This window comes from Phascolarctos cinereus, unplaced genomic scaffold (genome assembly GCF_003287225.1).
Source record: "Phascolarctos cinereus isolate Bilbo 61053 unplaced genomic scaffold, phaCin_HiC Scaffold_5;HRSCAF=322, whole genome shotgun sequence".
In the NCBI taxonomy this organism is placed as follows: domain Eukaryota; kingdom Metazoa; phylum Chordata; class Mammalia; order Diprotodontia; family Phascolarctidae; genus Phascolarctos; species Phascolarctos cinereus.
In genome coordinates, this window is record NW_027555958.1 from 16,493,980 (window position 1) to 16,732,357 (window position 238,378).

Genomic DNA, 238,378 nt, shown 5'->3' on the forward strand with positions numbered 1-238,378 from the left:
CACACAGCTAGGAAGTATCTGGATTTGAACTCGGGTCTTCCTGACTCCCAGCCCAGCACTCTATCCACTATGCCACCTACCTAAGACCAAGTTGTGAAGAGCTTTCAATGACCAAAGGAGTTCATATTTGACCTTAAATACAGAAAAGATGTGCCCAATCCCATAATCAGGCAAGAAAATTTTCCTCCAACTTCCCATAGAGACCTATATAATGATTTAAAATACTACACTGTGTGTTGGGAACAATATATAATATATAATGACTATATAATGACTTAAAATACTACGCTGTGCTAGGGGACAACTCAACTTTCTCCTGTAGGAGGACCCCCGCTGTCCCAGGTGGGAAAGAACTTGGGGGAGAGCCCACCTATCACCCTAGCCCTGCACAGTCTGTGTGACTCACAGTGCCAACAAGGGGCAAGCCTTGATTACTTTCTTTCCCTCTCTGGCCCATCACCGTCCCCATGTTTGTGCGATGTGTTCACACTCCATCCGTAGGTCTGGTCTGCAGCCAAGCACCACCCCTGTTATTGGGAAGCCGACTTTGTCTTGCACAGTACTCAAGGAGTATTCTGAGCATGGCTGTGGGAGGTGGGGTGTACCTTACTCAGTTCCTCTTAACACATGCCCACTACACTTGAAAGAGTGGAGAAACAATGAGAGGTCAAAGGTTTCCCTTCCTCGCTTTCCCTGATATTCCTTTTTTCACATAATTACTGTAAAAAGATACAAAGAGAATCCAGATGTTGACGGCAAATTTTTGTTTGCACAGAGGACCACTGTAACCTTGATCTACACTTCAGAAGAAAACGCAGTCTCCCTGGAGCTGGGCGGAGGGATCTGGGTTAAGCAACAAAAAAGGGCTTATGGGGGGTGGGGGGGATAGCGAGGAAGTGAAACAAAAGCTAGGGATATTGCCAGCAAGGCTACATGTGGCATCAGGGGTGTGGTAGAGGTGGAGGGAAAAGGAACCATAGAATGTGTTCTCCCTTCCTCTCTCTGTTTCCCCTTCCCCCCACTGCCCATCCAGTGACTGCAGACCCTACCCTGGACCCTCTGCCATCACTGAGACAAAGGGAGAAGCAAAGATCATGGTTGCGGAGGGAGTGGCCCCAATTTGAACTTCAGTTCTATTTAACTAACATGCATTAAGCATCTAGTTACATAGCAGGCAGCGTGGTGGGTTCTGGGGATAAACACAAAGACAACAATGAAACAGTCCCCACCCTCAAGGATTTCACAGTCTATGGTGGGCACGTGACATGGACATAGGGGAGTAAACCCCAGGTCACTTGTAGACGGATGGAGCACTCCCTGGGGAACCTGAGAAGATCTGGAAGAAGGACCCTCATGACCCTGAGAGGTCTCCGATGAGTCATTTGGCTTCCCTATGATTCTTCTTTAAATAGGGTGGGGGTGGGGTAGGCAAAATTATATCTGTATCTATGACCCTTTGAACTTTTTTAACCTCCCTTGCCTCAGTTTCCTCGACTCTAAAATAAAGAGATTGGATTACACAGCCTCTGATGCACTCTTCAGCTCTTGAGCTGTGATCCTGTGGTCCCAGGTGGAAATGATGAGGGTATCCATCAGCCAATCAATGAGCCGTGCTGGGGATGGCTTAAGGAATGGTCAGTCATCCAATATGGCGGGAGCTCAGCCAGCAATGAACCTGAAGGGGGGATTGCTAAGTTGCTCTTACACGGGTGAGGAACCTGCAGCCACCTGTGGCCCTCTAGGTCCTCCGAACTTCACACAACAAATCCTCTTAATAAAAGGATTTGTTCTGTAAAACCTGGACTCAGTCAAAAGGCTGCACTTGAGGACCTAGAAGGCCCCATGTGACCTCGGGCCACAGGCTCCCCACCCCCGCCCTTGGTGCTCTCTGAAAAATCACAGACGTGAAAGAAGGGCTACAGAGCTACAGAGCTCTGCTTCTATTTTTAAAAAGAAGGATAATTCTTCAACTGTCAGCTATTTTGTATAGCTGATGAGCTTGCCTCCAATTCCTGGAAAAAATCTGGAATGCGTTTTTCAATTTAAATTTTTATTGATATCTTTTTTAGTTAAATCACCTTCATTTCCCATTATAACTCTCCTCCTCCCAGTAGCTCATCCCTTATAATAGAGAATAAAAAAGAGAAAAAAAAAACTAACCAGCATGTCAGCTGAGTGTGGTTGGTATATGCCACGTTTCACACGTATAATCCCCCATCTGTACTAAAGATGGAGAGAGGTACATTCTTCTTCTTCTTCTTTTTTTTTTTTTTTTTGCTTTTTGGTGAGGCAATCGGGGTTAAGTGACTTGCCTAAGGTCACACAGAGAGGTACATTCTTTTTTTTTATTATTTTGATTTATCAACAATCACTTCCACATGCTTTTGAGTTGAAAATTTTTCTCCCCCTTCCTCCCCCCACCCTCCCCAAGATGGCGCACAATCTGACATAGGCTTTACATTTACATTCATTCCTATTAAACATATTTTCACATTAGTGAAGTTGTAAGTAAAAATTAAAACCAATAGGAGGACCCATCAGAAAAATGAAACAAAACTCAACAGAAGGTAAAAATAAGTGATGGCGATTCAATTTCCATAGTTCTTTCTTTGTATGTGGACAGCATTTTCCATGCCGAGGCCTCTGGAGATGTCTTAGATCCTTGTAATGCTGAGAAGGGTTCAGTTTAACAATATTAGTCATCACATAACGTGGCCATTATTGTGTGCAAAGTCCTCTTGGTTCTGCTCACTTCACTCAGCATCAGACCATATAAGTCTTTCCAGGTTTTTCTGAAGTCAGCCTGTTCATCATTTCTTATAGCACAATAGTATTCCATTACATTCATACATCACAGCTTGCTCAGCCATTCCCCAATTGATGGGCATCCAGAGAGGTACATTCTTGTATGTCTTCTTTGGGGGCAAACTTGGACAAGAGAATTTGACATCAATCTAGTATACATTTGTGCACTCCTTTGAGTTGCCAAGAGTTGTGGAGCTCAAAGTCTGATGGTAAATAAAAGGAGAGGAAGAAAGAGAGAGAGTGGAGAGAGAGGGTGGGGAGGAAGGGGAGAGAGGGGGAAGGGGAGAAAGAGAAAAAGAAAGAGGGAAGGAAGGGGAGAAAGAGAGGGAGTGAGAGAGAGAGAGATCCTAGTTAGTATTTCTTACTTCCTCATTTCCCTAGACTAATGTGGCCAGGCTTTTTTTTTCCAGACAATTGGGGTTAAGTGACTTGCCCAGGGTCACACAGCTAGTGTCAAGTGTTTGATCTGAGGTCGGATTTGAACTCAGGTCCTCCTGACTACAGGGCCGGTGCTCTATCCACTGCACCACCTAGCTGCCCCCATGGCCAGACTTTTAAACAAGCTAGCCCCTCCCCCCCACCTAAGAGAAGTGTGTGTGTGTGTGTGTGTGTGTGTGTGTAACAAGCAGAGGAGGGAACATCCTGGGAGCATCCCCAATAAATGGCACAGTGTCAGTGGGAGCCTGAGGACGGAAATCATGGTGAGAAATTGCCGTGGAAGCAGGGATGGACCCGCTTCAGCACAGAGGCTGAGCCCGGACCTGGGCACGAGGCACAGTCAGTGTCAAGGGACAGAGATGGGAAACAGACTGCCATACACGTGGAATAGAAGGAAGGCCAGTTTGACCAGGTTGTAGCACCTTTGGGTCCATCCTCCCCTCCGTGAATGCTACAGCCTTCCTACTCTACCTCATATACAACACTCATCCCCTGTGCCTGGAATGCTCTCCCTCCTTTCCTCTGTTCTGACTTCCCTTCAGGGCCCAGCTCAAAGGCCGTCTTTTACAACCCTGATTTGCCCCAACTCCTAGTGCCTTCCCACGCAAAATCACCTTGTATCTACTGGGCACCTGTGTTTTTATATGCTTGCATATGTCCAGGTTGTCTCCCTTGACCAGACTGTGGACCCTTTGAAGGCAGGGACTGTTTAACTTCTGGTCTCCGTCCCCTCTGCCGAGGACAGTGTCTGGCCCATCACTGGACATCTGACAAATGCTTGCTTGATTGCTCTAATTCCAGAGAGCCAAAGTAGACACCCCTACTTTGCGACCTGGACACTGTTGAGTGCATGTAAATTGCTACTAGGGCAGCTAGGCGGCGCCATAGTGCACAGAACACTGGCATCTGGAAGACTCATTCATCTTGAGTTCAAACCTGGCCTCAGACACTTACTAGCTAGGTGACCCTGGGCAAGTCACTTCAGTTTCCCCATCTGTAAAATGATCTGGAGAAGGCAATGGAAAACCACTCCAGTATCTTCGCCAAGAAAACTCCAAATGGGGTCACAAAGAGTTGGACACAACTGAAAAACAACTCAGCACCAACAAATCACTAAATCTCTCCGAATAGCTCACGTTCATGGGGTGAACAGTACTTCATATCACTTATTTTTCATGTTCTGTTGATGGGTTTGGTTGGTTTCTGTTTTTCACACAGCGTTTACCTCCCAATCCCCTCCCCTCGTGTTGCCTTCCCTTGTAGAAGAGCAGTTACGTAAGCCAAACAATCTGATTTATCAACTGGAGCAGAAGAGATGATAACATTCTGTTAGCCCTCTCACCAGAGAGGAAGGAAGTGTGCTCCAACCTCAGAGCAAAAGTACCCACTGCCTACCTTACACAGGGGTGTATTTCCTCCCTTTCACCAACTTGTCCAAGCCATCTCCCTCTCTGCCTGTGAAAATAATAACTATGTAACTAATGGGTATAAAGCACTTGTAGTAGAAATATTGTTGGTGCCATTTTACAAAGCATGACACAGACAGCGGTTACATGACTTGTCTATGTTCTCATAGACACAGGTAAGGGCAGCTAGGTGGTGCCATAGTGCACAGAGAGCTGGGCCTGGAGTCATCTTCTTGAGTTCAAATCTGGCCTCAGACACTTACTAGCTGGGTGACCCTAGGCAGGTCACTTCACCCTGTTTGCCTCAGTTTTTTCATCAGTAAAATGATCTGGAGAAAGAAATGGCAAACCATTCCAGTAACTCTGCCAAGAAAACCCCAAATGGGGTCACGAGGAATCAGACGTGACTGAAATGGCTGAACAATAAAAGCTTGAGATGAGCAAGGTCTGAGAGAACCAGGTCTCTCGAGGACAAATCCAGAATGCTCTCGCTGTATGATACAGCCTCTCACAATCAAGCAATGAGCATTTATTAAGCACTTACTGCATACCAGGCACTATGCTGAGTACTGAGGACTAAGTATTGAGGATGTGGGGAAAAGCTTCATTGTAATAATCTTTTATAACCCTTCACTATAATAGCTTTTTATAACTTGGTATTGCTACAGCCTTTTCTTATGATAACTTTTATTGGTTGTGTTAGATCTTCATCCAAAAGCTTGTGTTTCGGTTTTGCTCAAATTTTATTGAATGTTTAGACTTATCTGCTGATACACATACACACACACACACACACACATGTCTGTATATGTATATGTGTGTATGTATGTGTATACATATATACACATATATGTGTGCATGTATGGGTGTGTGTGTATACGTGCATGCATGCATACACATATATGTACACACACACATTACGCAAACCCTGGGCTTTATCAGGAAATTTCCCACACGCAGGCCATTCAGCTGATTGTGTTCTTACGCCCTTCTTTGAAATCTATATCACGTAGCACTTACCGAGAGTTGGGGGAGCCAGCCACACCTTTTAGCAGCTCTCCCTTCTGCCAAACAAATTAATGAGCTTCTTCCTAAAACTTTTCCAGGTTTGAGCTTTGTTCTTGACAGACAGGGACAAAAAGACAAAGTAACAACAGTCTTGACCCCACCCACTCTCAAAGAGCTCCCATTCTAGTGGGAAAGCCAGTTTACTGGGTGTCCCAAAAGTCTTAGTGCCGCTGGAAACCTTAATATCTTAAGGTTTAATTAATCACTTATCAATACTCAATGAATATGTATGTATATATATATACATGCATACATAGACACATACAAGATTCATACACAGTGGATGGATGGAAGGCAATCTTAGAGGGAAAGGCACTAGCAGCAAGGGGGAAACTAGGGGAAATAATTCAATCAATCAATCAATCAATCAGTCAAGCACTTATTAAGTGCTTACTGCGTGCCAGGCACTGTGCTGGGTACCAGGGATACGAAGATAAAAGCAAAAATGTCCCTGCCCTCAAGGAGCTTGCAATCTATCTATTGTTTAAGTTACAATTAGAAATTCTTCATATAGAGAAGTTCCTGACTGAGCTAATTTCTCATTTTGAATGTAGAGCGATTTACATATTTGTTTGAGCTAAAATGTCTCCAGAGTAATGCCTATGAGTAGAGGCAGAGTGTTATAGTGGTTAGAGCTGGCCGTGGACTCTGGGTTCACGTCCTCCCTCAGACTCATACTGGCAGCAGTGAGACCCTGGGCAAGGCATTTAATTTCTCTGTGCTATCAGGCAATAATCTAGGCTATAACTGGAATGATGGAAGGGAATGAGCATCTATTAAGCATCTACTACGTGCCAGGCACTACACTAAACACATTACAAAAATTACCTCATTTTATTCTCACAACAACCCTATGAGGTGTTATCTTCATTTTACAAATGAGGAGATTGAGGCAAACGGAGGTTAAACGACTTACCCAGGGTCACACAGTTAGTAAATGTTTGAGGCTGGATTTGAACTCAGATCTTCCTGACTCCAGGCCCAGTGCTCAAGGCACTGAAGCTCTCCCTAGTTGCCTAGGGGAGTAGATGCTTCAAAATCTTGCCTCTGATGCTTACTGCCTGTAGGACCCCGAGTAAGTTACTTTGCAACCCTGAGCCTCAGTTTCTACATCTATAAAATGAGGCGTCTAGACTGGATAGCCTCTGAGATTACGGCCAGGTCTAGGTTCATGGTTCTCGTCACTCAGTGATCCTGCTGAACTCCACACTCTCCATTTCTTGTTTTTGTTCTAACCGATCCCAGACCCACGCTTTTGCCCTTGTTACCCTCTGCGTCTGGAATGGAATCCACATTCGATGCCACCCCAATCACACGTCCATGTACTGAGGTCCCTCCCTTCGGGGCTCAGCACTACGTTTTCCATGAAGCTTTCTCTGATTCCTGTCTGCCACCACCTCCCACCTGATGAAAATCACCTCTCCCTCCATGGATTTCTCACAGTATTTTGCCTGGATCTCTCCTCCTGGCTTATTCCTCCTCCTCTCTGTCCTCCTGTCCTTCTCCTTCTCTCCACATGCATAGATATATATATGTATATATGTGTGTCGTGTGTGTATACACACACATACGACACACATATATAAATCTCCTTTAACTAGATTAGAAACTCTTTGAAGGAAAAAACTATTTCCCTTTTGTGTTTGTATTCCCAGTTCATGGCCCATAGTAAGTGCTTAATAGATGCTTCTTGATTCATTGATAACTAGTATTTCTGATTCATTAATACTCCATCCAGACCATCTGGATAAAACGTGTGAAGCCACAGGGACTGTCTATGTCATCTTGTGGAGAAGGTGGGCTCCTCTCTTCTTGGGAACACTGTCCGACACTGCCGACATAAAGAAGCGATCCCACAGAGCCCCCTGAATCTCCGTCTTGGTCTGGCCCCACCTTGCTCTGCTGGAGGCAGGCATGACCAGAGCCAGAGCTCTGCCCTGCGGTCTAGAGAATCAATTCTCTCTTGGTTGGAACCTGTCTGACTGAAACAGCTTTGGCCGGTGGAGGCACAGCCTGTGGGAAGGTGCACCCTCTAATTATTATCTATCCCACTGTCGCTTCAGGGCAATTTGGGACTGAGGGAGCATCAAGGCAAGTGGTGAACTTGGGAGAGTCCCAAGACCTTCCCACCCTCCCACCTGAGCTTGATCCAAGCCCATCCGTCATCTCCACATGCCCATGCAGATGCACACGTACCGTTTCCCCAGCACACACAGGAATTCAGTCTTCTCCCTCTGGGCTTGCCCTTGACGTTCTTCATTCTGGACCTTCTCTTAGTTCTATTCCTTTATGAATTGCAGGGGAGTTATCTCACCGCCATCCACCCATTAACTAACATTTATTCAGTACCTACTATGTGTCAGTCTGCCAGGTAACAAGCACTCAATGAAATGCTTGCTATGTGCTTTCCAATGTGCTGAATGCTGGACAAGCAAAGGCAAAGGTAAAACGATCCCTGATCTCAAGGAATATATATTCTGATGGAGAGGATGATGTATTATATATATATATATATATATATATATATATATATACATACATACATATATATATATCTGTGTGTGTAGCTATACACACATATACACATGTGTACATATGTGCCTCTGTATACACATATATGCAGAATCCATACAGAGTTTCAGAAAAAAAAGGCAACAGCCCCTGGACAGACCACGAAGAGTTTTGTGTGATATATGGCTTGTGAGTTGAGTCTTGCAGGAAAAGAAGGATGTTACCAGGTAGATTTGGGGAGAGAGTGCATTCCAGGCATGCCGGAGGACCAATGTAAAGGCATGGAGACAAGGGATGGAGTGAAGGCTGGTGTGGACCAAAGCGTACAAGAAAGGGAGTAATATGTAATCAGGTTAAAAAGAGACATTGGGGCCAGGCTGTAAAGGGCTTCAAAAGCTCCAATAAAGGATAATATTTTATTCTAGAGGCAATAGGGAGCAACTGGAATTTATTGAGTTGGGAGGGGCATGGTCAGGAAGCCATGTTATCATGTCCTCATGGTCCTGAGTAGTGGGGGTAGGGAAGGTGGGGGGTGGGGAGGATGCCTGTGAAATCTCGGAACAGGGGCCATGATACTAAGAACACTCTATAAGAAAGAATCCCAGAATCTGGAAGGTGACCTGGAGCCATCGAGTCTAACCGATGCCTGAAAAATAGTCCCCTCTACAAGATGTCTAACCAGTGGCTATCTAACCTTTGCTTGAAGACTTCCAGCGTGGGGAAACCCCTCTGCCTTCTGAGGCAACCCATTAGACATTTCAGTAGTTCTGATTTTTTGGCAACTTTTACTACCCAACCTAAATTTGCATCTCCATTCTTGGTTTTTCTGTTCAAAGAAGGAACTGCGTGCACACAGACTTGAAGGGCCACTCTGGTGGGCCACGTTCTGGCCAAAGTCCAAAGATGACCAACTCGTGATGCTCCTGGATGCTGGTAATCTTGTTGTCCGTCTTTGATCATGTAATTTCCGTCATCAAAAACCTTCAATGGTTCCCCTCTGCCTAAATATAAAGTGCAAACTTCTCACCTTGGCATTCAAGGCTCCCATAGCTCCCTATTCCCCCATCCTCCCAGCTGAGAATTTTCCTTCACGTTTCACAGATACAATAAAGACCACTCACCATGAGCTCCTTCTTCTCACCCCTTCCTCATCTCACATAACAGCCCTCTGCCACCATCTCCTCCTTCACTCCACCTCACATGAGGAGGTAGACCTTCTCTTTGGCAAAGCAAACCCTTCTTTATGCACAAGCAATCTCGTTCTAATTTGTCTTCTCCAGCAGAGAGTGTCCTCCGCCATCCCCACTCTCTCACTGATCTTCATTCTCTCCTGTCTCCTGGCTGTTTCCCTGCTTCCTATTAGCACTCATGTCTCCCCCATCTTCAAAACACCTCCACCCACTCCACCCATCCACCCCTGCTAGTTATCACCTTGTATGTCTCTTCCCTTTCATGGCTACATTCCTTGAAAAGACCATCTACAATCAATGTCTTTATAAATGCTTGTCATCTGGCTGGCTATTAAATCTGGTGCCAACATTTGTAGCCTTATAAATCACTGCTCCCCTTAATTTATTTGACATTCTATTCAGACCAGACTACTTTTCAAGCCCCATTTTTGTCCCACCCTTTCCTATCACCGTGGTTTTGCTCACATTACCCCGCCATGCTTCCTTCTAGGATCATGAAAAACAAGTCTTCCATGAAACAGTCCATCCAATGCTTAATGGCAGTTCTCACATCCACCCTGTGTTTATTCCAGATCCCAATGCTTCAGCTCTCTCCAGGCACAGACCTTCTCTGCCAATGAGTCCTGTAAAGAGGCAAAACTGTTGTTGCTGGAAACCAAGGCATAAAGTTGATGCAGCTGAAGCCAGATGAAGATGTCATGGAGGTTAGATCTCAGAATCAGAAGGGGCCTTCAAAGTAACCCACTTTACAGATGGGGAAGATGAGCCTTTGAGGGGGAAAGCAACTTGTCTGAGGTCACATAGCAAGATCATCTCAGAGCCAAGACCAGAACAGGTCTCCTAACTCTTAGCCCAAAACTCTTTACATGGAAGGCCTTGGCTTAAAGCATCCCTTTTGCTGTGCTTGTGACCCACGTCCCATTTAGGTTATTAGTATTTAGAATATGAGTAGCTCTATATACTATAGATAAAAATTCCCCCAATACATACTTGCAAGTCCTCATTAAATTGAGATCTCTCTCTCTCTCTATCGCTATCTCTCTCTCTATCTCTCCCTCTCTCTTTGTCTCTGTCTCTCTCTGTCTCTCTGTCTGTCTGTCTGTCTCTCTCTATATATATATCTATCTGTCCCTCTCTCTTTGTCTTTGTCTCTGTCTGTCTGTCTCTTTCTCTCTTTCTCTGTGTGTCTCTCTGTGTGTGTCTCTCTCTGTCTCTCTGTCTCTCTGTCTCTCTCTCCAAGAATTCCCTTGTTCATTTCCTAAAGATCCCACATGAGAGAGAAGAGGTGAATTCCTCCCCCCCCCAATCTCTTCTCAATGGTAAGGACACAACGGTAGTTGTAGGTAATATTTTAAAATTATTTTTATGGGGGGAAGTCTGGGAGAGAATGGGTTTTGTTCCAGATCTTAGATTTCATGGGCAGAGGGGATGCCCAGTGAGAGAGCCCATCCTCAACCACTACAACTCCATTGTCATGCAAGTGATCATCTTAGTGGTTAAGTTACTTTCCCAGGATCCCACAACCAGTACATGTCAGAAGTAGAATTCAAACTCAGGTCTTTCTGACTCCTAAATCAGCTCTCTGCCTATTATGTCACACTGCTTCTCCTGTTTTATAAGTAGCCTGGCATTAAAAAACTCCTCAAGCCCATGGTCAGCTACTGAGTCATAGACCAACCTGCCTGGCATGTAATAGGCATTTAATAAATACTTTTTGATTGATTGATTATAGCATGTTAGGAAGAGCCCTGGATTTGGAGTCAGAGGACAAGGGTTCAAATGCTGCCTGGGTGGGCTTCAGCTTCCTCATCTGTGAATCAAGGGAGGTTTAGTTGGACTAGTCACTTGCAGCTCTCATGATCTCATGAGCCTGTGAACAAGCTAAGCACAGTCAGAGGGGTTGGGACAGGGAAAGCCTGGGGAAAGGGAAGGTGGGAAAGAGGGTGGAAAGTGAAGAAGGAAAAACTGGGAAGGTAAAGATGTTCTGAGACCTTTCTTGATCATGGCCTGCCTCTTTTCATCTGGTGTGTGGGAAGAAAAGGGAGGACAGACACTATGGATTCCAGAGAGGAGATGTCCACAGATTCACTTTCATTTCTCCATCAGCTTCCATTAAATCAATCAAACTTTTAAAAACAACAACACATTTTTATGAACTAGAAAATCATCACATTTCCATAAATAAAAAATAAGAGGATTCTACATGAAACCATTATGTTAAATACTTTGTTTTTAAATATATATATATATATAATTTAACATGGTGGTACCGATATTGCCCCACTTGGCTGTGCCCCCTTCTGAGTTTCTTTTGGCTCTCTTCGGAGTATTTTTAAATGTTTCATGGATGCTATTTTTTTCTGCTTGTTCTAACAGTATCAATACTTACTCAGCTTTGTCTTCAAGCTTTCCCCACCAAGTAAAAGCCTCTTTTGTTTATATATATATACACACACACACACACACACACACACACACACATACACACACAAAATATATAATATTTATGTTTTCTATATATAATCTAGTAAACCAGATTGAAAATAGCTGGCATTTATGTATCACTTTAAGGCTTGCAAAGCACGTTACAAATATGTCATTTGATTCTCACAAAAAGACTAGAAGGGAGAGGCTTTTATTATCCCCATTTTACAGATGAGGAAACAGGATTTAGAAACATCAGGTGACTTGCCCAGGGTCACTCAGTTGGTAAATGTCTAAGGCAGGATTTGAATTCAGGCCTTTCTGATACCAGATTCAGAACTCTGTCCACTGCACTACCTTCCTGCCTTGTTTTGCACTGATTGTGTCTAAGAATGTACATCCCATTCTTTACTAGTGGTCCAGCACTTTTCCACTAAGAAAGAGTGAGGTATGCTTCACCATCCATCTTTTAGAGTAAGGATAGGTCATTACATCGATTGGTCAAGAGCTCTTAAGTTGTTCAAAGTCATTTCCATTTGTAATGTCGTGTTATTCCGTTGGTTCTGCCTGCTTCCCTGCGTATCAGTTCATACAAGTCTTCTCAGGTTTCTCTGAAGTTGCTCCTTTCTTCATTTCTTACATCAAAGGAATATTCTATGACGTCCACATTCTATCATTTTTGAAGAGCATTTATCAAGTGCCAGGCATTGTGCTGGAGTCTGAGGACACAAAAATAAAACGAGCTTACAATTTACAAGGCAAGACAAGAGATGTTCACATACAGATCTATCTCAAATGCACACAGAGTCAATGCAAGGTAACTGGGGGAATGCGGGGTGAGCAGAGAGCAATGGAGCTGGAAGGGCACCGTGGATACCATTTGGTCCAATGCCATCTTACAGAGGAGGCAACTACATCCAAATCAAGGAAGTGACCTCCTCAAAGTCAGAGAGGGAAGGAGTAACAGATTTAGAACCAGGAAGCAGGTCCCTTGGGTCTTTGATGCTATTTGCCTTTGAGGCCAAGGGCCTGGGTGACCTTCACAAAGTCTGTGTAGCATCTCCACAGAAGGGGTAAGGAGAGTGCCCCACAGCCTCAACACTCTCAAGTAAGCAAACATTTACAAAGTACCTACTGTGTGCCAGATGAGAGGTGGCATGATGGATGGAGAGTCAACCTCAGAGTCAGATTCAAGTCTTGCCTCAGACACTTGGTCAAGTCTCTTTACCTCTAGACCAAGGGTGTCAAACTCGAATAGAAATGGGGACCACTAAGCTGCACATAACTTAGAAAACTACATATTAACATTAACTATGCTGTATTTCATTTTTACTTGTTTTGTTAAATATTTCCCAATTCCATTTTAATCAGGTTTTGACTGCATTCCAGAGCTGCGGGAGCTCTCAGGCAGATTTAACACCCCTGCTTCAAGGTAAAGACCTTTTGGGGAGAGGTCCTCTCCCCAATCCCCACCCTAGTTCCCTAAAACAGTGAAATCCCGGGTTCAGGGTCTATCCCTGCCCTGTATGCCAGGCACTATGCTGGGTGCTGGAGATACAAAGACAAAAAAAAAAGGCAATGGTTCCTGCCCTCGAGAAGCTTATGTTCCATTGGGGAGACATATGAGGTTCTCTTCTTACTCTGGTCATTAGAAGTCAGTGACTCAGTTAAACAGCGAGTGTGATGTCGGAACGATCTCCAATCCTGCTAGATTCCCCAGCCCTGATTCCCCCAGTCAGACTGTGTCATCCTGGTGTGAGAACTGGGCCCTCCATAATCACAGGGCACCCCTGGCGAGCCCAGTGGCTGCAAGATGAGGCCCCCTTGCCTCATTTCTCCTCTTAGAATATGGCCAAAGTCATCTCAGTTTGCAAAGTAATTGACTCAGACTTTCCAAGGGACGCTGACACACACATAGGTGACTTGCAGAACATCTGGCCTGCTGGGAAAGTACTCTTAGTCCTTTGCTTTAGTGACTGATTAGGTTTAAATTTACTCACCCGAAAAAAGAACAAGAAAGATGAGGACAGGAAGTAGACCGCCTCTGCAAAGAGCCAAGACCAGGTACTTTCCAGACCAGACTCAAGTTCAGCTCACCTTTTGATATCAACAAAGTGAGAGCTCATGACCTCGTTTTCCTGCAAGACCTCCTGCTCTTACAAAGGCGCGCAAAAGAAATCGACAATTTAATCCCAGAAACTCATCATTATCACTAACTTTTGTATACCGCAAAGCGCTGAACATAGCTTGCCTCAAAGGACCCTCATGACAACCTTAGCAAGTAGGTGCTGTTATTATCCCCATTTTACAGATGAGGAAACTGAGGCTGAGAAGTTAAGTAACCTGCCCAGGGTCACACATCTAGTCTCTGAGATGGGATTTGAATTTAAGTCTTCCAAGGCAGCTAGATGGGGCGCAGTGGATAGAGCCCCGGCCCTGAAGTCAGGAGGGCATGAGTTCAAATTTGGCCTCAGATCAGACACTTGACTCTTACTAGCTATGTGACCCTGGGCAAGTCACTTAATCTCAATTGCCTCGCCAAAAATAAAAAAAAGAGAGAGCGAGAGAGAGAAAGAGACAGTGAACTTAGATCTTCCGGAATACAAGTCCAACAGTCTATCAGCTAACTGTATTTATTAAGTGCCTACTACATGCAAGGTCTAGAGATGACAAAACAAAACCATCCCTTCGCTTCCCTCAAGGAGCTTTCATGCTATCAAGGTAGTATTACGTGAACGAAAGTGAAAATTGTTTGAATTTCCATTACTGAAGGAAAGTTTTAAGCTCTCCGGTAGCAAAACGGATGTCTTGATATGAGAAAAAGAAACGGCCCTGGTAAAGGTATGTCCAAATACAGTCATGCAGCAAAGACAGCGAGATACAATGGGGAAAGTATTGGATTCAGAGCCAAAAGACCAGAGTTCTTCCCATGCTGCCAGGCTAAAAGCCAGCCAGCACTCCTAGGAGGCACCTGCCATTGGCAATGGGTGCCAAGAGGAATTCACTTGAGCCGATTCCTTCTTATCACCTCAACATTCTACTGTAACTAAGTATCTTTGCTTCGTTTTATGCCTCATCTGACTTGGTCTGGTGTAAAGAGATGATACATTGATGGGGGCACAAGCCAAAGAGCGATTTGAGGCAAGTCCTACAAGATCAAACCCAGAGCCTGGGGTTCTGGGCCTATGGTTCCCCAGTCCTCATCCCCTTGACTTTGGTCTGCTGATTTTAATGTACGGACTCCACCAGATGGCAGCAGATGCCTTGACCAACGCCCCGTCGCTTTCATTGACCTCCCCTGCTCAAGCCCTCCATGCCACAGCTGGCTTACAAGAGGCTGGCTAGGTAAAAGCTGCTGGACAACCTTGGGGGTCCATTGTAGCAGGAATTCCTTTTTCAGGGAGGGACTAGGTTAAGTGTCCATTAAGGTCCCTCCCAATTCCGAGATTCTGGAACCTTAATGCACTTCACATTCATCCTTACCAGCTTAGTCTCACTCTGATTTCCAAGCCGTGTTAAGTGGAATGTTGGTTTTAACCCACCCTGAGCCTTTCTTTTGGAATCCTGCTTTCTGGGAAATGGAACCTGACTCTGGGACTCCGAGGCAGCGGAGTGTCCACTGTCTGCTCACTAAGTCTGTCTATCTATACCCAAAGGCTTCTTTCTACAGCTGTAACAGCTCTTGGACCATTAAAACCAGTATTCAATCACCTTTTTAGCTTCTTTGCCACGGTCCTCTATGGTGCCTCCTGCCTCCCTGTCTCCATAGAATAGGTAAAGCAAAGTTGAGTCAAGCATGGAACATGACTCCTTTACTTTTGTTTTTCTAGCCTCAAGGATGTAGCTTCCCCTCAAACTCACTCCAAGGAACAGAGAAGCATCTCCCTTTCCTACAGGTGCATCAGGTGTTTACTTGATGGTTAGGGGTTTGAAATTTACCAGCTGCTTCTTCCACTGGACAGCATAACTTTCCTCTATATATGTACTTTTTTGCATAAAACACCAACTTTCTAAACAGCACTTAAACAGGAAATTTCATTTAATTCAACTCTTCAGGAATCTGTGATTTCATTAATGGTTCATTTATTCTTTTTCTTTTGTGGGTAGAGGATTGTAGGACCATTGAAGCTGGACATAGGGGCATAAATCCAGAGTTGGAGGGAACTCTAGAGGTTGAGTCTGATCTCATTTTACAGATGGGGAAACTGAGGCCCAGGAAGATGAAGTGAATTGCCCAAAATTATAGGATCATAGGATCTTAGATATAGTGAGAGGTCATGAAGTCCAACCCACTCATTTTACAAATGGAGAAACTGAGGCCCAGAGAAGGAAGTAACTAGGTCACACAGGTAGCAAATGGAAGAGTGGGAATTTGAACTCAAGTCTGGTGACTCTGAGTAGGGTGCTTTTCCACTGCAATTCACTGCTTTGCACCCCTAATGTATACTGATAAGGTCCAGCATGTGTTTTATATGTAAAAAGTAGAAGAGTCTTAAAGAGATAACCTGGTCCTATGAAGAGTGGGGTGATTGGTGAAGTACTACTCTGGGGATGCTGGTAAACATTTAACAGCTGGCTCTCTGAACAATAAAAATACTCATGACACATTTTATAGTTTAACCAGTATTGTTAACATTTTCTCCATCACTTTCTCAAGTCTAGACAATCAATATGACAATCAAAATCAAGCCCAAATTTGTAACATTTGCCAATTCTTGAGGTATAAATGTTCCCACGGAAAATTTAACAATGACTCCAGAACCACTTCCAGGGGCTCCAGCACAACATCTAGACACCCCCTAGGAGTAAAAGACAAGTGTTCCATTTCCAAATAGTTCACCAAGTTTTCCAAAATGCAGGAACCCTTTCCCACCCCACCTTGGCCCAGGTTGCTTTCAGTTCAGCCCAGGACATAAAATATAAATTATGCACATATAATATTTCATAAATTTATCACAAATTGGCTCATGCAGAGGGGGAATTCTGGGAAAATCCACAACTACAGTTTATGTCTCATTTCCCATTAAGATTCTCAGCTCCTTTTCAGTTTTGCGTGATCTGAAAGGAAAACACAGTCACATTACGGTTGAGAACATCTTTACTATAAGATATTAGAATTTCTAATTCCAAATTGCTAATTTAATTCTAGAAATTCTGGTTTCCTATAGTGGTATTGTGAATGGTAACGTGACTGTGAGCTGCTGGGGAGATGGAGTCTGCAGTCTACTCCCCAAACAGCACCGGTTCCTTTTAGTGGCTGAGACGGCAATGACATCTTTCCCTAAGGGAAGCTCAAATGTAATGCACTCAGAATTCCTCCCTTCCTGAGCTCCCAGTGTTCAGCATCTATAATTAGAGCAACCTGACTGCTTTTATTAGGGGAGTGCTCCTTGAGTCCTAAAGTCTCAAGGGAAAAAGAGAAGGAATCCTCCCACCAACATTCACTCTGTCTCAGTGGTGTTGGGCAAGTCTACATCCCCAGTGCCCAGGTTCCTTAATGCCTTTGTATGTATCATGTGTGTTCCTATTCACACATTGTCTTCCCCTTAGAATGTAAGCTCTTGAAGGCAGGGGCTCCTTTATAAAAAGAGGGGGTTAGATTAGTTGGCCTTCAGATCTAGGATCCTATAAATATGTCCATTCATCTCTCTGAGTCTCCGTTTCCTCATTTGTAAAGTGGGGTTGGACTAGAGGGTCTCTGAGGGGCCCTCTAGTTCTACAGCTATGAGCATATGGATCAGCTCCCATAGCCTAGTGCTCCATAACTCATGTTGCCAGCAATAGGATGTTGCATCCCAAAAAAACCCAAAACATTGAACCTGGTGTGCAGAATCTGGAATAGTGAGACCTGAGTTCAGATCCTGATCTTGCCATTTACTGCCTGTATGACCTCGGTTCAATCCCTTTACCACCCTGGGTCTCAGAATCACCATCTGCAAAATGAGGGCTATCATTAGGATTAGACGGCCTGGGAGGCCCCTTCCAGCTCTAAACCTATAAATTAAATAAATTTCAAAATCTATGTCTATAAATCTAAATCTATAACCATAAATCTATGGTCCTGTTATCCTTCCTCACTGTGTTTTTGGCAGATTTTTCCATTCAAGCGTCTGACAGCCTCACCTGAAATTCCTAGCTTGCTAACTCTGATGCACAGATGCCTCAGAAAGTGAGGAGGAGGAGGAGGAGGAAGAGAAAGAGGAAGAGGGAAAGTAAATCAGAGACGGGAGGAGGGAGAGGAAAGGATTCCCTGAGCTCTTTCCACAGTTTACACCTGGTGTCCCAAAGTAGTAGAACAGACTTCTTCTTAAAAGCTCCTTCCCAGCATGACAGTTGACAGGGTCCCAGGTCAATGAGCTCCCAATTCTGTTTCTGTGCTGCAGAGTACACTGGTCCAGGTGCACACCAGGGGAATGAGAAGAAAAGATTGTCCGCATAAGCAGGGGTAACTTAAGTAAATCACTGTGCTTCCATTCCTTAGTAAGCGGGTCCTCATGAGCTGCGCTGGGTGAAAAAAATCCATCTCTTAGTAGCCAGCCTTTTCATGATGATCCGCTCTCTCTTCACTGGGCCTGGTCCTTAGCTAGCACATAGTAGGACCAGCATCCAAAGTCCTTCCAGAGAAGATGGTCCATTGGTATTGCCTTTAAGAACACTCAGTAATTCAGTCACTGTAGATGACTAAAAAAAAAACCATTGAATTGTCAGTGATGCTAATGTGAAAATATGTTTAATAGGAATGTAAATGTACAGCCTATATCAGATTGTGTGCCATCTTGGGGAGGGGGGTGGGGAGGAAGGGGGAGGAAAATTTTAAACTCAAAAGCATATGGAAGTGATTATTGATAAATCAAAATAAATTAACAAAAATTTAGAAAAAGAATGAAGGACAAACAACAAAAATAATAAAAAAAACTTTTAGAAAATGAATGTTAAAATTGTTTTTACATGTAATCAGAAGAAATAAAATATTTAATCAGAAAAAAAGAACTGTTTGTGATGGAGAGGTTGTGGGAAGAAAGGGAAGCAATACAAATATTCTCTTGGTGTAGCTGTAACTTGGTCCTATCACTCTGGAGATCAAGCTGAAATTATGCAAGAAAAGTGACTGCCTTGTTCTTTCCCTTTGCCCTAGCAATCCCATTACTGAGCTTTTATATACACACACACACGCATATATATATAATGCACATACAGACTTATATGTGTACATATATGCACACTCACAAATATATAAATGCACACATATATGTACATGTACACATATTTGTATATATACATTGCTGTTTTAGGAGGGAATTCATTCCATTTACATTCAAAGTTACAATTACTAGTTGTGTATTTCCCTCCCATCCTATTTTTCCTCTCTGTTAACCTTCTTACCTTCTCTTTTTATCCTATCCCTCTTCATGGGTCTGATTTACTTCTATCCACTACACCCTAATCCACATCTTTTTAAAGAATCCCTCCCTTACCCTCCTATTCCTTAATCTACCCACCCTCCTAAGGGTCCCTCCTTTCTCCCCTCCCCTCACTCTCCTACATCTTGATCTACATATTCTTCTAAAAGTCCCTCCCTTATCCTGTCCCCTTACCCTTCTATTTCCTAATAAATTTAGAAGACTTTTATATCCTTCTAGATGTATCTGTTATTCTCTCTTCAACCCAACGCCAATAAAAGGAAGGTTCTAGCATTACCAGTCCTTCATTCCCACCTGCTTCCTCTGTAACAGTTCTTTCATTCACACTTCATTTGTATGAGATAATTGTTGTATTTTACCTCTCCATACCCAATTTTATTTTTTAGAATCATCCCATCATACTCAACTCAACCCCAAGCCTGCTACCTATGTATGCTCTTTCAAACTACCCAAGCGATGATAACAATCTTAAGAGTACAGAGAACATTTGACCTTGTAAGATGTAAACAGTGTGATCTTACCGAGTCCCTGATAATTGGTCTTTAATGTTTACCTTGTGTGTCTCCTGAATCTTATATGTCAAATTTTTTATTGAACTCTGGCCTTTTGTCACAAACATCTGAAAGTCTTTCAATTCGTTGAATATCCTTTTTTTTTTTTTCCTGTCAGAATTATGCTCAGCTTTGCTGGGTAAGTTGCTCTTGGTTGCAAGTCCAGCTCCTTTGCTCTTCAAAATATAGTGTTCTAAGTTCTTGGGTCCTTTAATGCAGAAGCTGCTAGATCTTGTGTTATCCTGACCTTAGCTCTGAAATATTTAAATTTTTGTTGTTACTGTTGCTTGTAGTATTTTCTCCTTAGCCTGGGAGCTTCAAAACTTTTGGAATCTCTTTCAGGTTCTCATTGGTGAATTTTTTTCTATTTCTATTTTACCTTGTCATTCTAGAACTTCAGGGCAGTTTTCCTTAATGATTTTTCATAATACCATATCTAGACTCTTTTTTAAATCATAGCTTTCAAGTAGACTAACACTTCCTGTATTGTCTCTCCTCGATCTGTTCTCCAGATCAGTTGCTTTTCTAATGAGATATTTCACGTCTTCTTCTATTTTTTCATCCTTTTGATTTTGCCTTATTATTTCTGGGTGTCTTATAACATCATTAGCTTCCACTTGCCCAATTTTAGTTCTTAAGGAATCATTTTCTTCCTCAAATTTTTAGGTTTCTTTTTCCAATTGCTTGACTTTCTTTTCACAATTTTCTTGATTTTCTTGGATTCTTATTTTTTTCCTATTTTTTTCCTCAACCTCTCTTATTTGATTTTTAAAGTCCTTTTTAAGCTCTTCCAAGAACTCTTTGGGGGCTTGTGATCATTTGACATTTTTCTTTGAAGTAGGAGCGGCTTTTTTTAACTTCACTATCTTCTTCTGAGCATGAACCCAAATCTTCTCCAATCCCATAGCAGCGATCTCTGGTCAGGTTCTTTCTCCTTTGTTTGCTTTTTGTTTTTTTTTTTTGTGGCTTATTATTATAGTCAGATTCTAGTCATTAGGTGGGGGGGGGGGTTGGGGTGGCGGTGGAGGGTGAGAGGTGATGCCGCAGGCTTCAGGTTTTTCTTTCTGTTGTTTTCTGAGCTCCATCTGGGGGTCCAACCTTAAGCACCCCTCTCTGGCTCTGAGCCACAACCAGGGTCGCCAGTCCCTAATGCTCTTGCTCCCTGCAGTCCCTCCTGCAGCTGCAAACTTCAGCTCACTCCCCTGCCGTGGAACAGAAACCGGGGACTCCACTCTCCTGCAGGTGCCCGCAGCCAGCAGGGTCCCTGCCCCTCTGCTACGGCACTCAGCACAACTGGACTTGGCCTCCAGCGGCTAGGAAGGCTCCTTCACTCCCCCCCTGCTCTGATCCTACACTGTCCCTGAAGTGAATGTTTCTGCTGCCCAGGCTGTCCCACCTCCAGTTACCTCCAGGCTCTACTGTTTGTTGATTCACCTGACTCCGAGTCCGGAGGTGTTTACATTTCACTCCGGCCAAACCCACCGCAGGAGGTCAGATCTCTCCTGAGGTCCTCTCAAGTGGTGAGAGGGAGACAACTGCTTTACCCTGAGTTTTAATGATGTCTGCAGCTCTAAGTTCACTTTGAGGTGAAGTGTTGTCTTCTTTGGGAGGGAAATTTGGAGAGCTTGGTATTTCTTGTCTTACTCTGTCATCTTCTACGCACGCTTTCACATATATAAGCACATGCATGTACATACACATATATTCTCATGTACGATGGCACACATGTAGATATACATGTGTGTCTACATAGCTGGTTATATAAGCGCATATACATTGTGCAGATATGTTCACTTTTGTATAAAATGTATATTCTCATATATGTATGTATGTATATATATGTATGTATGTGTGTGTATACATATATGTGTGTATATATATATATGTATACGCACACACACCCCAAGAAGGTCAAATACAGAAATGAAGAATCAATGCAGACCAAGATATACATAGCAGCATTTTTGTGGAAGCAAAGAACTGGAAATAGAGGGGGTGCCCATTGCTTAGAGAATGACTGAACCAATTGTTATATAGGAATATAAGAGAATATTATAGGTACTTTAAGAAATGACAGGTACGAGGGATTGAGAAAAATAAGGGAAAATCACCATGAACTGATACAGTTAAGCCAGAATATGTGTGTATGTGTGTGTGTGTTGTGTGTGTGTATACATAACCTATATATAGTCACTACAACAATGTACGTTAAAAGATCACCAAAAGGAAGTCTAATTCTGAGGACCCATACAGTCTGGAAGAATAGATTGAAAAAAAACGGCAGGGGTAGCTAGGTGGCACAGTGGATAAAGCACTGGCCCTGAAGTCAAGAGGACCTGAGTTCAAGTCCAGCCTCAGACCAAACACTTGACACTTACTAGTTGTGTGACCCTGGGCAAGTCACTTAACCCCAATTGCCTAAAACACATACACACACACACACACACACACACACAGAGACAAAAAAACCCCCCAGCAATGGTACAGTGAGTGCTTTGGGGTATCAGGTACCAAGTGAGTAAGAGCCAGGGGAATCTTCTCTCCCTTTTCCTCCCTCCTCCTCCCCACTTTCCAGGCATCTTTGGGGCCGGAGCAACACAGTATTGAGGGTGACGTCTCAGGCATCAGAAGAGCTGGGTTTAAGTCAGCCTCTATGACCTTGGAAAAGTCACTTTACTGCCCTCAGCCTCAGTTTCCTCATCTGTAAAATGAGAAGGTGGGTGGATGGCCCCTGAGGGCTCCTTCCAGCTCTGGTTCTAGGATCCCATGAAACATCCCTTCCTCCTCACTTCAGAGGGATGGCTGGGGCAGAATCTTGTATGCACCTGGTTTCTGGATCAGGTGTTCTTCCTAACTGTTTTTCTTTGTCAAGAGGGAGGGTTCCCTAGGGCAGGAGAGGGAGGAGGGTATTTCCAGAAATTAGTTATGTAAAACAAAAGGCATTAATAAATTTTTAATAGAACACATGGTGACTTCCACAGGCATCAGAGAAGAACCTCAGTGGAGAGTTAGGTTTTAAAAAACAACATACATTTTTTAAAAAGAGAGACCAAACATCATTGCATGTCTGTCGTTCTTTTGTGTTGGGGGGAGAATAGTTACAGCAGATGATGGAAAATGTTCGAGGTGGGCCAGACCCCAAACCAGAACACTACCTCGGGGACAGCTGTGGGGAAGGCCACATGGCCGCTAACGGCAAAAACACCACCTGCCCCTTTATAATAAAGCCCAGAACACAGAAGAGGAAGGGCAACCAGCTGGCTCACTTCTGTACAGAACGGCTAAAACCACTGGCATATCGTCTCTCTTGGTAACAAGGATTAGGACAATTAGACTGCCCTGGACAGTCACACTGAGAGTGCCAGGTTCAGTGCTGGACCCACACTTTGGCAAGGCGCTGATAAGCCTGAGCGCTTTGAGAGGAGGGAGGCCAGGGATGGCGAAGGGTCTCCAGGACTGGTCAAAGGCGCTGAGCCCTACAAGAGTAGGGCGAGTGGGGGACAGGACAATGTGGTCGAGAACTCAAAGGAGGGTCCTAGAGGAGAAGGAGTTGACTCGTTCTGTCTGGCCCTGGGGGGCAAAGCCAGGTCCAGTGAGGGGAAGTCTCAGAGCAGCAACTTTAGCCCGGAGGTTGAAGAAGCTTCCTGACAGTGAGAGCTGTCCGATGGAGATGTGGACTGTTCCAGGAGGTGGTGGGCTCCTCCTCGCGAGTCTTAGAGCAAAGGCTGCACTGGGAATGCCATAGAAGCCAGTCTAGCTCAGAGTGAGTTGCACTAGGTCCCTCACAGCTCTGAAATTCTGGGATTCTGCAATTCTTCATCACTCTTGAGACCTCCAGGGCATTTTGCTGGCTGGTTGGTTTTTTTGTACTTGTCTTTCCCTGTCCGTAGACTGTTGAGCTCCACGAGGGCAGGGGCATGCCTTACCTAAATTTTGTGTCTCTCTTAGGACCTAGCACAGTGTTGTGCACAAAGTATGTAATTAATAAGTGGCGTTGAATGAATGAAAGTCAAAGGGGCTACTCTACTGGCACCCTCTTGGTCCTCCATACCCCAGAGTCAGCCCATCCGCTCTGTAGTAGACAGATGGGATCCACTGAATGGGGGCGGGGTGGGATTATATGCCAGAAAGAGCTAAATGAATGAATAGCATTTATTAAGCACTAATATATGAAATTTGTTGCTCAACCATTTCAGTCATGTCCAACTCCTTATGAACCGTTTGGGATTTTCTTGGCAAAGATACTGGAGTGGCTTGTCATTTCCTTCTCTAACTCATTTTACAGATGAGGAAACTGAGGCAAACATGGTTAAGTGACTTGCTCAAAGTCACATAGGCAGTAAATGTCTGAGGTCAGATTTGAACTCAGGAAGATGAGTCTTTGTGACTCCAAGACCAGAACTCTATCTTCTGTACCAGCTAGCTGCCCCATATATACATATAAGCATATAATGATGATAATAATAATAATAATAGCCACCATTTATATAGTGCTTTAAGGTTTTCAAAGCACTTTACAGATATTATCTCATTTTGTCCTCATACAACCTTGGGAGGGAGGTGCTATTAATGTCCTCACTTTACAGATGAGGAAACTGAGGCTCGGAGACATTAAGTGACTTGTCCACAGTCATATAGCTAAGTGTCAGGTTGGATTTGAACTTTGGACTTCCTGACAGGAAGTCTGATGCTCAAACCAGCAACTAGTCCGGGGAAATACCTTGACCAATAAGCAATAGTTTCCTCAAGGAACGAAAGCCTGAGGAAAACAAATCCAAAGTAGAGGGTGAGATATCTAGGAGCCTCAGAGGAGAGTTCATCCCAGCTTCCCAGGTACTATGAGGGAAAGGTCCTAGTTGGGTAGAGTGAGCAGAATGTGTTCCAAACTCCCTCCCATAAAGGATAGAATTGATAGTCAAGCAAGAAGCATTTATTGAGCACTTACTATGTGTCAGGCACTGTGCTAAGTACTAGGGATACAAATACAAAAAGAAAAATAGTCCCTGCCCTCACAGAGCTTATACTCTAACGGGAAAGCAACACATATGAACGAATGGATGGGTGGATGGATGGATGGATGGATGAAAAACATTAAGCACTTACTATGGGAAAAACAACACACATATCTAGATTTGTAAATAGGGAAGGGGGAAAATGAGGCCTCACATAGCCTAAAGAAGACCAGAGAGTGGCCTGATGGACTGACGAAGGTGGGGGAAATGAGAAGGAGGATGGGGAATTCACTGTACAAAGGAGATGTTTCATGCTCAAGTTTAGCTGGAGATTTGGGGGAAATACCTTGTGCCAGTGTGATGTTTATTTTTTAACGAAATTGTATCTTTCCACTTCAACTGGTTTGTTTTTAAGAGGGAAGTTAAACAACGAATTTCGAGAGCAGGGCAGGGGAGGGGTGCTCGAGCCAGACCAGTGTGACCAGCTTTAGAAATTTCCCAGAACCCACCAGAGTTAGAGGAGCCCAAACAAGATCTTACAAACTCTGATTTGTAAGAAAGAGCATTCATTTTCAAAGGGGACATAATCAGTCTAGGCATTAAATTTTGCGCAATAAAAAGGTCTGGCAGATCTATGCATATCAAAATGGGAATGATGTAAAGAAGATAAACATGGTCCCTGTAAAGAGACACACAAATTCAAAAAAGTGGCCTATATTGTTGTATTCCTTCCGCCCCTTAACCCCCAACCCAAAATTCCCTTGTTTATATCATATATAAGAGGCTATGAGGTTGCCCCGAATAGAGAGAGGGTTGACTTCAGATTCAGGAAGACTTGGATTCAAAGGTTCCACCTACTACCTTTTAGGCAGCTAGATAGAGTCTGGGGCCTAGAATCAGGAAAACCTGACTTCAAATCCAGTCTCAGGCACTAGCTGTGACTGAGACCAGACTAGACCCTGGGCAGGTCGCTTAACCTCTGTCTGTCTCAGTTTCCGCAACTATAAAATGGAAATGATAATTGTACCCACCTCCTAGGGTTGTTGTGAGAATCCAATGACACAATGTTTGTAAAATGAGTGCAAACCTTAAATGCCAGTGATTATGATTAGTTGTCAGTCTAGTATGGTAAAACCCTCATGGTTAGTCTGCATAACCTCTGTGTGTGGCTCCCTCCAAATGGTATTTCTAGACCTTGACCACAGTCTTACCAATCAACAATTCTTTTCTTATATGACATGAAGAAATCATAGGAGGGCAGCTTTGTGTAAGAATGCCCTCAGGAATCACAGAGGCTGAATTTCTGTCCAGGCTGCAGCAAAGCTATCACAAGTATTACCACAGAGAAAATTCCCCAGTGCAAGGACAGATGTGAACCAGAGTTTCAGGAGATTGAAGACCTATTGATTGGGTAGAAGAGGTCCCCTGGAACAGGTGATTCTTCCAGAATAAATCAGTCAGGAGAACAAGGAAGGGAAAACTAGGAGAGTCTTCCAAAGCAATGGGATTTGTGGGTAAGTGGCATTCTGGGATCATATTGACATCAATGCTCTGCAGGAATGTGATCTGTCCTAGGAATTCTAAAGCTGCACTTTTAAAATCTGGCATGTAGTCAATGGTCTGAAATCCAGTCCAAGGTGGAGAAGGAGTGAGCAACTTGTTAATGGATACCTTAGGAGTCCAATAGGTCATCTTCGCCATTGCAGAACAGAACAAGATTTATAGTTGGAGGAGACTTTAATCACTCCAATCCCAGTCTTGAGAGGTCACCTAGTTCAAACTCTTATTTTACAGATGGGGAAACTGAGGTCTGTAATGATTTGCCGAAGGTCACCCAGGTAGCTGGTATGTGTACTGCACTTCCTTCTCCCTGAAATTGGTCGATTAGGGCTGATTCATTCAATCCAACTGTTGGGCATGTACCCAGAAGGTAATTTAAGAAGCAGCTAGCCCCCCTGACATAATAGCCAGATCTGGTTAATACTAGCCTCCTTGGGCATGAGGCTTTCAAAGACTTTTTCTAGTTCTTGGTTGAAAACATCAAAATTAGCCAACACTTGGGGCTAGGAGGTAGAGTTCAGTCTACTAGGAAACATGTTCTTTTAGAGGGCCACTTAATAAATGAGGAATGTTTCATGCTTGAGAGAGAACCATTCTCAGAGTCAGGTTCAAGCTCTACCTCTGACCCACTGGCCGGGTAGCCCCGGGGAAGTTACAGAACCTTTCTTCACTTCTGCCTCTCAAGGTGCTTGACTTCCTTCCAGACCCAACTCAGATCCCTCCTTCTGAAGGAGTCCTTTCCCACCATGCCCCACTCCCCTCTTCTCCCCCAGCTCCTGGCTGGTGCCTTTCCGGCTGAATCTAGTTATTTCTGTGACGTCTTCCCCATTAGACTACATCCTGACTTAGTATGGTGGCTGGAGATTCACTTAGAAGATGTGAAAAGCTAGGTTCCTGATCCCATCATGAAGCCAGAAGTCAACACAACTGGGATGCTAGAGACAAATCTAGAGGCAGTCTCACCGTTTGACGCTGCATTTGGGCCAAGTGTTTCAGCCAAGACGGCGTCTCTGGACTATACCTCCTGATTAAGGGACTGTCCTCATACCAAGCTAAGATCTGCAGAAGAGGACTGCCACCATCTACTGGACAGCTTAAGGTAGAGAAGTCCTCCAAAGCATGGCAGAGGACCAAGGAGAGGGAGAAAGGTAGTACTGACTCCCCCACCCTCACCCCCATCTACTGGGAGGCTCAGAGAAAGAGTCCTGCCTCTCAAAGGAATGCTGTCAATGAATAACCCGGAGAGCTTCCTCTCATTCTAGAGTCCTACCGGGAAATGGGTGCCCTAGGGGCAATGCTGCTGGCCAGAAACTCTCCTGGGGCCGGGCTCCCATACAGGTATTATTTTCTAAGTGCTCTGCTGTGGCTTATTTGTGTTGTCTGACCTAAAAATAAACCTACCCACCCATTGAGCCTTTTGAACCCTGGGCTATGAGGAGAGACAGTCCATGAGGTGATGTCAGACAGTGAAGATCTCGGACTATCTGGGTGGAGACAATGAGTCAGAAAAGATGGAAAGCTTCCCCAGAGCAGATGTACCTTTGCTGCATGGGAGGGTCTCTGACGTCAGGATCATGTGTGTGCGTGTGTGTGTGTGTGTGTGTGTGCGCGTGTGTGTCTTACAATCAGACCCCACCCAGTCAAAACAATGCTGCCCCCGAAAGAGTGTGGCACGGCCTATGCTGATTTGCCTATGGCTTCCAGTCCATATTAATGATTGGTTCTGCCTTTTACTCCTTCCTGCATTCAGCTGCACATGAAGAACGGGTTTGGGTGTTATCAAATTAAGTAGCAGGCATGTGAAGTTAGAAAGGAAGAGTTTGTTCAGTGTTATTTCCTTACATGCACACCCCAACTCGGACCCTGCCTGCTGACCCAAACAATTCAATGCACCTCAAATGCCAAGCACCCCCTTACCCCCAACAGCCTTCCTTAACCCCTCTGGGGTTAGGGTCTTTCGTTTCCACTTTTCTTCTGTATTTATTATGCATTATTTTGAATTATGAGACAATGAGGGGCAGCTAGGTGGTGCAGTGGATAGAGCACTGGCCCTGGATTCAGGAGGACCTGAGTTCAAATCTGGCCTCAGACACTTGACACTTACTAGCTGTGTGACCCTGGGCAAGTCACTTAACCCCATTGCCTAGCTAAAAAAATTTTTTAAAAATGAATTATGAGATGATGTAGCATAGTAGGTAGCAAGAATTCTCTTTCTCTGGCTCAAGAAAACCAGGCACATCCTGGCTGTGTGACTCTGGGCAAGTCACTTAACTTCTCAATGCCCCAAGCAAGTCTCAAGACTGCAAGCAGGATGACAATGGTTGATCTGAATCTGTGAAAGGAATTTTGTTAGGGGCTCCCTGTGCCGAGGAAATCACAGCTCTGCTCAACATTTTAAAAAATTTTTGTTACTTGTGAGCGGGTCATGCTCTCCTCCTGTATTATGAGCTCCATGAGGCAGGGATCATGTCTTACCCAAAGTTTTGATTTCTCCCAGAAGCTAGCACACAGTTCTGCATATAGTAGGCATTTAATAAATGTTTGTGGAATTTAATCTATTGGCAATTGGGAAATGGCTGAACAAATTATGGTACATGCATGTAATGGACTATGAGGATCATAGGAGACCAGAGTGAGAGCTGGAAGACACCATCCAATCAAACTCCCTCATTTTACAAATGAGGAAACTGAGGCAGACAGGTTAAGAAATTCGCTCAGCTGGCAAGAGTCTGAGGCAGAATTTGACCTCAGGTCTTTCTGAGTGCTCTATCCACTGCACTACCTAGCTAATTAGATTGTAAGAAATTAACACGAGCAGTTTAGAGAAACCTGGGAAGACTTATATGGACGGATACAAAGTGAAATAAGTAGAACCAGGAACACGATAGACACAGTGTCTACAGCAATGTAAATAGGAAGAACAATGACCACAAAAGAGTCAAAAATTAATATCATGGAAATTATTTTTTAAAAGTTTGACCCTAAAGAATAGATAAGATACCCAAACTAGAGTTCAAAGATGTGAGTTTGAATTCCGGATATGCTACTAACTACATACACACACACACACACACACACACACACACACACACATATATACACACATCTACACATATTTAATCTCTTTTAATTTAATTTAATTACCTATTTAATCATGAATATTGATATCTGAGGATTAGCCTAGTCAAATGTAAACAGGCCACATGATTGGCCACCAGGTGAATATTTTTAATCATAGTAACTCTCAACTACTTACTAAGTGTCTCCCTGCCTTCAAGTGCAGAGGTTGCTATCCGCGTCAGAGGAGGGACTGTCCACAGAGATGGAAATCTAGCATCCAAGTAAGTATTGAAGCTCTAACCCTCCTCACGTCTCATAGACTTGGCTCTGGCAACATAGATCATCTCATTTGACCCATCTTGATCGGCCGTTTAGTATGGAGTTTGCTCAGGGAGGGAGGCAATGTGTGTGTCAAGCCCAGCTCGGTTTCATCATTCTTTGCAGGGATCTACATAACAAGCATACGCAGGTATCCTGCAATCCTCATCTTTTTGGTACAAATTAGCCCCTAGCCAGCTCTAGTTCTCTTTACAGGAATCTCACCATCAAATTCTTTTGAAAAGCAATGCTTCCAGTTAATTAGAATTAATTTGCAAGAGTTCTTAGCCTCAGGGCTGCGAACTTGTTTTTAAAAAATCTTTTAATCCTGTATTTCAATATAACTAGATTCCTCTATTATCTAATGTATTTTATTTTATGAATTTAAAAACATGATTCTGAGAAAAAGTCCACAGTCTTCACCAGACTGATAGAGGGGTCCATAACCCAAAGAACATGAAGACCCCCTGATTCACTTGTATTTCTTCGGTGCACTTAAAATGAAGCCTCCTCGCAGACATGCAATTATCATACGGTTACTGCATGTTGCTTGTTCATTTGGTCTAGCTCCTCCTTTCACCCAGTGGAGTCTAAGGTCTTACCCTTGGCCACACACACACACACACACATAATGGCTGGAAGAAATGGAACATAACAGTCTCAGAGGAACTCAAAATGAATATCATGGAAAGGACAATGGCGGGCATGACAGATTTGAGCAGGAGGTTGCAACCTGTAACCAATGAGAACAGAAGAACAGGAGCAAATGATAGCATTGGGAAAGGTATGGCAGAAAGAGGAGATGGGCTGGTCACATGGTGAGAGAGGATGACAGCTGGACATCCTGGGTGCTGCATGGGGGTCCTCATGATGCAAGGAGAGAGCAAGGAAGTTCTTTGATGGAGAACTGATAGGAGGGCACGAGCACACAGGATTGGCAGGAAGCACCGATGGCTAGAGAGCCACGCCGCTGGAAGCCACACCCACAGAGACGAAACTCCCAGCAGCATTTGGGTATTTGAGCCTCCTCTCTCCATTGCCCGCTGGAAGAGCTAAGGGGTACAATGGTAATGGCACGGTGCCTGGCACATAGTAGGTGCTCTCACAAGTTTAATTATTCTGAGATTGAATTGCTCCATTATACATAACCATGTAGCATCACTACAAGAACTGAGTGATTAAGAAGGGCAGAGCTCCTGGGAACAGAGAGCTGAGCCTCCCACTCTGCTCTGCCCTCTTCAGACCTCACAGGGAGTCTTGTGTTCAGTCCTAGGAGCCATGGTTTGAGAAGGACTTTGTTTGAGCTGAGGAGTGTCCAGAAGAGGCAACCCAGAGAGCAAAGGGCCTTGAGTCCTTGGCATGTGAGGAGCCGTAGAAAGAGCGGGGAAGAAGACTCTGGGGTCCGGATGGCCGTCTTCAAGCATTTGAAGAGATGTCACACGGAGAAGGGATTCTTTTGGTTCTGTTTGGCCTCAGAGGGCTGAACCAGAAAGAATGGGTGAAAGTGGTAAGAACAACTTGGGTTTGATATCAGGAAAAAAACTTTCTAGCAATTACAACCTTCCAAAAGCAGAAGAAGCTGCTATGAGAGGTGATGGATGCCTCTTTCTTAGAGGTCTCAAGGCTGGATGGCCACTCGGGGGCTATGTTCAGGTAAGGATCTCTTTGTGCGTGTATATTCAACAGTCTTTCCAACTTTAAAATTCTGTCTTGGATTAATTAATCTCCCTCTCCTCCTCCTCCTCCTCCTCCTCCTCTTCCTTCTCTTCTTCTTCCTCATCTTCTTCTTTTCCTCTCTCTCTCTCTCTCTCTCTCTCTCTCTCTCTCTCTCTCACTCACACACACACACACACACACACACACACCCTTAGATCTAGACTTGTGACTTCATTGGAGTAGAGAACTTTGTATGTAGAAACTACCTCTCTCCACATAGGTCAGCACCGTTTTTGGTGATCTACAGTCTTAAAGAGTCCCTTGGGGCACTGAGAGGCGACAGCATTTGCCCAGGGTCATCAGAAGCCAGATTTGAAGCCAGGGGATCATGACTCCGAGGGCAGTCCTCTATCCACTGCATTACGCTGCCTCTTCATCAGGAGGAAGGATACTGACGTTTGCTGCAGGAAGCAGCTTGGGATCTTCCAAAGCTTTGTGTGGTTGCACAAACACAGTCTAATACGATGCCTCCTATTCAGCTCCAGGCACGATGCATCTGTGGTGCCTGTCCAAGGTGTGTGCACAGATGGAGTAACTCAATGTGCTGCTCGTTCATTGCACGTGATAACCTGGGGAAGGTGAATTCTTCATCCACTTGGTTTTTCCTCCGTAGATTTTGCTTAACAGATTTCATTGCTAATTTTGTCACTGTGTGGCAGCTAGGTGGCACAATGAATAGCATGTTGGGCCTGAAGTCAGGAAGACCTGCATTCAAATGCGACCTCAGACACTAGCCGTGTGACCCTGAGCAAGTCACTTAACCTAGTTTGCCTCAGTTTCCTCATCTGTAAAATAATAATAATAATAATAGCAGCAGCAGTTATTAGCCATAATAATATCATCTATCTCCCAGAAATGTCATGAGGATCAAATGATATATTTGTAAAGTGCCTAACACAGTACCTGGCACCTACAATCTGCTTAATTAATGCTTATTCTCTTCCTGCTCCATCGTAAAACAGGTGAAAATCTGCATTGGAGCAGATAGAGGAGAGATGGGCAGCTAGGTGGTGCAGTGGTCAGAGTCCTGGGCCTGGACTCAGGAAGACTCATCTTCATGAGTTCAAAGCTGGCCTCTCAGACACTTTTTAGCTGTGTGACCCTGGGCAAGCCACTTTACCTCGTTTGCCTCTGTTTCCTCATCTGTAAAAGGAGCTGGAGAAGGAAACGGTGAACCACTCCAGTATACTTGCCAAGAAAACCCCACATGGGCCTGGGGCTATGAGGATCAGATGAGATTATATCTGTGAAGTGCTTAACACATAGTAGGTACTCTGGAAATGCTTGCTCCCTTGGTCCCTCCCCCCTACAGAAACATGAACAGCCCCATAATGGGGCCACCATCCTTAAAGGTAGTGATGTCAACAGCGTGGCGTATTCAGGTATTGAGGCGGTTGGGACGATTTTCTAGGTCACGATGATAAGTATTTGTAGAGTGAATGCATGGGAATATGGACTGGCCAAGTCAACACTGTCTCAGATATCCCTTTGCTCACCAGTACCTGTCCCCAAAAGGATGTGAGTAGGGAGCTATATATAGACAGGAGCTCAGCGTGGGGTCAGCAGGAATTGCAGTGGCATTGTTTGCCAAAGGAAGGGCTATGTGCTATACCTATTTATAAATCAAGTGCAGGGGGAGGGGAGGGAGACGGTGGGCAAGGGCTTCCTGGGGAGGAGTGTGGGGGGTGCAGCTTCCTGAAGGGAAAGGCTATTTCAGAAAACTTGGGAGTGGGGAAGGATACTTCCCCCACTAATCCCACCAGCCACACACATTGCATCTCAAGTGAAGTCCTGAACCTTGGCCTTCTATCACTCCTAGTCGCAAACGTTGACGTACTTTTTTATGCCTCCTTCTCCAAAGACTTTGTGCCCTTGGAATGCTCTGAACTTGGTGTGGCCTGCACCACAAGCACCATTCGTGGGAAGTCACACGGTCTGATCTACACTTAAGGAAAGCCACTTGGCAGCAGGGTGGAGGATGGACCTGAAGAAGAGGCAAGGAGCACAGTTAAGACAGGGGTTCTTCATCATTTGGTGCCACGGCCCCGCTTTGGCAGTCTGGTGCAGCTTGTGGGCCCCTTCTCTGAAAAAATGCTTTTGAATACACAAAATACAACATGTAGAATTACAAAGGAACCCGATGCTATTGAAAGATAGTCAGAAAATACTAAAATAAAAACAAGTTCGTGGACCCCCAAGTTAAAAACCCCAAATTAGGAGGCTTTCAGAATTCTGTAGGCAAGAGTTGATGAGGCCCAAAAGGAAGCTAGGGGTTATATGAATAAAAGGGGTAAGATGTGACAGATGTTATATTTAGTATTTTATTTTCCCCCAGTTACAGGTCAAAACAACTTTTAACATTTACTTTTAAAACTTTGAGTTTCAAATTCTCTCCCTTCCTCCCTCCCCCCAACCCCACAATGAGAAAGCAAACAGCTCCATATAGGTTATACATGTATAGTCATGCAAAACATTTCCATATTAGTCATGTTGTGAAAGAAAACAGTGAGTGGTGTTATGGAAGTAAAAATGGCAAGATGATAAGTGTGCATATTCACACACTTTTCCTATGTACATATCACACATATCCCAATGCTTTTTTAATGGTTGCTTTTATCCTTATCATCAGTAATAATAGTGAGCATTTACCTGGCACTTTAAGGTTTATAAAATGCTTTATAAATATTATCTCATTTGATCCTCACAACAACCCTGGGAGGTAAGTACTATTATTATCTACATTTTACAGATGAGGAGACTGAGGCAGACATAGGCACATGGATATTTTTGCCAAGTCTCCAAGCCTTATTAGATGGGTGTTCATGATTTGCCAAGGCCAAAAGGAGTTCTTCACCTGGTGGCCAGGCTTTGGAGGTGAACCTCTCATCTCCCACACCATTCTGAAAGCCTCTCCAAATGAGTTGGACCTGCTAAGGCATGCACTCTATTGACCAGGTTTTCAAGAACCCTAAGTAACCCATCTACCCGGGATGAGGCATTGGGGAAGACTTTAATGTAGGGTTTCTACACATATCCTACCATGGCATAATAGGTAGTGAACTGGCCTGAAAGTCGGCCAGATTTGGGGTCAAAGTCTATCTCTAACCCTTACTGGCTTTGAGACTCTGGACAAGGCACTGCACCTCCTAGTGCCTCAGATGACTCTGACGACAGACTCAGATGACAGGTGTCCTTTAAGATAAAGATCGTCCAAGGGTCATCTGGCAAAGCACCTAAATATAGTTTTGCTGCTGTGAGGAGAACATTCTGAGGCCCCAGTAATAGAATACACTCGGCTTTCCAGAAATGTCAGGCATGAGCCTGCAATGCTGACAACAAACCGGGCCAAAAGGAATCTGTCTGTCTGTGGTGCTGGTGGCAGTGGTGGAACCTTGCACTTTGTCAGGCTGACTGCTGCTACCCAGACCGACTGCTGGGACTAGGGAAATCTGGCCACAACAAGCCAGAGCCCAGGCTGGATTTTTAAAGTAGAGTCAGACTGATTTCCAGCACTTGGCCAACACTTTTTTAAAATCTTTAAAAATAGCCCAGATGAGTTTTTCCCACTCCTGTGGAAAGTATCACGCAGCAGAATCACTGAATTTCAGAGTTGGCAGGGAACCCAGAGGCCATCTAGTGCAATCTATATAAGGAGAAAGATTTCCTCTAGAACATGCCTGACAAATGGGTAACCATCCTTGGCTTAATGACCTCAAGTGAAGGGGAAGCCCCGCCTCCAAGCACAGCCTGTGACATTTTTGGACAGCTCCCACAGGTCATCGGGTTAGTTTTCTTATCTCTGAGACCTCTACCCAATGCTCCTGCAGTATTCCTACCACCTGGGGGCCAAACAGAACAAGCTAAATCCATCTTCTGTGCAGCAGGCCTTCAAACGTTTGAAGACAGATATCCTCTCTCTGCCCCCTTGCCATAGTTTCTCTTCTCCAAGCTAAACATTCTTGTTACTTCAGCTGAGCCCCATGTGGCATGAATGCAAGACCCTTCATCGTCCTAGCTGCCCGCCTGTGGACCCTACAACTTACCAATGGCTTTCCTATAATGGGCTTCCCACAATATTCCAGATATAGTCTGACAAAAATACCATCACCCTAGGCTTGGAGACTATGCCTCTTAGTGCAGCCACATCAGCTTTCACTATCATTCGTCACTATTGACTCACGTTCAGCTTGCAGTCCACTAACACCTTCAGATCTCCTTTGAACAACCCTATCTAACTACACATTCCCCATCTTGTACTTGTGAAATTGATTTTTTGAACCCAAGGGTAGTACTTCACATTTATCCTTGTGACAGTTCATCTTAACCCAATGTTCCAGCTTGTAAAAATCTTTTTGTATCCTGACTCTGGTGTGTTAACACATTTCTGTTCCTGCCAGGTTTGTATCATATGCAAATTTTTAAGTGTGCTACCTACACCTTTATCCGAGTCACTAATCAGAATATTAAACAGCGTGAGTATGCCAAGGATCCCTAGGATACTCTACTTTATATATAACAAAGTACTGCTGCTATTCTTCACACCAGACTTCCAACAAGTTCCACATCCAACTGATTATGCCATTATCTTGCCCACAATTTTCCACAAGAACAGCATGAAAGCGTTTCAAATGCTCTGTCAGAATCTAGGGAAAGTATGCCTACAGCCTTCCCCTCATCTACCAGGTTAGCTGCAGTTAAAAAAAAATAAAGGAATTAAGGGTTAGTCTGGCATGAATTGTGTGTGATGAAGCCACGCTAATTTCTCTTTGAGAGCAATTGTTTCTTCTTCTTGAAGTTCACTGACCATCTCTTTAATAATACATTCTTTTTTTTCTTTTCTTTTTCTTTTTCTTTTCTTTTTTTTTTTTGGTGAGGCAATCAGGGTTAAGTGACTTGCCCAGGGTCACACAGCTAGTAAGTGTCAAGTGTCTGAGGCCACATTTGAACTCAGGTCCTCCTGACTCCAAGGCCGGAGCTCTACCCACTGCGCCACCTCGCTGCCCCTTAATAATATGTTCTTAAATTTTTGCAGGTATTGAAGTTGATCAATAGCTGGCAAGCTCCATTCTCTTTCCCTTTTTAAAAAAGAATTAGGGCGTTTGCCCTTTTCCAGTCCTGCATAATACCTCACCTGTTCTCCATAACTTTCAAAGATCTCTGAGAGATGGATAGCAATTATACCTGCTAGTTCTTTCTGTGCACTAAGGTGTGGTTGCCTGGGCTAGGTGACTTAACAAATCTATAGCTAACTAGATCATAAAATACCTAATTATCTATCACGTCATAGACTGTTAGTGATAGGTGCTAAATAAATTCTTATTGGTTGATTAGGACTGGAATAAACTATATAAATGATCAAGTCCAACTATTTTTTTTTTGTTGTTGTTGTTATTTTAGGCAATGGGGTTAAGTGACTTGCCCAGGGTCACGCAGCTAGTAAGTGTTATGTGTCTGAGGCCAGATTTGAACTCAGGTCCTCCTGAATCCAGGGCTGGTGCTCTATCCACTGTGCCAGCTAGCTGCCCCACCAACTATTTTATAAATGAGGAAACAGAGACCCAGATAAGGGTTCCTAGTCACACCGATAGTTTATAGCAGTACTGAGACTAGAGCCCAGATCTCTTAACTCTCCATGCCAATACTCTGTGTTAGACCATGGCAGATTGCCTTTGTGAGCTGAGTGCAAAAAGATTTCCTTTCAGAATCAGAAAAATGTCCAAATAATCGATGAAAACAAACACTTCTCCTGTGATTCCTTATTCAAATTTTATGAATAAATGTGCTTTACTTCATGGATGGGTGTGGCAGCTGACCTTACCAAAAGAATAGGATGTGCTAAGAATTGTTTCTTGAACACTGGAAAGTTTTCATTGAGTTATCTACAGCGTCTTACCCAATCTCTTACATGTGCAAGAAGACTGGATGGAATTAGAAGTGAAGTTCACGCCTGAGGAATCCTGTATGAAACAAGCTGCCCTGTTTAGGGACTGACTCCTTGGTCTTGGCCTCATGACCATTGAGTTCCAATGACTGAGTTTGTCCATACAGTGAAAACACACTCAGGATTTTCCACACTTCAATTAGCTCAATGGGTGTGGCAAAAATCTCTCCCCTTCCCCTCAAAAACTCCAAACAAAATACACTTTTATTTTCTTTAATTAAAAATAAATAAATGTCTTGGAGCACTCTTTGGAAAGGTGTTACTAGCATTCTCATCCTGTTTCACCTGGACATCCCATGGGTTCAGGTCAGGCAAGGTCCAAAGCGCTAAGTACACTTTTCCTAGATTGGGGAAACAGAGAACTGACACAACTATGAATTTGCTACACAAGTAAGGACCAAAAGCATCTTATGACCAAGACAGTTTAGTCACTATGATCCAGGATGTGGGGGTAAATGAGCAGAGGTAGAGTAGAACACAATCAAAGGCAGGATCCAAAACTCTTGGGAAAATAGTGAAAAGTGAGGGAAGGAGACAAAAACAAAGAACGAAAAGGAGAAGACAGAGAGGGAAAAGAAGAAAGAGAGGAGAAAGAGGAAGAAGAGAAGGAGAACAAGAAGGAAGATGAAGGGAGGAGGGAGAAGGAAAAGGAAGGAGGAAAAACAATTAACTTACATGCATTTCCAGGCTTAACATATACCTTTGGCCTTGTAAAATAGACAGCAACTCTTCCGGAAAGTGTCCAAACAAAAACCTCTATGATGTTAATGAAACATAATGCTAATCACCCCAAGGTAGTCACAGAAGTACTAATACTTCCATACCAGCAAGGAGAAAGAGAACTGATAGATATGGTCGGAGTACATGCTTAATGGGTTAAAAATGTAAAGAAATGCTTTTGGAACAGTTGGACTTCACTTCACGAAGCAATTGTGAAGGCTGACAACAGCGACGCACCACTGGATTTGTCCAATGTAACCATGAGTCATTTATCTCTGGATGGAGCCCGTGAAATAGCAAAGAACTAAAAGTAAACAACAGACCCTAACTAATCTAAAATAACAGATCTCAATATTACACAAAAAACCCCCAAATATCCTCTAGCCAGAGCACCATTACAGGCAGAACCACCACCACAGCAACGCCTGCTGTAGGCTGGGTCTGCCTCAGGCTGAGCCCCTGGTGGGTAAGGTCTAATATGAGAATGCAATGGGACACTTCAATGTTTAACAAAAGGAGATCAACTTAGTCACAGCAGAGGAAGCTCGTTCAACCAGAAAATTCTGTGAGGTCCTCCAAGATTCAGCTGAGTTAGGTTTCTAGGTACCAGTTATGCTGAGGGTCCACAGTCAGCAACCTCAGAGAGAGGGCTGGAGATCTTTACGTCCTTTTGTACTCAGATCAAGGGAAAGCCCATTAAAAACCTGCACCAGTCTTTAAGTCAATTGAGTGCCAAGGAGAGAGTCAGTAACTCCTAAGGAAAAGAACTGGCCTCACTTGTGTGGGGAGGGGCTTCACTAGCCTGGTCTACATGGTAAGCTCCTAGGAAATGTGGCTCCCATCATGACATAACAGAGCCGGAATGATTTAAGTATATCGGCTCCCATTCATATAGCACTCCGAGGTCTGGAAAGGGCCTTACATAAACTAGTTCATTCGATGTCATAGGGTCAGGATGCAGGCGTTTGGCAGAGAGGAAAAATGGGGATGAAATCTGGCCAAGAATCCTCTTGTTTGCCCCACTCAGCTCCCCGTGGGAGCACACGTGTCTTTATGTCCAGGTGTACATGGCTGCCCCGACCTCGGCTGCCTCTCACGGTGCACAGGTTCCTGCTGCCACCACCATTTACTCTCTGTGGAGTGGCCTCTAGGCTGCAACAGGGAACTCAGAGTAAATTACCCAAAAGAATTCAACAGTCAAGTTCCCAAGGGAACACGATTGGAGTCTACTGTGCAGCTTGGGGGGGGGGTGGATGAGAAGTGGGTGACTCCTTTCCCAGCCGGAATTGTTTTTTTCCACTCTAGCTCAAATCTGACAAACTAGATTTACAATCTCAGGAAATTCCTTCATATCAAAAAATTATACATAATGTATACAGATCTGGACATGATTAAATTATGTATTCACATGTATAAATAATTTTCTAAAGCTATTAAAGGGATTTTTTTCTCATTTCTAAACTTAGTTCCATTTTATTTGCAGTGAGAATATATTCATTCATCAATATGTTTATTTGAGTTAAAAAGAGGTGTGGTAGAGTAGGTGGAGAGCTGAGCTTGACCCTAGAAAGTATAGCTTCAAATCTTGCTTCTGACACATCCGGGCTGTGTGATTCTGATCAGTCCATCTCTCGATGCTCTGGCAACTTTCTAAATGCTCCATAAAATGGCTCGCATTGGGAAAGGGTTTCCTTCCGTGGGAGTTCCCTCACACTGGGGCCTTCTCCATACTGGGGAAGTCACAGCTCTAGTCCTCATCTCCATTCTTTCAGAAAGCATTTGTTGAGAACCTACTAGAATCCCATAATGTGAAAGTGAAAGAGATTTCAGAGCTCATCAAGTCCTATCCTCTCCCTTGATAGAGAAGCAAATGGAAGCCTACAGAGACTAAGGGGCTAGCCCAAAGTTGCCTAAGGAGTTAATGGCAAAACTAGAACCCAAACCCAGGTCAGCTAACTTCTAGGCCAATGTTCTCCTGATTGCCTCTGAACAATACTGCAGGGCTGAAGAAAATACTATAATGAGATCAATAGCCCCTGTCCCAAGGGACTTTGGGCCATATCACTTTACAAAAACCCTAACCAGACCCTTCCTTGTTGATACAGGGTTGATGTCTTGGAAAAAGAGGAAGGAGGGTAGGGGGAGAATTTTGAGAACTCAAACTGCATTGGTTTTCATTTCTCTCTCTCTCTCTCTCTCTCTCTGTCTTTCTGTCTGGCTCTCTGTGTCTCTGTCTCTCTTTCTCTCTCTCTCTCTCAGCCTTTTACAAAAAACCATGGCTCATCTAGGGTCTCATCAGGTCGTAGCAGAACTGCAGGGCAAACAGAGAGAAGCCAAGCCTGGTCACAGAGCTGCCACCAAAGGAGTGGGCCATGCCTGAAATGGAGAGGCAATGTGACAGAGTAGAGAGAGCTGATCTCATAGCCAGGCAGGCTTCAGTTCAAGCTGCATGACCCTGGCCCAATCAATTCACCTCTAGGTAGCTCTCCAAGATGATAACTTGCGGGGGAGATGACTCCCTGCATTGGTAGAGAGGAATTCCCATACCTAGGGAATCGCAGGCACAGTCTCTCTCATGCCTGCAGCCAGGGGGTCACACCAGCAGGGCCACAACCAGTCACTCAAGAATGCAGACCTTTAAGGGTTAGAATGGAAGGATGCACAGTATCCCATGGTTTGACAGCTGGAAGGGACAGGTCTAGCACAGGTCTAGCACAAACCACTCACAAAAAGAACCCCTCCCCAATCCAACACATCGATAAGCAGCCATCTGGCTTCTTGATGCCCTCCGAGAAGGGCAAGTCTGCCACCTCCTCAGACCGCCCATTCCACTTTCAGACAGCTCCAATGGCTAGAAACTATTCCTGAAATCAAAACTGAACTGATTCCTTTGCAACCTCCAACCCTCCCACCATTTCTCCTGGCTCTGTTTCTGGGGCCAAATAGAAAAATCTAATCACTCCTCCATATAACAGACCTTCAGATACTGGGAGGGAATTCTCACTTCTCCCCGAGCCTTCTCCAGGCTCAACACATCTTCATTGCTTCACCTCAGGCTCCTCAAACTGGATGCTACCCATGTTCCTCCATTCCTCAACAACCCCAGGTTCAAGTGATTTGACCAGCATGGCCTGATCCTCCAGCAGAACTTGAAATAAGAACTTGAAACAGAAATTTGAAACAAGGCCTACTACAAATAGACTTGCTGTGGCCGGGGCTAGCAGGCCACTTGTGTGTTCCCTGGGAAGGTGTTTTGACCCCAAGACTTTGTTGCTCACCTCACCTCCAAACATGAACTCTAGTTAACCACATGATTTTGTCCCACACTGTGTGTGACGCTCAATGTGAAGGCTTCCTTCTCCATCACCTATCATCCAAACCTCCTCCAGCTTGAAGACAGACTGAAGGAAAAAAAAAACCTCACACCTTGGAGAGAGTACCTAAGATTTAATATCACTCATCAACAAGGTAAGAGACAGTGTGGAGTAGTGGACAGAGAATTAGCCTAGGCACTGGGAAGACCAGGGCTCAAGTCTTGCCTTTGATATCTACTTGCAGTGTTCAAGCATTTTACTAATGATATCCCGCTGCACCAAAATCCAGGATCTAGGAAGAAGAGATAAGAGCTTACTCAGAGCATAAATGCATTATATTAAATAGAGTATTAGGAAACAGCCTAGGCTTTTTCAAACTAATCACTCTCTACTGCCAATAGGAATAGTGTAGCCTCTTAGGAAAGGACTACTTTTCGCATGTGTCAGAGAGAGTAATTTGTGAGTCCTAAAGAGTGGCTCACATAGTGCACTCACTGCCTCATGGTCAATTCATGTATTGTGCCTGGCCAATTAAATTCTTTTGCTGGATAATTAACATAGTAGCACACAGTCCTTCTGTAAGGACGGACGGAAGGCAGCCCTTGAACCACACAACCAAAGGGCCACGTCTAGGGCCAGTGTTATATGACAAAGACTCAAAGCCTAAAGGGAACAGTCACATAGAAGGGAGTCACAATTTTCAAACACAAAGAGGTATGATGTTAAAACCTGGCCTAAGGTGCCCCTTATCTCTGTTCTGCTCTATGTATAAATCTACCGTATGGAATTCATTTTCTCCACACTTGCCACAGCCTCTTTAAAAGCCTCTACTACTGAAGAACTATTCTCATATTTTGCTTCTGGAAAATATTTCTCTCCTCTTCTTGATATAATGGGTGTCTATTATAACAATAAACTAGTATCTGTCTAGAGGAATATGGTAGTCATGTGCCTGAAGTATTAAGAATGTTCAGAAAACATTTAGGTAAATGAAAACAGGAATAGAGTGAGATGGTGTGGTAACGTTCGGCTCCAGTGTGGCAACTGTGTTCAGGAAGGGCCGAGAATTTCAACCAAATAGAGACCCAAGGAATGTGGAATCGGCAGCAGCAGACAGACGTGTCTGGCTCTGTCTGAATCATAGTAAAGGATGGAATCTTCTTACTGAGTAGCAGGGTTATGTGGACGATGGGCGACTGGGGCTTTTGATAACAGGAAGCTTAGCTAAGTTAGAAGGAAGCTGTATCTGAGTGAAGAAAGGACTCTCCTGACCTTTCGACCGCACGGGAAACAAGAACTAACTTGATGCGTGAGTGAGCGTCTTTGTGACGCCATTGAGAACAAAAGAAAAAAAGGAAAAGAAAAACCAGGGAGGAAATAAAAATGAATAAATGTTACCATTTAAATATGTGAAAACTCCAAGCTCTTTAAACGCTACTCCACTTCCCTGCACCATGGTTTTGGGAACCGTTTTGTAGACGTTCCCAGTACTGTTACCTTCCCTCATCTTTACATGGTATTTCAGAAGGCCAGTAGATCCTCAGGAGAGGAGAGAGGTAGCATAGCATATTGGATAAAGAGCTGGCCTTCAAGCCAGGAAGACTTGGGTTCAAGTCCCCTCTCTTGCTGCAACCCACACTGGCTGTGTGACCCATGGCAAGTCATGTAACTTTTCTCTGCTCTGGGCATCTCCCTAAGGTGGTCAGTTACAGAGAAGGTGCTGACCTGCGTGGGAACGAGGAGTTTCCCCCTACCCATGAAATCACAGGTCTGCTCCCTATCCCAGTCCCGACCTAGCTGTGGGTCCTCAGGAAAGTCACTTTCTCACCAGTACTCAATTGGTTCATCACCATGAGATCTCCAGGGCAGTGCTAGGCCTGGAGTCAGGAAGATCTGAGTTCAAATCTAGCCTCAGACACTAGCTGTGTGACTCTGGACAAATCACTTATCCCCGCTTGCCTCAGTTTCCTCATCTATAAAATGAGCTAGAGTAGGAAATGGCCAAAGCACTCCAATATCCTGCCAAGAAAACCCAAAATGGGGTCACAAAGAGTCGGACACAACTGAAAAATGGCTGACCAATAATAAAAGGTGTCTTTGAGGTCCCTTTCCAGATCTAATGGTCCAAATGTGGAGGGGGAGTGAAGGGTGGGGTTGAGAAATCAGGATTTACCAAAGCTCTTTTGTTATTTGGATAAATAACGATCTCCACATCCTGCACTGACCTCGTCCAGAAAGGCAGAGAAGCCTTGGAGTTCTTTGTCTTCTAAGTACCAAGGCTGCAAGTCAGCCAGAAAGAAATTTTCCACAAGGGAGGCATGCCCAGATCCAGTGGTCCCCAAAGGCAGGTGCTCCAACTACAGCGAAGCACTCCTCACCCTTGCGGGGCTGCAAGCCAGAACAGACACAGCTGGGAAGAACATGTTCGTTGCTCCTTGGATAAGAATGACGTCCTTCCTGTTATCAAAAAAGCTGCATTATTAGGGGGAAAGTTAGGAGCACAGGATCCAAGCTGGAAGGGACCCGAGAGGCCATCTAACCCACCCCACCCCTATTTTAAAAGTGAGGAAACTGAGGCTCAGATGTGAAGTGACTTATCTATGGTCACACAGCTGGTGAGTTCCAGAGGCAAGATTTGACCCCAAGTCTTCCTGACTCCAAGGCCACTGCCATCTTGCATCACCTTTCACGGATGTAGAACAGCTCCTCATTTCCTTGTACATCAAACCTAACCTCCCGACCCGACATTTAACGCCTCACCAGCTTTACTCAACCTTATGCAACCGACTTTCTTTTTTATCACTCATCTATGTACAACTCTTTGCTCCAATCAAGCTGGTCTTCACTGCCCTTCACACCTCCCCTGCTCATTCTCATTCCACGACTTCACTCATGTTGTTCTCCCTGCTTGGAATGTCCCTCCCAAATCAAAGAATCCAGAGCTGGGAAGGACCTTAGCAATCACCCTCATTTTATGGGTGAGAGGGGAGGTGAATTGTTGTGATTACGTGGGTAGTAGAGGGTAAAGCTAGGATTCCAGTATTACGCATTCCTGGTACATACGTACTATTATTGTTCTTTGCCCTTTGCTCTTGAAGAGGACCAACGACATCAGGAAGGTGATGCCATGACTTGCAAGTGAATTGGATTGAAGTGAGGCAGGGCTGTGCAAAGTTGCCAGCCTCACTTTCTCCTCTGGAACCATATGAGTCCAGTGGCCAGATACAGATCAGGAGGACGGCAGATTTAACACGCGAATGAATGAATGGCTGGTTTACTCTTCTGTGGAAGAGATAAAAAGAGTAAGACTCCAGTGAGCTCAAAGAGAATTTGGATAACTGCCACAGCCAGACAGACCCCAATAAGGAAGGGTGGATGAAGAAAGTAAGGCTCGGTTAACGGACTTGTTAAAAGTCAGTCAAGGCAGCGGCAGAACCAAAACCATAACCCAAGTCTCCTGATTCCCAGTCCAGTGGTCTTCCCACCGTGGCAGAATTAGCAGGCATCGAACCTTCTTACAAGCCTCTCATTATTGTCACTAATGAGAATCTCCAGTCTTCTGATTCCTTTGCTGTCACAATGAAGGCTGAAGACCTACTTGAAGCAGGGCCTGAAGACTGTATTCGTGCAAAGATCTAGCCACAAAATGGAAGAAAGACATTTACTGCCTGTGAGGAAACTGGGGATGATTATAGGAGGCAGCAATAATACAACAGAGAGAACACTAGTTCTAGTGTTAGAAGACCTAGATGCAAATCCTGCTTCTGATCCTCACTACTTGTGAGACCTTGGGCAGGTCACCTAACCCCTCAGAGCCTCAGTTTGCTTATCTATAAAATGGGAGGACTAGATGACCCCTCAGATTCCTTCCTGCTCTAGAGATAGCATCCTAATATCCTACGTCACTTAACTCTTGGGAGCCTCAGTTTCCTCATCTGCAAAATGAGGAAGCTTGACCAGATGGTCCTTTCTAGCTTTGAATCTATGGTCCTTTGGTTAAAAAAAAAAAGAAATTTGTGCAGGATTTCAAAAACAATTATAATGGTCCCATGATTGAGCTTCCTGCATCCCGTGAAGTTATCTAGCCTACGGGGGACCAAGAAACAATATTTGCCACACCAGGGAAGACCAAGTAATTATTCACAGTGTCAGAAGTGAGCATAAACACAAGGAACATTTCTGGAGTAATTGGGTTCTCTAAACCAGATTAGTCAGTTGCCTTATGAACTGAATCTCTGTAATAAATGGACCTTCCACATAGCGCATGGGACCAGGAGGGACCTGGGACGTTATTCCCCCACTGATTTGTGATCATGCATTGTAATTAGACACTGATTTGGGTCCCACATCTGGAGCTAGAAGGAACTTCAGAAGCTGTTTCAAAGCTACTGAAGTCCAGAAAAGTTAAGTGACTAGCTTAAAGTCACACAGATTATAAGAGGAAGAGGTGGAATTTGAACCCAGGTCTTCTGACTCTAAGTCCCTTTCCCCTGTACTAGGCTGCCTGATTATAAGAGGAAGAGGTGGAATTTGAACCCAGGTCTTCTGACTCTAAGTCCCTTTCCCCTGTACTAGGCTGCCTCCACCTGCTCCGTGGGGTATAAGGAATGCCCTTGCTCTGCTTATTCATTGACTCACCAAGCCCCACATTATGTACGACCGATTAAGTCAGTGGCATTTAGAGATGATTGATCTAGTCATGGCTGACTACTTGGGCTAATTTACACCCGAACCACATTCTTAGAGGTGGCCTTTAAGGGAGAGCTGGGAGTCAGGAAACAAGCATTTACTAAGTGCCTGCTATGTGCCCAGCATTTTATAAATATTATCTCATTTGATAGAGAGAGCAGATACAGATTTGGAGAGAACAGAAACATGGCAAAGGGAAGCCAGAAGGTCACACAAAGACTAGAGTTTCCTCCAGGGAAGGCTGCATGGCCCTGCAACACCCGCCAGGGAATCATGTAGCTCCAGGAAAGGAAGAATGTGGGGTCCCATGAGAGGAGAAACCACATGGCCCAAGATATGGCAGCAGACAGAGGGAGAGCTGTAAGAATTCCTGGTCATGGTCAAAGGACGTGAACAAACATTTTTCAAAAGAAGAATTAAAAACACTTGATGACCATACGAAAACACACTTCACATCACCAACAAAAACAAAAATTAAAATTAAACAACTCTGAAGTTTTATCTCACATCCATCAAATTGGCAAAGATGGTCAAAAATGGAAATAGACCCTTAGAGGGGCTACAGAAAGATAAACACATACATTGTTGGAGGAGCTGTGAATCGATCCGTCCACTCTGGAAAACAAGTTGTCATTATTCAAGAAAAGTGATCAAACTGTTCATATTCCTCGACCCAGAGGTTGTAGAAAAGTGCTGGGAACAAAGTGGGCACTCATTGACTGGGGACTGGCTGAACATGTAGTACATAAATATGATGGAATGTTAGTGTTGTCTAAGACATGATAAATACAAAGAATTCAGAAAAACAGGGTAAGACTTCTGTGAACTGATACAAAGTGAAGTGAGCAGTATTAGAACAATACATACAGTGACTACAGAAATGTAAATAAGTGGAAACAACCACAACAAAATGAAGCTATACCATTATAATGACTAGTCTGGGCCCCGGAGAAGGTACAAGAAGTGCCCCACTCTCTCTCTACTGGAGAGGTGACAAGCTCTAGGTAAGTCATGTTCCAGATGCTATCAGGCATGGCCATTGCATCACTGGCTTGTGTAACTGGTTTTCTTTGTCTAAAGGAAAGGTGAAAGTTGGGGCAGAACAGGACAAATCCAGAAATGATAATGATTTAGAAAAAAAAAAAAAGGAATCAACCAAACATAAAAACAATGGCGGGGAGAGGGGGAGAAGGGAAAGGAATTCCTGACTAAGCGTCCTGGAGAGAAGTGGAAGGTACTGGACCAAGAACCAGAGTTAAGCAACAACATGGAAGCAACAACTCAGATAGGTCTAGGCCTCACAACGGTGAGGCAGAGAAAATAGGCAGGTCTCGCTACAGAATTGACCTTGAGGGACACGGTGTCTGGCACAGAGCAGCTGCTTCAGAAATGTTTATGGATTGATCAGTTGACCCTTAGCACTATGAGTCGGAAGGACTGCGTCATTCTCTGGGTCAGGTAGACCTCACCAGAAAAGGAAGGAGAACGTTACACTGACGACTTGTGAATTCAGACGTCTTTTGCATTTTTTATCAGGTGAAATAAAGCCTGCCCTAAAATCAATGGTTTATTAGCTTGAGTGTCTGCCTGGGAAATGGTGGTCCTTTTACCTTGTTCTCTAACAACCTAGGTGGGAGCTGTATTCTGCGGTTCCCAGGGGGATCGTTAGGTGGAAACATGAGCCGAAGGGAGCAGATTGTGAGAAGCTTGCCAAGATTAAATCCAATCTGTGCAAACCCAGAGCTGGGCTTCCGAGCAGCGCATTAGATTATGGGATTGTTCAGAATTCCATTCACATCTGCATGTTACAGAAAGCTGGTGATGTGAAGCCTGGGAATGCCTAAGAAAAATGCAGAAAGGTGGCAACAAAGCCCTTTTTGTTCTTCCGACATCTTTTCGATGGAAAACATTTTGTTTGGAACATTTATTATTCAGCTTGATTGTCATGTGGATGAAGGTAGTAAATCCTGTGGGCTGTAACCTAACAATAAAGGAGCATAATTACCACACCCTTTACTAGAAGGGCTTCTCCTCAGGCTAAACAAATAACCAGTCCTGTTAAATATGTTTCTCAGCTTTAAGCATCTGTGATTTGGTCTGGATACTAACTCTCTGTGACCCCATGCTCTTCTTTTAGAGTTGCTGAGGCTAAAGAATGATCCCCTCGAGGCCAGGCTGGTGATGAGTCTCTCTAAAACGAGTGAGGCTGGTCCTTGGACGAAAACTGGGCCCTTTCAGCTGGTAAAGGCCTGCCACAGCTTGCTGTCTGCTGACTCGGGCTTAGAACTCAGGATCACCTGCGTGCTGTGAGTCAGTGTTGGAAAAGGACTTCAGGACAAAGCTTACGTATTTTTAGATTTTTGTTTTCAGTGGGCCTCCTACCTCCTGATAAGCTTATTTCAAGTCCCACCTGTTCCAGGAAGCCTTTCCTGCCTATTCTTGTCCTCCATGATTCTCTCTCCTCTGAAGCATTATTCTTGGCTCAAAGGTGCCATGTAGTCCAGCCCCCTTACAGAAGAGGAAACTGAGGCCCAAAGAGATTAAGTGACTTTTCCAAAGTGACAGTGTTGGAGGTAGGATTTGAACCCAGCTTCTCTGACTCCAGGGTCCATATACCGCATTGCCTCCTTACCTGTAGTCTGCGCCATAAATTTTATATATTAGGAGACTACAAAATTCTCCCTATCCCTCAGTCCAGGCATTTATGCTAAGAGATGGGCTCTGTCCCTCGATTATCCCTTTCAGTTATTTCAGGAAGCAGCCTGCAGTAACTTTCCCAGCTGTGGCAAATGAAAAGAAGAGAGGGAAAGACAAACAGAAAGAGAGAAATGTCTTCCTAAACCCTAAAAGATTCAGTTGAAGGAGAGGATATGGGTGAGAGTCACATTCCATGGGGGATAGAGGAGACAGGAATCGAATAAAAGAAGGAACAAACAAATGAGCAAATGAAAAGCATCAATTAAGCACTTCCTATGTGCCAGATACTGTACAAGCAAGCAAGATAGGGCTGCCCTCAAAGAGCTTGCATTCAAATGGGGAAGGCACTCCATAAAGGAGAGCCAGAAAGGATGGTGGTGGTACATTTACAGCAACATACACTGAAAACAATCTGGGAAAAGAGACGGAGGCCTGGTTCTCAGCAATGTAATATGAATGCTCAGCTAGAGTCTAGGGGCAGAGAGGGCTGGGGAGGTTGGCCCCAGGGTACAGATGGCATGATTTGGAAATATCTGCAAAGTGACATGGCAGCCATTGCAGGTAAAATAAAGGAAAAGCTTAAATGACTAGAGATTGCCAGGACCAGTTCAGAATAGGCAACAGGTACCCCATTTGGGCGGATCAAGAGTAAGGTAGTCACATGTGGAAAAAACCATAATTTACCTTTGGGTAAAGAATGAGACAGTGATGATAGCGATAGGGAGAGGGGCACGATCTGTGACTTCACTGATGGTGATCTCCTAAGCTCCCACCACCTCAATGCTGATGATCCTCCAATCTACTTATCCTGCCCCAGTCTCTCTGCTAACCTCCCATCTTGTATCTTCCAGTGGCCTTTCAGACATCTTGAACTGGATGCCCAGTAGACACCCTGAACTCAACACGTCCAAAACAGAATTCATTTTCTTTCCCCCTAAACTCTCCTCCCTTTCTACCTTCCCCATTACTGTAGGGGGCTACACCACCCTCCCAGTCCTCAGGGCTTGCCAGGTGTTCTCCTGGACTCCTCACTATCTCTCTGCTCCCCTCACTCCCCCCATATCCAAGCTGTTGCCAAGGCCTATTGATTTCACCTCTGCAGCTGCTCTCAGATAAGCTCCCTGCTTTCCTCTGATGCTGCTACACCCCTGGTACAGACACCTCACATCTGGACTATGGCAACAGCTGCTGGCCGACCTGCCCGCCTCGTCTTTCCCTGCTCCATTCCACCCTCCAGTGAGTCACCAACGTATTTTTCCTAAAACACAGATCTGATAACATCGCTCCCCAATTCGGTAAACCCCAATGGCTCCCTATGCTTTCCAGGATCAAGTCCAAAATGCTCTGACTGACATTCAAAGCCCCCTCTTACCTTTCCAGTCTTCTTACACCTTGCTCCCCAATATGTATGCTTGGATCCAGTGACTGTGGTCTCCTGGCTGTTCTACAAACAAGACACTCCATCTCATGTCATGGACATTCTCTCTGGCTGTTCCTTGTGTCCAGAATGTTCTCCTTCTTCTGTTCTGATTACTAACTTCCCTTACTTATTTAAATTCCAACTAAAATCCCACTTTCTACAGGAAGCCTTCCCCAACCTCGTTTAATTCTAGTGCCTTCCTTCTGTTAATTATTTCCTATGTATCCAAATACAGCTTGTTCTGTGTATACTTGTTTGCATGTTGTTTCCCCCATTAGACTGTAAGCTCCTTGAGGACAGGGATTATCTTTTGCTTCTTTTTGTATGCCCAGTATTTAGCACAGTGCCTGGCATGTAGTAGCTGTTTAATAAATGTTTATTGATTGATGGTGGTGAGAATTCCCCAACAGTATGAAATTGTTCTCATATGGTCCGTCGAGGTTCCAATATAATCATTCTTCAGGTCTACTGCTCTTCGATTAGACTCTGGAGGTAACTAGCACCAGGTGCTAGGGGTGGGGGACAGCAAGGAAAATAACCTACAACACATTTCAGGAGTGAGGAATAAGAAATAGAGGACAGCTGATAATGAAAGATAAATGCCGTGTAAAATGCAACAGGAAGCAAAGCCCTAGCAGAGAGCTGCTGGCAAAAGAACGACGACGTGGCTGCAGGGCACTGATAGAGAACGCTCCTGAGTCCTTGTCACTTCCCAGGGCCTCATGCAGGGATAGAGAAAAGAATTGTACATATCCCTGGTGGAATATAGCCTATAGGAGGGACAATCTCTTGACTTTTAGGCTCACCTGACAGTCCTTTCTCTTTCTTTTATTTGTAACTAAAATTTCAACATGTTGAAGCCATATGAACCTAATGCTTTTAAGGGGAGCTGGTGGCATCCCTTGGGGATTGAATGCTACATGCTGTTAGGTGGGGACAATGAGCCTGGTAAGTGTCAGTACTTTATTGACTTGTTCATTCAACAAATATTCATGAGTACCTACTATTTTTAGTCTTAATCTTAGTTCTCTGGGAAATACAAAGAGCCACAGCACTCGATACCAGACTTCAGGTAGCTTAAAATGGATTTAGAGAGAGAAAAATACGCACATAAAAGTTTAAATGCGAAAGTTAAATTGTAGTGTCAGATAATAATACAAGACCCAACTGGTGCAAATAGTGCAGGCTAAGAATTTATAGAAGGTGGAGATCTCTGTGAGTTGGACAAATGAGGAGGGAGCTGGGAATTGAACTGAACTTAAAGGATGAGCAGGATTCAGATAAATGGAGAAGGAGTAAGGCAAAGGTACAGAGGTGAGAATGAGCTTCGTGTTCAGGGGATAGTGCATGGGAGAGTCAGGCTACATTGTAGGGTTCAAGGAGTTTTGTTCTGGAAAGACTGTCATACTCAGATAGGACCTCAAGTTTCAGTACGAGTCAGCTACGTCATTTTGAACAAGTCTTGTCTTCTCTCTGGGTTTTTTTCTTTGTCTGGGATACAAGAGGAGTCAGACCAAATTATCTAGCTCCCAAGTCCCTTCTAGCTCCAAAATTCTACATGTGGTGAGTATGGCTAGAAAGGTAGGTTTAGATCATTGAGGTTTTTGAATGCCAGGAATTTGGGCTTTCCTGTATTTAACAGCATGCCCTGGGAGGTTTAGGGGCAGGAATACTTTGGGAAAATTAACCTAGTGAGGTAATGCAATCAGTGTCATAAGAAAGTGTGATGCAATGGATAGAGGAGAGGCCTCGGTGTCAGGGGGATCTTCATTCAAGTGCTGCTTCCAATAAATATTGATTGTACGCTCCTGGGAAAACCAGGCTTTCAATCATCCCAAGCAGGTCTCTAATAGCACAAGTGCAGGAGTTATTGGTCACCGAAGGCAGAGGACGCTTCCTCTTATGAGAGTTGCCTATATCGAGGAAATGACAGATCCAGAGCCAAAAAAGACCCAAAACATTGGGGTGTAATTCAGGGTGGATTGCAGTGGAGAGAAGCAAAGAGATCCATTAGGAAATTGTTGTAATAACAGTTCAATTTAGGGCAAAAAAATAAAAGAAAGAGAAATGGGGAAACTGAAATTCCAAGAAGTAAACCCAAGGCCCATGGCCAATAAATGTCAGAGGCAGATTCAAATCCAGGTTATCTGATGCAGAATCCAGAGCTGTTCCCCCCAGACTGCTTGATCTTTCCATCAAACATTCAAATAATAGATATTTCCTGAGCGTCTACTATGTGCTCAGCACTACGCAAGGTTCTGGGATAAAGTTAATACAAGAGATGTGTAGACAGTCCTAAAGTGGAAATAAGAGGAAAGGAAAAAAGGGAATGGATGAGAAGGATACTGGGAAGAAAGAGTGAATAGGGCTTGAGGACTGACTGGATGTGAGGGATGATAGGGAAGGAGTCAAAGACCACTTGGCATTTAACTCTATTCTGCTATGCTGTTCTTCAGAACCCCAAGCCCCACAAAAGTGGGGACTGTCTACACATCTCTTGTATTAACTTTATCCCAGAACCTTGCGTAGTGCTGAGCACATAGTAGACGCTCAGGAAATATCTATTATTTGAATGTTTGATGGAAAGATCAAGCAGTCTGGGGGGAACAGCTCTGGATTCTGCATCAGATAACCTAGATTTGAATCTGCCTCTGACATTTATTGGCCATGGGCCTTGGGTTTACTTCTTGGAATTTCAGTTTCCCCATTTCTAAAACTGGGATAACAAAACACACTCAACCTAATGGAATGGAAGCTTCTTGAGGGCAGGGACCATTTCATTTTTGCCTTTGTCTCCCTGGGCAGCTAGGTGGCACGGTGGCTAGAGCACCAGGCCTAGAGTCAGAAAGAGTCATCTTTCTGAGTTCAAATCTGGCCTCAGATACTTATTTGCTCTATGACCCTGGACAAGTCATTTAGCCCCATTTGCCTCAGTTTCCTCCATCTGTAAAATAATCTGGAGAAGTAAATGGCAAACCACTCTGGTATCTTTGCCAAGAAAATCCCAAATGAGTTGTGAAGAGATGAACATGACTGAATAACAACAGTCCCAGAGCTTAGCACAGTGCCTGGCACACAGTAGGCATTTAATAAATGCTTGTGGCTTTATCGGCTGACTGATTGATTTCCTTAGAGGATCGCTGTGACACAAATGCTTTATACATATGAAAGGGCTGTATCCCAGAATCTCAGAGTGGGAGGGAACCTCAGAAAGCATCTGTTGAGACCATTACTAAAAAGGACTCAGAGGACCGTCCAGCCTCCAGAGACAAGGAGCGCACTGCCTGCCAAGGGAGCTGGTTCCCCTCTGGGACACCTTTAATTATCAGGACATTGAGCCAAAGCTGGCCTCCATGTAACTTCCACCCGCTGTTCGAAGTTCCTGGCTCTGACTTAAGAAGCCCGATAGAACAAGGTGGATCCCTCTTCTCCAAAGCAGAGTTCGAGAACTTGAAGATGTTTAGTGTGTTCTCTTCAGTCTTTGCCCTTCCAGCAAAAGGCCCGCCAAAGGGGGGCTGTGATGATGCCACTGTGCTCTGCCCACAGGAGACCACAGCCTGATGCTCCCCTGGCATCATCCCGCCCCTCCTCGTGCTGGCTGGCCTTGTCTCCACTTTCTCCATGTCCTCCATCAAATGCGGCTTTTCTTCCTCCTCTCTCCTCCTAAACTTACTCAGCCTGCAAACATGCCTGATTCTAACAAGGCCATCTAAACTTGGTATCCTAGCTCCCACTTCCGGTTGTGGTAGCAAGATGGCAGCCATTTGAGTAGCAAGAACTTTATTATTTTGTATGAGATTTCTCTCTTGATAGAATATAAATTCTCTGAAGCAGGCATTGTTTTTGTCTTTCCATGACCAGTTCCTAATTCGCAGTGCCTTGTACATACGTATATCTTGAATTTAAGAAATGTTTGTTGAGTTGAGCTGATCTCCACCCACTTTCTAGACATCGTTTGTCCCTTCAAGTAGCCCAAGATTGCATACTTTTTTTGGCTGCCACTTCATGGTGTTGACTCATTGAGACTGTATTCCACTGAAGCTGCCAGGTGTGTTTCTTTGCAAACTGCTGTCTAGCCACACCTTCTTGTCCCATAGCACTGTATTTGATTTTGTGTAGGACTTTATGTTTAACCTAATTAATCTTCATCTTATTCAATTAAATTGAATTCATCAAGCATTTATTAAGTGTCTACTATATGTTGGACACTGGGGATACAAAGAAAACTAAAAGAGTTCCTGTCCTCAGGGAGCTCACATTCTATTATAGAAAGACAACAGGTATAAAGAAAAAAATGACAATAAGAAAATATAATGCAATTTGGAGGTGAGAGAGAAGAATGCTAACAAGTGGAAGGATTAGGAAAGGCCACATGGTGGAGGTGGCACCTGAGCTGGGAAACTGTGAGAGAAAGGTGAAGAGGAAGAGCATTCCAGGCAAGGGGAACAGCCCATGCAAAGGTGGAGGTAGGAAATGGGGTGTCACGTGCAGGGAAGAGCAAGGGGCCACTTTGGCTCAATGTAACAATAATTATTTTGGAGAGATAAGTTGGAGCCAGAATCCGAAAGGCTAGAAATGCCAGACTTGGGGCAGAAAGAGGAAGTCACTGAAGTTTCCTGAGCAGGGAGGTGATATAGTCAGACCAATGCTTTATGATTAATTAATTTTGGCCCATGGTTCTAGTCTCTGCCATCCTGGCTCTGAGTTATCTACACAGTTATCTAAATGAGATATCCTGGTGCCTTAAGAAAGCCATCAATGAGAAGAAAGTCCCTATATACTCCGAAATATTTACAACAGCACCTTTTGTGATAGTGCAGAATTGGAAACCAAGTAGATCAGTCAGGGAATGGCTAAGTAAATTGTGATCCATGAATGTAATGGAATATTCCTGTGCTGTAAGAAATGATGTGTGTGATGGATACAGAGAAGCATGGGAAGAGCTACATGAACTGATGCAGAGCAAAGTCAGCAAAGCCAAGAAAACAACATACACAATGACTACAAGGATGTAAATGGACAGAACAATGTTAAGGACTGTGACAACAATCACACAAAAAAACCAAAACTAGAAGTAACAAAATTATACAAATCAAACAGGACTCCAGGGAAGAGAGATGAAAAGACACTCCCAACCTACCCCATTGTGGAGATGGGAGGTCCACAGGTCTTACACATTGCACATGTTTTGGGATTTTTAAAAAATGTATTTATCAATCATGCTGACTTTTGTTTTCCTCTCTAAAATATACTATTTGTTATATGGGGTGGCTCTTGGGGAAAGGGCGGGGAAGCAGGAAGAAGGATGCTTGGGATAACTGTGGTGATATAATAAACAAAAAATATCGATAAAAAATTATTAAAAACAAGAAAAATATGATGTCTCTGCAATGACCAAAATATTGGCAAACACAGGAGCCAGGGATGGATTCCTGGGGACTTCCATATACAGTATGCAGTCAGTGATGCATCCATAACTTCTCTTGAGCCAAGCCTTTCAAACAGTTCCTATTCCACCGAAGAGTACCACCAGCAAGCCTACGACTGAACCTTAACAAAAACCACAACAAAAAAACGACCAAGAAAAAACCCAGAGTTTGTTGAATAAGTAGGGAATGAAAGCAAAAGGCATTAGGTGTTACTAATGCGACTTCTCTCCCAGTGGGTGAGATTCTAGAGCCTGGGTTCTTAAGCTGGTAGTTGTGAAAGTGTTCTTTAATATTTTGATGATTCTATTTCAATACAGTCGGTTTCCTTTGTAATCCTATGTATTCTATTTCATGCATTTAAGACATGATTCTGAGAAGGGGTTCATAGGCTTCACCAGAATGCTGTCAAAGGGGGACCATGGCCCCCCAAAAATTTAAGTCTCCTTGTGCTAAAGGGATTCCTGTGTTGGACTGATGGGACTACGTAGCTCTCAATATCTGTCCTTTCCACTTTTGAGAGCCTATGGAGGGGGTAGTAAGTGTTGAATAGAGGATTGCTTTGGACTCAGAAGACCTGGATTCAAATCCTGTCTGTGGAGACCTTGGGCAAGACTTAACTACCATAGTTTTGTTGTTGTTATTATTCAGTCATTTTCAGTCATGTCCAACTCCATTTATGGTTTTCTTGGCAGAGATACTGGAGTGATTTGCCATTTCTTTCTTCAGCTCATTTGACAGATGAGGAAACTGAGGCAAACAGGGTGAATGAAGTGACTTGCCCAGGGTCACACAGCTAGTAAGTGTCTGAGGCTAGATTTGAACTCAGAAAGATGAGTCTTCCTGACTCCAAGCCTGGTACTCTATCCACTGCACCACCTAGCTGTCCCCACTACAGCCTTAGTTTCCTGCTTTTTAAAGGTGAAGGGGTTTGAACACATGGCCTCTAAGGTCCTAGCCAAATGAAAAATGATACTGTGGTTCTATAAATATTTCTAGGCATAAGAATAAGGATGGACCTATGATTTCACTGATACAGGGAACTCTTTATGAGGAAACCCACAGCTCCAATGCTGGTCTGTGCTATTCCCCCTCCCCACCTCACCTCCCCAGTTCCTAGTCCTAAAGAGCTGCCTAGAGGACGCAGAAGTCAAGTGATCTGTAGAGTCACACAGATGCTATGTGTCATGGGCTGGACTTGAACTTGGGTCTTCTCACCTCTGAAGCCAGCTCTCCATCCACTCCTACATGCTACCTCTATTTCTAGAGATACTTCTGGCTTTTTTTTTTTAAAAGACTAATCACGTACAGCCAAAGTCCCATCAGTGCTTGTGAGAGAGACACCAGTCAATTCTTGTTCTCTCTTGTAGACCCCCCACAGATCATCTGCCCTCCCATCTGAGTAGCCATGTCCGGGTCACCTCCTGCCAAGTGAGGATTTTCATTTTAAATCCAAACTTCTAGATCACTTAATCTCCGTGTGGGATCTCCAAATTACAGTGCAGCCTCGGTTATTTCTGGGAAGGTTGTTTAATCCGATCCAATTTCTGTGGATTGTTGTCATAGGAAGAAGGCTGGGGCCTCCAACACTCAACTTACAGATGACAAGGATAAATTTGCTGGAAAGTACAAGGAGGAAATCCATCAACTAGGACCCTTTTTCATTCTTGGTGGGGGGTAGGGCAAAGCTCCTTTCAAACCCTGCCCTCTACAGACTTTAAGTTTGAAAGTGGAAGCATTAATTTGTGTATGGAAAGGCTACGGATTCATGGAGTAATTAGCAGAAACAAAGACCTTGCCTCCCCAGCATAGATTGTTCCTGTGTCCCCCCCCACCCGCCCCTCCCCATTTACATGGAAAAGTGGGAGAAATTCAGAAGTAAAAACGGAGAGAATTTTAAATACCAGCGCTGTTTTGTGGTCATTGGGATATTTATTAAAACTACTATGGTCTATTTAGGGGCAGCTAGGTGGCACAGTGGATAGAGCACTGGCCCTGGAGCCAGGAGGACCTGAGTTCAAATCCGGCCTCAGACACATGGCACTTACTAGCTGCGTGACCCTGGGCAAGTCACTTAACCCCAACTGCCTCACCAAAAAGCAAAATTAAAAAAAAATAATATAATGATAAATGCTCCTTAAAAAAAACAAACAAAACTACTATGGTCTAACCTGAAGAAATGCCAATTTAGGAAGTACACTGGTTAGTCACCATAAGGGAGTGAGGTCTCTCACCCAGGGCGCTGAGCAAGGTCCGAGGAAAAGGAAGGGCTGAATCTCAGAACAGTAGTGTCCCAGAGTGGCTCTAGGGCTTGGTATCTAGAGCTGAGAATGTTTCCCACTTCTCTGAAGTGCAGTTTGTTACAGCTTCTTGTGGCTGTTGTCAACATCCTTCACAAATTCCAGCACCGCCCTATGTGTTTGGCTTTCAAAGGTCCTTCCCAACCTGGACCTTTTCTACCTTTCCAGTCGTCATCCCTTCTATGCAGCATGTGATTCTGTACCTTTTCACTGACTGTCCTCAACGCCTGGAAGCTTCTCCCCCTTGGCTCCTCCTCATGGATTACCTTCCTTTAAATCTCTCTTAACTCTGAGATTAGGGCCAATTTACCCTACGTGTGTGTGTGCATACACACATATACACACACACACACACACACACACACACCACTAGGGACGTCTTGCTTGCAAGGTGTCTCACGCTTAGTTAGCATGGTGACTGGCACATAGCAGATGCTTATTAAATGTTTTCTAACTTGATTCTGCTTAGAGGTAAAGGGTTAATAGTTTTCTTTGAATAATCATAACTAACATTTATATAGTATTTTGGGATGCAGCAAGTTGGTGAGATAACACACAGGACTTGGAGTCAGAAAGACCTGAATTTAATTCTTCTCGTAATGTGGTTCTGTTCGGGACACTTAATCTCCTGGATTCAGTTTCCTTATCTGGAAAATGGGGATAATAGCAGGACCTATTTTCCAAGGTTGTGGTGAGCACTGAATGAAATACTGTCTGCAAAGTGCTTTGCAAACCTTAAAACGTTGTATGGTGATTGGGAAGTTCACAGGCAGCCAAGTGGCACAGTGGATAGAGGACCTGGCCTGGCATCAGGAAGACCTGAATTCAAATCCAACCTCAGATACTTTCCAACTGTGTGACCCTGGGCAAGTCACTTCACCCTGTTTGCCTCAGTTGCCTAATGGTAAACCACTCCAATGTCTCTGCCAAGAAAACCCCAAATGGGGTCAGGAAGAGAGGTCCACGGAGCGGATCAGGGGCAGATGAAGGGCACGCTCACCCGTGTCCGGAACCTCCGGTTCACCAGCTGTCCAGCGTGCCCATACAAGACCAGCGCCGGGAGCGAGGGCTGCAGGCGTCTGGAGCCGCTAGGCAGTGGAGGTTGCTTCCGCCACCAAACAGTTCTTCTGCTGTGTGACTCTTTATCAGTCCCGCCCTGCTTTTCAAGCGTTTTTGAAGACTCCAGACATGGAATTATTCTGGGAATGTCCTGGAGATACCATCTTGGCATGGAGCAGACTTTTGCAACAGTTACAAGACCTGACCAACCTTGAGCAGGCAAATGTAGGCGGTGATAAGCTGCCCTGTAGCAGCTGCAGAGACAGCTCTGGAACAGGGTCAAGACCTGAATGAGAATCCGCCCTGAGGCACTACTGCCTGTGTGGCCGTGTGCAAATCGGAGCTGGCACTGGCCCAGCCGTCAGGATCAGGCACGCTAATGGATATGCATAAAGCCCTATTAGTTCCTTGTAGCAGACACTCCATTTCCCGACTCAGGGCCTTTGCCATGGCTGTGCCCCCATCAACCTCCTTATCTCTGCCTCCTCCCTTTCCTCAAGTCCCAGCTGAAATCCACCTTCCACAGGAAGCCTTTCCCAATTCCCCTCCATGCCTTTCCTCCGTTATCCCCAATTTATCCTGTCTATGTCTTGTTTGCACACAGCTGTTTGGAAGCTGCCTCCGATAGACAGTGAGAGCCTTGAAGACAGGGACTGTCTTGCATATCTTCCTATTCCTAGCGCTTAGAATAGTGCCTGGCACACAGTGGGCACTTAATAAATGCTTACTGACTGATGGGCCCCATTAGACTGAATGTTTTGAAGGCACGGACTTTTCACAATGCCTGGCACACAGTGGGTGCTTAATTAATGCTGGTGAACTTTGCCAAGGGCTTTACAAATATTGGATGCTTGCAACAACCCTTTACGGAAGGTGTTGTTATCATCTCCACTTTACAGACTGGGAAGCCGAGGCCTCAACAATAATAAGAGAGCTAACATTCGGAGAGCGCTTTAAGGTTGCCCAAGCGCTTTACATGTAATTCTCTCCAGAGCTCCACGTTCCAGGCAGGAGTGCGAGGCTGGCCAGGTGGACACGTCATCTCCCCTCCCCCTCTCCTTCCTACGTTCTCCTCCCCGCGAGGGGCGTGGCCTCGCCGAGGACTACCAGAGAGGAGCCGGAAGGAGTGGCAACTACATTTCCCAGCATGCCGCGGGGCTCCCGGCGCGGCCTCTCATTGGCCAGCCGGCGCCGACAAGCCGTGTTTTGACTCGGGTGGATCACGTGCCTTCTTTGTTGTGAGCTCGAGCCTCGGAGCGGGGAGCCTGGAGACGCCGCTGGGAAGAGGAAGACAGACGCGAGACCGCGCTCGCCAGACGCGGCTGGGGGAACGTTGTCGCTGGACCCGCGGGGGGCCGCTGTATTGGAGAGGTAGCCGGGGCCCGTGACTCCGCGATCCGCCTGCAGGTGGGGGAGAGAGGCGGCCGCAGCCGGCGGAGAGCAGGGAGCGGGGCCGCGGGCCGGCAGGGCGGGGAGAGGGCTGGCTGCAGCGCCGGCCGGAGCGGGGAGCCGGGGTGCGCAGACTGCGTGCGTGGCTCGAGAGCGATGCTGCTCCCCGACGCGCGAAGCCCACCCCCGGACAATCCCCAGCCCCTGCCTCTCGCTGGAGAGCTGGGGACAAGGGTCGGGGTCCGAGTTCCTCGCGCCCTGCCCGGAGCTCAGCCCAGGTCAGGGCCCGGGCCGGGGTCCTTAGCCAGGAATTCTGCTCCCTGCAAGATTGCGAAACGTGCGGCGCCCCATCACCTGACCGTGACCCCCTCCCCCTTCTCCCGGCCTTTGTTTGTTTACGGCGGCGGCGCTGAGGCCAGCCTCGGGAACCTCGGTCCCCGGGGCGGGGGGGGGGGGCGGCAGGGGGGGCGGTGACTCCCGAAGCCCCGCCTTTTTTCCATTCCTGCTCGTTGTTTCTGGCGGTCCGGGCTCCGCTATCTTTACATGTCCTGCGGGCACCGGGTTAGCGCGTCAGGGATTGGCTGCCTCGGCGGCTGGTGGGCGGGGCGGCGGGTAGCTTCCGCGAGCTGATTGGATGACCTGTCTCTAGGGCGCTCCCTCCTCCCCCTTTGCCCCTTCGCCCGCCCCCATGAAGGTGACCTGGAGGACGCGCGCGCTCTCGCCCCTCCCCCTGTTGTCGGGGCAGTCAGTTACCTAGGGTAGCGGCGCGCGCGCACGCGGGAGAGGGCGCGGGCGCTGCGGGCCCGGGATGGCCGTGACCCGCCCGTGACCCCGCCCCCCCTCGGGCGCCCAGGCCTGCTGAGGCTGCCCCGCGGGTACTGGCGGCGCATTCGGGGCCCGCGCGTTCGCTGGGCAGCCCTTGGGGCCAGGCACGTCCGAGCTTCGAGTCTCTGGACCGGAGTTCGAATCTCGAGCCTGTGGCTTATGGCCTGGGTAACCCCGGGGTAAGTGTCTTCTCCGCTCCGGGCCTCAGTTGCCATGTGGGCCAAATGAGGCGGGGGGGGGGCGCGGGTTCTAGGTCCGAGATCCTCGGGGGCTTCACCCTCTAGGCCTCAGTGTCCTATTGCGTGCGGGCACCGGCCATAGAGAGAGCGGACTGGAGCCCCCGGGCTCAGGGGGGCCGTGACCCCCGTGAGCCGGGGGTGGGGGGCGGGGAGCGCGGCCTGTCTATACCTGCGTCTGCCCCGCGGGAAGGGGCTAAGAGGAAGCGACTTTCAAACCAGGAAAGGGAAAACCGGCTCCTGAGGCGGGTCGGGGCCGCCCCTACCCCCCCACCCAGGAGTCCTGGGGCTCGCGCTCGGCCCCTCCTCCTTTAGGTAGGCGGCGCCTGCTGTATACGCGGTGCCGAGTAAACAGGAAGTGGCGGCCGCGGGTGCCTTGGCCTGGCCCCGGGCCCGGCAGAAGGCCCGGCTTCCTGGTTTTTCTGCGATTTCCTTAAAACTCGGGAGGCCGGGAGGGAAGCGTCCGGGGAGCGCTGTCGCGATAGGACAGGCCGCCGTTGTGACGGGAGAGGGCCGCTGCCCAGAGTCGGGGTTTGAACCCGCGTCCTGCCAAGGCGACCCCAGCTTTCGTGCCGAGCTAAGCATCCCGGGCCCCGTTGCACCTGGTGCGCGCCCACATTTCGTGGAGATTTTTAAATAACTTTTTATTTTAAACTTAACTACAAAATGAGAAAAGAAAAAAAATGCGTTAGGATTCAAGATAAAATGATAGATTTCCATTTCACGAAAACCTCTGTCATAAAAATGTCACGTGGTGTTTTCAGAGCTGCCCGGCTCGTCTCCACTTCCTTGTTGGTTTTCTTTTCTTCTCTGCCCTTTGTACTTTTTACTTTATTTCCCCCTCCCCCAAAAGAAGGCTACAGTTAGTGTGTGCATACACACATATATGTGCAGATATATACATAGATATCTACGAGCTTACACACATGCACTCCTACGCATGGATGTAAGGCCCATGCTGTGCTTATTTCCACTTGTCTTGTTTCTCTGAAAGTGATAGAATCTTCCCTCACGGGTCCCAGTCTTTCCGTGTTTTTCTGACTCAGCCAGTTCATCATTTCCTTCACCACAGAAATACTCTAACCCGATCACATTGTCTCTGACAGATTGTCTGTGAAAGTTTCCCCCCAATTTTCTGCATTCCTTCTATTCTTGGCTATATAGGTTTTATTTGTACAAGAAAATTTTAATTTAAAATAATAGAAATCACTCCACTTCAGCAGTGCTCTGCCTTATAATATACTTTAAGGTCTGATCCTGCTGAACCTACTTCCTTTGCATCTTTTCTCCTGGATTCTTTGAAGTTCCTGACCTTTTGCTTTTCCATATGGATTTTGTTATTTTTTTCTTCAGCAAAATGATTTTTTTTAGCAATTTAATTGGAATGACTTTAAATAGGTTAGTTAGGTAAAATTGTCGTTTAAAAATTATATTGGCTTTACCTACCCATAAACAAAAAATATTACTTCAGTTATTTAGATTTTAGTTTATTTGTATAAAAAGTGTTTTATGTTTATGTTCTTGTGGTTCCTGTGTCTGTTTTGACAGGTATACACTCAGGTATTTTATACTGTCTAGGTATTTTAACTGGTCTAAAGCTATGTTGAATAATATTGCTGACACATAGTGTAGTTTTGGGGTTTTTTTTACTTTTGATTAAGTCTGTTTTAACTTTAACTTTGAGCAGAACATGATTATATCCCTGCTTTTTTTACATAATAAATTCTACTCCTGCCCTTTATTTTATCTTTGTGTGTTTCTCTCATTTGTATGTTTCCTGAAAGCAACATATTGTTGAATTGAAATTTTTAGTCTGCTGTTCATTTCTTTTTTATGTGTAAATTTGTCCAGTTATTCACATTCTAAGCTACAATTACTTGTTGTGTATTTTCTTTCTTCCTATTTTTCCTTGCTATCCTTCTCACCGGATTCACTCTATATCTCCTCACTCCTCTGCTTTGCTTCTACCCATTACCTTGCCCTCCTATTCCTTAATCTGTCCCCCCTCAAGAATCCCTCTCTTGTCCTCTCCTGCCATCCTATCCCCTTGCTCTCTTCTTTCTTTCTGAGTTTAGTAGACTTTTATACATATATACATACATAAATGCGTATATATGTGTGTATTATGTATATTATGCATATGTATTAAATTTCCCTCCTTAACCCATTCCTTTTGCTGTTGTCTTTAGTTTTTATTTTTATTTTTTTTATTTTTGGCTAGGCAGTGGGGTTAAGTGACTTGCCCTGGGTCATACAGCTAGTAAGTGTGAAGTGTCTGAAGCGGATTTGAACTCAGGTCCTCCTGACTCCAGGGCTGGTGCTCTATCCACTGCCCCACCTAGCTGCCCCATCCTTTTGTTGTTGTGTGTTTTTTTTAAATAATTTTGTGCTGTAAGCAGCTAGTTTGCAACCTTAGACATCTAAAACTAATGGACTTTTCCAGCCCTGAGAATGTTATAGTCAAATTAATTGATTTTTTTAAAATTCAAGATTGGACCAAAATTCATCATCCAAAGCTTCCATTTCCCCCCCACAAAGTAAATAATTAATTGTGGTTAATGGAGCTTTATTGACAGGCCACAAGGAGTGATGGGTGGCAGGCAGGCTTCAGAGTCAAGAAGACCTGGGCTTAACACACACCTAGGCTGTGAGATCCTGGCTACTTCCACTTATCTCTCATCCTGTGAGTTAGTGCCGCAGGCAGCTTTTTATCGAAGACTCTTTAAGTTGCCCATCCAGTACAGATCCACTTCCTTATTATTGGGAAGTTCTCTATATACCAGTGAAATCACAGGGGCCTTCTTTTTTTTTTTTAAGCTTTATTCTGAGTATCTTTGAAGTTTTTATTGACTTTGTTACCTTTGAGATAAATAAAAATCACTATTATTTTTAGATGATACATTATTGTTGAGGGTCACCCTTAAATTTTAAGTTTATTTTTTAAGTAATTGCATATGTTATAAAGTTTTTGTCCATGAGCTTAACTGTCATTTATATATACATATATAATGCATATACACATATAATACATGTATGATATACATTGACAATATGTGTCATGTATGTGTACACTTTTCCATATGTGTGTTGTGCAATATACATGATATATTTATATTATTCACATTTAAATTATATTTTAAAGGATATAAGGTAATTTTTAGAAGATACTCTTAACAATTAGGATATAAGGAAAGACCCTATCCAGTTTGACCATTTGTAGCAATTGCCCAAAATATTTTTTTTTTTAGTTTTAAGGCTCATTTGGAATTCTTTCTGATGGTATTGAGTTTTTTTTTTAATATGGTCTTGAATGAAAAAGTGAATGTCACTACTAGCATCACCTTTTTCCAATCTTTACTACTCCAGTCTTTGTATTTTGCCATGACAACGATTTTCTTTTCCCAGCAACAGTCAGCAGCTGCTTTTTAAAAAATGGTCTTACAGTTCTTTCAGCCTCAAGAAATCCTGTCCCACTGTAAGGGAATCAGTAACAGCCCCTCTGGGTGCCACGCTCTTCTGAGGTCTGTGCTTACTTACTGAGGATTTATTAGACTGTTTTACAGCATTCCTTTTTTTCAATTTTTGCAGTTGTTTTGCATTTTTAAAAATTATTTAGGATTTTATTTTTCCCCAGTTACATGTAAAAACAATTTGTTAACATTCATTTTTAAAACTTTGAGTTCCAAGTTCTCTCCCTTCCTCCTTCCCCAGGCCTCCTCATTGAGAAGGCAAGCAATTTGATATAGGTTATACATGTGTAGTCATACAAAATGTTGTTGTGAAAGAAAACCTAGACAAAAAAAACTTAAAAAAAATCAAGTGAAAAAATGTCTGCTTCAATCTGTATTCAGACACCATCAGTTCTTTGTCTGGGGATAGAGAGGATTTTTCATAAGTCCTTCAGAGTTGCACGAACTTAACTTTAAACAATAATAGCTCATAGTAGCAAAGATAATTTAAACATACATTGTCAGCTAATTATATTTTTTTAAAAACTTGAAAATCGATAGTCTACCAACAACTTAGCCATTACCTCTAATTGTACTAAAAATTTAAAGTTATAGATTCAAGTGGAAGGAAAAAGTCAACGACCTGGTTGTACCTTGGGCTGGGCTTGGGCTTGGCCAACTCTTCCAGGGCAGCCCTAGAACAGATCCAGGAGCTCCCTGGGTTAGTTTGCATCCATCTCTGGGAGGGTGACCCCAGAGCAGTGGAGACCCTTCAGTGACTAGACTATGATCTAGACAGGCAGGGACCAGAGCGGGGATCACGGGGAGATAGAATTACTCAGCTTGGCATGCTTCAGGCTTTAACGGGATTTTCCTTCTAGTTGTCTAAGTAAAATGATTTCATGTTGCAAATGATTCAAGTTAGCAGGCATTTAAAAAACAGCGCCTGCCTTGAAAGACCTCACAACCTAAAGTTGGAGACAACGGCTCTGTACAAGATCTGTTCGGATGAAATGGCGGTGACTCAGAGGGAAGGCATCGGCATTAAGGGGGACTGGCCAGGGCTTCTTGCGAAAGGTGGGGTTTTAGCTGAGGCTTCAGGGAAGGCAGGAGGCAAAGGCGGACAGGGAGTCTGGAGAAGGAGCATCTTGTTCATGGGCCAGCAGAAGAGCCCATTGTCCCTGGATCTCAGGGTACCAGAACATCAGGAAGTGGCCAGGTTATGAAAGGCTCAAAAGTCAAATGAGATTTTACATTTGATCCTGGGACTTTTGGGGAGCTACTGGGGTAGGACTGGGGGTAACAGCCACCAGATCACTGGCAGATGAAGGGAGGCTCAAAGCAGGATAACTGACCAGTGGGGACAAGGGCCTGAGGCAGTGAGCCGGCCCAGCTTTTGCTCGGTCTCTGGCCCAAGCTGCTAACCAGACTCTTGATAGGTCCCTGTATGGAGCCCTTCCTCCATGGTGTGGGATCCAAGAGCATTCAGATGAGCGGAGGAGCGGCCACCCTCCAGGCGCTGTCTTTCCCGCATCTAGAAGGAGATACGCAGTTACGATACGCCCTTCTGATGGACACTGTGCGGTTCTTGCCTCGTGTGGCCGTGTCTCCTTTGCATTTCAGGTTTAGCCTAGTGCAGTAAGATAAGGCAGTCTTGCCTAGTGGTTAGTGTTGGACTTGGTGGGAGGGGTCAGGAAAGATCTGTGTTTGAATGGTACCTTGGAGCTGTCACTTTGTGATCTTCAGTAAATCAGTTAAATTTTGACTTTCCTAATAGGTTTCTTGTGAGAGCATGTATGTAAAGGGCCCTGTGCACCGCAGACTTTCACACTACAGTTAAGAAAAAAACAACCTAGGAATGTTTCCTCTGGCTCTCCGGTGCTGTGTGCTGAGTGCTCCAGGGCCTTGCCCTTCGCTGCTTCGAAGTCACTGCTGCTGTGGGGCCATTCTTGGTCAGGCCAGGCCTGGAAGTGCTGTCTTCAGCTGGCCCCCGTATCTTCTTCACATCAGAACTCCAGGCAGATAGGGCGCTGCCACGGTCTGCATCTGCTGTAGTCCTGACCCAGCCAGGAGAAGAGGAAGAATGCCCAGGCAGGGGAGCTGGTGGGGTTTTAACTTTGGCAGATCTACGAGCTGCCCTAAAACGGAATCCCTGGAATGATCCTGACCCTTCTGAATCGGGAGATGAGTCCTCAGCTAACTCCAGTCTCCCTCTCGGTCAGGCCAGAATTAGATTGGCCTGTGGGAGGGTGAGGGGGCAGAGCAAGATTGCTCCTAACTTCAGCCCTCGAATCCAGAGAACAATATGCATATTTATGTAGTCTTAGACACACACACACACTCTCACACATCGTCACTGGTATAGATCTGAACTCTTGGCAGAAACGCCTTAGAATGTCCTGCATTTGAACCTCAGAGATTCAGTGCGTAACGAATGTTCTATTCATAGATTCTTGGCTTAGAAACCGAAGACGTTTGAGCCTCTTGTGCCTTATCCAGGACGCTGGTCTTTTCTCTAAACGTTTTCTGCCTTCCCCCAAAGGCTAGCTGATCTAGCAGGATGGGGAGGGATTAAGCTGAATGAATTGTCTTCTCCAAATGGTTTAATGCCATGTCCATGTCTGTATATCACCAACCTAAAGCAAGTGAATGTGTGTGAATGTACGATAACCGTCACCATATTTGGGAGATATTTGATAGCAAATCTAATTCAGCTGAAGATTGGCTTTTTTCCCCAGAGTTGTTCTAGGTTCTTATTAAGATTTTCTGTAATTTATTAAAACAGTTATACAGTATAGAGGAGTTTGAGTAATGTACATTTGAGAGATACTTAGTGGGCCCATCTGAAAATAAAAGCAGACATAATTGAATTTTAAGTTTGGCATTGCACATAAATTGTTAGTATTTTTGATTGAGTGAAATGCTAATATCTAAATAAATATCTGAAATGTAATAATTTCCATTTTTTTTTCAAATTGCAAAAAATTATTCACAGAAATTCCAAAGGAACATGAGGATATGGAGGTGACATAAGTCTCAGGTCATAAATCCTAGCCAGTGCTACTGTGCTGCTTAGACTTCAGGTGTGCTTCTGGTCATGGACTCTATCGGTCAGCAGGCACACTGAAACTGCTGCTGTGTGCCACGCACTGCGCTGTGGCCTAGGGAATGTGAGGACCAAGAATGAAACAGGTCGTCCTCTGAAGCAGCTTCCATTTGGGGAGGGAGGGAGACAGCATCATACATGCCCACATCCACGTGGGAGTATATGCAGACCAAATGGAAAGAGGCCTTGTGGGGTGGGGGAGGGGCACGGGCACAGGAGAGGGGGGAGAGAGAGAGAGAGAGAGACAGAGAGACAGAGACAGAGACAGAAGGGGCTTCCTGAACTCATCTTTTTGAGTCGCCGTGGTTTGCAGAAACACTGGACCCAGAGTGTGCAGGAGGCCTTGGATATGTGAAGGACGAAGTCGCGCGCCCCCCCCGCCACTGCCATGCTGACATAACTTATTGTTTGCACCCTGAGTTGGACTCCCTGTGTGTGCTCGGGAGTCAAGACGGGCCCCTGTCAGTGTGCTCTGCGCTGAGAAGCTGCTTGTGCAGCTGGGGCCCTTGGAGATGAGCAGACCCTCCTTTCTCCATGGTCTGGCAGCTCCCAGGCAGACAGAATGCAGCTTTTGCCTTCTTCCCCTGTCGCTCCCTTTTAGGTGGAGGTTTGTATTTCTCCTTTCTTTGTTGCACTGTAACAAATGCACTTGCTTAGGGTTCCACATGCATGTTCATTTCATTGTATTAAATCCAGCTGTGACACACGGACAAGTCTCATGGACTTGTGATGTTTTGGGGTGTGTGTTTGGGGGAGGTTGTCCTGCACTGGCCTGGCTACCTACTGGTGAGTGATAGAAGGCCCCTGGGAAGGCCTGCCTGGAAGAGTTGCAGTCATATGTCCTAAGAGGTATGCCTACCCAGAAGAAGCCAGAGCTCTCTAGAGTGTGGTTGATTTTGGGTGGTTTGGTTTGGTTTTTGAGTCCTGACCTGGGACTGGCAGTGGGGGGCACTCCCTTCACTAGTGCAGATCATAGGGAATTGCCAGGGGACCTGGCCAGGGTGACAGAGCCAGCATCTGGCAGAGGAAGGACGTAAGCCAAGGGCTTCCTGACTCGAGGCGGCTCTGCTTCCCAGTACTTCAGCCTGAAATAGAAGCCCGTCACCAGAGCTTTGGGGCCTCAGCCCCTCCTGAAGGCCATCGGCTAAATTGTAGAGGAGTAAGAACCTGGTCCATGGACAGAGTCCCTGGGCCAGTAAAATTACAGATTCTTCAGTCTATCAGCACCCCTAGCGAGTGGGCCCTCTATGAAGGCCTGGGGCCACAAAAGCAGGGATGAAGAGACGGCTAGTTCCTGCCCTAGGAGCTTACCTGGCATGGTGGGGGACAGACAGCCTGTTCCTCTGTGAGTGTATATTCTATATTATTCTTATATTCTGTGTGAACATAGGCCGAAAGGATATGAGATACTGGGAAGGAGGGGAGGGAGAGTCCTGGATACGTCTTAGTACGTCCAGTAGAGAATTGTTGGTGCCCCAGAGCTGAAGAGGGTCTCATCGCAGCAGCACTTCTGGTTATTATTGACATACTGAGTATAATTCATTTATCTCTGGCTTAAGAAATCTTACCTCTGGGCTGAACTGTTGTAAAATAAAGGTACTTTTTGGAAGGTACTGAAACTGAACTTACTTTTGAGACAACAAAAAATGATGGGATTGATTTAGAGAGAGAGCAGTAGTCTAGCAATGTCATTCCAACCATAAGTATAAAGAGTTGGTTTGTGATTGTATTACTCAAAATATTTTTAGCTTTATCTGACTTGGCATATAACAAACACTTTCAGGAAATGATGCCAAATAGCCTTGATATGAGGGACAGCTAGGCAGCACCGTAGTACATAGAACTCCAGGCCTGGAATCAGGAAGACCTGTGTGCAAATTGGACCTCAGACACTTAGTAGAAGTGAGATCCTGGGCAAGTCCCTTCACCCTGTTTGCCTCGTTTCCTCATCTGTAAAATGAGCTAGAGAAGGAAATGGCAAACTGCTCCAGTATCTCTGGCAAGAAAACCCCAAATGGGGCCAGGAAGAGTCCGATGTGACTGAAAATGACTGGACAACAACAATAACAAAGCCTGATGTGGTGGTTACAGCAGCTGATTTCTCTGTTGTTTCATTTTAGGTGAAGAAAAATACCACGGATATTTTGGCTGTGTGGCTTTGCAGTGGATGCTAATAATAAAGGTATTTATAAAATGGATAACTTCTAAATTTTGTCATCAAGGAAATTTCTGTCATCTCCTTTGCCTGAGTAGGTTTCATCTCAGGTACTTTAGAAGAATAACTGTTCTGTTTTTAAAGCTGTCAAAGAAATGCATTTTTACGTTCTCTTTAATAGTCTGACTTTTTATTCTTACTCATTTGTCTTTCTGTCTTAAGTCCCTCCTGTTGAATTTTAAAGTAATTTTTTCCTCTTGCTTTTGAAATCCTGTTGTCAACACTGTTTATTTGAGTTGGCTCAGATTGTTGGGCTCTATAGACATCTAAGATGAGAATCCTGATTGTTAGAAGGCCTTTTCTTCCTTCTTGTACCCCATGAAGTACCCCCTTGGTGTGTGGGGGTTTCTGTTGGGCTCCAGTGCTGATCAGCCTTCGTATAAAATCCTGACGTTTCCTGTCCTCAGGCTGTCCATGCTGCTGCTGCTGCTGCTCCTCCTCCTCCTCCTCTTCTTCTTCTTCTTCCCCCTCCCCCTCCTCTTCCTCCTGGGACATTGCTGCCATCGCTGTGGGAAGTTCAAAACTTTTGACCCTTTGAAGGTTACAACACTTTTCTCAGGTCACAGGGGGAGGAGGAGGTAGAGATAATTCTATTCTCACCTCAGTTCCCCCTCACTGGCAAGGCTGGAGCTGTTTCGCCCATCGGACTCTCCTGCTATTAGAAGCCTGGATTCTAAACTGACTTACTGATTTGTCAAAAGCTCACAAGACAAGGCTGATTCCCCTTAAATAATCCCGATCCAGTTCCCATATATGGCTCAGCTCATTTTATCCAATGGGTCAGAGCATTTCACCAATTCCACAAGATCTTTTTTTGGTTCACTCAGGATGTCCAAGAATTGTTGACACCTGTTTTACACATTTGATTGATAACTTGATTGAGTAATTGCACCGTATCTCAGGCAATCCTTTTATCTCCCTTGGACAACACTCCCCTCCCTCCCCCCCATCACCCTCCTCGTATGTATCCACTGTATTGTGCCCAGACTGGGTTGCTGACCATCACCCCTGTGCCCTGCACTGCCCTATTCCTTCATTAAGTGTTCCCCGAGACTCCAGGCAGTAACCTTGCACCCAGCCCATCCCTCTCTTCTATATCATTTGGTATTATGGTTATTTGTGTATGTGTAATCCTGGGATGTGAAGATACAGTGTGTCCCACCTGGCTGATAATAAGCTCCCTGAGGGCAGGACTGGCTTTTGTTTAGCCCTGGGCTCATGCTGGTACTGAAAGAAAAATCTGCTGCTCTCGATTTTGATGAAAGTACAGGTTGTCCCTTGAGGTGACCAGGCTTACTCCTGGTATCGTGTTCATTGTTTCAGTCTTCATATTGTTTGACTTTATAAATGTGTCATATGGGCCACCCATTGCTATGATTTATTTGAGTACATTTAGAAGATAAATATACATGTCTTTCCGATGATTTAAATATACCTGCCATTTTCTCTTTTTAGAACTTGAGTCAAGTCTGGATTTTTTTTAGCGTTCTTCTTGAAAATCTTTGCCAAGCCAGGCGTGGTGGTGCACATACATCCATAAGCTCTGCTTCTGAGGAGGTTGAGGGAGCTTCTGTTTGTAAGGCCTGCCTCTGTGGGGTGGCAGGGGCCCAGCAGGCTGCTCGGATGGGAAATAGAGAAGAGCAGAGCTCTTTGGTCCCTCCTGTAGTGGGGTCAAGGGCCTGGACCGTGGCTGGCTGCAGCATCTGCAGCTTGGGAATGATGGAAGACCCAGGCTCAGAAGGGAAGGAAAGTAACATCTTTGAAAGCTCTGACATAAGCCACTACTAGATCAGTAAACCTTGTTTCCTTACCTTTTGTGCAGAAAGGGGGGAAATAGCCCACAGTTGTCATCTAAGCAAGTAACAAAACACAAAAAGTAAATTTGAAAAAACTCCTGTAATAAATGGAGGAAGTTGTCATTAATCTAGAGAAGTTTGGATCTCAGTGCAACATTATTATGGAATCGCAAAATGTGATGCCCAGCCCTGATTCTGGAGGACTGAGGATGGAGGCCACAGCTAACTTACTAAGTGAGAACTGACAGGTGCGGAGTACAGAATGAGACCTCATGTTTTGGGTGGATGTCCGTTTTTTCTTACAAGAGCCTTTGGGGTTTTTTCGAAGGGGCTAGGAAGGATAGATTTTTGTTACATGGGAAAAAAAGTTGCATAATGACTGTCTAGCTTGGGTCACAGACATAGGCAGTCTTGTTTGATGATATTTCTGCTTTCCTAGTAAAATGACAGGACATATTCTCATTGTAAACAAACCAGTTGCAGAATTTGATTTGGAAGGGAGGTGAGCAGCCATCTAGCCAATCCAGGCTGAAAAGGAAGGAGGCCCCCATATGACAGACCCAACAAATGGTGCTTGAGCTTCTGAGCTGGAAAATGGCCAAGGAGGGGGCTGCCCCGCCTCCTGACTCACTGCCCATTCCATTTTTGGACAGCTGGTCTCTCAGTCCTCAGTGATCATCATTCCAGCCATGCTAAGCAAGGTCCTAGCCTTTCTTTGATCTTTTCATGAAGCTTTTTTAAACAAAACAAAGCTCTCTATCCTTAGCTTCCCTTGCTAGCTTCAGCTCTCATTCTGTGAGAATTCACATTCCTGGGGGTATTTTTGTAGGACTGTGCCACAACTCTTACATTCATTTTTTGTTACCTGGCTTTGTGTCTTCTGTGCATTTCATTATAAAATCTAACTTCATTGACAGATTCCCTTTGTATCTACTTTAATCTCTTTAGACCAATCCTATTTTTTCCCCTCACTAGAGTTGTTTCCTGGTGTGGGCTCAGAATTTCATTCCCTTTCTGGGCTGAAGCATTTTCTTCCTTCCATAGGGTTTTATCCGTCTTTCCTTGAAATCTGCTTTGAAACCTGTACCCAAATCCAGGGTGTGTGTCACTCTGTGAGGATTTCCTCTCCTTCCTTACAAACTCTAGAATGAAGTGGTCACTTGCCCCCAGGGTTCCCAGCATTTCTGCTTTAGAAACCAGTTCCTCATTAGTAAGAACCAGATCCTTAATAGGATTTTCCTTTATTGATTTGTCCACCTTTTGAAGGTTAGCTGCTTTTCTTTTGGTGGTCAAGAGAGCACTAGCAGATGTTGGGATAATTGGAATTCCCCCATCACCATTATATCATGCCTCTGGATTAACTTCAAAAACTTCCCATAAATTTCCTTTTTTCTTCTAGGTCAAGAGTTCTTAATCTTCATGGACCCCTTTGCCATTCTGGTGAAGACCTTGTTCAAAATAATGTTTTGAGACTCACCCTGACATCTGATTATTAGTATAAAATACATAGGATTACAAGGGAAAAATAATTATTTTTGAAACATAATCATCAAAAGAATTTTAAAAACAGGCTCATAGATCCCACGTTAACCCCTTTGCTAGGTGGTCTGTTGTATATCATCGACAAAAATCACTTCTCTTTCTCCTCCTCTCACCTTCATCTAAATATTCTTTTCCTCATACTTCCCTGATTTTCTTTTCTGAGAATACCTTCTTAATATACCATGCTATCTTACCCCACCCTCCTATTATGTATTTTCTTAAATTCAGAAAATTCAGCACTTACAAGTATCATTACATCTGAAACAATGTGCCTGTCTCTATATGTAAATTTGAGAACTAGTCTTTCAAATATTTAGAATGGAAGGGAGGGGGTGAGTAGAGTGGGGTATATAGTCTTTTCCCCCTCCTTGCTGAAGTTAAGTTACTTTCCTCTTTGTCCCTGATATAGAGATATATTTATTGAAAAAAAAGGTCAAACTTTAAAGATCTAAAAAGAAAGTTTCTTCTATTTTAGCTCAGATTTGTTTTACTTGGTTAAAATTTGGATTGACCTATTTTCCCCTCTGAACCCTTTGAACATTGCTGTTAGTGGCTAAGCTGTTTTTTCAGTTACTATGGAGATGAAAGCGACTCCCAAACTTTTGACTGGGCAAGCTTACAACGTATCGGGCTCTTTTCTTTTTGTAGTGAACAGTGCAAAGATGAGGAGTTATCCCCTGATATTCTTTGCCCTGGTTAGAGCAGGTTCATAAGATCCTGGCATTAGAGCTGGAAAGGACCAGCCCTTCATTTTACAGTTGGAGAAACTGAGATCCATGGATGTTTCCTTGTTTAAATGAGGGGGTTAGACAAGATGGCCTCTGAGGTCCCTTCCTCCTCTAGATCTGTGATCCCTCTGAGTTCCACTAGTAGATGGGTGGAACCACTGGTAGGTCTCCAAGTTTGTGGGCCAGATCTGTAAGGTAGGCTCAGTTTTGCCACTTGTTTGAAGTGGATTCTTACAAAGAGGACAGAGAGTAGCTGGCACCAGGGTCTGTGTTCTCATCCTGCTCAGGCCCTTTACTGCCCATCTGTTAATAACTTTGTAGAATTGAAATTAGTCTTTCCTCTCTCCCCCTTTTTATGTAAGGGAAATGAAGGTTAGAAACTCCAGAAACAAAGAATTATTGTTTTTAGTCTTCATTTTATCCACTTAAAAGCACCTTGAGTCTTCTGAGCTCTGCTAAAGAACAACAGGTAATGAATGAATAAGAGGAGGAGGCAGCTAGAAATGAAGAAGAAGAACTGGACATGTTTTGGTCATTAGAGTAAATGCAGGTCTTCCTTAGAACCCAGGACCAGGAGAGTAGTGTTTCTGCCCAGAGCCATTTGTATGAGAGAGACCAGAGAATGGAAGGACTCCCTAGCTAAACTGTAAGTTCCTTGAGGGCAGGGACTTTTGTTTTAGTGGAGCTATGTTTATAAAGTCACAGCTTTGAGTTCTTCTTCTCTAGTCCCGTCATTGGCAAATCAGGGAAGTACGCTGAGTGGTCAGCACCAGCAGTGCACAGTAGGTGCTCAGGACATTAGAGGTAGGGGTGGATGAGCAAGTTGACAGTGGGATTGAGGAAGGTCAGGCCTTGAGTCAGTGCTTTTTTCAGGGAGAAGAGAGAAAGGCAAACCAGTCAAGAAGCGTTTATTAAGTCCGTTATGTGTCCAGCACTGAGAATACAGATACATGGATGAAAGCAGTCCCTGTCCTCAAGGACCTTGTGCGTAAGGATGTATAGACTAAATGCAAGGTCGTTTTAGGAAATCGCCAATTTTAATTTCTTTTAGAAATAAGTGAGGTGATGGTAACATAGATATCCTCCAAAGAGCTTTGACTTGGTTGTGCTAACAGATCATTCTGACCCAACCCATGGCATTGCTACTTGGAAGGACACTTTCCAGATGAAAGCACCCCCCGCCAAAGATGGCAGGGCTGTCCTCAGAAATAGGAAGTTTGGAAGATTGGGGGACTTTAGGGGGACAAAGTGAATGAGTTTTGTTTCAGAAAGAAAGAGAGTGAGATTGAAGGAGATCAGATTGGAATGCTAGAGGAAAAATGGAATGGGAATAGTGGAATTTGCTGTTTCTCAATTCCGAGCAACCCTTTCTCTGCAGCCTAGAGGAGTGAGGGGGGACGTGACTGGCCTTGGGGCCCACAGGTGTCAGAGATGGAGCTCAAGCCCAGGTTCTCTGGACTGCCATGTGGCTGTGCCTCTGAGGGAGGACAGGCAAAACAAGGGGGATTTGTGCTCTTGCTAGGGATCAGTGTCTTGTTCATTGTAGAATTTTTTCAATGTGTGTGCTCCCTCTGAACAACACAAAATGGTGAATTTTCCACACTGAGACAACTTTAAAGAGTTGGCTCCAAAAGAAAATGTAATACCTGGTGGCCATCCTTAGGTTCGGTGGGCATTTATCACCTGATGTGTGCCAAGCACTGTGCTAGGTGGGCCCTGGCAACACAGAGACAGAAGTGAAATGTACCTTGCCCCCAGGGAGCGTATGTTGAAGTAGGAGAAAACCTATTTATAAAACACATAATGATAAATAAATAGAAAATACGTGAGAACTATATAAAGTCATGCAGCCCCTCGATGCCTTAGTTTCCTTACCTGTGCCATGAATGGCTGTCGATGACTTGTCAGGTCCCTTCTAGCCCTGAATCTGTGATCCTGTAATTTCAGGGGGAGGGACAGAGTGCCAGTGGCTAAGAGGGGACCAGGTGAGGCCGTCTGTGGAGGATGTGGCACTGAGTGGGCCCTGGAGGCTATTCCAGTCTTGGCTCACTTGCTCCCTGGAAGTCCGTCCCCATCGTTGGGCTCAGGTTTAAAGCCTTCCCAGTTTGGTAGATCATGCTCTACTTTGTGCTGTGCTCTGTTAGCGTAGTCTTAGAGAACGGTGGGACTTGAGTGGCGGGGCAATAACCCAGTGCAATTTAATGTGGGAAAGTTCACAGCCTCAGGTGAGGACTGGTCTGGTCCTGACAGCTTGGTCATTTTTGAGTGTAGCATCCATTTCTGTTATTATTTATGGCCAAATAGTTAAGCTCTTCATTTTAAAAATGAAATTATTAGCTGCTTTTTTGCCATTCAGAAATGTTGCTATTCTGTTTTTCGTTTCACTTCTAGGAAGGAAGGAAGATCCTTAGCAGGCCCTTTCTCACAAGGATCTAGCCAGCCGATGTAACCATGGTACTAATCCTGGGCCGCAGACTGAACAGAGAGGATCTTGGGGTGCGTGATTCCCCGGCCGTTAAGCGTAAAGTGTTTGAAATGGACCCCAAGTCTCTCACAGGCCATGAGTTTTTCGACTTTTCTTCGGGATCTTCCCATGCTGAAAACATACTCCAGATCTTTAATGAATTCCGAGACAGCCGCTTGTTCACAGACGTCATCATCTGTGTGGAAGGGAAGGAGTTCCCGTGCCACCGGGCCGTCCTCTCGGCCTGTAGCAGCTACTTCCGAGCCATGTTCTGTAATGACCATAGAGAGAGCCGCGAGATGCTGGTGGAGATCAACGGCATTTTGGCCGAAGCCATGGACTGCTTTCTGCAGTACGTGTATACTGGAAAGGTCAAGATCACTCCCGAGAATGTCCAGTACCTCTTTGAGACATCCAGTCTCTTTCAGATCAGCACCCTGCGTGACGCCTGTGCCAAGTTCTTGGAGGAACAACTGGACCCTTGCAACTGCCTTGGGATTCAGCGCTTTGCTGACACGCACTCCCTGAAGACGCTGTTCACCAAGTGCAGAAATTTTGCTCTGCAGACTTTTGAGGATGTGTCCCAGCATGAAGAATTCCTGGAGCTTGGCAAAGATGAGCTCATCGATTACATTGGTAGCGATGAACTGGTGATTGGCAAGGAAGAGATGGTCTTTGAAGCTGTCATGCGTTGGGTGTATCGGGCAGTTGACCTGAGAAGGCCATTATTGCAGGAGCTTCTGACCCACGTGAGACTGCCTCTCCTACATCCCAACTACTTTGTGCAGACCGTTGAAGTGGACCAATTGATCCAGAATTCTCCTGACTGTTACCAGTTACTACACGAAGCCAGACGGTACCACATCCTGGGAAATGAGATGATGTCACCAAGGACGAGGCCGCGAAGGTGAGCAACTTTGCAAAGCCATAAATAAGTCCTGCTTCTGATGTTAGAACCGAGGTGACTTTGGCCAAGTCACTGAGCGAGGAAGCTTAGAACAGAGGAAGTGACTTGGAGAGCCCTTCTAGCTCGAGGCCTTGAATCCCAGAAGTCTAAGTCACCTCATTTCTCGGGGCCTCAGTGTCTTTCCCTGTGAAATGGGGGGATGGACAAGATGGTCTCTGAGATCCCTGCCAGCATAGATCTGTTATCTATTGATGCTAAGAGCTGGTAGGAAGAGTCATTTGTGCAGATTAGAATCTCAGTGTGTTCAGTGTTTTTTTTTTCCATTTCTGGTGGGCAACAGAAAACAAGCAAATATAGAGCATTTGGTGATTTCTCGTTATAGTAGGTTTTTTAAAAAGTTAGAGAGCAGAACCAGAGAGCCTTTTTTCTGCAGTAGAGAACGTTAGATGTAGATCCAGAAGCAGGTCCACCCGCCCCCCCGTCGCCTGCATGGGGGACTCCAGTTTAGGTTGTCTGGGGAGGTGCCGAGCCCCCATTACACCTGCTTTGAAAATTTATCGTCATCATAGCTAACATTGATAATAGCGCCTCCTATGTGCCAGGCACTGTGCTGAGTGCTCTTACAAATGTGATCTCCTTTTTTCCTCCCAGCAACCCTGGGAGGGAAGTGCTCTTATGATTCCCATTTTACAGAGGAAGAAACTGAGGCAAACAGAAGTTTTCAGCTCTATATGATGCAGCAGAGGAGTAGGGGAAGAGGATAGGAGATCTGAGGGACAAGTTGGGGAAAGAGGAGCCTGGGAAGACAACTTCTGACATAGTATTGATTAAGCCCCATAGTGCCAGGCACTGTGCCTGTGCTGAGCATTAGAGGTACAGAGCAGAGTAAGGAAAGTCCTTGCCCTCCAGGAGCCCGCAGTCTGAGGAGCTGGAGATAACCAGCAAAGGGAAGGCCTGAGCATTCAGGGAGATAGGAAAGACTTCTGGCAGAAGGTGGGATTTTAGCTGGGAAAGCCAGGCAGTTAAGATGAGGAGAGAGAGTGTTCCAGGCATGGGGCACAGCCAGAGAAAATGCCTGGCATCAGTAGATGGCGTGCCATGTGCGAGGCCCTGGGTCAGGAGAGTGTGGAGGGAGGGTCACGTGAAAGAAGCCTGGAGACTGGATTAGGACCAGGTAGGCCTTTAAAAGTGAAACAGGATTTTAAATTTCATCCTGGAGGCAGATGCCCTATTGAACTAACATCATCCAAATAAACGGTCAGAGACTGAGGGCTAGGGTTGGCCATTCCCAGTTCATGACCCTTCCCACCTTGTCGAAGCTATGACAGCCTTGCAGCTGGCCAGGGCTGACATCACCCCCTGACATCAGGGTCAGCCCCTAACAGGCCTTTGGGAAGTGTAATACCAACCCTGCAGAATTCCCTGCAGGACGAGACAGAAGGATCTGGGGTATGGGAAAGCCTTTCCATGCGCATAGATCATCATGCCAATTTAATTCAGTCAGATGAAGATTTATTAAGCTCTGTTTGTATACTAGGCCTTGGAGATACAAAGATGAAATGAAAGAATTTGCTCTGTAGATAAAGGCACACACAGAGAAATGAATGCAAAATAATTCAAAGGAGAGGAAAGCAGGGGTCTTTACCTTTTGGTGGGTTCTCTGGCCCCCTGTGGTCATTGGTCTGCAAAGGCCAGATCAAAATTGTGTTTTTAAATGCAGACAATATGGGGCAGCTAGGTGACGCAGTGGACAGAGCACCAGCCCTGGTGTCAGAAGGACCTGAATTCACATCTGGCCTCAGACACATGATACTGACTAGCCGTGTGACCCTGGGCAAGTCACTTAACCCCGATTGCCTCACCAAAAAATAAATAAATAAATGAATGAATGAATGAATGAATAAATGCAGGCAATAAGATGCCGAGGATCACAAAGGGAACCAGTTATTCCAAAAGACAGTTAACAAAATATTTTTAAAAACCACGTTCATAGATTCCAGACTTCTTAATTAGAGAGATCAGAAAGGCTTCCCCATTGGAGGTGAGTTCTGAGCTGAGCCTTGAGGGAAGCTGAGGATTCTTAATTGGCAAAGCTAAGGAGGGAGTGTGTGCAGGCACAGGGGACTGCCAGTGCAAAGAGGTGGAGGCTAGAATGAGGAGCGCTAAGTGACCGCAGGCCAGTCTGGCCAGATCAGAGGCTTTGTTGTGATCATCGAGGAGGGCAGGTCAAGACCTAGGGTTCCCCACCCTTGCCTTAAATGGCCAGCTTCCTTAGTGCATTCAAAATACAGTTTGATTTATAGAAACCCATTTTGCAGAACTTTGAAAAGCTACATGCATCTCTTGTGTAAAGTGAAGTATGCCTCTGTTTTATTGAGAGAGACCCTGTCCCGAGATGAACAGAAGACTTCTGTAGTAGATCGTTACTGAGTTAGAATAATCAGACCTAAGGAACTCTGCTGAAAGTGCATTTGGCTGCATGTGGGTGAAGCCCTTGGGAGCAGGCCACTCGCCTGACCTGTGTTTGCCACCTAATGGTTGGAGAAAGAAATAACTGGAGTTCCAGAGTCTCAGAAACGGAAGAGGCCTCGGGGCATTTGGGCTAACTCCGACCATACAAGAGGAGACTTTGCTCCCAGAGTTCCTTGGCCAAGGGGTCCTGCCGGGCTTTGGGGAGGGTCCCATTCTTTCATTTTCTTTGGACAGCCCACTTTGCTGTATCCTATGTGCTTTCGTTGGAATGATTTTTCCTTTTTAATTTTTTTAAACTTTGAACCAGAAAACCTTCAACAAACATGAATATGTGCTTACGCAAAGAAACCTGGACAGTGCTGATTGTACATGGAAATGTGCCTTCACCAAATTTGGCCTATCCTTTGAATATGCATTGAGTTCAGCAGGGTAGTGCCCACATCGCCTTCCTCATCCATGGGCTTCTGTCTTCTCCTCTGTGCATTTCACTGACTTCTCTCTCTTCTCCTCCCCTTCTTTGCATCATTGTCATTCCCTAGAATCAGAATTGTAGAACTAGAAGGGACCTAAGGGGTCACCTCATTTAGGCCCCTCATTTTACAGGGGATGAAAAGGGACCAGAACAGTTCATCTACTTGTCCAAGAACATGCAGCCCCTTGGCTAAGACCAGCACTCAGATCTCTTGCCTTCAGTAAAAAGAGCCGATGTCTGTAGAATGCTTTATGGTTACAAAGCCCTTTGGGGAGGTTGTAGAGATGCTGTTATCTCCATTTTGCAAGTAAGGAAATTGAGGCTCAAGGGCTTGGTAGGTGTGGAAGATGGGACTCCAGCTGGCGTCCCTCTCCGCTCTGTGGCCAGCACTTTATGCTGCCCTGTCTTCATCTCGAGGAATTCCATCATCTTCCTTCTGGGAAGCTTCGTCCATGCCAGGCAGCATCTCAAAGCCTCCCATTGATTCTCCTCTTGCTGGGACTCTGGCTTTTTGTGGAGAACAAAGGAAGGAATTGGGGCATTTTCAGTGTATAAATTTCATGTTGCAAAATTTCCCTCCACACCCTCCTGACCTGAGAAGGCCTTTCTCTGTGGCCGCTGCATCCTTCTAGCCTTTGTTTGGTGTTTTACAGGTTTTCGTAGAGCTTATGAATTGCAAAAACCATTTAAAGAATAAACAGTCTTTTAATAGCTTTAAAAGCAGAGCTTTCTAGTAAGTTTCTGAAGTGTGCCAAAGTCTGAATGCTCAATCCTCAGAAGTGCTGTTTGATTGGTGGAGAGAGAGCCTGGAGGCAGGGGGTCCTGGATTCATCCTCCTGCCGGCTAAGGCCAGGGGGTGGCAGGGAGCCATGGGGCATTTTGAGCAGAGGACTAGCGCAGTCAGATGTGCTTTAGAAGTGTTCACTTGGCCCCTGCGTGGAAGACGGATTGGAGTGGGGAGAGGCTTTAGGCATAAAGGGCAGCTAGGTTTTTGTCATTGTCCAAATGAGAGTAGCAAGGGCCAGAACCGGGCGCTGGGCAGAGAGAAGGGGATGCCAGGGTGAGGAGGTGTTTTGTGGAAGTGGCGCGATCCCTGAGCTTGGTACTTGGCTGGATATGTGAGATGAGCTGAGAATAACTCAAGTTTTAAACGTGGACTGCTGGAGTTTGGGGAGGAAAAGGAGTTCTGTTTGGGCCAGTGAATTTGTGGTTCCTATGGGAAGTCGGGTGGAACACAGCTGTCAGGCAGTTGGTGCTCAAGGCAGGGCTGGATGGGAAGAACAGGCCTGAGAATCCTCCATGGAGAGAGAATTGGCAACAAAATTAGGTTTCAGTGGAGGACTTTCCTGCTCTTACTTCTCATACAGGCATTCCACCCAACCACTTCACTTCTGTGCTCAGCCTCTTCTTTCCTCCATGTGTGGACACATTCCCTCGGGGGTTCTTGGTTCTCTGTGCGAACCTGGGTGGCTCGCCCTCATGGCTTCAGTTACCACCTTGATGCTCACAACTCCAAAGGTCTCGTCTCTTTCATGGGTCTAGTTCATACCTTGAACTGCCTCCATTTGGATACTCCTGGCATCAGCTCAGACTTTGGAACTTGCCCCCTTCCCCCTAAATTCGTGTCCCCCTCCCTCCACATGCCTGTTTCTGTGGATGGCAGCGCTGGCCCTTGTTGGGGGATCTTCTTTTTCCCCTCCCTCTCCCTACACCTCTACTAAGATGTTTTGTCCTGTCCAGCCTCTGTCTGGGTGGTGAGCACCATCCAGTCAGCCCTTTCTCACTGCCAGGCCCCCTCTGGACACTCACACCCAGACAGGGAGCCCTCCCTCCCCAAGACAGCATGTAGTCTGATATAACTATGCATGTGCAGTCATGTTACACATATTTCCACAGTAGTCATGTTGTGAAGGAAGAATCAGAACAAAAGGGAAAAACCATGAGAAAGAAAAAACAAAAAAGTGAAACTAGTGTATACTTCGATCTGCATTCAGACTCTATTGTTCTGTCTCTGGATGTTGGTAACATTTCCCATCACGAGTCTTTTTGAATTGTCTCGGATCGTTGTATTGCTGAGAAGAGCTAAGTCTATCATAATTGACCATCTCACAATGTTGCTGTTCCTGTGTATAGTGGAACTAAGACTTCCAAGAAGCAGGGGGTGGCATGGACGTGGGAGGTGGGGCCTCAAGGTGGCTAATATCCAGTTTGGCTGCATCAGAGATGGGGGGGAGTGACATGAGAGAAATCGTGGAAAGGAGGTGGGGGCCAGGCGGTGGGGGGCTGTAGATCCCATCAGTGAGGGCTTTGTATTTCATCCTAAAGGAAATTGGGGGCCATGGAAGATTTTTGAGCACAGGAGAGTCATAATCAAGTACCTTGGGAAGATGCTGGAATGCAGAGAGAGGAGATGGGGAGCAGGGAGACTAATCACAGGTGGCTGTGAGGGTCTCACCTGGTTCATGCAGCCCACCTTGAACCTTGCCCAAGGATGGGGCTTGGTATAGCTTGGGAAACGTCATCTGTACAGCTCTCTCTTACTTGCTAGGAGATTCCAAACGAATCTTGGGTGGACAAGGGCCTAATATCTTGTTTCTTCTCTGGATTCCCCAATGCCACCTTTCCATCGTTAGAACTTAATCACTTGTTCAGTTGAATAATGTCACTTGGTGAGAGGTGGAATGTACTCAACCAGGGCTGGTACAACAAACATTGGCCTGAAGGTTTGAGGTCTGATTACAGAAACTTTAAATTGAAAAGAGAAAAGAAGGGAAAAAAAGCTTATAGAGCTCTGATAAGTCTGGTGATCAGAACAGTAGCAGCCCCACCACCAACCACCACCACCACAATCCTCTCCAGCTTTGGGCAGGATCATCGCCATAGCAGTCAGATATTTAATTATAGAAGGAGGAAAGGATTTCCAGTTTCCCTTCCCTCCCACTCTTGCTTGCTCAGTACTGGGGCATAGAATCTGCTTGTCCATCTGGGATAGGAGGGCCTCTAAAGGTTAGGATTGATTGTGTGACCTTCCCATGCTTATTAGAGTGTCTCGAGAGGAAGATGTGCCCACAAGGGCACTACAAGCTCATCCCTATTACTTGCTGTCACAGTGATTGCTTTTTCTTATTCTAGCTTGAGCTGACCTGACTCCATATCAGGCCAGGAGGAGGGGTAGGAATAATTGAGACGTCTAATCTTCAATCACATTGACTTTTTTCTTTTTATTAATTTATTTTGATTCATCAACAATCACTTCCATAAGCTTTTGAGTTTTAAGTTTTTCTCCCCCTCCCTCCCCACCTCTCTCCCCAAGACTGTGCGCAATCTGATATAGGCTCTACATATACATTTCTATTAAACATATTTTCATATTAGTGATGTTGTAAGGAAGAATTAGAACCAATAGGAGGAACCACAAGAAAGAGAAAACAAAACAAAACAGAAGAAAAAAAGAGCAAATAGTATGCATCGATCTGCATTCAAACTCCATAGTTTGTTCTCTAGATATGAACAGCATTTTCCATCATGAGACCTTTGGAGATGCCTTAGCCATTCTAAGTTTACCAATGTTCGTCATCATGTAATGTGGCTATTACTGTGTATAATGTTCTCCTGGTTCTTGCTCACTTCACTTAGCATCAGTCCATGCCAGTCTTTCCAGGTTTTTCTGAAGTCTGCCTGCTCATCATTTCTTATAGCACAATAATATTCTATTACATTCATATACCACAACTTGTTCAGCCATTCCCCAATTGATAGGCATTCCCTCAATTTCCCATTCTTTGCCACCACAAAAAAAGCTGCTTTAAATATTTTTGTACATGTGGGTCCTTTTCCCATTTGTATAATCTCTTTTGGATACAGCCCTAGAAGTGCTATTGCTGGGTCAAAGGGTATGCACATTTTAATAGCCCTTCGGGCATAGTTCCAAATTGCTCTCCAGAACGATTGGATCATTTCACAACTTCACCAACAATCCATTAGTGTTCCAGTATTCCCACATCTTCTGCAACATTTATCATTTCCCTGTTCTGTCATGTGGGCCAGTCTGATACGTGTGATGTGGTACCTCAGAGTTGTTTTGATTTGCATTTCTCTAATCAGTAGTGATTACGTTGACTTTTAAGTTGTAAGTTGCCCAATTTTAAATCTCTTGGATCTTCTTTCCTGGGGTGGAGGCATAATACGGTTGTATATATTCCCACTGACAAGGAGGCCATCGTTTGAAAAACCAGTGCAATTTAACAGAAACATAGGTGTTAGTTGTGTTACCTCCCTTCCTTTGACTTGGGTGATTATGTTGGTTTGTTTTCCTGGACTTTTTAAAAAAATTCTTGTAAGGATTTCTCTCAGGGCAGGAAAAGAGTAGTGGGGGGACATGAGGGGAGGGGGAGTCTATTGAGAAATAAAGGTAATGTAAAAACAAAAGATAGCAGCAAAAATTTTTTAAAAATAAAAGTGTTAGCTGAGTGGAGGAAACATTTAAAAATAAATTACACAGTCTGTACATCACAAAAATAGCAGGGCATGTGTAATGAAATCCTTTTACTTCTAAGCTGTGGAGACTGTCACATACAAATACAGTTCTTTTCCCTGTCCTCTCCAACCCCTGCTTTGTGCTGGTAATGCATCTCACTATTTATCTAGCAATCAGCTGAAAGCACCCATAAAAACACAATCCCATGTGATATGATAGAATTCCCCACTGTCCTTGTCTGGAGCTTGCCATGATGGCATACGGGGTAATTTGCCTGCTTGGCAGTCCTGAGTCGCTTACAGCCCTGTGAGCCTCCACACGTCTTGCTTTAGGGTCATTGCAGACATCTCCTGCCTGGGCAACTGGAAGGGGAAATTTGAGTCCATAAACTATAGCCCATAAACATAGACCATACTCAGCATTACAAGGATCTAAGACATCTCCAGAGGCCTCGGGATGGAAAATGCTGTCCACATCTAAAGAAAGAACTATGGAAGTCGAATCGCTGTCACTTATTTTTACTTTCTGTTGAGTTTTGTTTCATCTTTCTGATGGTTCCTCCTATTGGTTTTAATTTTTACTTACAACTTCACTAATGTGAAAATATGTTTAATGGGTATATAAATGTAAAGCCTATATCAGATTGTGTGCCATCTTGGGGAGGCCGGGGGGAAGAAGGGGGAGAAAAATTTTCAACTCAAAAGCATATGGAAGTGATTGTTGATAAAATAAATTAATAAAATTTAAAAAAAATCCCATAGACCGTCGAATACTACCCTCTCCTCCCATTTCCCCAAACCTGCGGGAGGCAGATGAAGGTAAGAAAGTACAAGATTATCTAGGATAAAAAATAAAGGATGGTGTGATGGGCGTAGAGAGAGCTAAATTTACTTTCGGAGAGTTCAGGTCATGGTCCCTCTTTCTCTGATTAATTATTGGATCATCATTGGTGCTGTAAGCTCCACTGGGGAGTTACCCACTCGTTTCCTTCTGCCTGTACATTAACTGGGGAAGAAAAAAAACTGGGGAAACCCAGAGGATAACTCATGCTCTCATTTTTGGAGGTCTGTACTCAGTACCCCGACTTTTACAAGGTTGGAGGAATTTCCTGTTAACCACCAATAAAGGTTATGGTGGCCTCAAAAGTTGTTGCTGACTGACTCTAAATCTCAAACAAACCACTCTGACCTACTATTATGGAGCAGTGAAGCTACTTCTCTTTTCTAGGGGTCAAAATGCTCCCCCACCCCAAAGCTAAGGGTCTTGGGTTTGAGTGGGAATACATTACCTTCCCTTGTTTCAGTCAAGTTCAGAAAAGTTCATTCGTTCAGTTGTGTCCAACTCCTTGTGACCCCATTTGGGGTTTTCTTGGCAGAGATACTGGAGTGGTTTGCCATTTCCTTCTCCAGGTTTCCGTCAAGATTTGCATCCAATCCTCTTGTGCCATATACTATTTGTGTAATGTACAAATTATTTTATCTCAATGGCCGAGTGAATGAATGAATGAATGAATGAACCATCATCTTGCCACCATCTTCTCAGGCTCACAACCCAGGAGATGTCCTGGACTCTTCACTCTTTCTCACCCCCATCTCTTGTCTTTTGCTAGGTCCTGTCTATTTCACCTCCTCTAGACCCACTTCTCTTCTCCGACCATGTCTCCACCTTGGTGCAGCTCTCATCATCTCACCGAAGGACTATTGCAATAGTTACTGGGAGGGTCTTTCTGCCCCCAGTGTCTCCCCACTCCAGTCCATCAGCCACCAGTGATTTTCCTAAAGTGCAGGCCCAATCATGCTACCCTTCTCCCCTCAGTAAACTTTATAATTCCCCTTTGCCTCTGGAAGCAAATCCAGAATGCCTTTTTTGGCCTTTAAAGCCCTTTAAACCTGCCCTGTACCACCTTTCCAAGTTTATACCTTCCCAACACTTTGATCCAGTGACTCCAGCTTCCTGGTGGGTCCATGCACAAGACCTTCCGTCTGTTGGCTCTTGGCGTTTCTCTCTGGCTGTCCCCCATGCTTTCGATGCCTTCCCTCTACCCCTCTGACTACAGATCTCCCTGGCTTTCTTTAAGTCCTAATTAAAATTCAACCTTCTAAAGGAAGCCTTCCCCAGACCCTTTTAATTCCAGGGCCTTCCCTCTGTTAATAATTTCCTATTTATCATATACACACATACAGAGCACAAGAGCATACTTGCTTTATATATGTTTGTTTGCTTCTTGTTCTCCCCCTTCCCCCAGCCCACCTCCCTTTAGATTGTGAGTTCCTTTTACCTCGTTATGTGTCTCCAGCCCTTGGCACGTAGTAGGTGCTTAATAAATGTTTATTGATTGATTGGACTAAGGTCTCAACCCCCATCTGTCCAGGTGGGGATGTTGCACATACAGAAAACTGTGAGATGGAGCTCCCAGGAATAGGTAAGACCTTCGGGAGGTCCTAGGGCCCTTATGTTTACTTTTGTTGGTGATAAGGTGACAGGCAGCAATGATTTTGTGGCATGGGAACCCATGGGACACAGATCACAACCAGTCTCTAAGTTATACTGTCTTCTTGGAGGCTTTCCTACAGCTCAGAGGCGTTGTCTTCACTGTGACAGAGGGGGGATTTGTAGCTGGGAGTTTGACGCTCAGTCCAGGCTAATGGCTGTGATGCCACGTTGCCCCTCAGGGCAGCTAGTTCTGACCTTGATCATCGCAGCTGGCCTTCTCTGCGCCTCTCATGCTCTGGCCTCTCTTCTTGGGGTGTGCAGGGGTTTTACATGAGACTAAGGCTGTATTTGCTGGTTTGTTTTGGGGACTCTTACAAGTAACCTTTGGTGTTGCTTGGCCTTTGAGACAAAGGAAATCCTCAGCCTGGTAATTTTAGGAAATGTCCATAGTGCCTCTGAGAGACCTTTCATAGACCATAATGAATGATCCAGACCCATTGTGAGGACAATTTGGGGTCCTTTTCCCTGAATTAGTTAGCTAACAATTGCCCCCATTATGCCTCAATTTTCTGGTGAAGTGTGGCCTAGTGAGAACTTGGGGTAGTTGGTCACTGTCACCTGTTCCCCAAGTCTTCAGCAGACTTGGAGATTTTGTTCTAGATTCTCCCTTCTCTACAAAAAAAGCTCCATAGGAGCTTCAGTCTGGATCCCTGGGGTTAACTAGTCCACCACTAGACTATCTCCAGTTTCTTCTTCCTCAGTTTCTTCTTCCAAATGAGTAGGTGAACTACATGATCCTTCTGGTCTCTTCCAGCTCTAAATCTGTGGCCCTGCAAAGGATCCATTTCTGCCTACATTTTATTCTCTACCTTTGGTTTTTCATTGACGTTGACAAAGCACGGCTTCCAGTCCCATGGTCCCATGGTCATTGTTGTGTAGCGCTCCCCCCACACCCCAAAACGGTGCTTTGGAGCTTTCTTAAAGGATTTTTGGAAATGTTCAGAAATGATGGTCCCTGTTTCCTCCCTTTGCTGACCCATCTCAAACTCTAGGAAAATCAGTAGATGATGTTTTTCCCCAACAGTCAGTGAATGAACAGGCATTTATTAAGTACCTACTATGCAGGGTAGGCACTCTGCTAGACATGAGTGGTACAAATTGCTGGTAATGGGGAGAAAGAGGTTTAACATGTATAAGGAAGTGGTCTTAGGCGGACCACAGTCTAGTGATTGAGAGTGGGCTAGGCTTAATCTGGTTATTGTTGTTACTAGAACAACACAGGTCAGGTGGCCAGAATCCTCTGCTGGCTAGGCCACGTATCTTGGTAGAAATCTGGACGGTCCAGCCTCAGGTACTTGACACTTACCTAGCTGTGTGACCCAGGGCAAGTCACTTAAACCCAGTTGCCTCACCAAAAAACAAACAAACAAACAAAAAAGTCCTTCACAACCTAGCTTCCCTTACCTTTCAAGTCTTTCGAGGGCAGCTAGGTGGTACAGTGGATAAAGCTCCGGCCTTGGAGTCAGGAGGACCTGAGTTCAAATCCAGCATCAGACACATGACACTTACTAGCTGTGTGACCCTGAGCAAGTCACTTAACCCTGATTGCCTCAGCAAAAAAAAAAAAGAAAGAAAGAAAGAATAGAAATGAAATCTGATGGGATGGGGCAGAGGCATGATCTGAGGCTCCTGCTTGGTTTGAAGGTCGCTCGAAGTTTTCACTCACCCACTAATCAAGACACATTACTCCAGTGAACCAAGTACATCTCCTCACAGTTTATATTGACTTTCAGGAAAGAGACAATGTTCGTCTAGGTCACTGCCCTCTTTGATTTGAAATTGACTGTGAATGTTTCCAGTGGCCCAGCTGCTTCGTGTTTCTTTTCAGCGTTTCAGGGCTAAAGCATTCTAGGTGATTTTCAGTGGAAAAATGAGCATCCCCGATTCTACCTTAATTCTGGGTTGTGTTTCGCATCCAGCAGTCAAATGTGTGTCCACTAACTTAGGGAGTACATTTTCAGACTTGAAGGTAGATTAAATCACATTTTACTGTTGCTTGTCAATCACGATTGTTCCTTGTGTCCCCTTTTAACATCCTTTTAGATCAACTGGCTTCTCGGAGGTGATTGTGGTCGTCGGAGGGTGTGAGCGAGTTGGGGGCTTTAATCTTCCCTACACTGAGTGCTATGACCCTGTTACTGGCGAGTGGAAGTCTTTGGCCAAGCTGCCAGAATTTACCAAGTCCGAATATGCAGTGTGCGCTCTGAGGAATGACATTCTTGTCTCAGGTAAAAATATTTGCATCATTAAAGATAGTGTCAGCCCCATGCTGAGAGTATTCATGAACACAAGTGTTTCCATAACCAAGATAAACTGGATTTAAAAAAAAAACACTCAGTTGTATAAAACATGAATTAAGTGGAGAGTCTTTGCTTTACAAAAAATATTACTTTATAAAAAGATTTGTTAGAGGATTCCTCTACATGTGCTTCTGCAGAACATTTTAAAATTTTGTGTGATCCACAAATCTTTCCTTACCTTCTTTTCAGAGTCATATCAAGGTGCCTAAAATGAGGTTTCCACCCTCTCTTTATAGAGGTGGGAGACTGGGTATGAAACACTGCATATGCTGTCAGACTTGTTCTGTCAACAACAAGCATATATTAATCGCCTACAGTGTGCTAGGTCTTGGGGGTGCAGAAAAGGAGATAATCCCCACTCTCCCAGGATTTACATTGAAATGAGGGGGAGACGATAATATATACAGTAACACAGTCTTTATATCTATACATACATAAATCACGTCCACATTGTTGTATGCTGTTTGCTAGCCTACCTACGGACAAAGTTAGAGGTCACTGGCAGCTGGGGGTGATCAGGGAAGGCTTCCTGTAGGAGGAGATGCTTAAGTCTCTGTCAGGAGGAAGGGGAAGATCAATGTGTTGGTTAGTTTGGCTGACCCGTTTTTTTTCTCACCCTATTTTGTTATAAAGGGTGGCTCTGGGTTGGAGTGGGGATTGGGATATGTCAGGAAACAAAGATGGTGTAACAACAGATTTCAGTAGGAACATTAAAAGTAATAGAGAATACCCATGAAATCGAGCTTTTCTTGTTGCCTCTTGTTTTCTGGAATTGTTCTGAAACTAGAAAAAGGAAATTTTAATTCTTTTTAAAGCTTCTACTTCTGTTTGCAGTCTTGGTATGCTCTGTCTTTAATCCCTCTTAGCCACTAAAAACAAAGGGTCAAATCTTGCTCGAGGATTGGCAGTTTTTTTACAGCATGACCAAAAACACATGACCTTTTTATACTTGATTTAATGTTCTTGAAATAACAGTAGCTTCTGTCTGCATTAGCTTCAAAAAACTCTTGTATAGGTACACCCATGAAAGTGAAGCAAGCTTCCACAGAGGCTCCTCTCTCTACTGCTCAGCAGCTAAACCCTCTCCCCTGTGAGGTGGGTGGCGGTGCTGGGGAGGAGCAGAGGTGCAGCGCCCTCTGTGCCTGAGCATATGAGACCCAGGAAGGTCGGGGCTCCTGGCATGCTTGGAAGGTTTCCTCTTGGTTTTGTAAGGGCAGTGATTTGGAAGTGAAGTACTTTGCTCGGCCTCTTTGCAACGTTAGCTTGCTGGAATGTATTTTACACTTGAGAAGCGAGACAGGTAGTAGTTAGAAAACCAGTTTGGAGTCAAGGAAACCCAGATTCCAGGTCTGTCTCTGTCACATGCTGGCTGAGTGACCCTGGGCTCCAGGCAACCCTCTGAGACTGTTAGAAGCAAGAAGGCTGCCGACTTTCACAGGGAGAGGATGTTCTCTTCCCTGGGAGTCCCAGTGGCTGTGTGAAATCATGGAGACTTCCCCTGACCTCCAATTTACAGTTAGGACAGTTTCCATTGCCATTGAGTTTATATGTCTTTAGTGAAGCTGTTTCTATTTTAACATTAAAAAAATTGTTATTTTAAAATTAAATATTATTAGATAGAAGTGATATTGGCTGGATTATTTTTCCAGCAGAAAACGTTATATTTTGGTTTTGGTTTTTTAGGCAAGTGGGGTTAAATGACTTGCCCAGGGTCACACAGCTAGCAAGTGTCAAGTGTTTGGTCTGAGGTCGGATTTGAACTCAGGTCCTCCTGACTTCGGGGCCGGTGCTCTATCCACTGCGCCACCTAGCTGCCCCTAGAAAATGTTATATTTTACCTAAATTGTCACCTATTTTTGCTCTAAGTTATGCCACCTACTCTTTCTCATAGTAAAACACTAAATGTATTTGAAATTGTACTGTAAATGCTGTTGATCATTAGATCTGATCTTTAATCCCCATCAAGAATTGAGAGTGAAAAACCTGTTTTCAAGGCATTTGATTTTTCTCTTATATTCTTTCCTTTTCTCTTCAAGGCTTTCTAACATGTGAGAGAATATTATCTTAGAGTGATAATGACCTTGGACAGATAATCTCTCTGTGCCCCTTGGCTTGTTCATCTGTAAAATGTTGCCCTAGATGACCTCATAGGCCTTCTATCTCTAAAGCTATGCGTCTGTGATCTGAGAATGTCCTTTTCCCTTCATGATGTCAGCTTTAATAATAACTAGCTACAGCTTGCCCACCTGTGAATTTATTGAATTTCTTTTTGAATCCAAAGTTATTTCAGTCTTAAGGTTACATGAGTGTAATACCTCCTTTGGGAAATTAGTACCTTCTTTTGTGTATTCCTTCAGAATAACAAGGGCTTTCCCCTTAGAGTTTTTTCTGGGATTTAGCAAAGTAATTAATGTTTCCATCTCTTTTATCATTTTGTTTTTCAGCTATTTCCCCTTTTAACCTAGATAACTGAAACTATTTGATAGATTTATCCATATTAGTAAGTGCTTATGTATTAATATTTTATGTTATATATTAATATTATACATTTAATTAGGCCTTCCAATTATACTTGCATTTTAGCTATGGCTAAACCAGTTAATTGACTACGAAGAATTTCAGGCACCTTGACTGGAAGCTAAGTGAAATAGGAAGTGGTGGGCAGACGTTCCAGTGTTAGATGGCAGTTGGGGTGGTCAGAACTTAAAGAATTAATTGATTTTCTGTAGGTATACTACTTTATACTTACAGAATTGAAACATGGAAGCTTGGTATGGTGGAGAGAGCTTTCCTTGGCTTGGGCCAGAGGACCTGGGTTCAGTTCCCACCTGGGTGACTTGGGCCTCAGTCCTCTCATCTTTAAAATGAGGGTTTGGGCCAGATGGCAGCTGGGGTCCCTCGCAGCCCTTGAGCGACGCTCCCTGTCAGAAAGGGCCATTGGTTGTTCTATGTTTGTGTCTTTTTAAAGGAGGAAGAATCAACAGCCGTGATGTCTGGATTTATAACTCACAGCTTAACATTTGGATCAGAGTTGCCTCTCTCAATAAGGGCAGATGGCGTCACAAGATGGCTGTCCTCCTTGGTAAGGTAAGAGCAGTTTCTTTGGTGAATATTTGCTTGCAAGACACCAAAATAATGACCCCAGCCGACTATTCGGTAATGGTTTTGTTGATTATAATTCAAGAAAGATATAAAAGAGTCAGAGCAGATCCAGCGTAGGGCAGTTCTAGGAGGCAAGGTGGTCAGTGGGGCCGATGTGACTGTATATGGTAGACCCAAGGTTAGGATGTGGAGGCTGGCAAGATGGAGGCATTGGTAGAGTTCTGTATGTGGAGATGGGTTTCAGCATAAGCTCGTTTGGCTAGAGTGCATCCCCCTAGAACCTGAGTCTTAGAAAGCTTGAAAACGATACCAGAATCACAGAGTGCCTATGAGGGTCTTTAGGTCTGGCCCCGTCCCTGTTTTATTGAGGAGGAACCCAAAGCCACAAGGGTGTAGGGAAGGTGACATTGGACACTAGATTGACACCATGTTTGGCCATGGGATGAGGTGATGGTTCTGTCCACTTCTCGGAGGCCTTCTGTGTGTGGAAGCCTTCTCTCTCGAGACAATATTTTGTTATCATCATCATCATCATCATCATTATTAAAATCTTTCAGACTGATCTCTCAGTTCTGATGGTTCATTAAGTCCTTTCTCTGTAGGGTGCTAGGCACCAGAAATACCAAGAGAAATACCATCCCAAACCTGCTCTAAGGAGTTTACAATAGGATAAGTTGCCTTGAGAGTACTCTAGGACCCAGTGGCCCTGGCAGCACTCTAATGATTGTTGTAACCCAAAACTGATGCTCTCTCTCTGTCCTCCCCCCCAATCCATTTCCTTGAGGTCTGAACAGCTTGTCTTGATGAAAATTAGAGTTGGGTCTACATCTCAGGTAATGTTCTCTGGTGCTTTTTTATTTATTAAGAACATTCTACAGCAGTGTGGGATCCATGACAGATTCATACATGCTGTTAGTCAAATTACATCGCCTTGTCCCCCAACCAAAACAATTTAAATTTACTTTCAGCACTTAGTGCCAGGCACTGTGAGAAGTAAGCTCAGGAGATACAGAGACAAAAAGGGTAAACTGGAGGTCTTGCCGCCAAGGAGCTTGGGGTCTGCTGGGAGACACAGCATGTATAAAAATAAGTCAATACCAGTGTGTTTCAGGAGGAAGAGCATATTAATCAATTGTGAATTAGGGAAGGCTTCCAGGATCAAGTGGTACCTGAGCCGAGCCTTGTAGGGAGGGGAAGGATCCTTGTTGGGTGAGGAGTTGAGGAGGGAGGGAATTCCAGGTGAAGGGGAGCTTGGGAAGATGGAGGTTTTGGGGGTGCCAAACATTGAGTGAACATAGAATGCGTGAAGGAGGAGGTTAATGTGGAATAAAGCTGAAGGCTTGAAATGCCATGGCGGGGGATGGGGGGAGGGGAGGGGAGCTCAGTTTGATCTCAGAAGTGCTAGATTTTCAAATTAAGAATTTAGCAAGTCATTACTGTGTGCTAGGTACTGTGCATGGTTCAGAGGACGAGAGAAAATTCGTTTGAGTAGTAGGGAAGTTATAGACATGGAGGTGATATAAAAACAAAAGATATTGACAAAACATCTTAAAATCCCACGAAATGAGTTTTAATTTAAACATTTAAGCCAAACCTCTTGTAATGATTGTCCTTTCATCATTATTGAGAGCTTTCCAAGGGGAAAAAGTGATTGATTATATGCAACTGATTGGAATAGCGGCCTTTGGTTGAACTCAGTATCAGACAGACGTAGCTGATTTCTGTGTGTTGTAAACACAGGTCTATGTTGTTGGGGGCTATGATGGTCAGAACAGACTCAGCAGCGTCGAGTGTTACGATTCCTTTTCAAACCGCTGGACTGAAGTGGCGCCCCTCAAGGAAGCTGTGAGCTCCCCAGCAGTGGCCAGCTGCGTTGGCAAGTTGTTTGTGATTGGTGGAGGCCCCGATGATAACACTTGCTCAGATAAGGTAAGCAGGCCTCTGGGTTCTTCTTAACTAAAACTGTTGAGTCAGCTAGATCAGTAGATCAATTGAACATTAATGCAAAGTGATTATCAACTAAATTCTTAACAGGAAAGGTTTTTAGTATTGTCTAGTACTCTGTTAATGGAATTACTCCTTTCTAAAAAGAGCCAGTAATTAGCTTGGTGACTTTGATGGGTCTGTGGTTTCAATGTAATCTTTCCCCTCTTTGGCTTGCTATGTACCTCTCGTCCATGTCCTGTTCCTTAAATTCTCCACAGAGGATTCGCCCAACATAATTGGGGGCAGGGGGTGATAAGTGTGTTCTCTTCCATCTCCAACAGTTTGCTAGTCACAACTTGGGCAAACTTTTTGAAGTGGGGCTATGCAAATATCCTTTTTAAAAATGTTATTGGAGTTTTTCTGTAGAGCTCACAAAATCTGAACTCTGTCTTCAAGAAATAGGTTTCCTGTTTAACAGAGCCGTATGGTTTGCAGACAAGGGAGCAAATAGCCTGGAGAGTAAGTACTCCAAGGAATTTTAGAAGGGGAAGAAACGGCAAAAGAAACTTGGACGAGTAACCGGATACTTTGGAAAACTACGTGCTTCTCTTGGCAGAAAGTATCTGTCAGCAATCAGGTTGAGCAAGAGCCGAATGATATGGATGGCAGCTGCCACTTTGGAGGAGAGAATTGTTAGTCAAATACAATATAGCTGTAGTAGAGTCCACATTGTTCATCTAGGAGTCATAATCATCTGACCTGGACGAAACTGCTGCCTGCCTTTAGCGATCTCTAGAAGGCAGGGTTTCTCTGAACGGTGGCAGATGTGAGAGTTGAGTGTCTTATAGTTGCTTAAGAAAACTGTTTTGAAAGATTTTCGAATGCTAATTTTGTGAAAAAATTATACATTACAGTACATATGGCAACTCTTACTCTTCTTCACACACACACAATGAGCATTTCTGTTTACAAAGAAAAAGGAGTAAATGTGCAACAGTGAATCAGTTCTGTACAGCTCTCTGGCAGCATTTCTAATTGGGAACCTTCAGTATTGGCCTGAGAGACTATATATACAGGGTGTCTCAGAAATCTTGGTATGCTTTTAAGTAAGTTCTGACTTTTCATTCCAGATGGACGAATAGTATATTATTCAGATGTCTTAAACTATCTGACTGTCTGAAATTTTCTTTTCTCGATAAAGAAGCCAAGAATTCATTTCTGTGGGTGCTTCTTATGAAAGCTTTTTGTTTTTAATCCAGGGCTCAGGGACCTAATTAAATGTGTTTCCATGCCTTACCAGGTTCAGTCTTATGACCCTGAAACTAACTCTTGGTTACTCCGTGCCACAATCCCCATTGCCAAGAGATGTATAACAGCTGTGTCCTTAAATAACCTGATCTATGTCGCTGGCGGGCTCACCAAGACCATCTACTGTTATGACCCAGTTGAAGATTATTGGATGCATGTACAGAACACATTCAGCCGTCAGGTAAGAACTTATTAGTACAGCGGAATACAACATTGACTGCCCACTGCAGAGCAGAGCCTCCTACAAGCAGGTCTGCTGGAACTCCTTCAGCCTTTGTGACTGGAGAAGTGTATGCACTTCCTTTTCCTCTCAACTAGAGGTACCACATGTCATGATTAAGCCCTTGCTCTGATCCCATCCCCTTCTGCCCTCTGCTGCTCTGGGACCTTGCCCTATCCTGTAGGGTCTCTGCCCTTTTGGTGCCCTGGATCGCTTGGGTGGCAGCTAGGGCCAAAGCTGTTTTTAAATGCATAAAAACAGATAGGGTGACCAGGGGAAATCATTTACCCTTTCAGGGTCTGTAGTCCTGCTTCATCAATTCCCACCCCTTCCTCTTTGAACTAAAGCATCTCCCCTTTTGTTTTGGTTCCTTTTCTTCTGAACCCAAGCATACTCAGGTTTCCCCTCTCTTGAAAAACCAACCCAGCAACAAGAGAACCCTTGCCCTCCCTCCCCAGGGCTGCCATCCCACCTCTGGCTGTACTCTTACTGCCAGATATCCTTCTCATGCCTCTGATTTCTGGCTGCCCCCTTCTTGAAACTCCTTCTGCCCCAAACTTCTGACCTGATAATATTCATGTACTTCTTTTCCTTTCTGACCGTTTGTTCCATACCTCATTTGCCAGCTCTTCTTCCTCATCTTGATTCCAGAATGTGCATTTCTTACAAATTCTTTCCTAAGACATCTGCTCTCACGTGTTTCTCTTTGGGGTGTCTGTGAAAAAGACATGGGGATTGTAGTTGGCAGTGCCAGTATTATTAAGTGCTAGGTAACTGTAGGGATCTCCCATGTCCTAATCAGGAATCCCCTGTCATCCTTGGACTGGTTTTGAAGCAGAGTGGAGGGAGGAGGGGAGACCAGGATGGGAAGAAGCCCCAAACCCTGTCCTATGGGGAACAGCTGAATGAATCAGGAATGATGCCCTTTAAGAAGAGAAACTTAAGGGAACATAATAGCATAGGCAGCTCCATTATAATTCATTGGTGTTCCAGAAAGTACCAAGTTATGTAAAATCATGCAATAAAAACCACAGAACTTATGGGAGAAATGAGCTCAGAGTAACAATACTGAAAAACTCTCATCAGTGACTCACAAAAAAAGGCAGGAACTTAATACTAACAGTTTATTATAAATAGTATATAATAACATATAATAATACTATATAAAAATAATAACATATAAATTAAAAAAAGTTTATACCTGTTAAATAGTTGAAGAAATACAGACATACTCCAATAGAAAGTGGTCCCTCCTTAGCCTTGGGCAGTTGCCTGGGGCAGGACAGACCAATTCTGGCCCTTGGACTAGAAGTTCTGGCTGAAGGGGATACAGGGCGGAGCAGATGATGTGGACTAATCCTTCTCCACTCTCAGCTGCTTCTGCACCAAGTTATACCAACAATATGCCATTTTGTTGTGATAAACCTTAAAGTTTACTTGTAGAAGTGGGCATCAGAACAGTGACAGCTTGTGAGTTGTCATGAAGCAGGGCAGTTTTATGAGTTATCTTGGTATTTCTTAAGAAAGAGAATTGTGCAGAAACAAATTCAAAATTTGAATTGTGTTCAAAATATTTCCTAATATATCTACTAGCAGCTAAAGGGTGCAGTGGATAGGACTCTAGGCTTGGAGCCAGATGAGTTCAAATCCAACCTCAGACGCTTCCTAGCTATGTGACCCTGGGCAAGTCACTTAATTGCTGTCTACCTCAGTTTTCTCATCTGTCAAATGTGGATCATGACAGCACCTACTTCCAAAGGTTGTTTTGAGGATCAAATGGGATAATAATTGTAAAGCACTTATCATAGTGTCAGGCACATAGTAACCACTACAAAAATATTAACTATTATACCATTATCAAAAACAGCTAACCTAGGAAATAAGTTGAGGACAACTCATTTAAAAATCATTAGACTTTCCTCCAACTCTGTGCCTCCCCCAAATCCAGAAAACCTGTATACCATATCTTAAGAAATCATAAATGAAAACTTCTCGAATCTGTTAGAACCAGAGGGCAAAGTGAAAACAGAATCCTCCAGTTGTCTCCTGAAAGAAATTCGTATTGAAAACTCTCGTGAGTGTCATAGCCAAAATCCAGAGCTTTCATATCAAAGAAAGGTACTGTAAACCATCAGAAGGAACCAGTGCATCAGATCCATAGTCAGAATCACCCAAGTCTTGGCAGCAGCCACTGCCTAGGAAAGAGAGTCTTAGAATACAGTTGCCCAAAAGGTAAAGTCTTGTAGCCAAAGGTAACCTACATGCCCTGCAAGACTCAGAATAACCTGACATGGGCAAAATGGAGCTTTAATGAAATGATGGACTTTGAAGCGTTTCTGATCCCGCTTTCAAGCTTCTTAGGAACTTTGAAATGTATACACCAGAGTTAAGACTATTACGTGGATACTTTCATCCTCTCCTCTCGCAGACCAGCACATTTCCTTTCTGGTTAACCATTTCTTTCATGGTGTCCTTTCTATCCTCTCTCTTGCCCAGTTTTTAACTGGTGATGTGCTGTGCCCCCTCCTTTTGCTCCTAATTGCCCTTTGAAGGACTTGCAACTTTAATTTTTCAGGGACTCTAGTAGTCTATGACTCAGAGCCATATAGTATCATGGGAAGGGAATATTAAAAATGGGCATATGTTTCATGGAGAAGCTAGGGTAATTAAAAATCTCTACTCAGTTTCTTAAAAGCAATTTAACTTATTTCTCCTATTTATCTCTAGGTCTGGGTCATCATTCATACAGTGTCTATCCAGGATATGTGTATTTAGGAATTCTGCAGTTTCTCTGGGCGTCTGTGTTAATTACCAAAGCCTGGACAATAGACATTTTTCATTCCGATTTTTCTCGTGTGGTTGTTGATTATTATGGGTTCTTATTCTCTAGGCTCTGCCATATTCTAGGGCTTGAAAAATGTTGTGGTATCATGAAGCAAGGCCCAGTTTTGGAACCAGGAAGCCAGAGTTTGGGCCCTGACTTGGGTTGCTCATTGGCTGTTTGGTTTGATGTCCCGAGCTGCCGCGAGGATGAAGCAGATGCTTTTACAAAACTCCAGGGCTTGGTAGAAGCGCCAGCCTGCTTTGATTGTGCAGCAGCGCTTTCTCTGTGCAAGCTACAGCCAAGAACAACAAACACTTCCGGGCCTCACTTCCAGAGTGGAGCGCAGGGGGCACTGTGTGGTGCCCAGCACGGAATGTGTAGTGTCTGTTTCTGCCACGGCCAAATCAGGCAGTCAGCAAGCATTTTTTAAAAGCTTATTGTTTGTTTATTTTTGATAGTGTTTTATTTTTTTCCTGTAACATGTAAAGATCGTTTTCAGCATTCATTTTTTATAAGCTTTTGAGTTTCAGATTTTTTCGTCCTCCCGCTCATCCTTACTCCCCAAGACGGTAAGCAATCTGATGTAGGTTGTATATGTACAGTCATATTAAACGTATTTCCACATTAGTCATATTATGAAAGAAGAAACAGAACAAAAAGGAAAAGCCACCCAAAAGAAAGTGAAAATAATATGTTTTACTCTGCATTTAGACTCCATGGTTCTTTCTCTGGATGTGGATAGCATAGCATTTTCCATCATGAGTTAGAGTTTTTATTAAAGCATTTAGTAAGCTTCTCTTTGGGGCTACTAGGTGGCGCAGTTGCACAGACCCCTGGTCCTATAGTCAGGAGGACCTGAGTTGAAATGTGACCTCAGACATTTACTGGCTGTGCGACCTTGGGCAAGTCACTTAACCTACATAAAACTGGAGAAAGAAATGGCAAACCATTCCAGTATCTTTGTCAAGAAAGCCCATGGACAGTATTTAGATGCTTTAAAAAAAAAAAAAGACACATGAAAACCAAGTGCTTCAGACATGCTGTGGTCTGTGGAGGTCACAGAGTCAGACGTGAGTGAACAACAAAAGCACTCTTTAGGCCTGTAGCACCAGGCTCTCCTGGTTCTCCTGCCTCTCTGATGACTCCTTCTCTGTTTCCTTTGCTGGAGCCTGCCTTAGATCATGCTCTCTAAGCACTGGTGTCCATCAGACCTTTCCTGGGCCCTTTTCTCTTTTCCCTCTCATCAGTTTCCATGGATTTAATCACCATCTCTGCTGGTATTCTCTCCCCAGTCTCTCGGTTGGTCTCCACTCTCACATCTCCGGCTGCCTTTCAGGCATCTCAAGCAGGCTGTCCAGTAGCTGTCTTAAACTCATCAAGTCCAAAACAGAGCTCATGATCTTTCCCCCCAAACCCTCCGCCTCCTATTCACTGTTCATGTAGAGGGATACTGTCCTCCCAGTCCTTCAGGCTCCCAGCCTAGGAGTCGCCCTGGAGCCTTCACTCTCCCTCATGTCCCAGGGGCAAGTAAATCGAAGGCCGTTCAGTTGCATCTCTTCAGCGTGTCTCTGATATGCCCCCTTCTCTTCTCTCACAGTGCCCTACCCTGAATACAGACCCCCATCCCCTGAACTGTTGCAGTAGCTGCTGGTGGCACTGCCTGCCTTGAGTCCCTCCCCACTCCAGTCCATCCTCCATTCAGCCCCTAAAGGGATTTTCCTAAAGACAAGTCCAACCACGGCACCCCCTCCTCAGCAAACTCCAGTGGCTCTCTGTTGCCTCCAGAATCAAATGCAAGATGCTCCGTTTGGCATGCAAAGCCCTTCATAACCTAGCCCCCTTCTGCCTTTCCAGTCTTTTTATACCCTCCTCCCCAGCACGTCTTCTCTGATCCGGTGACACCAGCCTCCTGGCTGTTCCATGAACCGGACCCTCCATCTCTCCCCTCTGGCCGTTCTGCCTAACTTCCCTGCTTGGGATGCTCTTCCTCCTCAGTGCCATCTTTCTGGCTTCTTTGAGGCCCCACTAAAATCCCATGTACTTCCCCAAGGCCTCTTAATTCCAGTGCTTTCCCTCTCTTGATTATTTCCTGTTTATCCTGTTGGTATGTAGTTGTTTGCTTGTTGTCTCCAGCCTGTTAGATTGTAAACTTCTGGAGGGTGAGGACTTCCTTTTTGTCTCCTTTTGTATCCACAGGACTTAGCACAGTGCATAGCACATAGTAGGTGCTTAATAAATGTTTACTGACTGATTAGGTTACTGTGTGTCAGGTTCTGTGCTAAGCTCTGGGGATACAAAGCAGAAAGAAAGACAGTTCCTTCCCACAAGGAGCTTCTATTCTAAGGGGAAAAGACACCGCATAAAAGAGGTCTGGGGATGGGGGATGGAGGGCGGAGCGCAGGCTGGAATGAAGGCACAGGGGGCGTGGTAGAGAAAATCCAGAATTAGGAGTGCAGCCTGGAGGGGAATCCAGGCATGGCTACTCGTGGTGTCCCTCTTAAATCAGAGGTTCTGGGAGGAACCAGCCAATCAGAGAGGCCATAGAAGGAGATGGCCGCTGCCAGGGAGGAAGTCCAGGGGGCCTGAGCTTCCAGGGAGGAGGATTTTGTGGCCTGGGAGGGAGACTCTGGAGAGTCAGGAGGACAGCAGGGAGAGGAGTGAGGACGTGACTGCGCCCTGTGCTCAGAGGGGAAGCTCGACGATGGAAAGGGAGGGGATGGAGGAGGATTTCTATAGCAAAAACAGGAGAGAGGAAGACCGGAAGAAAAAGGGTGTCAGATGGCAGAAGGTAATCTTGACCTGTGTCAGGAGGTTGGAGAGTGAAAGAATGGGCCCAGGCCCCACCAACCATCATGGGGGGGGGCACTCCTTCAGAGAAGGGCGCACCTTCCTTGCCACTACTGCTTGCCCCAGAGCCCTAGGAGTAAGAAAAGTCCTTTTTCATTCATTCATTCACTCATTCAGTGTCACACAGAAGAGGGGAAAGGGAAGAGGGAATAAACATTAATGTAGCCCCTGTTATGGGCTACACACTGTGCTAAGTGCTTTATGTAGATTATCTCATTTGATCCTTGCAACCATCCTGGGAGAGAAGTGGTGTTATTTTTCTCATTTTACAGTTGAGGAAACTGAGGCAGACTGAGACAAAATGATTTGCCCAGGGTCACACAGCTAGTAAGCATCTGAGGCCAGATTTGAATTCACGCCTTCTTGACCCCAGACCTGATGCTCTGTCTCCTATTCACCTGGAAGGACCTATGAACATTTGGAGCTAAGAAGAAGAGATGAGGCTTGCTCTTCTTGAAGAGGAGAGCTGTAAGCTCTGGAGGTGCAGCAGCTGAGAGTCTCATAAGGAAGGATACTGTGTGTGGTGCTGCAGCAAGGAGGAGCGATGAAGATGACCAGCTGCCCAGTGGATACCTGCCCCTGAGACTCTTCTGCTGCTTAGGCCTTGTGGCCACCCCCCACCAAGTCATAGCCAATCCGTTCTTTCATGCTTTTCTTCTCCTCACATAACTAAGGAGCTCCCTTCTGTGACATCCTTAGCATTCAGCTTCTGCTTTAGCTTATTTTAAACATGACTCTTCCAGGTACCCTTCTTGAAGGCCTAGATTTATCCCTAAACACTTGCCCTCGCTTCCAACTTCTGTATGGGTTCTTTCCAAATTTGTATTGCTTGATAAGCTTTCTGTACAATTGTGTTAGGCCCTTTTCCAACTCATCAGAATAATTTCCCTTTTTTGTTTTCAGAGCATCCATTTTTGGCAGCACTTTCCCTGAAAAAAAGAGTCTATTTGGTTCCTACTTGGGCTTTCTCTTAATTCTTTGAAATTTCTTCTTGCAGTGTCTAGGCTTAATATCAGGCTTTCTCTAGATTCTTCCTCCTGTCTCATCACAAAATGATCGCTTCCCTCTGTGGGTCCCATTTCTTCTTCAGGAACAAGTTTCTCCTTTTTGTTTACAATCATGTCTAACATAACAATTATCCTATCCCAAAGCCCTTCTCCGGGTATGAACAAGGTCACAGTGTCCTCCTCGTATTAGGATTTCTAATTTACCTTTTTACACTGTGCTTCTTGTCTGTTCGTGTATAGAATCTGAGGCTGTGGGGTTTTGCCTGGCTCTCTCCTTGAATGTTGTCTCCTGGGATATACGGAGCCTTCTCTCTCCTGCTGTGCTTGACTTTGGCAGATCTGTGTGGGGCAGGCAAGGGACAAGCCTCACCTCCTCTTTTTTACCTTAAAGCCCTCTTGGTGAGATGTGTAAGACTTGGCAAAATCAGTTCTTACTGAGTTTTGTCACGTATGTGTTGTCTCTTGGCAAGAGCCCATCTTTTCTGGAAGTCAGTAAGAATTCATCAAGCACCTAATGTGTGCCAGGCACTGTGCTAAACACTTGGGATACAAAAAGAAGCAAAAGACAGACCTTGCCCTCAGGGAGCTCACAATCTAACGAGGGAGACAGTGAGCAAGCATACATACCAATAAGCTCTCTGTAGGATAAACTGGTAAACCATTACAGAGGGAATGCGCTGGCCTTGAGAGAGGTTGGGAAGGTGAGATTTTAGTTGGGACTTGAAGGAAGCCGAGAGGTCAGGAGGAAGAGCATCCCGGGAAGAATGCCAGAGCGAAGAGGTGGAGCTCAGGCCTCGTTGGTGGAACAGCCAGGAGGCCGGCGTCACTGGGCCCAAGGGGACATATTGGGGAGTAGGGCATAAGGAGCCTGGAGAGGTAGGAGGGGGCCGGATGATGAAGGGCTTTCTGCCAAGCAGAGGATTTTTGTATTTGTTCCCGGAGGTCATAGGGAGTCACGAGGGTTTACTGAGTAGGATGTGACATGGTGGGCCTTATGTTTTAGGGAGATCACTTTGATAACTGAATAGAGGATGAATCCAAACCGTATTCTCACAAAACATCTTGGCCAGCTGTTTGCTTCCCAGATTTGCTGTTCTCCTATGGAATACCCCCCATCAGTCAGCAGAGACGCCCCCCTCCTGCCCCTGAGGTCTTTGCCCGCTCCATAAGGCTTTCTCATTCCCTCCTGGTGCTGTCACCTTTTTCTTTTCCACGGGTCACCAGAAGTGAGTAATGTCAAGGTGGACCAGCTTCCAGAACCTTTCCATTGCATCTCATGTGCGTTCCCTGGGAGGACCACAGGCATCTCTGTAGTTGCTGCCAAAGGGGACTATTTTCATTTAATTGCAGCCCATGAAAAGGAGAAAGTATGAAATGGCTCTCAGGCCTGTGGCTGCTGCCCCCTAGGTCAGGTTGCTCAGTGGGTTGTCCCATCACTGCACTGACTCATGGAACTTGCTCACCACCATCCGTTCCTCATACCTGTTTTACATGAAATAACTTTCAGCCATCTCTCCCTGACCCTGTACTAGTGCTTGTTTGGAGGGCTCAAGTGCAAGTCATTTTTTTCCTATTAAATTTCAGCTCAGCCTCACATTCTAGCCTGTGATGTCTTCATTTCCCAGTTCTGTTGTCCAGTGCATTAGCTGTCCCTTCTGTCTATGGTTTTGTGCAAGTCATTGGTAGAAATAAATATTCAGTAGTCAGGGGCCAGTGATAGAGCCTAAAAGCCCTTTTCTAGAGACCCCTCCGTTTGACTTCTGTTAAATAGCATTCTTAACCACGTCCCTAATCCTTTTTAGTATTTAGTCTACGTCTCCCGTCTTGTCCACTAGATTCTTTCCATGCGTGAGAACTTAACCAAACTCTGTTTGTACTTCTTACCATCTGGATAAAATATAGTACTTGAAATCAGCCAAAGCATGGGTATCGGCTTGTAACTTGCTATTCCAGCACCGGGCTTACAATCAGGACAGAACTGGGTGGGTTTGTCTGTTCCCTTCAGCCGTTATTATCTACATGTCTTTGGACGCGAGTAATATTGTAAGGGCACCTCTCTAAACCTCAGTTCCCTTTTCTCTAAAATGAGAGAAATAATACTTTATTACCTCCCCCCACCCTGAGTGAGGAAAAAGAAGTTCCACTGTGGCTGCCTCAGTGTGGTTGGGGAGCTCAAATAAGAAGGCAGGTAAATTGCTCTGTAAACCTTAAAACACTGTGAATGTCAGTATGGTTATACTATTTCTCTAGGGTTTTATTAAAAAAGTCCTGCCCTTTCTTAGATAAAAACACACATATTCTGGAGGTCAAGGACTCACCCCTTCAAAGAAGCCATTTTCCTCCCTCTCCTTTCTTCCTCCCTCCCTCTCTCTCGTTCCTTCCTTCCTCTCCTTCCTTCTTTTCTATCTCCCTCCCTCCCCTCCTTCCTTCCTTTCCTCCCTTCCTTCCTTCCCTCTCCTCCTTCCTTCCTTCCCCTCCCTCCCCCCCCACCCTTATTGCTTTGGGGGGAAAACTCCAGGTGCTGGGCACCAGACTTACATATAGACTGCCCCTATGTAAGTTGGATATGGTGCCTGCATTTTTAAGACTAAGTTTTTTTGCTAAAGAACTGGTTTTTATTTTTGCAATACACTTTTATTGCTATCTTTGTTTTTACATTCTTCTCCTTCTCCACACCGCCCCCCCCTCCCCAACCCTGAGCCATCCCTGACAGCCCAGAGAGTTCAGCAAAAATAACTGGGGTCTCTGAGAACATGGTCTCTGATGATGCGCCCCATGCTCCTCAGCCGGCGTCGTCCTCTGCTGGTAACAGGCAGGGCTGCCTTCTTGGGGCTCTTCTTGGGCGCCAGTGTGGCCTCAGTGAATCACAGCTTTCCGTTTCAGTCATTTTGTTGTTGTGGAAGTTGGTATTCCTCAACACCTTGGGTTCTAATGACCTGAACGTGATCTGGAGGCTCATTGAGCACAAGCACACCCTGGATAGTCTTGGCCCAGTGGCTGGGTCAGAAGTCATGTGGAGAGGACCAACCCTGCTCCCCACCCCCACTCTCACTTCCTGAAACCTTCACTATAATGTGATCAGTCTGAGCCTACCGAGCTCTGCTCCCTCCTCCGTGCATTCCTCATAGGCTCTCCTTGCTCAGCCCCAAACTTGGTACCCCTCTTCCACCAGTCCTTCCTCTAACCCAGATTTTCTTGGCTTCACCCAACCACCATGCCCCTTCCTCTCTTCCACATAGGGCCTGCTCAGTCCTGCACCACCCCCACCCCCCCAATGTGGCAAATGTCCAGTAACAATGATTTGTCTTAAGATTGAAAACAACTTTTAATTTGTGTTCTAGTCAGATGTTCACAGCAACACGGTGATAACAGTAAGGGGCCATTGTGGGTAAATTTCATTGGTCGAAAAGCTAATGTAGGCACTTTAAAGGAATGATGAATTATTTCGAACAGTGGGAGAGAGAGGGGTGGTGCCATCTTATTTCACAGATTCTTTAAAATGTGTCTTTTAGGGTACCAGTGATTTAAGGTATGTACTTTGTACCCTGAAAAACTTTCTATAAAATGTTGAGGTAGATAGTAGGCTGTGACTTTAATTAGTCTTATGGGATAAAATATATTTACTAAATGCCTTTACTTGATAAAGTATAATTCCTCATTACCTTTACATGTTACAGAGCTATAAACAGTGACATAATTTGGGTAGATTAGGGAAGAATGAGGCACTTTAAACAGCTCGATTGGATTCTAGTTCTTTTCTTTGGAGGGGCCCACACCACTGAGTCTTCATGTCAGTGATCCGCAGAATCTTAGGCCTGCGGGAAACACTTATGAGCCCCCAGATTCTTAATTAGGCAACTGAAACCAAGAAAGATGGTCATTCAGGTAAAATCTCATTGTGAAGAATATGAAATCCAGCTGAAAAGATTCTTCTGAAGCCTCTTGGATGTCCCAGCCCACCCACAGAGTGACAGAGCAGGGCATCTCGGGGGAATTCATCCCCCGCTGGCCTCCTGGCCATTCTCGGGCCATCTCTGTAATGATGAACAGTGAACCTGTAGGCTTGGGATCACAAAACAGCGTGTCCCCTTCCAGGGCCTCTGGCCTCGCTTTAGCTGTGTTAAATGTCATAGCTGTTCCCACCAAATACATGTGTCTGTGTGTCTCTATGTACATGTATGTGTGTACACATATACACATGATTTACTTGTATACAGAGGTCACTAAGTGGCACAGAGTATAGAATACAGGGCCTCAGGGGTAAATCACTTAACCACTGTCTGCCTTGGTTTCCATAACTGTAGAAGAGGGTTGTAATAGCATGTGTTTCCCAGAATTGTTGAGAATCTAATGCAGTAATATTTTTAAAGCACTTAGCACAGTGCCCAGTGCATAATAAGTGCAACCCTCCACACACCACACACACACACACACCCCCGCCCACCCACCCTAAACTTCCTAAAGGCACCATGGTAATACAGCTTTAATACAGCTTGCCAAAAGCTTAAAGGAACAAAGACAATAAGAGTGAAGGGCTTCTCTTCATGACCCTCTTTTCCTTCTCTCGGGGAGCATTTCCTTTTTGCTTATCTATTTGCGGTACACTTATCTGCTCGTCCTCATCTCCAGTTCTTACAGACTGGAAGTCAAAAGAAGGAAAAGCATGTTCCAGTGAACTCCTTTCCATCATTATAGCTGGCATTTGGTGTTTACTATATGTAAATTTAGCAATTTCATCATGTAATGAAATTGGTCATATAGACAAGGCTGTAATGATCCAAATTCATTTGAAAGTCATTTTACTTTTTAATATTTTAAGTAGATAGTTAACCTCTTTTGAGGAAGAAAGTGATAGTCTTAAATTTGTGCAGATAAAGTAATTTGTCCAGTGTCATATAGTGATTTTAATAGTCTTTTCTCAGGAATAGAAATCTGATTTCCTAATGAGTATGTCTCTCCAGTAGATGCTATAAAATAGTGCCACTTCCTTTTTATACATCCAGTAGCTGTATTTATTGAATTTCAGCTTAATCTTTGAGACTAAATGTAGACAATTAACTTCTAAACTTTGTTTGGAACAGAAACAAATTGTATGTTATATACTATCAATTATACATATATATGTGTGTGTGTGTGTGTGTGTGTGTGTGTGTGTGTGTGTGTGTGTGTGTGTGTGTGTGTGTGTATGAATTGCATATTATAAAACATCTATTAGAGAATTGCCATAGATCATACAGTTTTTATCAGGTATTTGGTAACCACGTAGCACAATGACGGCTAAGAAGGGCCAGAGTGCACAAAGAGATGGTTCCAGTGTCAGAAAGACCTGAGTTCAAATCCAGCCTCATTTGCTTACCAGCTGTGTGAGCCTAGGCACTCACTTAACTTCTTTTTCCTTCAGTTTTCTCATTTGTAAAATGGGGATAATAACAGCACCTACTTCTCAGGAGAATGAGTGGGTAATTGTAGAGTGCTTTGCAAACCTTAAATTACTATATAAGTACTCATTATTGTTATTATTTATGGCATCTGCTTCTAGCTACAACTACTCGAATAATTCATTTTTTTTCTTCACATACTTGATTAAACAGGAAAACTGCGGTATGTCTGTGTGTAATGGCAAAATCTATATCCTGGGTGGAAGACGAGAAAATGGAGAAGCGACAGACACAATTCTATGTTATGATCCTGCCACTAGTATTATCACTGGGGTGGCCGCCATGCCGCGGCCGGTGTCCTATCATGGCTGCGTGACTATTCACAGATACAATGAAAAGTGCTTTAAACTATAAGGCTAGGAAGCCACGGAGAAGCCGCCGCCACAGCTGCTTCCACCACAAATGGAAATGTTTCCAAGGGCTCCAAACAGACACTCGAGGTTTCTGGTTTTTGGTTTTTACGTGTTATATGCAAATGAGAGTTCCCGTGCCTCCCTGACGTGGGCCAGTGCCCGTCTCCAAACTGTAAATAGTAAAATGTCCAAAGCCTTACTAGCTGTTAGCACCCTTTCTGACTGGTGGTAATAATGATGTGATGTTGCTCCGGCTCTTGTCCCAAGGGAGGCCGTCGGGGGAGGTGACCTTTACAGGTGTGGGTAGGACTGTGTAGACTGTGGCATGTCGCCCACCTTCCTACACACCTGTGCACCGTTTGTGAATAGTCTCTTCGTTGTAAGTCTGTTCCCCTTAGATTGTATGTGCCTAATTGTGACATTCATTCTAAAGGAAGCTAGCTAGGGCTTCCTTGTTTAGCTTGGCTACATTGGCTCACTCGATGCTTAAACCTTTCTTTCAAAAAAAAAAAACATGTCACAAGAAAGTAGGTTTTAAAACGAGAAGTTTTATTAGTGGGATTTTTCTCTTATGGATGAAAATTTGGTGATTGGTTCAGTTTGATAAATGCCTGAGATGTGTCACCATGGCGATCGTGATCAAATATTGCTCTCTTTTGAAAACAGTAATTTGGGGAGACTCATAGAAGTAATCCCTGAAGGTCAGAAAACACAGGCCAATTCATTTGGAGAGTATGAAACCCTTGGAAGGAAAATAGCCTCACATCGAGGAGAGGCCTAGTAAGTGGCTCTTGGGTTGGACTAACTGTTTCTAGCCCTGGGAGAGACCCTGGAAGCCAAAGGAGCTGCTCATTTCCCTGAATGGGGCCCACGTGGTCAAGAACTGCCTTCATCTCACAAATGGGTGCCTTCATTTGGTGAGGATCCAGCTTCTGGATAGGGTTGTCCAGGGATCTCAGTGGAATCTTCGCTAGCTTCAAAGTATTGCCACTCCCGTCAAGGGGAAAGCCTCTTTAGAATTCACATTCAGGGACCACCCATGACAGTGGGTCATGTTTTCATAATGAACTTACAAAAAAAAAAAATGAGGACCTTTCACCTTGATTTAAAGGTCAGTGTCATCTTTATGTATCCTTTCTACCCACCACTGGTCAGAAATGTCATCTTCCCCCAAAACCAGGTCCCTTCTCCAGCACTTCTTCATTAATCTTCCCACTAGCTTTCATTGAAGGAGAGGCGGTTATTGCATTTCTGGGGCACATCTAAGGATCTCGTTACAAGTGATTCTTTTTTATTTCTATGTCAATGTAACATAGCTCCACAAACTTGAAATGCTATGGAGCTATGTTCCATCCATGCTACCCATAGAGCTGTTATCAGAAAGCATAGAATACAGGACTGTTTCACTTATTTTAGGAGGGTGCAAACATTTGTTTTCCACAACCTAGTCTTTCATACTTAGCTAGAAACTAAATCCTGTGCATCTTCTTGTATACAAAGGAAACCCTGCAAATGTATTAGAGCAAAGACCACCCAAACAAAAAGACCCTTCCCTGGAAATCTCTAGGATGCTTCTCAAGACCACAAGAGGCTTTGAAAAAGGCACCCAGAAACATTAGAAAAATTAAGTGTGCAACAGTCTCTTAGCCAGAGTTGAAACAGGAAACATTTAAGCCGAAATTAGGGGATAAATGTACCCTCATTATAGCAAAGAATTTCTGCTTGTACTAAACTGCTGTATAATTTCTTTTGTACATATTATCAAAGGTAGCAATACAGGGATTCATTTGCATTGTGATGTGTATTTGTAAATTGGTGCCCATCTGTAAATAAAGGCACTTCATACAGAAATGTTTTTCTCCAGATAAATGACTTATGTGCTCTAGCCTCTTTGTCTTTTGTGTATGACCTGTTTACTTGGGTTTTGTTATCATGCCTTCATTTTTAAACTTTCCTGTGCGCCGACTCGAGACGTTCTAAGGAACAAGATGTACATCCTGAAGGTAGAGGTTCAAGCTCCTCCCAGTGTGTGACTTCTTTCTCCTTGATCAATGCCTGAAACTTCAAACTAGCGACTAAAAGCCCACCAAGAATTGGTATTTTTTTTTATCCCAGTGAATTTAGATGAAGTTATTTTTGAGCTAAAGAGACCCATCTCATTATTTGAAATGTCCTAGAATTATGGGTCATCCTCAGTGAAACCAATCAGCTATGGAGAATTGCCCCCTATTTGGTATAGACATTCAAAGTGTCACTTGGGTTAATAGCAGAAATTGCATTCATGCTGTCATTGTGCTGTTAAAGGGTTTCATGTCTGTTGCTCATGTGGGCACACACACACACACACACACACACACACACACACAAAGAATCATTCTTAGCCATCTGTCATGGTTACAGGCAGGAGAATTTTATGTGGACCCCAATTAAATAAAATGGAAGAGAATGCATTTACCTCTTAGAGCATTTTTTTTACTTGCCAAGCTCAAGTTTGAAATTACCTGCCGTGTGAAATACATACATGTAAAAGAAGGTGATGACCATCTTTATAACAAAGAGCTGCTTCGAGGTTTACATCTGCAAGGTCAAACCAGTCAAGAGGAGGAATGGTTAGAGTGAGTGTGTTCTGCTTATTCAGTTGTGCTACCCTAGAGGAGGAAGGGATCCAGTGAATTTGTTTACTGTATCAGTAAAGAAAAGATCCTTTAAATGCTGGGCTCTCTTCTCTCGGTGTTATAGCAGCAGAGACACTTCTGGGCTTCGTCCCACTAAAGAGAACCATTAGCTCTTGTTAAAGGTGTCTGACTGCCTGGCACTACTGAGGGCTCCTTCTCCATTTTCAGGAATTCCCTGTCCCGCTTTGAATGGGCATAGAGTGGCAGCCTTTTGGATCTCCAGAAGCCTGAAAAAGTTTAAAAATCCAGATATGTCACAAGAATTTGGAGGGGTTTTTTTTACTTTGTTTTCAAGAAAGAAAAATACTTGGGGAGGAAATTAATTTGTCCCCTTTTCAAATTTGGCTTTCTGTTACTAGTTAGTTACTCTCAGAAAGTTGTAATTCTAGGCTTTGAGGCAGATTGGGAAAAGCAGCTTCACCCTGATAGTGGCTTGACATTCATTCTTTCCTCTTAAAAGAAAAAAAATGCTATCTTGACTGGTGCATTCTATTTTACTAGCAATCACCGTTTAGTTCCCCCATCTAGTTCGACTGTCAAATTCCCAGTGAAACTCAGGAAATGATGACAAAAGTTCTTTTACTTTTGGCCATCGACATACCAGGTTTTTTATATTGTCTGGAAATGACAATAGACAATAAAAATTTGCTGTGAGGGCCCAGGCTAAGGACTGGTCCCATGTTTTTGTTTTGTGCTAACTCATGAGAAAAGTAGAGGCTGAATGGTGTGGGGTGTGTGTAAGGAAGCATCTTGAGGCTCCTCTGTGCAAGAGGCATCTTTGACCTCAGTTTTCTCGAAAGGGAAGATAATCTGCTGTCTGTTCAGTCTAACAAGAATCTTAGATGTCTGTTCAAGGCTACCTTAGGCCAGCCTTTCTTTGTGCAAAGGCAAGGAGCCAGTTGCTGCCTTTACCAAGAGTTAACATTGCTCAATCTCTGTTAGCCTTTAGAGACATGTTAGTTTAAAAGTATTTTAAGCCAAGTCATTGGAGACCAAGTTCGTGTTCACTCACCTCATTAGTCTTTTAGTTAAATAAGTGAATTCTGTAGGTACTGTAATTAACATAGGGGCAGTTTGGCCCAAAGACAGCAGTTTGGACTAACTGAACTATGTCACTTTGGAATGCTAGGTGCCAGAGACCACATGAGCCAGGAGAGTGTGAATCCATCGATAATTCCAAAAAACTAGGAGAATAGCTTATCTTTTTTTCATCATACTTTAGACAATATTTTGAAGTGTGGAGATTTTTTTTTTTGGTATGAATGTTTTTCATTTTGTGTGATTACCGAGATACTCTAGTGCTCAGGATGATCAAAGTGATAGATGATGAAGATGACGGTCACAAGTGTGTAGTAACTTATTTTGCATTCTTGTTCCAAAGAAACTGTAAGCCTCACGAGGGCAGGGACTTTGTCATTTTCATGTCTGTGTGTCCCCAACACCTAGCATGGTGCCTTGCACATAGTAGGCGCTTAATAAATGTCTGTCTGAATTGAATTTTTATGTTTCAGAGATAATTGTGCCTGAATTTGCTGGATGTGCCTAATGTTTCCTAGGGTTGTTTTCCCCCAAATACTATTCTCACAAGTTACAGAATAATCGCTTTAGGTAAATGTCATATTTGTTTCCTGTAGTGCAAACGAGGTTCCCCACCTTTTAATTTTGTGTGGTGAATGCTAGGCAAGATGGGAGAAAATAAGAACACTTTAAATGGTGATAATTTATTTCTTTGCAGCTGTGGCCTAAGGCTTATGATTGATTTCCCTTTGTATCCTGCCGTTTTCCATAGTTTTAATTGGTCATATCTTAGTCCCAGGGATTCCTTCAATTGTGTATTAAACAGTGCTATAACAATTGCTTGGCAGAATGTCATGGGTGGTTGTTTCTCTTCTGTCTTCAGACCAAGGTGCTTATTATGACACTCAGATAACCTCCTAACCTGATAAACTTCATTTGAAATACATAGAGGTTATACTTGCATATCAAGAAATTACATCCACTGATTTTCTTTTTGCCATCCCGCAGTACTTTAGCACCGCCTTCCACTAGGGTTTTTCTTTTCTTCTTCTTGAAAACTGTTACTTTTTGTCAATTTATTTACAGAAAATTAAAAACAGTTGAGCTAATCCTTTTTTTAGGGGGTTAACTGGTAAAACCAGGTTATCCAATTAGACACAAGTGCAGCCTTGCCGGGAGTCTGGAGCAGTGATGGCCTTTTGTATTGTTGTCAGTTCAGAGCTCCAGGTTGACTCCACGTTGAGAAACATGACCTTGTATTTCAGTGTCTTTAAGGTTCTGTTGTAGCCCATCAGTACTTGTGTTCTATTTAAATGTACTTGCAAAGTTTTCTTCAAGTTCAAAACAATGTAATGTACCTAATAAATTTTTTCTTTTAACTTGTTTGCTGAAAGTTTTTCTTCACTAGAAATAGCTATCAAATAAACTGATGGCCAAGGTCGCTGGCCTCTGAGGTTCCTTACAATATGGATTCTGTGATAAACCTGGAAAAAGTAAGATTAATTTAAAAAATAGCCTACACTGTGCTATCTTGCAGAAAAGCCTTAAATACCAGATCCGTTGTGGTCAGGGAGGACGGTTCACAACGTGGATCATTGAAACAAGGTGTGGTGTCCAAGTGCATTGTGAGCGATGGGGTATTTGTGAAATAATCCTTTGTCCTTTCCTTAACCTACGTATTTAAATTTGAGTATTTAACTGCATCTTTAGCATACATTTAGAACAAACAGCTGTTCAGAGCAGAGATGAGATATGAAAGCACAGGGGAATGGCTTGGGGGAATTGCATCATTTGCCTACACTTAGAAAATATTCTGCTGGAAGAAAAATTGGTATTTTTAACTTGGGAGCTTACAGTATTTTACATGTTCTGGGTTACATTATTAAATTACGAGTTGTATATCATGCCCTTCCAATCCCTTTTTCTGGTACCTAAATGCCCCTGATGTGTGTAATGGGAAACAAAAGGGAACTTCTCTTCGGTTTATAGAGGTGACCCTGCTGTAGTAGCTGAGCCTGAATGCTAAGCTGGAAAAGGTTGGAGCATTGGCTTAGTGGCCACGAGGAACCATTTTGGACTAGCTCAAGGCTGGGAGGCTGGCTCTTTGGCTAATTGACTTAAAGGCCCATAACAATAATTATAATAGCTAGAGTGTCTTTAGGGTTTTCCATGTTATTCCATTTGATTCTCACAACATTCCTGGGAGGTAGGTGCTAAATTCTCTTCCCATTTTACAGATGAGGAAATGGAGGTTGAAAGAAATTGATTTGCCCAGGGTCACACAGGCACTTACTAGTGCCTGGGGCAGGATTTGAAACTGGTCATTCTGGCTCCAAATCGAATCCGTGCCACCTAGCTGTGCCATCTATTAAGAAAGGCAGGAAACAAGCCTTTATTACAAGCTTACAAATCACTCGGCACCATGCTCAGTCCGCTGGCTAAGACGAAGTGGGCTGGAGCAGCTAGGTGGTGCAGTGGATAGAGCGCTGGCCCTGGAGTCAGGAGAACCCGAGTTCGTATCCAGCCTCAGACACATAATATTTCTTAGCTGTGTGACCCTGGGCAAATCACTTAATCCCAGTTGCCTCACCCCCCCCCCAAAAAAAAAGCAGAAAATCAAATAAAGTATCAAATGAGCAAGGTGAAATCACCCTGAAATCAGAAGATATTGAAAAAATTAGAACAAGTCACAGTGGGCTTGTGCCCTGCTCTGCAGAGGAAGCGTCCAAACCTTGTGAAGTAAGTAAAGGCTCTGGCTTCATTCACCCCATTCTTGGCCTTCATTCTGCATCAAAAGAGCTTGTCCCCCCTCAAACATCAAGTATTTTGGAAAGCAATTTTGTGGAGCAGTGATTGGTTTTTAGGGTAATTTCTGTGTTCTCCACCCTCTTCCTGACTCAGAAGAATCAATATGTATATTGCTAAAACTAATACTAATGTGCTTGACATTCTGCAAAATAAAAGCAAATCCAGAAGAGACAGTGGCCTTTGCCAGTGAGTCAGCAGTGCCAAATTGTGTTGAATTTGGGGCCGAAGGGAGTTGGTCAAGGGGTCAACCAAGGGTCAGCTAACCCAAGGCAGAAGCAGCCCCCCAGTTTAAAGAATGTTGCCTGTGTGGGAGTCCACCTATTATACGTGGACATGAAAGGTATGATCTGAGTATAGGCAAATTCAAATTCAGCAAAAATTGAAGACCCTAATGTGTGCGATGCACAGACATTGTTACTGAGCAAATGGGGGTAAATAACATAATTGGTTGTCCAGGCTTACTCTGTGCCCTTCCTTCTTCCCCAGCTCCCAGTGGCTCAGAACCAAACTACAAGGAAAGCTTGAACCTCCAGTTCTGTTTTCTATAGTAAGATGGCAGACCAGGCCTTTCCATCTAACCTGCCACTGCCTCCGTGTCTACTGGACCTCACCATCCAGCCTGTGCCTACATCCTCCAGACCCCTAGTAGGGCTGTCATCTGACCTAGTGCCCCCAGGAACTGTGGGCTTCAGCATCCATTTTCTGTGTCTCCCCTGATTGAGAGCAGGGTTTGGCTTTTCCTTCCTTCTCTTCCTTCCCTCCTTCCCTCCCTTCCTCTTTTCCTTCCTCGTCTTTTTTCTTTCCCCTTTCTTCTTTCTCTTTCTTTCTCTTTCCTTCCTTCCTTCCTTCTTCCCCTCTGTCCCTCCCTTCCTCTTTTCCTTCCTCATCTTTTTTCTTTCCCCTTCTTTCTCTTTCTTTCTTTCCTTCCTTCCCTCCCTCCCTCCCTTCCTCTTTTCCTTCCTCGTCTTTTTTCTTTCCCCTTTCTTCTTTCTCTTTCTTTCTCTTTCCTTCCTTCCTTCCCTCCCTCCCTTCCTCTTTTCCTTCCTCGTCTTTTTTCTTTCCCCTTCTTTCTCTTTCTCTTTCCTTCCTTCCTTCCTTCCCTCCCTCCCTCCCTTCCTCTTTTCCTTCGTCTTTTTTCTTTCCCCTTTCTTTTTTCTCTTTCTCTTTCCTTCCTTCCTTCCCTCCCTAGCTAACCCAAGATGTGTTGTATAACAATAAACGTTTTTTCATTTATTCAGCTTTAGTGGAATAAAATAGCATTGGATTCGGAGTCAGGAGACCTGGGGTTGAATCCCCGCTCTGGTACTTAACTCGTGACCATTTCTACTCTGGGCCTCCATTTGCTCCTTTGTGGTACATGGGGTCACTCCTAGCTCTAAATCCTCCCAAACATTACTAAGTAAACCAGCTGTTCACGCTGAGCCACACCATGTGTCATTTTCTTCCTGAGGGAGGAAGCCTATTTAACCAAATTAAGACCAGAGAGCTCCTTGGCAAACAGGGAAAGGAAGAGCAGGGGTTGGTTGGAATTCAGGCTTGCTGAATTCACCAAGTTTACTGGTGAGTCACTTTTTCTGCTGAGAGAACTGAAGTGTCAAGTGACCTGGATCTTTGTATCAGCCATCCAGGGCCCCTGCAGATGCTAGAGCAGGGCTGGGGAACTTGCCCTGTGGGCTCCAGGCCACATGGGACCCTCTAGGTTCTCAGGTTTGGCCCTTTGGCTGAATCTCTTTGTTATCTCCTTAATAATAAAATGATTTGTTCTGTGAAACTTGGACTCAGCCAAAAGGCCACAACCAAGGACCTAGAAGGCCGTATGTGGCCTCAAGGCTGTAAGTTCCCTACCCCTGTTGCTAGAGGTTCAGGGTCAAAATCTGACTTTTCCACTTCTTTTCCAGTTCCATGGGGACCAACACCTTTCCATTTACATCTGTCTTTACAATAATCACCCTTTTTTCCCCCTACTGTCTCAACAGACTTTCCAAGACTGAAATACACAGAATTTTCATTTCATTGCATTTGAGGTTGGCAGCATTCTGATGACACTTGAGGTTAGCAGACTCCTATGGGGGGGTGGGGCGGCGGCAACATGGTGCAGTAGAAAGACTCTGGATTCAGAGGATCTCACTTCAGATGCCACGTCTGCTACTTACGAGCTGTGTGCCCCAAAGCTCCTGAGGGGCACTAGGCTCTGGACTTGAGGAAGTTGGAGGTTCATTCCAGCACTGTCTCTGAACCCGTTTTCCTAAGAAGCCACATCTGACCCCTTGCTGACCCCTTCTTCCCCTGACTTTAAGGAAGAAGATGTGATTTGTAGGGGTCCTAGTCTGTTGCTGCTGCTTTGGAGACTTAGGAGGTTTTCACAGAAGAGGCAGACCAGCTACTGACGTTAAAAGCAATAGGATTTTCTTACTGATGAATTTCAACTCACAAGGAGAAGCTAAGAAGGTGCCTGAGGGATGGGCAAAGGAAGAGTGGTTTAGAGCAAAGGGTGCAGCTAGGTCTTAGGGACTGGAGAGATAAGGCAGGATCTTCAGTGCTGTGATCTTCAGACCATAGCAGGAGGAGGAGGAAATGGCACAATGACTGCATGAGGTGGTGTTCTCTGCGCTTGGCCCATCCAGAGTATGCTGAACTCTTCTCACTCTTATTGAGTTGACTGGGTTCCATCCACAGCATAGCCAAGCTACTCTGTAAGAGAACTGGGTGTTTTTGTAGGCATGTTATTCTGTGACTCAAGTGGCAGCCTGGTTATCAAGGACCGTTCAGCAGGATGGATATCCTAAGTGAGGCTTTCTGTCTAGGCAGCCAGTAACCTACAAGACTTAGCATCCCCCAGATCAGTCCCCCCACCCCAACTTCTCTAACCAGAGGCCTTCTAGGTTCTCACATTAGAATATGGATGGGCCAGTCTAGACTAGCCAAGTGGATTTCAGAAGTTTTCCTGTGCAAAAACATGTTTTATCTATCTTAAAAATTATATTTTCACTTGGGTCAAAGGACAAAACACCACTTGGAAAGGGGTGCTCCTATTGGCTTGTTCACACTTCAGGACGAATTGTTACACACAGAGTTCTTTCCTATCAGCTTCACCACTGAAGGAATGAAAGTCTTGATGGGAAGAGGGGGAGAGAATGAGGTATTTTTGGAATTTGAGGGGAGGCTAGTGTTTACCTGAGTAGCTTTGGGAAGCCTGAGGGCTCTGGGAGCCAGAGGATGGAAAAAGCTAAGTGGATCTGGAGTTTGGCAGGTTTGACATTTTAGAAAGTAGGAGGAGAGGGAGAGCCATTGGGTCTCAACTCCTCTGATGCATTTGGCCCAGTCCCACGAGTAAAATTCCATTGGCTGTTGGGTGGCTCACATACCAATAGGGGTGAGGGGGTGGGGAGGAGAGAGCCAGTACATAAAGCACAGTTCAGCTGTAGAGCAGCTAGTAAGGAAGTGCTGGGAGTCTGTGGGGCAGAAAGTATGGCCTCGAGGACTGGGCTAGGGGCAGAGGGTAAGTCTCCATGTCCCTCGGAGGGAGACAGCTGTTGGTTCCCAGCTGCCATTTGAACCACTGAAGCAGGCAAGCAGACAGGATGGGTGCTTGCCGGTGGGCAAAGGGGGAAAGGAAGAAGGGAGAGTCCATGGTGATGGTGAGTCTTTCTGCCTTCTGGCCCTCCTGGCTGGGCTCTGGGACAACCACAGGCCCAGGGAAGGAGGTGCAAGGGAGCCCCTGATACCAAGCTGGATGAAGAGCTGGATTGGCCCATCGCTGAACACACAGCTAAGCTGGTTAAGTAGCCCACGCAAGATCTGAGTCCAGGTCCACGGTTCCACGGACTGCATGCCAGTAACTGAGGTCTAATTGGACATGTGTAAAGTGGGGCATTGGCTAATCCACCGAGTGAGCCTTAGTAGGGCAGTGGACAGATTATGGAACCACGGGACCTGGATTCAAAGCCCATCTGTGCTGTTGATGGCATGTGCCTGCTGGGGAAGACCTGTGCCCTCTCTGAGCCTATTTCCACAAAACTAAAATGGAGGTTTGGACTAGGCCATCTCTAAGATCCCTACCAGCTCTAACTCTATAGCTGGGTTTGAACTCTGACTCTGACAGTTCTGATATGTAAGGACTTCGATATTCTCCGGGCCACTGGGCGAGGCTCCTCCATCCTCCTCCCAATGCTTGGCCCAGATAAGAACCCTAAAAAAATCCATCAGTCTTTACAGGGGTTTGGTGCCTCCTTCTACCGGAGCCCCAGCAGCCCTGTTTCTCTTCTCCCTGACCACCCTTATTGGCCGGCTTTACTTTTCCCTGCTGACTTTGTCTCAGGCTGTGTTGTGTCTTACGGTGCTCTGTCCTTCTTTACACTGATCCTTGAAATCCCCGACCTCAAGCTGTGATACTGTGTGACCTTGCAAAGTCAATCAACCAGCATTTATTATGCACCTATTGTGTTCCAGGCACTATGGATACAGGACCTATTGTATCATTGTACATTGATATGATGTATGTGATAGCTAGGAAATCAGGAGGGGCTTCAGATAAGAGTTTTGGAGGAAGTCAGCCTGTTAATAAGCATCTGTTAAGGCTTGTGCCAGGAGCCAGGGATGTGCTAAGCCCCAGACTTAGCTGAAAACAGCCCTTGCCTTCAAGGAGCTTCCATTCTAACAGGCAGATGAAAGAGAAGAGGGGGCTTAGACGAGAGATGCAGAGTGGGAAGGGGCCAATCCCTAGGGAGGAAACAGAGGCTGAACTCGGGGCCCCTCAGGTGGCCCCCCCCGCCCCCCTCTTCGGGGACATGGTCAAGGAGGCAGAAGGGAAGCTGCAGAGGGGATGCAGTAGAGGGTCCCGATGCAGGCCCCGCCTTCTGCTCAAGGCCTTTCCCATCCCAGGGGGTCACCACCTTGCATTTGCTGATGCCCCCTCCCCCTTTTGCACTGACTACAGCTGGTTTGTGCATAGTTGCTGGCCTACTGTCAGCTACTAGACTGCGGGCTCCTTGATGTAAAGGACTGTCTTTGGCCTTCCTCTTCATCCCTCGAGCAAAGCACGGTGCCTGGCACACAGTAGGTACTTACTAAAGGCTTCATTCATTGTACTGTGAGCTCCTAGAGGACGGCCCCTTGCCTTCCTTTCACCAAGGAAGGGGCTGAGCGCTCGGCCCGCATGCAGCAGGCGCTTAAACGATGCACGCTGGTGGGGATTTTGGGCTTCAGTTTCCTCGAATGTAAAACTAAGGCCTAGAGGCCCTAGGCCCCAAAGGGAGCCCGGCCTCGCGCTGCAGTTCCCCCTGACGGGCGCACCTCTCGCTCACGCTATCCCAGCCCTGCCCATCCCCCAGCTCCTCGCGCCTCCTCCCGGCCCGGCCCCGCCCCCTGGGGGGCGCGAGCGCCTCCGTCGCCGCCACCGCCGAGCGCGCGCCCCTCCGCGTGCGTGACGTCCGAAGCGGGCTGGGCCGGGCCGGGCCGGGCCGGGCCGAGCGGCGCAGTCCGTTTCCCGTCGGGCGCCGCGCCGAACCGGGGGGGGGGGGGCCTCGTGGCGGGGTGTGGTCTAGGCTGCCTCCCGGCCCTGGGTCTGCCGGCTCCGGCTGTAGGGTTCTCGCCCGGGACTCGTCGGAGCGTAAGTGTCCTGGATGGGGAGAACGCACGGGAGCCCGGAGCCCGGGACCCGGGGGTCGTGAGGAGGGTATAGGGAGGGGGCGAGGGGGTGCGTGCGCGGGGGACAGGAGGGGGGCACAGTGACGCGTGCTTTCGCTCTGGCTTCTGCGCGTGCGTGGGGGCCGCGGCGCGTGCTTCTGCTCATGTGCGCGCGCGCCCTCCCGCGGGAGCCATTGTCCGGGCGGAGGGGGAGGGTGGGCGTATGCGCGTGCGCGGCGGGCGTCCCTCTCCCCCTCCTGGGGAGGCGGGGCTGGGGGCGGGAGGTCCCGGTATTTGTGAGTCTTTGGGAGCGGGCCTGCGCTTGGCCCTGTGACCCCTCCCCCTGCCCCATAGAAGGTAAGCTCCCCGAGGGCAGGCGTTCTTGCCTTTGTCTCTAGCCCGAGCTCGGAGGGACCCCCATCGAGTCCCGCCTTCTCCTTTTACAGATGGGGAAACTGAGGCCCAGGGAGGGGGCTAGGTGGGGGAGGTCAAAGGGCAAAAGACTGCTCGGCATGGGGTGCTCCTGTTGCTGTGTTCACCCTTCGGCAGGAAGGCTTGAGTTCAAATTCGACTCAGGCATTTACTAGTCGTGTGACCTTGAGCAGATGTCACTCAATCTGCCTGCCTCAGTTTCCTCTTTGTGAGGGTCCATGAGATGGTATTTGTAAAGCGCTTTGCTGCCCTTCAAGAGCTATGTGAATGGCAACCACTGTGATTATTGTTTATTATTATTATTATTATTATTTTGTTATTAGAACTGGAAGGGAGCTGAGGCCATCTGGATCAACCCCCTCTTTACAGTGGAGGAGGTGAGGCAGCACTCATGGAGTGCTGGATTTGAACTCAGGGAGGTCTGAATTCGAATTCCACCACACCCAGTAGCTGTGAGTCCCCGGAGAAGTCCACCCTGGGCCTCAGTTTCCTCAATTGTAAAATGAGGGGAATTGGCCTAGATGGGATCCCTCTGAGCACATGATTCCAAGTCCCCGGTCTTCCTGATTCCCCAGAGTGGGAGGGGGAAGGGCTCTCTCTTTTTTTTTTTTAGCCAGGCAGTGGGGTTAAGTGATTTGCCCAGGGTCACACAGCCAGTGTTATGTGTCTGAGGCAGGATTTGAACTCAGGTCCTCCTGAATACAGGGCCGGTGCTCTATCCACTGCGACACCTAGCTGCTCTGGGAAGGGCTCTTGTATTTAAATATTTATGTCTTGGGAAAGATTCAGCTCCTGGAAGGTAGGATCTGTATGGACTTTTTGTCTGTTCGGAGAGGTGAGGGAGCATTGGGGGTGGGCACCCTGGGGGCAGGCAGATTGGCCCTTGGGGTGCTGCTGGGGCTGGCCTCGCCTGCCCCCCCTTACCACCCTTTATGCCGACCAAGTGGGACCCCTAGTCTCTTCCTAGCCACGTTTCACTCTTCCTTTAAGGCCCAGGTCTTCTGAGCATTCAGGAGCTAGTAATTATCACTTCATCACTTATTCCTTCTTAGATTGTTTTGTTTGTTTTTTCAGCCGTGTCTAACTGGGTCATGAACTCTTAAGGGGGGGTGGAGTTTAACCTGGGATTCTGAAGGGGATCTCTTGCTAAATTTCAGGTCTGAGAGTCTGAGAACTTGGACAGAAAAAAAAGACATCTTTTTTTTCAATGTAACCAGTTTCTTTTTAGTCCTGTGTATTTTATTTTAGGTGTTTAAAAATGTTCTGAGGAGTCTGTGGGGTCTGTGACACACACAAAGTGAGGAACTCTTTTCTACCATGCAAGGTTTTTCTTGTCATAGCTCCTACACTTAGCAGTGTGCTCATCCTGGGGATAGGGAGTGAACTCCCTGGTGAGGAAATGACCTCTGCTCACATAGATTGAACCTTCTCTGCAACATCTAGTGTGGTTGAGTTCTCTCCGGGTGAAGCAGCTTGCCTAGGGTCTCCCAGCCAGGATGGGTTGGAGGTGAGCCTTCAGTTCAGGCCTTCCTGGATAGGAACCTAGGGTTCCAGGCTTCCTCTCATCAGCAGTGAATAAATGCTTTGGAAATCCTTGATTGGTTTCTCCAGACCATAGTACAAGCCATACTGCATCACAAGCAGGGCTTGGCTATCCGAGACACTGTATGTCTTGGTTAAGTTTCTGTAGAATTCTGCACCTAAAATTCTGCATTTTTTATCATTCAGGTGATATTCCCTAAGTGCCCACTTTGGACTGCCCAGGAGGGGATTCAAAGAAGCATCAAGATAGGGCCCCTGGATGCAAAACTTATGTAGATGAGGAGACTCTGCGGGCGCGCGCGTGCGCGTGTGTGTGTGTGTGTATGTGTATGCATGTATGTGTATGAATGTATATACGTACCATATGTAATATTAAACATACGCAGAATATCATATACATATAAATGATATTATATAGTATATTATATATTGTTTACATATCTGTGTATCTGCATAGATGCTGAAATTTAAGAGATAAGTAACAGAAGAACAGTGCTATGGTCAACAAATATTTATTTGAAAATTTTAGATAAAAAAAATTTTAGAGTAGATCTCAATATAATCAGGCCTTCCCGATCTTAAGGAAACCTCCCTGTACCATCTAGTCATGCTGTAAATAATCTCTTCTTGAAAAAATTGTCTGCATTTGTCCTTTCATTTCCCAGCACTCCCTCTGACCTCAGTCTGATGCCCTCACCTGCCCCTTTCTTCTCTCAGGTCCCACTTACTCAGGTGGCTGTCTTCAGTCCTTTTTTTACCTTCCTGAAACATTGGCTCCCATTGGTTGTGTTGTCCATCCTTTTTTTCTGGATGTTCTTTGCCTTTTGGCCTCAGAGATTCTGGACACCCGGTTCTCCTGACAACTGTTCCTTCTCTTTCTGCTGTCCTCGGCATTCTCCTTTGTCTAAATGCTATTCCTTGGCAGTCCCATTTCCTCCCATGACTACGGCTCTTACCCTGATACAGATGAATCCGAGGTCAGTGTCTGCCCCGCCTTCTGAGTCCCAGCCTCCTGTCTTTAGTTGACTGGGGGGATGTCTCCACTGCGACCTCTTCTTGAAACCGAACTTATCTCATCCTCTAAGGACACCGCTAATCCACAGGCTCCCGTGTTGGAAACCTTGGGTGTCATTTTTTTTTATTTTTAAAGTTTTTTTTAAGCCATCAATCCATATCGGACCAGAATTTTGGGGTCTCTCAGTGTTGACTTTATACTCTCCTCATTGTGTGTAATGTTCTTCTGGTCCTCCTAAGGGGCTGTGTGTCCTTGTCTGGCCTCTTGAGCTTGTCAGATCTCTGGATCTCCATTTGGTTTTCAGGAACTGGGGGGGGGGCTTGGTTTCCTTTTAGTGACATTGTTGTACCCAGACTGGTTCTTATTCTTTTTGGTTCTGTTGATTTAGCTTAAGTCAGTTCCTTCCAGTCTTCCCAAGCTTCTCAGAATTCCTTATTGGGGCAGTGGAGAGAGTGCATGGCTGGAGTCAGGAGGTAACTTGAGTTCAGATCCTGCCTCAGACACTTACCAGCTGTGGACACCCTGGGCAAGTCACTTAACCTCTGTTTGCCTCAGTTTCCTCAGCTGTAAAATGGAGAAAATAATAGCACCCTCACAGGATCTATAATAAAATAATAAAAATCCTCACAGGGTTGCTCTGAGCTTTGAATAAGATAACGTATGTAGAACACTTAACACAGTGCCTGGCACATAGTCAGTGCTCAGTGAATGCTTGTTCTTTCCCACTCCTTTTTCTTGTCGATTTCCTTACAGTATGGTTGTAGTGATGATATTTCTGAGACAGTGGTGTAAACTGTTCAGTTACTTTCCTGCCATAATTCCAGCTTTTCCCAAAACGATTGAAGCCATCTATTGCTTCTTCAAGCAGTAAATTAGTGTGGCCGTCTCCCACAGTTTCTCCAGTAATAAGTTTCCACTTAACCATCTCTGTGAATGTGATGGGTATACAGCGGTACCTCCGGGAGGTTTTTTAATTTGGAATTTCTTTGATTAGTGATTTGGGATATTTTTAGGTGGCTATTGAGAGTTTGTATATCTTATTTTGAAAATTGCTTTTATTATCTGTGTCAATTTCACATAAGTTCTTAGTATCATACTTTTGTTAGAGATGTTTAATTCAAAGTTTCTTTCTAGTCTTTACTTTCTTCTGATTCCAGCAGCATTGTTTTTATTGGTGTGAAAGCTTTTGAATCTTACATAATTAAGATTGTCCATATTTGTAAACAATGTAAGCTTCCATTCTCTAACTTTTTTTTTATCAAGCAAGTTTTTATATTTAGGTAATTTACAAGCTGCTGATTTTAACCTCTCCTTTTTAGGGAGAGGAGGTCCCGCCTGCTTTTTAGTTCTCCCGGCAGAGCTTGTGAATTAGCCCCTTCTCTGGTAGTTGGTGGTGTGGGGTTTTTTGAACACTGCATAGATTTCTACTGCCAAGTCTTGTTTATGTCATCTCTTTTACTGATCTCTGTTTTTATCCAGTATTAGATGGTTTTGATAACTCCTGTTTGTGGGGTATAAAATCTAGAAGTACCAGACCCTGTTTCTTCCTACTTTTTATCCATTATATCCCTTTATATTCTTGACTTTTTATTCCTCCAAATGAATTTTGTTATTATTTTGTCAAATGCTGTAAAATACACCTTTGACAGTTTGACTGGCTCACCATGAAATCTTTAATTTTTGTTGTGTTATTACTTTTACTGTATTGATGTGGCAAAGTCGTGGAAATTGAGTGTCTTTCCAGTTATGTAAGTTGTCTTTTATTTTTGGCAAAACTGTTTCTAAATTGTACTTTTGTGTCTTAGGTTAAATTCTAGATATTTAATTAATGCGTGTGGTTATTCGTCGAAATGGAATCTCTCTTCCTATTTTTTCTTCCTGTGATTTGTTAGTAAGATACAGAAATGCTGATGATTTTTGTGGATTTATTTTGTGCCTTTATATATAGCCAAAAATGATGTCTTAATTTTTTGTAGGGTTCACTAAGCAAACTATATTGTCTGCACTTTGTGACCATTTTGACTCCTCTTTGCTGTGCTTATTCATTAATATCTCTTTTTGTTATTACTGCAGCTAGTATGTCTAACGATGTTAGGTAGGAGAAGTGGAGGGCTTTCCTATTCATAACATCCGTGATGTTATTGGAAAAGCTTTTCCTGTTTTGCCATTGTAAGTAATGCTTACTCTTGGTTTTAAATAGATGTTTTTGGTAATATTTATGAAACTTTTTATTATGTTTTGTTTTTAATTATCATTGACATCTTTTGTTTTTACATTACTTAAATTTCCCCCTATATCCCTTCCCCTTTCCCAGAGAGTCATCCCATATAAGAGACTTTTTTTTTAAAGAAAAAGAGGAAGAAAGATAATCAAAACCGATCAATACCTCAAAAAAGTCTGAAAATAAAATGTGATGTCCCACACCCTTGGGCTTCCCACCGTTGCAAAGGAGTGAGGGGGAGGTGGCCTTTCATATCTCTTCTTTGGGGTCATGTTTGTTCTTTGTAATTTTGTAACATTCGCTTTCAGTTGATTTATGGTTATTTTTTCATTTACATTGTTACGGTCATTTTATCTTTGTTGCCTTGGTTCTGCTTACTTCACTGGGTATCAGTTCACATAAGTCTTTCCAGGCTTCTCAGTATTCTTTCATCTCTGTTGTCTCTCATAGCACAGGAATTGTTTCATCACTCTTATGTACTGCACTTTGTTTAGCTGTTCCTCACTGGATGGAAAAGTGGTTGCTCCAAGTTGTCCCTAAAAAAGGGGGCAGCTATCAGTAGTTGGTGTATGGAGGGGGCACTTTCTTTTACCCGGTGACTTCCGGGGGGAGGTGTGTATATACATAAGAGTGGAATCTCTCAGTCTCAAGGTAGAGACAGTTTAGTAGTTTTCTTTGCATAATTCCAAATTGCTTTCCAAAATACTGATTCATAGCTCCACCAGCAGTGCACTGGTGTGCCCCAACCCCTTCACAATTGACTTTTCCTATCTTTTGTCATCTTTGCCAATTTGCTGAGTATAAAGTAAAATCTCAGGGTTGTTTTAATTTGGCTTTCTCTTATTTGTGATTTCCAGCATTCTTTCACATGGTTGTTAGCAGTTTGCAATTTGTCTTTTGAGAACTGCTCGTATCTTTTGACTACTTAGCTATTGGGAAATGGTTTTTGGTCTTATACCTATCTGTATGTATTCATGTGTATGCAGATGTGTATCTACATATACATCAGTCAGGAAGGAAATAATCATTTATTGACCACCTGCTACATGCTAGGAACGGTGCTAAGCACTTTACATATCTATTCTTATATTCTCACTGTCTTATTTACTGGCTTGTTCTCATCGGGATCATCCCTGCCAGTAGCACTCATTCCTTACACTGGTCAGGTTGTCCCTGGATTTCCTAAGCTCAAGCAGGTTCTACCATGCCACAGTGGCTTGGAGGGTGAGCTTGACCTTTGAATGAGTTTGCTCTTAAATGACCAGCCTCCCTAAGTAGGGAGATTTGCACTATTATATGCTGGCCAGTAGGTGATGAATTCTTTGGCCATAGCAACCTGGGAAGCCAAAATTTTAAAAATGTACCCTGGCCTTTGCAGTCTCCTCTGCTTCCGCATCAACGGTGACAGAAGAGCAAAAAAACAAGGGAGGTGGGTGTGGCGGTGCTAAGAAGGACGCTCCTTAACCTTCCGGAACTCAGCTTGAGGTTCTTGTGAATGGCCAGCAGCTAGCACAGGAGAAAGCATTGGGAGCCTGCTTGCGACACTTGAGCGAATGTGACAAGTCAGTGTCTGCGCTGGGAGCTTGATGGGCCTGGGCTAGAGGGCTTCTAGGGTCCCTTCCGCTTCTGCATCTGTGATCCTTTGAGTTTTTAAAATGCCATGCTGGTCTTTGTTCCCTCAGTCAGCATTCATTCGTTAGGCATCTCCTTTGTGCCAGGTGTACTAGGTACGGGGGCATAAAGACAAAAATGAAATGGCGCCTGTCCTCAAGGAGCTTACGTTCAATTAGGGAGAAATAAAATGTACATGTAAATGCAAAATATAGACAGTGATTATTTGGGGGGGCAGGAAAGGCCTGCTCTAGGAACACGAGTTCCACTTTGAAGGAAGCGAGGGGTTCTGAGAGGTAGCCGTGAAGGGTGTGCGGAACAGCCTAGGCCAAGGCACAGAGATGAGAGATGTGAGGAGCAGCTGCAAAGCCAGCTGGGTTAGAGCGTAGAGCATGTGGTCAGATTGTGAAGGGCTTTTTAGGCAGGGGGAGTGGCCTTGGGCAGCCCCATGCTTGAGGAATACCAATCTGGCAGCTTTGGAGGCTGGTCTGGGGATAGGGGTAGAGTGAATACTAGAAGAGAAGCTAGTTAGGAGAGTGTTACAGTTATCTAGATGAGAGGTGGGGGGAGAGATGGAGGAGATGGGGGAGTGCGATCAACAGGACTTTGCCACCTGGTTAGATTGGGGGCTGGAAGGAGGGAAGAGTCAAGGATGACCCCACCAGTGCAGAGTTGGGTGCCCGGAAGAATGGTGCCACCCTCAACCTGGGGGAGGGTGTGTTTTGAGAAAAAGACAGTAAGTTCTATTATGGACATGTTGAATTTATGCTTGGAGGATATCAAGGTGGAAGTGCCCTGCAGACGTTTGGAAATGTGTGGCCAGAGCTCTGGAAAGAGATGAGGGATGGATATATAAATTTGTGATTCATTTACAGAGAGATTTGAACCTGTGCAAGGACTCATGAGGTCACCTAGCTAGAGTATAAAGAGATAAGAGGAAAGGGCCCAGACAGAGCCCTGTGATGAATATAATATAATACATGCATATATATGTGAATAAAATACACACATACACAAACTCACCTAAGGAGGATAGGCTATGGACAATATTCCTTTCAAAGAAATTGAGAAGGATCAGTTATACAGGTAGTGTCACAAAAACCAAAGGAGGAAAGATGAAAAAGGAGGTAGTGGTTGACTGTGTCCGACATGTCAGAGGTCAAGGTGGTTTAGGGCTGAGGAAAGGTCATTGGACTTAGCACTTGAGAGATCACTGGTGCCCTTGGAGAGAGCCCCTTCTGTTCTGTTCAGTGGTAGTCTTGGAAGCGAGTTTGAAAAGGGTTAAGAAGACAGAGGTGAAAAGGTGGAGGCAGTCAGTATAGACAGATTTTTTTTTTAGGTGTTTGACTGTAAAAGGAGGGAAATTGTTCCATCAATCCTCCAGTGTACTTGAGACTATCCTCCTGCTGTTAGTAATAGAGGGGTACTCACGAGCTTGTCTCCCCATTATTCCTGGGTCTCATTACATGACCCCTACTACACACTGTGTGCGTTTGAGGGTGATGAGCTGATGGGGAGCTCTTCCGAGTTCTTTCGTTTCTTGTTTGTCTCTCCCTCTCCCTCCTCAGTTTTGAGTGGAAGGAGGCTGAGGAGCTGTGAGTTCCATGGCTTATGATGGACTTGCCAGACATCTCCCCAGAGGCTTTTTAAATGTTAAAAGTGCTGTCAAAAAAAAAGAGTGCTGCCTTTCTCTCACATCGTTGACTTGAAAAGGAAAGACAAAGTGAGACTTTCGTCATTGGAGAGCTCTGTGACTTTAGGTGGCCCTTGTGGAGGAGGAGTTGAGGGTGTTCTTTTACTTACTGAAGTACCTCCTAGATCTGTTGGAGTGGTCTTCCCTGTACCTGATGGTCAGAATCTGGGCGTCTCAGGATTTCAGTGTGTGGCTTGGGAACCCAACTTGGTGAAGTAGCTGAGAGGTTTCTCAGGAATGCTTATCCCATTTGAAGATCCCAGAAAACTGGAAGGGATAGCCAGCATATTATAAGGTTGGGTCATACTTAGTACTGACGAATGTAAAATGTTTGAATTGGATTCAGGAAAATCAGTGTCACAAGTTGAGAGGGGGACTCATGGCTTGGGACATTTTTTCTAAGAAAAAATGGCCTGAAAGTTTCATGTGGATCACTCTTGTATACTTTGTTACCGAGAAGGATTTGTCGTTTTGTTATACCGATTAGACCCAGACTAATTTAAATTGTGGATTTTATTAGCGCACAGCTGCCAGGGGTATTCATGTTGAAATCAAGCAGCCCCCATCAGGGGTCGAGCTAGGGTTTATATAGGGGGATGGATCTTTGAAGTCTGGCAAGAGGAAGAGGTTTTTTTGGGGGGGCTGGTCAAGGACACCCCTCTCCCTCTGTCTAGACATGATAATGCTCTGCAACAAAGGAAAAAACTTTTTCACCATGGAGGCTTCCAGAGATCTGATCTGAGGGCTGGGGCCTGAGCAGCCAGAGAAAGGTCGTGCTGGGGCCCATGCATGAATACTGCTAGGCACAGTGTCCTTGGGCTGGGGAGTGGTTGTCAGAGATAGTGTTTTTGAGACTAGGGAGGCATTTTTGGGCAAAAGTACAAGCACAAGCATCCAAGCACCCCATCATCACAGGTCAGGGATCACACGAACCAGACCAGGTGTCCTGGCTTCTGGTATAAACATAATTATCTAAAGCAATTATATTGCAGGTTTTCTTGTCCATTTGCGTTGGAGGTATGGACTGTGTTTAAGCTATGCAAGAGTACATTTCTCTATTGTTTAGATTTAGGAGGAAAGAGGTCTAGGCCAAGATTAAGCAGCAACTTCTGCTTTCCGTGGCCTAAAGGGTCATACCACCTAAATGGTAAAATAATGTTCTGCAGTACAATTTCATTGATGGAATGCTCCCTCCAGGCTTGGGATATAGCCACCCAAACGGCAGGGGCCATTTTGGGCTGCGTTAAGAGGTTGAGATTCCAGGCCTGGGCTGGTGCTGGTCCTGCGGGCTTATGCCTTGGGCTGACCACAGCTGGAATCTTGGCCATGGTTCAAGAAGGACATCAGTAAGCTGAGAAAGGCCTTAAGAGCTTGCCATATGGGGAAAGAACTGGATGCATTTTAGCCTGGAGACAGGAAGACTTAGGTGGGCAAATACAGCTTTCAACAAGGGTTTGAAGAACTGTCATGTGGAAGAGGCTTCTTATTCTGTTTCTTCACTGAGGGGAATGGGAGGAAATAAGGTCATCCTTTGAAGGGGGCACCGGGCTACATACAAAGATGAAAACAAAACACTCCCTGCTCTCCAGGAAAGAACACTTTTAAGGAAAAGGATTGGCCTAAAGACCTCCCAGGCCCAGCTGCTCTGTCTCCTCCTGGAGGGGTGCCGTCTAGATCACTGAGAGCACAAGTGTCTCGCCCAGGGTCACCAGACTGTGTCAGTCTGTAAATCCCTGCTTTTCCTAGATCCAAGCCTGCTCTCTGCGCATACTACCAAGCAGACTATAGTATGAGAAAAAGTTGAGAGTGGTGCGATGGGTTAAAAGCCAGTCATGGGATGAGGAAGAACTGAATTCCAGTCCAGCCCGTGACACAGAGTAGCTATGTGACCCTAGGCAAGTCTCTCTGCCTTCCCCCCCCCAAACTCCTCTTAAGACCTAGTCGTCCTGACCCCAGGTGCAGCTCTCTAACCACTGAAACATCAGCTGCCTCAAGACAGCTGGTGTGAATGCACATAGGCAAGAGATAAATAAAATGCCGAGTTTGGGGAACAGCTTTCCTTTGTCTGAAATATGCTTGAAGGGGAATAATAAAAACAAACCTACAGAGATAGGTGAGATCCAGGTAATGGAGGCCATGGCTGAAAGGAGCCATTGAAAATTTTTGAGTCGGCTTTAGGAAGCCGGGTTTATGTTGGCAGCTCTGGATCATGAATTGGAGAGGGGAGACACTCAAAGTCTGGAGGCCACTTAGGGGGCACAGGTGCAGTGATCTAGGTTATGAGGCTCTGAACCAGGATTATGGCCATAGGAATAGAGAGAAAAGGATGAAGTATGCGGAGGTAGCATCAGCAAGACTTGACTGATTGGAAGAGAAGGAAGAGACACAGATAGTACTGGGGATGTGAACTTGTGTACTTAGCAGAAATGAGGGATTTTCTGGGGAAGAGAGGCAAGTTTAAGGGGGAGATGAACATTGAACTTGAAATGCCTTCAGGATGTTCAGGAAGAGATGTCTAGGAGGCAGTTGACATCACCATGGGGCTGAAGTTCAGGAGAAAGATGGTGGCCCCGAGTAGATAGTTCAGGGAATCATCACCGTGGAGGGGATACTTTAACCCTTAGGAGCAGATGAGCTCACCAAGGGAGTTGGTAGAGAGAGAAGAGCCCAAGATGGAGACCTGGAAGGACACACATTCTAAGGGACCTGGATATGGACGATTATCCAGTAAAGGAGATCAAGAAAGGAGTAGTCATTTGGGGAAGGGAGGAAAGTAGGAGAGGGCAGGGAGTGACACCGAAATTAAGGGAGAATTGCCTAGGAGGAGGGACAATAGTCAGGCTTCTCAAAAGAGAGAATGAGGACCGCGGAAAGGCCTTTGGATTTGGTGGGGCAGCTGTGTTGGTCCGTTGGGGACAGCAGGTTCATCCCATTGGTATGTGGGATGCCACTCACATTAAAAATAAGACAAAGCACAGAGGTGTCCAAGGAGAAACAGAAAGTTAGTTTATTGTAGCTGTAATTATTATTATTTGAAATCTCGAAGATCTGGGTGTCCCTGCATCAGTCCCTCAGTAAGCTCTGCTGTCGGGAGACGGCCCACAGAGGCAGAAATCAGCTGACGTAACCCTGAAGACTCAGCTCCCCCTCCCTCACAGCTGTCCATTAGCTCGGCGCACAATCTCACCGGCCAGACTCTAGCACAGGACAAAGGACCTGGTATGCATCTCTGTATGTCTTAGTTTGTTGAGGTAATGTCAAGGAAGCAGTAAAAGAAATGTGCAGTTAGGAAGGTAATTTACAACTGTTCTGGAAGGTTTTAGGGATTGAACAGACAAGGCTGGGAACAGGAAGACATCTCAGTAAAATCCTGTCAAAGGGAGATAAGGGGACTGGAAGAATTCAGGGTTTCCTGGGACTGGTAGGTGAATGGGAGCCAAAAAAAGAAAACACATCTGGGTGAGGTCAAAGGCCAGGCCAGAGCTTTAACAATTAGACAAATTCCCACGACTAATGTCTGGTACCAGGAGAAGAAAAAAAGTGATCTTACAGAAATCTATACTGAGCCCTGTGCCACCTCCTGGACCCGCTACCAGATCCAGGATAGTCTTGTCCCAGATCTTCATTACACTGAGAGGTCTTCACAATGGTATTCCATTCGTTGGTAAGTCAAGAGTCAAAAAGCCAGGTTGTCAGGATGTGAGAAGAGGCAGGGATTTTAAGCAGGGAGGCCAGCAGCAAGTTGGAGCAGGAGAGAGGTAGCAGAGAAAGAACTCATCATTAAATTAAGTATCTAAGTTGAGAGAGGCTGTTGATGAGGTAGAAATATCAACAGATCTTTGCTTTCATGATGAAAGGGAGGGTAAAAGCTATTGGCAGAGGATGCACCAAAGAAATAGAACCAGGCTGGCAAATGATTTTCAATATAGATACTTATAATTGAATTTTTTTTTTTTGTGAGGCACTGGGGTTAAGTGACTTGCCCAGAGTCAGACAGCTAGTGAGTGTCATATTCTGAGTCCGGATTTGAACTCAGGTCCTTCTGACTCCGGGCTGGTACTCCATCCACTTCGCCACCTAGCTGCCCCTAATTGAACTTTTACTCTGTTGTATGGACAAGAATAGTACAGAATGAGAAAGTGTCGTTTGCAGCCTCTAGGCTTATCTCACAGCAGTGAGAGGATGGATGTGATGAAGTGTTGTGTCTCTCCCTAACTGGCTTTCCAATGGCCTAAAGAGGAGCTGTGTTTGATGAAAAATAAAGTCAGCTGTAGGGCAAATGGGAATGAAGAAGGGCCAGTTTAGAACCGCGCAGTGGTGGAGCTGGCTCGTGGCCATTCACTCACAGGTGGTGTAGATGGACACTAATTGGGAGGAGCTGTTAGTGCAGATTCGCCCCACATCTGTGGTTCCAAGTGAGACTCCAGTGCTCAGGCAGAGACCAGATCATACGAGGGGCAGGAGAAGAACTGGCCCCAGGTTGCTGTAAGTTGACTTTATCTAAGGAGTGGCCCCAGGATAGTGCTGCCTGAGGCTCCAGGGTAGTTGTTTCCCACTTTTGTGGCCTCGACTATAGAGGGAGATGTTTGGGGTGAGAATTGTTACTGCCGGCTCTGTTTGCGTTTTGCCTGGTGTTTCTAAGGGCTTGTTAACGATTGTTTACAGGAACTATCTTGGGGCTTCTCCACTGGCAACAGCAGCAGAATGGCTGGTTCTCTTGAGTTCCAGGCTGTGGCTTAGCTCTGAGCAACTTGTGCCTCTTGGTTGTCAGTCCTCCTTCCACAGAATCTCTAACATTCAGTCTCTTTTCTCCACTGATGTGACCCTTTCCTCCCCCTCGACTCTCCAGTTTATCACTTTGCACTGAGATGATTGTAGTAGTCTCCCAGGTGGTCTCTCTATTTCAAACCTCTCCATTCCATTTCATCCTCCATAGGCTGCCCTGGTGATTTTTCTACACCTCAGGTATGATCGTGCCGTTTCCCATGCCTGTTCTGGCCCAGCCCCTTCCCTACCCCACTCAGTAAACTTTGTTAATACCTCTGGGATCAAACATAGAACTCATGTTTGACATCTAGATGCCTTCAGATCCTGGCTTTCTTACCACGGGAGGTAGTTTGGGTAAGGAGTGGGGCAGGGGACAAGCATTTATGGAGCATCTATTTACTGTGTCAGGCACTGTGCTAAGTGCTTTTCAAATCTCATTTAACCCTTACAACCACCCTCTAAGGCGAGTCCTTTTAGTATCTTGCCCAGAGGCACACAATTAGTAAGTGTCTGAGAACTAATTTGCATTCAGGTCTTCTTCCGGGCCCCTTGCTCTATCTAGATGATTTTATCCCGTTTTAAGAATGAGGAGACCTAGGTTCACCGGTACTTCCCATCAGGAAGTTGATTACTGTAGCTTTCTTTTATCTAAGACTGGACGAGACAATACATACAATTCTAGCTTAGGTAAATTTGCATTATACAGATTTGACTTTACTTAAAAGGATTCTGAAAGAAATCAGCATTCCAGAAAAGCACTGTTAACTTTACTGGGCTCTCTCTGCTCCTGCCCCTTGCATCAGCGCTCATGAGTCTTCCATCAAAAAACCCTCGAAGTGAAAGCAGAAGAGAGCACAGCTCTGCTGCAAGCCCTTGCTTTCGCTTCACTGTCCCTGCCCCCCCCCAACTGTGTGCCAGCAAGTGACCATAGGTCTGGACCCCTTTCCTGCTTCCTTCTCTCCCTTCCCTCCCTTCCTGGCGTAAAAATCACTTTACATAGAGATCTGGAGAATGGTCCACAGTAAAGGGAGACTTGTCGAACTGTCTGTGCTCAGACACATCAGTTAATCTCCTTGAGTCTTTTGTATCAACTAGTGACTCCCTATTAGTGCCTATGATCCCTTCCCCCCGGAAGCCTACAAGTTAGAGAAGGGGGAGCAGCCACACCCAAGACATGTCTTTACTGAAGGTGGGAGAAAACTTATGCTTCAGCTTGGAACAAAAGTAGAGAAAGAGCTTAGGTAGGATTCTGGAAGCGACGCGAGATGTGTGCTCTTTATATAGACCTCCCTTCAAGGACTGAGTGACTGTGGCCCTTCTCATTTCTGTGACCATATTAATTGTCTAGTAGGGGCACTTAGGCCCTGTTTGAGGTGCAGGGGATATACACACACACACACACACACACACATTTTTCTACACTCAAAGAGATCACAGTATTGTAGAAGAATGAGATGTGTGCATAAATAGCTGTAATCCATGTCAGCCAGTCATTTAGCCTTTATTAAGCACCTACTATGTGTTAGCCACTATGCTAAGCACTGGGGATGTAAAGAAAGGTAAAGCGTAGTCCTTGTTCTCCAGGAGTTCACATTCTAGTGGGGGAGAAAACATGAAAATAACTGTACAAGCAAGATATATACAGGATAAAGTGGAGGTAATGGAGAGAAGGAAGGTATTAGCCTCAAGGAAGATCAACAAAGACTTCTCGTAGAAGATGGGATTTCAGCTGGAACCTGAAAGAAGCCAAGGACGCCAGGGGGGCTGGTGTAAAAAGAAAGAGAACGTAAGGCTTGGGGACAGCCAGTGAAATTCCCAGCGTTTTGTGTGAGGAAGAGCACAGAAGCCTTTGTCACTGGATTGCAGAGTATGGGGAGCGCGGTTAGGTGTAAAAAGATGGAAAGGGTCCTGGGACTATGCTAGAGTAAAATAAATAGCTGAGTGAGAATACTGTTCAAGCCACCTGGTCTCATCTCTTCTAATTGTGTTTACTTGCTAATTAATGATTTCCATGGAAAGCCCAGCACCCCTTCTTAGGAGCCACTACAGTGTAATAATAATGATAATAACATTCATATAGCTCTTAAAATGTGTCAGGTGCTGTGCTAAGTACTCTGCAAGTAGTATTCATTTGATCCTTAGAATAGTCCTGGGAGGTGGGTGCTGTTATTATCCCCATTTTACAGATGATTTGCTCAGTCACACAGCTGGTAAGTGTCTGAGGCTAGATTTGAACTTCCTGACTGTCACCAAGACCAGCACTGTATCCGCTGCACCACCTAGCGGCTGAACTATGTTGTGTTTTGGGGTCTTTTTATTAAACTGAAAAAGCTAATGCAGTCTCAGGTGATATTAATAGAAAGAGTATCTAAAAGGTAGTCCTTTTGAACTCTACTAGTTAGACTCCAGTAAGACTACTATGTCCAGTTCTGGGTGTACTCTTTACTTCTTCCAGATTACCTTTTACTTATGTATATTTGCATTTCCTATGAACTATTTCACATTTTCTATTTTTTTCCCCAGTCTTTTACTTTGTTTTATTATTTCTTGATGTTTCGTGAAGTCATTAGCTTCCATCTGGCCGATTCTAATTTTTAAGGAGTATTTTTCTTCAGTGAGCTTTGTAATTCTTCAGTATATGTATTTTTTTGGTACCTCTTTTACCAGTTGACTGATGTTTATTTTAAGGACATATTTTGTTTGTTAAGGAGATAGACTTGTTTATTTAAGTAGTATTTTTGGTACCTTTTTTACCAGGCTGTTTTCATAATTTTCTTGTGTTACTCTCATTTCTTTTCCCAGTTTGTCTGCTACCTTTCTTATTTAATTCTTAAAATAGTTTTTTACTCTTTAAAAAAAAATAAAAGCTTTCTTTAGCTTTTTCTGGGATTTGTTGGGCTTGTGTCCAATTCTCATTTTTCTTTGAGGGTTTACTTATAAATGCTTTCAAGTCATTGTCTTCTGTGTTTGTGTCTTGAGCTTCCCCGTCACCATAGTAGCTTTTTATGGTGGTGGTTTTTTTGGTTGGGTTTTTTCCTCTCTAGCGTGTTTCCAGTCTTCTCGGCGTTGGCCTTATTGTCAGCGTTGGGCTTCACACACCCCTTGGGGGAGATAGGGGGAGAGGAGGGAAGGGTGTGTGTCTGCTGGAGGCCTATAAGTCTTTAGTGCTTCCGAGTGTTGTGACGCAGTGAGACGTCTGTCCACGGCCCTTCCCGGGCTCAGTCACTTCTAGCCTTCTGGGAGGCTCTGCATGTTCCCCGTGACTGGACCGCTCGCTCCCCCTGGCTATTCCACTGCCGGCTTCTGTGCTGGGCAGGGCTGGACGGAGGGCTCCTCCTCCTGTTCCTGGGCTCGGAGCTGCACAGCTGTGGTTCTGCGGGCCCTCCTTTCTGGAGACCTTGCTGCTTCTCTCTGTTCTGGCCCTGGGGAGCGGGAGACAGAGCTGCCAGGTGGCACCTGTTTTCGCTCCCAGTGCTGGCGCAGGGGTCGCCGCGCACCTCTCTCTGCCCCGGGGCACTGGGCTGCTGCCCGTTGCCCGTCTGCTTGTCATGGCGCCTTGGATGTCGCTGCTGCGGTGTGCTCCTGAGCTTCCCTGCGTTGGGAAAACGGCTCATTGTGACTTTTTCTTGGTTTTTCCTCAGAATTTAGTCTGGTGCTCTTCATTGGTCATTGTGGAGAAGAGGGGGATGGCGCGGAGGCTCCGCCTTCTGGATTCTGCCCCCTGTGTTTTCATTTCCATTCAGTTATTCTCTTGTTTCTTTGATGAGATTTACCACAGTGGATTCAGGTTTTACCACTCCAGTAGTTTCTGTTGCTGAGGCCGTACATTCAGCTTTCCCAATTCTTATTTCTCTTTTAAACCGCTCAGAAATGTCCCGCTGTGGTTCCACGTTCTCTTGGGAATCCACATGTACCTCTTTGTCTTGCAAGATTTGTTCATTCATATCTGGGCTCTTGTAGTTGATGTGGAAGCCACGTTCCCTTCTGTTCTTTAGATACTTACACTCAAGATCTTAAGAGTTTTCTTCCTCCAGAGATCCTTGGCAATTTCATTTTTTTTTTTTATGTGAGGCAGTTGGGGTTCAGTGACTTGCCCAGAGTCACACAGCTGTGAGTGTTATGTGTCTAAGGCGAGATTTGAACTCGGGTCCTCCTGACTCCAGAGCCACTGCTCCGCCTAGCTGCCCCACAGCCTTTTTTCCTTGTTTTCCCGTCTTGCTCACTTTCTGTCTCCTCATTTGATTGTGGTTTTCTTGGGGGCTGCAGTTCAGCTGTCTCAAGCTCTTGCCATGCTGGGCACCACACGTCTTGGCCTCGGTCTTTGTCCCTGGAGACTTCTCATTGGACACAACTGAACTCAGCTGGGTGTCAGTCCTTTGTCTTTCAGGCTTAATGGAGGGCCGAGCAGACATACATACATCCTTCTCCAGTTCGCTGTTTCTTGGTTCTCTGGCTGAGGTTGGTTGCATCACAGAGCACTCCCATGCTGTTGTGTTAGCCAGGATAAGCTTCTGCCTTTGGGGTTGTTGCTGGAAGAGGGAGGAGTAGAATTGAGTTCTGTTGCAAGCCTGTGGACAGGTTTACATAATTCTGTTGCCGGGGCCTGGTGGGCAGTGAAGGAGATGTGAGATGTAAGAGATCAGCCTTTTCTGTTCGGTAGTTGGCTTTTCACCCTGTTTTGGATTCTTGACCTCCTGGCGTCAGATTCAAATAGAAGTGGGTCCCTGTAGTGGCATACTGACTTAGAAAACCACAAATTAACGTTATCTGTGTGATATTGTATTTGTATTTATTTTGTTAAACATTTCCCAGTTAACAGTTTAATCTGATTCTAAGTATGAGCGAGTTTTGAGGGCCTTGAGTTTGAGCCTGTGGACACAACTGAAAGTGCTTTCTCTCATGCATAATTCCCATTTGGGAGAGGCTTGAGGGGTGAGAGAATAGGGAAGGAACAGTGTCTGGTCTTCCATCTTATTGGTCACTTGACCTGGCAGTTTGAGTGCATTATTTATGTGGAACACGGGTAAAACTTATACTTGTCCAGAGGCAAGAGTGATCTGAAACCGTGCTGAAGACATCCAACCCAGTAAACATTTATTAAGTGCTTACTGTGTGCTCAGCACTGTGCTAAGTGCTAGGGGAACAATGAATAAAAAGACAGTTCCTGTCTTCCAGGAGTCTCCTATCTATAGTGGGGAGACAGCCCACAGAAGGAGGTGGGAGAGTAGTTGGGGGAAGGAGGACCACACCAGGTGGTACCCACTGGGGGGGGGAGGAACGACGACAGCTTGTTTTCTGCAGTTAAAACCTAGCAGGGCAGAAGATGCAAAGTAGAGTGAGTTGCTGAAAGTTCCGTTTCTGCCCACTGGGACCGAGTTTGCTCCTCCGGCCCTCCAGTCAGATGAGGGAAGAGTCTGGAGGAGGTGGGGTCAGTAAGGCTTGGTGGGGAGATTAGAGGAGGGAGTTTATCCTGGGAGGGACCCAGGCAGGGTCGCAGATGCCAAGTGGAGTGAGGAGCCATACTGCTGACAAGACTGGAGATACTTGGCTGGGAAAAGAGAACATGAAAGAATGGGGTAGCTATTTTCACATGTTTTAAAGGTTTTCATGTGAAAGGGCAGAAGTAGAGCTAACCGATTAAAAAGCATTTGTTTAGCACCTATGATGTGCTGGGCCCTGGGGGGCTGAAAGTACACTGAGCTTGTCAGCAGGACCTGGGTTCAAATATTGCCTCTAATACCTAGTAGTTGTATGGCAAGTCACTTAACCTGTCTGTGGCTCAGTTTCCTTATCTTCAAAAAATAGGACAAGAGTTGACTTGATGGATTCTAAAATCTCTTCCAGCTCTAAATCTCTAATGCCATGACACAAAGACTCAGGTTCTTGTAGGAGACATGGCATGTCTAAAGCAAATGCTGGCTAGAGGAAGGAAGAAAGGGAGGGATGGAGGAGGAGGAGGAGGGAAGAGTGCTCACTCTGTGCTAAGCCCTGGGGGTACGAAAACTGAAAGAAACAGCCCTTGCCCTGGAGCCATTTACTGCCACTGTAAAGGTGGCATTTGGGGAATTCTGGAGAGAGGGAGAGGTTTGGAACGGTAGTTGTGGGGAGTGAGCTCCTCAGTGACCCAGCTGAGGTTCTCTTTCCTGACCTACTGTGAATGCAGCTCAGCTCCTCCCCTCCCCTCCCTTTCAGTTCTAGGAGGCACCTAATATCAGAGGCATCTTAAGTGTTTCGTGCAAAGCAGATAGATGTTAAAAACACCTCCAGGGAATTGCGGGATGCTTGCTTCTCTCCTCCCTCCCCAATTCTGTTCTTTCTCCCTCTTTCTTTCTTTCCCCCTGGTATTCCGCAGTTGCTCAGAAGAGCTCAGAAGAGACTCCAGCTGCGTCTGAAGTCTGGGATAAGGAAAGATGGAGCCAGTTCCTGTTGATTCCAGGCATCCTCAGCTTGTTCGAAGGCAGAGATAGGCTTGTCTGTGTCACCTGATTCTTTTCCTTGTGGGGTCTGAGCACTCACTGAGAAGTGTCTGCCAGTCTTTGCCCACCTTGGAACCGCAGGAGACCGTGTTCTAGGTGTGGGGCAGTGGTCTTTGGAAGGCAGTGCTCTGGCTGGAGACCCTTGTGGAGGCAAGGGCAGTGGGCTTTCTGTTAGAGAGCAATGTGAAAGCTGGCTGGGCCTGTTGCCTGGCCCTCTTCTTGGAAATATTTTGAAAGGCAGTGTTTTCCCTTCTCTTTCTGCACAGCGAGGAGCAGCTGCAGGTCGTCATGTCTGGAATCAAACGAACCCTCAAAGAAAATGACCCCGACTACGAGGACATTTCTGTGGCGCCCCCCAACAAAAGGCATCGAGCCATGGAGGATTCAGGTAGAGCTCTTGGGGTCACTGGAACTTCTACAAGTAGAACGAATGCCAGCTTTCATCCTCATCGCACTAGACGTGGGTTTGGGGAAAACTGACACAGATACTTCACTAGGAGGAACCGGCCAAGGCATGCTTCACTGTAGGCTGAAGGCTTCAAGCTGGATGGAATCTTAGCGGTCTGTCCAGTCCCTTCGTTTTACAGGGGAGGAAACTGAGGCTGAGAGCTTAAGTGGCAGTCAAGTGATGTGGAAAGGCGGGATGCAGGTGTGGGAAATTGTGCCAGGAATGGAATCCGCCAGGCCAGTGGAAATGTTAGCATCAAGGCAGGCATTCTGTGGCTTCCGGGTAGCTGTAATCCTAAAATCTTAATTGAAATGTACCTTAGCTAGCAATATGCAGTCCCTTCCCTGACTTTTACAGAGGGAGGATGCTGAGACCCAGAAAGATTAACTTGTTCGAGGTTACCCAGATGATTGAGAACAGCTGACTTAGAGTAATGATCTCAACTAGAGTTTTGCATCATCCCAGTTTGCATAATATCTGAATTGATATTGCAAAATTTGCTTCCCCAGATCACAAAATAATCTTAATTTAATTTAAAAATAGATGTCATAGAGTACTTTTAGAAGAAGGGAGAGAAAGGATTGTAAAATCCAACAGATATTAGTCATTGAACTGGCAGAATTTAGGTACTCAAAACACTGTCCTCTAAATCGAGGTGAAAACAAAACAGTCCGAGTTGCATTTTAGAAAGAAAATTCTGGCTGAAAGGAAAGTCTGTCCAAGGATGGTAGTCTGCCCACCACCACCCTGAACTGTTGGTCTTCACCTGTCCGTTCAGGTGCGCTTCCCTTCTTGCCATCTCACCTTTTCTTGAGTGAGGGCTCAGAGATGTCTGCTGCAGAGCCATCCTCTTGGTGCTTTCAGAGTTGGATGCCGGGATCTTTGAGAAAGCCGAGTCGTTTCACTATGTGTTGTTCTGGTTTTGTTCTGTGGACAGCTCGAGATGCCGCTGTGCAGAAGATCGAAACAATTATTAAGGAGCAGTTTGCTGTCGAAATGAAGAACAAGGAGCATGAAATTGAGGTCATAGACCAGGTATCAAACACGCTCACTTCTCCTTGGGGCGGAGTGGAAAGTTCAGTGTTGTTTGTTGCTCTTTTTAAAGAAATAAACATTTTAAATTTACTTTTAGCGACTGATTGAGGCCCGGAGAATGATGGATAAACTTCGAGCTTGCATAGTGGCAAACTACTACGCTTCTGCCGGTCTTTTCAAAGCTTCAGAGGTAAACTCCCGCCCCCACCCCACCTCGAGAACCTTTGAGTCTTGCCGTCCGGTGTTTCTTGGATTGGGTGGTCATTTTTGGCTTTAAAGTTGGGACCTTTTGGTCTCCTAAGTGGAGCTGTGGCTTACTCCATCCGTCAGCAAGGGTCGATTCAGCCCTCACTGTATGGCGGGCCATGGGCTGAGTGCTGGGGAGAGAGCCGGGAAGAGCTTCACTCAGCCTTCATCCATTCCTTCATTCAACCACCTGTTATGTGCGTCATCTGTGTAAACAGTCCTGCTCGGTATGGAGATGCCAAGTTAAGAACAGCCCTCTCTGAGAAGAAGGTTATCTAATGGGGCCTCTTTTCTCATGAATCTTTCTTCTGACTTTGTGTGGTGAGTGCACTCAGACTTCATCCTGGTGTAGATCCCATCCTTTATAGAAGGGAGACATATAAGCTCCTCACCTCTCGTCTCCTCTGGGTTGGGCCTCTCTTGTTCATTTCCCTCCCAGGAGACATTAGTGAGATGTAGGAACAGTTGGCATCTGAAACAAGTGTTTGCTTGATGAACTCAGACTCCTAGGAATGACGCTTTTGGTTCTGACAGCTTGGCATTGTTTGCAAGACTTAGGTGTGTTTTTGACAAAGAAGTGATAGAACAAGAATCTCTGGCTCCCACTTAGAGTTCTGGAGACTTTTATGTTGTGAAATAGTAACTCTCCTCTCCTTTTCTTCTTTTTTTTTTAAACACTATGGAGATTTTATTTTTATGTGTTTGTTGCCAAGGAAACAGGATTCCGCTGAAAGAGAAGTATTCCTTCTAGATTGTCATTTTGATTATCTAAATGTCCTCATGTTTGTGTTGAGGAAAACCAGCTTTAATTCAGTTAAGATAAGCATGAATGTGCCTGCCTCCCCCCACTGCTACTACAAGAGTGGCCTGGGGGATGAGGGAAAGGTTGTGGTGAGGGTGAGCGTTGACCAGGTGAACTCCAGGCCTGTGCCATTCAGTATGACCTTGAGGTACAGGGGAGGATGCCACCCCGGTGCTGCCTTGGAGAAAATGATGTTTGAAAAATCCAGCCAGTTTCGTGTGCATTGAGAATATAATTTGATGCTCAGATGGCTGGGAACGATGCCTCACTTTCTGGCTTAAAGTCCTTAGCTCCAGCTGACAGCACGAAGAACCGGCCAATAGTTAGAAATTTGTACACAAAGATTTTAATGTATCTGTGGAACTCATGGTTGCAAGGACATGTTCTCTTATTCATATTCCCAATTCTTTCTGTTTAGTGCTGTCAGACTTTATGGAAGTGGGTTAAAATTGTTCTTGTGTACTTTGTTCCAGTGTTGCTGTTCCTTAGAAGATGTTCAAATGTACTTAATTTCTTGGATCTAGTTAAAAGGATGTGGGGGTTTTTGTTTCTTTGCTTTTTTGTTTTGCTTTTGCAGGGATCAAAGACCTGTGACACCATGGTTTTTAATCATCCCGCTATCAAGAAATTTTTGGAATCTCCATCAAGGTCATCATCTCCTGCTAATCAGAGATCAGAGGCACCATCTCTTAACTATTCAGAAAGTGATTCTTTATCTCAGCACAATGACTTCTTATCTGACAAAGACAATAGCAGCAACCTGGACCTGGAGGAGAGATTGTCCAACAGTATGGAGCCTCTGAGGCCTGGCAGAAATACCGGGCGGGTAAGGTTAAGACCTAAGGGTGGGTTGGGGGACAAAAGAGTAGGGCAATAACAGATGAGCTTGGCGGTCCTTTCCATGTCCCAGATTTCTAGGAATCAAATGATGCAAGATGTTGTTTCTTTTAATAGATTTGGGCGTTCTAGCTGCTTAGAAGTACACAGAGTCCTAGGTCTAAAGAAGGAAAGACCCAAGCCCCGTGATGCTCCTTGCTGTAGGCCGGGTGTGTGGGGCCGGGATGAGTGGCCACTGTGTCCGGTGCTCTGGCCCAGGCTGAGGCGCCGCCCTGTGGGCGTGATGGAGGCTGCCGCTGCCTGAAACCTTGCACTTGTGCTGACTTCAGCCTGCACTCAAGGAAATCCTGTCAGTGATTCGTGGGGGCTGATTTTCCAAAAGCAATTGAAACAGGCCCTTTTCTGTCATTATGTCTTGCCCTGTATGGGATAGCTTGCAAAGTGCTTCTGTGTAAATGATCCCAACAGATCCTCACGGTCAGCTTGGGAGGTCCGGAGGGCAAAGTATTATTTCCATTTTCTAAATGACAAAATTGAACTTGGTGACTTCCCAAGATCACACAGCTCATAAAGGGTAATGATGAGATGGGAACCAGGCCTCTTGACTCCAATGTTCTTCCTGTTGTACCACTTGCCTCTCTGTATAGTTTATTTTAAAAACAGATTCATAATTGTTGCCAGTTGCAGGCTATGATTTCTACACTCTTGATCAGAAGTTCATAATCTGAAATCCACAGACCCAAAAGGGATCCATGGATAGATTTTAGGGGTCTGTGGACTTGGATGGGAAAAAAAAATTGCATCTTTTCACCAAGCTCTAACTTCGGTTTTTTGGGGGGAAACATTCTGAGAAAGGGTTCCTAGATTTTACCTGACTTCCAGTGGGGTTCTGTGATGCACAGAAAGGTTAAGAACCCACGATGGAAATTGAAATATTGTCAGTTCTCTCGTTTGAGGAGTAACATTTATGAAAGTAGGTTTCAGATTTTCATGTGTCTTAATGAAGATTTCTTTTAAAGAGTTACATAGTCAGATGATATTAGAGGATCAAATAATCTTGATTATCTGGAACATTTGGCCGATGGGAAAGATCTCCTTAATAGCAGGATAATGAGAGCAAGCAAATAGTTTAATTTCACAGGAAGGAAACTATTTTATCAAACCCAAATATTTCAGTCATACCATTGAGTCTCAAGTGTATTATTTGATGCTCATTCATTTTAATATGCTCTTCAATTCAGCTACTGAGCATTTTTTCAGATACAAGGCACTGTGCTAGGCCCACTGCATGCAGAGATTGATGGGACCTGGAGACCTAACAATTGCTGCTTTAAAAAATTATTTTTTGGGGAAAAAAAAAAAGGTTGCCTTCTATTCCAATTAGCAGGAGAGTGTTTGCCCCCATACCGCTTTCTAGCTTAGAGAGCAAGATTTTTGGAATGCGCTCTACAGAGGTGCTTCTCCTACGCTCCTGGCCTTCCTGATGGTGGTGGACATCACCTAGTAGCTGTTGTTGTGGATTCTTTCAGGACCCCAGTGGTGGAGCTGGCTCCCGGAAAACAAACCAGCAGAATTCTGATCTCACTTCAGAAGAGGTTTCAAGACTTTTTGTGAAGAAAACCATAGTGGTTGGCAATGTATCGAAGTGAGTATGCAGCTGGGCCCAGAAGCTTTTGTCTCCACCCCATTTTTAGTCTTTGGTTTATACTTACTGAGGCTGGAGTAGAAGTAATGTAATCTGGGTCGTAGAAGGATAGAGCTGGAGAAGCTTTTGTGACAATTGAAGCGGAGACTGAACTATGGAGGGTGATTTAGTCAAGCCTCCCAACTAGACCCTGGTCTCCTGACTCCCAGGTGACAGGCCTTCAAGGCATGCATAACATTTAGCTGTATGCTGAAAGCATTTCTGCATAAGCAACAAAAAGCAAAGGGCATAACAAAGGTTCTCTCCTGTCTGTGAGTGGCCAGTTGGCCTGGGTAGCCAGAGGTCCCTCAACAGTTTAAATATAGGATTAGGAACATCTGCTTATTTTCCCATAGACTGTGTCTCCCCATTTTACCAACCCAACACATTTCAGAGATAATGAGAAATAGAAAGACGGTCTCTCCCACTTTAGTAGGAAGAGTGATGTGCTTGGGCTCAGGAGAAGCGAGTTAGAATTCTGGTGCTGATACTGAATGATCATAGGAAAGTCAGTCAAATCCCTCTGAACCTCTTTCCTCATCTATAAAAGGGGAGCAAGGGTTCTTACATTAGCCGGCTCTCAATAAAATGCTTTCTGAAAATGCTTGAGTACTCCATAAATGGAGCATGATGCCAGTGATGATCAAGAAGTGGGTACTGTTGCGGGCTGAGAGGTTGAGAGGTTGTGACCCCTCAAAGACCAGAGTACAGGACAGGTCTTCTGGAATGAATTCACAGACTCAAGCATTCTTTGATTCAAGGTGGCAAAGATTTATTGTTACGCTTTTCAGTGGGCAAGGATTCTTAAAGGATCCTGCAACCTTAGAGAGGTACAGGTAAAGTTTATATAGGATAAAATGCAATAAAACATGTGTCAAATATGCTAACTAGGTGATTCAGGGCAGGATTAGGGAGTGGTTAAGCGGTCAGTTCTCAGTTGAAACTCAAGATAAGAAAAGTCCCATTATTCAAGAGAGTATCTGGTCCCAGACATCCTGGGCCCAGTGATAGCAAACAGGAAGAATACTGATCAGCTCTATCTGGTCCTGGAATTTGCTAACACAGGAATTAGCTCACTCAGAGAGAAAAAGATTAATTTAGTTTTTTGGCCCTTAGTGGGGCTCAATTGGTCTTAAGTGATTATCAAGGGACAGTGTTTCTGAGGCTAGGGAGAAACTGGGGCCCAAGTACAAGCACCCAAACACAAGCACCCTGTCATTCCCCCCCTTAAACAGATGGGACCCAAAATCTTTTGGGGTTAGGGACGAAGGTCTCAGCTTCTGAAACTACTTCCTGCTGGGATTGGGTGTAGAGCTGTCCCTGCCTCCTGGGGTCCCTCTGGTCAAGGAGTCGGTTTTCTAGCCAGTGTCTGGAACTTAGCTGATGCCAGGTCCAAGAGGTGGTGGGTTATGATCTGGGACAGATGTTGGTACCCAGCCTGAGCAGTCATCCAGAAGTGGAGGGCACTGAGCCTAGAGGAGACAGATCTGGCAAGGAGATTAAGCAGACAGTGCCAAAAAGAAGTAAAAGGAATATAATCAGGAGTGGGACAAGACTATCCCCAAGAAGAGGATGTACTGCTGTACTAAGGGTTGTTATGGATGTCTCACATCCAGGTGACTTTCTCTAGTCCTATTGAGCTCCACCTGTTGAGAGTTGTTAATATACATACAGCAGGAGGTGTTGGCCAGTGCACAGACGCCTCTAGTAAGCAAGTAGATAATCCAAAGCTATCTGATTATCCAGGACCACATTTGCCAGGGAATCCAGAGAATGTCCCAGAGACCATAAGCTGTGTCATTTGCCAATTGGTGAATGGTCCCTGTCAGTTTTGAAAGAATGAACTCATGTTGTAAACGTCCATACCAAGGCATGAGATACTCTGCTCCCTTTTAAGGTACCAGAGAACATTGTCCCAGAACCCATGCTTCACTCTTGTTTAGAGTGGAGGTACTGGGTATAATAATATTGAAAATGGTAAAAGGTGGTACCAAAAATCCAAGGGAGCACACACCAAAATCCTTACAAGGTGTTGAAAACCAGGTGGCCATAACAACAGTCCTGGGGTGCCAAGTAGTGATGTTTTGCTTTACTTATTCCCCAGAATCCTCACCACCTGGCCCACCCATCCCACAAAGGAAGGAGTATCCCTTAGGGGTACAGATGGGACCTGTTTATAAAAGATACTGAGCATGGATGCCCCCATGGATCAGTATGATTACATGCCAATATTACAGGTAAGAGAGAAACTTTCAAAAGATCAATAAGAGTGTTACAGCTAGAAGGGGGCAGTAACATTGTGTGTCAACTAGGAAGAGAAGGTTAAATAAGAAATACCTACTAGGAGAGTGGCTGGAAGAATTTGGTCATAGGTGCAAGTAGGGAGTGTTCCCTCAGAACAGGTGGTACGGCTGGCAGAGGTAAAGTTCTGGGGACACATGCAGGCATCATTACAGGTGGTGCAAGTCAAGAGACCAGCAGAGACATTTACAATCCCTCCCCTGGCAAGGGTCTTTACCTGTATAGTGGCCATAGAACTTGTCTCCCAAGCAAGGGAATAATTCCCTGTTGAGAAACAGGATGTTGAGATAGAAAAATTTTCCCATAAAGGAGTGGCCAGTACAAAAGGGGTGGCAAAGACCTCTGAGGTGGTTACATTGGGGGGGGGGCTCTTGCAAAAACTGCCTTAAACAAAAGAGGTTCCTAACTTTAACCTCACAACTGAATAGATACACAATCTTGTTCCGCAAGCTTGTTTATCCTTCTCTAATTACACACCAGAAATTGAATCTTTTACATATGATAAATTCAAACACTAATTTTACTTAGGCCATGGGATGACTACAAATTCAGATCAAAACAGCAAGATCTCACATACTTATATTGTGCTGATGTCTGACCACTTGCTCTGATCAGAGAAATCTACCATAAAAGGAAAAGGCAGGGACATGTGACATCCAAATATGACAGGACAGAATATCCTTAGTTCTGTTTGAATTCAGATAACAGTCACAGTTCTCCAATCATGCAGTATCAATTCCACATCATAGCCAGACTCAGGAATAGTCAGGTGGGAAACATTCCTTCTCAAAGGAACACAATGGGGAAACTGAGCCAGGAGGATCCCATCCTAGATTGAGGCTAAGATTGTCCTCACAGCTTTTTCCCAGATGCAGACATCCACCTGTTCTGAGTAACTTGTGGCATTTCTGATACTGATTTAATGCAGACAACTATATCCAAATTCAAACTCAAAACAAAATTAGTTATAGTCCCAAGAGCCTTTTACCTCAAACAGCAAGTTTCACTAATCACAGCTTAAAGCCAGATACAGTTAATTTTACTCCCATGGAGTTGCAATAAGCAATAAAGATTTACCAGGACTCACATACATAAGAGATTTCACTTAACATCTTTCTTTCTCAAATTAAACTTGTCCTGGTGTAAAGCCAATCATTAGAAATCATTTCTATCTACTGTACATAAACTTGCAACTTCTCAGCAAGTCAAGTTCATTGTTTAGGAACTCCAAACAAGTTCTCTTCTCAGAGCAGATGATCTTGCCCACACAGATTTTTTTTCCAGGGACCTTGGCAGGTTTACAAAATAAGGGGAATTGCCTTATACCCCAGGGAGGGGCTAATCCTGGTGCCCCTGCCTGCCGACTTCTTTATCCCAAAGAGGACTGTTTTGAATAGGCAGAACTGATCTGGATAAGGCTTTTACCCAATCCCCACCTTTTCACACAGTAATCAATTAACAATTCTAGGTTTTAACATTAAAACAGTAACTTCAAATAACTTAGTTAACAATCTTATAACTTTCATAAGTGATAGTCAAATTGTTTTAGCTATAAGCCCTTCTTTAATTACAGGTAAAGGTGGAAGTACCTAGTTTACTAAATGACAGTTATAAAACATTATAGGACAGGGTTAGCAGGGCTGACAAAATATAACTGGTTTTGCAGTTTTCCCACTGTAGTTTCTCTAAGTTCACACTTTAATAACATCCAAATTATGAAAAACTGCTTGACAAAACAATACAAAAGTTTACCAATCTGATGACTCCAATTCTGTTGAATGCATTTCCAAATTTCCTTACAAAGAAAATCAGGCATCTCTTCACCATTGACATTGCATACTGGTCACATCTAATTAAGGAACTAATAACAGTAGTTAACATTTATAGACCAGGCATTGTGTTAGGCACCTTCCAATCATGTGAGATAAACTGAGGTAACTTGCTTAATGTCACCCAGTTAGCAAATTTCAGATCCATACATTTTCCCAATTTACTTTACTTCCAAACAGTATAATAAATTCTGACTTAAGCATTAAATTAAGAGCATCACATTTCATTTGAAATATTACCAGAATGAATTAAATTACCTTTTGGTTGTGTTCTGGTACACAAAAACTTTTTTATGAGAGGCAGAAAAGATTGGGAAAAGATTCACCTCTTCTTTCCTCACCTTTCTCTCTTCCACATTTAACAACTTGGCCAAGGTTGGAATGTAAAGAGAGAGAGGGAGAAAGAATTTTTTTTTAACAATTCTCCAAAAGTTTCAAAACCTTTTTACTCTCAAACCTCTATTCACACTGTGTAAATAAATTATACCTTCCTTAAGCTTTCTACACATACTCCTCTCTCCTACATGCTTAAACTTCTCTTGCCTTCCTACTAATTATCCCTCTGATGGACTTTGATTAAAGTCCCTCTAAAACTGCACATATCTAACATCTAATTCTTCGATGATCCTCCTCATCTTGCTTTTTACTAATCATGTAACCTAAATAATAAAGTATTTTTCTCTCTTTCTCATCCACCCACTCCTCTGAAGCTGCTGTTATCAGGGAGAGAGAGAAAGAAGAAAAAAACGGCATTCCAGAGTCCAGCTACAGCCCTGGCTGCAAAGGGTTTCTCAGATTACACACGGACACACACCACACAGACAACAGAAACACAGAACAGATAGCATGATAATGACAGGGATACTCCAAAAATACAGAGAGACTTCCCCTGCACAAAACAGACAATTTTTCATGATTTTCCAGATCTTATGGAGACCAGGCAAAAAATTTTTCTTAAGGTTTTGGAGAATGAGCTTTCTCCAGTTGTGTAAAAGACAACCTAGGGGCGAATCTCAAGGTGTAGAGGGAGATCGGCCCATCCTCTTTGCCTATAAGCCTTAAAAAAAAAAAAAAAAAAGGACTTGCTCCTGTAGTCTACTCGCCTCGACCAGCATCCTGGTGAGGGAGAAAAACCCGCAGAAGTTCCCAACAAGGCGTCCCTTGTCAAGAGGGAAATCCGCTAGAGCCTGTTGCAGGCTCGACCCAGCCCCAGCAAGCCTTCCTAGGTGCTTGAGGGACAATCCAGCTACAGGGCGAGAGGAGGGGGGAGGCTTACCTTGAGTCGAAGAAGGCTTGAGACTTCAGACTAGCCCCATGTTGGGCACCATAAATGTTGCCGGTTGAGAGGTTGTGACCCCTCAAAGACCAGAGTACAGGACAGGTCTTCTGGAATGAATTCACAGACTCAAGCATTCTTTAATTCAAGGTGGCAAAGATTTATTGTTACGCTTTTCAGGGCAAGGATTCTTAAAGGATCCTGCAACCTTAGAGAGGTACAGGTAAAGTTTATATAGGATAAAATGCAATAAAACATGTGTCAAATATGCTAACTAGGTGATTCAGGGTGGGATTAGGGAGTGGTTAAGGAGTGGTCAGTTCTCAGTTGAAACTCAAGATAAGAAAAGTCCCATTATTCAAGAGAGTATCTGGTCCCAGACATCCTGGGCCCAGTGATAGCAAACAGGAAGAATACTGATCAGCTCTATCTGGTCCTGGAATTTGCTGACACAGGAAGGGGTGTTTTTAGCTCACTCAGAAAAAGATTAATTTAGGTTTTTTGGCCCTTAGTGGGGCTCAATTGGTCTTAAGTGATTATCAAGGGACAGTGTTTCTGAGGCTAGGGAGAAACTGGGGCCCAAGTACAAGCACCCCGTCAGTACCAGTTTGAAGGGTGTACAGGAGAGTGGTGGAAGGAAGGCTGGCTGTGGACTTCAGTGGTCTGGACGGGAATCCTAGCTCTGCTACGTGACAAGTCACAGGACCCACCTGGGTCCTCACCTAGAAAAGGAGCTGATAAAACTGGACCATAACTGTAGGTGTTCTGCATCTTGTGTTTCTGTTATCTGTGGCCTGGAAGGAGCTTTAGAGACCATCCAGTCCAGCCCTCACCTTCCCACTTTAAAGATGCAGAATTGGACCTCAGAGAGGCTCCCGTCACTTACCAGAGTCAGCACAACTGTTGATTTTGCCTTTGTGAAAAGACAGATTTTGGATTGGGAGGCTAAACTTTGGCAAAAATCATAATTAGCAGCCACCTAATTGTGATCTCACATAAAGTGGCAACTCCACCTTGAAGTTAAGATTCCCTGCCTTGAATGTGCTACTTCCTCCTGTCTGCTGCCTTTGGAATCCCTGGTGTCCTCCAAAGCCCATCTCAGCTCATCCCTCTTGGAATTACACTATAGAGTCTTTGTATCTACTTCTCTGCCTCCATGTTGTTTTTCCCCCTCCCCCAGAGGTTGTGTTGCTTGAGGACAAGGACCATTTTGTTGGGGTAGTTGTAACACCAGTGCATGCTTACGACAACCTTAGACATTGCAGATACTTCATTAGATTTGTTGAAGAAGATTAAGAATCCATCGACTAAAAATTTCAAAACAAAATAGGAATCTACATATTTTACAGCTTTAACCACTCAGATGAATGTTGTTATGGGTACAGGCTTTTGTCCCTGGTCTTGTTTGGAGGACAGTGGAGAAGACACTCTGATGTGCCTTGGGCTCTACTTTCTTCACAGAACTTAAAACAGCCCAACTTAGTGGCTTTGGGTTTTGCTCATGAAAGAGATGCTAATTTTCTAGCACCGTGAGGAAGCCGCAAGTTGGTACTTAATTAAATTCTCACATGTTATTTCCTCATAATTGTCAGGACCCCAGATTCTATCCCTCCATAATCACTCTCTTGGGGGGAGGGAACTAGGAGTCCTCATGCCTGAGAAATTGCCAGATAAATCTGTTGTACAAATCTGTACAAGTCAACTCCTAACTGGTGAGCTGGTAGTGAAGTGACAAATAGAGAATTTTCCTTCTCTTCTTTAATGTATATACTTGCTGTGACCGTGTAGTGTGTGGGCATAAAGGGTGAATTCACAAGCAGCAAAGAGGAAAGAGGAAATTAAAACAATAATTAAGAGCTGTTTTGCCCAACTGTATGCCAATACATTTCATAATCTTAGTGAAATGGATGAATATTCACAAAAATATAAATTGCCCATATTGGTGGAAGAGGAAATAAAATACTTAACCCCATTTCAAAAAAAATAAATTGAACAAGCCATCAGTGACTAGCTCCCTAAAAAAAAAAATCTCCAAGGCTAGATGGATTTAAAAGTGAATTCTGTCAGACATTTAAAGAATAATTAATTCCAATACTATATAAACTATTTGGGAAAATAGGCAAAGCAGGAGTCCTACCAAATTCTTTTTATGATACAAATAATAGTGCTGATACCTAAACCAGGAAGAGTCAAAACAGAAAGAAAATTGTAGACCCTAAAATTATAGATTCTGTAATGAATATAGATGCAAGAAATGTTAAATAAAATGTTAGCGAAGAGATTACAGCAACGTGTGTTGAGGATAATATACTGTGACCAGGTAGGATTTATACCAGGAATGCAGGGCTGGTTTATCATTAGGAAGACTATCAGCATAATTGACCATATCAACAACAAAACTAACCAAAATCGTGTGATTATCTTGATAGATGCAGAAAAAGCATTGGATAAAATATAACTATAACCCATTTCTGTTAGAAGCACTAGAGAGCATAGGAGTAAACGGAGTCTTCCCTAAATTGATAAGTAGCATCTATCTAAAACCATCAGCAAGCATTATGTGTAATAGGGATAAGCTAGAAGTGTTTCTAGTAAGATTGGGGGTGAAACAAAGATGTCCATTTTCACCACTGTTATTCAGTATGTACTAGAAATGTTAGTTTTAGCAATAAGAGAAGAAAAAGAAATTGAAGGAATTAGAATAGGCCAAGAAGAAACAAAGTTATCACTCTTTGCAGATTTATGATGGTATACCTAGAGAAACAAGTAAAAAATTACTTGAAATGGGGGGCAGCTAGGTGGCGCAGTGGATAGAGCACTGGCCCTGATTCAGGAGGACCTGAGTTCAAATCCAGCCTCAGACACATAACACTTACTAGCTGTGTGACCCTGGGCAAGTCACTTAACCCCATTGCCTAGACAAAAAAAAAATTACTTCAAATAATAAATTTAGCAGAGTTGCAGTATATAAAATAAACCTGCATAAATCATTGGCATTTCTATATATTACTAATAAAGCCCAACAGCAAGAGATAGAAAGAAAAATTCCACTTAAAGTTACTTTAGACATTGTAAAATATTTGGGAGTCTGCCTGCCAGAACAAAACCAGGAGCTAGATGAACACAGTTATAAAACTTTTTTTTATAAATTTTGCAGAAATCTGGGCCCTGCTCCCCAGTTCTCCCCCTTAGGTAGAGCCCTAGGTAAGTAAGCCCTATAAGTGTTTGTTGCAGCTTGTGCACATGTGTTTACTCCTCATATATGGGTTATTTTTCTGTGTGGAGCTCAGGGTTGCACCCTCAAGCAATAGGGGCTAAGCTCCTCTGGGGGGAAAGACTGTTTGTAGAACATGATGATCTCATGCTGCCCTGTGATTGTGGCCCCATTTCTGCCAAGCTCACTAATCTTTCTCTGGTAACATGAGGACAGCTTGGTACAGTGGAAGGAACGCTGAATTTCAAGTCTGAGGACCTTGCTTCAAATCCTGATTCTGCCTCTTACTCCCTTAGCATCAAGGTCCCTGAACCCTCAACTTCTTTATCTGTAGAATGAGAGGTTGGACTCGATGGCGTTTGAGATTTCTTTCTGCTTTAAATCCAAAAGGTTGCTGGGTTTCTTTAGGCTCTAATTCTGTGACTCAGAGGGGCCTTCGAGCATTTGGGAAGCTATTCCAGTGTGCCAGGCACAGTGCTGAGCACTGGACGTCTGTAGCACTCTCTGCCTGAATGTAGAAGGAAGGGACTGAATTAGGTTGATGGAGATAAATTGTTTGCGTGACCCAAACTCCAAACAGCGCCAGGCACGTTCTTCAGTATCCTTGAGGGGATGGACTAAAATGGGCTCTGCAGTCCCTTCCAGCTCTGAATTTATGACTCTGTGAAGTACTTGTTAACACTTGTGCCTTATACCACAGTCATTATTCTGTGTTGCACTTATGAGTACTTGGAGCTGGGCTAACTGGGGTTGCAGAGAAAGGCAGTTAACCCTCCCTGCCCCAAGGGGCTCAGTAAGGAGCTCTCCCTTCTAATAGGAGAGACAGAGGGTCAGTCAGGGCTACTGTACGAGGCAGAGCTGTGGTAGATGGAAGGTGACTGCTGTCTTGGTCTCCTACCAAGGTGGCATTCCACTTGAGTCTTGACAGAAGCCAGAGATTCTAATAGTCAAGGAGGGCAGACATTCCCGGCCAGCCAGCTGCTGTGGGAGATAGTCAGGCAAAGCTGGAGCATTATGGGCCAGGGCCAGCAGGTAGGCCATGTTGTGGGACAGTGGAAAGTGTGGAGGGATAGGAAGTACAAGAAAACCAAGAAGGTGAAGAGGGCTGGGCTGTGAAATGCTTTAAGCGCCAAGCAGAGGCCTGGGCAGTTTGATCGTGGAGATAGTCTGGAGCCACTATTAAAAGTGAGGCGAGTGCAGCGTGGTCAGAATTAAGATTCTAGGAAGTCCTTTTGGCTTTGGTGTGGAGGATGGATCGATGTGGGGCACGACTCAGGTCATGGAGATGAACATTAGTCCAGCTGTGGTCCTGAGTGAGGCCGGTGGCTCTGTGCGTGGAGAGAAGAGGCTGTGGGTGGAGGTAGAAAAAAACAAGATTTGTCAGCGGATCAACTATGGCAGGGTGAGTAGTGTGAGGAACTAAGGGTAACACTGAGGTCGTGAACCTGGGGACAGGGAGGATGATGATGCCCTTGACAGTCCGAGTTACTAAAATTTTCGTATGCATTAGAAATGTTGTCATTATCTAGGAAAACAAGGGAAATAGAAAAAACCCAACAGAGGTAAAATTCTGTTACAGCAGAAAGCATGCCAGTAAAAAGCTCCATTTATCCAAAGATTTGTAGGTCTTAATTAATGACCCTCTTATTCACAGTAACGTTTGATACGAAAAGTCCGGATGATAGTAACTGATGCTTCAGTGTTTACGAATTGCTTTTCAGTCAGCCAAGAAGCAGCGAGCACCTCCCTTGTTCCAGGCCCTGCGCAAGGCACTGTGGCAATGGAGGCAGAGCAGTCCTGGCCCTCAAGATTTAAAGCTTAACACGTGCATCAGGATGCACAAACCAGATATGGGGTGGCTTGGGCTAGGTCAGGAATCACTGAAGAGAAGGCTAGTAGCTGAAGAATTGGTGTCGTCCAGGCGACGATGGAAGTTTGAGCGGACCACGCATTGGGCTAGTCCAGTAGGTCTATCTGTGTTGAACAGTGAGGACAGAAATGGAGAATTGAAAAGGTGGAAGGGCATAGGCAGGATTGCATTTTGGAAACTTGCTTAATTGTTAGCCCTTTGAAGGACACCAAGCCTCTCCATCCTTCAGTCAGCTTCCTGATTTCCTGATGGGCCCCATACTTGTCTCCCCTGATTTGCCTGCTCCTTCTTCAAGGCTATTGCTAGAAAAAAAAATCAGCTTTCCTTTTTGTTTGTTACTCTGAATTTCATCCCTTTCCTGGCTTTCTTTTTAAGTTCCTGCAACTTACTTGTTTTTTGAAAAAGATATAGCTTCCTCCCAAATAGAAGTGTTTTTAATGCATTTGTTCTATGTAATTGATTTTCCACATTTACTTACACATTTTTCCTTTCAAAGAGATCTTATTTTCAGCAAGCCACCTATATTCTAGGATAGCCCATTGCTGTATTACTGTGGTACTTAAAGTTATTTGAACTGTTACGTAGTATCCTTTGGAATTTTGATTTGTTGGTTAACCACAGTGTTCATAGCCTTTTAACTGTTTTAATCCTTACATTGACAGGGCCTTCGTTCTGCATGGGATAACCAGAGTAGATTACTGGCAGTAGAAATTGAGGCAGCTAGGTGACCCAGTGTTGGACATGGAGTCTCAGGATCGAAGGAAGGACAGCAACATTGGTTAAATGTCTGTTGTGTGCTAGGAATTGTACAAACCACTTTACACATGGGATCTCATTTGATACTCACAACAACCCTGGCGGAGAGTTGCTCTTATGATCCCCATTTTACAGTTGAGGAAACTGAGGAAGACAGACAGGGCTGGAAATGAACTCAGGTTTTCCTGACTCTCCGTTTCACCGCCTACTTGGTTTGAATCTTGCCTCATCTACTTAGAGTAAGCTGTGTGATCCTAGACAAGTCACTGAACTTCCACCTCAGTTTCTTCATCTGTAAAATGGAGATAATAATGGAACTACCTCACAAGGTTGTTGTCAGAATCAGGTAAGAGAATGTATGTAAAATGCTTTGTAACCCTCAAAGCTACCTATTGTTGTTGCTGTTTTATTTACATCCATAGTGATCGGTATCATGGAGAGGAGCAAGGCCTAGTGGAGATCTGGTCAGTGGCTGGTCGTTCTCCATTCCACGATAAAGGATAACAGTTAATTTGGTCACCCATGCACCCTGGCAGCAAAACAATGTATTGAATTTTTTTTGTTATTATTATTATTAACTAAAAATACATGTTGACACTTTTTTTTACCTTAAACATAAGCTTGTTCTGTAGACATCCAAACTTCTTTCTGGAAAGAAGAAGCTAAATGAGTTTTGTTATGTTTATTCCACTGATGCAGCTTTGGAAGATTCTTGAACTCCAGCTTTCCTGAAAACAGCAGAGAGTAAGTAGTTTTGAGCATGTCTTCTGACAAGTAACAGTTTGGTTTTGTTTTTCTTGCCAGGTACATTCCCCCTGATAAGAGAGAAGAAAATGACCAATCAACTCACAAGTGGATGGTGTATGTGCGGGGCTCCCGGAGAGAGCCCAGTATCAATCACTTTGTGAAGAAAGTGTGGTTCTTTCTCCACCCCAGCTATAAACCGAATGACCTGGTGGAAGTTCGGTGAGCAGGCTCATGATGTCACACAGTAAACGTTTATTAAGCCCTTATGATGGGCCAGCACTGGGCCCAGCACCGGGGATACAAATGAGAGACAGTCCTTGGCCTTGAGGAGCTTACAGTCTAATGGGGAAAGACAGCCCCACAGCTGCCAGAGGCTTCCTAGAGCAGGTGGGGGGGGGGGATGATGTGGAAACCCAGCAGAGCAGCTGGTGGCAAATGGAAGTTATCCTGTTATGTAATGAAGCATTAAACATTTCATAAAATTGCAGAAGCAGAGGGAACTTTAAAGTTCATCTAACCCGGCCACTTTTTACACATGAAGAAACCAAGGCAGAGAAAGGATAAGTAATTTGCCCAAATTCACACAGCTTGTTAGTGGTAGAGCTGGGGCTAGAATGGGGTGCCTATTCTCGGGGTCTTTCTACTATACTCTTATCTTGAAATGGAAGAGAAATATGGTGACCCTAATGTCTTACATTAGAAGCACTTCTCTGGGATCTGGCTCTTTGCCAGATTAATAGTTTCAGGTCCCAATTTTTGCCAAACACATTAATATAAGTAGCAGAGTTGTAACTAGGGCAGTGTGGTGTGGGCCTTGCCACAGGGTTTAGCACCATGAGGGAAATGGAAGGGGTAGGCTTTCTCCCTGGGGTAGTTCCCAGACCTAACCTGTCCTTGCCCTTGTAAGTGACTTTGTGCTGAGCCCCAGACCTGTGTGACGGTGACAGCGATGGTGCTAAGGGGAGGCCTGTATGTTGAGGTCCCCTTGTCACATCACTCAGAGAGCCTCATTGTTTTCTGCAGGCTTCTGTTAAGGAAGTCTTGAATGGTTCATTAACTGTTAGTGCCAGAACTTTCACAAAACTGGTGTTGGTGATTAAAAAGACAATTTGATTTGGGGAGAGAACTTAAAATGTTTTTTTCTTTTGGTGCTGAAGAAGTAGCTTTGGCTAAATGTCCGAGATCTTAGCAGTTAAGCTGATGCTCTCTCTTGCCTTGTCTGTGCTAAGAAAATAGTATAAACACTAATTGTGTCAGCATTTTTCTGAATTCCCAATTGTTGTAAAGTTTGTCTTTGTTTCAGAATGTTTAGTTTGCACATTCTCAGTAAAAAAAATTAACTTTTATTAGATCTCTCTCCGTAAGCATTGAAATGGAAATTTTGGAGAAGTAGCACTGTGATAAGTAAAACTTTGTAACTAAACTTCAAATAATAATACTTACAGTAAGAAGAGTCATTTTAGGGGCAAGTAGGTGTCACAGTGGATAGAGTACCTTCCCTGGATTCAGGAGGACCTGAGTTCACATCTGGCCTCAGACATATAACACTTAACTAGCTGTGTGACCCTGGGCAAGTCAGTTAACCCCCATTGCCCAACAGGGGGAAAAAAAAAGAAGAGTCATTTTAAGCTTTTTTGTAATTAGGAATAAACCACTGGAATGGAAAGTTAGGAAAAGGAGAGAAGAAAGAAAATCAAGAAAAATAGAAGACTTCTGTCCAGAAGGTCTAGAGCAGGGGTGGGAGACCTGCGGCCTTAAGGTCACATGTGGCCCTCTAGGTCCTTGGGGACGGCCTTTTGACCGAATCCAAGTTTTACAGAACAAATCTTTTTATTAAGGCCACAAGTTCCCCAGCCCTGAGATTCTGAAACACAGAGTAGCAGAGGTGCTTCTTCTGGGGCCCAGGAGCTTGTTTGTTTCTGTTTCTGTTTTTTAGATATTTGGATCTCTCAGTATGGGGGGGGGTTATTTTAACTATTTAACTATTTGACAACATTGTCTTGTCATTTGTTTTATCTGTTTGAAAACAAGGTTCCCAGAAGGGGTCCCTAGGCTTTGCAGCCCACCACCAAAGAGTTCTGGGACCCAGAGTAGGTTAAGAAGCTTTGCTCTAGGGGAAGAGCTCTATTGACCCAATAAGATGAAATCGGAAAGGTAGCAAGAGAGGAGGGAGTTGGGGTGGGCAGAAGATTGAAGCTGAGCTAGCTTCAGGAATGCGTGTCACTCATCATAGATTCCTGTGCCCCATGGACACTGTCTGGGGGTGAGTGGGGCTGCACCAATATCCAGATCTGCCTGAGGTCGATAGAAGTTGAGAATCCAGCCTTCATTCTGGAAGGGGCTAAGGGGCAGCTTTTCAAAATGTGAGCCTCCCTGATTGGGCGAAAGCAAGGGGAAGGCCTTCACACATCCTGGCTGACGGTAGCTTTGTTCTTAGCAGCTTCTGGTGGTCGTTCTTATGATGTTTGGTCATGTTTCTCACTAAGTAGTGTGGCCATGCCACAGGAAGGATCTCACATGCAAACATACACACAGACAGCTGTGCTCATTTTTCCTGTACTTTCTCTGTTTAATCCCCTTTTCTTGATGTCTCACTTGGAATCCCTCTCTTGAGCTCTGACTTTAAATGTACCCATAGTTCACAATCCAGTTATGTGATGGGAGTCTGACTAACGGGGGTCTGTTGCAGCTATAAGAAAGGCTAATGTTAATCCTGTGTCTGGATCAGAAGTACAAATTTGTTTTCACACTGCTCTGAATCATCTTGTGCCTGCTAGAAGCATGCAGAGTCTGTTGGTTTTCCTGTAAAGTCTTTTTCTCACTTGATAGAATTGCCAGGTACACTCTCTGTAGCATCTTTGACAATTTCTGATGACACCCCCAAGGCAAAACTTCAACTTGAGTCTTCCTTAGTCTTTCTACTGTGGGCGTGCTCCCTCCCAAAAGCTGGAAAGTGTTTTCAAAGTAAAAGTCTTCTGCTCAGGTGTTGCCTTCCTAGGCTCTCTGTCCGCCTGCTGCTTTATTCAGGCCCCGCCTTCGCAGTGGGACTTGTTCTGGGGCTGTGAAAATCACTCATCTGTTTTTAACAGAGTATCCCTAGGCTGACTCTCCTGGCCGTTGTTGCTCTAACACTTTGATGGGGAATTTAGCAGCGTAATTGATAGGAACCAGTATTTTATCGTCAAAGAAAGTCATCTATTAATATAAATAGCTACTTGACTGAAAAGTCTCTGAAGGAAAATGTTCATAAGCAGTGTCAGCTGATGGATCTCTAAGATTTGGGGTTACGTCTGCCGTATAAAACCCTGCCCCTGGGGCCTGACCGTTGCCTTCGTCTCTCTGTAAAGGCCTAATGCCTGCAGACAGTTGAGATGTGCAGGTAAGCCTCATGATAGTGTAACAGGCTTCCTAGGTCTGAACTCTCTTCTGTTAAGGTCAACTTTAAGTAGTGTTGACCTTACTTAGCACCACGGACAGCACCACGCTGGGCACCACGGACAGCACCACGCTGGGCCAGGAGGGAGCTTGTATCATGATTCTTTTTTAGCTCCTGGGCTCCCTCCACTCGGTTGATCCATGCTACTTCCATGCCCTGGTTCCCAATTGATCCACTCCCTAGAGGCTCTGTTCTCATCACTGGAGGACTGGGTGGGGTTTTTATCGTTGTTATTGTTTTGCTCCAAGTTTTCTTTTCTAGCTGCTGACTTTTAGCCAGCTCCTTCAGTATCTTGGCTGGTGTCTAACTGGTTTTGCCTACCTGGAGAATCCCCTCTTTTCTCTGGTCTGTGATGCAGGCCCTGGTTTTTTTTTTTTTTTATTGAAATGTACTAGGTATTTTATTTTTCAGCAGTTTTCCTTTTTAGTCTTAATAGTGTTGATGACGGTAGTTTTGCCCTAGTGGCAGGCTCTGTCTTCTTCCCTTGTACTTCACATATGCTGTCCTAGTATTTGTGAGGCTGTGTATGCTTTTGGGTTCTGTCCTTTGCTTTTGGTCATGCTTGCCAGAGCCCACTTAACTCTTCTCAACTAGAACTCAAAATTTTACGTTTCTTTGATACTAAGGATTACCTCCTCACAGTTTGGATGTATTTTCCTCTTCCTTGGTCAGGAATTTACATGTGTGCTTTAAAGGCATTCTTCCCCTTATCTTGTATTTCTCTAATATTGCAGTAAATCTGTGATGTCATCAATACGGGTACTCCTTCCAGAGATGTAGATTCCAGTTCGTTCATGCCTAACTACCCTTTGTAGCTCGTCTTTGTCATCCCATAAATCCATCAGAGGGGAAGAACCCACCCAACTGAGTTCTTTCCATGATTTTTTTTTTCTTTCAAGTATGGTCTCAGCAACAAATCATGTCTGCTATCTGAGGAACAACCTACTGTAATACGGAGAACTCAGTAGCCGTTGGGTTGTCTGCTTGGTGATGACCTCTGGCGATAGCGCTCATTAAACAAAGAAAAGTGCCCAGAGCCCTCAGTCCATCCCCATCACCTGGCCCTTTCTTCCCTAGTGGCTGTGGCAAGAGGAGCAGAGGCTGCTAAGAAGCCGTTTGTATTTTTTAGACTATCTGTGAACATGAGTTCAGCTGTTGGCACACTACCTGAGATTCTTATACGATCAACAAACAAATACTGCTGGAAAACGGAATCATGAACTGCAATTTTTAAAATACCTGCGATTTAACTTACAAGTCAGTAGAAATATTTTACGTTGCTGTCCAGTGAGAGTTCACTTGTCAGTTCACAGACATATTTTGGGGGGAGAAAGGCAATTGACTATTCTCTATGTGGGACCCTTTTTCAAGGCTTCATGTTTTTGCTGAGTATCTTCTTAACTCTTTCAGACTTTTTCCTCTCTCTCCTTATCCCTTCCCTCTTCAGATTAGCCAAGTGTCTTTTATTTATTTGATTTCTAGTCTGGAGCAGGTACAAGTAGATGGGGTTGGGCAGAATGGAGTGTTGAACTTAGACACCAAATGCAAATTTCATTTAACTACATATTTGTCTCCTATTAACTTTAGCAAAACGCAGCAATAATGAATTGACTTAAGAGAATTCTCATTGGGAAATGTTTGTCAGTCTACTTTATGAGGAAGGAGGGAAAGAGTCTGGGTGAAATCTCCATGTCTGCTTTTCTCTAGAGAGCCTCCTTTCCACCTGACCAGGAGAGGTTGGGGTGAATTTCCAGTCAGAGTTCAAGTTCACTTTAAGGACAACCAGAACAAGCGGATAGATATCATCCATAACCTGAAGGTATTGTATTGGAATGACGCTACCCCAATATGGCTGGTGGGCACCATTTGTATGCCCAAATTTGCTTTATGGCTGGAGGAATGGTCATGGTGGGAGGAGGTTGGTGGAAGATTCTAGAGGGCAGTAGGGTCCCTGCGTCTGAACTCTGGAGGCAGAGAGGAAGATCACTCGGGTTATAGCTGTCACAGTGGAGCCAGGGTAAGTGGCTCCAAAGAACTGGTGTGAATTCTCAAAGAACAGAATTCTTGGAAATAGCCTGGATCCAGGAGAAAGGCCTGCTAGTTATGTGACTTTGGGCAAGGCTTTTAAACCATGCTTATGCTTATGTTTGTCTAAAGTGAAAAGTCCAACCTAGTCCATGTGACATGAGGACTCTGAAAAGGGCATTTTCCTAAATGCAAAGGGCAGCATGATTTGAACCTTATAAATGAAGTCTTTCCCCACGTGCCCTTTATGGGTTGATGTCATGCACATTTTCCACTGAGTTAAATTTTCATAAATTAAGAATTAACTTGCTCTTCTGTCCTTGGTTGTGACCAGGTTGGGTATTTTCTTTAGAGCATGTATATCTGTAACTCCTTCCTTTTGTACAGCATTCACAACTGTCAGCCTTAGAGAATGGTGTCAAAGCCCCCTTGAGGCATGTCTTTACTAAGTTAGAAATAGGCATTGGTATCTTGGTATTTTAAATTACTTTCTCAGGATGCTGTTTTTTAAAATCTAAATAGTGAAGCACATGGTCACTTGATGCTATAAAAAATCAGTAAGTGTCACATGCAGATGTTTCAGTGGAACTGTCTCATCTTTACCTGCACATTTGGTATGACTTTGTCCACCCACAATGCTCAAGGCATTCCTTGCTTTCTCCTGACCTCACAAGTACTTTGGCTGTCCATACCTGTCATCCTTCACTCTCACCACATAACCCTCCCTTTTTTTCTTCTTGTCATATACTAACTTAATGACTTCTTTTACTCCTGCTCATCTTTGGAATTCCCTATTGGTTTTATGTTTCAATCTAATTTTACCCACCATGATCTGCTCTGTCTCTCTTTGAGATTTTTATAATTAAATCATTTGCAGTTCTTTAGAGGCTCTTCTATCCCTAGTCTTGCTGCCATACAGCAGTAAAATCGGTAGAATGTTGGTATTAAAAAGATTGACTTTTGCTTTCCTGGGAAGCTGGGGTTGTTAAAAGGGCTTTTCGTTTTGCTGAAGGAAATGTAGTCCGTTATCCTCCTTTCTACTCTGGGCCTTTCTCACTGGATCTGTAATACTGTCCATACCAGTGCATGTTGTAATATGGGCAATAAACATTTTCCGTCCTCTTTCCAGGGTGGATGGTCATTGCAGATCTCCACCAGGAGGTTTTGGAGTATAACCAGTTGTAATTAATTGTCGCAGCAAAGAGGCTGCAAGAGCCTAGAAAGCACCTTAGTCAGCAAACACTTAACTTAGCTGCCACCAAAGGCCAAAGATGGCCAGCAGAGGCAGCACCAGTTAGAACTTAAACTTGTTTGTATGGACAGTTCTGAGTGATGGTCATGTATGAGACAGAGTAGCAGCGGAGCTTGGCAAGTCACCCTGACAGCATTTAAGGATAGTAATGGAATGAGAATAACAAACAGAAGAGAAAAGAAAAATACTTGTAACACTGTTAGAACAAGCTCTTTTCTCTCTGTCAGGACTTTGAGGAGGGCCTCATTCACTGAAACAATTGAGACACTTCCTGTTATCCCCGCCTCATCTCATCTCATTCAGATGCCTTCTGCAACGACCTTCTCTGTCACCCTTATCTCACGAGAAGAGGTGGCCATTCCCCTGGCCAAAGCAAACCTCTGTACATGCATAGGTGATCCCATTCCATCTCGTCCTCTTCCTTCTCCATCCTCTCACTTATCTTCAGTTTCTCCCCGTCTACTGGCTCCTTCTCCACTCTCTACAAACATGGCTGTGTCTCTCCTGGCCTCAAAAAACCCTCATGATTCTTCCATCCCTGAGCCATAATCCTGTACCTCTCCTTTTTGTGGCTAACCCCCTTGAGAAGTTTGTCTACAGTGTTTCTGTTTCCTTTCCTCTTGCCGCCTTCTTAACTTCTGTAGTCCAGCATCGGATGAATCTGCTCTCTAACTGCTCTTTAAAGCTCTGAAAGTTCTCCTGATTCTCGGTCTGGTGGTCTTTCTCAGTGCTTACTCTTGATCTTGCTGCAGCCTTTGACGCTGTTGATCCCCCTCCTTTTCTTGGAGCCTCTCGTTCCCTTCCTTTCTCCCTGGCTTCTCCTCCTCAGTCTCATTTGCTGGATCTTCATCCAGGTAGCCTCTGCTGCTGATGGGTTTCCTCAGGGCTCTGCTGTGAGCCCTCTTCATTTCCTCCTCGTACTGTTTTGTTTGGTGATTGCCTCAGCTCTGTTGCATTCAGTTATCATTTCTCTTCAGATTCTGAGTTCTGTTTATCCAGCCATCATCTCTCTCCTGACCTCCAGTCTTGCATCTTTGGTCATCTGTTGGACATTTCAAACTGGATGTCATAGACATCTTATACTTTCTGTCCAGATTTGAACTCATTCTCTTTCATTCTAGATCTTCCCCTCTTATGAACTTCCTTATTACTGCTGCCAGGTGCAAGTCATCTCCCTTGATTGACTAGTCCCTTCAGGGGAGGGACTGTTCATTTTTATCTTCCTATCCCTAGCACTTGGTATAGTGCCTGGTATGTAATAGGGGCTTAATAAAAGCTTGTCAGTTGGTTAATTGATTCTCTGAAAGTCAGGAACTATGCCTTGTATGTTCCCTCACGGTTCCCAGCACCGTGCTTTACGATGGCAGCGTTCAGTAAATACTTCCTCTGTGGTGATGTGCGTGATTATAAGGGAATTTGGATGTTTGGAGTCCTTGAATCATTCTGCATCGTTGTAAGCTGGGCAGTTTAATAGAAAAGATCAGGAGGAAAGACAGGACAGATGTGGCCTCTCAGGTACTCCTTTTAAGAAGGGCCAGGGACTATCCTGATTCCTTTCTAGTAGACTTGTCTCAAAGAAGCAGTGCCCTTGGATGAACAAGTAACTGTGTCTGTTACGTAGATAAGAAAAAGTAATAAATGATCCCTTTGCTAATTGCCTAAAGAATGATTTGTTAATCTCATTGATGTTGGACTGCAGCAAGCACTTTCACAGGTGGTTTATTAGTTTTCCTCAATTTATACTTTCCTACCCTCACACTTCAGTATTTAGTGGAGGTGACCCTGGGTTTTCAAAGGCTGTGTTCAGGGGAGGCCTGGGAAATTTGATTAAGTCTTCCCAAAGATGCAGGGATGATCCTTATGTCCATTCTCGGAACAAGGATATATGGGAGAGGGGATGAGAGGGGAGTTTGAAGGAAAGTTCACAGGCTGAGCCAAGAAGGCAGAGAAAAGGCAAGGACGCCCCTGAGCTCTCCCATATTCCCCTACAGATGACTTTAAAATAATGCCTCAAAACAAATGCTAGAGCAGCAGAACCCACAAAACAGTGGGGTAAGACAATTTTTCCAGCCCAAGACAACATAAAAGGTCAGAAGAAAAGGAATGTCTCATTGAGGTATGATTAGAGCACAATCTAGTACAAACTATGCCCTGGCAAACCAGCAGCAGGCCTGGGGGGGCAACTGAATTGGCAGCAGCAGCTTGTGGAGTTCTAGGCCAGCTCTGGGGTGCAGGGGGAGGTGTCAGACAGCCTGTCAGAAGGAAACTACAGGGATTCCTTTACTGGCACTGGTTGCAGACGTCTGGTGCATTGCCTATATGCAGACCTAGGTTGTAGTTGCAGGCATAGGAGGAGTAATTAGCACACCAGACCTTGTGGTGCAGGGGGATTAGGGCCCCAGTTTTAGGGCAGAAGTCACTCACAGGCCAGGAGAGTAGTAAACACACTTTTCCTTAGATCATAGCACTTTGGAAAAACTGAAAACTTACAGACACTCTGTCTCACCCCACCCCACCCCACCCCTAACTAGCTCTGAAAACAGCTGTACAAAAAACCTGAAGCTTGGGGATAGTGCCCTTCTACCCCAGAAGCAGAACCGAACTTTACCATAAAATTAAAATTCCATAAATAGGCTGGAAAAATAGAAAACAACCTGACCATAGAAAGTTACTCTAGTGGTAAGGAAGATCAGAACACAAACTCAGAAGACAACAGTCAAGAGTGCTACATCCAAAGCCTCAAAGAACAATAGGAATTGGTCTCAGGCCCAAAAAGAATTCCTGGAAGAACTCAAAAAGGGGTATAAAAATCAGATAAGAGAGATAGAGGGAAAAATGGGAAAGGAAATGACAGTGATACAAGAAAATCATGAAAAAAGAGTCAATAGCCTAGGAAAGGAGGCATTAAAAAAAAGAACCTGAAGAAAATAATACCTTAAAAAACAGATTATCAATAAGATAAAAAAGGCACAAACATCCACTGAAGAGAACTTCTTAAAAAGTAGAATTGGCCCAATGGAAAAGGAGGTATAAAAGCTCATGGAAAAAAATAATTCCTTAAAAATTAGAATTGGGCAAATGGAAGCTAATGACTCCATGAGACATCAAGAAACAATAAAACACAATCAAAAGAATTTTTAAAAATAGAAGAAAATGTGAAATATCTCATTGGAAAAACAACTGACCTGGAAAATAGATTGAAGAGAGATAATTTTTAAGAATAATTGGACTAAAAAAAAAAAGAATAATTGGACTACCTGAAAGCCATGATCAAAACAAGAGCCTAGACATCATCTTTCAAGAAATTATCAAGGGAAACTGGTCTGATATTCTAGAACCAGAAGGTAAAATAGAAACGAAAAGAATCTACCGGTCACCTTCTGGAAAAGATCCCAAAATGAAAACTCCCAGAAATAGTATAGTCCAATTCCAGAGCTCCCAAGTCAAGAAGAAAGTGTTGAAGCAGCCAGAAAGAAACAATTTGAATATCATGGAGCCACAGTCAGAATAACACAGTTTAGCAGTTTCTACATTGAAGGATCAGAGAGCTTGGAATATGATATCCTGAAGGGCAAAGAAGCTAGGATCACAACCAAAAATCACCTACCCAGCAAAACTGAGTATAATCCTTCCGGGGGGGAAAATGGTCATTCAATGAAATAGAGGACTTTCAAGCATTCCTAATGGAAAGAACAGAGTTGAATAGAAAATTTGACCTTCAAATACAAGATTCAAGAAAAGCATAAAAAGGTAAACGGGAAAAAAATCACAAGCGCTTCAATAAGGTCAAACTGTTTACATTCTTAAATAGAAAGATGGTACTTGTAACTCCTAGGAATTGTATCATTTGTTAGGGCAGTTAGAAGGAGTGTACATAAATAGAGGGCATGGATGTGAGTTGAATATGATGGGATAATATCTTAAAAAATAAAATTAAAAGGTGAGAAAGGAATAAAGTGGGAGTCGAGGTAAGGGGGAGGTAAATTATCTCACATTGTTGTTTGTCCTCCAAGAGGACCAGTGACATCAAGAAGGTGATGTCATGACTTGCAAGTGAATTAGTTTAAGTGCAGCAGGGCTGTGCTCCTCAGGAGCCATGTGGGTGAAGTGGCAAGATATAGCTCAGGAGCACTGGAGGTGGCCCCCAGTGGGATCTCTTGGCCTTTTTAAGCTAAGGTCTTTCCCAGGTCTCACTTTGTCTGAGGCAACATCCGTTTGGTGAGTGAGGCTAGGTAAGAAATGAGGCAAAGAATGGCCTCTTTTACCTTGTCAAAAAAAAAAAAAAACGATCTGGGAGGGGAAGACCCTCAGGGTTTCTGGCCAGAACAGAAACAATTGCTGTTTACACTCACTCTGAGCTGTGGGAGGGAAAGGGGATAAGAGAAGGTGGGAAGGTGGTGATAGTAGAAGGGAGGGCAGATTGGGGAAGGCGGTAATCAGAAGCAAAAGACTTTTGAGAGGATGAGAGAGAGAGAGTAGCATAAGTGAGGAAAAATAGAATGGAGGGAAATACACCGTAATTGTAACTCAAAAAAATTTTACTACAGGGTTCTCTGATAAAGGCCTCATTTCTTAAATATGAGAACTCAGTCAAATTTATAAGAAAGATAGGTCTCAGATCCTTGAAGAATTAAGAAGATAGTAACAGAATGTTCCCAGCGTTTGCCATATTTCCCAGTCCTCTGAACAGAAAAGGAGCCTGCTGGCAGACTTTTAAACAGCCCTAGACTGTTGTGTGTGGAGGCCTGCTCTCAAGGGTACTGGATGTTTTCTGAAGTTTATGGGTCCCTGGGCACTTGACATAAATGACTTGTGCTTCTTTCTCTCCCCACAGCTGGACAGAACTTACACTGGCCTGCAGACTCTAGGTGCTGAGACGGTATGCTCTTTCCTAAAATGTTCTGTATAGCGACGAGTGAGTGGATTGGAAGTCATGTTCTTGTTGCTTCTTTGGCATTTGTGATATGATACAGTGCTCTAAAAAGCTCTGCATGTTAAAGCACTTGCTGTAATAGCCGGAGAAGGAAAGCTGAATCCATTTTTATTTAGGAAAATATTACTGGACTGATGAGCAGGGTAGTATCCTAGTATTGAAATAGGAAAAAAAATTAATAGATGGTGCTGGTTTTTGAATCCTAGCCCTGCAGTTTATCCCACACTAGGGCATGCTGCCTCCCTGAGCTTCAGTGTGCTTAGTGGATAAAGTCAGAATCTTAGCCTGGAAAGTCTCTTCTCTCCCTTAATACCAGTGGCCCCTAAACGTCAGGTAAGATACTGTTGACCCATTTGTGGTAGGGGATGATCTGAGTTATTTTTTCCAGTAGTGGGGACTGGTTTCTTGAATTCATTCTTTGTGTGTGTGTTGTGTGTGTGTGTTGTGTGTGTGTGTGTATGTGTGTATATATAAAAGAGGCAGCGTAGTTTCCTTTATAACCTGTCACGAGCTCATGACGTGGATAATTGAGGTTAAGTGGAGGGATCCAGTCTGACTGTTCTGGAATTTTTCTTTGTAAGGATAACTGGGACCGTGCAAACATCTGGTTGTTGTCATGTTAGTAATGTGTTCTGCTGAGCTAATAACTCTCTGACAGTATTCCCTTCTCAGAGCCCAGTAGCTGTAATATAGAAATTGGCATTGAAATATTTGGAGTCTAGAAAGCTAAAGTCCTATTCATGGACCTAGAACTGATCACTGAACAACAGGAACTTTGACATCTCTGTAACTCAGTTTTATTATCTCAGGTGATGTGAATACTAAAATGTTATAAAAATCTGTGACAGTGTTCATAAAAATATTTGAGTGGGATAAAATAGTAAAAAGTGCTGTTATGTGAAATTATTACTTCTGCTTGAAGTTAGTGAATGAAGAGCATCGGTTCTATTTGAGTAGTCTAATACTTCTGTAATGTTTTTTGGAGAACCTAGTATAGCGTTGGTATTTGTGTAACTTCATTTTAAGTTTATGGAAAATCTTTCATTACAAGCCTTAAAGCACTGTGCAGATATTTGTTGTTAATTCTTTATGGATTCTTTTGTACCACTCTGTTAAGAAAGTGCCCATGCCAATGAGATACGGTCCAGGTTTCACTGAGATCATAAATTCTTAACTGCTGGGCGACATAGGTATGGTTGTTTCTGATGGCGACACCCTGAATCAGATGGCATGGAAGCTTCCTTTCCAGTCTCAGGAGTCACTCTGGGATGGGAAGCTGTGTTTCAAGGGTAGGCCTCCCCTTTTGCATGTGAGACATGCAGATGGGTAGCTGGTGCCCTCTAAAAAGAGGCCTAATTGCCACCCCTTCCGATTGTGGGCCTGGCGTCTGTCACTTTGCAGATCTGGGGCACCACATTATCAGGCAGGCCCTGGTGCCTTTCAGGATGTTGGTGAGTAATTCGAGCACATGTTTTCATGTCTTCCAGGTAGTGGATGTTGAGCTCCATCGGCATTCCCTTGGAGAAGACCACCTTTATCCTCAGTCCTCAGAGTGCGATGTCTCCGATGCCCCTTCGTCTTTGCCTTTGCCCATGCCAGCCCCGGTGAAAGCTGCTTCTCCCAGAAAGCCTCCACAAGAGCCTATTCCTGATGCTGCTGTGGAGAAAGGTAACATCATGTGTGTTCTTCTGGGTGCTGTTACCTCCTTGCTGACTGCTCCTTCTGGAGCATTTCCCCTGCTTTAGACACTCACGGATTCATCTGCCAAGCATGAATCTAGGTCGTGCCGTTTCTCTGCTTGCATCCCCCTGATAAACACCAAACTCCTTGTCCTCCATCCCCTGGTCCGTGTCCTTCCATGTATAACCCACTGTAGCCAAACTGAACTATTTGTGAACTTTCCCATCTCTGCCCAGAGAAATCACTAATCCTTGAAATATTAATAAAAGTATAGGTTTCTAGCATTTGTGCACTGACTGTCATCCCTCCTAGATTGTGATCACTGTGAGGGCAAAAATTAGGTCTTCTTCACCAGAACTCCTTCCAGTGTCTAGCATACTTCACGTGGAATTTGTATTTAGTAGGTAGTTTTTCAGTGGACAGATGAATGTGTCTTCATCAGTATTATATCTAGGACACTCATACCCTTGAGTGGTTGATGGGTAGTATTTCAAACAGGTGTCAGGAAGGCCTTTTTCTTATACATTTGCAGTGCCAGAGGGCTGGTCTGCACGCAATGAAGTGACATCAAACTTAGCCTCATCATACAGAATGCCTAGAGTAGAGGGCAGGACAGGTCACTTACACACACACACACACACACACACACACACACACACACACACACACACACACACACACACACACACCCCCAAGAAGGTCAGTCAAGTGGCTCACGAGGGATACAAAAGTGAGGCAATCCCAAGGAGCTCCTCATGAGCAGGAACTGATTTCATTCTTTGTGTATCTCTAGTATCTGGCACAGTGCCTTTCATGGAGTGGTCACTTTATAGATGTTGGCTGAAGTCTTTGAAGTGTGCATGAATATTTTCTCTTTACGTTAAGTTCCCTACCGAATTGGAGCAGTTTTTCAGCATAAATCAAAACAGAAGAGAGTGACCTTTGTGCTGTGCATGTGGGTTGCAGTTAATTTGTTTTCTTGTGTGTTGACTGGAGTATGCAGTTTGCTGTAGTTAACTCTTCACTCCCTCAGAATGATAACGTTTTAAACTAAAAAAAACAAGTAAAAATACCTGATACCGTAACCACATCTGGCAGTGTAGACAGCATTTTGTCTTAGTAGGCCCTCAGTTCTCTGCCATAACAGGGGTATGTTTTGTTTTCTGTTCTCCAGAACATTCACTGGTTTTTCCATGAAAAATAATACCTTTTAGTAGCAAGTGGAAAAAAATGGCTTATGTCATTTGCTGCTAGCAGATATCTGAAAGGGAACACAAGCTGACAGAAAACTTGGAGTGTTTTATTTGTGACTCATCTTTTTCTTCTTGGTTAGGTAGTGAGGTACTGTATCATCATTTCTTGTTTTACCTGTTTCATTCAGGTTTCCAAGCAAAAACTGAAGCTGACAGACCCACAGCATTTTACTCTTTGCCATCTTCAGTGGAACGTACACCCACAAAATCGGTGTCATCCCAGAGGGTAACCTTTGGCTCTCATGGTAATTCAGCATTCCAGCCAATAGCAGCCAGTTGCAAAATTGTGCCACAAGGTCAAGTTCCAAATCCTGAGTCTCCTGGAAAATCTTTTCAGCCGATCACTATGAGCTGCAAAATTGTCTCAGGTAGGCCAGAGTTCATGTTGTTGATGATGGCGCTGGCGATGGCGGTGGTGGTGGTGGTGACAGCAGCTTGCATTCATATTGTATTTTGGGTTGACACTGGTCTCCTCATGGCAGCCCTCTGAGATCAGTATTAGTAACTGTTATTAACCCAGTTTCACAGAATGAGAAACGTGAAGGTCGGCGTTGTGAGGCGGAAGTAGGTCTGGAACACAGGTCGTCTCATTCAGGTCCAGTCATCTTTTGGTTAGGCTGCTCTGCTTCTCTAGGCTCTGGGCAGGTTGTGGGAGGAGCCATCTGAAAAATCGTTTTCTTGTAGTTATCAAGTCACTGAGAGGGAAGAGTGGTTTTAGCTTGATGTTGTACTGACTTCTGTTTACGTGTGAGGGCTAGCTGATTTAGTCATCTCTGTTGTGGAGGGGCTTATTTTCCCAAAGATTGTTTCTCCCACCTCAGTTCAAATGTAAGCAGAGAGAGAAGAGGTGAAATTCACAATCGTGATCTTGTTACTTTGTAATAGTACAGAAACGTTGCTTATTTGGATAGATGGTTGAAATGATGGCAAAAATCCTATCTGGAGGCAAGTCAGCAAGCATTTATTAAGCCCCTACTGTGTGCCAGGCACTGTGCTACATACTGGTGAGACAGAAACGGCAAACACAGTTACTGCCCTCAGGGAGTTCACAGTCTAGTGGGGAGAGACAGTGTGCCAACATCTATCTGCCGGGAAGTTATATAGAGAATAAAGCAGAGAGAATCTCAGAGGGAAGACGCTAATATCGAGGAAGACTGGGAAAGGCTTCTTGTGGAAGGTGGGATCTTAGCTGAGACTTTGAGGCCATCAGGAGGTCCAAGTGAGGGAGGAGAGAATTCTGAGCCTTGGGGACAGTCAGTGAGGGCAGGAAGGTATAAGACTGGAAGGGTAGGAGGGAGCCGGGTTGTGAAGGACTTTAAATGGCCAACGGAGGGCTTTGTGTTTGATCCGGGAGGCAGTGATTTCTCCAGAGTAACTCTTTTCATTCACAGAGTTCTGCCTGATGGTTTCTCCTGGTGTGGTAATGACTGAGTTCTCAAAAGCCGTGCCAGCAGAGTGCCAACTTCACCAACTTACACTAGTCTGGGCAGACTTCAAGGGTAGTCCCACAACAGACCAGTCTCGCTAAACACAAAGATGTTCTTGCCCTTTGGCCTAGGCACTTTGGGTCGTGACTTCCTGGGCCGCGACAAGCCGCAAAACAGAGAGTATAAAATGGCTCTTGGTCCTCTGCATCCTCCTCCTGTTTCTGTCATGACAGTGGCAAGGTGGTTGAAAGGGGGTAGAGGCGAAGAATCACAGTTTTTAGACCGAGTGAACTTTAAAATAGTTGCTGGCATTCTAAATGTGAGATACTTGTGACTTTGGCAGTCTGGTGAAGCCTATAGGCCCCTTATCATAATCATATTTTCTTTTTTTCTTTCTTTCTTTCTTTCCTCTCTCTCTCTCTCTCTCTCTCTCTCTCTCTCTCTCTCTCTCTCTCTGTCTCTCTCTCTCTCTCTCTCTCTCTCTCTCTCTCTTTCTCTCTTTCTCTCTCTCTCTTTCTTTCGTTCATTCATTTCAAAAAGCTTTTATTTGTGTCTCCCCTAAAGGCAAAATATCAGAAACCCATCCACTGCAGAGACGACATTTTATAGTAAAGAAATAGTATCTTAATCCCTTCCTTTCCTTCAACTATACGTGCATTCATCATACATAATCGTATTTTCTTAAACACATAAAATAAAACACAAAAGGAACATAGTATTGAAATACAGTTATCAGAGTAATTTTTAAAAACAAGGTCACGGACCCTTGGTTAAGAACCTCTTTTGTAAGTGAAACCAGAAGAGAGAAGGAAGTTTTGTCTAAGTAGAAGAATGCCTCATAGGTTAGCCTTGGTAAATAATGCCATTGGATGAGTAGGTTTTAACACATGCCCTAAGGCCACAAGAAACATCATTTCATGGGCCATTTGGTCAACTCATATTTCAGTACTTGCAGAAAGACAACCTTGAGAATAATCTAGCTTAGAATGAAGAAGTACAGGATTTCTGGGAAGAACTGGGTCCTCCAAATGAAATTAGCATGTACTTTGTTAATGACTTCAGTGCAAGGGTAGGAACAGGTGAGGACAGCAGAAACCATATTGGAAAATAGGGTTTGAGGAACCAGAGACCACAGAAGCCATGTGCCTAGATATCTTCAGTGCTTTCTTAAGAAAAGAATCAGTAGGGGAATAGGATCATGAACGTGAAGCTCCCTGTATTTTAACAGATAGGAAACAATGCATTACTGATGTATGAGTCATTACTGAATCAGTTTTCAGTGACCACAGACTTGTTAGAGTGAAGACCAAAATTAGTGCAAAGAGAGGAGAAAGAATAAAAAGGAGAAAAGCTATATGGGATGTAGTTGAAACAACTCGGGCCTTATTCAAGCAAGTTATTGTTAGAAATTAGGATATAGTCAGAAGGACATAGATACAGATGAATAATTTCATGTGGAAATGTAAACATTGTAAAATAGTGTGAAAATGAAAGAGCTTAAAAAAGTGTTTTAGTGATCTACTACCTAACCCACCTGACAGCTGGTAGATATGACAGTCAGTGGTAACACTAGATTGAAAATAGGTGAATATACAGATTTTAAAATTTGTGAAATCTCCCTGAGAAACACAGTTGAGGATTATGAGTCCTATAACCTCAAAAAAGCGAAGCGATGGAGAATAAAACCAGTTTAAAGAAAGGTTGTTGAGAGAACCAGCTAAGCACAGTCAGCCCAGAGGCATTTAGGGCCAAATGGGGAAGATCAGCAAAAAATTTTACTGGACTTTAAAAAACAAAAAGCATCAAGAACATTAAATCCAAACTATTTGGACCATTAACATCTCAGTCTTAGATGTGCTTGTAGAGGAAATAGAAATGGTACCATAGAAAATAAAGAAGGGAAAAGCAGTTGGCTTGAGCCAAGTGTGCATAGAGGAGACCCAGGCTACAGGGAGCGTAACTCAGAGCGATATAGCATTGGGACAGCTTTCTGATTGGAAGTACCAGATGAGGCATGAAACAGAGATAGATGTTCCGTGCTGTCAGGGCTGAGGTCCCAGGAGTAGGCCCGTGGCAGATGATGTCATGCTCACCGCATCAAACCTGAGAGAGCCTCCTCGGGGGGACCCAGGACCACTCAGCAATATTTGAGTGTCCCACAGAGGGCCGAGTCGGTGCTCGGTCTCAGGGGAAGCAGGGTATGGTATCTGATGAATAAGGAAAGTCAACAAAGAACCAGATTAAAGTGTGCCAGGGAAGTAAAGTATGATGAGGAGAGAAGACGGCATACACAGCATGAGTGAGAAATAGTAGGTGGAGAGCCCCGGTGCTTGATGGTGTCCTCGATATCAGGAGAAAGTGAGGGACCCTCCCACCCCCACTGGAGAAATACCTGAGGGCAGATTGATGGGGAGACATGGCAAGAGTTACCTGGGAAGGACAGGCCTGGAGGAGCTGCGTTATGAGAAGTCAGTCGAGTCAGTGGGCCTGCTGTTACGCCAGACAGTGATCTCAGTGCTGCAGTCTGGCGGAAGGAGCATCCGAGTTGGTGAGTTCACACATTTTGTGCTGAGCTTAACTCTTTTTCCCTTTCCGGTGAATAATTGAAAGCTTTAAACAGTGAAAAGTTGTTAAAGGTCTCTTAATTTCATTCAAAAATGGCCCAGTCTGTGGGACTTAACTTAGGATTTCATTGCAATTGGTAACACAGGCTGAAGAAACGCCTCCTGGAGGTGCAAGCTCATCACCTTCTCTTCGGCTGAGTGTGGCTTTGGGCTTTGAGAGGGTCACGCGGTGCCAGGGTATGGCTGAGATTGGACTGGAATCTGGATCTCTGTGACTTTGAGGCCGGCTTTGCCCACAATTCTGTGCTGCCATTTTGCTCTTAATGTCGTAGACCATGGGAAGGACCTCAAGGGTCATCTAATCTGTCCTTATTTACAGATAAGGAGACTGAGGCCCAGGGAGAGGAAGCTTATTTATATTATTTTTATTTATTTTTATGTTATTTGTATCATATATAAATATATTATTACATTATGTGGTCACTCTCATGCAGTCAGTGAACTTTATCTCTTAGTCCTTCTGGCTTGATTTTCGTTAAGATGGAAAAGTTGCTGACTCCGTAGCTTCCTCCCATTGACAGTCACTAAACATCCAGCATGGGTCCGTGCCTGCGCTTAAGAGTGTGCGTTTTCTGGCTCTCCATTTAAGCAGGCCGAAAGCCTGGAGATAGTCCTGGGATGGGATAATTCTGAGGCTAAAGGGATACAGAAGATTCCCTGTGGGCCACTCTGACTTGATTCTCAGCCTGGGAAGCTGAAGGCTTAGAAGAATTAGTTAGTTGATTTATGTATTATATATTAGTATGTTAGAGTTCTATGACTAGAAAATGATGGAAAGTAGAGGGAACTTATTTAATTTAGCCTAGACATCTTAGACCAAGGGACTTTCCTTAAATTCTGAAAAGAGTTTAGAGAATTTAGGTTACCTGAAAGGAGGAAGGAAGTGTGATTTCACATGGCAGGCAGTAAATAAAAAACTGGTTACCTCTGAGATTGGTGCTGAGCTGGAAATACAAGTTTGAAGTTGAGAAAAATTCTTGGAAGATAAATCCAAAGAAAGTTAGGGTTATTAGTGGTATGTCAATAAACTCTAATGATTTGCTCCCATGAAGGACAGTTGTAATCTCTCCCAAACCATTGCATGGTGCTGCAGCTAGCAATCGAAACTGTCCTTCTCAGCATCACATTCTGAAGGTTTGTAGTCACTCGCTCAGGTGTAGATTGGCTTGATAAGAGATACCAGTGTTTTTCCTAGGTCGTTGAAGTGAGGTATCCCAGACTCTCTGGGGTCCCACTGACCTTCTAGCACTTTAATTTCTTCAGATAGAAAAGGGCTGGAATCACCTGCCGGTGTTAAGGAGGCAGCGGTCCCTGGCGGTTAGGTGTAGAGGGAGGCATACTAGTCCCTGCGGCCCATGTGCTCATGATAGTATTGCTGCCAGGTTTTCGGGTCTCCGTCCCTTTCTTGGCAGCCCTCTTCCTGTGCAGCTGTTGGATTTTGCCTCTCTCAGGCATCATGGAAAGGTTAGACATAAGTATTTTATTTCCCTCTTTTTCATTAATAAAGGTTCCCCAATCTCTACTCTGAGTCCATTTCCTTTACCTCAGACCCCAACTTCCACTCCAGTTCACATGAAGCAAGGGACCGCCAACTCTGTTATTAATAATTCTTACATTCTCCCGGACAAGCCTGGGCAGGTCATTGGAGCCGCAGCTCCCAGTGCAGGTGTGTGGTATGATTTGGCTTAAATAATTTGTGGTACGCTTTACTTGTTCTGTGAAAGTTGAAGTCTTGGCATGAACTGGTCACTAGAAATCTAGTGGGGGCTAGAAAATGTTACCTTCTGACAGAAGCAAGGGAAGGAGGCGCAGCAGAAACAAGAGAAAATCGTGTCTGAGAGCGGGCTGCGTAAGGCCACCATTTCAGGCATGGCGCCCCGCCAGAAAGGCTTTGGCCTGCGTCCTGGAAGTTTACAAGGCACATGCAAGAAGTTGGTCTCGCTCATGTTGTCCTTTTACCTCAGAACCCTTGAATGCTTCTCTCTCAGTGCTTCAGACATCGTGAGCATTTCAGAATTTTAAGTCTATCCCTGAAGAAGCTGGTGATGTTAGGGAACTGCTGCTTAGACCAGTGGGCAAAGATCCTGCAGAGGTTACATGATGGCCAGAATGAGAACACACTGGATCCGTAATGATGATGACTGAGTCCAAACTGTCGTTATCAAGGACCTCTGATATGCAAGGTGGGAAACCCTGTGGTGTGGCGGAGGCCTCTTGGATCAGGAAGGTGGTCTCGGTTTAAGTCCTGCCATTGGCAGGTACTAGTGGGGGGCCAGGAGCACTTGGAGTCTTGCTGCCCTGGTGTAAGCTGGTGTAATGAGATTACGTTGGTAAAGAGTAGTGCCCCACACCGATGAAATCACAGGACCAGATCGGGCAAGGGGCGAGGCCGGGCACCAACATGAGCAAGGCAATGGCCCGTCCTCAGGGAGCTTAGAGTCCAAGGAGGGTGAGGAGCCCGAGGCCTGCTCTGTGAAGTTTGACTCAGTCAAAGGGCTGCACTTGAGGACCTAGAGGGCCATGTGCTGATTCCCCAGCCCTGTAATGACTTGTTTGTGAGTCACAGCCCAGTATGTTTTTATGCCTGTTATTCTTTTTTTTTTTTTTTTTGCTTTTTAGGCAATTGGGGTTAAGTGACTTGCCCAGGGTCACACAGCTAGTAAGTGTCAAGTGTTTGGTCTGAGGCCGGATTTGAACTCAGGTCCTCCTGACTTCAGGGCCGGTGCTCTGTCCACTGTGCCACCTAGCTGCCCCTTTATGCCTATTATTCTTTATTTGATTCCTCATCTTTAAATGTGTTTTTATTCATTGCATCTTTACCTGAATTTCAGTAAGAAAGACTTTTCATGCCCCCTCTTACAAGGCAGGAAAGTGAAAACAAAATAGAAGACCCAGCTCAAAGAATACAAAGTGTGAGACACTATTGAGCCATTCAGAATTTAGCCAGAGCATGGCCTTGACCAGCATCGCTTTGCAGTAACATTGTGCATACATCCTACCCAAACCTCTCCAGAGTCCTCCAGCCCCCTGAGAGATGCTCGGCTCCATCCATTCCCGTCTGTGTCTTGGTTCATCATCCCTGCTTCTTCCTTACCTGAAGTTGAAAGTGTCCTTCCCTGGCATTGCAAGGATGCTTCATACATGCAACCTCCTGCTTTCACTTCCTGTGCGGCTGCAGAGGCCAAGCAGACCTCAGCGAATTTGGGAACCCATCCTGATGGTTTAGCAGAGCGCTGCCCGCAGCAGGAGCCTGCCCGCAATTGTGGCCATTCAGAAGAGCCTTGTAGTGTTTTTGTACGGCTTGGGAAGGAATAGTTGGTGTGACTGCCATGAACTTGTATTGCTGTAACTTGAATGGTCAGAGAGGAAGCAGCCATTGGAGGTCCTTTTACAGTGGATTCTCAGTGACCTCTCCAGCCTTTCATAGTCAGAGTCAGGGCTGCAGCACTCCCATCACACATTAAGGACAGAAGCAAATGTTAATGCTCCATCTCACTGCTTCGAGAAGAACAGACATCTAGAGATAATAAAAAATGTTGAATTTTTAGATCAGTGAGTTCTACTTGACTTGCAGACCTTCCAGGTCATTGTGACCACGTTAGTCACGCAGTGTCTGTTGACTTGAACTGAATCTCTCTGTTTCTCAGTGTTTTGAAGAAGAGAGGATGGCTTGGGATTCTACAGTGGCTTCACCTCCACCCCTCCCCCCAGATGTCCAAGGCTCGAGACCCTTTCATGGCTCTGTTCCTTGAGGAAGATGTACCTTCTTCAGCCGTGGAAAAGAATGCCTAGTCTCATGTGACGGGCTTCTAAACTGAGAATCAGGGGATCCCTAAAGAGAAGGGAGTGATCCCGTCTTCCCATTTCCCTTTCAGTCTATCCCTGGCTTTTTCATCCTCCCTGCTTCGTTGCGTCAGACAACTCTCCCAGCGGGAGCTGAGCTGCTCCTCCCCACCCCCGGCTTGCTGCCCTGTCTTGCTAAAAGCCTTTGTTCTTTTCTCCAGGGCCTTACTGACTCTCTGAGATCTGGAGCTGGAGACCGCTGTCAAGATCTTCTAGTTGCAGTCCCATATAGATATAGAGACAGAATCACTGGCAAAGGCCAGAGAGCCCTGATGCTGTCCCTTCCCACAACGCTGCAGTACTAGCTGGAGCCTCCCAGGAGTCTCAGTGCACTTAAGCTTGCATGACTTCAAACTGCACTCCAACTTTGGGGACACTCTACGTGGTCTCAGCTTTCTGTAATGACCAATTGACAGCCTTAATGGTCTGAATTGTGGCTGCTCCAGAACCTGCCGTAATATTGTTGCTAGGAAACTGAATGTTCCCAGCAGTCCTCTTCCAGCTAGGCTTGTGATTTTGTGTGATCAGTCAACAACATTGGGTAGGACATGCCTGCCTACAAAAATGATTTGTTCTTTTCAAAGCAGTCCCTTTGGGAGACTGTATTACTGATTCCACAGGCACTACCATTACTGGAAATCTCTTTTGGAATCCTTTTTCAGAGCTCACGCTTCATCTTTTTGACTCTTCTCGATGGTAGGTCATCTTTATTTGAAGTCGGATTTTATTTTTTCTGAAATAAAGTCATTGGGAGCCAAGTGTGCTGGATAAAGGCAGTGGCCACGCTGCTGAGGCTCTTGTCTTTTTGCTTACCTCACTGCAAGCCTAGGAAGGGGCACTATCTTAGGAGCAAGAAGCTGAACTTCCAGGTGTTTGGGGCCAGACTGAAGGTACCCCACAAAGTAACGAGCCTAACTATAATTGGTGCTGAGAACAATTCCAAAAGGCTTTGAGTGACAGAAGCAGATTGAGAAATGTGAGGTCCCCTAGGGGACAGACACCTAATTATCATTTATTGAATTGCATTTCAGTGTATTGTTTGAAAAACCATGTTTGAGAGTCATCTCAGAGTAGTATCTCCTGTCCACTTGTTATCTTCTTACTTTCTTATCCTTTTATCTTCCCTCTCCAGGTCATTGTGGTTTGGTGAAGGGAGCAGTTTGGGGAGCTGAAACATTTTTTTTCCACAGTAGTTTGGAAATCCTTTCTTTTTCAGCTTTGCTTGAATCATAAGGAGTGGGGCAGAGGAAGAGAAAATGTCAGATACTTGAAGATCTCCTTTTGTGTACGTTAGGCTTCAGTCTGCCCTTTTCTTCCCCAGGAAGCCCCACCAGCAAGTCGTCCACTGCTTCTCAGACTGCCCAAGGAACAGGGTCTCCCATTCCTAAGATCCACGGAAGTAGCTTCATCACTTCGACAGTCAAGGTAACACCTTCTTTGGATGCTCACGAGTTAGCCACTTCATGCAGACATATTGTCTCTCCCAGTAGAATGTTAAATTCCTGGGGGCAGGGACCATTTCATTTTGGATGTGAATCTTCAGTGCCTGGCACAGAATAGGCACTTAATAAATGCTTGTGGAATGGTTAAAAGCAGTGTCTTTTCAGTTGACTGTGTAAGTTTTGTCAGGTAAATTCCTAGAGTTGGAAGGAGCCTTAGAGGTCATTTAGTTCCCCTCTTACCCAAACAAGAATTTACCTGACGGTATCCTTGACATAAGAGAGGATTGCTGCAATATGAAAACCTGCGTATAAATCCTAGCACTGCCATTTACTCTCTGGGTGACCCTAATTTCCCATGTGTCAGTTTCTTCGTCTGTAAAACAAGGCGCTTATACTGGGCTTGCGAGGATTTTCCCAGCTCTATATCGAGGATTCTTTGATTTTGTCTGGCCATCAGGTCTCTGCTTAAACCCTTGTGTTAATGGAGCTCTGTCACTGCTGCAGATAGCGCATCTGCCTCATTGTGGAGTAGCTTTAGCTTGTTCGAAACTACTTGCTTTACTATTTGCCCTCTTTTTTTGTTGTTCTTCTTTCTCATGGTTTCTTCTATTGGTTCTAATTCTTCTTTACAACATAACTAATGTGAAAATAGGTTTAACATGAATGTATATGTAGAGCCTATATGAAATTGCACGCCATCTTGGGAAGGGGAGAAAATTTAAAACGCAAAATCTTATGGAAGTGATTGTTGAAAGCTAAAAATAAAATTTTTTTTAAACTTAAAAAAGAAAAGAAACTACTTGCTTATGCTTAGCCAAAATTTTCCCTTCAACTGTCTTTACTCTGGTATTTTGAAATAACAAATAACGGCTTTGTTGGCCTGTCCGTCTGTTGCAGGTGAAACATCCCTGTTTCCTTCAGCTTTATTTTATAACCTGCCACTTTACTGCAATTAATTTTACCTATTAATTTTTTTATTGGTTCTGGCATTATATAAGTAAACCATCATATCATTTGCCAACAGAGACCATCTTTCTCTTATTTACCTAATATTCTTTCCATTTATTTTCTTGTCTTACTGCTATTTCTAGCATTTCTAGAATGAAATCAGCTGATAGTAGTGACTGTAGTTCTTACTGGATAGGATTTTAATGTTCCTTTCTTAGAAATAATGTTAGTACTTGGTTTCAGATCGATGATGTTTATCATATTAAAAAAAGATTCCTTAATTCCTAAGTCTTGTAATGTGTTTAACATAAATTAATATTGTTTTCAAAGGGGTTATTTTGCATCAGTTGATATAATCATGATTTATATTATTTTTGTTATGTTTATAGGCTTTCTAATAAAAGTGCTTGTCACATAGAAAGTGCTTATTAAATGTTTTGTTGATTGAATGTTGAGCTATCCTGCACTCATGATAGAACTCCATAGTGGACAAGTTTTTAAAATAAGTCATCTATATCTTTAATGTTTTATTCAATATTTTTACTTTAATTACTGATATTAGTTAATGATTTTCTTTTTGTGCCTGATCTCTCCCTCCTTTCAGTGTTAGCATATTTTTCTTATAGAAAGAGCTGACTTGGATGCCTTTTATCTCTGTTGCAGTTTATGTAGTATCACAGTTAATACAAGCATCCTTAAAATAGTACTGAAATGACTGCCTCTTAGGGAGGCTGTCCATGGGATACCTGCTTAGCTCTGGTGGAACTAGAAGGCCTGAGGTTCTTTTAAATGTCAAGTTTTATGTTTCCAACCAAATTAACTGTGTTGGACAGGTGCATTTTGCATTTTAAATTTCAAAATTTACATTTAATGTAAATTTAGAGACAACTGCTGTACTCTGATCAGCATAATGGCCAAACAGGACTAATGATGGACTAATGAAGAAGCAGCTCCCCACCTCCTGATAGAGAGGTGAAGGGTCAAGAATGCAGAATGACATATTTATTTTGGACAGGCCAGCGTGGACATTTGTTTTGATTGATTATACTATACATGTTTGTAATGGGCTTTATTTTTCCTTTGTTCCCAGTTGGGAGGAGGGTGATGATGAGAAGGAAGATCTTGACTGATTAAAACAAATAAAATATTTTTAGAAAATAAAAAAAAAAAACAAGACAAGGTTCAGTTCTGGAGGGGAGAGGAAATGGAGGTACAAGTGTATGTCAGAAGTGACTGATGTAAAAAAATTATTAATTAAAAAATGAGACGACTACAAATTATAAAGGCTTATGTAAAAATAATACAGTAAAAAAAACTATACAGCTTCAGAAAGTCAATATTTTTTGTTTTATTTGCAGTCGTTGAAAAACTGTCTTAATCTGCAAAAGAAAAAAATTTACCCTGCTTAATAAAATATTTTCTAAGTCTGTAGTTTCCGAACCAAGCAGTAAATGATGTTTAAAAGGAAATCTGTTAACAGAGGACATCCAGTTGTGTCTCCTGTTTACTTTTGACTCCTAAAATAGTGTTAAATCTCGGCTCTGGCTAGGGCTCCAGAGAATCATCTTGAGCAGCTAACCTTCAGGTTGAATTTCTCGGATTTCCAGGATGGTATGATCAGTGCAGGTTGTTGGAATTGAATCAGATTGACTCCTGGTTTTTGAGTTGCCTAATTATGTGACATGTATGATTGCCTACCCAGCAGGAGGACTCCTTGTTTGCATCTATGCCTCCTCTTTGCCCAATTGGGAGTCACTCCAAGGTGCAGAGCCCTAAACCTGTCACCGGAGGCCTCGGAGCTTTCACCAAGGTGAGTGTTTGTTTTAGGGGTCCCGGCTCAGGTCTCTGCCCATGGTCTGCTAGCTAAATGTTGGTTGGGGTGATGGTGATCGTTCATTGGCATTCCCATTGCAATGTGCCACCTTTCACTCAGCTCCTTGGGAAGTGAGATGTGGTGTCAGGATTCTGTCTGGAGAGCCCTGAGGGTTGGTGCCCTCCCTTTTCCTGTCTTATCTCTGTATTGGTAAAGAAAGGAGATGTGCGTGTTCTGGTGCTGATCCTTTTCTATCTCAGAGTCTAGGACCTGAGCAGAGAGGCCCATCTAACACACCCACAAATGGGTGAAAAGAAACCTACTTAGCATGTTGAGGCAGCTCACTCCCCTTGGGGACAGCTTTAGCTCGAGCAGAAATCTGTCTGTAGCTTTTCGTTCTTGCTCTCAATTTGAGTGCCCTCCCCATCTCCTCCCAAGTGTGATTCCTAGTCCATATGATGGACTCTCTTATCCTCAAAGGCAGCCCTCATGTCTCAGCAAGTGATTCTTCTCCATGGCCTTGAGCAAGCCTTTGGGCATCACGATTTCCCATCCTTGTCATCCTCCCCTAGACTTGCTCTGCTTGTCACAGAGTCCTTTCTGAAATGTGACCCTTAGGATGCCTGATTCCTCACAGATGTGAAGAAGTAGGTGAAGGGATTTTGTTGTCATATTCACAGGGTGAATGCTTTATTTCTGTACACTTGTGTCCAATGTGAGCTTTCTCCAGGTAGCTTCTTGCCTTTTCTTGCAGACCACGTTTCACTAATTTGTTAATCCCAGCAGATAGAATGTCTCCAGAATGGGGTGCCTTATTTAGTGTGCTTGTGTTTGTTACAAGGTAATCATCAAGCAGGAGCCTGGAGAAACCCCCCACATGCCCACCTCAGGAACCCCTGCCCAGCCGCCTCTTCCCCAGTATGTGACGGTGAAAGGGGGTCACATGATAGCTGTGTCCCCTCAGAAACAGGTCGTGGCTACAGGAGACGGGACTGCTCAGTCACCAAAGGTACAAGCACCATCCCTCCAGGGTTTGTTAGAGGAACGGCTAGGGCAGTCGTTGCACTGTGTGAGCCAACCAAAAACCCACCCAATTTGGCATCAGATGACCCCGGGCTCATTTCCTGGCTGCCAGTGGGTGACCTGGGGCAAGTCAGTGGCTCCCTGTGGGCCCTCATGTGAACCCACATCTGAATGTCACAAATGAAGTGTTCTTCCTGCCTCCCTGGGATCAGTCAGACCGTGTCACTAAGGCACTGCGTCCACGGTTCTCTTCCTAGTTTTGTTAACAGTGATTATGAGGAGTAGCTGACAATTGCTATGAAGATTAGGGTACTCCAGAAAGGCAGGAGAACCTACAGCCACCGTCCTGATCGTAAAGGCACGTGTCGTTCTGAGGTCAGGATTAAAAGCAGGCGCTACTCAGGGCCCTGAAATAGTTGGAGGCAGGAGAAAATGTCACCTTCTTTGCCCCTGAACCAAAGCCCTGCTTCCCTGAGCCTGGACTCCCCTCCTCAAATGGAAATGGGACTCACAGCTCTCTGTTTTCACTTAAGCGTCTTCTGGTATTTGAGAGCTCTTAGTTTTGGCAGTTTTCTACATGTGTAGATTTTAGATTTTAGGAGAAATATGTGTATTGCTAGGAGAAGCAATGACAACAGCCCATAAACACATGAGAAATATATCATGTCCTTCTTCTTTACGAAGTTCACTGAGGCTCTGTACCCTAGGTGATTCCCTGAGAGCATTTAGGTTTAGATTGTTTCCATTCCTTGCCGGGATTCCAGTAGATACCATATGCATTCTAGAGAATTATTTTAAAAATATATTTTTAACATCATTATTTTTTAATTTGGGAGATCCAATTCAGGGACTAATAGAAATGGAGAAGGGGGGCAACCTTTTTACGTTTGGCCAGGATAGCAAGATAAGCAGAGATCCAGACACAAAATTTATTTTCTTGGTTTCAACTCTACGTGAGAAGCCAAATGATGCAACAGTGAGTATGCTGCCATTCAGAAATAGATTTGGGTCTTTTTCCTCAATGTCCGTCAATATTTCAAATGCTAGAAGAGGGAAGAAATACATGCTCATTCAGGTTATAAAACAGAGGTAAAAAAATTTTATATTGCTCTCTTATTTGTCCCATAGACATTTATCTGAATCAGTGTGTTCGTTTTGGTACTCAGCAACAGACTGTGTCTTTCTGTCCTAGTCTGCCCTCGTCATCATTGCCTTGTTTTAGATTCTGCGTTCTGTGTGGTCAGGTCATTTGAATCCTGTACTGCACTCTATACAGCACCTTATAAGCCCCCACTGATTTCATGTTAATGTTGATTAAAGTTACAAATATTGTTCCTGTCAAGCTAATATTCCAAGTGTGGGAAGCCTTTAGCTTATTTCTCTTCCACACCTACTAATCAGTCAGTCAGTCAACAAGCAGTTAAGCGCCTGCTGTGTGCCAAGGGCTGTGTTGAGCACTGGGGATACGTATACAAGGAATGAAACAGTCTGAAGGTTGCTCTGCTGGCCTGCCCGGAGGCGTGCAGGAACACTTGTACTGCCTGGCTCACCAGACACCGTCCGGCTTTCACTTTGTCTGGGATGACATCACGCTCTTGATCTCGTTTTGTCGGTCGAGGTTACTAAGTATCCCAAGCTTTTCAGTGGAAGAAGTAAAGGAAATCAGGGCCAGCCGTAAGCAGTCTAGTTGACATCTAGCCCAAATACCATCCTGAATCTCTGTGCCAAGAATGCATATTGCCATAGCAGCTAGCCGTTTTCCTCTTGGGTGACTGATCCATGTCACATGCTTAAGGTACCTGATCTTATTGTTATTGTTCCTGTGGGAATAGTCTTAAGCCGTGAAGAATCACTTGCATACACTGACAGCTCACTCTGAGAGGTCTGGACTTTAGCAGAGGACCAGAAGGAGCACAGGTGACGTCTGCTTTGTTTTATGCAGGTGGTTGGTGTACCAGTCGGGTCTGCTTTGCAGTCCACAGTGAAGCAGGCCGTGGCTATCAGCGGTGGCCAGATCCTGGTGGCCAAGGCCAGCTCCGCCGTGGCCAAGGCCGTTGGTCCAAAGCAAGTTGTGACCCAAGGAGTTGCCAAAGCGATTGTGAGCGGAGGTGGAGGAACCATTGTTGCTCAGCCTGTGCAGACCTTAACCAAGGCTCAGGTCACTTCCACCGGGGGGCCAAAAAGTGGATCCCAAGGTTCAGGTAATGACGTTATTGGCCAGATTAGGAAACCTCTTGGGGAAGGTACAGCCATGCTGCCACTCATAATCAAGTTGTAAAATTCTGCATTACGTCCATATCAGTAATCAGTGCTGTGTGATCCTGACTGTCTGACAACATTGGAGGCGTGTTGAAAGGCGTTCACTTTTTCTGGCCCAGTAATAATTTGTGGAGAACGCTACAGAAAGAGCCAAAGTTTACTTCAGGTTTTTAAAAATAACATCTTGCAGGACTACTGAAAACCATACTTAATAGTCTGAAGCATAAGTCTCAATTTTTCTAACACCTCTCCTAAGAGTCATTCCAAACTCAGGTTCTAGTTAGATCATTAAAAAAAAAAAATTTATCATTATCCAGCTAGGCTTTTTATAGGAGGTGGTAGAGTGGAAAGGGTGACCCGTGGGGAGTCAAGAAGTCTGGGCCTCTGTCTTAGCTCTGCTATAGCCTCACTCTGAGGAGGCCTCTTCTGTCAGGGGCTTTCTCTATTCCAATGAGAGGGGCCCTGCCCCTGCTGAGAAGGGCAGAGGCCTTCTTGCTCCAGCCTCAGGCCAGGGCAGGGGGTCCAGGACCAGCTCCTCTCCCTTGGAAGGCTGCCATACTCTGTCTTCCCAGCTCCTGTTTCCAGCAGCAGCTTGTACTTTGTTCTCTGTCGCTCCTTGGAATGACTACCTCAGGAAACAGTGCCTTCATGTGTCCATCCCTGCAAGAGCCTCCTCTGCTGAGCGGGATGCTTCTGACGTGAATACCCCCATGCCCTGGCAGCCACTGCCCTTCTCTGCTGCCGCTGCCCCCCCCCAGAGCCTCATCATTGCCTCCAGTCTGGTCTTTCTGCCCTGGCCCAGATGAGTGACAGGCAGTGCTGTTCCTGCCACTGCCCTCCTGCCCTCCACCAGAGAAGGCTGGTTGTGGATAGGTAGTAACAAATGGAGGCCCCCTCGGGCCCTCTCACTGCCTGGGACTGGAGGGATGCTTCATACTGCAGTGTCCTCGACCCAGGATTGTGCTGTACAGAGAAGGCCTCCAGCCTGCACTGTCCAAGAATGGTGGCCTCCTTCAGCAGGTGACCATCCATATGGACACTGGTCCTGCTTGTAACTGGTGCTTCCCTTTTCTGTGGTGAGCAGACTCCCCTCTCCTGCTCCCTGGTCTCTGGGAAGCCAAAGTGAAAACCCCTTCTTCCTGCCTGACCTTTCACATATCCCGCTCATCCTTTCATCTTTATAACTTTCACTTTGCCATTGAGGCTTCCTCCTGGACTCCTCCTTCAGACTTCTGGGCTCATGGAAACCCAGCTTTCTTAAGGTGGCACTGGACTCCTGCCCATCTTCTCTAATGCTGATTTCTCCTTTCCTCATGCCCCCTAGATTGCTAGCATTGGCTGGGCCAGGCATCTTGGATCCTTTCCTCCCACTGCCATGTCTAGACCCTGAGTGCTTTTGCTACCCTTATTCTGCCTACTTTCTGAACAAGCTCTTCGATATCACAGCCCATGCTTCACAAGGGTGGATGTCGACATTTATGTTGCTGTCCCCTTGAGTGCCCTGGGCAGCCAGGTCATCAGACTTGAGTGCTATGACCTGCTTATTCCCTCTCACTGTCAACCGTGGGGATGGCCGCACCTCGAACCTCACCGACACCCGGCTGTGCCACTTGCATTATTTTGAGCTCTGCAGTTCCTCTCTCTTGGAAGGTAGCTTCCACCTCTCCCTGTGCCTTATTGCTCTTAATTCTGTTCATCCTCATTGGAGCTGCCAGTCCTTCCAGCATCTCATCCCATCCTGGTCTCACTTTCCTCCTTGTAGTTGAGAAGGTCAGCTCTGTGCCAGCCTCCCTCTACTCTGGATTTCTGACCCTCATACCCCATCAGTCCCGCCCCTTGTAGGCTTTACATGTGCCTCCTGAGGTGTAGAATTGCTACAGGGAGTTCTCTTCCTGTTACCTGGTCTCCTCTACACCTCGACGGGCATTCTGCCCTTAGCAAGGGCTGCAGCACCGTCCCCACTTATCTGAGGGCCTTAATTCCTCCTTTGTTGCGAAAACGGGAGCTCTCACTGAAGCATCTTCCCTCCACCGCCATTCCCTCCTCTTTAGCCAAGGCTCTGCTGGAGCCATGACCCTTTGCCTTGTGCCCTGGGTCCCGTTCCTCCCCTGTCCCAGCAGCTTGACCCATCAGTCACTCAGCAGACATGTATTAAGCACCTACTGTGTGCCATGTACTGTTCTGAGCTCTGGGGATACAAAGAAGTATAAAAGACAGTCCCTGCCTTCAAGGAGCTCACAGTCTGATGGGGAAGACAACATATAAACAAGTGTATAGATGATACACACAAGACAGATTGGAGATAACCAACAGATAAGATGCTGGCATGGAGCCTTCTTCTAGAAGGTGGGCTTTTAGCTGAGGCTTGAAGAAGCCAGGGAAGTCAGGAAGCAGAAATGAGGAGGGTGAGAATTCCAGGCTTGGGGGGACAGTGAGTGAAGCACCTGGAGGTGGGAGATGGAGGCTGGTGTCACTGAAGAGTGTGGTGTATGAGAAATGGAAAGGTAGGGAGGGTTCTGAGAGCCAGAGGGTTTTAGATTGGATCCTGGAGGTAATAGGGAGCCATTGGAGTTGTTTGAATACAAGGGTGACATGGTCACTTTAGGAAAATCAGTTTAACAGCTGAGCAGAGGAAGGCCTGGAGTGGGGAGAGATTTGTGGCAGAGAAAGCAGCATGTCCCCAGATGAAGAGCTTAGCACATTGCCATGTCTGACTAAACCCTCTTGTCCATCGAACTTTCACTCATCCTCAATCCATTGTCTTCCCTCCCGGCCCACCTTCCCTCTTTGGATTTCACTTTACTCCCTTCAAAAACTCAGTTCTTTCTTTATCGAGTTCAGCTTAGACAGTCTTGAACTCTTGAATTCCATGACCAGCCCCTATCCCTGAATTACTCCCGCTATTGCCGCCAATCCTGCTTAACATCCTGTTGAATGCCATATTCAGCAGGAAGTCACTTAGCCCTGAGTCTGGGTCCACTCCAGACTGATGTGATCCAATCCCACTTGGGCCCTTCATGCTGTACAGAAATCCTTTTACCCTTCCCTCATTAGCGTTCTTCCAGCATGGTTCTTTCCAACTTCTTCCCTCCTTATGTCATGCCCACCACCCCACTGTGTCCATCATCCCCTCCCTTTCAGTAAAGGACCTTGACTTCTCCTTTGCTGAAAACCTGTTGGCCTTTCATTGAAAGCTCCCACTTCCGAACACCTTGGTATCACATCTACCATCCTTTCTCAGAGGAGGAAGTGTTTCGCCATCTTGCTACCACCGGCCTCTCTTCTCTCTCTTCTTTGAACTTATTCTCTTCCCTTAGTTTTCAGTCTCTCCTTATCTGCTTGCTCTCTGTTGCCCACAAACACGCCCAGGTTTCACCCATCCTGGACAAGGTTCACCTGACCCTACCATGTCCCTAGGCCACTATCGTGCACCTTCTCCTGTTTGCAGCCAGGCTCAGTAGGAAAAGTTGGCTGCACTTTTGGCTTCCACTTTTTCATCTCCCACTCACCACTCATTTCTAAACCCCCAGCAGCCTGATTTCCATCCCCACTTGATGGAAACTGCTTTTTCCAAGGTCACCAGCGAGTTCTTTATTATGAGATCTAATGGGCTTTTCTCAGTCCTCAGCCTTTTGAAATGTTTGACCCTGTTGCCCACGGCTCCTTGCTTGTGGATACTTCCTCTCCCTCTTTTTTTTGGTGACTCTGCTCTCTTGTAGTTCTCTTCATTTTTCTCCCTAAAACCACCCTCTTTCTTTGCCTATTTCTGCCAAGGGCACCACCATTTTTCTACTCTCCCAGGTTTGCACACTTGGACATCATCACTTCTTTTCTCATTCACCCCACCCAGTCCCTAATCCAGTGACCTTCTTAATACCTTTCTTATCTCTTCCTTTCCCTTTACTCTGTCCCTTGGCTCTTCCTCTTGGCACCCCAGCTCTCTTCCAGTCTGAGCCCAAGTGCCATTGCTTCCAAGAGTCTTCCTTGGTTTCCCCAGTCATTTGTGCCCTCTGCTCCCAGGCACTGTACATTTATTTTGTTTATATGCTGTATTTGTGTGTCTACTTATATGTTATATCCTGAGGGCAGCTTCCTGAGGGCAGAATTTGTGTCCCATCTAGCCTGGTGCCTTAAGGTAGGTTTGAATTGAATTCTCTCTTCTGTCACTAGAAATCTGCGATTCTTAGTAACTTTTCACTTTGATATGCCTTAACACGTATTTTGCCTTTCTTGTGCAATTTTTTTACTTTGGATTGTGATATAGTTGAGGTCTCTTGGCTCATTGGCAAGCTATACTCTGAGCAGTTAGCACTGTCTTCATTCCTGTAAAAGGATAGGCAGCTTCCCCAGGATCCCCATGCCGTGGTGTGACTCCTTCTGACACTAGGAATGGAAGGGGACTCATGCTGCACTGACTGCTGCTCATCGACAGGCTTTCGACAGCCTGTAGAGTTGGGGAGAGCCAGAGGGCGCACATAGCCGCTCCCACAGCAGGGTAAGACTTGGAAAGTGAGATTTCACAGTCCTGGTGACTTTGCCTTTTATTGCCCGGATGCAGTCTCTTGGTCTAGAGGATGGACCTTGATTGAACAGTATTTTCCTTGGTTTGAACCAAAATAAATATTCCTCTTCACTGACCCAAAACAATGAGGAATTCAGCCCTGAAAAAGAGAGTCAATTAGAGGCTCCATTGTGTTGGACAGGAAACTTGACCAGGTGCCCAAGCGTAACATCAGAGCACTTTTCAAGATTCTCTGGTCTGAAAATGTATGTAGCCCATAGATGGGCTTGGAGCTCTGTGTTAGCGGGAGTTTATCCATTCTCTGTCATCTCTCTCTTTTCGTCCTCCTCTCCCTTGTCCCTTCCCACTTATATATGCAATATACGTGTGTGTGTGTGTGTGTGTGTGTGTGTGTGTGTGATTTTTCTGTCTGTATCTGTCTATCTATATATAATCAGTGTTGCCTTTGGCACCCTTGCTGTACAGACATTAAATAAAGAATGGCCGCTATTTATAGTCACCTGTGTCCACTGGTCATTCAGTTAAAATAGGTTTTATTTGTTACCGTTGTTTCTGTTTTCAGTGTTTTGTCACCAGCCGCCTTTCTCTGTCATTCCAGTGATGGCTACTTTGCAGCTGCCTGCCACCAATCTGGCCAACTTGGCAAATTTACCTCCTGGCACCAAACTCTACCTCACAACCAATAGCAAGAACCCTTCCGGAAAAGGAAAACTCCTGCTGATCCCTCAAGGGGCCATCCTGCGGGCCACACACGGTGCTAGTGAGTGTGTCTTTGAAACTTGTTGTTGTTGGGGCACTGGGCATGTTCAGCGGGGGTCTGTGACGTGACCGGATCAGACTTGAGGGGCAGTTCTGATCTGCTGGGGGCAGCGTCTCCGTAGTATGCATCCAGCAGGAGATCCATTTGTATGTGGTCACTTGGCGTAGACAAGCACGAGATTAAGCCTCCTTGGGCAGTCTTTCTGAGGGTCGCAGCTCAGCTGCTTGTTTCTGTGTCATTTTTGTCTCTTCCAATACCAGAAAAACGTGCTCATTCTAAATAGTATTTTTGTGTCACTAAGGATGAAGAGACAGAATCAGATACTTTGGGCATATTCCAGTGGCAGAGCTTGGGGCCTGGGAGGAATTTCAGGTGACACTAAGAAGGAAAAGATAAGAAAAGCTGGCTCCCTCCCTCCCGCCCTAGAATTATGACTGTTAATCAGAAGTCAGTCATACCCCTGGCATCTGAGATAAGTCTTAGCATTGTCCATGTATCACAGTTTCCACTGTCCCCAACCCCGTATACTCTGTTACTCTTCCCTCACCCCACTCCTGTATCCCTTCTTGCTTTTATATACAAGCTCCAAGATAAATGTCAGGCATTTCCCAAGATCACTGCTTAGGGCTGTTCCTGACATCCCTTTAGGGACCACTGTGAGCCAAGCTGCCTGTGGGTGGTATTGTCCTGGGTGAAGCTGATTTGTTCTCTGCCCCTGCACGCAGCCACCCATGTGGACTGGCTGCCCTGCATGAGGAACAGGGCTCTTTCCTCCCTTGTCCATGACAAGCCAGGTGGGCTGAAATGTGCCAGTACCTATAGGTAGGGAAGGGTGTTCTGGGCTAGGTCTAAACAGAGAAACCCTAGATGGTCATCTTGGGGTCACTGTAGAAAATCAGCCAAATGGGTGGGATGTAAAAAGAAAAGCCTGTAGTGTGAGATCTGAATTTAATGGTCATCTTCTTAGGTCCTAAGAGATGAAACTTTATCAACTGATAGTGAATATGTTTAGTCTGTGGAGGTAGTGGCCCTGAAGTAGAAGATTTACATTCTCTCTGCCTGGCATTTTCTTCCTGTTGTGTGAACACCAGTATAATTGAAATCTAGTTAAATCTCTTTTTAAAATTTTTTTGAAATTTATTCCTAACTTAAATACATGACAAAAAAAACATTTCCATGTACTCAGCACAACATAAAAAGAGGATTCAATATAAAACCATGAATTTCATTTCATGCTAGGTTTTTTTTTCCTCTTTCCACCCTTATCCTGCCCTAGAAAAGGCTTCCGTTAGACACAGTTCTATGTGTGTGCGTGTGCGTGTGTGTGTGTGTGTGTGTGTGTGTAAAAACCACACTTTGTATGCTTCTGGTTATTAGTTCTTTTTCTGGAGGGAGATAGGTACTTTATAGGACCTTCATAGGTCCTTTGTACTTGATTTGAGTATTTATAATACTTACTTGTTCAAAGTTGTTCTTAGAACAGTATTGCTCTTACTGTTTACAACATTGTCTTGATTCTGCTCATTTCACTCTTCATTATTTTTTTAATATAAATTTATTTATTTTTAGTTCTCAACATTCACTCCCACAAGTTTTTGAATTCCAAATTTTCACCCCATCTCCCCCCTCCCCCCACCCTCCACCCCAAGATGGCATGCATTCTGAATATCCCTTCCTCTCTTCTATCTCTCTCCCCTTCTCTTATCCCCTTCCCCTTCTATTTTCCTGTAGGGCAGGATAGACTTCTGTACCCCATTTCTTATTTCCCAGTAGCATGTGAAAACATTTTTTTAAACATATGTTTTTAAAACTTTAGGCTTCAAATTTTCTCTCTTCCTCCCTCCCCACCCACCCTCATTGAAAAGGCAAGCAGCTCAATATAGGTTGTACATGTGCAGTTATGCAAAACACGTCCATAGTAGACATGTTGTGAAAAACTATTTCCCTAAATCCTATCCTGCCCTCCCATTTATTCTATTCTTTCGTTTGACCCTGTCCCTCCTCAGAAGTATTTCCTTCTGATTACCCCCTTCCCCAATCTGCCCTCCTCTCTATCATCCCCCTGCTCTCTTGTCCCCTTCTCCCCCTATTTTCCTGTAGGGTAAGACAGATTTCCATACCCAATTGAATGTATCACTCATTCCCTCTCACCTTCCCCCGTTTCCGTCCACTGTAAGACTTTTCTTTTCTGGGTTTTTTTTTTGTGAGATAATTTACCCCATTCTACCTCTCCCTTTCTTCTTCTCTGAGTATAATCCTCTCTCATCCCTTAATTTTATTCTCCAGATATGACCCCTTAATCTTCAACTCACCCTGTGCCCTCTATCTATCTATCTACATATACGTACATATAATGTTTTTCCTCCAACTACCCTAATACTGACAAAGGTCTCATGAGTTATAAATATCATCTTTCCATGCAGGAATGTAAACAGTTCAATCTTAGTAAGTCTCTTATGATTTCTCTTTCCTGTTTACCTCTTCATGTTCCATTTGAGTCCTGTATTTGAAAGTCACATTTTCTATTCAGTTCTGGTCTTTTCATCAAGAATGCTTGAAAGTCCTCTATTTCACTGAATGACCATTTTTTCCCCTGGGTAGGTGATTCTTGGTTGTAATCCTTTGCCCTCCGGAATATTATATTCCATGCCCTGCAGTCCTTTAATGTAGAAGCTGCTAAATCTTGTGCACTCTTCATTATTTCATGCAAGTCTTTCCATGTTTTTCAAAAACCACCCAGCTCATCATTTCTTTGTTTTTTGAGATAATATATGAAATTTTATTATTGTGTGTCAAAAAATAAAAATCTTTAAAACCATTAATTAAAGCCAATATTTATTGAGCATGCACTTTTGCAAGGCACTATGGGTTGGTTTTTTTTTTCATTTTTTAAAAATTTATTTTGAATTATCAACAATCACTTCCATAAGCTTTTGAGTTTTAAATTTTTCTCCACCTCCTTCCCCAAGACGGTGCGTAATCTGATATAGGCTATACGTATACATTCCTATTAAATATATTTTCACATTAGTGATGTTGTAAGTAAGAATTAGAACCAATAAAAGGAACCACCAGAAAAGGGAAATAAAACACAACAGAAGGAAAAAAATAGCAAATACTATGCTTTGATCTGCATTCAGACTCCATAGTTCGTTCTTCTTTGTGGATAGCATTTTCCATCACGAGGCCTTGGAGATGTCTTAGATCCTTGTATTGCTGTGAGAAGGGTTAAGATTATCAATATTAGCCATCGCACAACATGGTCGTTATTGTCTACAACATTCTCCTGCTTCTGCTCACTTCACTCAGCATCAGACCATAAAGTCTTTCCAGGTTTTTCAGAAGTCAGCCTGTTCATCATTTCTTATAGCACAATGGTATTCCATCACAACCATATACCACAACTTGTTCAGCCATTCTCCAATTGACAGGCATCCCCTCAATTTCCAGTTCTTTGCCACCACAAATATAGCTGCTGTAAAAATTTTAGAACATGTAAATTCTTTTCCTTTTCCCCTAATCGCCTTGAGAAACAGACCTAATAGTGGTATTATTGAGTCAAAGGGTATAAACAGTTTAATAACTCTTTTGGCATAATTCCAGATTGCTCTCCGAAATGGTTCTATCAGTTCACAGAGCCACCAACGATGAATTAGTGTCCCACTCTGTCTACATCCTCTTCTTTTGTTTTAGCCAATCTGATAGGTGTAAAATGGTATATCACAAAGTTGTTTTAATTTGCATTTCTCTAATCAATAATGATTTGGAATATTTTTTCATATGACTCCTATATAGTTTTGATTTCTTCATTGAAAAACTGCCATATGCTTCGACAGTTTATCGGTTGGGTAACGGCTTATATTATAAATGACAGAATTGTTTATATAGTTGGGATATGAGACATTTATCTGAGAAACCATCAATAAAAATTTTTTCCCGCTTTTCTGCTTTCCTTCTGATCTTGGCTACATTGGTTTTATTTGTACAAACCCTTTTTAATTTAATGTAATTAAAATTATCCATCTTATACCTCATGATGCTCTCTGTCTCCTGCTTATTCATAAATTGTTCTCCTATCCATAAGTCTGATAGGCAGTATGATCCATGTTCTTCTCATTTCCTTGCGATATCTCCCTTTGTGTCTAGGTCATGTATCCATTTTGATTTTATCTTCTATGCCCAATTTCTGCCAGACTGCTTTCACCTTCCCCAGTAATTTCTACCAAATAATGAATTTTTATCCCAAAAGCTTAAATTGTTACATTTGTCAAACACAAGGTTACTGTAATCATTTGCTACTGTGTATTTGTATGTCTACTCTGTTCCACTGATCTGCCTTTCTATTTTTAGCCCAGTGCCAGATAGTTTTGATCATTACTTCCATAGAGTATAAATATCTAGTATTGCTAAATCTCCTCCTTTACATTTTTTTTTACCAGTTCTTTTGATATGCTTGACCTTTTGTTTTTCCAAATGAACTTTGTTATTATTTTTCCTAGCTCAGTAAAATAATTTTTTGGTAATTTAATTGCGATGGCATTGAATAAATAGGTAAAATTCTCGTTTTTATTATATTGGCTCTGCCTACCCATGCACAATTAATATTTCTCCAATTATTTAAATCTGATTTTATTTATAAAAAGTATTTTATAATTATGTTCATGTAGTTCCCGGGTTTATTTTGGCAGTTACACTCCAGGTCTTTTATACTGTCTGCAGTTATTTTAAATGGAGTATTTCTTACTCTCTCTTCTTGCAGGGTTTTATTGGTGATATAGAAATGCTGATGATTTATATGGGTTTATTTTGTATCCTGCTACTTTGCTAAAATTATTGATTACTTCCACTATTTAGATGAATCTTTAAGATTTTCCAAGTATATAATCATCAGATTGTTTTGTTACCTCATTGCCCATTGTGATTCCTTCAATTTCTTTTTCTTCTCTTGTTGCTATAGCTAGGATTTCCAATACAATACTGAATAATATTAATGACAGTGATCACTCCTGAGCTTACTAGGAAGGCTTCTAGCCTCATTACAGATAATGCTTGCTGATGATTTTGGGTAGATGCTTCTTCTCATTTTAAGGAATAATCTCTTCATACCTGTGCTTTCAGGTGTTTTTGATGGGAATGAGTATTGTATTTTATGGAAAGCTTTCTCTGCTCCTATTGATATAATTATATAATTTTTGTTACTTTTGTTATTGATAGACTCAGTTATATTGTTAGTTTTCTTTATTCTCTGCATTACTGGTATGAATCCCACTTTGTCACAATGTATAATATTGTTGTGGTCTCCTAGCTAATATTTTATTTAGGATTTTTGTATCCATATTCATTAATGAAATTAGTCTTTAATTTTCTTTCTCTGTTTTGGCTCTTCCTGATTTGGCATCAGTGCTATATTTATTTCATAAAAGGAGTGTAGCAGGACTCCTCCTTTATCTGTTATTCCAAATAATTTATTTAACATTGGGATTGGTTGATCTCTAAATATTTGGTGGAATTCTCTTGTAGATCCTTCTGGTCCTGATCATTTTTTCTTAGAAAGCTCATTTATGACCTGTTCTGTTCCTTTTTCTAAAATAGGTTTATTTAGATATTCTATTTCCTCCTCCTGTTAATCTAGGCAGTTTATTTTTTTAAATATTCTTCCATTTCACTTAAATTGTTCGATTTATCGACATGTAATTGGGCAAAATAACTCCATGTAATTACTTTGATTTCATCTTCTTTAGGGGTATATTCACCTTTTCATTTTTAATGCTAGTGATTTGGTTTTCTTCTCATTCTCTCTCTCTCTTTTTTATCATATTAACCAATGGTTTATCTATTTTTTTCCCCATAAAACCAACTCCTAGTTTTATTTATTAATTCAGTGGCTTTCTTCTCAATTTTGTTACTCTTACCTTTAATTTTTAAGATTTTCAGTTTGGTGCTTAATTGGAGATTTTTGATTAGTTCTTTTGATTATATACCCAATTAATTTGTCTGCTCTTTCCCTGTTTTATTGATATAAGCATTTAGAGACACAAATTATCTACTTTTATTACTACTTTATCTGCATCCTATTGGTTTTAATAGGTTGTTTCATTAATATTATTCTCTTTAATGAAATTATTGATTATTCTTTAACAATCAATGGTTTGTTCTTTAACCCACTCATTCTTTAAGTTTAGGTTGTTTAATCTCCAGTTAGTTTTTTATCTGTGTTTCCATGGTCCCTTACTGAATATAATTTTTATTGCATTTTGATCTGAAAAGCTTGCATTTAATGTTTTTGTTTTCTGCATTTAGCTATAAAGTTTTTATGCCCTAATATATGGTCAGTTTTTGTAAAAATACCATGTACCCCTGAAAAAAGGTGTATTCCTTTCTATTCCCATTGATTTTTTCCCATATATCTATATATCTAGCTTATCTAAAATTCTGTTCACATCCTTGACTTCTTTCATATTTTTTTTTGGTTTGATTTATTAATTTTGAGAGGAGAAGGTTAGAGTCCCGCACTATTATAATGCTACTATTTCCACCTGTTATTTGTTTAACTTTTTCTTTAAAAATTTTGATGCTATAGCATTTGGTGAATATAGCTTTAGTATTGATATTGCTTCATTTTCTGTGGTACCTTTTATCACAATGTAGTTTCCCTGTTTATCTCTTTTAATTAAATCTATTTTGGCTTTAACTTTGTCTGAGCTCGTGATTACTATCCCTGCTTTTTTTTATATCAGCTGAAGTATAATACATTCTACTCCAGCCTTTTATTTTTAACTCTTTGTATAGCTCTTATTTTGAAATGTGTTTCTTGTAAACAACATATTGTGGGATTCTGGTTTTTAATCCATTCTGCTATCCCTTTCCATTTGATGGGTGAGTTCATCCCATTTACATTCAAAGTTATAATAACTATTTGTGTGTTTCTCTTCATCCTGTTTTTCCTTACTGTTATCTTTCTTACCCTCTTTTTTTACACTATCCTCTTCACAAGTCTTAATTTACTTCTAACCACTACCTCCCTAACCCACACCTTTTTAAAGAATTCTTCCCTTATGCTTAACCCTTACACTCCTTTTCTTTAATCTACCCACTCCTCTAAGAGTCCTTCTCTCCTACTTCTTGGTCTGCAGACCCTCCCTTATTCTGTCCCTTCACTCTTCTGTTTCTTTATAAATTTAGAAGACTTTTTATACCCTTCTAGATGTTATTTTCTCTTCACCCCCCCTTCCAATGAAGATAAGATTGCAGCACTACTAGCTCTCCACCCCTGCCTGCTTCCTCTGTAGCGGTTCTTCCATTCCCACCTAGTTGTATGAGATAATTTCTGTTTTACCTCTCCCTGCCCAATTTTATTTGTTAGAATAATCCCATCGTACTTAACTCTGCCCCAGGCTTTCTATCTATGTATGCTCTTTTAAACTACTCAAGTGAGGGTAACATTCTTAAGAGTACAGATAACATTTGGGCAGCGAGGTGGAAGGTGGCGCAGTGGATAGAGTACCGACCTCAAATCTGGCCTAAGACACATAGCACTTACTAGCTGTGTGATCCTAGGCAAGTCACTTAACCTCCATTGCCCAACCAAAAAAAAAGAAGAAGTAAATAGTTTGACCTTATTTAATCTCTTATAGTTAACCTTATGTTTCTCCTAGATCTTTCCATTGAATTCTGGTCTTTTTGTCACAAATACCTGAAAGTCTTTCCATTCATTAAATATCCTCTTTTTTTTTTCCGTTCAAGATTATAGTCAGCTTTTCTTGGTTGCAACCCCAGCTCGTTTGCTCTTAAAATACCTTCTAAGCCCTTCAGTCTTTTAATGTAGAAGCTGTTAGATTTTGTGTCATCCTGACTCTAGCTCCATAGTGTTTAAATTGTGTTTTTCTTGTTGCTTCTTGTATTTTCTCCTTGACCTGGGAGCTCTGAAATTTGTTTAAAATATTCCTGTGAGTTTTAGTCTTGGGACTGCTTTCAGGTGGTGATCAGTAGATTTTTTCTATTTCTATTTTACCCTCTCATTCTGGAACCTCAGAGCAGTTTTCCGTAATGATTTCATGTAATATCACATCTTCAGTCTTTTTCGATTATAGCTTTCAGGTAGTCCAGCAATTCTTACATTGCTTCTCCTTGATCTGTTCTCCAGATCAGTTGTTTTTCTAGTGAAATGTTTCACATTCTCTTCTATTCTTTCATTCTTTTGATTTTGTTTTATTGTTTCTTGTTGTCTTATAACATCATTAGCTTCCTCTTGCCCAATTTTAGTTTTAAAGGGCTTATTTTCTTAAGTTTCTTTATTTCTTTTTCCAGTCAGCTGACTTTCTTTTCACAATTTTCTTGATTTTCTTGGATTGTTCTTGTTTTTTTCCCTGATTTTTCTCAGTCTCTTTCATTTGATTTTTAAAGTCCTTTTTAAGCTCTTCCAAGAACTCTTTTTGGGCATGTGACCATTTGACATTTTTCATTGAAGTAGGAGTTAGGAGTGGCTTTTTACATTTCACTCTCTTCTTTTGAGTGTAACCCCAGATCTCCTCTATCCCTATAGTGACTGTCTATGATCGAGGTCTTTCTCCTTTGCTCACTGTAGTCAGGTTCTAGTCCCAAGGTGGGGAGATGGTGGGGGGTGGGGAGTGATGCCTGGAGCTTCCGGCTTTTCTTACTGTTGTTTTCTGAACTCTGTCTGGGGGCCTGCCCTTCTCTGCCCCTGAGCCACAGCCAAGACCCCCAGCTGTGCTGTACTGCAGACACTCTTGCTCGCTGCCATCCCTCCTGCAGCTGCAGACTTTAGCTTACTCCTCTGCCCAGGATTCTACTCTCCGACAAATGCCGGCAGTCTGCAGGGTTCCATCCCCTCGGCCACCGCACTCACCGGGTGTCTGCTTGCTCCTGCAGAGGCTCCAACCCCCACACTGTGGGGAGGCTGCCCTCAGGGCTTGTGTTTGGTAACTCAGCAGAGTGGGCCTGCAGGTGTTTGTACTTCCCTAGGGCCAGGCCTCTGGTCTTTCTGAGGTCCTCTCAGGTTATCTTAGGAGAATAACTGCTTTACCCAGACTTTATTATTTTTACCACTCTGAGTTCACTTTGAGGCAGTGTTTTGCCTTGTTTGTTGGGGAAATTTGGAGAGCCCAGTATTTCATGTCTCATCTCACCCTCTTCCCAGAATCGCCTCCTAAATCTCCAGAAATCGTTCTTTTCCCTAATCTGCTCTTGATCGGGTTGTCAGAGCCCTCGGGACTGGAAACTTCTGTTACTGGGAGGAGAGATAATGGGATGTGGGTCAGAAAAGGCAGTTCCTGGAGAGAAGCAGCAGAGGCCAAAAGCTGAGGAATAGGCATTGGGAAGAGAGGTCTGGAAGAGAATGGGCACTTGCAATTCTTGTGAATGCAAAAAAAGTCTGACTGTAGTCCAGGGAGGGAAAGCCAAAGAGGAAGCGCACCATCTCTGAGATTCCGTAAAATCCAGGAGGTGTTCTTTGAGGGTGCTGGAGGGCCCCGCATTTGGTGACCGTTAGTTTGTCTGAACAGTAAGATAGTTGAGGGAGATCTGTCACATTCTTGGCTGGAAAATGCCGTTATCTAATTTCCTTCCCTGCTCTCCCATACCAAGGCACAGAGAGCTTTTCAGATGTGTCTCTGCTGTGTTTGGGATTTGTCCATTCACTTCCTGATCAGGTAGATAATGAAGAGGCTTCAAGACCACTCCTGACTCTGGAGAGTGAACATCAGTCTGGAAAAAATGCAGTACACTTGGGAGGGAGAAGGGGACTCAGAGGGACACGTGGGATGATGGCGCCTCTTTGTGTTATAGACCTCCAGGGAGGAGCTTCTGCAGCTGGAGGCAGCGGTGGTACCGGAGCACAGGGTGCAACCCCAGGAGGGGTGTCCCCGCATGTGACCTACACATCCTACATCCTCAAGCAGACTCCACAGGTTTGGGTCCTTCATTTCTGCTCTTTTGAAATTCCTTGGAGACTACAAGGTTGGGGCTTACTTAGGATCTGCCTTTGGGTACAGTTGACCTCCTCTAGAATGCTGCCATTGGGAGCCAAGTTTCACATCTCTGTATCTCCAGCCCGTACTGTACTTGGGAGGCTGGGGCAGGTGTTACTTGACCCATCAGACGGTCATATGCACATAGAATTGAGCAGCATTGGAAGGTCTGTTTTACACCTCATTGATAGGGATCCTCCGTTCATCCCAACCCCTAGCTGTACTCCGCAGAGGATCTACCCATCTTGTCAGATGCCGTCCTCTACGTTAAAAAAGAAATCCATAGTAAACCTAGCATTCAATATCAACATAAGGTCCTTCCAACTCGAGACCTGTGAGAGACTATGGTAGCTTTTCAGTAGCTCACCCCTGCAGATCTCCATTGGGTTTTTGTTCATTTCCTTTCCTTTTTCCTTTTGTTCAGTTATATCTGTTGTGTGTGTGCCTGGTGCTTCTGGTTCTGCTCTTCTCACTTTATGTGATTTTGTAAAACTCTTGTCAGATTTTTTTATGTTCTAAATAATTACTGATTTTAGTAACAGTGTAATCCTGGGCCACGGTTGGTTTCACTATTCCTCTCTGGTTGGACAACTACGAGTTTCCAGTTTCTGATAAGATAATTAGATTGTTTTGTAACTTCGATTGCATGCTGATTGCTAAGTTACTTTCTAAAAAGATCCTGCTAATTTGCACCTACCAGCAATGAACATGATGCCTGTTCATCTACATCTTTCTCTCCTATCCTTCCAGCACTTAGTTTTATTGCTACTAATTTTTTTGTTTCCATTTTAATAAGTGTGAAGTTGTACCTCAAAGTTGTTTTAATTTTCATGGCAATATTACTAGTGAGGTTGAGCACCTTTTCAGCTAATTATTAAGAATCTGTTTCTTAGTTGAAAATCGTTCTCGTCCTTTGAGGATTGAATGTTGCCATTGTAAATGTTTTATTGCTCTCTGTGTATTTTTATTGTCAAGGTTTTTTTTAACTGTCGCGTCTTCTGTAAATACTTTCCCCAATCTGTTCTGTCCTTTGATTTGTTGTTGTTGTTGTTGTTGTTGTACAGAAATTTTTATTGTAAGACTCAGGAAATTTCATGTAACTTTAATTTGGGGAATTAAATAAGGGTCTGACTGAAAACAGATTTTTTTCATGGCATCCCCTATAAAAGTATTTTAAACTATAAGGACCAACCACCTCATTTGTATTGACACACAAATTTTTAAGTAATTTTACCATAACTTAATATAAATTCTTCTAAGTGTGAAGATAGACTTTTTAGATGCAAACAATTACAAGAAAATGTTACAATTATACTTCAAAGTAAAAGTTTTCATCCTACTATCTCTATTTTTTTTTTTTGGCCTTTTGCATTTAAAAACTGTCCTTCATCAGTTGATGCAGCTTGGTATTTCAAGGAGACTGAATCCCACATCCTCCACTGAAGTTGTATTCTGATGCCTTCTAAATGGTGTGGGAGTCATATTGCATTTTCCAAGTCTTTCCAGTGTAATGCCAACTTTGTCAGGGTCTCTGAAGCTGGAGAGACTTTGAGTAACAGATTATGGGTCTCAGTGGGAAAGGCCAGTCCAGCTGGTCATCATCAGGTTGTCGCTACAGGAGGCGTTTTTATCCATAGCAAGTTATGAACGTGGAGGAGCTGCTGGATGGCAGTGTCATCCTCCACTGAGAGGAAATCCTGCATCCCTTGAACTGTGGAAGTGGACAAGCATTTTTGTTGTCTCTTAGAGACCCTTGGTATAATGTTTTTGTGGCCTTCACCATTAGCATACAGCAGAATCATTATCTAGGAAGAGGGTGGGAGAGAATGTGGTTTGGGACCAAAAGGGGGAAGATACCCACTCCTCCACCATCCTGTTGTCTCTCAGAATCACCTGTAGCAATAATCTAGGTAAGATTGAAGTATTTTAGCTGGCTCACTTGATGTTTGTTTTCTAAATATTGTGAGTGATGCACTGTACTAGGGAGTTTTATATTTCAGTGCTGATGGAATTTTGGAATCTAAAGAAAGCTCTGTTTCCTGTAACAGAGCCTCCTTTTGTGACTTAAGGATAGGTGCTAGTGACTCAGATCTTTTGACTTTTCCCTTTTTGTCTCCAGGGCACATTTTTGGTTGGCCAGCCATCCCCTCAGAGTTCTGGAAAGCAGTTAGCAACTGGATCTGTGGTTCAGGGCAATTTAGGAGTCAATGCATCCTCCACGCAAGGACAGCAAGCGTTAAAAGTCATCTCTGGGCAAAAAACAGCTTTGTTCACCCAGGTAATATGCCTGTGCTCCCTTCTCCCTCCCCCCAGTTTCTCTTTCTTTCAATTCTTTTCCTCCCTCCCTGCCTCCCTTCCTTCCCTCTTTGACTCAGTCCTTCTGAAGAAAATTATACCTTTCTCCCATGAGACTGCCATCCTGTGTCCTCTAAATGTCTCAGTTTTATCCAACAGTAAACATTGACAAGAACTGTTGGCTCTTTCTAAGAAAATAGAGCAGAGAGCACTTGACTAGGTAAAGGGATTTTTAGGTGTCTCCTAGAAGAGATGAGGCAGCCCGTGGTTTTTTCATGGCTTCTTCTTAAAGTCAGAGATAGTGAATGCAAACCTTACGGGGGGCTTTTCTTCACGTGGTCTTAGTTCAGTTCAACAAACTTATTTGATCCCTCCTGTATGAGCCGGACATACAAAGACAAAACCAAACGGTCTCCACTTCCAAGAAGCTGCTTTGTTGCCCTGGTGGCAAACAGTACATCAGATAACATGTGTGAGAACTGTGCCTTAGGGAGCCCTGAGAACAGGGAGGGTCCAGAAGGGCCTTGGGCAGGATGTGGCCCCTGGGGCAGGGCTTTGTAGGACACCACCCGTGTCGCCTCTCCTACCAGCAGGAGACATTGGCTCTGCCTAATACTTGATTTCATTCAACTCTCACCCCAGTGTGGCCAGGCCAGTGCATTTATCACATCCCTGTTTTACGTATGGGGAAACTGAGGTTCACAGAAATCAGGGACTTGCCCACACTCTCATGGCTAATAAGGGTCGGCTGTGGGATTCATTCTGTTCACAGCTGCACTGCCTCTCAGTGTGATTTGTAGGGATCCTGCAAAGCAGAGGTGAGGAAAGGGGGGCTTTCCTGACACAGAGGACGGCCTCTGCAGAGCATGGAGGCCAGGATGAGGAAGTGGAATTTTGTCCAGTACAGAGTGACTGATGACTCTTCAAGTGGGCAGATTGCATTAATGGCAACTCATGTTTTATGTGAAGTAATCTGTCAAGTGTTTGCTGGGTCTTCAGCATGCCAGGAGGCGCCGTAGCTCTTCCAGCACACTCCCTAATCACTCGACAAACCGGATCAACCTTTACCTGTTCTTTAGAATCAGCATGCTTGAAGCATGTGCATGCTTTCACTATTTCATTCACTTGTTTTTGTCCCTGAGTGTTCTTCGTTTGATACATGTGAAAGTAGGAGGAGAGGCAGCTTGGAGCAGTGAATAGAAGTCCTGCCTTTGGGATGCAGGAGATCCGGCTTCAAGTCTGCACATTGTGCTCGCTTTGTGACTGTGGATGAGCTTTCTAGCCAGCTGCTCAGGACCCCAGGCAGTTCTCTGAGTCTGTAAGGGACAGAAGGATTGTTGGAGTTACATCCATTATATGGTGGAAAGAATTTCCACACTGGGGGAGAATAGGACATGTATTTTGAGCTGCCTTTTTAAGACACATTAGCCTATATCCTTAAAAACACGGTTGATTTGTGCTTCCAAATTCTGGATTCCACCTACATTTATTCACATGCTCTAAATTATCTGCACCAAAGCATTGTCAGGTTAAGAAGCTGTTAACTTTGACTTTGCTGCAAGAGTATACGGACCCTTTCTCAGCTGCCCATGTTATGTTCATGTAGCTCAGGTCATGATTATCCTTGGGCTGTTCTAGTTCTCAAGCTACCGTATAAATGTAATTGAGGCACCTGCTCCATCATTATTATTTACACATGATTTCTTTGTACAGGCAAACCCTGGTGGGCAGGCATCTCTGATGAAAATAGCTGATGGCTCCTTGAAGTCTGTGCCGGCCGCAACCCCACTCTCCAAGCCCGGGACCACTGTTCTGAGAGTTGCAGGGGGCGTGATCACTACTGCCGCCTCCCCAGCTGTCTCTCTCTCTGCCAATGGAGTTATACAGCAGGTAAGGAGCACTGAGGTGGCAAGGAAAATGATCACAGGGCTTTGGGCAATATTCACAGTGAGAGCAACGTGGCAGCCATCCCATCTGCTGCTGCAGAGCACTACAGAAGGTGGTCTCCCTCCCAGGGGCACAGTGGAGACAGACCATCCCTCGGGACTCTGTGACCATTCCTGCTTTTGACCCCTTCCCTTGCTTTGGCCTTCTCACCTTATTTTCAGATGTTCGTTTATGTGCTGAGGGTTTTAAGAGCAGAGGAGACGACATTATAGGAAGAAGGGCGAGCATGCCCAGGTAGCACATGTAACCAACTGATTTGTGCTTGAGAGAATGAGCCTTGAAGCTACCTAACCAAGATGGCCTTTTTTGTGAATGGCTGCTCACCTTGGTGCACTGATGATGGTGAGAATGAGGGGGCATGTCTTGAACATGCACAGCTCTTAAGTCAGAGAGCCCAGAGCATCAGCTTCATCAGTCTTGTAGGATGTAACTATGGAAGCATCATAGAAAAAATGGGAATTTTAGAAAGCAGGAGGAGAAAATAAGGACTTACACATTTTACACATGAGACGGGGGAAGATAAGGACCCTTGCCAGCTGCTCAGAACAGGAGCTGGGACTTTGTTTCCCAACCTTGATTTTGTAGTTGCTATGACAGGCTATGTCCTCTCCTTGTCATAGTCATGGCAAGAAGTCTGAGCCAGTTTCTTTGCCATCACGGTCTTTCTCTTATCACAATGGCAGCATGAAATCTGAGCCAGAAATTCTCTTGCACACAAGAGTAATGCCTTGAGGTTATTACTTTTGTGTCAAGTAGTATTTCCTCTTAATTATCCTAAATGTGCATTTGTTAAGAAGAGCCCCCTTGTTCTAATGGGATGGGTTTGGTCCATGTTCGGTTATATTGAGGTGGAACTTTTTCTAAGGAGAAATCGGACACGTTGATAGCAGTGTTTGAGCCCTCAACACAGCACTCTTGAAATTCTGAACATGATGCGCCTCTCTTGGCTAAAAGGTGTGCAAGGTAGAGTGTGTCTCATGAGCTGTGCAGGAAGCAGGAAAATGGCACCGGGCCTCCTGAGTATTCTGGGTTAACAGGACGACAGCAGCTAACTGAACGTTGCTCAGACAGAAGTCGCCCTGGGGATTAAATATAATTAATGTGTCTCAGTAGCAAAAACCTGAAATGCTGTAGCTCCCAGAAGGGTTTTCGTTGCACTTACCCCCCGAAGTTATGGATCAGTATCACTGCCTCAGCTCCAAGAGCTTACAGACAACTTCTTCCCAATTCCCAGAGCCAGTGATGACTGGTGGCCCAGTGACACAGCCCCTTGTTTGCTGACGACTGACGACATCAGACTACCTGGCATCTGCACAGCTCTTAAACCTTCTCAAAGCAAACCGTAGGCATTCTGCCCCTTGACACAGTCTGAGGCTGATGCATGTAGCCTTGCTCAGTAGATGACTTAAGGGCCGTGTGTATCTGGGGGCTTTTTTTTTTTCAGATATGAGTCTAAGCTGTTAATACAGAATGTCCCATCACTCAAAGGAAGTCGGCTTTGAGATTGGTGACTCTGTTAACATGACAAAGTAGGAGTGTAGGGTTTTAACTGTACTGCTGTGAGATTGGTAAATATTGGGTGAAGAAACATGGCCTAAAGCTATTTAACAGGAGTGTGGTCAGCCTGGGCAGTGTGGTGAGCCAAGAGATCGGTCAGTAGGAGCCATTCCATTCAGGTGGAAATTCAGTATCTGTAGGGAAGGGTGTGAAAAGTTTTTATGTGGATGACGTAGAAGACAGAAGAACTAGAAATAGGTTTCAACTAAATCAGGAGAAACTGGATTTAAGAAGCAGTGCCCGCCTGTCAAGGTGGTAAGCCCCAAAATGGGCAGTCAGGAGCTGTGTTGTACAGGTCTTGAAGTGGAGAAGACTTTTTCCTTTATGATGTAGAAATTCAAAACCTGCTCCTACATGAGGGGCTCGAGTCGGGGGGTTTCTCTGAAGTCTTGGGAAATGGCCCTGGAAGGTAGTTTTCTCTAGCAGAGCCCTCAAGCTTCTCTCTTGTCTTTTGAGGCCTAACTGTAACCTCACCTGCTAACTCTGTCCTCTACCATTCCCTACTCCAGGAGGAGCCTGAATGCCTCCCTGCTCTGCTTAATGCTGCTCGTGAGAGGACTAATTAAGCCTGCCTTCTCCGAATGCTCAGAGTGCTTGCATGTAGAAAGAATGGGGCAAGGGAGGGTCGTCATGATCAAGTTTACATGGCAGGCAGCGTAAATTTAAAATGGGCTTCGATTCCCTTTGATTCCCTTGACTGAGGGACAAATGGGGAAAGGGATGGGACCTGTGATTTCATTACCTTAGGGAATTCCCAGGTGAGGAATTTCCCTCCAACAGTGCAGGTAAGGACCTTCCTGAAGTCATAGACAGCTGCCTGGGTGAACTAAAAGATTCAGGGACTTTCTCAGACATTATGTTACGGGCGCAGGACCTGAACCCAGATCTTGGTTTTGAAGCCACTCTAGCCAGCATGCCACACTGCCTTTCATATTCTGATAAAAATTATTAAAAGATGGGAAGGTAATGTTCTCTTCCTTTGACTTCTGGTCATTCCTGGTGCTGCTGACGAGTAGTCAGAAGGAGCAGCTTCCAGCTCAGCGTCTGCGCTGGGACCCGTTGGGAAGGCTTGCGGGCAGCAGTCACTGTGTGTGACTCCAGCCCAGGCAGGGCCCACAGGAGCCAACAGAACCAGCGCCTCGGCTGTCATCGGTGCCACGTCTCCGATGTCCGCAGCAACCCCTGTCTCTGGCAAAACCGCTGTCTCAGGTAAGTGGCTTCTCCTTCTTGTTTCATTGTCCCCTTCTGATGTTCAAGGCCCTCTGGAATCTGGCTCTGCCCGCTCCCCCGGTCTTACCTGGGGTAGCTCCTCCTGGCTTCTGCATTCATGCCCTCCCCTCTTCCCGGACGGCCTGCACGGCGCCCTTCCGCTCCCCTCCCCCTGGCCCCGCGGTCTGCTGACATTCTTCCCGTCCCCAGTTCCCACGAGGCTTCCTCTGATTCCCCATCGATGATATTACCCATTTAGATTAGTTTGTGACGCCCCCAGCGAGGTCGGGCAGCATCTCAGGATGGACCTCTTAGCAGCTGGGTGACCAGCTGACCTTTCTGAGCCTCGGTGTCGCCCTCTGTAAAACAGGGAGAGTGAGAACACCCACCTTAGGGTTGTGAGGATCACACGAGATCTCTCTGGGAAGTGCTTTGCAGAGGTTTAGTGGTTCCAGAAGTAGTCAGTAGCTACTGCCGCCAGCGCTGCTGTGCACTCATCCCAGGTTGTCTCCACAGAATCACAGTGCAGAGCGAAGACCTTAGAAGCCATGTGGTCCCAACACCCCCCTGCCCCCATTTTACAGATGAAGAAACTCGGGCCCCAAGAGCTGAAGGGACTCGCTCGAGGGGTCCTTAGAAGCTGTCTTATTCAACCACTGATTTCACAGACGGGTTGGAAATTTCAGTCACCAAGAGTGTGCGCATGTGTGCGCATGCATGCACGCTATCGTGCCTCACTTCATACGAGATTCCTGACCATTTGGGTAGAGATGAAGTTTTCCCGACTCTTAGTCTTCAGCGAACAGTAGTTTTCAAACCAAACTTTTTCCTCCTTAGCCTTGCTGTCAAGTAGCTCTTTTTCTGGGCTGTAAGAAAGTTGATTTTGGTAGGCCCCATCTTTGTCTTTTATTCAGTCTTTAAGGTTCCATTTCCTAATGATGGGAAGGCTGTGTTCTAGTCTTGGCTGTGCTCTGCACGGTAACTTTTGGCAGGTGGTTTAACCAACCTGAGCCAGAACTTCTTCATGTAGAAAATATGGAGTTTGAACTCAATCATTTCTCAGTATCCGTCTAGCCCCCAAATTCTGTTGCTGCTTAGCCCATGCCTCATCTCCATGCCCAAACACCAAAGGATATGAGCCCCTCAAGGGCAAAAACCGTACTGATTTCTGTCTCTAACTCCCCAGTACTTAGTATATAGGAAGCGTGTAAGAAATGCCGGTTGATTAACTGATTGAGTCCCGGTGTATCATCTAGGACATGAAATTTTAGCCTTTGGAAGACTGGCTTTCTCTAGTGGGCTCCATGGCGGGTCTGCACAGAGCGCCACGTCCTTCTCCCACGAGGCGTCCTGTCTCCGCTCCAGCGAGCATGCTCATTCAGGCTCTCGGTCGCCTCTTGTCTCCTGCTTCCGGTTCATTCCGCACGCTGCCGCCAGCATGACTTTCCATCAGCATCCATCTGAGCCTGCAGTTCCCTTATTCAACCAGTGCGGATGGGTCGGGCTTTCCAAACCTGACCTGAGGTGTCTCCCACTTAGGTCTCCGGGGAGCTTCACTGCACCTTACTCCGCCCCTGCCCCTCCCCCCCGATTGTTCTCTCCGTCCTGTGCCCACGACACTCCCATTCTCTGCCCCAGGTCCACTTTGGGCTTGTGCTGTGCATCATTCTGTACGTACTTGTCCCCCTCATTAGAACAGAAGCCATTTGCAAGAAGGGATTGTTTCGTGTTTTTTGGCCTTGTATATTTCCAATGCCTAGCGCTTCATGGGTGTCTAACAACTACTTGTTTGATTGATTGATTGAAAGAATGTGCTGTTATTCAATGGGAGATTTTCAGATTCTGTGTTTGGTGTGTGTAAGGGAAGGTCGATTGAATGTGGTTTTGACACATCTGCTGTATCAAAGCCAGATGTCAGCAAGCCTATGTTAAGCACCCACTGCGTACCCGATGGTGTACTAAGTGCTGGGGAGACAGAAAAGCAGGAGACGGTCTCTGCCCCGAAGGAGCTCACAGTCTAATTGAGGAGACAACAAGCTCTCTACGGCGTAAAGAGGGAATAATTAACAGAGGAAAAGCACTAGAATAAATAAAAATAACCAACATCTGCATAGCACCTACTGTGTACCAGGTGCAACACCAGATGCTGTGCAATTGTTATCTCATTTGATATTCACAACAGCTCTGAGAGGGAGATGCTGCTGTTATCCTTGTTTTTTACATATGAGGGAACTGAGGCGAATGGAGGTTAAGTGACTTGCCCAGGATTACAGGGCTAGTGAGTGTCTGAGGCTGGATCTGAACTCAGTTCTTCTTAACTCCAGGCCTGGTGTTCCAGAAGAGGGCTTGGGAAAGTCTTCTTGTAGGAGGTGGGATTTTCATTGGGACTTATAGGAAGCTGGGGAGGTCAGAGTATTCCAGGCCTGGGGACAGCCAGAGAGAATGCTCAGAGCCAGGAGATGGAGGGTCTTGTTTGTGGAAGAGCCAGGAGCCAGTGTCAATAGATGGAAGAGGACGTGTTGAGAAGTAAGGTGTAAGAAAACTGGGAAGGGAGGAGGGGCCAGGTGTGAAGGACTGTGAAGCCAAGCAGAGGATTCTGTGTTTGTTCTTGGATGCCGTAAGTAGCTGAGGGAGAGACAGAGACAGACAGACACAGAGAGAGAGAGAGAGGAGAAAGAGAGAGAAGAGAAAGAGGGACAGAGACAGAAGAGAAAGGGACAGAGAGAGAAGAGAAAGAGGGATAGACAGAGGAGAAAGAGACGAGAAAGAGGGACAGAGAGACAGACAGGAGAGAGAGAAGAGAGAGGAACAGAGACAGACACAGAGAGAGAGAGAAGAGAAAGGAACAGAGACAGAGAGAGAGAGGAGAGAAAGAGGGACAGAGAGACAGACACAGAGAGAAAGAGGAGAAAAAGAGAGAGAGAGAGAGAGAGAGAGAGAGAAGAGAAAGAGGGACAGAGAGAGATGATCAGATCTGTGCTTTTGGAAGATCATTTCAGTGGCAGAATAGAGGGTGGACTAGAGTGGGAAGAGGCCTGAAGCAGGCTGACTCGACCTCCCCCCAGCCATCATTGCAATAGTCCAGGCATGAACATTCCCAGTCCCTCATGTGGAACTTTCTCTGCGTCTTTCAGGGCTGTTAAAGATCCATTCCAGCCAGTCCAGTCCTCAACAGGCTGTCCTGACCATACCCAGCCAGCTTAAACCACTCAGTGTAAATGCGGCATCAGGAGGCATCCAGACCATCCTGATGCCCATGAATAAAGGTAAAGCCTCCAGATGTCTGCTTGGGGCATGAGGGCTTTTTCCTGGGTCTTGTTTGGAAAAGCGTGGTTGGCAGTGATTAGCTCTACTCTCCACCATTCTGCTGCAGAGTTTGTGGTAGAGAGAGGGTTTTCTCAGAGCATATTTCAGGGAGTTCAGAGAAGAAATGGTTAGGATTCCATGGCACAAAGAGGAATAGAGAGGGTTCGAGAATGAAATACAGACCGTTCCAGTAAAGAAGAGGAGGCAGAGCTGTCTCCAAAAGCCCCCAAAGAGGAAGGGCTGCCTTGGGAGGGGTAAAAGAGTTCTGATATGTGTTCGATGGACAGTTGTGGGGGTGTTGTGGAAGGACTTTCTGTTCGGGGAAGAGTTGGACTAGATGGATTTAAATCCCGTCCAACTCTGAGCTTGTGGGATTCTGCATATTGGCTGTGTCAGTGTGCTTTGTTTGGCAAAGAAATAATTCTCATGTTTTTTGTCCTTTTGGAAAAAATGTGGATCACCTAAAAGTTTAGATAGAAGGAGCCTCATATATGCTGGCCATTTTACTTCTTGTTGGCACCTCTGTCCCTAGGAGAAGAGGGGATCAGTAATGAGCTCCCTGTTAGCAGCTCTGGCTTAAAAAAATGAATTAGGGAGGAGGTTATGAAGGTTTTGGATTATCTGTGGATTAATGTATCTTATCTCGTCTCCAGCCCACATTGCCACAGGTAACAAACTTAGTACCACCATGTAAACTTGGTGAAATCTCTGTAAAGTGAAAGGACTTTGTCGATTTCTTTGCCATCCAAGAATTTTTTCATCCTGAATTCATGTCGCTTTAAGATAACAATAATTCTGAATGACATCATAGGATAGCCATGTGTCACAGCCTTCAGAGAAATTCTCATGATGTTGATTTTTGATGGTCAGTCCCTGAGCAAGAAATGGAAAACTCAGCTGTGGAATAAGGGGTTGAGGTTGATGTCCTCTGAGATCCTTTTCTCTAGAACTGGGATCTTCTGAAAGTTGGGAAGGAAATCATTTGAGAAACACACACACACACACACACACACACACTGGAGTCTGATTAATTGTACAGGGAACAGTGACCCCCCCCCCGTCGCATCAGCTGTGCTCCACGGCTGATCTGATTATGTACCCAGGGTTGGGGGGGATAGGGGAGAGGTGTGACTGTTATTTCAAGGAGGATGTTTACCCTTTGACTGATGGCCAGTATGTACAGGGAGGATGGCAGGCAGATGATGAGGCCTTAGCTCTGCCTAGATATCAAAGCAAGAAGTCTAGATTTCCGGAGGGGGGTTTTATGTAAAAGATTTATGTTTATAATGCCATTTTTTATTATTAAACACTGCAATTTATTCTCTTCTTTAACCTTTCAGTAGTTCAGTCATTGTCTGCCAGCAAGACACCTGCCATGCCCGCCGTGGTTGCCCCTAGCGTGGTCCCTGTCAGCTCTACTTCAACCACTGTTACTAAAGGTAAAGTGTTAATCTTCCTTATTAAAAAGAACAGCAGAAAGATGCATTACCACGTGGTACTTCCACGTGGCAAGATGCGATCGACACTCATAATTCAAGGCATGATGATATGTCGAGAAATGTGAGACTTCTCGTTTGTGGTGAGCATTGAAGGTAGGTGGGAAACCTTGTGGTCAGTAGGAAAGGCTGGAGCAGCTCCTTCAAGGGAATTCATAGGACCTGGCTGCCCTCTGCTCGCTGCTCGGGAGTCCCAGAATCAATCCTCAGAGTGGCAGGAGGAGCTAATTGGAAGATCTCTTCTCTGAGACTTCAGGAAGTATCCATAGCTCCTCATTTACTGGTTTCTGCCCTTTTCCTTGCTGGTGGGTAATAAGGAGCTATTGAAAGTTCTTAAGCTGGGGAACATCGTAATGAAATGGGTACTATAAAAAGCTTCTATGTGCAAAATGTGCAGAGTAGATGACATGCAGAGAGATCCTCTTGATCAGGGCTGGTGGAGCTTGACAGTAGCACTGGGAATGAAAGAAAGTGTGGGAGGAGAGACCTTGCCGGCCTCCTGTAGCGGGTAATCTGGGATCCCAGGGTCACTAGCTGGGAAGTGCTGATCGTTACACACAAGAGACCAAGAAATCAGGGTGTGGGTTGTGGGAGGGAGGAACTTGGGGCAGGATGGCAGGTGAAGAAGGAGAATCGATTCTCCCCAAGTTTCTGTAGTGATTGGATTCAGTGCCTTTAACTTCTTTGAGGAGGTCGTTGTGGGGCCGGCCGTCTTAGTTGTCCTCCCATCTTGGCTTTTCTCACTCACACCCCTCCTCGTCTTATCTGATGGTTCTTTGCTTGACGCTGACATCATTATGGGAGGGGCGCTCAAGTCCCCACAAGTGAAGGTAGTGTTTGCTGCCGTGGTACTGCATGTGGCCCTCAGCCACTCATCCCTGACTTGTGTTTGTCTCCCTTTGCAGTGAAGGTAGAGCCAGAAACACCAGGACCAAACGGTCTCACTCTGGTGTCCCAGGAAGTGCAGACGGAAGTGAAGACGGAAGAAAGCACTGAACTGGGCAACTATGCAATCAAGTAACATTTTCTCTTCTTTCTGAGAGAGCTCGGGTCTGTTGGGGGCTTGTGGAAGGGCCTGCTTTGTGCATGTCAGTGACATCTTTGTGAAAGTCCTCGCACTGATCCAGCAGCCCTCCAGGGCTCAGACACACTTGCTCTGCAGTCCCTGTGCTATGAGGGCAGTTGTCTCCGTTTTACAGATGAGGCAGCTGGCTCAAGGTCCTGTGGTTAGCCAGGACTCGAACCCCCAGGGCTCCTGACTCTTGGGCTCTGCCCTTTCTGCTCATTCATTCATCCTTTGGTTAAGATTTGTCCTATGAATCTGCTGCATGACTGGGGTTTGCAGATTTTAGCAGTAATTTTCATTTTCTAATAGTAATAGTGCATAGCCCCTTTTTGGGAGATGGTCTAAGGCCTCACCTCAAGAGATAAGTGCAGTTTCCAAGCTAAAGAGGGAATTGCTCCCTTGATGCACGTGGGTGACATTAAGTCACGTGGCTCTGTGTAGAAACCACATTAAACAAACACCTTGGACACCTCCTGGAAACTTTCTCCAGTGCCCAGAAGGTCATTTGTAAAACTTTTAATGTACACCAAACTGAAAACAGAGGTGGAAAAACTTGGAGCTCGAATCTGGAGGCCAGATGGAACCAATGGATGAAGGCAGTTTGTAAAAATAACTTGGTTTTCTTCAGGCAAGATACATTGAGCATAAAGGTCCTCTGGAAAAAGCTACAGCCAGCTATGTTAAGAGAGTTACTGGCATCCAGAAACCAGAGCTCAGTCAGAAGGACATTTAGAATAATTAATCCTTGTGTAATGCCAGTCTTAACACAGGGTTTGAAACAGTGAAAGGGACGATAGATTGAGAAAAGCATCCTAATAAAAATCCGCACAAGATCCATGACCCTGAGACAGCCCAGCCTTATGATTAAAGCAGATGATGCAGGGCAGTGGTAGAACCTATGCGGCATATGACTTGAGGATGCAAAAGTTGACCACCTCCTGAATACTTAGACTTGATCAGGTGGCCTCATAACCTAACCAATGACAAATCCCCATACTGCAGTATGGACCCCAAAGTGCACAGAAACTGTATAGTCTTTATCTTAGAACAGTTGCCCATTCAGACCTAACATACTTAAATAACAATTTAGTAAGAATGGAGTTTTTTTGGTGATACATTTTATTTTTATTTTTTACATAAATGTTGTATATTTTTATCTTATTTGTATTCCTTGCCCTCACCCTCCCAACAAGCTATCCCGTATTACCAAAAAAAAATGAGACAAATAATTTTTTAAAAAGAAAGGAGGAAGAGAAAAAATTCAGGAAAATCAATCAGTACTTGGAAAAACTCAAGTTACAGGCAGTCTTTTATACCAGCAGACCCTTCCACCTTTACAAAGGAGAGGAGTATGAGCTTCTTGAGGGGAGGGTGGCTTTCACCTTTGTATTCTTAGCTCTCTGCACAGTGCCAGGCATGCAGTAAGTGCTTAATAAGTATTTGTTGTCCTCAGTTGCCTTGGGAGTCAGTCTTATTCTCTAATTTTGCAGTATTCACTGTCAGTTGTTTTCTAGTAGCAATTCTCCCCATTTACATTGTGAAGAATGACCTTTTAAATATGCTTTACTGTGCCAAGTACTCATGATGTCTGAACTACATTTGTCCAAGAAAAGCTGCCCTCAAAGTATGCAGACTTAGTGGAGGGCTCAAAGCCACGTGGGAATAGCCTGAAGCTTGTGTCAGTCCTCTTTGCCATCCTGTCCTCTACTGGAATCACACTAAAGATGCTTCCAGTGAGCTGACAAAAGACAAATTCCCATCCTAAAAACGTTCCCATTGTAAGAAGCAGGTCATATCTCGTGCATTGGCGTGTGGAATATGAAATATCAACTCGTGCTAGCGTGGTAGTGGCCTGCCCCAGGACCGAGATGCTGAGGATAATGGCCACCCTTTACGTAGCTCTAAAGGCTTTACAGAGCGTTTTTATGTATTATCTCACTGACACTAATTTATTTTCAAGGTTGGCCCTTAATTTGTGCTTCCACCCAGGTACCTAATAACCTACTGGGACTTAGTCCTGTCACTTTGTTTGTTACCTCCTGAAATCCAAGTTAGGAGCTGTTTGACATCTCTGAGCCTCAGCTTCATCCTCTGTAAAATGGCTGTGGGGAACAGTTGGTCGAGAGGCTCTCCAAAGTCTCTTTCCACCCCAGAGCCTATGGACTCTGTGAATGTTCTAGAATGGAGCTGCTCACCCAGTCTTGTAGTGTGCTCTGGGCGGCTCCAGAAAGAGAAGCCTGCTGGCACTGAGGTGTCTGCATCTGTGTCGTCCTGATGCCTCCGCTTCTTGGGCATCACGAGCCGTTAAATGTTTATCTTTCCAGTTGTATTCCCCTCCCCCTGCATGCTGAAATATGTTAGAATGGTAGAAAGGCTGACAGACTGTGTGTTGACTCTGGACCTTATACATCGTGCCCATCGACCTTCCCGGGGAGTGGTGAGCATTCAGTGGGACCATCTGTGTGAAGAGCTTTGGAAACCACCGAGCACTCCAGGAAAAGGGAGGCTTTGGTTTAGAAACCCGGCCAGCCTGGAGTGATGTGTGTTCCTTCTTGCCAGGCTTATCCACCGTCTGAGCCCAACATTTCTGATGAGACGGAGCTTTTTCTACTGTAATAGCAGTGGTTCTAGGCTCACTGTTGCCTGGCCAGAGAGTAGAAAATCAAGACCAGGTGGGATTGTGGGATGCTCGAGATTGCTCTTCCGGGGGGCTCCAACACTGGGCGAAGTACAGGGAGCCCAAGGAGTCTAACTTTGCTTATAGAAAAGGTCTGACAAGGGGGATGTTTCCCCCATGTTCCTGTGATTTTATTTTTTTGGCTAGGCAGTGGGGTTAAGTGACTTGCCCAGGGTCACATAGCTAGTAAGTGTTATGTATGTGAGGCCAGATTTGAACTCAGGTCCTCCTGAATCCAGGGCTGGTATTCTATCCACTATTCCACCTAGCTGCCCCCTTGTTCCTGTAATTTACCAGGAAAAAAAAAAGTCTTCTGTCTAATGAGGCTTAAAGCTGATATATGGGATTTATTGCTTTTGTTTTTTTAATCCCTTGTAGCATAGAGCATTTAGAAAATACCCAACAGCTTCTAACAGCGATAGTAAAGAAGATCCCGTTAATCACTAAAAAGGGTAAGTAAATGAATCTGTACTAAGCACGGTTAGTGTAATTTAAATTAACAGTGGTGGCTTTTTGGGTTTTTTTAAAATTTAGTCGGAAAGAAGTTGTGTTTAGACTGAGTGGTTTTGTGGGCAGCTAGCTGGTCTTTTATTGTTGGCTTTGTCACTGATCTGGTCAAATACATGTGTTATTGCATTCTAGTTTTGAATTGTATCAACAGTATTGTTTCCTCCCTCACATCTGATCTTTGACGTGAAAGGTCTTTAGAGGAAACTGGACGCAAAAGAAAAACATGGCAGTAAGGGATTCTGTGCTCATTTTTTGAAGTTTTAAGTGTTTGATGTTAGTGTTTATTTGTGTTTGGTTGTGTAGTACATTTGGAAAGTGGAACTACGTCCCCAGGCACAATCCTTACTTTGTGCTCCCTGGTGTTAGGCCCAAATCATGCAAATCCTTAAGCACCTTAATCATTAGAAGCGTGTGGCCTAGATTATGAGGCCAGCAACCCTAAGAGTTACCTGCACGGAACAACAGTGGTTTGACAGGGCCAGATTATTCATTCAGCCAATGCTTATGAAGCCTTTATGTTCAATGTGCTGTGCTTGATTCTGGAAGGATGCAAAGATTAACGTGGTATGTCAGGGCCTCTCAGTGATGACAAAACATGTACATAGATAAATCTAGTGCCATTTAGAATGTGGCAAATACGTGAGTGGCTGAGTGCCCTGACGTCGGAAGAGGGAGAGGTCGCTTTCATGTGGCTAGGTTAGGAAAGACTGACTGTGGTAGGTGACTTTGGAGATGGGTGTTGAAGGTGAGATAGATGGGGGAGTACGTCAGAGGGGATTAAAGACGAGAGAGTGGGATGTGTGTTGGGGGACAGTCTCCAGTTTGGTTGCAGGGTAGGGATGTGAAGGACATTCAGTACAAAGCTGGAAAGATAGGTTAGGGCTAGATTATGGAAGGCCTTGGAAGCTGGTTAAGGTATTTGAGCTTCATTCAGTGGGGAATGGAAGACTTTCGTGGATGAGAGTGATGATGAGAGCAGTGTGTGATATAGGTGAATCTGGCAGCAGGTAGAGAGTGTCATGGGCCCAGCTGGAATGGAGGCAGAGGAGCAAGGCAGGAGGCTCTCCCATTCCTTTCATGAAAGCATGTAGCTCTCTTGGTCTCTTGTCAAAGACACACACTGAATTCTGCCATCCTGTTCCTGAGATCAGCTTCTGTCGCCTTTTTTTCTTGTGTCCAGAGGAACTCTTATTGAACTAAGACCTTGAACCTGCATTCCTGGCACTGACATTCTCGCAGCTCCCTGTAGGTCCCTCTAGTTCCAAGCTCAGAGGTCACTCAAATTCAGACTCTTTATCCTTGCTTGTTGCAAATATCTTTATTTGACTAGATTTCGTTCCTCAGCTAAGCAAAAGTGAATTCTGCAGGGGGCTGGCCCATGACAGTCGGCGCCTGCCTCCTCCGCTGCCTCATCCCAGTGGCCACGCTCTTCCCATGCCAAGCTGCTCATTATGGCATTGAGTAAAGTGGTCCCAAGGGACTCAGGAGCAGGCTCCAGTTACCCACATTTGGCTTGGATCTTTTTTTTTTCCTTTAAAATCTTTATTTTTTGTTATTGGGAGCTTAAAAACCACTAACACCCATGGACATTTCCATAGATGACAAACAGAAAAAGAATGTACATGAACAGGGACTTTCTTGCCTCCAGCTTATTTTTAAAAACATGATAAAATCTCCACGTTAGTTTTGAAGCTGTCTTGCTTTTCTGCGTCCCCCTTTGAGCACTTCTGTTCTCTTCTCTGCGTTTTGTCTTGACTGTCTGGGCACTTATTATTTTTTTCCCCGATTTTGAATTCTGAACTTGAACATCAGCAAGAGTCTTCAAGAACATGTTACACGTGAAGTTGTACTTCTCAATTCTGTACAGCCTGCTTTTCTTTAATATTTTTATTATATGGCATATGTATTATTACTAACAACATGATTTTAAAATACAAATGGTGTCCATTAAATCCTTTGCACTTAGCACATTTTTTTTCCACATTGTGCTTTTTTCAAGCACATTCATTCCCAATGACTAATATCAATAACTTGCCTTGAGTCTTAACCAAAACTTAATTCAGACTTTGCTGGCGGTATGCTTTCTAGGTGAAGATGCCAATTGTTTCTGTGCAAGTTCTGTGGAGCAGTATTATAGTTGGAACATTGGGAAACGGAGGGCAGCAGAGGTAATCTTGTCTTTATCTATCACCAGGGTATAACTAAAAACCATTTGGAGAGAAAAGGTAGCAACTCCTTCAAACTCTGGCTGCCAACCTGCTGGCCTAAACCTTGCCTCTTTCGAGCTGAGAATGAGGTTCTTTACACAGTACTTTGGTTAGAGTGCTTTATGAAATTATATTTTTCCCTCATACAAAAAAAAATCGTATTTGGAAAGGCCTCTTAGATTGTCACCCTCTAACATGGAATTAGGGTGTCTAATTTTCCCCATCCCAAAATGGCAGAAACATAGTTGCCATTTTAGAACTTTCATGTCTTCTCATGTTTATGAATTGGAGAATGTAAATTCCATCTTTTTTCCCCTAGTGGCAACGAGCAATGACAATGAGAAAAGTCTTACAAGAAATTCTGGAGAAGAATCCCAGGTTTCACAATGTGACGCCCCTCAAAACCAAGCACATTGTCCATTGGTGTCGTTGCCATGGTTATACTCCACCAGACCCAGAGAGCTTGAGAAATGATGGTGATTCCATCGAGGACGTACTGACGCAGATAGACAGTGAGCCAGGTAAGGAGCTAGTGAAGGGAGGCCGTGTCGCTTCCATCGCAGAAGGAGCGAGGGATTCGTTTTCTGTCTTCTTGCCACATCCCCAACAAGAAGTCCTACCTCCCTCGTGAGGGAGTGCTTGCTTTCCACGGCAGTTGCTTCCATTTTTGGATAGCTTTAATTGTTTAGAAGTCTTTCCTCTCTGCATCTTCCACCTGTTTTTCTGGACTCTGCCCTTTGGACCTCAAGCAGAGCAGTGCTCATTCTTCTCCCATGTGATGGCCATTCAGATACTTAAAGAGGTTATAAGATTCTCTCCAAGTCTTCTCTTCTCCAAGCTGACCATTCTTTTGACTGATCTTTGTGGCATCTTCTCTAGTCATCTTACTGTCCTTACCTACTTTCTTCCAGACAGCCTCCAGCTTATCTTTCCCCAAAGGTAGTCCCAGAAGTGAACAGTGTTCTCCTTGTGACTTGACCAAGGCAGAGAACAGCCTTGCTTCCCTCCTTCCTTTGGGATACTCCTCTTGTGACTCTCCACAACCAAGATGAACATTTCCTTTTTTAGCTTGGATGTCACATGTGGCCTCTAAAACCCACAGATCTTTTTCGCAGAAACTGGTTTTTTTTTTAATCCAATCATAGAATTTTATATTTTGTCCTGCCTAAGTTTCATCTGATTTGATTTCATCTGAGCCATCATTCTAATACCTTTTTGGATTCAGTTCTTTTGTCCGGAGTTTGGGATGTCCCGTTGACAAGCAATGCCATCTCTGCTTTCATCCAGGTCACTGATGAAAATGTTGAACGGTACAGGGCCAAGCACAGGTCCCTGGGACATTCTGCTTAAAGACCTTGGCCGAGGTTGACATTCATCAGTTCATGAGTACATTTGCACGTCCGACTAGTTCCAAATCCAGCTAACCATGCTGGCATTTAACCCTCATCTCCATTTCCTCCACAGGGATAGTGTGCAGAAACTTTGCCATACATTTTGCTAAAAACTAAGTATACTTTGTCTACAGCTTTAATCTGTGAGCCTAATTACCCTGGTCAGAAAAAGGAAGTGAAGGTAGTATGGTTTGGCCTGTCCTGTGTAAAGCAATGCTGCCTCTTCACCAAGCAGAGTAGATTGTACCCTTCTGTGCCTTAATATAGGACCTTTGTGAATGAATTATTGTGGCTAAGAATACTGGGTGAAGAGTAGCCCTGTTTTGTCTTCACAAGGCTTAGCAGTCTGCCCTCATGTATTATTTCTCCCCTTCAAAGAACTGTGCAGATGTGGATTGTTTTTCTGTCATACCATCTTCTCCATGGCCTCACTCCCATTTCTCTTTGTGATCCTATCAAATCTGTGTGTCCAACTATGACCTTTCACAAGGTAACTCAGTGGAGCATGTATCAAGCCCTCGGTATGTGCCAGGCACTGTGCTGACTAAGCAGTGAAGACGTAAACCGGCCCCAGCCATCAGAGTGCTTACGTTCTAGTGGGGGAAGAACCCTCACCGCAGCATGGCTGGAGATGTCTCGGAAGTGCGATGGAGAAGCTAGCACCCAGCAGGGTAGAGCTGAATGCAAACACGGGGACTAGAGGGGGAGGGAGTGGGGAGCCCATCCCCACAATTCCCACTGCTTTGTAATCATTTCCGTTCAGACGTAGCATCATCACTCATTGTCGTACTCAGCTGCCAAACTAATGCCTTCCCTTCCACATCATCTTTGACGCTTCCTTTTCCCCTCACCTTCATGTCCAGTGACCACTTCCTAACAGAGAAAGTGTCTTTCCCTACCCGTGTCCTTTGTTCTCATTGTCATAGCCACCCGGAACCCCGGCTTCTGGAATTACAAGTCCACACCCTGTCCCTTGCCTCATCTCGCATGGCCCCATCAGGTGACTTTGCTGAAGTCTCCCTTTCACAATTATCCCTGCTCACAGGGCTTCAGTATTTCACCGTGGACTGCAGAATTTAAGTCGGAGCAGGCATTCAGAGCTCACCCCGACCTGTCTGTCCTCTGCTTGGCTTCCTGGTTGGCTCTCTCACTTCCCCACAGAAATGCTCCCAAACGTGCTGCATTCTTCCCTTTTTGTGTCCCCATCTCATACTGTTTTTTGTCCTTGGAAGATCTCTCCCATTTCTCCTGCCTGTCCCTCCAGACTTGGTTTAATCCAAAGCCTTTTTGGATCACTCGAGTCCATAAAATCCTTTCCTCCTTTCAGATTCTGCGCTGTACACCATCTCTGCCATTCACCATCATTTCTGCCACTTAATCCCTGTCATGTACTGCTTTGTTTTACCTTTTTTTGCATGTAGCAGTCTTCCAGTCATAATGATTATAAGCTTCTTAAAATTATGGGCCGTGTCTTACACTTCTTTACAGTCTCCATAGTGCCTAACAGAGAGTAAAGACTAAATAGATTTAATTGATTTTTGCATTGTACTATAGCAAAAGCTCTCTGAGCTGGCTGTCAGTCGACAAAACTTGGGACAAGTCATTCCATCTGTCTGATCTTAATTTTCTTCTCTATGAGGGCATGAGAGGATTGGACTAGAGGATTGGATCTCCAGGTGTCTTTCCAGCTCCGTGATTAATTTTAAGGCGCTGTGTAAGTCAGCATGGGAAAACCAGTGGCATTTGAATTTTTTTGGCCCCATTATTGGCAGCCCAGTTCTGAATTGCATATAATCCATCTGAGCAAAGATTGTTGGTCTGTGCTTCATAGAGGAGATTTAGAGACTTTTCTCCTCTTCCATTCATAGCATTTATTGAAAGCTAGAAGGGACCAGAGAGGTCTTCTAGCTCAGCCCTCCTAGTCCATGCTTCTTAAATTCCCTCGGCTCTTGCCCTGACTTTCTTAGCTCTTAGAGGATTGGGGATGAATATGTCAAAGACACTTTCCTCTTGTTGCTCCATCATAAGACTCCTGACTTCTCATTTAGAGTGTCCATCCTCCTTCACCACCGCTGATGATCTCTGCCGGAGACTGGAAGACCTCCAGCAGTGTCAGAAAAGAGAGCCAGAGAACGATGAGGAGGTGGATGTTCTGACTGTCACTGAGCCCCTGAAAGCAAACGTCAAGAAAGAGAGGGAAGAGAAGCGAGCTGGCTTGAAGTTCTGTTTGGAAGCCACGCCTGCATCCGAGTTTGTCAGTGACACGGCGCAAAAGGTAGAAGGAGGAGGAGGAGGAGAGGAGATGCTTCCTCTGACTCGTGTCCAGTCTTCTAGAGACTGACTGACCAGGGGGAGAAGCAGCTTCTCAGCATCCCCTCCCTGTGCTGATAGCGCCTACAGTCCAGAGAGTTCTGGAAAGTAGAGACAAAACGCAAGGGTCAGAATTGGCTCTCTCACTCTTGGCCATTGAGGCGCCACTGAATTTGATTCCAGGGCTTCCAAAGGGTCAGGGGCCACTGTCTGACTTGAGGTGTATTCATTCCCTGAAGGGTACAAGATTGTGACCTTTAGAGTTAGAGAGCATCATTAAGCACTTTGTGTGATAGCCTCTGGGCTAAACCTGCCTGCAAGAAATTTGCATTCCCATTGAGGGAAGAGCACACTTAGAAGGGACCTGGGAAACGGCCGGGTGAAGACTTGGTTCTGAGTGACATAGACAGAGGCTCATCTGTGAGAGCCCGGGATGGATTCCAGGGAAGCGCCCCAAGTTTCAGGTGGTGGCCAGGACACCAACAGTATGGAGAGCCAAACTTTAACTTGTCCTAGATTAAACTGAAACATAGGGGAAAATCCATATGTTTTTCTGTATTAATTTTCCCATTGATTTTAATTGAAGTACTCTTGAAGGATTCCCTCCACTCTGCTGTGTTTCCTTTGGAATGAGAACATTGTTTACATTACAATGGATGAGGTTCTTTTTCTCTCTTCTCAGATTGGAATCACCCTCCAGCCTGTGGAACTTCACAAGAACACCTACGCATCTGTTGTTGAAGATATGATTCTAAAGGTGGGCATGGAATGTCCTGGAAGGAAGCCTTCAGGGTCCAGAACTAAAAGGGGATGAGGAAGCTCACTGGGTGCAGGGCAGGAGGTCCCACCCTCTTTGGTTGTCCATCTCCCATTCTTTCTCACTTAGTTCACTCCGATGTAGCTGGCAGACAGGGTGGTGTCTGTGGGACAGGTTCCCTCCCGTTGTTTATATAACATTTGTGTTCCTATGCTAGTCACAGATTAGCCAAGATTGGGGCACCCCAAAAGCTGCCTAACACTGCCTTTATTTTTATTTTTTATTTATTTTGGTGAGGCAGTTGGGGTTAAGTGACCTGCCCACAGTCTCACAGCTAGTGAAAGTCTTCGTTAAGTTCCATTTAAAACATTCTTTAAGGAGGTCCAGACTAGGAATTTAGTTCATTATGTTTAGTTACATATATACATAGTTATTTCCTACATTAACATTTACCTGAAGGCGGTATAAAAGCAAATGTAATGGAAACAACATTGTTATGAGACTAAGGTTGGGGCTGTTAGACAAACAGCTTGTCACAGAGTTCCCACACAACAGTCAGAGACGATTCGTTACTAGATGTCACAGCAAGACCCCAGGACAAAGAGAGAAAGGACACGCAGGCTCCCACAGCTGACCTGACCCCAGGCCAAGCACGCCTTTCTTTGGGTATCCTTCAAACATTGATGGCCCCATCCCTCCCAGGGTGGTTGTGAGGATCCAATGAAGTGATAATTGTGAAATGCTTACATAAATGTTCATTGTTGTTATTGTCGTTATTATTGTTACTGTTACTCAAACATGTAGGAGGGGGCCGCTGTCCAGAAGCTGAGGCCTGGCTTCGAAGTCTCACCTAGGTGGGCAAGCAGAAGCCCAGCTAAGCTAAGCTGTCCATGCTGTGAATCTAGTGTCCACTTGGAGTAGGCCCCTTCCAAACTTCATTTCCTCAGTCGTCCTTCAGATCTGCTTATCCCAGAAAGTCCCTCTCTGTCATGGACTCCAATTTTGGAACTGTGAGGGAATATTGCACACACCTTAGCACAGGCGCCCCCTTTTTCTCTTCTCCATGGACGGTTTTTTGCATGGTTTCTCAGTGGGTTTTCCTAATAAAGACCACCCACTTCTGGCCCTTCAGGAATCCAAAGCTCAGCGGCTGGGAGCTTGTACCCTCCCAGCAAGGGTTTCCCCATCCTCTTCCAGAAACTTTCCTCAGCATTTGCAACTAGTCTTGCCATACCCCAGACCTGACCGTTGGACTCCTTTCTAACGACAGGATCTATGCGGGGCTTTTGTCCCCATCTTAAATGCCAGCCCACTTGCTGGGAGGCTGAGCATCTTGGGCACCTTCCTCCTTAGAGACGGTAGAATCTCATGTTTTATTTCTTCTTACCCTGGCACTTTTCCTCTCTTGGATGAGAAAATGTTTCACTCATTTTATAGATTTCCACCCCACATTTTGGTAATTTGCTCTATTTCTCTGCATCTCGGGTGCTGTCAATTTGGATCTGGGGATCTGTTAAATTCTTGGTTTCCATTTTGTTGATTAATGGCTTCCAGTTATGTATATTTTTCGTTTCAGATTATAATGAATATGACTGTGGTTGCCTCTTGATAAGCAAATTAGAATTTTTTTCCACTGGTTTGTCTTTTCATTTTAAAATCTAATCCATCTAGTATTCCAGTACACAAAATATATACATACACACATATACTTATATGTACATATGTATATTTATACATACATATACCTGTACATATATATTATCTATAATCATATGTAATTTGTTCCGAGAAAATTGCTAATTTGCCAAAAAATCATCCTGCTGCATCATTTTCAAGAATCATGAAATTATTGCATTTTGTTGATCCAGAGTTCAGACCGTTGGTAACTTTGTGGTCTTCAGGCTTAGTTGTTCCAGAAGTTCTGGAGGAGGGGTCGTAGCACAGGGCGCTGGATTCCCACAAGTGGTGGTCAGGATGAAAAATAATGGATTCTTCTGTTACAGGCGACTGAGCAACTAGTGAGTGACATCCTGAGACAGGCTCTGGCTGTTGGGTACCAGACAGCATCTCACAGCAGGTGAGACCTTGTCATCTCTGGCAGTGATGTCAGACATGGAAATAAAGCAGCTGAATAGGATGTTAGGATGTTCATTGAGATAGAAAACACCTGCACACCACCATGAAGGGGTTCTAACCAGCCACTTAAGGTTAAGGGGCATACCCAGCCCCCTTCTGTGTTTGCAGTGTGTGGTTGGAGAAATGGCTGGTTGGGGTCCAGTCCCCCCTTCCTAGCCCTCTTTCGGAGGACTTTGTCCCCCTCAGCAAGGGGCCATCACAAATTATCCTCAGTCATCTGGGGATTAATAACTAAGGTTGAGCGGGCCAAAGAGGGGCTCTTGCTCACAGCTGAGCACCTTCGGGAGCTCCTTCCTCCTCCAGGGGAGGGTGGCAGTAAATCCCCAGAGTTCCCCATCTGGTTCCCCAGATATTGCTGGGACTTTCCCTGCAGTTATCCTAATAGCCCTTTGGTGTGGAGGACATGGGCTGATGACATCTTCCATTGAGAAATTCATTGATTCGGTTCATGAGTTACTTGGGTCAGTTATTCCTTATAATATCCTCTCATTCATTTGGTACAGGACTCCAAGAGAAATTACAGTGATGAATATTCACCAGGCCATCTGCAATATTCCCTTTCTTGATTTTCTCACTAACAAACATATGGGAGTATTAAGTAAGGAGCAGTGAACTCAAAAGGCCCCCAGAAAAGTAGTATGAGATGAAGACTCAGCCAAAGCATGTGAGCTGACCACAACCCAAGTCCCGGGGTCCATGCTCTTCACCAGCCATTAAGTGAAATAGGGAGTGGGTCAGCGTGCTCTTTCCACTTGGATGTAATTGGTCCATCTGAAGACTCCAGGGTAAGGGAGCCCCAAAGCTGGGATGGGTGGAAGTGAATCCGCCTATCTTAGGACGGCCCTGATTGATTTCCACCGCACCTCCTGGGAGCCTCCAAGGCTTGTTCAGGGAGTCTGCTTGCACACTCAGCACCACCTGTGGGCTCTGGGGTTACTGGCAGCTCCCCCTCTTGTCTTGCAAGAAGAATTGTCCCAGAAGTGACACGTGGGAAGCTGTGGTGGAGGTGACAGTGACGGTGGCAGCGTTGACCTGCCTTGTTGCGGAGAGACAGCTGCCCTGCCAGGACCTCCCCAAGTGGTTGTTGGGGCCCTGAGCTGAGTGTGACCGACTGCAGCAATCAGATCTGTGGGAGGGAACGGACCCGCCGGGAAGAAGCACAGCTCGCTGGCTACCCACTGTGTGGCCTGGCCCGGAAAGACTCTGGCGCATGGGCGGGAAGAAGCTTGAATGTTCCAATCATGCACTTAACTGGTTGGGGCTTAACAGCAGCCAGAAACTTTGGGCCTGAGGAGAAGGCAGAAGCCACTCTGATCACCGTGTGTGGGGTGCCTCAGCCGGCTCCCTTGCATGCAGTCAGGGGCTTGCTCCTTTGCCGTGTGCACCTTGTCTACAGGCAGCTGTCTGTAGTGTGGTACGTGCCGATGGACTTGCTTGAAAGTTGTTTATTCTTAGGAAAAACTCCCAATGAAGGCCAAATGGAAAGGATTCCTGCATTGGTTGGGGAGACTGAAGTAGACGTTATGGTCCCCCTCCATCTGTAATAGTCTTTGATTAAGTGAGCTCTCAGACCTGTTCAGACAGATCTGCTGGGGAGCTCACTTCCCAGAAAAAAGAAACAATGCAAAGATATACCTGTATGTGTTTGTTCAGTGGAGGAAGACAAAGAAAGCCCCTCAGCTGTGAGCGGAGGCATCAAAACACACAGACGATGGGAAGAGCAAAGCCCAAGGAAGACAAGCAGACAGAGAAGTGCTTTTATTCAGCAGCATCCCTGGCCTGGTGCCCAGGGCACGTGGAAGGCATCAGATTAGTGGATCTCCTCCCACCATCCATCTGTGGTGCAGAACCAAGAGGCATCTGATAGCCGTCAACAGGAACCGGTCAGCATAGACCCTGGAGGAAAACTCGGAGCCCTGGGCATCTCATGTGGTCAGAACCTTAGGGCTCATCCAGACAACCCAGGCTGGTGTTCTGAGTCAAGGGAAGGTGAGGTATGTCCCAGAGGGAGAATTAAGTGAGGGGCCCATTGGATCATAACAGTCTTGCTGGAACATGAGATTCATCCATCTGGGAAAGAGGAGAAAGCTGTTCGGTGCAGTGCATGGCGTGCTCAGAACACAAATACCAGTCATTTAACTTGCAAACACTTGGAGTGTTTTAACAGTTAAGTGAACCCCCAGAGCATTTGAGAATAGCAGGCACATGTTTGGATTAAAAAGAAAGTTTTCTCTAGAATCTTTCAAATCTAAGATCTGGGGGGAAAGGGTGCAGTTGGTCCGTGGCTGACCCAAAGGAAAGCAAGTTCTTGCACTGAGTGGAAGACCATAATAAAAAGCTTTTCAGCAAAGGAAACATTAAACATTAAAAGATCTCCTTGTATGTTAAGATTCCCAGTGTATTTGTATGATGATGTGTAACATGTATGGCTACAATAAATTTTCTTTTATTAGTTGTGATGGCTTGTTTGACCCTGAAGGGTGGTCCTTTTAGTTTTTTAAAAGAGACAGACAGGTGCAAATAGCTTTACTGTGGTGGTTTTCCATTTTCCATCATCATGACTTTTTTTTTTAATGTAATTCAATTTAAGTTCCTAACAAGAGAATAGTCAGTAATTCCAATGGCTGAAACGCTGAAGTCCCCTTTTGAGACATTTTGCAGGAGGATCTAGGAAGAAAAACAAACACATGCCTAAAGCAAGCTTTTCCAACTTTTTCTTGTTCTTTTTTGCCAGAAATGACCCAGTTTAAAAAAAATCTGGCAGAACAAATTTGCCAGAGGGAGAAGTGATCTTTCCTGGTAAGTTTTCACTTTTGAGAAGTTTTCCTTCACCAGAGAACTAAACTGGCAAAAAGATTGTGCTTTAAAAATAAATAATTTAAAAGTAAAAGGGATTTTACCTATTGTCAGAATTTGGCAGAGGGATTGAAGAGGAAGGAGTAACTCCATAGAGGCCTCGTTGAGGTTCCAGAGACTGGCCAGACTTGTTCTCTTCACAAGAGGGTCCTCATACTCAGCTTGGGAAGCTACAATGTATAGAAGGAGAATGTGGGGCTCATGGGGAGAAGAGAGTGTGGTTGGGTTTTATTTTTTAGGGTATGGTTGATGTGTGTGTGTGAACCAATCCAGAGCACCAATTTGCGTGGAACCATGTGATCCTCCTATAGAACTGAAGGTGTGCTGACCACACAGGTATGTAGGTCCCATGTTTTCCAGAATAGTCCTGCCTTTAAGCAGAGAAAATATGTTTTCCAAAGAACTTTGCAAAAGGAATATTCTCTATCATATGTGTCCTGATCTTTGGTTTAAAAAATATAGTTACAACCATGAGAAACGTGTGGTATATGAACCTGACCCAAGGGAATTGTTAGGAGCTAGAATTACTGTGTGATAACACTCAATACATTGAGAGAGATTTGTGGATGTATTTTATTTTCCCTGTTGGACTGTAAACTCCTTGGGGCCAAGGCCAAGTCTCAGGTATCTTTTAGAGGGCCTAGGATAGTGCTAAGGAATCAGTCCATTAACAAGTATTTATTATGCACGTTCTGTGCCGCAGGCTCTGTGCTAAAACTGCAGATACAAATACCAAGAATGAAGCAACCCCTACTGCAATGAACTTGTATTCAATGTTTGAGACAAGTACTTACAAGTACTCTGTGTGTGCCCACATGCATATACACACATGCATGTACATGTATGTGTTTATATACATAAAATTAATAAAGATCATCAGTCTAGAGCTAGGTCTCTTCAGCCCACAGTAAGGGTCTCCTACATGCAACAGCTACTTCACTAGGTGAGCAAAGTGTAGGGATGGGGGAGTGGAGAGAAGTTGCAAGCAAACGTATTTGGACTTTATAAAGAAGTTTCCTGATATTTAGAGCTATTCAAAAATGAAACAGGCTGTCACCCAGAAGGTTGGCAGGTACCCCCTTACTTGAAGCCATTAAGCAAAGGTTGGTAGACCCTTTGTTTTTCAAATATATTGCAGAACGATCCTTTTTATGTTTCTGTTGGACTTGGTGGGGACAGAGGCCCCTTTTAAAGCTGAAACTCTGTGATATAACAGGTGCACAAGTAATTCAAGATCATTTGAATAGGAAGAGAGCACCAGTAACAGACATAATTTGATGCTTTAAGGTTTGCACAGTTTCACATACATTCTTTCTCAATTGATTCCCACAACCTTGTATGATTAGTGAGGCTTAGAGATTTGTGATTTGCACATAGTTTAAAAAGCTAATAAATGGGACAGAAAGGAAGATACGTGTTCCATTCCTTTGCGGAGTTGGAGATCCACATATTAGCTATATTATTTCTGTAGAACATTGCATAGAACGTCAGAATTTCTCAGAATGATTGGATTTGCTGAGGATTTTTTCCTCTTTTTGAGTTCTTACATGGGATAACTCCTTGGGAGGAAGCAAACAAAGGGGAAATGTAGGTGGTGGTATAATATATCAATAAAAAATCTCTTGATTTTGAAAGAACACAAAAGGAAACACTATGAAATAAAGCTGGAAAGACATGTTGGTTATGGACTGTGGGGTACTTAAATGCCAGGCCAAGGTGTGGAGGTCTTAGAAGTGGTTGGTCTAACCAGGCCCTGATGGTTTTTGAGCCAGAGAGTGATACAGACAAACTTGTACTCTAGGAAGGTTATTTTGGAAGCTGGTGGACTAGAGAAAGAAGGAAAGCAAGCTTATTTGGAGCTTCTGACCAACAAGAAAGAAATCATTGCCAAAAGGAGACAACAGAAATCTTGACAACAAATGACCACCCATATATTTCTTGGTAGAGCAGACAGGCAAAGTTGTGCGTCATTTGGGCAGATTTCCAAGTATCTGAAGAAAGAAAAAATGACCTCTTATAGTCTAATATTTTGAAGTGGAATGTATCCCAAAGGGGATAGGAAGCTTTTTTTTTGGTTGGGCAGTGGGGGTTAAGTAACTTGCCCAGGGTCACACAGCTAGTAAGAGTTATGTGTCTAAGGCGGATTTGAACTCAGGTCCTACTGAATCCAGGACCTGTGCTCTATCCACTGCACCACCTAGCTGTCCCTGATAGGAAGCTTTTACGAATGAGATTCTGAAAGCATTCAAATTATTCCTTTCAGAAGGGAAAAATGAAACTCCCTGAGACTATGCAAGGATTCTGATAAATGAATAGCAAGGACTTAAAAGTGAGTATTTTTAAAAAATGTGCACAGAATGAAAGTGAAGGCAAATAATTGAGGATGAATATAAAATTGTAGCATGGTCCTCAGAGAATTATGTCAGGAATACTTAAGTCTAGAGTAAGCTAAGGCTTTTGATGGAATTTTAAAGATGACAATATGGATTGGGAAAAAAGGCAAAAAGAGAATCAAAGGTTTGCTGCTTAGGAGGTAAGGATGCTGGTTACAAGGCTGAACCACTCGACTTTTCAAATTCTGTTGTCTTTTCCAAGTAGTATGATGTTTGGACTGGGAAATGTAGAACAAAAATAGTGAGCAGGAAGTAGAAACCTGAGATAAATGAAAATGAGAAGATGGCACCTTGATACTCAGATAAATCAACAAGGAAATCATTAACAGCAGAAAAAAAATATGGACTCCAGGTCCAGGAAATGAGTTCCAGCATCCGTGTATACTGTGAAACAAAGGAAAGTGTTCTGACATTTGATGAAGAGAGGACTCTGAAGTTTGAGGAGAACATAAAACCAGAGCGTGCTGTTCTGAGTACAAAAGAAAGCTGAAGAATATGGAAGCAGAATTTATGGCCTGCACAGCAAAAATAATGGGAAGAATAGGGCAACATCGGCATCGGCAAGTCTCACCAAAGAAACAAAAGAGAATCATAGGGAATGTCCAAAAGTGAAGGACAGTTCAGAAGAAGAGAAGCAAAAACAGCATTAAAGGGAGATAAGCTCACTGTGCGACCAAACATGCTGATCATGAAGACAGGAAGTATAGAGACAACCAGAAGTCTCCCAGAACAAGACAGGATGAAAAAAGTTCAACACCATAATGCAGGAAATAATAGAAGACAGTTCTCCAGAACCAAACATAGAAAAAAAAAGTAGGCCAATTGGAAGAATGTTAAGAACATCTCCAGGTTTTGTTTTTGTTTTTTAAATTCTCAGCCTGCAAACTCTTAAGACACAGAGTGGTCAAATTTAACAGTTCATTTCAGAAATAACACATTCTGCAAGTGTTCAGGAGAAAGATCATCAAATACAAAGGAAAAGAAGTTCAAGAAAAGAAGTACAAGATTATTCTATTCTGTACCCATCAGAAAACACAGAGGGGAGTGGTATAATAATGTGTTCTGAAGAGCAATGCAGCTCAGGATGTGATTCAGTGTGACTTACCCTGCAAATATAAGCTCAACCATAAATTGGGGGGGGGGGGAAGGATCGATGTTAAACAATAAGAAATATTTGAAACATTTTAGAAAGAAAACTGACCTGAAGAAATTATTTGGTTCTTGAATGCCTCAAACAACAAATGCAAGAGAAGTGAATAAAAGCAGCAGCTAAGGACAGCAATATTGTCAGGGTGACAGCAGAATCAATAAGAGACTTTTCCAGATTTATGCAAGAAGACGTGGGTGAAGGCAGAAATCTGGTGAAAGTAACAGTAAAAAGGGAGACCTGGGGCATTATAGACAGAAACAATTGACACCTAGCTTACAGGCCGATCAGTATTTTTTAGGAATATATTACAACATGGGAGTGTACTTGAAAGTGGAGAGGGGAGCAGGAGGACAAAGAGGAATGTGTGATGTCCCCAGTTCAAAGGCTAGCAGTGAGGGGGAGGTGACCCTTGTGGTCTCAATAAGGCAAGAGCCTTCGGGGAGGGGAAGGAGAAGGAAGGTATTAAAAGAAGGAAGGAAGGAAGACTGTTTTGATGGAAGGGGAATCCACTAATGAATGATCTTATGGTTGAAGAGAGATGATATGTGAAGGGAGATAGGTTCCTTGCACAGGGAGTGGTCCAGGGTATTTGGTGCTTGAAAAATCCAGTCGTTCTACCTCAGAAGGGGGGAGTTGGAACTCTGGAGGGTAAGGAGGGCAGCTGCCACCTGGGGAAGTAGGAGGGTATGGACATGGGGTGGGGGGCGGGAGATAGATTTTGAGGTAAATGAGGAAAAAAGATAACCAGGCATGGATCAGTGGTTGGCTGCATACTTAAGGATGTTGTGGGGGAAGGGCTTTACCATAGAGCAGTGTCCTCTTTGACTCTTACAATTACCAGCATTGTTTTGGGAGTGAGGCAAATGTAAAAAATGGAATGTATTGGACAAACTACAAGGCAGTGGCAGAAACTTCCTTGAGAGAAGATCCTAGAATGGATACCTTGAAAGTTTATTGTATGAGGAATAGAGAGATAATTATAGGGTCGTGAATCAGAGAATAATCAGAATAGATAATGAAGAGAAGGTATTTTTTTTAAAGGGATGCAGGAAAATTTTAAATACAAGCAAGACTAATTGAAGAGCAGAGGAAGGGGAAATCAACTTGACTGAGAGGACTGGGCAGCTGGGTATTGCAGTGAATAGAGTGCTGGGACTGGAGTCAGGAAGATTAGTCTTCCCGAGTTCAAATCTGGCCACAGACACTTAGCTGGTTGACCCTGGGCAAGTCACTTAACCCTGATTGCTTCAGTTCCTCATCTGTAAAATGAGCTGGAGAAAGAAATGGCAACCCCAAATGGAGTCATGAAGAGTCAGACACATCTGAAAAACGAATAACAACAATAAACAGAGGAAGAAAAAAGGTAAAGAATTATATAACCAGTTAAATGCAAGAGAAAAGAAGGAAACTTCAATGGGAAAGGGGTAACAAATGAGAGGAGGGGATCACAGATGAGGGGAAGAAATTCAGTGGGCATAGGGCCATTGTAAAAAAGATCGAGGTAAACTGAGGGAACAAAGCACTATGTTTATTGCAGAAAGGGGGGAAAAGCTTGGAAAAAACCCACTACCACCAGTGTTCAAGACAGATGGAGGAACATATAAATCTAACAATTTTAAATGTAAATGGATTAAAAAATCCAATAAAATGAAAAAGTAACAGATTGGATAAGGAAACAAAACCCTAAGATCTGTTGCATACAAGAAACATTTTTTTAAAAAAGACAAAATAAAATTGAGGGGATAGAAAAAAATTTGTCATACATCATGTGAATCCAAAAAAGGAGTTGTAGTCATGTTGACAAAGCAAAAATATTCAGAAAAATTAATAGGGATAAACAAGGAAACTACATTAGCTGAAAGCTGTAGTGGAAAGAAAATCAGTAATATACCTTTATATTCCAATGCCTTAGCATCCAAATTCATAAAGGAAACATGACCTGCAAGAAGACAGTGCAGTTACAGACAGACAGTAACGATAGGAGACTTCAATACCCCTCTCTCAGTTTTAGAACAGAACAAAAAAATATGAAACTAAATTTCTAGAGAAACAAAGATTTCTAAATGAGACTACAAAAATATGCATATTTCTCAGGAATTTTTACAAAAACTGACAACGAACTAGGGCACAGAGATATTACAAACAAATGTGAAAAGGCAGAAACAGTTACCATAGCCTTTACAGACCATGAAATAAAATAGTAATTGGTTCAGAGATCACAAGTAGAGGATGCAGACCCAAGTGGCGAGAATAATAAATCCTAAATGATGAAGGGTTTAAAGAATAAAACATACAAACAATTACTATGTAAAAGAAAATTAAAATGATGAAACAACATACTAATACTTCTAGGATGCAGCTAAAGTAGTCCTCAGGGAGGAGATCACATCCCTACATTACAAAATACATTGATAAAAAAGAAAAAAAAATGAACTATGTTTTTAAAAATTAGAAGGCCAACAATTAAACCTAAAATAAACACTGAGGAAATATTAAAAATTAGACAAGAAATAGACACGTTGGAAACAAAACATTAGAAATAATAAGACTGAAAACTGGTTCTTTGAAAAGACTAATAAAATTGATAAACCATTAGCTAATCTGATTAAAAAGAAGAGAGCAGGGGGAGCTAGGTGGTGCAGTGGATAGAGCACCAACCCTGAAGTCAGGGGTACCTGACTTCAAATCTGGCCTCAGACCAAACACTTGACACGTACTAGCTGTGTGACCCTGGGCAAGTCACTTAACCCCAGTAGCCTAAAAAAAAAAAAGAGAACAGAAAATCAAATCAACAAATAGAAAATGGGCAAGGTGAAATCACCACAAAACTGAAGAAATAAATAATCAGAACACATTCTGCATAATTACATGCTAAGAAAACAGAACACAAAAGAAACAGGAAGACCTTCAAAAGTACAAAATACCCATACTATCAGGAGATCAGATTGACTTCTTATATAACCCCATATCAGAAAAGGAAATAAATGTAGATATAAAGGAACTACCAAAGAAAAAAATTTCCTGATCCTAATGGATTCACAGGAGAATATCAATTTTTAATGAACAATTTGTACCCATATTAAATTATTTTCAAAAATTGATGAAGAATACATGCTATCAGATCCTTTTATGAGACAAATCTTGTTCTAAGACCTAAACCAGGGAATGATAAAACAGAGGGAAAAAGCTATAGGTCAATATCATTAAAGAACATTGACTCAAACATTTTCAACAAAATCCTGTCAAATCATACAACAAATTTATCCAATATATCATTCATTATGCCCTATCAGAGGGACTTATATCAGAGGTGCAAAGATAATTCAACACTAGGGAAACAGTCAACATAACCATGTTATAAATCAAAATATCCAAAACCACGTGACCATCTCAGTGGATGCAGAAAAGGCCTTTGACAAAGTACAGCAGTCTTTTATGCTGAAAGCCCTGCAAACTATAGTCATAAAGGGATTTTTGTTAATATCACAAAAAAAGTCAATCTAAAACCAAAAGCAGGCATCACATAGGGCTATACAAGAACCTTTTCCCATAAATACAGGGGTGAAGCAAGGATACCCGTTCTCCCCACTATTGTTTTATGTAGTTCTGGAAATGTGGCAATAGGAATAAGATGAAAAAATCAAAGGCATGAAGATAGGTGGAGAGGAGAAAAATGTCTTTGCTGACAATATCATGGTATGCTTGAAAAATTCTAGAGAATGAACAAAAATACTAATTAAGGCAGTAGCTTCAGCAAAGTTGCAGGCTACAAAATAAATCCTCAATAATGCACAGCATTTCTGTATTGTAACAAAACACAGAAAGCAATAATAGAGAACTCTCATTCCAAATAACTACAAAATGCGTAAACTATATGGGGATCAGCCTAACAAAGACCACAGACCTATGTAGGTTCAAAGACAAAATGCTCCTTAAATAAAACACAGCTTAAATAGCTGGAGGAATATTCATTGCTTATGGCTAGGCTGTGCCTACAGAATGAAAATGACAGCACTACCAAAATTAATTTGCACTTTTAATGCTATACCAATCAAATTACCAAGGAGGTATTTGGTAGAA

The 238,378-nt window shown here is 44.3% G+C and overlaps 2 protein-coding genes across 12 annotated transcripts; both read left to right on the plus strand.

Annotated features, from left to right (window-relative positions):
- The first annotated feature begins 60,207 nt into the window (after positions 1–60,207).
- KLHL24 (kelch like family member 24) lies at positions 60,208–116,619 on the plus strand. Of its 6 annotated transcripts, none has more exons than XM_021005842.2 (8): positions 60,208–60,393; positions 70,112–70,173; positions 76,664–77,643; positions 89,601–89,785; positions 92,826–92,944; positions 94,700–94,888; positions 96,186–96,374; positions 115,869–116,619. In XM_021005842.2, the coding sequence occupies exons 3-8, from the start codon at positions 76,724–76,726 to the stop codon at positions 115,905–115,907; spliced, it is 1,641 nt and encodes a 546-aa protein (XP_020861501.1). In that variant the 5' UTR covers positions 60,208–60,393; positions 70,112–70,173; positions 76,664–76,723; the 3' UTR covers positions 115,908–116,619. The 6 variants fall into 6 exon arrangements, with proteins under 6 accessions (XP_020861501.1, XP_020861497.1, XP_020861499.1 ...); XM_021005838.2 differs by lacking the exon at positions 115,869–116,619 and adding an exon at positions 108,683–113,953; XM_021005840.2 differs by lacking the exon at positions 115,869–116,619 and adding an exon at positions 108,683–113,953 and having other exon boundaries at positions 60,208–60,357.
- Positions 116,620–118,862: 2,243 nt separating this feature from the next.
- Positions 118,863–230,358, plus strand: YEATS2 (YEATS domain containing 2). 6 transcript variants are annotated; one of them, XM_021005883.2, is made up of 30 exons: positions 118,863–118,881; positions 141,031–141,152; positions 142,150–142,247; positions 142,345–142,437; positions 143,873–144,121; positions 145,662–145,777; positions 157,867–158,028; positions 162,953–163,064; positions 169,357–169,401; positions 170,943–171,123; positions 172,517–172,756; positions 181,604–181,707; positions 184,375–184,482; positions 185,327–185,494; positions 187,451–187,709; positions 192,852–193,049; positions 202,854–202,975; positions 205,155–205,313; positions 207,044–207,220; positions 209,851–210,043; positions 213,178–213,309; positions 214,690–214,788; positions 215,751–215,862; positions 218,967–219,040; positions 221,187–221,266; positions 221,625–221,826; positions 224,745–224,971; positions 225,689–225,763; positions 227,767–227,840; positions 228,403–230,358. In XM_021005883.2, the coding sequence occupies exons 2-30, from the start codon at positions 141,053–141,055 to the stop codon at positions 228,509–228,511; spliced, it is 4,068 nt and encodes a 1,355-aa protein (XP_020861542.1). In that variant the 5' UTR covers positions 118,863–118,881; positions 141,031–141,052; the 3' UTR covers positions 228,512–230,358. The 6 variants fall into 6 exon arrangements, with proteins under 6 accessions (XP_020861542.1, XP_020861540.1, XP_020861545.1 ...); XM_021005881.2 differs by lacking the exon at positions 118,863–118,881 and adding an exon at positions 120,880–120,990; XM_021005886.2 differs by lacking the exon at positions 118,863–118,881 and adding an exon at positions 120,880–120,990 and having other exon boundaries at positions 192,888–193,049.
- Positions 230,359–238,378: the final 8,020 nt, after the last annotated feature.

Excerpts from the sequence above, each read along its gene's own strand:
- KLHL24 (XM_021005838.2), top strand. The coding sequence starts at position 76,724 with ATGGTACTAATCCTGGGCCGCAGACTGAACAGAGAGGATCTTGGGGTG. Across the intron at positions 77,644-89,600 it reads CCAAGGACGAGGCCGCGAAG|ATCAACTGGCTTCTCGGAGG; the intron begins GTGAGCAACTTT and ends ACATCCTTTTAG. Across the intron at positions 89,786-92,825 it reads GAATGACATTCTTGTCTCAG|GAGGAAGAATCAACAGCCGT; the intron begins GTAAAAATATTT and ends GTCTTTTTAAAG.
- YEATS2 (XM_021005883.2), top strand. The coding sequence starts at position 141,053 with ATGTCTGGAATCAAACGAACCCTCAAAGAAAATGACCCCGACTACGAG. Across the intron at positions 142,248-142,344 it reads AAATTGAGGTCATAGACCAG|CGACTGATTGAGGCCCGGAG; the intron begins GTATCAAACACG and ends ATTTACTTTTAG. Across the intron at positions 158,029-162,952 it reads AATGACCTGGTGGAAGTTCG|AGAGCCTCCTTTCCACCTGA; the intron begins GTGAGCAGGCTC and ends GCTTTTCTCTAG.